We start from the raw sequence: 288,358 nt of genomic DNA, 5'->3' as shown, positions 1-288,358 counted from the left end.
TTTTTATTATTAAATCATAGCTGTGTACATTAATGTGATCATGGGGCACCATACACTGGTTTCATAGACTGTTTGACACATTTTCATCACACTGGTTAACATAGCCTTCCTGGCATTTTCTTAGTTATTGTGCTAAGACATTTACATTCCACATTTACTAAGTTTCACATATACCCTTGTAAGATGCACTGCAGGTGTAATCCCACCAATCCCCTCCCTCTGTCCACCTCCCCCTCCCTCCCCTCCCTTTCCCCTTTCCCCCTATTCTTAGGTTATAACTGGGTTATAGCTTTCATGCGAAAGCCATAAATTAGTTTCATAGTAGGGCTGAGTACATTGGATACTTTTTCTTCCATTCTTGAGATACTTTACTAAGAAGAATATGTTCCAGCTTCATCCATGTAAACATGAAAGAGGTAAAGTCTCCATCTTTCTTTAAGGCTACATAATATTCCATGGTGTACATATACCACAATTTATTATTCGTGGATCGATGGGCACTTGGGCTTTTTCCATGACTTAGCAATTATGAATAGGGCTGCAATAAACATTCTGGTACAAATATCTTTGTTATGATGTGATTTTTGGTCTTCTGGGTATATGCCTAGTAGAAGAATTATAGGATTGAATGGCAGGTCTATTTTTAGATCTGTAAGTGTTCTCCAAACATCTTTCCAAAAGGAATGTATTCATTTGCATTCCCACCAGCAGTGTAGAAGTGTTCCCTTTTCTCCACATCCATGCCAACATCTCTGGTCTTGGGATTTTGTGATACAGGCTTGGATCAGTGATTTTCAACCACACTGGTGTGCTGCAAGAAGATCTTTGGTGAGCTGCGAAAAATTTTAAAGATAATTAAATCATTTTCAAAAGAAATTCAAAGCACAGTAAGTATATCTCTTTTTTCTTTTATTTTTTTATTTTTTAATTTTATTTGTCACCCTGGGTAGAATGTCACAGCTCACAGCAACCTCCAACTCTTGGGCTTAAGTGATTCTCTTAATCTACAGGTGATTCTCTTAATCTACAGGACTACAGGTGCCCGCCACAATGCCTGGCTATTTTTTCTTGCAGTTGTCTTTGTTTAGCTGTCCTGAGCCTGGTTTGAACTCGACAGCCTTGGTGTATGTGGCCAGCACCCTACTCTCTGAGCTACAGGTGCAGCCCTTCTTTAACTTTTTTTTGAGGCAGAGTCCCACTCTGTCACCCTGGATAGAGTGCCGTAGCCTTATCTTAGCTCACAGCAACCTCAGACTTCTGGGCTTATGCAATCCTCTTGCTTCAGCCTCTCTGGCAGCTGGGATGACAGGTGTACACCAGGACACCTGGTTAGCTTTTCTATTTGTAGAGACAGATTCTCGTTCTTGCTCAGGATTGTCTTAAACTCCTGAGCTCAGGCAAACCACCCACTTTGGCTTCCCAGAGTGCTAGGATTACAGATGTGAGCCATCATTTACTTCTTCTTCTTCTTCTTTTTTTTTTTTTTTTTTTTTGATGGCTATAATTGAAGTGTGTTGCAGAAATCTAGCTATAGGTTCAAGTGTGCCAGGAGATAAGAAGGGTTGAAAAACACTAAGCTGGACTGTGGTACATTTATTTTGTGACTAAAAAACTAGTGCTTATAGAGGGTAATTATTTTGCCCGATCCTCTAACATATTCAGTATTGGGAGCAGAATATTTTGGAAGCAGATTTTACACACAGGAATGTCTGGCTCCAGCCAGACCCTTAGCCACAACTCTCTGTGGGCTTCCTCAAGACAACTCCAGTATTGTTGTTAACTGTGCAAAGTAGATGCAACACGTTAAACCATCAGCAAACAGCCTGAGCCCACAGATGCCCTAACACTGAGACCAGTGTGGTTCATGGCCCTTTCACAACACAAGGGTAGAAAGCAATCCCTGGGGGCTTAAGGGGCCTGTGTTCACTTGGACCCAGCACATGTTCTGGAATTAACTAGGCCTCATTGACTTCCTGGCTTTGCAATAAATGCTGAGCTTGCCCCTTGAGCTTTTAAAGTGTATGAGGAAGCCAGGTGCATCAAATCAGTGTAATTAGCCCTGAAGTGTTGGTGATCGAGGAAGTGCATTCTCAGAGAGAGAGGTTTTATCAAACTGAAATTGTGAAGCCCTGCACTGGACATCAGCCAAACATCTGCCCCTTTCTGATGGGAAGTGGAGGCTTCCCCGAGGGATGGACTTGCTGGCAATAGCGAGGCTTATTCTCCCACGTGGGAATTCATTAATTATGGCTTAGCTTTGAAGGCAGATAACAAGGTAATTTTCAGAGGCTCCGAAAATCAGGCTGCTTAATGAGTACCACTCGGTGAGCGGGTGTGAAGACACCTGTCAGAATAGGTGGCATGATTGGGGGTGGGGTCCTTCAAGCTTCAATGCAGGCCGACCACCAGTGTTGAACTAAAGGGCCAACAAAGAGAAAGCACGGGAGACATGTAAAATTTAAAGTCAGTAATGACACCAGCCTTCCTATTCCAGCATTCCCCTCTCAATTTTCTTTGCTCACCGGAGCATCTCATCATTTCAGAAAGTAAGACCACAAAGTCCCTGCCCACCAACAGTGCCAACTGTGTCCAGGCCAAGCCAGCTGGTGCAGCAGGGCAGGGAAAAAGCAGCCCCTTGCTGGCCCCCTTGCTATTTCAGAGAACACAAATAAAAATGCCTTGTTTACACTAACAGAATGAAACTTTTGCTTTATAATACTCCTGAATAGGTATAGGAGTGTGGGAAAGATGAGTTAAATTAGAGTTTCTCACTTGAAGGCCACTAGTTACCCTGTTGTTTGGAATAACTGACAGGTGTTGTGCGCTAGGGTATGGTCATTAGGGTTTGATTTAGAGTCACCATCTGGCTGGGGGATTCTGTGCTGGGTCATCTGCTCTCATGAGCTGAATGAAGGCGGATGCCCCATGCCTGCTTGCTGGCTGCCATGAGTTGAATAAACGGCATGTCACAGCTACCTTCGGCTCCTCAGTTCTTTTTTAGTTTGTCCGAATCCCATGTGAACCTTTTCACCCTCAACCACTGACACTACAGGGGGTATTATAAAACTGAATTTACCTACATAGCTAGAATCTCTTGGGAGTCTTTGTAGGTTGCAGAAGAAACACAACAAAGACAATGAAGATAGTTCTATTTGTCAGGGTTCCTTTTCCCCAATGCGAAATATTCGCTACTTTCTGACATCTAAGTATTGACTAAAAAGTTTTACAAGGCTCACCTCAACCCATCTCTAAAGTTTTGCTTCTGTTCAAAAATAAGATCTTCTCCTTGACTCTCGTGTAAGAGTTTTGAATCAATTTGGATATTGATATGCCACCAAATTGGTCACCCATGTGGCCTCTCTATTTGCAGGCATCCAACAGGGGTGGATACCCTTTTTGTGTGCCAGGTTCTCTTTCCTTCACCCTTCCCTCTTATTTACATTTTTCTTTCTCTTCTACCATGAAGAACAATTAAGTTCTTTAGATCTTATTAATCTTGTAGCCTCTAGTGGTCTGTCTGTGATGTGTTGGAGATGACTTCAGTCACCTTCATCTCTGCCAGATGAATGAAGTCAATCTCTATAGGTGAGAAAGATAGGTTGAGAGAGTATGTGACACCTCTTTTTAAGGTAAAAATCTTTTCCCCGTTCCCCCAAACTTAAAACTCAGATATAGCTCACTTTGCTAGTAGTTTCATGTTGGAAACCCTCAGCAGATCTACATGATAGATTTATCTCTACACCTTACCTATTATGTTTCAGAGACATTTCTCAGAATTTTGATAAGGTAAAGCCTTATGCCAAACCAATCCTTCTTAATGCAGGGATATTTTTCCCTGGCTGCAGAGAGAGGGTGGAAAGTAAGATGATTGAGAAGATGGTCTCACCATATATAGAATGTCTTTTCATTTTATACAGCCATTGCATTCTATCCCACCGCCAGACAACTAAAATCACCTAGAAAATTTGCAAGACTCCTGGAGCTCAGTCTGTATCCAAAAACTTTTCCAACTGCATGTTTGTGATATACCCAGGGATCAGTAGATTTTAGATGACAGTAGTTTTAAAATCTGGCTGCACATTTAGAATCTCTTGGAAGGCTTAAAAATACTAATACCTGATTCAGATTAATGAAAGGGTCTGAACTGCATCCTGGATACTGAACATTTTAAAATCTCTCCCAATGAATCAAATACCCAGCTGAGGCTGAAATCCAGTGTTCTTCTTCTAAATTTTCATCTTAGGGGCCAAACAAAAGAAAATTTTGCTGAAGAAAAATTTTCAGTGATACTGCTTGATCTATTTACACAATTCATTTTCACAATGATTTACTGCACTAGGTTTATAGGCAATATGGAGAGTTTAGGAAGAAAGCTTGAAGTGACAGCCAAAACTGACATTAGTTCACTTCGGGGACCAATCTATTTAGATATCTACATGGTTGGCCACATCTATTAGTGTGTAGGATATTCCCTGAGGGTAGAATTTATTCTACCAGTTCTCCCTTTAGTTGAACTGTAGCCCCCTGTTCTGGACCATACAAAACCCCATAAATAACAAAGAACAATGGGGCTATCTGAACCACTTCTACTGGATTTTCTTTTTTTAATTGGGTTTTAATAACCAGGTTGCTAGAACTCAGACAATGCAATGTGCTTGAACGTCCACAAAACAACCCTGCAAATCTTGGAAATGGTTATGAAAAAAATTCCTCTTGATCCATAGAATCATATACATTGATGATGGAGTATCAGCCCAAAGGCAAGGAATTCAGTGGTTCTCAAACTGTGGGTCGCAACCCCTTTGTACCATTTGTAACAATACGGCAGTTAGGAAGGTTGAGAACAGATAAAAGTATGTTAAAAATTATAGACTATTCGGAGGAGAGCAAGATGGCGACCTAGTAACAGCTTCCTTGCATCTGGGTGCCGTGAGTCTGGGGAGATAGGACTCCAGGCATCTCTCACCGGTGGGATCTGCCTGTCATCACCCCTGTGAGGATACAGGGAGTCAGCGAGAGACTTCTGGACCCCAAGAGGAGGACTAAAACAGTGGAAAACCAGCAAATGGTCACGTGTATTCAATCGGTCTAAACCCACCCACAACTATAAGTTCAGTAGCAGTGAGACTGCAAACCGGAAAGGCCTTACCTGTGAACTGTTTTGGTGTCTTTGGACTTGGCACTCAGTTGAACTGCCTTGGGGAGAGTCTGAGCAGGAGTATGGAGAACTTTGGCCATTGTCTAGGGCCCCAGTCTGAGCCGCTGAGCCAGACGGAGCTAATAGTGTTTGGCTGTGGGCCACAGGGAGCCATTGTGAGTGATCTGCCCCGGCAAGCTCCGCCCTCAGGGTCACAGAGCTAGAATCAGGTGGGAGCTGGTAACCTAGTGACTGAGTAGCCTAAGGGTGGAGTCTGAGCTGCCTTGCAGCCCTAACCCTCAGGGGCAGAGTGAGACCGGTTTTGGCACACTGGGTAAGTGGATAGCCACTTCAGCAGTGATTCCAGCGACAAGCACTTTCCTGGGAAAGCTTCTGCTCAGCAAGTTTATAAGTTCAAAGTGCCTTCTAAGTGGGCTAAAGAGAGATTTAAGGTGTCTACCTGCTGGTTGAGAAATCAGCAGCCTCCAGTCGTATCAGAACTGTGATTAACATCAGAAGACCACGTGTTGCCCAGACAACATTCAACAACATATACATACTGCTTTGTTTTTTTTTTTTTTTTTGTAGAGACAGAGTCTCACTGTACCGCCCTCGGGTAGAGTGCCGTGGCGTCACACGGCTCACAGCAACCTCTTAACCCCTGGGCTTACGCGATTCTCTTGCCTCAGCCTCCCGAGCAGCTGGGACTACAGGCGCCCGCCACAATGCCCGGCTATTTTTTGGTTGCAGTTTGGCCGGGGCTGGGTTTGAACCCGCCACCCTCGGCATATGGGGCTGGTGCCCTACTTACTGAGTCACAGGTGCCGCCCCATACTGCTTTGTTTTTGGTTGTGTTTTATTTTTCTTTTTTTGTTTGTTTGGTTGTTTTGTGTTGTTTATTTTGATGTTGTTGATGTTGCTTTGTTTTTTAATTTCTTTTTTCTTTTTTTTTTTTTTTTGTAGAGACAGAGTCTCACTTTATGGCCCTCGGTAGAGTGCCATGGCCTCACACAGCTCACAGCAACCTCCAACTCCTGGGCCCAAGCGATTCTCCTGCCTCAGCCTCCCGAGTAGCTGGAACTACAGGCGCCTGCCACAGATGTTGCTTTGTTTTTTAATTTCAACCTTTTCCATACAGATCTTTTTTCTTTCTCAATTTTTCTAATTTAATTATAATTTCCCATTGCTGCCTTTTTCAATAACTAGAACTTCATTTTTGCTAGTGTTTCTACCGCTATTATTTGTTTTTTCACCCAATTTTATACCATAAAGTTTTCTGTTTGCTTGTTTCGGTTTGATTTATAACATTTTTGTCTTTCCTCTCTACTTGGTGGAGGTGGGGTACTGTGTCTGATCAGGTTAGCAAAGAGCTGCTGACCTCAAGGGAACCACCCAACTGGGCAACCCCAGAAGGTGGGTTTATTTTTAAGGTTGTGTCAAAGTACCCTACTCTACACCTGTATTGCTCTGTCTCCCTCTTTCTGTGCCTCTCTTCTTTTTGTCAATATTCCTTTTACCCATCAACTCTCCTTTCTCTATTTTTTTTTCTTTTCACTCGGTCCTCCTTTCTTTCATCCCTTTACTGCTCTTCAACCTTCCCACCCTTCTGGTCCTGTACCAAAAGGACTCATTGAACCCTTAGTCCACAGGCATGAGAACTTAAAGAGCAAGAGGAAGTGAAAGGAAAATTAGGGCAAGGAAACAGATAAAAGAAATCACTCATGAGGAAGAATCAGGAGAAAACTCCAGGCAACATGAAGAACCAGTCCAGAACAACCCCGGCAAGGGGCCATGAGGTAGCTTCTGCAGAGGATTCCACCTATAAGGAAATGTTAGGAATGACAGAAAGGGAATTTAGAATACACATGATGAAAACAATGAAAGAAATGATGGAAACAATGAAGGAAACTGCTAATAAAGTGGAAAATAACCAAAAGGAAATCCAAAAACAGAATCAAATAAGAGATGAACTATATGAAGAATATAAGATGAAGGATATAGCAGAGCTGAAGGAACTGAAACAGTCAATTAGGGAACTTAAAGATGCAATGGAAAGTATCAGCAACAGGTTAGACCATGCGGAAGACAGAATTTCAGAGGTAGAAGACAAAGTTCTTGAGATAACTTAGATAGTAAAAGAGACAGAAAAGAAGACAGAGAAAGCAGAATGTTCACTGTCAGAATAATGGAGCGTTCCAACATACGAGTTATAGGAATCCCAGAAGGGGAAGAAGAATGCCCCAGAGGAATGGAAGCCATACTAGAGAATATTATAAAAGAAAATTTCCCAAATATCACAAAAGATTCTGACACACTGCTTTCAGAGGGATATCGGACCCCAGGTCGTCTCAACTCTAACAGAGCTTCTCCAAGACACATTGTGATGAACCTGTCCAAAGTCAAGACAAAAGAAAAGATTCTGCAAGCTGCCAGGAGTAAGCGCCAGTTGACCTACAGGGGCAAATCCATCAGAGTGACTGCAGACTTCTCTAATGAAACTTTCTAAGCAAGAAGACAATGGTCATCTACCTTTAATCTACTTAAACAGAATAATTTACAGCCCAGAAATCTGTACCCTGCAAGCTAAGCTTCAAAATTGACGGAGAATTCAAATCATTTATGGATATACAAACATTGAGGAAATTCACCACAACAAGAAAAGCTCTACAGGAAATACTCCAACCTGTTCTGCACACTGACCACCACAATGGATCAGCAGCAAAGTAAGAACTCAGAAATTAAAGGACAGAACCTAACCTCCACACTGATGCAAAAGATAAAACTAAGCAATCATCTCTCAGAAAATAAGATGAATAGAATACTACCACACTTATCAATTATCTCAATAAATGTTAATGGCTTGAATTCCCCACTGAAGAGACATAGATTGGCTGACTGGATTAAAAAACACGAGCCATCCATTTGCTGTCTGCAAGAAACACACCTGGCTTCAAAAGACAAATTAAAGCTCCAAGTCAAGGGTTGGAAGACAATTTTTTCAGGCAAATTAAATTCAGAAGAAAAGAGGAGTTGCAATCTTATTTTCAGATTCATGTGGATTTAAAGCAACTAAAGTCAAAGATGGTCACTTTAAAGTCACTTTAAAGTCAAAAAAGACAAAGATGGTCAAGGGAGAAATACAACAAGAAGATGTTTCAATTCTAAATATTTATGCACCCAATTTAAATGCTCCCAGATTCTTGAAACAGACCTTACTCAGCCTGAGCAATATGATATCTGATAATAGCTTAATAACAGGGGACTTTAACACTCCTCTTACAAAGCTGGACAAATCCTCTAAACAGATATTAAACAAAGATATAAGAGATTTAAATGAGACCCTAGACCAACTGTGCTTGATAGACGCATATCAAACACTCCATCCCAAAGATAAAGAATACACATTCTTCTCATCACCCCATGGAACATTCTCCAAAATTGATCATATCCTGGGACACAAAACAAATATCAACAGAATCAAAAGAATTGAAATTTTACCTTGTATCTTCTCAGACCATATGACACTAAAGGTGGAACTCAACTCTAACAAAAACGATCGACCCCACACAAAGGCATGGAAATTAAACAATATTCTGTTGAATAACCGATGGGTGCAGGAAGAAATAAAACAGGAAATCATTAACTTCCTTGAGCATAACAACAATGAAGACACAAGCTACCAAAACCTGTGGGATACTGCAAAAGCTGTTTTGAGAGGAAAATTCATCTCTTTAGATGCCTACATTCGAAAAACAGAGAGTGCATCAACAATCTCACAAGCCATCTTATGGAATTGGAAGAAGAAGAACAATCTAAGCCTAAACTCAGTAGAAGAAAAGAAATATCCAAAATCAAATCAGAGATCAATAAAATTAAAAACAAAAGAATCATTCAGAAAATTAATGAAACAAGGAGTTGGTTTTCTGAAAAACTAAATGAAATAGATAAACCATTGGCCAGACTAATGAGAAATAGAAAAGTAAAATCTCTAGTAACCTCAATCAGAAATGATAAAGGGGAAATAACAACTGATCCCACAGAGATACAAGAGATCATCTCTGAATATAACCAGAAACTCTATGCCCAGAAATTTGACAATGTGAAGGAAATGGATCAATATTTGGAATCACACCCTCTCCCTACACTCAGCCAGGAAGAAATAGAGCTCCTGAACAGACCAATTTCAAGCACTGAGATCAAAGAAACAATAAAAAATCTTCCAACCAAAAAATGCCCTGGTCCAGATGGCTTCACTCCAGAATTCTATCAAACCTTCAAGGAAGAGCTTAATCCTGTACTGCAAAAATTATTCCAAAAAATTGAGGAAGAAGGAATCTTCCCCAACACATTTTATGAAGCAAACATCACCCTGATACCCAAACCAGGAAAAGACCCAAACAAAAAGGAGAATTTCAGACCAATCTCACTCATGAATATAGATGCAAAAATTCTCAACAAAATCCTAGCCAATAGATTACAGCTTATCATCAAAAAAGTCATTCATCATGATCAAGTAGTCTTCATCCCAGGGATGCAAGGCTGGTTTAACATACTCAAGTCCATAAATGTTACCCACCATATTAACAGAGGCAAAAATAAAGATCATATGATCCTCTCAATAGATGCAGAAAAAGCATTTGATAAAATCCAGCATCCTTTTCTAATTAGAACACTGAAGAGAATAGGCATAGGTGGCACATTTCTAAAACTGATTGAAGCTATCTACGACAAACCCACAGCTAGTATTTTACTGAATGGAGTAAAACTGAAAGCTTTTTCTCTTAGAACTGGAACCAGACAAGGTTGTCCTCTGTCACCTTTACTATTCAACATAGTGCTGGAAGTTCTAGCCAATACAATTAGGCAAGACAAGGAAATAAAGGGAATCCAAATGTAAGCAGAGGAGGTCAAACTCTCCCTCTTTGCTTATGAAATGATCTTATACTTAGAGAACCCCAAAGACTCAACCACAAGACTCCTACAAGTCACCAAAAAATACAGTAATGTTTCAGGATGTAAAATCAATGTCCACAAGTCAGTAGCCTTTGTATACACCAATAACAGTGAAGATGAGAAGCTAATTAAGGACACAACTCCCTTCACCATAATTTCAAAGAAAATGAAATACCTAGGAATATACCTAATGAAGGAGGTGAAGGACCTCTATAAAGAAAATTATGAAATCCTCAGAAAGGAAATAGCAGAGGATATTAACAAATGGAAGAATATACCATGCTCATGGATGGGAAGAATCAACATTTGTTAAAATGTCTATACTTCCCAAAGCAATCTACCTATTCAATGCCATTCTTATCAAAATACCAACATCGTACTTTCAAGATCTGGAGAAAATGATTCTGCGGAAAAAACCCCGTATAGGTAAGGCAGTTCTTAAAAATAAAGCTGGTGGGTATCAGCATACCAGATTTTAGTCTGTACTACAAAGCCATAGTGGTCAAGACAGCATTGTACTGGCACTAAAACAGAGACATAGACACTTGGAATTGAATTGAAAAACAAGAAATAAAGCTAACAACTTACAACCACCTAATCTTCAATAAACCAAACAAGAACGTATCTTGGGGGAAAGACTCCCTATTCAATAAATGGTGTTGGGAGAACTGGATGTCTACATGTAAAAGACTGAAACTGGACCCACACCTTTCCCCACTCACAAAAATTGATTCAAGATGGATAAAGGACTTAAACTTAAGGCATGAAACAATAAAAATCCTCCAAGAAAGCATAGGAAAAACACTGGAAGATATTGGCCTGGGGAAAGACTTCATGAAGAAGACTGCCATGGCAATTGCAACAACAACAAAAATAAACAAATGGGACTTCATTAAACTGAAAAGCTTCTGTACAGCTAAGGAGACAATAACCAAAGCAAAGAGACACAATGGGAAAGGATATTTGCATATTTTCAATCAGACAAAAGCTTGATAACTAGGATCTATAGAGAACTCAAATTAATCCACATGAAAAAAGCCAACAATCCCTTATATCAATGGGCAAGAGACATGAATAGAACCTTCTCTAAAGATGACAGACGAATGGCTAACAAACACATGAAAAAATGTTCATCATCTCTATATATTAGAGAAATGCAAATCAAAACAACCCTGAGATATCATCTAACCCCAGTGAGAATGGCCCACATCACAAAATCTCAAAACTGCAGATGCTGGCGTGGATGTGGAGAGAAGGGAACACTTACACTGCTGGTGGGACTGCAAACTAGTACAACCTTTCTGGAAGGAAGTATGGAGAAACCTCAAAGCACTCAAGCTAGACCTCCCATTTGATCCTGCAATTCCATTACTGGGCATCTACCCAGAAGGAAAAAAATCCTTTTATCATAAGGACACTTGTACTAGACTGTTTATTGCAGCTCAATTTATAATGGCCAAAATGTGGAAACAGCCTAAATGCCCACCAACCCAGGAATGGATTAACAAGCTGTGGTATATGTACACCATGGAATACTATTCAGCTATTAAAAAAAAAATGGAGACTTTACATCCTTCGTATTAACCTGGATGGAAGTGGAAGACATTATTCTTAGTAAAGCATCACAAGAATGGAGAAGCATGAATCCTATGTACTCAATTTTGATATGAGGACAATTAATGACAATTAAGGTTATGGGGGGGAGGAAAGGCAGAAAGAGGGATAATGGGAGGGGGGTGGGGCCTTGGTGTGTGTCACACTTTATGGGGGCAAGAGGGACTTTACCTAACAATTGCAATCAGTTTAATCTGGCTTATTGTACCCTCTATGAATCCCCAACAATAAAAAAATAATAATAAATAATAAAATAAAAAAAATTCAAAAGTAAAGAAGGGAAGCAACATGTACGGAGGAGTGAAGGAGTCATCTAACATTTATGTGATGCTAAAAGCCTCATTCGCTTGACAAGAAGGAGGTGGAAGAAGAGGATATGATGGAGGAGAGGAGGGAAGAGGAGTTTCTCCTCCCTGACAACCCTAAAACCTCTCTTATTCCCCAGTCCCACAACAGAGAAAATAACAGGATGGCTGCCTAACAGTTAAAGTGAAAGTTACTTTTACTGCTTTGTGTAGCAAATAGTGATCTTTTGCAAAGATCCAAAACTATACTCTTCTAACTGAATCAAAGAGATCAATATATATAATGGATTAAAAAATGTGTATGTTGGCCCAGAACAGAGAGTGGAGATAATCATTAAATTTTTATGGGTTGTCAAAAAAAAATTATAGACTATTCAAAAATGATTATTAAAATGACTATTAAAAGAGATTATTTTAGTATGTCTGTGGGAAGTTGAGGTTGAAATTAGAGATCCCTCCCTGTTCTGAATTCTGTTTCCACATAAGCATTTGTTATAATCATATCCATAGTGAGAAAAATACATTAAAAAAATTAGATCTAGTAAGATTACAGATTCAATCTAGCGAAACATTTATGTATATAATACAAAATATTCCAGGATGTAGAAAAGTATATTGAGAAGGAGTGTGTGCTTGTTTCTGACTACGTTATAAAAGGCAGAATCAATTTTAAAAAGTCACGAATCTGTGAAAGGGCTAATAACCAGAATCTACAGAGAACTCAAACAAGTCAACAAGAAAAGAGCAAGCAGTCTAATTAAACACTTTGTAGGAGATATGAACATAACCTTCTCTCAAGAAGACATACTAGGTGTGTCCAGGTGTGGTGGCTCATGCCTATAATCCTAGCACTCTGGGTGGCTGAAGTGGGTGGATTGCTTGAGCTCATGAGTTCGAGACTAGCCTGAGCAAAAAGCAAAACATGAGACCCCCATCTTTACTAAAAACAGAAAAACTTAGGCAAAAGACTACTTGCCTATAGGAGTGGAGTTGTGGTGGGGGATGAGCGTCTCTGTGCATCCAAGGCTGAGGATGGATAAGATGAAGAAGTGAGAAGATTTGGAAAGTGAAACTAGGACTGGGGAATTAGAACTAGGTAGGAATATGGCACCAGATGACTCTGAGCCCTGTCTTCACCAGCTGAGAAGGTCATGAAGGCTGGGCTCTTCTTGAAGGACTGTTTGGTATCACAAAAATCTCTGGGTTGAACTCCTCAGGTGTCAGCTCTGCCAACAGGAAGTGGCCTTCCTCCAAGATGCTCTCCTCGATGCTCCTCTTCTCCATCCCAAAGTTTCATAGGATCTGGATAGAGAACTTCCTCAGGACCTTCCATCAATCCCCATTGGAGAAGATGATGCTTATGACGAAGACAAGGGAATCAACTCAATCAGCAACTCATCCTCAAGAGCATGCCTTTCCTGAGTTTGTAATCTTCCTGGCCCTTTCCACTAAGCCAGCGGTTCTCAACCGGTGGGTCCTGACCCACAGGAACTGTATTAAATCGGTCGTGGCATTAGGAAGGTTGAGAACTACTGCACTAAGCCCTCCCTTATACCTTAGGCTAAGTTAGGTGTCCTGGGCTGAGTTAGGTGCCTCCTTTTGAGCTGCCATAGGACCATGGGCTTTGCTGATCCCACTCTACCTCCCTCTCCATTAAGGATCTGAGCACTCTGGGCTGCCACTGTCCAATGATGAAGCTGTCTCCTTCACTGAACTGTGAAGGCAGGGTGGGAGCCTCTCTTGGTCACCATTATGTCCTTAGCATTGTCCAGTGTAGGGCTTCTCATGTGGAAGGTGCTGGTAATTGCTTATTGATTATTGAATGCATGAATAATAGAGATAAATTAGAAAAGTAAAAAAAAAAAAAAAACTGAGACAAGAGGATTGCTTGAGCCCTAGAGTTGGAGGTTACTGTGATGCCATGGCACTCTACCCAGGGTGACAGCTTGAAACTCTCAAAAAAAACTAATGGCCAACAGGCACCTGAAAAAAATTCTTGTCATCATTAAGCATCAGAGAAATGCAAGTGAAAACTACCCTGAGATTTCGCCTAACCCTCGTGAGCCTACCCCACATTACAAAGTCTCAAAGCTGCAGATGTTGGCAAGGGTGCAGAGAGAAGGGACACTTACACACTGTTGGTGGGATTGCATACTAATACAACCTTTTTGGAAAGAAGTATGGAGAATCCTCTAAGAGCTAAAAAGTGGACCTTCCATTTAATCCCACAATCCTATTTATCTACCCAGAAAAAAAAAAAGTATTTTACCTTAAGGCCATTGGCACTAGAATGTTTATGCCATCTCAATTCATAATTGCAAAGATGTGGAAACATCCCAAGTCCCATCAACCTATGAATGGATTAATAAACTGTAGCATATGTATACCATGAAATACTATTCAGCTATGAAACAAGATGGAGACTTAGCACCTTTTGCATTTACCTGAATAGAGTTGAGGAACATTCTCCTTAGATTAGTATCTCACAAATGGAAAAGTAAGCACAGCCTGTACTCAGTGCTGTGTTGAAACTAGTAGATGAACAACTACAGGCCCACATGAGAGAAAAAACACAAATCAAATTCAAGAGGGGGAGGGTTGGTAAGTTCCCACCAAATGGGTACAATGCAGGGCTACATGACATACCTTCCTGGTGAAGGACTCAGCTGCAACTTGGATATTACTTAACAAATGCAAACAATGTAACTTAATTGTATGTATCTTTATATATTAATCTGAAATTTTAAAAAATCTTTTAAATTTGAATTGATGGATTAGAGCTCAGATCACCAATTTCTAAATACGATGGTTTGCTCAGCCAATTCTATGTGTCCTGATGACTTTTTCATCATTTTTAACAAATATTTATTTACTATTGAAAAAAGATATTGGTGGGCTGGGTTGCGGTGGGTCACGCTTGTAATCCTAGCACTCTGGGAGACCAAGGTGGGTGGATCACTTGAGCTTACAAGTTCGAGATCAGCCTGAGCCAGAGCCAGACCTTATCTCTAAAAAGTAGCCAGGCAGGTACCTATAGTTCCAGCTACTCGGGAGGCTGAGGCAAGGAAATCACTTGTGCCCCGAGGTTGCTGTGAGCTGTGACGTCATGGCATTCTACTGAAGGCGACAAAGAAAAAAATGATATTGGTTATAACAAGAAATATAATGTATGATTTCTACCTTAATACTTCTTCGACTAAGAGTTATTTCAAGAAGTCACACAGCTAACAGGTCTACCTGACACTATGATAGGAAGGATTTTATAAATAGAGCTGTTTTGGAACGGATAGTATGGCTTCCTTCCCTTTGCTATCCTTGACTATTCTTGAATGAATGTGCTGATTAAGTGGCTAAAAAGCAGGCAGTGGGGATAGAGAATCCTGAAGGATCAATTAGATTTGCTGCACAATCACCAGTTGACTGTAGTCCTAAAAAGGAGAAAATCCCACATGTCCAGCCTTCGTGGAACATAACATCAGTTCAGTGTGAAAACTGATATAGTTAGATATCTACATGGTGGGTCAAGCCAATTAGAGTATAAGTTATGAGACATCCCCTGAGAAGGTCTCTCCAAATTGGCTTATTGCAAAGAGCAAACCAAGAAGGAGGTGGCCATTCGCCTGTGTGACTGCCCCATATCCCAGTGGGTAGTCTTGCAAGAATCTGCCACTGCACGGACCAACAGGCAAAGCCAGAACTAGTTCCTCATTCACAGCTGAATCCTAGTACCTAGAACAAAGGGTGCTGGATAATTATGTGATGTTTTGACATTCAGTAGACACCATTTCTCACTCTTTTAGTTGTCCAACACTCTTTAGACAGGTTCAGGATTGTTTGTGAGATTTGTATCCGGTTGTACTCAGTGGGAAAAATGAGACTCAGATGTTGTCCCTAAATAACCACATGGCTTTAGTCAAGCCATCTGAGCTCTCCCCTCTGTACACTTGCACACAATCTTCTCCCTTCTGTCCACCTTACAGAAGTATTTTAACAAGCAAGTGGATTAAATGAAAGCACCCAATGACATCTGACTTTGTGTCCATGGAGTCTTGTTCATAGCACGTCCTCGTAATGTTTTTAACAATGAGTAAGGTGATCTCAAAACTCTTTTCTTCAACCTCTATCATACTCAGCTTAAAAAAATTTTGTTGATTGGTGGGCATTTAGGCTGTTTCCACATTTTGGCAATTGTAAATTGAGCTAGTACAATGGATTAACAAGCTGTGGTGTATATATACCATGGAATACTATTCAGCTATTAAAAAAAATGGAGACTTTACATCCTTTGTATTAACCTGGATGGAAGTGGAAGACATTATTCTTAGTAAAGCATCACAAGAATGGAGAAGCATGAATCCTATGTACTCAATTTTGATATGAGGACAATTAATGACAATTAAGGTCATAGGGTGGGAAGGAAAAGCAGAGAGGGAAGGAGGGAGAAGGGTGGAGCTTTGGTGTGTGCCACACCTTCTGGGGGCAAGACATGATTGCAAGAGGGACTTTACCTAACAAATGAAATCAGTGTAACCTGGCTTATTGTACCCTCAATGAATCCCCAACAATAAAAAAACAAACAAAAAAACCCCAACTTAGATCATTCTAACTGTTATAGGCCATAAAAAAAAAATTTGTTGGTATCAGGTTCAAGATGAGATGTATCAAAGACCATGGATATCCTCACATTTTGATTACTACAGTTTCTAAATCTCTATAACCTCATTATTGATGTCTACTCCTTGACAGGACCCTCCTTCCTGGGCCTCCAACACATGGGTCATTCCTATTTCCATGTCCAGGCTTTTCCCCTCACCTGGAGGGCCTGTCCATCTTTCTCCAGCGTAACTGAATTTTATGTTATGTTTACTCTTTTTAAAGCTTCCCTCAACAGTGGTCTCTCCCTCCTCAGAATGCTAATGTTAATTTTAGGGTGTGAATGTCTTGTCCATCCAATCAGACTGTAAGTTTAATGAGGATGAACCTGCCCAGTGAGAGTTAAACACTTAACATGCAGCAATTATAAAACCCCTAGTTTTCAATGGAGCTTAGTTTACATATATATTTGGATAATTACAGGACCTCCAAGAATGTTTTAGAGGTTAAAAAGGAGTGGTATGTATAATCCCCAAAGTAATTCCTGGTTGGGGAACCAGTTAACTTGTGCCAGCCAAAAGAAGCTAAGGAGTTGATATGGTTGAACAAGGATGCTTCTTAACATATCCCAAGGGTATGTATGTGATCTTCCCAATGTTTATCTGGAACCTGGGCTGTCACTGGGTTACTTGGTGAGAATCCTGACTGGAGGCGTCCTCAGTTGCGGTGCTGTGGTTAGGGAATACCAACTAGCCCAAACAATGAGCAATGAATAAAAACAGCTACTGGGAAGGTCCTTCTGAAGGCCTCTCAACCTTTATAGCTGCAAATAAAATGCATTTTATCCCTGACACCTTATTCTACCTCTTATTATATATTCCCTAATCATTGACATCCCTGCATTCTAAGTAGATTTTATCCTTTCCATTCTCATTGCCACTGCAACAACTTCTTGTTTCTTTCAAACATCTTTCTTGAGACAGTGTGTCACTCTGTTGCCTAGGCCATGGTGTCAGCAAACTCAGTCTGCTGGGTTCAAGTGATCCTCTTGCCTCAGCCCCGTGAGTAGCTGGGACTACAGTTGCATGTCACAACCCTTGAAGAAATAGTCTGTTTTTAGTAGAGCCAAGTCTCACTCTTTCTCAGGCTCCTGAGCTCCTGAGCTTGAGGGATCCTTCCACCTTGGCCTCTCAGAGTGTTAGGATTACAGGTGTGAGCCACTGTGCATGGCCTTCTTTCACATATCTTGGTATTCAGTACCTGCAATTAGAAACACCCAGCCTTGATGCAGAAAGAATTTAATTGAAGGTCATATGAGTGGGCAGCAAGTACAGTTTAACTCTGGCAGTTGAACTGTAAAATCAACCCATAATGGATGAGAGTCATATATATGAAGAGCTCCTTAGAGAGAATATAGTTCCAGGCCAGAAGAGCAAACATAAACAAAGCCTGACTGTAAGAGCCAGGGTAATCCAAGGCAGAGAAAAGATCATGTCTATGTTAGAGAAGTTCTCTGAAGAAGTTCTGTGAAGAAAACATGTTGTTCACAAAGGTGCTCATCAATAGACAGAGGAAGAAGAGTTTGAGACAAGAAAGAACTGGTCGTATCTATTTGGGCACTGCTCAGGGACCCTGTCTGCTCCTTGTCACAGATTCAACTCTCTTGGAAATACAGGGTGGGCTTATTTGTTCTTGGTTGGTGTCTCCATCTTTTGTAGTTCTATGAGGCTGACCTGAATGAAATGCATCTGGTGTTGCACTGGACTCAGTTAATGGAGAATGCAGTGGGAGACCAAAGGGAGAGATAAGAGCAATTCTGGATTATTGATTCCTCTGGTTGCATCCCATGCTGCCTATCCTAAGGCCACAGGTTCTGCACTGTGGCTTCTCCTATAGCTCTCCTTCTCTGACTTCTGGCTGCCATGCCTTCTCTCACCCCTTCTAACCTGGTGGTAGTAATGCTGCACTGCACTGTCCCCAGTGTTCTCCAATTTGAATGAGCCACCTGTTTCCTGCTAGGCCCCTGACTGGGGCTTGATATGATTTAGCATTCAAATCTTAACTCCCTTGTTTAAATCTTATGCTCACTCAATCAGTGTTCCGTTCATAAATTGGCTCCACATGTAAATCCGTCTACAGGGAGAGAATGTACTGGTGGTGTTGACAAAAGCATTCTGTTCTTTCTGGCATTTGTATTTATCATTGTTAATTAAGAAACTGGCATTCTGAGTTTATGCCTTCATATTAAATTAGCTTTGTTAGTGCTAGTTAGTCTGCCTGCAGTTAATGAATCTTAGGTGCTGCCAAAGCTGAGGATCTGAGCTGAGTTTACTCAGAATACAGTACCTTCAGAGGCCCCAGTGAATATCTGCTCTCCCCCAAACAACCCATACCTTCCCAAGACACTTGGTACTTCTGGCCAAAGACTTAAAGCTTAAAGTAGTTACAGTTCTTCAACAATGTCATGCATTCATGCCTCTGGGATTTTATCTGAAGTATTCCCTCTATGTTTCTGGAACCCATTCTTTCAAAGCACTTTTCTGGTATCACTTCCTCTGTGGAGCCTTCTTTATCTTTTAAAAAATAATTCTGTTTAGTGTCTATTTGTTGAGGATGTTTGTGCCAGAAACTCTCAGATGTCCTGGGGGCAATTTATGCTTCTCATTTGCATAGGCAAGACAGAGTTATACCCCGACCCTTAAAAATTCCTGTCTAAATGCCATGGTAAGGCAGAGGCATTCATAGGATGATATGTAGATGGGGCAGGGGTAGTGAGTGGATGGGTGTTTGGGAAGAAAGTTACTTGTAAGAGATGGTATATGACCTCAGTCATGAATCAATGACTTTATTCTATTTGCTGCAAAGAGAATAAAGAATGAAGGCCCTTTGGGCTTCCAGAGAAAATGGTCTGTCTGGGGACCATCAGCGAGCCCTAGTGGCTGTTTACACATGGTCAATGTGCAGGACATTGACCCTCTCACTGAGGCCCTAGCTGAATCAGGCAGCACTGGGTACCAGACTGATGGCAGCTACTCTACAGGCTAGCCAGTGGCCTATGAGGCCCTGAAACGAATGCAGCCCTGCTATGTAAACAAAAAGAAGATGGCTTTTGTTTGGGGGTCTCTAGGTTGTTTCTTTCTTAACAGTAGGCTGTGCTAGGGCACTGGCTTGATATACCAGAGGTGGTGGGTTCAAACCTGGCCCCGGCCAAAAACTGCAACAGTAGGCTGCGAATTGTTAGCATCAAAAGCCCATTGATGGCCCACTGGCTTTGTTTGTGAAATCATGCCCAGCATCTGTTAGCTATTGATAAGACAGAGTCTTGTGTTGGAAGACCCCCAAGTCACTTCCCTTTTGAGCTCTCTGAGAGGCTTTCCATCGTGCAGATGAGCAACATCACCTGGAAACAGAAGTTGCCTCTCTGATCCCTCTCTGCCCTTGGAGTTCTTGTCCTCCTCCTCTTCTGGAAGCTTCTGGACATTATACTATGACAGACATCGGCTGTCGCCCAATCTTTTTTTTTTTTATTGTTAAATCATAGCTGTGTACATTAGTGCAATCAAGGGGTACAATGTGCGGGTTTCATATACAATCTGAAATATTCTCATCAAACTGTTCAACGTAGCCTTCATGGCATTTTCTTAGTTACTGTATGTAGGCATTTGTATTCTGCATTTAGTAAGTTTCGCCTGTACCCATTCTAAGATGCACCATAGGTGAGGCCCCACCCATTGCTCTCCCTCCACTATCACCTCCCCCCTCCCTTCCCCTTCCTTGCCCTTTCCCATAGTCTTGTGCTATAGTCGGGTTATACCCTTCATGTGAAGCTATAATTTAGCTTCATAGTAGAGCTGAGTACATTGGATACTTTTTTTCCATTCCTGAGATACTTTGCTAAGAAGAATATGTTCCAGCTCCATCCATGTAAACATGAAAGAGGTAAAGTCTCCATCTTTCCTTAAGGCTGCATAATATTCCATGGTATACATGTACCACAATTTGCTAGTCCATTTGTTGGTCGATGGGCACTTGGGTTTCTTCCATGACTTAGCAATTATGAATTGGGCTGCAATAAACATTCTGGTACAGATGTCTTTGTTATATTGTGATTTTTGGTCTTCTGGGTATAAACCTAGTAAAGGAATTCTAGGATCGAATGGCAGGTCTATTTTTAGGTCTCTAAGTATTCTCCAAACATCCTTCCAGAAGGAACATATTAGTGTGCAATCCCACCAGCAGTGTAGAAGTGTTCCCTTTTCTCCACATCCACGCCAACTTCTCTGGTTTTGGGATTTTGTTATGTGGGCTACTCTTACTGGTGTTAGGTGATATCTCAAAGTAGTTTTGATTTGCATTTCTCTGATGGTTAAGGATGATGAGCTTTTTTTCTTGTGTTTGTAGATTGTGCATCTGTCTTCTTTGGAGAAGTTTCTCTTCAAGTCCCTTGCCCACCCTGAGATGGGGTCACGTGTTCTTTTCTTGCTAATATGTTTGAGTTCTCTGTGGATTCTGGTTATTAGACCTTTATCAGAGGTATAAGCTGCAAATATTTTCTCCCATTCTCAGGGTTGTCTGCTTGCTTTACTTACTATGTTCTTGGCTGTGCAGAAGCTTTTTAGTTTGATCAGGTCCCAGTAGTGTATTTTTGATACTGCTTCAATTGCCTGGGGAGTTCTCCTCATAAAATATTCACCCAGGCCGATTCCTTCAAGAGTTTTTCCTGCACTTTCTTCAAGTATTTTTATAGTTTCATGTCTTAAGTTTAAATCTTTTATCCAGTGAGAGTCTACCTTAGTTCATGGTGAAAGGTGTGGGTCCAGTTTCAATCTTCTACAGGTCGCCAGCCAGTTCACCCAGCACCATTTGTTAAATAGGGAATCTTTTCCCCACTGAATGTTTTTAATTGGCTTGTCAAAGAGCAAATAACGGTAAGTAGCTGGATTCATCTCTTGGTTCTCTATTTGGTTCCAGACATCTACTTCTCTGTTTTTGTGCCAGTACCATGCTGTTTTGATCACTATCGATTTATAGTACAGTCTCAGGTCTGGTAGCGTGATTCCTCCTGCTACCTTTTTATGGCTGAGTAATGTTTTGGCTATTCGAGGGTTTTTTCTGATTCCATATAAAATGAAGTATTATTTTTTCAAGATCTTTAAAATATGACAATGGAGCCTTAATAGGAATTGCATTAAAATTGTATATTGCTTTGGGTAGTATGGACATTTTAACAATGTTGATTCTTCCCAGCCATGAGCATGGTATGTTTTTCCATCTGTTAACATCTTCAGCTATTTCTTTTCTTAAAGTTTCATAGTTCTCTTTGTAGAGCCCTTTCACATCCTTTGTTAGGTATACTCCCAAATATTCCATCGTCTTTGGCACTACTGGGAAAGGAATAGAGTCCTTGACTGTTTTTTCAGCTTGGTTATTGTTGGTATATATAAAGGCTACAGATTTATGGGTGTTGATTTTGTAGCCTGAGACATTGCTGTATTCCTTGATCATTTCTAAAAGTTTTGTAGTAGAATCCCTACTGTTTTCCAAATATATGATCACATCATCTGCAAAGAGTGAAAGTTTGATCTTTTCTGACCCTATGTGGATACCCTTGATTGCCTTTTCTTCCCTAATTGCAATGGATAAAACTTCCATTACAATGTTAAAGAGCAATGGAGACAATGGGAAACCTTGCCTGGTTCCTGATCTAAGTGGAAAAGATTCCAATTTAACTCCATTCAATACGATATTGGCTGTGGGTTTGCTGTAGATGGCCTCTATTAGTTTAAGAAATGTCCCTTCTATACCAATTTTCTTTTGTGTGTGTGTGTATGTGGTTTTTGGCTGGGGCTGGGTTTGAACCCACCACCTCTGGCATATGGGACCGGCGCCCTACTCCTTGAGCCACAGGCGCCACTCTATACCAATTTTCTTAAGTGTTCTGATCATGAAGGGATGCTGGATATTATCAAAAGCTTTTTCTGCATAGATTGAAAGAATCATATGGTCCTTATTTTTTAGTTTGTTTATGTGCTGAATTACATTTATAGATTTATGTATATTGAACCAGCCTTGAGACCCTGGGATAAATCACACTTGGTCATGGTGTATAATTTTTTTGATGTGTTGTTGGATTCTGTTTGTTAGGATCTTACTGAGTATTTTAGCATCAATATTCATTAGTGATATTGGTCTATAATTTTCTTTTTTTGTTGGGTCTTTCCCTGGTTTGGGGATCAAGGTGATGTTTGCTTCATAGAATGTGTTGGGTAATATTCTTTCTTTTTCTATATTTTGGAAGAGGTTTAGTAGTATAGGTACTAGTTCTTCTTTCAAGGTTTGGTAGAATTCTGACATAAAGCCATCTGGTCCTGGGCTTTTCTTTTTAGGGAGATTTTGTATAGTTGATGCTATTTCAGAAACTTGATACAGGCCTCTTCAACATTTCCACTTCATTCTGGCTAAGTCTTGGTAGGTGGCGTAATTCCAGGTATTGATCAATTTCTTTCAGATTTTCATATTTCTGAGAGTAGAGTTTCTTGTAGTATTCATTAAGGATTTTTTGAATTTCTGAGGGGTCTGTTGTTATTTCATTCCATTTCTGATTGATGAAATTAGAGATTTTACTCTTCTTTTTCCTGCTTAGGTTGGCCAAAGGTTTATCTATTTTATTGATCTTTTCAAAAAACCAACTTTTGGATTTATTGATCTGTTGTATAATTGTTTTGTTTTCAATTTCATTTAGTTCTGCTCTGATTTTGGTTATTTCTTTTCTTCTGTTGGGTTTGGGGTTGGAGTGTTCTTCCTTCTCCAGTTGCTTGAGATGTCCCATTAAGTTATTAACTTCCTCTCTTTCTGTTTTCTTGAGGAAGGCTTGCAGGGCTATAAATTTCCCTCTTAAGACTGCCTTTGGAGTATCCCAGAGGTTCTGGTAATTCGTGTCTTGATTGTTGTTTTGTTCCAAAAATTTGGTGATTTCCTTCTTAATCGCGTCTATAACCCATCTATCCTTCAGAATAAGGTTGTTTAGCTTTTATGTTTTTGTATGGGTATGCAGCTTCCTGTTGTTATTGAGTTCAACTTTTATTCCATGACGGTCTGAGAAGATGCAAGGAATAATTTCTATTTTTTTTTTAAAATTTGCTGAGGTTAGATGTGTGGCCTAGGATCTGGTTGATTTTGGAGTATGTTCCGTGGGCTGATGAGAAGAATGTGTATTCAGTTTTGTTGGGATGAAATGTTCTGTAGATGTCTATTAAGTCCAGATGTTGAATGGTTGAGTTTAAATCTAAAATTTCTTTGCTTAGCTTCTTTTTGGAGGATCTATCCAACACTGCTAAAGGGGTGTTAAAATCTCCAACTACTATGGAAGTGGAGGAAATAGAGTTGCTCATGTCTGTTAGAGTTTCTCTTATAAATTGAGGTGCATTCTTGTTCGGTGCATAAATATTAATAATTGAGATCTCATCATATTGAGTATTACCTTTAACAAATATGAAGTGTCCATCCTTATTCTTAATTATTTTGGTTGGTTTAAAGCCAATTGTGTCTACAAACAGGATTGCAACACCTGCTGTTTTCTGCTTTCCATTTGCCTGGAATATAGATGACCATCCCTTTACCTTGAGTCTATATTTGTCTTTTAATGTAAGATGAGATTCTTGTATGCAGCAGATATCTGGCTTGAGTTTTTGTATCCAGTCAGCCAAACTGTGCCTCTTTAGAGGACAATTTAAACCATTCACATTAATTGAGAATATTGATAAGCCTTTTGATAGTCCGGTGGACATTTTTAATCCTTTTGTGACTGCGGAAGTTGGAATTTGATCAAAATTTTCTGGGTGGGTTTACTTTTGTGGTGGAGGGTTATGCTGGTCTTTATGGAGGTTAGGTCTGAGAATATCCTGGAGAGCTGGTTTAGTTATAGCAAATTTCTTCAACATGTGAATGTCATTGAAGTATTTAATTTCTCCGTCATAAATGAAACTCAGTTTAGCTGGGTATAGCATCCTGGGTTGAAAGTTACTTTGTTTTAGGAGATTAAAAGTCGATGACCATCCTCTTCTAGCTTGAAAGGTTTCAGCAGAGAGATCTGCAGTTATTCTAATATTCTTCCCTTTGTAGGTAATGGTTTTCTTTCATCTGGCAGCTTTCAGAATATTCTCCTTCATGTTAACTTTAGTGAAATTGATTATAATGTGTCTGGGAGATGTCTTATTCGGGTTGAGTTGTGCTGGAGTTCTGAAACTGTCTGCTATCTGAATTTCAGAATCTCTTGGCATGTCTGGAAAGTTCTCCTTCATAATCTCATGGAGAAGAGATTCTGTGCCTTGTGAAGGCACTTCGTCACTTTTGGGGATCCCTATTAGACAAATATTGGTTTTCTTCTAATTATCCCAGAGCTCTCTGAGAGAGTGATCTGTTTTTGCCCCCATTTCTCTTCCTCTTTGAGAGTTTGGGAGCGTTCGAAAGCTTTGTCTTCAATGTCAGAAATTATTTCTTCTGCTTGCTCTATTCTGTTACTGAGGGATTCTACTGTGTTTCTCAGATCTTTGAGGGATGCAACTTCTTGTCTCAATGTGTCAAAATCTTTGGTCATTTGGTCTTTGAATTTGTTGAATTCTTGAGATATCTTTTGGGTTACTGCTTGGAGTTTTAATTTGATCTTATTTGCTATCCAGATTCGGAATTCGATTTCTGACATCTCAGCTATTTGTTTGTGCATAGGATCTTGTGCTGTGTCTGCCCCATTGATCCTTGGGGGAGTTGGTCTACTCTGATTATTCATATTGCCAGAGTTTTTCTGTTGATTTTGCCTCATGATTGTTCTTCACCATTGCCTCTGGCCATCCTCAGAGTTGGGGAGGTGTCTCTCTAAGATTAGACCCCAGCAGGATCACTCTATTTTTTCTGGATCTTTGTTGGGAATGACCCTGTGTAGTTCCTCTAGGGCTGTCTCCACTAGGGAGTTCTGTTTGTGGAAGAAGCTCCAGCATGGGCGGCACCTGTGGCTCAAGGAGTAGGGCGCCGGTCCCATATGCCAGAGGTGGTGGGTTCAAACCTAGCCCTGGCCAAAAAAAAAAAAAAGAAGCTCCGGCGTGTGACACACCCCAATCCAGCAACAGGCAGTAGGTGGTGCGCACTGTTCTGAGAGTGCCTTGCACCCAGTGACTTTGGCACAGAGAGTCCAAGGCTTCAGCAGTCTCTGGCCAGGAGAAGGGCTCTGCACAGAATCAGGGAGAGCTCCAGAGGCATGCGGCTACCAGTATCCCTGGCCAGACGAGCAGGCCAGTGTGGAGGCCTGGAGGACACAGGAGGGAGGACGCAGGGTTGCACGGCTCCCGCAGTTCCTAGTCAGGGCATGAGGAGGCCCAGTGGGCGCGGGTCTCAGGTCGGGGTTTGTGGCACAGCTCTTATGGAGGTCCAGGCAGTGCCAGTCCCAGGAGTTTGAGGTTGCTATGAGCTGTGACGCCACGGCACTCTACCCAGGGCAACAGCCTGTGTCTCCAGTGTGCCCAAACTGTCTCACTCTGCCCCTAGGGATTAAGGCTGTAAGGTAGCTCAGTCCCTGCCTTTAGGCTGCTCAGTCACTAGGTTACTAAGTCCCACCTGATCCTTGCTCTGGGACCCTGAGGGTGGAGCTTGTCAGGGCAGTTCTGTACAATGGCTCCCTGTGGCCCAGCTCAGTGGCTCAGTCTGGGGCCCTAGACAATGCCCAAAGTTCTCCACACTCCTGCTTAAGCTCTCTCCAAGGCAGTTCAACTGAGTGCCAAGTCCAAAAACACCAAAACAGTTCACAGGTAAGGCCTTTCCAGTTTGCAGTCTCACTGCTGCTTGTACTTATGGTTGCCGGCAGGATTAGGTCGATCGAACACATGCAACCACTTGTCAGTTTTCCACTGTTTTTGTCCTCCTCTTGGGGTCCAGAAGTCTCTTTCTGACTCCCTGTTTTCTCAAAGGGATGATTATAGGCAGATCCCAGCAGCCAGAGATGCCTGGACCTTATCTCCCCAGACTCACCGTGCCCAGTTGCAGGGAAGCTGTTACTCGGCCGCCATCTTTAATCTCATTCCTGTTGCCCAATCTTGTCCAAGTATCAACCAATATGTTACTGCTTCTTATAATCATATCTTTTTACTTATCATTAGGGATATAAGAAAATAGTAAAGGAGTCTTACTCTTTTCAAGATACTCAATGAATGCAAATGACTTTTTGATCCATATTCTGTTCTCTGTAAGGCTAGGCTATGTCCTGGCTCCCATCTTGCCCTGAGGTCACGCCCAGAGACTGCCCATCATGCAAGCAGGCAGTCACACCAGCAGAGATTGTAAGGATAAGTGCTGTCCTTGGAAAGCTTCTGCTTGGCCTAGGTTCATGGCTTGGAGTGTCTTTTAAGTGGGCTGAGGAGACATTTGGTTTCCCAAGCCTGGGTCTGAGAAATCAGCAGAGGCCTCTGGTCTCCATCTCGTATAGCTGTATCAGCATTGTGATTAACATCTCATACCTCAGAAGATCACCTGTTGCCCGGACAATATTTAGCAAGATATATATACTGTTTGGATTTTTGGTTTGGGGGGTTTGTGTTTTTTTTTTTCTTAATTTCAACATTTTTCTTTGACATTTTTCTTTTCTTTTTTCTTTTTTTCATCATTCTAGTTTAAATACAATCTTCCATTTTTGCCATCTTTAACAATTAGAATTTCATTTTTGCCAGTGTTCCTGACCCAGATATTCCCCCCCCAAATTTAATCCCATAAGGGTTTTTGCTTGTTTCTTTTGCTTGAAAGAATCTCTGAGGTAGAGGGTAGAGCTCTTAAGATAGTTAAAGAGGCCAAAAAGAAGAGAGAAAGCAGAAGGTTCACTGATAGAATTATGGGACTCCATGAAATGTTCAAGCATACGTATCCCAGAAAGGGAAGAAGAATGCCCCAGGGGAATGGAAGCCATACTAGAGAATATTATAAATGAAAATCTCTTAAATATCACCAAACATTCTGTCATACTCCTTTCAGAGAGATATTACTCCCCTGGTCACCTCAACTCAAATAGAGCTTCTCCAAGGCATATTGTGGTATATTTATCTAAAGTCAAGACAAAAGAGAAGAATTTTCAAACTTCCAGGAGTAAGGGCCAACTGACCTATAGGGGCAAACCTATCAGGGTGACCACAAACTTCTCTAAGGAAACTTTTCAAGCCAGAAGACAAGGGCCATCTATCTTTAACCTACTTAAAAAGAACAATTTTCTAGCCCACAATTCTATATCCCACTAAGATAAGCTTTAAAATTGACAGAGAAATGAAATATTTTATTGATATGCAAATATTGAGGAAATTTGCTACAACAAGACAAGCTTTACAGGAAATATTTCAACCTGTCCTACACACGGACCATCATAATGGACCTTTAGCAAAGTAAACACTCAGAAATTAAAGGACAGAACTTAGTTTCCACAATGATGCAAAACACAAAACTAAGCAATGAACCAAGCAAAACTAAGCAACTAAAGTAAAAAAATATAACAAGAAGACATTTCAATTCTAAATATTTATGCACCCAGTTTGAATGCTCCCAGCCTCTTGAAACAGACCTTGCTTAGTCTGAGCAATATTATGTAACACCATAAAAACAGGGGACTGCTACCTTCCTCTCGCAGAGCTGGACAGATCCTCTAAAAAGAAATTAAACAAAGATATTAGAGATTTAAATGATACCCTAGAACTACTGTGCTTGATAGACACACATAGAACAACCCAAAGAGAAAGAATATACATTCTTTTCATCATCCCATGCATGGAACATTCTCCAAAATCGGTCATATCCTAGGACACAAAACAAACCTCAAAAAAATCAAAACAATTGAAATTCTACCTTGCATCTTTTCAGAACACAAGGCACTAAAAGTGCAACTCAACTCCAACAAAAATGGTCACTCTCACACAAAGACATGGAAGTTAAACAGCCTTATGCTGAATGACAGTTGGGTATAGGAAGAAATAAAAAAGCAAATTATTAACTTCCTTAAGCATAACAACAATGAAGACACAAGCTACCCAAAACTATGAGATACAGCAAAAGCAGTCCTGAGAGGAAAATGTATGGCTTTAGAAGCCTACATTCAAAAATCAGAAAGAGAGCACATCAACAAACTCACAAGCCATCTTATGGAATTGGAAAAAGAAGAACAATCTAAGCCTAAACCCAGCAGAAGAAAGAAATATCCAAAATTAAATCAGAGATCAATGAGATTGAAAACAAATGAATCATTCAGAAAAATAATGAAACAAGGAGTTGGTTTTTTAAAAAAATAAAATAGATAAACCTTTGGCCAGACTAACTAGAAATAGAAAAGTAAAATCTCTAGTAACCGCAATCAGAAATGATAAAGGGGGAAATAACAACTGATGCTACAGAGATGCAAGACATCATCTCTGAATACTACCAGAAATTCTATGCTCAGAAATTTGACAATGTGAAGGAAATGGATCAACACTTGTATTCACACCCTCTCCTGAGACTTACCCAGGAAGAAATAGATCTCCTGAACAGACCAATTTCAAACACTGAGATCAAAGAAACAATAAAAAAAATTCCCAACAAAAAATGCCCTGGTCCAGATGGCTTCACTCCAGAATTCTATCAAACCTTTAAAGAAGAGCTTATTCCTATACTACAGAAATTATTCCAAAAAATTGAGGAAGAAGGAATCTTCACCAACACATTCTATGAAGCAAACATCACTCTGATACCAAAACCAGGAAAAGACCCAAATAAAAAGGAGAATTTCAGACCAATTTCACTAATGAATATAGATGCAAAAATTCTCAAAAAAATCTTAGCCAATAGATTACAGTTTATCAACAAAAAAGTCATACATCATGATCAAGTAGGTTTCATCCCAAGCATGCAAGGCTGCTTTTAACATATGCAAATCCATAAACGTTATCCACCATATTAACAGAAGCAAAAATAAAAACCATATGATCCTCTCAATAGATACAAAAAAAGCATTGGATAAAATTCAGCATCCTTTTCTAATTAGAACACTGACGCGTATAGGCATAGGTGGTGCATTTCTGAAACTGATTGAAGCTATCTATGACAAACCCACAGCTAATATTTAACCTAATGGAGTAAAACTGAAAGCTTTTCCTTTTAGAACTGGAACCAGACAAGGTTGTCCTCTGTCACCATTATTATTCAACACAGTGCTGGAAGTTCTAGCCAATACAATTAGGAAAGACAAAAAAATAAATGGCATACAAATGGTTGCAGAGGAGGTAAAGCTCTCCCTTACCCTAAAGACTCAACCATAAGACCCTCAGGAGTCATGAAAATATACAGTAATGACAGGATACAAAATCAATGTCCACGAGTCAGTTGCTCAGTATACGCCAACAACAGCAAGATGAGAGATTAATTAAGGACACATCTCCCTTCCCCATAGCCCCAAAGAAAATGAAACACTTAGGAATATACCTAACAAAAGAGGTGAAGGACCTCTATAAAGAAAATTATGAAAACCTAAGAAAGGAAATAGCAGAGGACATTAATAAATAGAAGAACATGCCATACTCATGGCTGGGAAGAATCAACATTGTTAAAATGTCTATACTTCCCAGAGCAATTTACCGATTCAATGCCAGCCCTATAAAATACCCACATCCTACTTTCAAGACTTGGAAAAAATGATTCTGCATTTTGTATGGAACCAGAAAAAACCTGTATAGCTAAGGAAGTTCTTAGTAATAAAAATAAAGCCAAGGGTATCATACCATATTTTAGACTGTATTACAAGGTCCTAGTGGTCAAGAAAGCAAGATACTGTCACAAAAATAGAAACATAGACATTTGGAATCAAATAGAAAAGCAGGAAACGAAACCGACTACTTACAGTCACCTAATCTTCAAAAAACCAAATGAGCATCCACTGGGGGAAAGACTCCTTATTCAATAAATGGTGCTGGGAGAACTGGATATCCACATGTAAAAGACTGAAACTGGACCCTCATCTTTCTCCACTCACAAAAATTGATTCAAGATGGATAAAGGACTTAAATTTAAGTCATGAAATAAGAATCATCAAAGGAAAAATAGGAAAAATACTGAAAGATATTGGCCTGGGGGAAGACTTTATGAGGAAGACTGCCATGGCAATAGCAACAACAGCAATAATAAACAAATGGGATTTAACTTAAAAGCTTCTGTACAGCCAAGGAGACAACCAAAGCAAACAGACAATCTACTCAATGGAAAAGGATATTTGCATATTTTGAATCAGACAAAAGCTTAATAACTAGGATCTATACAAAACATCAATTAATCCACAAGAAAAAAACCAACAATCCCATACATCAATGGGGAAGACAGATGAATCGAATCTTCTCTAAAGACGACAGACAAATGGCTACCAGCACATAAAAAAATGCTCATCATCCTAATTAAAAGAGAAATGCAAATTAAAAGTACCCTAAGATATCATCTAACCCCAGCGAGAATGGCCTATATCACAAAATCTCAAAACTGCAGATGCTGGCGCGTATGTGGTGAGATAGGAACACTTTTACACTGCTGGTGGGACTGCAAACTAATACAACCTTTTTGGAAGGAAGTATTGAGAAACCTTAAAGAACTCAACCTAGACCTGCCCGTTTGATCCTGCAATCCCATTACTGGGCATCTATCCAGAAGGAAAAAAAACTTTTATTGTAAAGACACTGTACTAGTCTGTTTATCGCAGCCCAATTTACAATCGCTAAAATGCGGAAACAGCCTAAATGTCCTTCGACCCTAGAATGAATTGGTATGCTGTGGTATATGTATACCATGGAATATTATTCAGCCAACAAAAAACTGGAGATTTTGCAGCATTTGTACTAACCCGGATGGAGGTGGAACATGTTATTCTTAGTGAAGCATCACAGGAATGGAGAACTATGAAGCCTATGTATTCAATTTTGATATGAGGATAATTAATTACAATTAATGACATGGTGGGGCATGGGGAAGGGGAGAGGAGACAGAAGGAGGGAGGGGGTGTGGGCAAGGAAAAGAAAAAAAGAAAATTTTGTGATTATAGGCTAGTCTCACTGGAGTTAGATGATATCTCAAAGTAGTTTTGATTTGCATTTCTCTGATGATTAAAGATGATGAGCATTTTTTCATATGTCTGAAGGCCGCTTGCCTGTCTTCTTCAGAGAAGTTTCTTTTCAATTCTCTTGCCCAGCCTGTGATGGTATCCCTTGTTCTTTTCTTGCTAATGCGTTTGAGTTCTCTGTGGATTCTGGTTATTAAACCTTTGTCAGAGACATAACCAGCAAATATCTTCTCCCATTCTGTGGGCTGTTTGCTTGCTTTACTTACTGTGTTCTTGGCTGTGCAGAAGCTTTTTAGTTATGTCTCTGACAAAGGTTTATTAACCAGAATCCACAGAGAACTCAAACGCATTAGCAAGAAAAGAACAAGGGATACCATCACAGGCTGGGCAAGAGAATTGAAAAGAAACTTCTCTGAAGAAGACAGGCGAGCGGCCTTCAGACATATGAAAAAATGCTCATCATCTTTAATCATCAGAGAAATGCAAATCAAAACTACTTTGAGATATCATCTAACTCCAGTGAGACTAGCCTATATCGCAAAATCTCAAGACCAGAGATGTTGGCGTGGATGTGGAGAAAAGGGAACACTTTTGCACTGCTGGTGGGAATGCAAACTAATACGTTCCTTTTGGAAAGATATATGGAGAACACTTAGAGATCTAAAAATAGATCTGCCATTCAATCCTGTAATTCCTCTGCTGGGCATATACCCAGAAGACCAAAAACCACATCATAACAAAGATATTTGTACCAGAATCTTTATTGCATCCCTATTCATAATTGCTAAGTCATGGAAGAAACCCAAGTGCCCATAGATCCACGAATGGATTAATAAATTGTGGTATATGTACACCATGGAATACTATGCGTCCTTGAAGAAAGATGGAGACTTTACCTCCTTCATGTTTACATGGATGGAGCTGGAACATATTCTTCTCAGGAAAGTGTCTCAAGAATGGAAGAAAAAATATCCAATGTATTCACCCCTACTATGAAACTAACTTAGGACCTTCACATGAAAGCTATAACCAAGTTACAACCTAAGAACAGGGGGAAGGGGGAAAGCGTGGGGAGGGAGGGGGGAGGGGGGTAGAGGGAGGGGGATTGAAAGGATCACACCTGTGGTGCATCTTACAAGGGTACATGTGAGCCTTGGCAAATGTGGAATGTAAATGTCTTGGCAAAGTAAGTAGGAAAATGCCAGGAGGGCTATGTCAACTAATGAGATGAAATGTGTCAAATATTCTATGAAACAAGTGTATGGTGCCCCATGATCATATTGATGTACACAGCTATGATTTAATAAAAAAAAAAGAAAAGAATATAGTGACTAATTTTCACATAAATTGGATTTAATTTTGATCAAAGAACATTACTTAAACATTGTTTTAATTCAACTTGTTAATATGTTGTTTAGGATATTGCATCCTTATTTATAAGTGAAATATGTTTGTAATTTCCCTGTTATAATAATATATTTTCTCCAATTTTAATATCAGATGTATCCAGATTAAGTAGAATAAGTTTGAAATATTTCTTCTTTTTCTATTATCTGTAAGATGCAGCATGATCTGTTTTTTAAAATTATCTTTTATTTTTATTTATAAATATTAGTTGTCTATTTTTTTAGATTTTGGAAAAAAAAATAAGAAGTTAACTGACTCCACACTGAAACTCAGAGTCAAGCATTCTATCTGACAATGTGAATGCTACTTTCTTTGCATTATTATTATTGCTTAATATTTCAGTTCAGCAATCATCTGATTTCTTTTCTAAATGTATTTATTGTCATTCATTCTTTATGAGGTTTTTGTTTCTAGTCCTTACCTTAAAAATTGTTATTATTAAATTTTAAACCTTTTTAATTCTGTGAAGGCAAAAGTGGAAACCTAATAAACACATGTATATGTACAAAACAAATAAAAAAAACTATAAAGAAAAACTTTCTGTAGTGCAATTGCTTTTTCTTATGGAAAACTGATTTAGACAACTTTGAAGTCAAACCTCATGAAAAGAGTATGAGAATTTATTAGTCACAGGAAAACATTGTTCAGAGTCCTGTGTGATCATCACATTATAAACATGAAACTAGAAAACTAGTATGTTGAGAAGAGGAATACACAACTCTTAGTAACAGCATAGGAATATTTTTGGCTGTGTTGAACAATTCAGACATCAAGAAGGAAGGGAAAAACATTGCTTTTCAGACCTTAAAGGTAAACATATCAGCATCAGACCTTAACTGGAGATTTAGAACTACAGGGAGGATATATTACCAGAGCTGACAGGCTTAAGGAGATGATGGCCTTACATCAGGCCTTTTCAAGCAGAGGAAAAGCTAAAAGCAGTAAGATACAGCAAATGTTGTTGCAAAAGATAAAGCAAAAGAAGCAGATGATTAAAAAACTCTTGCAATTTTATTGCATTTATTTTATTTACATTTGCCTACTTTATTTTAGCAGTTTACTTAACCATTTTAACAGCTAGTGAATATTATACAGATAACCAAATTGATTAATTGTGCCCCAACATAGTCCTTTAAAGTCTAAACAAATATAATACCTATATTTTCATAAACAAAATTAGAAGAAAGGAGAAAATGAAGTTTAAAACATAGACTAAGAAAAAATGGTAAAATATAGTTTTAACTATTACTTTTAAATTTTAAAAAGCCTACCACAAAACCAAATATAAGTACAGTATTTTATTGTGCTAAGATTTAGTATTCTGAATGATGTAACATCTCTAAATTCTATAAATACAGCAGAAGTTTTAGAAGATATCCTGCTTAAAGATGTCAACTAATTTGATTTTTCTAAAATACCAATATTCCAAAATAAAATTTATTGACATGACATCATTTGAATGTAGACTAAACGAACCTCTAACATCAAATCTTAGCATCTCAAATAATGGCACAAACGCAACAATTTTTTTTAACATAAGGATCAATATCAAGCTATTTTAAAAACAATTTAACTGGTCTCAAAACATTTTTCTACAAAAGTGCAAATTCAGTTGCATGTAATATTTCCAAAGGATAAGATTCTCTTTGAATTCTAAGAATAAACATTTTGATCATTTTGAAATAAATCTCCATACAAAAATGAACAGTTCAAGGATTTTTAAAAATTTTTCGAGGCAAAGGCCTTTGCTATGGCAACATAATGTACACATGACAGGCTCTCTTGCAACCAATAGCTGGGAAGAGACAATTGGAAACATATTTTATGTACACCTTTCCTCAGAGATGGAAAAAGCTGCATCTGAAACTAGGATTAAGATATCAAAACCCCAATATCTTCATACACCTTTGGCCATAAATTTCTTTTCTGCCATTGTTTACTTACAGTTTTTTTTTTCTAATTTACTTACACTTAAAAACTAACCTGTTTACCAAGAGTTTTCCAGTTCACATAAACTTGAAAGCACTTGAGCTTATTTATTTAATTTATGAGAGTTCCATTTTATAAGCCAATTTTGGTACCATGTAGACTAATAATACATGTTCATACATAAAACACAGGTAAACACATTTGAGTACAAATGCACACAAAGTTTCAATAGTTTTATCTTGGAGGTATAGCCATAAGATCCTCTGAAGTTCCACATTAATCTGTATAAATTTTGTTTCCATCCCACTTTCTCTGTCCAACCGTGGTTGGCTCCCATCGCAGGCAGCTTGCCTCCATGGAAGGAGATGTCTTGGGACAGAGATGTCTTTTAGTCTTAGTCCTTAGAACCTGCTGCAAGAGAAACTATCATTAGAGGTGTCTTTCAACCTCTTAAACCTTGGACTTAACTATCATACTATTGACAGCAAATTTAAGGTAGGCAAAAACAACAGAAAAGAACATCTACATGCCACAAGCCAATATAGATAAACACTCAACAGGTGAATTCAAGAGGTTTGAAACAAATTGCAGTTTCACCTAGTAAGCCCTGGGAGTGCCAAAGAAACAGTTTATGTTAGTTCTCCCTTTCAAAAAACCAAATAGTTGGGGGCTTATCTAACCAAAACAGAAATTTCTTCAAAATTCCCCAGGTTCAGAAGGTTATTCCCCACTGTGCTATTCCTTCAAATAGCACTCACACACCCAGAGGCAAATGTCAAAATCCAAATCCAGAGTTCTTTTTTACCTCAGGCAATTAAGAGGTTATCAGCAATGTAACAGATGCCGGTAGGAATGTGATAGAGGCCAGTAACAATGGAGTTGGCAGGAGAGTTCCAAGCCACCCTCCAGGAAATATGGCTAGGCAGCCTCTCCCCACTCTTGCAACCACTGAAACATGAGTAACACCATTCTAGATGGGCCCCCATAAATGTTAACACCACAAGGGGGTTTCAGTCTGGGTCTACTTATTTGTCACATAAAGATTCAATTATTGAGATAATGAGGATGGCAAGGAAGGCATTTTTAATACAACAGATATTTTGTCAGGAGACAGGGAGATGCTGCCTTAAATCTATGTCTCCAACTAAGGGATACCATGGACATTTAAAGGAGAGGCATGTGCCAGGGGTCAGGTTATGGTGTACATGGGTCACTACAAAAGTTTTGAGATAGACTGTGTGATGGTCCATTATTTCACTTCCAAGAAACACCGTCAAGAGTATCTTTTCTGATTCATCTATGAAAATTTCAACTTCCTTGTATCATTATTGTTGCTAGAAGGTGTTCATTTGTTTCCATCCACATGGATTTTATTTTTCTTGATTTTTGTGTATCTCAAAACTTTCATATTGACCCAAACATCTCACGTTGGATTACATATTTTGGGGCTAATTGTGTGGGATGGAGTGGTGAATCCTGGCATCAGAAAGCTATTCAGAATCTCAGCCCCTTTGTCTTACAGAAAACCTACCAACTCTGGGAAACAATTCAAAAGTCAAAGGAGAAGATTATATAGGAGTCATTGAAATTTGTTCAATGGGAAAGCCGGTTACCTCTTCCTCAATTTCTCCCAGTCACCCAAAGAAAGGGGCTTGTTTTCATGGTCGTCTTCTTCCCTTAACATTTGCTTCATTCTGGATATCTACTTCCATATGGATGAATAAGCTATCACCCTAAATCCAAATTTCTTTTACATTAATCATCTGCAGAGACTTCTCCATTTCAACTCATCCCACTCTCCAACCATGATTTCCTGTAAAATATGTCACTGAAACTATCTTGTAACCACATTATGAAATATATCACTGAAATTGTCTAGTGACCAACATTTTGCCTTCACTGTGTAGAGCTATTGCATTGTTATTAAGATCATAAGCTTTGGAATTAGGATGACATGTTAACTTCTGTGGAAAGGCTAACAATAGGTGGATATAACATTTTAAAAAATCCATGTTCTAGAATTCATCTTTGTGGTTTGGAAAACAGAGTGTGGGCACTTCAGTGAGATGATATCACCCATAGGTGGTTTCCATTAGAATTGTGGAAGGAAAGCAGAAGAAAAGGCACGATCCATCACTCATGTAATTCCCTCACCATTTATTGTCTGCCTGTAATGTTATTTGGCTCAGTAACTTAGAACTTAATTACACACTTTAATTTTTCAGATATTTCTTGGGCCTGGAATGAAAGTCATGGAAAGCTCCCTGGGTCTATATTCAAAACAAGGTATTTCAGACACAATTTACTTCTTGTAAGGCCTTGAGCAAGTAGTTCAACTGCTGAAAATGTAAGTAACAATCTGGACCTCATTGGATTGTAAGGATTAAAGAGGCAATAGATGTAAAACATTTTGTGTTTTAAAATGTTTAAAGAACTTAAGGTACCCTTAAGTACTTCCAATCATATGATCCTTGTGTGATTCATCAAGCTTGGTGCTCAAATAATATTTGTTGAATGAATGTGTGAGTTAGTAAGTGAATAAGTGAGCAAGTGAATGAATGGATGAGTGAATAAAGAGACTGAGCCTCAAGCAGCTTGCTCCTAGTCCCATAAGGAAAACTGGCTGATCAGGTTAATACTTAGTCATTCATTCACTTACTTTAGAAACACATTCACTACCTACCAAGTATCTGTAGTAGTAAGTATTCCTCCTTACTATCTCACTCAGAATTCACAGTGTCTGTATGAAAAAGTTCTTTTACTTTCCACCCTACAGATGGGGAACCAGAAGCACAAATAAGTTAAGTAACTTGTCCAAGTTCACACAAGTAGGAAATTATGGGCTTGGAATACAAACAACACCTAGGAATATACATAACTGACATTGAGAGGTGCCCCTCAAGAGTATGAAATGGAGAGACTGACAGTTTTCAACTCCTGGATCTTTGTTGTGAATTGGGGTGAGGAGGTGAATCTATATACCTCTACATCCAACAGTCATTGATCTCAGATGTCCCCAGAGAAGGAATATAACCTGGGGCAAGGAGAGACTTAGTACCTTCTTATGGAAGGACTGAGCAGCTGGGGGGTTTAAGGGCCTCCTTTCTGAAGGTGGGTATGGGCATCTTACAGCATCTACCATGCTGCTATTAATGCTTCTAAATATTGTGTTGGTTGGCCTGCAGTAGATAGATTTGGAGAAAGATGGGATCATGGAATAAGCAGAGCTCCAGAGACAAGCGCTGGAAGCATTCATAAAAGATCTGTGCAGTCCATGGAGGCCCTGAGTAGTCTGGTAATGAACTGCACTGATCTTTCTCTCTCTCTTCTTGGCAAAGGGGACCCCCCCCCAAAAAAATCTTAAAACTAAGTTCCCAGCCATGAAATGAGGGAAGGTTGGGCACACTTCATTATACCTCCTCCCTCTTAGAGTTTTTAGGCTTAGAGTTTAGGCAAATTGCAAACTGGACTTAGGGTCATCCAAGGCAAAGGTTAAATCACACCCATGAACCACCTATTTTTGTAACAGACCACTTTGAGTATATTGTTGCTTGCTTTCTAATAAATAGACCCCCTTATCTTCATACAAGTACTTCCCATGTTATTCATGGTGTTGAAAATATCAGCTAATACTGCCTTGCTTTTTTTTAAATTTATTTTTATTGTTAAATCACAGCTGTGTACATTAGTGCAATCAAGGGGTACAATGTGCTGGTTTCATATACAATCTGAAATATTCTCATCAAACTGTTCAACGTAGCCTTCATGGCATTTTCTTAGTTACTGTATGTAGGCATTTGTATTCTGCATTTAGTAAGTTTCACCTGTACTCATTCTAAGTTGCACCGTAGGTGTGGCCCCACCCATTACCTTCCCTCCACCATGACCTCCCCCTGCCCTTCCCCTTCCTTGGCCCTTTCCCTACAGTCTTGTGCTATAGTTGGGTTATAGCCTTCACGTGAAAGCTATAATTTAGCTTCATACTAGAGTTGAGTACATTGGATACTTTTTTTCCATTCCTGAGATACTTTGCTAAGAAGAATATGTTCCAGCTCCATCCATGTAAACATGAAAGAGGTAAAGTCTCCATCTTTCTTTAAGGCTGCATGGTATACATGTACCACAATTTGCTAGTCCATTCATGGGTCCATGGGCACTTGGGTTTCTTCCATGACTTAGCAATTATGAATTGGGCTGCAATAAACATTCTGGTACAGATGTCTTTGTTATATTGTGATTTTTGGTCTTCTGGGTATAAACCTAGTAAAGGAATTCTAGGATCGAATGGCAGGTCTATTTTTAGGTCTCTAAAAATTTTTAGGTCTCTAAGTATTCTCCAAACATCCTTCCAGAAGGAACACATTCCCACCAGCAGTGTAGAAGTGTGCCCTTTTCTCCACATCCACGCCAACATCTCTGGTTTGGGGATTTTGTTATGTGGGCTACTCTTACTGGTGTTAGGTGATATCTCAAAGTAGTTTTGATTTGCATTTATCTGATGATTAAGGATGATGAGCTTTTTTTCATGTGTTTGTAGATTGTGCATCTGTCTTCTTTGGAGAAGTTTCTCTTCAAGTCCCTGGCCCACCCTGAGATGGGGTCACGTGTTATTTTCTTGCTAATACGTTTGAGTTCTCTGTGGATTCTGGTTATTAGACCTTTATTGGAGGTATAACCTGCAAATATTTTCTCCCATTCTCAGGGTTGTCTGCTTGCTTTACTTATTATGTCCTGGGCTGTGCAGAAGCTTTTTAGTTTGATCAGGTCCCAGTAGTATATTTTTGATACTGCTTCAATTGCCTGGGGAGTTCTCCTCATAAAATATTCACCCAGGCCGATTCCTTCAAGAGTTTTTCCTGCACTTTCTTCAAGTATTTTTATAGTTTCATGTCTTAAGTTTAAATCTTTTATCCAGTGAGAGTCTACCTTAGTTCATGGTGAAAGGTGTGGGTCCAGTTTCAATCTTCTACAGATCGCCAGCCAGTTCACCCAGCACCATTTGTTACATAGGGAATCTTTTCCCCACTGAATGTTTTTAATTGCTTTGTCAAAGATCAAGTAATGGTAAGTAGCTGGATTCATCTCTTGGTTCTCTATTCTGTTCCAGACATCTACTTCTCTGCTTTTGTGCCAGTACCATGCTGTTTTGATCACTATCGATTTATACTACAGTCTCACGTCTGGTAGCGTGATTCCTCCAGCTTTGTTTTTATTGCTGAGTAATGTTTTGGCTATTCGAGGTTTTTTCTGATTCCATATAAAATGAAGTATTATTTTTTCAAGATCTTTAAAATATGACAATGGAGCCTTAATAGGAATTGCATTAAAATTGTATATTGTTTTGGGTAGTATGGACATTTTAACAGTGTTGATTCTTCCCAGCCATGAGTATGGTATGTTTTTCCATCTGTTAACATCTTCAGCTATTTCTTTTCTTTCTTTATTTATTTACTTTTTTTTTTTTGCAGTTTTTGGCCCGGGCTGGGTTTTAACCCGCCACCTCTGGCATATGGGGCCCAGGAGTTTGAGGTTGCTCAGTCACTAGGTTACTAGGTCCCGCCCGATCCTTGCTCTGGGACCCTGGGGGCGAAGCTTGCCGGGGCAGTTCTCTACAATGGCTCCCTGTGGCCCAGCTCAGTGGCTCAGTCTGGGGCCCTAGACAATGCCCAAAGTTCTCCACACTCCTGCTCAAGCTCTCTCCAAGGCAGTTCAACTGAGTGCCAAGTCCAAAAACACCAAAACAGTTCACAGGTAAGGCCTTTCCGGTTTGCAGTCTCACTGCTGCTTGTACTTACGGTTGCCGGCAGGATTAGGTCAATTGAACACATGCAACCACTTGCCAGTTTTCCACTGTTTTTGTCCTCCTCTTGGGGTCCAGAAGTCTCTTTCTGACTCCCTGTTTTCTCAAAGGGATGATTATAGGCAGATCCCAGCAGCCAGAGATGCCTGGAGTCTTATCTCCTCAGACTCACCGTGCCCAGTTGCAGGGAAGCCGTTACTCGGCCACCATCTTTAATCCCTGCCTTGTTTTTTTCTGATAAACAGCCACCATCTTAAAGCTACCTGAGAGCTGCCAGCTTAATGGCAGTCAATCACTACCACACAAAATAACATCATCTGGAGGAGATGCTGGGTATTTTAGGAGTCATATGCCAGGAAATGAGTTTTATTGAGTTGTTAATGGGGCTGGAACCAAATGAGTAAAGGTAGATACCTTGATTTTGAAGGAATTAACTTACTACTTTGTTTTATGAACAGACTAGTGCAAGAAACCAAAATGCAACCAGGCTGATTTAAATAAAGACATTGTAAGAAGTCTGGGGTATCTTACAAAGCTCCACAATAAAAAGATACTAGCCAGGTGCTGTGGCTCACGCCTATAATCCCAGCACTTGGGAGGCTGAGGTGGCTGGGTTGCAAGAGCTCACAGTTTTGAGACCAGGGAGAGCCAGAGCACCATCTTGTGTCTAAAAATAGCCTGGTGTGGCAGGCACCTGTAGTCCCAGCTACTCAAGAGGCTGAGGCAAGAGAATCACTTAACCCCAACAATATGGGGTTTCTGTGAGCTGTGACACAACTGAAATCTACCAAGGCTGAGAAAGTGAGACTGTCACAAAAGAAAAAAGAAAGAAAGAAAGAAAAAAGATAAAAGAAGCCACTATATCCCATGAATACAGAGAGAAAGGATTTGAAATAGCACTGGAGGGTGAAGGAGGCTCTGTAAACACACCAAGGTCATTTTTTTTTTTTAAACAGTCTCACTTTGTCGCCCTCAGTGGAGTGCTGAGACATCATGGCTCAAAGTAACCTCCAACTCCTGGGCTTAAGTGATTTTCTTGCCTCAGCCTCCCAAGTACCTGGGGCAACAGGCACCTGCCACAATGCCAGCTAGTTTTTTGTTATTGTTGCAGTTTGGCCTGGGCCTGGTTCGAACCCGCCACCCTCAGTATATACCCACTGAGCCATAGGCGCTGCCCCTAAAGTCATTTCTTTACATGTGATTTGAACGTGGTGACTTTCACTAATGCTTGTGAGAGTATGATGAAGCCAAAGCAGAATTAATTAACTGATATCCAAAGACTCTTTACTAGAGCCCAATTTTATACATATCTATGAATCATGAACTTCTCCCACCCACCCCAACCCCCACAAACCTCTGGGGAACATTACGATATCAAAGCGTAACGAAAAGCAGCAAAAAGTTTAAAAGATGAAAAACTTTAGGTGCATTAGTGTTACGGCAACTAGCCAGATCACTCCAATTATGCCCCTAATTTGGTCCATAAATAATTTATTACCCACCATTTGTGTCTGGGGCAAAGGATTTCTAACAGTAAATGCTTAAGTAGCTGTTAGAGGGACCTAATGATTTCCAATTCTAAATTCATAAGAACTCTTACAGGCTGTGATTCTACAATCTTTCCTGAAGTAATTTGGTGGGGATTACTCAAGGGTGTGGAGAAACTATCTTTAGAGTTTGGTTGAAACAGACTCTCCAGGAAGCAATGAGCTCACCTCCCTTTGCTGTTAAGTTTGTCACTGGCTTTCATTTAAGGTCAAAAGTCAAAGATATGAAAACCAGAAATAAAAGTGGGAGTAAAGATTCTGGAAGTCCAATGTATTGCACTAGTATTTCTCTCATTTCTTAATCAGAGGCTAAGGCCAATGTCCCACTCTCTGATATTCCGCACTCATTGTTTCAGGTGTTTTATTCTGCTTGTTGACTTTCACAGCTTCTCTGTGCCATTAAAATTTTTTTTTAGCTGATGTATGACAGCATATTTATAGTGTGGGAGATGAAGTGCACGCATTTTAAGTATCGAACTCAATGAGAGTTTGTGCAATTAGGTTTATTCAAGTAGCCACTACTCAGATTGAAATATTGACTACGCCAGCTCCCCAAAAGCCTCCCTCTCCTATTCCTTCCCAAGATATTGTGTACCTCAGGTGGAGCTACCTGGAGAAAGAAGCAAAGTCCCTGAGACTTGGTTACTAGAGGACATACGTGCTGTTCGCTGCAAGGAGCTGAACAAATGACAGCAACATCTCAACAACTCTGAGCAGAACATGCTTGATAGAGAGACCTGTGTGGGTACAGCTACAGGGGAAAGATCTTGTATGCTTCCTCCCAAGAGCCAAGGAATTTACAAAGCTCCTTCTCCTGTGTCCACATCCAGTGAACCCACACAGCTCTATACATGAGCTCAAATGTTCTATAGTCCCTGAAAGACATTTGCATGACTGCATAGGACAAGTGACAGCCTGGATGTTTGATTGGGCCAAGAAACATATAAAAGTTGTCTGCCACTAGTCACTTCTAGAGAGGGATAAAGATTAAGCTCCGCCGAGGGCTTTTTTATTAAGATTATCTACCATGCCTTGAACTTCAAAATTTCAGTCCTAGCACTGTGTATCTATGCGTGATTGTGCCTGGTAGGGCTGTTAACCTCAGTTTTCTTTTTTATACACAGCTTTTGACCCCCAGGGGAAGAATAGCTGATAGCTCATATTTACTGTACATTTATTAAGTGCTGGCTACTCTGATGAATGTTTCACATCATTAATCATTAATCATTAAACTCATTAATCTGTAAACTGTATTGATCTATAAATTCAATTTAGAAATAGTGAAACAGAGGAGAAGATACAGTTAGTTAAAGATGGCTTTGGAATTTATTCCAAATAAATTTATTTAGTGCTGGCTACTCTGATGCATGTTTCACATCAATAATCTGTAAACTGTATTGACCTATAAATTCAATTTAGGAATAATGAAACAGAGGGGAAGACACCATTAGTTAAAGATGGCTTTGGAATCCAGACTTTGGCAATCCTGTTCCAGGGCCTCAGAGCTTCACCAAACTGCCTCCCTGTTTCCCAGACAGAGCTCCAGGAAGTCACATACACACACACTAAGCAGCCTCCCTGCACCCTCAGGGGAACTGGCCCTCAGGCCAGAAGAGGAAGCACCATTTACCCAACTTATGATTTAATTAAATTTCTGAGCCGTGGCTGTAAATCAACATTTTGTAAATTAAACTCTTATTTCCTAGAGGTGCAAGGCAATACATGGTAGCTCTGGTCCTGGAAACCCACTTTTTATAAAAGTATAAAAATTAGTCATTGAAATAAAACAAAATACACAAAAACCTCTCTATATTTATATATGTACACACCGATATTTATTAAGTAGAAAAAAGCAAGTAACGCAAACCAAATGTAAGTGTTAAATCAGGTGGATTTTTCTCCAAGGACTAGATGAATATAGTATCTTAAAAGACAATTTGAATGTGATTTTAGATTGCGAATGCCTTCTACATTTTTGAATAAAATTTCTGTGGAGCAATGATAAGCATTCTTTCTCGTTCTAAGGACTAAGCTCAAAGTCAGGGACATCTTTCTCAAAAATGTTCATGGCACAAAGGCACCTGAATTTTAGTAGTGTTGCTGCTGCTTTAATACCTTCTTTTGTTCTGTTAGAAGTTCCCACATGATTACAAATGTGAGTTTGGTCATTGTGGTGAGGGTCTTAAGGTAAATAAAAGGTCATATTGATAGAGGTGAAAATTCATGTGGTGAAGAATCAGGGACCATCCTGAGTCAGCAGATGTGTGGACACACTCACAAAGCTCTAGGGGTGACCACTCTGTCCCTAGGCCCTCCAAGGCCTCTGCCTGCCAGCTAGGGTAGTAAGGTGAGGACAGGATCTCTAGCAATAGGGCTAGAGGTGGGAGAGAGACACACGCAGAGCTAGGTGCAGAATGACAAAGGGTATTAAAGGAGTAAGTTCTAGCCAATGGCTATCTCATGTCTTATGATCTACTTGTGATATCATTTTCTTTTCAACTTGACTGGGCCACAGAATACTCATCTAATCAAACATTTTTCTGGGTGTTTAGGTGAGCTTCTTTTCCGAAGATCTTAACATTTATGTTGATCATCTGAGCAAATCATTTCACTTTCCCTGATGTGGATGGCTGTCATTCCATCATTTGAGGGCTTGAATAGAATAAAAAGGCTGATCCTTCTGTGAGTAGGAGTGAACTCCTCCTGCCTGAGTGCCTTTGAGCTGGACCATTAGTGTTTTCCTACCTTAAATCTTGAACATGGCTCTTCTGGGTCTCAAGACTGCCGCTGTGAGACTCAGACTGGAACATCATCAGCTCCCCATGTATGCAGTCTCCAGCATGCTGACTTCAAATCTTGGAGTTTGTTGGCCTCAGTAATTGCATAAGACAACTCCTTATAATAAATCCTTTGCTGTGTATGTATATACATCCTATTGCTTTTGTTTCTCTGGAGCACCTTGACTAATACGCTGCCATGAGCAATCAAAACGGAAACATTTCTTAAAGAAGTGACAGCAGGCCTTCTCATAGGAATCACAGAGGATCTTGTTAAGTGCAGACCTTGCTCTGGCTGGCCTGAAATAGAGCCTGATTATCTGCGTTTGTAACCGGTAATGGTGCTGATCAATGGACCACACCTTGAGTGACAAGGGCTTACAGATCAATAGTCATGGACCAGTTTACTCTGCCTCGTGCAACCTCTGATCCTGGATGATGCTTCCTTTAGATTCTTCTTTTTTTAGAGACAGAGTCTCACTCTTGTGCCTTGGGTTGAGCACCATGACCTCATAGCTCACAGCAACCACAAACTCTTGAGCTCAAGTGATCCTCTTGCCTCAGGCTCCCAAGTAGCTGGGACAGCAGGCACCTGCCACAAACCTAGCACAACCTGCTAGGTTTTCTATCTTTAGTAGAGATGGGCTCTCGCTCTTGCTCAAGTTGGTCTCAAACTGCTGAGCTCAAGCAATCTACCCACTTTGGCCTCCCAGAGTGCTAGGATTAAAGGTGTAAGCCACCATGCCTAGCCTTTCTATAGATTCTTATCCAGAAACATTTAAATTGGGGTCATCAGTACTTCTAGTCTTGGTAATTTTTATATTTGGTCATATTAATTCAATATTTTAAGCAAATTCAATATTTTAAGCTCTCTATGAATCAAAATAGAGTGGGCATTATAAAAAGAGCTGTATTAAAATGCTCAGCTTCTCCTGTAACAGGTCCTTTATCCAGACTCTTCCCCCACATCCCCTTATCCTCAGAAATCTATAATCATTTTCATTTTTTGCTCTTTGACTATACAGTTTTTCATTATTGATAAAAAAAGAAAAAAACTCTGAAGTGTTCCCTTCTCTCCACATCCACGCCATCATCTCTGGTTTTGGGATTTTGTGATGTGGGCTAATCTTATTGGCATTAGATGATATCTCAAAGTAGTTTTGATTTGCATTTCTCTGATGATTAAGGATGATGAGCATTTTTTCAAGTTTCTGTAGGCTATGTGCCTGTCTTCTTCAGAGAAAATTCTCTTTAAGTCCCTTGCCCACCAAGTATTCTTGCTAATACTTTTGAGTTCTCTGTGTATTCTGGTTATTAAACCTTTGTTGGAGACATAACATGCAAATATCTTCTCCCATTCTGAGGGATGTCTGCTGCTTGTTCTTGGCTGTGCAGAAGATTTTTAGTTTGATAAGTTCCCAGTAGTGTATTTTTGATGTTGCTTCAATTGCCTGGTGGATCAGCCTCATACAATATTTGCCCAAGCTGATTTCTTCGAGTTTCCCCTGCACTTTCTTCCAGTATTTTTGTCATTTCATGTCTTAAGTTTAAATCTTTATCCAGTGAGAGTCTATCTTAGGTAATAGTGAAAGGTGTGGGTCCAGTTTCAGTCTTCTACAGGTCATCAGCCAGATTGGCTTGTCAAAGGTCAACTAACTGTAAGAAGCTGAGTTCATCTCTTAGTTCTCTATTCTATTCCATACATCTACCTTTCTGTTTTTGTGTCAATACCATACTGTTTTGATCACTGTTGATTTATAGTCTGAGATCTTGTAGCATAATTCCTCCTGCTTTGTTTTTATTTCAGAATAATGTCTTGGCTATTTGAGGATTTTTCTGATTCCATATAAAATGAAGTAATATTTTTTCAAGATCTTTAAAGTATGACAGTGGAGCATTAATAGGGATTGCATTAAAATTGTATATTTCTTTGGGTAGTATGGACATTTTAACAATGTTGATTCTTCCCAGCCATGAGCATGGTATGTTTTTCCATTTTTTAACATCTTCAGCTATTTCTTTTCTTAGAGTTTCATAGTTCTCTTTATCTTTCACGTCATTTGTTAGGTAAACTCCCAAATATTTCATCTTCTTTGGCACTACTGTGAACAGAAAAGAATCCTTGACTGTTTTTTCAGCTTGAATATTGTTGGTATATGTACATATACATATACATATATATTCATATGTATGTGAATATTGTTGGTATATGTTGGTTTATGAGTTTTGATTTTGTGCCTGAGACACTGCTGTATTCCTTGATCATGTCTAAGAGTTTTGTAGTAGAATCCTTGGCATTTTCCAGATAGAAAATCATATCATCTGTGAAGAGTGAAGGTTTGATCTCATCTGACCCTATATGGATGCCCTTGATTGCATTTTCTTGCCTAAGACTTCCATTACAATGTTGACTAGCAGTGGAGACAATGGGCAACCTTGCCTGGTTCCTGATCTGAGTGGAAATGATTTCAGTTTAACTCCATTATTGAATATTGGCTGTGGGTTTGCTGTAGATGGCCTCTATCAGTTTATGAAAAATCCCTTCTATACCAATTTTCTTAAGTGTTCTGATCATGAAGGGGTGCTGGATATTATCAAAAGCTTTTTCTGCCTCAACTGATAGAATCATATGGTCTTTTTTAAAAATTTGTTTATGTGCAAAATTATATTTATAGATTTCGTATATTAAACCAGCCTTGAGACCCTGGGATAAAACCCATTTAGTCATGGTGTATAATTTGTTAGATGCATTGATGGATTCTGTTTGGATCTTGTTGAATATTTTTGCATCAATATTCATTAGTGATATTGGTCTATAATTTTCTTTTCTTCTTGGGCCTTTTCCTGGTTTGGAGATCAAGGTGATGTTTGCTTCATAGAATGTGTTGGGTAGTATTCCTTCTTTTTCTATGTTTTGGAACAGGTTAAGTAATAGAAATACTAGTTCCCATTTAAAAGTTTGTAGAATTAGATGTGAAGCCATCTGGTCTTGGGCTTTTCTTTTTAGGGAGATGTTATATAGTTGATGCTATTTCAGAACTTGATATAATAGGCCTGTTCAACATTTCCACTTGATTCTGGCTAAGTCTTGGAAGGTGGCGTGCTTCCAAGTATTGGTCAATTTCCTTCAGATTTTCATATTTCTGAGAATAAAGTTTCTCATAATATTCATTAAGGAGTTTTTGAATTTCTTCGGATTCTGTTGTTATTTCGTCATTACCATTTCTGATTGATGAAATTAGAGATTTTACTCTTTTCTTCCTGGTTGTCAGCCAAAGGTTTATGGGGTTTTTTTTGGTTTTTTTTGACCTTTGGAAAACCAACTTTTTGATTTATAGATCTGTGTATAATTCTTTTGTTTGTAATTTCATTTAATTCTGCTCTATTTTTGTCATTTCTTCTCTTCTGCTGGGTTTGAGATCGGAATGTTCTTCCTTTTCCAGTTGTTTGAGATATCCCATTAAGTTGTTAATTCCTATCTTTCCATTCTCCCATCCAAGTACTAACCAGGCCCAACCCTGCTTAGCTTCCAAGATCAGATGAGATCAGGCACGTTCAGGGTGGTATGGCCGTAGACTATTTCCATTCTCTTGAGGAAGGCTTACAGTGCGATAAATTTCCCTCTTTGGACTGCCTTTGCAGTATCCCAGAGTTTCTGATAATTCATGTCTTCATTATTGTTTTGTTCCAAAAATTTGGTAATTTCCTTCTTAATCTTGTCTATGACCCAGCTATCATTCAGCATAAGGTTATTTAGCTTCCATGCTTTTGTATAAGTATGCAGATTCCTGTTACTGAGTTGAACTTTTATTCCACAATGGTCTAAGAAGATGCAAGGAATAATTTCTATTCTTTTAAATTGTTCAGAATTGCAGGTAGAGAATATATACAGTTTTATGCCTGGCAAGAGAGTACCGTGGCCCTCTGGTAGGGGAAGGAGGTCTGGTTTTTAGAGGGTCTTTCATGTGGGATAAAATGGGAGGATGTTTGAATTCTGTCACTTATTTGTAGAAAGTATACTGCGAGCCCTTCTCATGGGGAAGGGGATTCTTGTCCTCTTGGCAATGGATTTTGTACCTTTTTTTTGTATCCTTGGGTTCGCAGCTCGCCACAGCAGGGTTGATATATGTTCTTCAACCTTCTCTCTTGGCTCAGTTCCAAACCATCTGCTTACTTGCTAAACTTCTGTCTTTTAAGTCTCCTTATGGATGGGAGCCTCTGTGAAAAGCAGTCTCCAGTTGGCCATCTTGCCTGCACCCTCTTCTCCCATTCTCACAGGCAGTTCTGTGTCATTTTGAATGTACAGAAAGTTAGAAATAAACCAATGAGGGACGCAGTGTAATTCAGATGAAATTCTCAGGCTGGAAAACGTACTTATGAAAAATCAGTAAGTAAATATGATTTGGGCTGAATAGGATACTGGAAGATTGATCACAAGTTGGCAGTGGGCTGAAATAGGACCGTGGGAGTTAATAACCCAGGCCTGAATTGCCCATTGCTGTGTGTTTTCTTATGGCAGAAACCTGAAGGGACAGTCACAGGCAGGCATAGGCCAGCTCCTTCTTGATCCCTGGACTGTGAGCCTACCCCTGATATGAGTGGGGCTGTGGGGAAGGATATGCATGGAGGCCCTTAAACCATTTGACTAAATATTTAAAGTTACAAATCAAGGTAGCAAATCATAATCAAATGTTCTGTCATGACACGTGTCTCTAAAATCACCTAGAATGTCAAATTTCTTGGATTTCTGGGCCAAAACTTGGGGGTGCCCAAATAGTCACCCACTGCTTGTGGCTCATGCCCAAACTCGTTCTTCCTACTTCCACTCTTAATTGTGTCCCTCACCAGAGGGACCTTGTTTCCATGCATCTGGCTGCCACTGCAGGCCAAGCTCCTTTCAAATCCCTCCAAGCAGCAGCTCCTGGCTACTCCTCCAGCCTAGGGGAGTGCACATCTAGGGCACATGTCATCCCCTAGGAGGGTGCCACAAGAGAAAGGCCCCCACGACCCACTCCAGTTCCTGGCAGACCAGATTGGGTTGGAAGAATGGATGAAAGAGGAAGAAAATGTCTACAATCTTCAGAATGAGTCACTGTAAAGTGGGATGCCTCCAAGGATCCAGCTGTGACTTCAATTCTGTTCCATGAGCCATGCCCATGGGCAAAATCCATACATGGAATTTTATTTACTCTGCTAACATTGGCCATTTGCTTTTCAGGGAAATCACTGCCAGACTTCTGTGGTACGCACTACAATGCAAAGGGAGGCAGGAGCCTTCCCTGTAATTTGATTCATTTTCTGTTGTAGGGAAGTGTGACTGAGTGCAAGCTTCTGCAGTGCTGATGGCTTAATTGCCATAAGCATCATGTGGGGAGCACTTATTGGCATTCCTGGGCTTTACTCCCTGGCACTGAGAAGCAGCTGACACGTGGATGGAGGGCAGGGAGCCAAAAGGGCTGGTGGCTGACACCCAACAGTGAAGAGTTAGAATCATTGCTCCTCTACTCCCCTTTACAGCACCTCTTCCTTTTTAAGGACTGTGTAATTGGACATTTTAGCCAACAGGAACTGTTTGTTAATTATTCATATGTTATTCCTCAGCACTCAGCATTGACTGCAAGGACACCCTGGCTCCGTGCGGCTCGTTGGGAATGGCTGCATGACATTCTTAGAGCACACATTCTGCACCCTCCTCCCACTTTCCACTCTTGCAGATTGTGTAACTGGTCAGAAAATACTCCTCCTGTCCTCCCCTCCACCACACTGACCTTAAGCTTGGACTTGTGACTTACTTTGGCCAATGGCGCATGAACAGATGGGAGACTAGCAGAGGTTTTAAATGTGCATGATGGTTCTCACATGGTCTTTTTGACCCTCTCCTCAATGATTTGAACACCTCTCAGGTAGCTGCTGGCTGCAGAATGAGGAGCCTTGTGGAGCAGACTTGAGTCCAACTCAGAGCATGGAGCTAAGCCCTGCTATATACAGCCAATCTCAGTCAAATCCCACAAAAATCATGTCAGCTTTCTGGTCTGCAGCAGAGAATCACGCATGTATTGTTGTAAGCCTCTGAGATTTGGGGATTGTTACACAGAATTATTTTTTATTTTTATTTTTTTAACCATCCTAAATTGTTTATTAGGTTTGAATTTTATAAACATTACTTATATTAGTGGTAACGGTGAAGCTGGAGAGTATTGCACCTTCTCCAAGCTGCATGGTAGGAACCACCAATAGTGTGGTGGAACTCGTGGCTCTTTCCAAGGCTATGGCGCTTTTGGCTTGCAAATGTGAGCCCACACTTCTCTCTGTGTTTGTGAACTGATTTGGTGATCCAATGGATGGATGTCTGGATTTCTTCTCATAGCTGATTGGAATAGATCGATGAGGATAGCCCCCCAAAATTTGTATGTGGAATCTTCACCAATCCAGTAAGAATTCAGGACTCTGAGAGACCACTACATCCTACCTTACCAGCTATTTTACTCCCACTCCTTGTATGAGGTCCCTTAAGACTGATCTGTCCGTCAAACTCCATTTTCTCTCTTACTCTCTTCTTGGTGTCTCTGCTCTTCCTTTTCTCCAAATTGCCATGGCATGTTTTCACACAAAACGTAGCCCAGAGAGTATTGTCTATATTGCCGTATAGTCCTCAGGTTAGAATTCTTCCTCCTTGTACTTCCTTTTGCTTCTGTAGCTCATCAATCTCTAGTTTCCCTCTCAAGACATTTCCGCCAATAAAACAAAAGTATTTGTCTATTAGGAGCCTCTGGGTAATTTTTGCTCTCATGTTGATCACCTCTCCTCCCTTCTTCCTGCCTGGAATGACAAACTAAAGCCTGGAGCTGTGGTCACAAGGCAACAAGCCTAGGGGGGAAAGTGCCCATAGAAAGCTTAGCTATTCCTGGTGGATACCTCATGCCACAGTTTATAAATGCTACTGTATTCTATGACTCACATATCAACCTCATCAAATAAAGGTCAGCTGTTTTTAGAATACAGTAGTACCCCCCCTCACTGCACTTTTACTTTGCACGGTTTAACTTACCCATGGTCAGTTGCAATCTAAAAATATTAAATAGAAAAGTCCAGAAATGACCAGGCATGGTGGCTCACACCTGTAATCTAGCACTTTGGGAGGCCAAGGTAGGCAGATCATCTGAGCTCAGGAGTTTGAGACTAGCCTGAGCAAGCCCAGTCTCTATTAAAAATAGAAAAAGGAGCCGGGTGTTGTGGTAGATGCCTATAGTCCCAGTTACTCGGAAGGCTGAGGCAATCACTGGAACCCAGGAGTTGGAGTTTGCTGTGAGCTATGATAATGCCACAACACCCAGAGTGACACAGTGAGACTCTGTCTCCAAAAAAAGAAAAGAAAAGAAAGAAAACTCCAGAAATAAACAATCCACAAGTTTTAAAATGTAGCACCATTCTGAGTAATGTGATAAAATCTCATGTAGTGTCCCTCCATCCTGCCCTGGACATGAATCATCCCTTTGTTCACTGTTAGTCATTTAGTAACTATATAGGTTAGCAGATCAACTATTGCCATTTCATGATGTCTTCAAGTCACCTTTATTTTACTTAACAATGGTCCTCAAAGTATAAGAGTAGTGATGCTGGCAATTCAGATATGCCTTTAAGTGAAAAGGTGAAAGCTCTCCACTTACTATGGAACAAAAACACCCATATACTGAGATCTATGGTAAGAATAAACCTGCTGCCTGACAAAGTGTTAAGAAGGAGGCCAGGTGTAGTGGCTCACACCTCATTTGAGGCTAGTAGATCGAGACCAGCCTGGTCAACATAGTGAGACCCTCATCTCAACAAGAAATAAAAAAAATAGCTGGGGGGTGACGCCTGTGGCTCAAGGGAGTAGGGCACTGGCCCCATATACAAGAGGTGGTGGTTCAAACACAGCCCTAGCCAAAAACTGCAAAAAAAAAAAAAAAAAAAATTAGCTGGGCATGGTGTCAGGAGCCTATAATCCCAGCTATTCAAGAGGCTGAGGCAGGAGCATCACCGGAGCCCAGGAGTTAGAGATTGCTGTGAGCTATGATTGTGCCTCTACACTCTAACCTGGACAGCAGAGTGAGACTCATCCCTAAAATAATATATAAAGAAATTGTGAAAAGGGAAAAGGAAATTTATACACAGTATATATGTAATTTGCGGTTTCAGGCATCCACTGGAGTCTTGGAATGTGCCCCCAGGGATAAAGGAGAGCTACTGTATCTTCATCAGTTCCTATAGCCAGCCAGCCACATGCTCCTGTCTCAAAACCCCCTTGACACAAGGCTTGGTGGCAATCACATGGAACAAGACATAATGAGAAGTATGATAGTCTGGCTGATTTCAAAATTGCACAGAGACCACAGCCCAGTGGAGCAATAAGACTGTAACCAACGTAGGGAGCGGACTTATCAACTGGCATGAAATTGGAAAACACAGCATGTAACTCATTATCTAGACTTCCATGTCTCCATAGCAGCTTAGTGCATTCAAAATGTCTCCACATAGACTATCTCAGCTCAGCTTCACAGCAATGCTGTAACTTAATCATCACCTATAAAACAACAATTTTCTCAAAAAAAATTGTTAGGTGACATGAAGGGTTATTAGTCATGCATATCTGTACGAGAAATAAATTGAGCTGAAGGCATTGGTTCGAATCATCCTGGCGTCTGTGCCTTCCAAGATCAAACTAGATCCTTAAACGTTCCCCTTCTCCTTGCAACCAGGACAGAGCAGCAGGGATAACTAAGCCCATAAGACCCTTCTGCAGCAGGGGAGGGAGGGGGGGTTTGCTTGCTACTGGTTTTATTTTATTTTATTTATTTATTTATTTTTGTTATTTTTTTGAGACAGAGCCTCAAGCTGTTGCCATGGCATTACAGTTCACAGCAACCTCCAACTCCTGGGCTCAAGTGATTCTCCTGCCTCTGCCTCCCAAGTAGCTGGATGACAGGCACCCGCCACAGCGCCAGGCTATTTTTTGGTTGCAGTCGTCGTTGTTGTTTGACGGGCCCCGGGCTGGATTCGAACCTGCCAGCTCAGGTGTATGTGGCTGGTGCCTTAGCCTCTTGAGCCACAGGCGCCGAGCCTGGTTTTACTTTATAAAGAGAAAACTTCCTCTATCAATATGAACCTTGCCAGCTTAAATTTATCTTCCTGAATACAGAGAGGTCAGAGGCTTACAAGGCCCAGACAGGAGCAGGCAAGTTATCCCCTCGCCACATCCTCTCCTCTTTCATGAGCATCTTTTTACAGGGTATGGAAGGAAGATTCAGTGGGATTGAAAGGCTCTTTCCTCCAGCTTTGAGGCCCGACTGTCCAAGCTGGATTTAGATTTTCTTCTGATTTTAAAACAAATTAATTTGAAAACATTTTTATGGCCCTTGAATCACCTAATGGATAAGCTGACTCTAATAGCAATAAAATCCACCAGCAGGTGGATCGCCTGAGCTCAGGAGTTCAAGACCAGTCTGAGCAAGAGGGAGTCCCTGTCTCTAAAAATAGCTGGGCATTGTGAGGGCACTTGTAATCCCAGCTACTTAGGAGACTAAGGCAAGAGGATCACTTGAAGCCAGGAGTTTGAGGTTGCTATGAGTTATAATGCCACAGCACTCTACCAAGGGCAATAAACAGAGACTCTGTAAAAAAAAAAAGAAGTCTAAGTAGCAGAATGGGACAGCAAGGCAGCTACTACACTTTATTAGACAAGATCACTGTTAGCTGAACCTCAGAAAGCCCTAGGGAGAGGAAAGTGTTAAAGCCCATATTCTGAGGCCCATCATAGACTTACTGAATTAGAATGTTTGGGAATTATAAAAGATTGTTCCAACTGTTTGCCTGCCATGTGGCAATTTTCTTTGCACACTTGTTGACTTAATTGTAGCCAAGCTACATGATTTGCTTTGGCAAACAGGAAGGAGGCAATACAATACTCACAGAATTTGCTTTGTGCCTCGTGGGTTGCATCACACTTTAGTGCTTCTGCCGGCACCATGAGGAAACCCTGCCATGTGTACCCGCTGCTCCCCCAGTCAAGGCCCCAGAATAAAAGTGACCTGAATCCTGTGCAGCTTAGTCAACCCCAGCTGACTCATGGACTTGTAACAAAAAGAAATAAGATCTTGAGATTGTTCTGCAGCATTATTACAATAGCTGACTGATACAGAAATGGGGCTGGGATACAAACATGTTTAAAAACTTCTCTGAGTAAATATGATATATAGCCCAATTTGGGAACTAAGAAGCCAGAACCTGCTGTATTTACAAGGAAATGTCAAAGAATATTAGTGGGGTTTTTTTTTTTACAATATTGGTATTCTATATGTATCTTTTCACTATGATAAAATGCTGTTTAAAGTTAAAATTTTCATTATTATCCACTCTGATAGTCATAAACAAGAGATCATATCATCAATCAGATGTTTTGGATCATATGGGTCTCCTACTTGGCAGTCTTCTGAACTTAATCTTTATTTTATTGCATAAATCAGGCTTATTCTAGAAAATATTCTTCCAAACATTTTGTTTAGTACTCAGATGATAGAGAAAAGTCTATAAAGATAAATATTTGTTTCAACTCAGCTATTGAAAAACCAATCACATAGGAAGTCTTCCCTGAGTTCAGCAAGACCTCATCATAGAGCCTCTTCTACTTTCCTGGAGGTTCATTTTGGCTGATTTCACACATCAGAACTCTCTGAAGCTTCCAATGACACTTAGGGAAATATTTGTGATTGGTGAATATCACAAAATATTTTTCCAATCAAAATATTTGTGCTTGGTGGATAAAGCAGCACCTTTAAAAACTGCAAATAAGAATTTGGTATTGAGAAGGGCGAAGCAAGATGGCAGCCAAGTAACAGCCTCCCTGCAACTGGGCATGGTGAGTCTGAGGAGATAAGACTCCAGGCCTTCCGGGACCCAGCCGGCAGCCGTGCAGATCATCAGGCACTAGATTCTCATAAGGAGGCCCAACCAGGGAGGAGACAAGAAGGCTGACTGAAGCCAGCTTTCCACAGAGGCTCCCGTCCAGTAGGAGAGTTAAAGGACAAAAATTCAGCAAGTAACCTGGTGGATTTGAGCTGCACTAAGAGAGAAGGTTGAAGAACTCATGTCAACCCCGCTGAGGTGAGCTGCGACCACAAGGATACAAACAAAAGGTACAAAATCCATCACCAAGCGGACGGGCATCCCCTCCCCCATGAGAATGGCTCAGAGTGCCCCACAAACAATCGGGCAGAGTTCAAAGGTCCTCCCACTACACTCCACGTGAGAGACCCCCTAAAAACTGGACCTACCTCCCCTACTAGGGTGCCACGGCGTCCTCCTGCCAGGCATAAAACTGTATAAACTGTATATAGTCTCTATCTGGAATTCTGAGCTCCCAGCGCTCCCCTTCACTCACACTGAGGTCTGGAGGCCAGTCCCGGTCGGCAGAGAGGGGACCGCACTGGAGTGGCAGTTCTCTGAGGCACAGTGCAACAGCCGTCTTTTGGTGACAATACATCCAGTCATAAAATTGTGTAAAGCTGTGTATGTTCTCTGTCCGCAACCCCAGGGTCCCAGCGCTCCCCACACTCCCCTCTGCTCTCGCTCCAAGGTCTGGAGGACTGTCCGCCAGGGGTCCAGACTCTTGGGCGATTGCTCAAGGGGTGTAGACAGTGCTGGGCTGCAGCCAGTTGGTGAAGACTCTGGGGTACGGGAGCGGAGAGAGGATGGTTGGCCGGAAGGGAGCTACACAGGAGCAGCGGTTGCCGAAGCCATAAAACAGCAGCCCTCTTTTGCTAGCAATGCGGCTCACTACCGAATATTCTGAAGCCACACCCCCTGTCTCCCTGGGCAACCAGAGACTCTGAGTATAGGATTTGCCTGAAGCAACTCCAACTTGCAAACCGGGGGAACTCCCAGAGGTCCGCTTTACTAAACCTAAGATGCACCTGGCCCTCAGGGGATCATCAGCCTATAGACAATACAAGAGCAAAGACAAGCTGATTTGGAACTCAATTCAGCTTCTCTTCTGCAGGGGAACTGCAGAGTTGTTCTGTTCTGTTCTGTCAGTAACATTAATCAGGGGCGAGACTGGACCTGAGGGAAAACCCCCCAACCTTCATCAAACACCCAAGGTTGTCAGGCCTCACCTCCTCCTGCTAGAGAGAGGCAGAGCGCAGTGGCCTGGCAGACTTCCTTGTGATTCAGGCAGGTGCAAACTCCTGGAGTACCAATTCACTACAGGCAACTGGGTCAGCCAAAATCAGGGCTATCAGTGACTGAGTGTGACAGTGGTGCAAGGTGGGAAAGGAGGCAGCAACCTTCCCAGACTGATCTATTGGCTGGGTGGCTCCTCCTGACTCCATGCAGCACTGGAGCAAGCCATACCAGAGTAGTCACCAGACCCCTGTGATCCAGTTCCCAGAGACCTCTTAAACTCTCTCACCCGAGACAGGTACAGACTCAGACAATTGATTTGGACTTTTTGTACTGAACCAATCACCTGAGGACAAATCAGGTGGTGCCCTGGGTGAACAGTGGTAGGAAGGTTTGATTTTTCTTTTCCAATTGTTTGCCGGTAAGGGGTGGGGTGACTTAATTGCTGATATTTCTCCACAGCTGAAACTTCAATCCAGAGTATCTGTCTCACTAGGGTGGAACAGAAACCAGCTGCAAACAAGACAGAACACTTAGCCCCACCACACCACACAGGGCCCCACTTTATCAGGCCACAACACTGTACAGGCCCTCGACGAAGCCCCAGGGGAAAAAATCACAGGGAGTAAAACAACCATGGGGCAGAATCAGCGGAAAAACTCTGGTAACATGAATAACCAGAATAGATCAACCCCCCAAGGAAAGATATGGCAGATGCAATTGAAGATCCCATTCATAAACAACAGGCTGAGATGTCAGAAATTGAATTCAGAATTTGGATTGCAGACAAGTTTAACAAAGCGGAATTAGGAATTCGAGGAGAAATTCAAAAGTTGTCTCAAGAATTTAACAAATTTAAAGACAAAACCACCAAAGACTTAGACACACTGAAGCAAGAATTTGCAGCCCTCAAAGATATGAAAAAAACAGTAGAATCCCTCAGCAACAGAATGGAGCAAGCAGAAGAAAGGATTTCTGACATTGAAGATAAAGCCTTTGAACGCTCCCAAACTCTCAAAGAGGAAGAGAAATGGAGAGCAAAAATGGATCTTTCTCTCAGAGAGCTCTGGGATAATTGGAAGAAGGCAAATATCCGAATCATAGGAGTTCCAGAAACAGATGAAGTGGCCTCACTGGGCACAGAGGCCCTTCTGCATGAAATTATGAAAGAGAATTTTCCAGACATGCCTACAGATTCTGAAATTCAGATAGCGGACAGCTTCAGAACCCCAGCATGACTCAACCTCAATAAGACATCCCCCAGGCATATCATAATTAACTTCACTAAAGTTAATATGAAGGAGAAAATCCTCAAAGCTGCCAGGAGAAAGAAAACCATTACCTTCAAAGGGAAGAATATTAGAATGACTGCAGATCTCTGCGGAAACTTTTCAAGCCAGAAGAGGGTGGTCACCGACTTTTAATCTCCTAAAGCAAAATAACTTTCAACCCCGGATTTTGTATCCAGCTAAACTGAGTTTCATTTATGATGGAGAAATTAAATACTTTAATGACATTCATATGTTGAAGAAATTTGCCATAAACAAACCAGCTCTTCAGGATATTCTCAGACCTATCCTCCATAATGACCAACCCAATCCTATACCACAAAAGTAAACTCACTCGGGCGGCGCCTGTGGCTGAAGGAGTAGGGCGCCTGTCCCATATGCCGGAGGTGGCGGGTTCAAACCTAGCCCCGGCCAAAAACCAAAAAAAAAGTAAACTCACTCAGAAACTTCAGATCAAACTCCAATTTCCACACTGGAGAAAGGATTAAAAATGCCCACTGGACTTTTGAAAAACTCGATACCCAAAACTTCACCAGACTGATCAATGTTCTCCATTAATGTGAACTGCTTAAACTGTCCTCTAAAGAGACATATGTTAGCTGACTGGATACAAAAACTCAGGCCAGATATCTGTTGCATACAAGAGTCACATCTCAACTTAAAAGACAAATATAGACTCAGGGTGAAAGGATGGTCATCCATATTTCAGGCAATGGTAATCAGAAAAAAGCAGGTGTTGCAATTTCATTTGCAGATACAATAGGCTTTAAACCAACAAAAGTAAGGAAGGACAAGAATGGTCACTTCATATTTGTTAAGGGTAATACTCAATATGATGAGATCTCAATTATTAATATCTATGCACCCAACCAGAATGCACCTCAATTTATAAGAGAAACTCTAACAGACATGAGCAACTTGATTTTCACCAGCTCCATAATAGTCGGAGATTTCAACACTCCTTTGGCAGTGATGGATCGATCCTCCAACAAGAAGCTGAGCAAAGAAATTTTAGATTTAAACATAACCTCCAACATTTGGATTTAGCAGATATCTACAGAACATTTCATCCCCAAAAAACTGAATACACGTACTTCTCATCATCCCATGGAACTTACTCCAAAATCGATCACATCTTAGGTCACAAGTCTAACCTGGGTAAATTCAAAAGAATAGAAATTATTCCATGCATCTTCTTGAACCACCATGAAATAAAACATGAGCTGAGTAACAACAGGAATCTGCATACTCATACAAAAACATGGAAGTTAAATAACCTTATGCTGAATGATAGCTGGGTCAGAGATGAGATTAAGAAAGAAATCACCAATTTTTTGGAACAAAACAACAATGAAGACATGAACTATCAGAACCTCTGAGACACCGCAAAGGCAGTTCTAAGAGGAAAATTTATAGCACTGCAAGCCTTCCTCAAGAGAACAGAAAGAGAGGAAGTTAACAACTTAATGGGACATCTCAAGCAACTGGAAAAGGAAGAACATTCCAACCCCAAACCCAGTAGAAGAAAAGAAATAACCAAAATTAGAGCAGAATTAAATGAAATTGAAAACAAAAGAATAATACCACAGATCAATAAATCAAAAAGCTGGTTTTTTAAAAAGGTCAATAAAATAGATAAACCATTGACCAACCTAATCAAAAAAAAAGTGTAAAATCTCTAATCTCATCAATCAGAAACAACAAAGACGAAATAACAACAGACTCCTCAGAAATCCAAAAAATCCTTAATGAATATTACAAGAAACTGTATTCTGAGAAATATGAAAATCTGATGGAAATTGACCGATACTTGGAAGCACGTCACCTTCCAAGACTTAACCAGAATCAAGTGGAAATGTTGAACAGGCCCATATCAAGTTCAGAAATAGCATCAACCATACAAAATCTCCCCAAAAAGAAAAGCCCAGGACCAGATGGTTTTACGTCAGAATTCTACCAAACCTTTAAAGAGGAATTAGTACCTATATTACTCAACCTGTTCCAAAAGGTAGAAAAAGAAGGAAGACTACCCTACACGTTCTATGAAGCAAACATCACCCTGATCCCCAAAGCAGGAAAAGACCCAACAAGAAAAGAAAATTATAGACCAATATCACTAATGAATATAGATGCAAAAATACTCAATAAGATCCTAACAAACAGAATCCAGCAACATATCAAACAAATCATACATCATGACCAAGTCGGTTTTATCCCAGGGTCTCAAGACTGGTTCAATATACGTAAATCAATAAACGTAATTCAGCACATAAACAAAGTAAAAAACAAAGATCATATGATTCTCTCAATTGATGCAGAAAAAGCTTTTGATAATATCCAACATGACTTCATGATCAGAACACTTAAGAAAATTGGTATAGAAGGGACATTTCTTAAACTGATAGAGGCCATCTACAGCAAACACACAGCCAATATCATATTGAATGGAGTTAAATTGGAATCATTTCCACTCAGATCAGGAACCAGACAAGGCTGCCCATTGTCTCCATTGCTTTTTAACATTGTAATGGAAGTTTTAGCTACCGCAATTAGGGAAGAAAAGGTGATCAGGGGTATCCACATAGGGTCAGAAGAGATCAAACTTTCACTCTTCACAGACGATATGATTGTATATCTGGAAAACACTAGGGACTCTACTACAAAACTCTTAGAAGTGATCAAGGAATGCAGCAGCGTCTCAGGTTACAAAATCAACATTCATAAATTGGTAGCCTTTATATATACCAACAATAGTCAAGTTGAAAAAACAGTTAAGGACTCTATCCCATTCACAGTAGTGCCAAAGAAGATGAAATATTTGGGAGTTTATCTAACAAAGAACATGAAAGAACTATGAAACTCTAAGAAAAGAGATAGCTGAGAATGTTAACAAATGGAAAAATATACCATGCTCATGGCTGGGAAGAATCAACATTGTTAAAATGTCCATACTACCCAAAGCAATATATAATTTCAATGCAATCCCCATTAAAGCTCCACTGTCATACTTTAAAGATCTTGAAAAAAAACAATACTTCATTTTATATGGAATCAGAAAAAACCTCAAATAGCCAAGACATTACTCAAAAATAAAAGCAAAGGAGGAGGAATCACGTTACCTGATTCAGACTATACTACAAATCAATGGTGATCAAAACAGCATGGTACTGGCACAAAAACAGAGAAGTAGATGTCTGGAACAGAATAGAGAACCAAGAGATGAATCCAGCTACTTACTGTTATTTAATCTTTGACAAGCCAATTAAAAACATTCAATGGGGAAAAGATTCCCTATTTAACAAATGGTGCTGGATGAACTGGCTGGGAACCTGCAGAAGACTGAAACTGGACCCACACCTTTCACCATTAACCTAGATAGACTCTCACTGGATCAAAGATTTAAACTTAAGACATGAAACTATAAAAATACTAGAGGAGAGTGCAGGGAAAACCCTTGAAGAAATCGGTCTGGGTGAGTTTTTTGTGAGAAGGACTCCCCTGGGCAATTGAAGCAGCTTCAAAAATACACTACTGGGACCTGATCAAACTAAAAAGCTTCTGCACCGCCAAGAACACAGTAAGTAAAGCAAGCAAACAGCCCTCAGAATGGGAGAAGATATTTGCAGGTTATGTCTCTGACAAAGGTTTAATAACCAGAATCCACAGAGAACTCAAACGCATTAGCAAGAATAGAACAAGGGATCCCATTGCAGGCTGGGCAAGGTACTTGAAGAGAAACTTCTCTGAAGAAGACAGGCATGCGGCCTTCAGACATATGAATAAATGCTCATCATCTTTAATCATCAGAGAAATGCAAATCAAAACTACTTTGAGATACCTTCTAACTCCAGTGAGACTAGCCTATATCACAAAATCCCAAGACCAGAAATGTTGGCGTGGATGTGGAGAAAAGGGAACACTTTTGCACTGCTGCTGTAAATGCGAATTAGTACATTCCTTTTGGAAAGATGTTTGGAGAACACTTAGAGATCTAAAAATAGATCTGCCATTCAATCCTGTAATCCCTCTACTGGGCATATACCCAGAAGACCAAAAATCGCATCATAACAAAGATATTTGTACCAGAATGTTTATTGCAGCCCTATTCATAATTGCTAAGTCATGGAAGAAGCCCAAGTGCCCATCAATCCACGAATGGATTAATAAATTGTGGTATATGTACACCATGGAATACTATGCAGCCTTAAAGAAAGATGGAGACTTTACCTCTTTCATGTTTACATGGATGGAGCTGGAACATATTCTTCTTAGTAAAGTATCTCAAGAGTGGAAGAAAAAGTACCCATTGTACTCACCTTTTGTACTCACCTATTATGAAACTAATGTAGGACCTTCACATGAAAGCTATAACCCAGTTACAACCTAAGAATAGGGAGAAGGGGGAAAGGGAGGGGAGGTAGGGGAGAGGTAGGTGGAGGGAGGGGGATTAATGGGATTACACCTGCAGTGCATCTTACAAGGGTACGTATGAATCCTAGTAAATGTGGAACGTAAAGGTCTTAGCAAAATAACTAAGAAAATGCTATGAAAGCTATATTAATGTACACAGCTATGATTTAATAAAAATTAGAAAAAGAAAAAAATCAGAGCAGAATTAAATGAATTTGAAAAAAAAAGAATTACACAACAGATCAATAAATCCAAAAGTTGGTTTTTTGAAAAGATCAATAACATAGATAAACCTTTGGCCAACCTAACCAGGAAAAAAAGACTAAAATCTCTAATTTCATCAATCAGAAATGGTAACCATGAAATAACAAGAGAGCCCTCAGAAATTCAAAAAATCCTTAACGAATACTACAAGAAACTCTACTCTCACAAATTTGAAAATCTGAAAGAAATCAACCAATACCTGGAAGTACACCACCTACCAAGACTTAGCCAGAATGAAGTGGAAATTTTGAAGAGGCCTGTATCAAGTTCTGAAATAGCATCAACTATACAAAATCTCCCTAAAAAGAAAAGCCCAGGACCAGATGGCTTTATGTCAGAATTCTACCAAACCCTGAAAGAAGAACTAGTACCTATACTACTAAACCTCTTCCAAAATATAGAAAAAGAAGGAATATTACCCAACACATTCTATAAAGCAAACATCACCTTGATCCCCAAACCAGGGAAAGACCCAACAAGAAAAGAAAATTATAGGCCAATATCACTAATGAATATTGATGATAAAATACTCAATAAGATCCTAACAAACAGAATCCAACAACACATCAAAAAAATTATACACCACGACCAAGTGTGATTTATCCCAGGGTCTCAAGGTTCAATATACGTGAATCTATAAATGTAATTCAGCACATAAACGATTTAAAAAATAAGGATCATATGATACTTTCAATTGATGCAGAAAAAGCTTTTGATAATATCCAGCATCCCTTCATGATCAGAACACTTAAGAAAATTGGTATAGAAGGGACATTTCTTAAACTGATAGAGGCCATCTACAGCAAACCCACAGCCAATATTGTATTGAATGGAGTTAAATTGGAATCATTTCCACTTAGATCAGGCACCAGGCAAGGTTTCCCATTGTCTCCATTGCTCTTTAACATTGTAATGGAAGTTTTAGTCACTGCAATTAGGGAAGAAAAGGCGATCAAGGGTATCTACATAGGGTCAGAAGAGATCAAACTTTCACTCTTTGCAGATGATATGAGCGTATATCTGAAAAACACTAGGGATTCTAGTACAAAACTTTTAGAAGTGATCAAGGAATACAGCAATGTCTCAGGCTACAAAATCAACACCCATAAATCTGTAGCCTTTATATATACCAACAATAACCAAGCTGAAAAAACAGTCAATGACTCTATTCCTTTCACAGTAGTGCCAAAGAAGATGAAATATTTGGGAGTATACCTAACAAAGGACGTGAAAGATCTCCAGAAAGAGAACTATGAAACTTTAAGAAAAGAAGTAGCTGAAGATGTTAACAAATGGAAAAACATACTATGCTAATGGCTGGGAAGAATCAACATTATTAAAATGTCCATACTACCAAAAAAAAAAAAAAAAAGTCCATACTACCCAAAGCAATATATAATTTTAATGCAATTCCTATTAAAGCTACATTGTCATATTTTAAAGATCTTGAAAAAATAACACTTCGTTTTATATGGAATCAGAAAAAACCTCAAATAGCCAAAACATTACTCAGCAATAAAAACAAAGCTGGAGGAATCACGCTACCAAACCTGAGACTGTACTATAAATCGATAGTGATCAAAACAGCATGGTACTGGCACAAAAACAGAGAAGTAGATGTCTGGAACAGAATAGAGAACCAAGAGATGAATCCAGCTACTAACCGTTATTTGACCTTTGACAAGCCAATAAAAAACATTCAGTGGGGAAATGATTCCCTATGTAACAAATGGTGCTGGGTGAACTAGCTGGCAACCTGTAGAAGATTGAAACTGGACCCACACCTTTCACCATTAACTAAGATAGACTCTCACTGGATAAAAAATTTAAACTTAAGACACGAAACTATAAAAATACTTGAACAAAGTGCAGGGAAAACTCTTGAAGGAACTGGTCTGGGTGAATATTTATTCAATTCATAGGTCCTCCCTATGAGGAGGACCCCCCAGGCAATTGAAGCAGTATCAAAAATACACTACTGGGACCTGATCAAACTAAAAAGCTTCTGCACAGCCAAGAACATAGTAATTCTGAGGGAATCAGCCCTCAGAATGGGAGAAAATATTTGCAGGTTATACCTCCAATAAAGGTCTAATAACCAGAATCCACAGAGAACTCAAATGTATTAGCAAGAAAATAACATGTGACCCCATCTCAGGGTGGGCAAGAGACTTGGAGAGAAACTTCTCTAAAGAAGACAGACGCATGATCTACAAACACATGAAAAAAAGTTCATCATCCTTATTCATGAGAGAAATGCAAATCAAAACTACTTTGAGGGAGGCGGAGCAAGATGGCAGCCGAGTAACAGCTTCCTTGCATCTGGGCACCGTGAGTCTGGGGAGATAGGACTCCAGGCATCTCTGGCTGGTGGGAACTGCCTATCATCACTCCTATGAACATACAGGGAGTCAGCGAGAGACTTCTGGACCCCAAGAGGAGGACTAAAACAGTGGAAAACTGGCAAGGGGTCGCGTGTGTTCAACCCGTCTAAACCCGCCCACAACTGTAAGTTCAGTAGCAGCGAGACTGCAAACCAGAAAGGCCTTACCTGTGAACTGTTTTGATGTCCTTGGACTTGGCACTGAGTTGAACTGCCTTGGGGAAGGCCTGAGCGGGAGTGCAGAGAACTTTGGCCGTTGTCTAGAGCCCCAGTCTGAGCCGCTGAGCCAGACGGAGCTAATAGTGTTTGGCGGTGGGTCACACGGATCCATTGTCAGTGATCTGCCCCGGCAAGCTCCACCCTCAGGGTCGCAGAGCTAGAAATGGGTGGGAGCTGGTAACCCAGCAACCAAGTAGCCTAAGGGTGGGGTTTGAGCCGCCTTGCAGCCCTAACCCTCAGGGGCAGAGTGAGACCGGTTTTGGCACACTGAGTAAGTGGATAGCCACTTCAGCAGCAATTCCAGCGAGAAAGCTGGGAAAGCTTCTGTTCAGCAAGTTTACAAGTTCAAAGTGCCTTTTAAGTAGGCTGAAGAGAGATTTAGGGTGTCTACCTGCTGGGGTTTGAGAAATCAGCAGCCTGCAGTTGTATCAGAACTGTGACTAACATCTCATACCCCAGAAGACCACGTGTTGCCCAGACAATATTCAATAACATATACAAACTGCTTTGTTTTTGGTTGTGTATTTTTTTTCTTCTTTTTTTTTTTTTTTGGTTTGGTTGTTTTTTTTGTTTGTTTATTTTGACGTTGCTGATGTTCTTTTGTTTTTTTAATTTCAATCTTTTCCACACAGATCCCTTTTTCTTTCTCAATTTTCCTAGTTTAATTATAATTTCCCATTGCTGCCTTTTTTAATAACTTCAACTTCATTTTTGCTAGTGTTTCTACCGATATAATTTGGTTTTTCACCCAATTTTATCCCCGTAAAGTTTTCTGTTTGCTTCTTTTGGTTTGATTTATAGCATTTTTGTCTTTCCTCTCTACTTGGTGAAGGTGGGGTACTGTGTCTGATCAGGTTAGCAAAGAGCTGCTGACCTCAAGGGAACCACGCAACTGGGCACCCCCAGAAGGTGGGGTTTTTTAAGGTTGTGTCAAAGTACCCTACTGTACACCTATATTGCCCTGTCTCCCTCTTTCTGTGCCTCTGTTCTTTTTGTCAATATTCCTTATACCCACCCCCTCTCCTTTCTCTATCTTTCTTTTTTTCTTATCACTCGGTCCTCCTTTCTTTCATCCCCTTTTTTTGCTCTTCAACCTTCTCACCCTTCTGGTCCTGTAACCCTTAGTCCACAGGCACAAGAACTTAAAGAGCAAGAGGAAGTGAAAGGAAAATTAGGGCAAGGAAACAGATAAAAGAAATCACTCATGAGGAAGAATCAGCAGAAAACTCCAGGCAACATGAAGAACCAGTCTAGAACAACCCCACCAAGGGACCATGAGGTAGCTACTGCAGATGATTCCACCAGTATAGAAATGTTAGGAATGACAGAAAAGGAATTTAGAATACACATGTTGAAAACAATGAAAGAAATGATGGAAACAATGAAGGAAATTGCTAATAAAGTGGAAAATAACCAAAAGGAAATCCAAAAACAGAATCAAATAAGAGATGAACGATATGAAGAATATAAAAAGGATATAGCAGAGCTGAAGGAACTGAAACAGTCAATTAGGGAACTTAAAGATACAATGGAAAGTATCAGCAACAGGTTAGACCATGCGGAAGAAAGAATTTCAGAGGTAGAAGACAAAGTTCTTGAGATAATTCAGACAGTAAAAGAGGCAGAAAAGAAGAGAGAGAAAGCAGAACATTCACTGTCAGAATTATGAGACTTTATGAAGCGTTCCAACATACGAGTTATAGGAATTCCAGAAGGGGAAGAAGAATGCCCCAGAGGAATGGAAGCCATAGTAGAGAACATTATAAAAGAAAATTTCCCAAACATCACCAAAGAGTCTGACACACTGCTTTCAGAGGGATATCGGACCCCAGGTCGCCTCAACTCTAACCGAGCTTCTCCAAGACACATTGTGATGAACCTGTCCAAAGTCAAGACAAAAGAAAAGATTCTGCAAGCTGCCAGGAGTAAGCGCCAGTTGACCTACAGGGGCAAATCCATCAGAGTTACCGCAGACTTCTCTAATGAAACTTTCCAAGCAAGAAGACAATGGTCATCTACCTTTAACCTACTTAAACAGAACAATTTTCAGCCCAGAATTCTGTACCCTGCTAAGCTAAGCTTCAGAATTGACGGAGAAATCAAATCATTTACGGATATACAAACATTGAGGAAATTCGCCACAACAAGACCAGCTCTACAGGAAATACTTCAACCTGTTCTGCACACTGACCACCACAATGGATCAGCAGCAAAGTAAGAACTCAGAAATCAAAGGACAAAACCTAACCTCCACACTGATGCAAAAGATAAAACTAAGCAATGGACTCTCACCAAATAAGACGAATAGAATACTACCACACTTATCAATTATCTCAATAAATGTTAATGGCTTGAATTCCCCACTGAAGAGACATAGATTGGCTGACTGGATTAAAAAACACAAGCCATCCATTTGCTGTCTGCAAGAAACACACCTGGCCTCAAAAGACAAATTAAAGCTCCGAGTCAAGGGTTGGAAGACAATTTTTCACGCAAACGGAATTCAGAAGAAAAGAGGAGTTGCAATCTTATTTTCAGATACATGTGGATTTAAAGCAACTAAAGTCAAAAAAGACAAAGATGGTCACTTTATATTGGTCAAGGGAAAACTACAACAAGAAGACATTTCCATTCTAAATATTTATGCACCCAATTTAAATGCTCCCAGATTCTTGAAGCAGACCTTACTCAGTCTGAGCAATATGATATCTGATAACACCATCATAACAGGGGACTTTAACACACCTCTTACAGAGCTGGACAGATCCTCTAAACAGAAATTAAACAAAGATGTAAGAGATTTAAATGAGACCCTAGAACAACTATGCTTGATAGATGCATATAGAACACTCCACCCCAAAGATAGAGAATATACATTCTTCTCATCACCCCATGGAACATTCTCCAAAATTGATCATATCCTGGGACACAAAACAAATATCAACAGAATCAAAAGAATTGAAATTTTACCTTGTATCTTTTCAGACCATAAGGCACTAATGGTGGAACTCAACTCTAACAAAAATGCTCAAGCCCACCCAAAGGCATGGAAATTAAACAATCTTCTGTTGAATAACAGATGGGTGAAGGAAGAAATAAAACAGGAAATCATTAACTTCCTTGAGCATAACAACAATGAAGACACAAGCTACCAAAACCTGTGGGATACTGCAAAAGCAGTTTTGAGAGGAAAATTCATCGCTTTAGATGCCTACATTCGAAAAACAGAAAGAGAGCACATCAACAATCTCACAAGAGATCTTATGGAATTGGAAAAAGAAGAACAATCTAAGCCTAAACTCAGTAGAAGAAAAGAAATATCCAAAATCAAATCAGAGATCAATGAAATTGAAAACAAAAGAATCATTCAGAAAATTAATGAAACAAGGAGTTGGTTTTTTGAAAAAATAAATAAAATAGATAAACCATTAGCCAGACTAACTAGAAATAGAAAAGTAAAATCTCTAATAACCTCAATCAGAAACGATAAAGGGGAAATAACAACTGATACCACAGAGATACAAGAGATCATCTCTGAATACTACCAGAAACTCTATGCCCAGAAATTTGACAATGTGAAGGAAATGGATCAATATTTGGAATCACACCCTCTCCCTAGACTTAGCCAGGAAGAAATAGAGCTCCTGAACAGACCAATTTCAAGCACTGAGATCAAAGAAACAATAAAAAATCTTCCAACTAAAAAATGTCCTGGTCCAGATGGCTTCACTCCAGAATTCTATCAAACCTTCAAGGAAGAGCTTATTCCTGTACTGCAGAAATTATTCCAAAAAACTGAGGAAGAAGGAATCTTCCCCAACACATTCTATGAAGCAAACATCACCCTGATACCAAAACCAGGAAAAGACCCAAACAAAAAGGAGAATTTCAGACCAGTCTCACTCATGAACATAGACGCAAAAATTCTCAACAAAATCCTAGCCAATAGATTACAGCTTATCATCAAAAAAGTCATTCATCATGATCAAGTAGGCTTCATCCCAGGGATGCAAGGCTGGTTTAACATACACAAGTCTATAAACGTTATCCACCATATTAACAGAGGCAAAAATAAAGATCACATGATCCTCTCAATAGATGCAGAAAAAGCATTTGATAAAATCCAGCATCCTTTTCTAATTAGAACTCTGAAGAGTATAGGCATAGGTGGCACATTTCTAAAACTGATTGAAGCTATCTATGACAAACCCACAGCCAATATTTTACTGAATGGAGTAAAACTGAAAGCTTTTCCTCTTAGAACTGGAACCAGACAAGGTTGTCCTCTGTCACCTTTACTATTCAACGTAGTGCTGGAAGTTCTAGCCAATACAATTAGGCAAGACAAGGAAATAAAGGGAATCCAAATGGGAGCAGAGGAGGTCAAACTCTCCCTCTTTGCTGACGACATGATCTTATACTTAGAGAACCCCAAAGACTCAACCACAAGACTCCTAGAAGTCATCAAAAAATACAGTAATGTTTCAGGATATAAAATCAATGTCCACAAGTCAGTAGCCTTTGTATACACCAATAACAGTCAAGATGAGAAGCTAATTAAGGACACAACTCCCTTCATCATAGTTTCAAAGAAAATGAAATACCTAGGAATATACCTAACGAAGGAGGTGAAGGACCTCTATAAAGAAAACTATGAAATCCTCAGAAAGGAAATAGCAGACGATATTAACAAATGGAAGAACATACCATGCTCATGGATGGGAAGAATCAACATTGTTAAAATGTCTATACTTCCCAAAGCAATCTACCTATTCAATGCCATTCCTATCAAAGTACCTACATCGTACTTTCAAGATTTGGAAAAAATGATTCTGCGTTTTGTATGGAACCGGAAAAAACCCCGTATAGCTAAGGCAGTTCTTAGTAACAAAAATAAAGCTGGGGGCATCAGCATACCAGATTTTAGTCTGTACTACAAAGCCATAGTGCTCAAGACAGCATGGTACTGGCACAAAAACAGAGACATAGACACTTGGAATCGAATTGAACACCAAGAAATGAAACTAACATCTTACAACCACCTAATCTTTGATAAACCAAACAAGAACTTACCTTGGGGGAAAGACTCCCTATTCAATAAATGGTGTTGGGAGAACTGGATGTCTACATGTAAAAGACTGAAACTGGACCCACACCTTTCCCCACTCACAAAAATTGATTCAAGATGGATAAAGGACTTAAATTTAAGGCATGAAACAATAAAAATCCTCAAAGAAAGCATAGGAAAAACACTGGAAGATATTGGCCTGGGGGAAGACTTCATGAAGAAGACTGCCATGGCAATTGCAACAACATCAAAAATAAACAAATGGGACTTCATTAAACTGAAAAGCTTCTGTACAGCTAAGGACAGAATAACCAAAGCAAAGAGACAACCTACACAATGGGAAAGGATATTTGCATATTTTCAATCAGACAAAAGCTTGATTACCAGGATCTATAGAGAACTCAAATTAATCCACATGAAAAAAAGCCAACAATCCCTTATATCAATGGGCAAGAGACATGAATAGAACTTTCTCTAAAGATGACAGACGAATGGCTAACAAACATATGAAAAAATGTTCATCATCTCTATATATTAGAGAAATGCAAATCAAAACAACCCTGAGATATCATCTAACCCCAGTGAGAATGCCCCACATCACAAAATCTCAAAACTGCAGATGCTGGCGTGGATGTGGAGAGAAGGGAACACTTTTACACTGCTGGTGGGACTGCAAACTAGTACAACCTTTCTGGAAGGAAGTATGGAGAAACCTCAAATCACTCAACCTAGACCTCCCATTCGATCCTGCAATCCCATTACTGGGCATCTACCCAGAAGGAAAAAAATCCTTTTATCATAAGGACACTTGTACTAGACTGTTTATGGCAGCTCAATTTACCATTGCCAAAATGTGGAAACAGCCTAAATGCCCACCAACCCAGGAATGGATTAACAAGCTGTGGTATATGTATACCATGGAATACTATTCAGCTATTAAAAAAAATGGAGACTTTACATCCTTTGTATTAACCTGGATGGAAGTGGAAGACATTATTCTTAGTAAAGCATCACAAAAACGGAGAAGCATGAATCCTATGTACTCAATCTTGATATGAGGACAATTAATGACAATTAAGTTTATGGGGGGGGAAGCAGAAAGAGGGATGGAGGGAGGAGGGTGGGGCCTTAGTGTGTGTCACACTTTATGGGGGCAAGACATGATTGCAAGAGGGACTTTACCTAACAATTGCAATCAGTGTAACTGGCTTATTGTACCCTCAATGAATCCCCAACAATAAAAAAAAAAAAAAGAAAAAAAGAAAAAATAAATAAATGTTCATAAACTAAAAAAAAAAAAAAAAAACTACTTTGAGATATCACCTAACCCAGTAAGAGTAGCCCACATAACAAAATCCCAAAACCAGAGATGCTGGTGTGGATGTGGAGAAAGGGGCACACTTCTACACTGCTAGTGGGAATGCACACTAATACGTTCCTTCTGGAAGGATGTTTGGACAATACTTAGAGACCTAAAAATTTTTAGAGACCTAAAAATTTATCCTGTAATTCTTCTGCTGGGCATATACCCAGAAGACCAAAAATCACAATATAACAATGACATCTGTACCAGAATGTTTATTGCAGCCCAATTCATAATTGCTAAGACATGGAAGAAGCCCAAGTGCCCATCGACCCACGAATGGACTAGCAAATTGTGGTACATGTATACCATGGAATATTATGCAGCCTTAAAGAAAGATGGAGACTTTACCTCTTTCGTGTTTACATGGATGGAGCTGGAACATATTCTTCTTAGCAAAGTATCTCAGGAATGGAAGAAAAGTATCCAATGTATTCAGCTCTACTATGAAGCTAAATTATTGCTTTCACATGAAGGCTACAACCCAACTATAGCACAAGACTATAGGGAAAGGGCCAAGGAAGGGGAAGGGAGGGGGTAGGTTATGGTGGAGGAAGGGTAATGGGTTGGGCCACACCTATGGTGCATCTTAGAATGGGTACAGGCAAAACTTACTTATCAATCCACATTTTCTTCAACCATGAATGGATTACTAAACTGTGGTATACTGGGAATACAACACAACCACAAAAAATTGGAGACCTCCATGAAGTTGAAGAACATTATCCTTAGTAAAGTATCACAAGAATGGAAAAGCAATTATCCAGTGTACTCAGTAATAACATGAAACCAGTAGGTGAACAAGTACATGCTCACATAAGAGAAAAACATAATTAAAATCAAGTGAGGGGTGGAAGGGAGGAGAGAGGAGGGAGAGGGAAGGAGGGATGGGGTTGGTGTAGGCACAACGTAAGGGTACAACAAAAGGGTATGTGGCTCAGTCCCTGGGTGAAGGGTTCAACTACAACTTGGACGTTACCCTACATATGCAAACAATGTAACCTAATGGTCTGTATCTTCAGAGTAATCTGAAAAATTTTTTAAAACCAGCGAAAGACATCGAGAAATTAGCTTAATATTTTGAAAAAGAATTTAATGCCGGTCTAAAAAAGTTCAGTGATATGGCTGAAGCAGGATTTATGCAACACCACACTGGTAAAGGTGACAGCTGGGTCCAATGCACTTTCCTATCTCCTTTTTTTCCTTTCCTTTTCTTTTTCTTTCTTTCTTCTTCTTTTTTTTTTTTTGAGACAGAGCCTCTAGCTGTCCCCCTGGGTAGAGTGCCATGGCATCACAGCTCATAGCAACTTCCAACTCCTGGGTTCAAGCAAGTGTCCTGCCCCTGCCTCCCAAGTAGCTGGGACCACAGCGCCCACAATGCCCAGCTATTTTTTGTTGTTGTTGTTGTTTGGTGGGCTTGGGATGGAGTCGAACCTGCCAGCTCAGGTGTATGTGGCTGGTGCCTTAGCCACTTGGGCCACAGGTGCTGAGCTTCTCCTTTTTTTCTAATCCTCACTGTGGAGAGACCACCAGGTAGACCTTCTGAAGTTCCTGCATTTCACAATTTAAATATATAATTCTCTTTTAATAGCACCAATCCCATATCTTACATGTTAGTCTACATACATGAAAAAGAAAATAAGATGTCTAGAAATTTCAAGGAAGCCCACCTCGTGCCCCCTGTAATCCCATCTGCTGCTACCAATCCCATTTTTTTTATTTTTGCTCATTTTCTTCTGGAACATTACAAAACCTAATGGTGTGGTTACTTATCACAAAAGAAGATACCATTTTTAACAATTTCAAGAACTGTGTTCCCCTTTGATTTTTCACTCCCCCTAAGGACACAAACAGTACACGAACAGTATCAATTCTTCTAGAAGCAAGTCAATTTATATTTCTAGGTTGAAACTCACCTAACCAAAAACCCACTTTCTATCATTAAAGGTACATTCACTGTTGAGAGTTTTAGTTTCATGTTTTTTTTAACATATCCTAGCAAAATTTTATTTCACTTAAAATGCAACGAGATAAATAAGGTGCTGTCATGGTCTATAAGTATCCTTCCTTCATGGCCAAATAATTTTAAACAGATAATGGAAATAATGTCTGTTTATCAGCCATATGTACTGAAGTGGAAAATGTTATAAGAGCAATACTTTCTAAGTTGCCAGGTTCAGCCACGTGACTCTAACGCTGCTAAGGAAATGGATGGACAGTGTTCCGTGAAGTTTGCTGTTCCTGGAAGCTGGAGTGGGAAGGCAAATATCACAGTTAACTTCAGGAGCACATAGAATACCAGATGTAGATTATTTGTCTACACAGAGTGCTCCATTTCAGTCTGCCCAAATCTGGAAGAAGAATGTAGTTTCTCCAAATCTGGCCTTTCATGACCCTGTTGGGTTCCCACTAAGTTCCTCCAGCCATTTTTATCTCTCCCACCTCTCACCAAAAGTTTCTGAAGGAACAAATACACCACTACTATTCTTTGTATCGCTCTAGCATCATATGGTTCAGTCTTGACTATTAGCCTACGAGAACGTAGCCAGACAAGCAAGTCCTCTCCAGGTGTTTCTGAAGCACCACGGAGTGGAATCTGCAGCATCACTTCTTCCTCCCCCTTCCTCTATCGTCCACTGTCTCTCCACGATGCACCTACCAACCCGATTTCTCTTCAACCAACCCCCTCCCAACTAGGTCCTCCAGCTTTCGCCCCACAGTTGTCTTAATTCCTCCTCTGCTTTCTCTCACACACCCAACCAGTCTGGCAAATCCTTGGAGAATGGAGGCATATGGGAGGAAAACTAATTTTTTCTTCAACCCTCATGAATTCTCAGCTGGAATGGACTTCTGCTACGAAAGAGAGAGTAGCAAGAGTAAACAATTTATTAAAATATATATTTCACATATACTCAATGAATCAAAGAGGTAGCTTTGAATTTCAGCTTATATCACTACTTTGACAAGGAACAATACATTTTTAGAGAAGTGACAAGACAAAAAAAAAAAAGAGTTTGAGTCTTTAGGGGCAGTGGATTGTAGAATGGCAACTAATGGCAGATAAAGGCGAGTTAGTAAAGCTTGTTAGAGGATATTACTTTAGTGCCATCTCCAGACTGATAAAGGTGTACACTGTCACACCTGAAGAGTGCTTAACCTTGTTTCCTCTCGTTAAAAGGGAAGAGGAGTCTGGGGGTAAAGTACCTTTTGTTTTTGTAAATCTATTTTGTGTTTCAGGTAAATAGAGGCAGACCAGAGAAATTTTTTCATCTGCATATTAAATGCTTATGCAAAGAGGCATGTTTTCTTGTGGGCATATTCTGGTTGCCCACAGAGGGAAGAACAGACCTAGAGGACCAAGCCAGAATTCCACTTAGTAGGCAAGAGCTGGGAGAAGCTGGGACACTCTCACATAAATATGAAAATCTGCCAAAATTGTAACAACTTTCAACACACACAGGCATTACCAAAAACATGTATGAACATTTTAAGAAAGGAAAAAAACTGTATTAGCTTATCTGGAACTGGGGAAATTATGTTGGACTTTACAAATCTACTCATATCTCTGGAATAAAGTCCAGCCTCCAGGAAAATCCAAGTGAAATATCACTAAATCAATCTGGAAGGGACCGACTTGTGACAACTCACTTGCCCACAGTCATGCATTCAGTTGTCTCAAAGAAATCTGGGTCCTGAGAAAGGTAGGTCTCAATAATAAAAAAAAAAAAAGAAAGAAAGATAGGTCTCACCAGAAAGGACCTGGAGACGCAGGTGTAGGGGGCATGAGGTGACCTTGCATAAAGATGGCTCTGGGTTCAGGGACAGAGCATGCACTAAGGACAGGATTTTCCTTGGTTGGGAGTGCACAGTGGCACTATCCAACAAACACAGACCACAATGTGAATGCACCCTGGAGCTGCGCAGGGTGGCACCCATGGGGTGCAAATTGAGAAATGGGAGAGTCAGACGAGCTAAAGGATTAGAAACCACTTTGCTGGGAACAATGCAGATAAAAGGGAAGCTTCAATGACCCTTGTGGTTTCCCAAGACATTCACTTTTCATTCAAATGTTTTGACATATGAATCAGCCACAGAGTGGGGACTGTGGTGTGTCCAAACTAGCTATTGTGAGACAAAACAAGCAGGACAAGGGTGGGGGATGGGGGACTGTGAATTAAAAAAAAGAAACTCATGAGAGCTCTCTCACACACCAATCCCAGCAAGAGACACCTGGGGAAGGAAATGTTTCTGTGTGTCCATGGTGTATCACTGTCCATTAAGAAGGTATAGTAATCTCACACGAGCAAAGCCGTCTTAGTGGCTTCCCTGGAAAACCCCTTTCATATGTTCCAAATTATCCACCATAGCCCTTCTGTCACATTTTACGACAGCATTTATCACATTATCACTTGGTCTTGCGATGATGGTTTATACCATCATCATAATGCTGGTTTATACCGTCAAATTATGAACTACCTGGACTGAAGGGCCCTGGGCAGAATACATGTGCATTCCCATTGAGTGATTTTTTTGAAATGAATGAATGTGTTACAGAGAATTGACACCCTTAAGATCTTTTTATTTCTTCAAAACATGGCTTAACAAATGTGCATAATGCAAAATGTGCCTGCATAATTAATCCTTGGCCTTCTTTCTCAAGCACCAAGGGGACAAGAAGGCAAGAGGTATGATGTTCAAGAAAAATAATGCCATCTATCTATCCAAAGGGGCATGAGTAACTTCTTCAACCACTAAATCCCAGATGGTTGACATGGACGTGCTCACCACAGCTTCCCCTCTTCCTTTTAGAAGCTGGTGGGGTCTAGGACTGCACGTCCTCTGTCTCTGTTCCAGGGCTGAACTCCCAAATAGCACTGACTAGGCAGAAGATCAAGTTTGTCCAATGCTGGGGTCATATCATGCAGGTGCACTTGGTTATTGTATTAAGCTACATCCTCTATCTTTGGATACATCCTCTATCTTTGGTTTCCATCTGCTGTCCCTTTCTTTTTCATATTGCTCAGGGCATTTAGAAGTCAAAAATGATGAGATGTTATGGTTTTTAAGTTAACTGAATGGTGTATTTTAACCTATAAAATGCTAATACTTGACCTGCTATGTCACCTGGATATATTATTGGGTTTTATCAAGGGAAAAGAAAGATAAAAGAGAGTCCTTGAGTCCAACAGAGGATCTAAGAACATCAGATTTTTGTACATATGGAATGAACTGTGGCTCAATCACCTATGACCTTAGAAGGTTTTTTCACAGATAGGGAAGGATGGTGGTAACTATCCACCACCACTCCTGATGATCAGAGTGGTGATGGTAGTGATAATTAGGCCAAAGAGTCCCTTCTCTTATTGAGATCTTTGCTAAATGTTTTATATGAAGTGGTCTTGTTTAATCTTACAAATATTATGCCTAATTTATAGTTGAGTAAATTGAGGGTCGCAGAAATAAGGTCGTAGTCAAAGGTCACACAACTGGTAATGGCTGAGAAGGAACTTGAATCAAACCCTCCTAGCTTCAAATCTTCTCTTAGTCAGAATCATTGTTTCAGGAGGCAATCTCTGTGCAAGGTGAACAATGGGGATGGCCTTAAGGATCACATCTGTCTCTGTTACTGCCTATAGGAAGTGGCAAAGATGCATTTGTAATTAAATTAATAGAGATTTTTTTTCTTTTACTCCATAGCTCTTAAAAATCGTAAAGCTGATGGATCACCTAGTCTACAAAATCAAAGCAAAACTACAAACACAGTAAAAATCTAAGCAGTAGTATCCCAGGATATATTTAACAATTGTCCCTCTAGTGGGGGAAAATCCCTAATATACAGCCAATTTCCAGGGTGTGAATACTTCTAGCATGGCCAATTTCGAGCTCCCAACTTGACAACTCTGAATATGGAGTTGGAAAGAGATGTGTTCATTGGTTCTTTGCAGCTGGTAGGAGAGAGCACACTACTGAGTCTAAGCAATTCTATTAAGTCATATTTTAGGGAAGGAGATGAGAATAAAGGTCCTTCCAAAACTGAAATGAAAAATTGGTCTTACCTTCAATAACTTTGTTTTTCTATGTTGTGCACATTCATTTCCATCTCATTTGTGCCATCAAAGAGATAAAGCACAGTTCTACAAAAGCTGTTTGTGGTGGGAGAATGCAAAGTCATAGCGGGTATGGTCGCCACCTCGTACATGCCTGGTCCCCTTACAGAGTCACACTGGACTCATTGGTCCTCATGGCAACCCTGTAAGGAGAGGGGAAGGCAGAACAGTCATGCCAGAGTCTGGCGTGGTCTGCCGAAGGTCACACAAGGGTTTAGGAGAACAAGGTCTTTTAACCATAGGGCAACATCAACATTGGGTCCTGTACTTGAGTGTCTCAGAGTGCCATTAAACACTTGCTTACCTCCTTTCTACACAGTCTGTTTAACCCTAACATCTATCTCTAAAATAGTGGTTTGTAGTCATTGTAATCACTTTAGCTGCTATACTCTCAAAAATAATGGTTTTCCTTTTCCTAGATCCAGTTGTATCTCCTTTTAATAGTGTATTTTCAGGAGAAAGAACGCAATGCCTCCAAAGCTGCTACTCTATGAATTAAGTGCAGCAAGGACTGAACCAAAGGTGGGTTGGGAACACGCCCATGGTGATTATTTTCTCCCATGTGATTTATTTAAAATTCAGGTGAACTATCCTTTTGAAACTAGCAAAGACTTATGGAAAAATAGTGGAGGTTCCATTAAGCAAATTTTGTGAGGCCAAAGGAAAATTGTCTACATCATTAAAAATGAACCGTACCCAGATTAAAAGAAGTAAACATCACACGTCCTTACCATTGCTGGCTTTGCCTTTCAGCTAATGTTGCTGAAAATGTCAGGCTCAAATCATGGTAGCAGCCAGAAGAATGTCTCTGAGGAGAAAACAGATGATGAAAAAAGTGTGATTTTGACAGTGGTTCCAGTTAGAGACAACTCAAATAAAGGATAACAAGTGGAATGAACTGTTTCTTCGACTTTTGGTGTCAAACAGGACAATACCAGGAAATTGAAGTTCATCTACCTCCAACAAAGGAAACATTGAAAGCTGCCCCAAAGCTCAATGGAAAGCACGGTTTCTTCTCTTGCTGACCACTTGGCCTCCTATTAATAATGTGTGTCCAGACACTTTGCAAAACTGGTGCCAGCAACTCAGTTTGAGTACTGATGGCAAAAAAAACTGAAGTTCTTCTGAGGCTTCAGAAACATGCTGGTCCTGAACAGAAAGGCTGCATATTCCATGGTATACATATACCACAATTTGTTAATCCATTCATGGGTTGTTGGGCACTTGGACTTCCTCCATGAATTGGCTGTTATGAATTGAGCTGCAATGAACAATCTGGTGCAAGTATCTTTGTTATAAAGTGATTTTTGGTCTTTTGGATATACACCTAGTAGAGGAATTGCAGGATCAAAAGGCAGGTCTACTTTTAGATCCCTGAGTATTCTCCATACTTCTTTCCAAAAAGGACATATTAGCTTGTACTCCCACCAACAGTGCAGAAGTGTTCCCTTTTCTCCACATCCATGCTAACATCAGTCGTTTGGGGATTTTGTTATGTGAGCCACTCTTACTAGAGTTAGATGATACCTCAAAGAGATTTTGGTTTGCATTTCTCTGATGATTAAAGATGATGAGCATTTTTTTCATGTGTTTGTAGGCCATGAGCCTATCTTCTTCAGAGAAGCTTCTGTTCAAGTCCCTTACCCACAATGAAATGGGATTACTTGTTCTTTTCTTACTTATTATCAAAATAAGTTTGAGTTCTTTGTGGATTCTGGTTATCAAACCATTGTCAGAGGCACAGCCTGCAAATATCCTCTCCCATTCTGTCTAATTGCTTTACTTACTGTATTTTTGGCTGTGCAGAAGCTTTTTATTTTGATCAGATCATGTATTTTTGGTGTTGCTTCAATTACTCAGGGGGTTCTCCTCATATTCTCCCAGGCCAATTTCTTCAAGTGTTTCTTGAAGAATGGGGAACCTTTCCCCCATTTATATTTTTGATGGGCTTATCAAATATCAAATGACAGTGTCTGGGTTCATCTCTTGGTTATCAATTCTGTTCCATACCTCTATCTCTATTTTTGTGCCAATACTGTTTTGATCACTATAGGTTTCTAGTATAGTTTGAAGTCATGTAGCATGATTCCTCTTCTTCATCTTTTTTTTTCTGAGTAATGTCTTGGCTATTTGAGTTTTTTTCTGGTTCCATATAAACTAAAGTACTATTTTTTCCAGATGTTTGAAGTGTGACAGTGGTGCTTTGATAGTAATTACATTAAACTTGTAAATTGCTTTGGATAATTTGGCCTTTTTTACAATGTTGATTCTTCCAAGCCATGAGCACAGTAAGTTTTTCTATTTGTTAAAGTCTTCAGCTATTTCTTTTCTCAGAGTTTCATAATTCTCTTTATAGAGATCTTTCACGTCCTTTGTTAGGTAAACTCCCAAATATTTCATCTTCTCAGGCACAACTGCAAAGGGAATAGAGTCCTTGACTGGTTTTTTTTTTCTTTTGACTTGACTATTATTGGTATATATAAAGTGATTGTGAGTATTGAGTTTGTATACTGAGATGCTATTGTATTCCCTGATCACTTCTAAGAGTTTTGTGGTTGCGTTCCTGGGTTTTCCAGGTATAAAATAATGTCATCTGCGAAGAGTGGAAGTTGGATCTCCTTTGACCTTATTTGTATACCCTTCATCACCTTCTCTTTCCTGATTGCAAGAGAAGGCTGGATATTGTCAAAAGCTTTTTCTGCATCTATTGAGAGAATTGTATGGTCTTTGTCTTTTTAGTTTAGTTTTATCTGCAACATCCTCCTATTCTTAATTACCTCACATTCCACCACTCCCCAAGAAGTAAGTTTGAATCTGACCTTAATTACCTCTTAATCAATCTGGCACTCTCTGAGTTGTTAGAGGAATAGGACATTTGGATTTATCTTATACTTTTAAACACAAACCACTTGAGAACATATACCCAATACAAATGCTATGAGGCTACAGAATACCAAAAGCCATTTGAATTACATCTAGTGATTGTCTCCTTAGGTTTTTTCTTTTTTAAAAAGAGCTTGTTTCCAACATAATCAGAGAAGGCATTATGTTGTTTTTGAAGATTCCTAGTTTTTATTGCAAATGCTCCATCTAACTTTGATTCTTTTTTGTGTGGCAGAAAGAAATAGGTCATGGCATAGCATGATTCCTCTGACGTAAGTAGATACTTTTGCTTGTCAATGACAACGTGGGGTTTCCTGGGCAGGAAAGTACTAACCTTGTGCAAGGAGCTTTCCATGGCTGCTGTCTGGAATCAGCTCACAGTTAACCAGACAGATACCCATTAATTTATGTAGTTATGCTTAACCTTTAACACAGACTTCTTTTAAACTAAGGGGCCTGGAATAAATCATTCTAACCTTATTTAAAGAGCTGCTCTAAATCTCTTTCATTTACCAAGAAAGAAAGAAATAAACCCAGTATGTTTGCAAGTTAAGAAAAAAAAGCTAAAAAAAGAGATTAAAAAAAAAAGGGGAGAGAGAGAGAGCTAGAGGCGGAGCAAGATGGCAGCCGAGTAACAGCTTCCTTGCATCTGGGCACCGTGAGTCTGGGGAGATAAGACTCCAGGCATCTCTGGCTGGTGGGATCTGCCTATCATCACCCCTGAGAGGATACAGGGAGTCAGAGAGAGACTTCTGGACCCCAAGAGGAGGACTAAAACAGTGGAAAACCGGCAAGTGGTCGCGTGTGTTCAATCCGTCTAAACCCGCCCGCAACTGTAAGTTCAGTAGCAGCGAGACTGCAAACCAGAAAGGCCTTACCTGTAAACTGTTTTGGTGTCTTTGGACTTGGCACTCAGCTGAACTGCCTTGGGGAGAGCCTGAGCGGGAGTGCGGAGAACTTTGGCCTTTGTCTAGGGCCCCAGTCTGAGCCGCTGAGCCAGACGGAGCTAATAGTGTTTGGCTCTGGGTCATAGGCAGCCATTCTGAGTGATCTGCCCCAGCAAGCTCCGCCCTCAGGGTCGCAGAGCTAGAATTGGGTGGGAGCTGGTAACCCAGCGACCAAGTAGCCTAAGGGCGGGGTCTGAGCCACCTTAGAGCCCTAACCCTCGGGGGCAGAGGGAGACCAGTTTTGGCACACAGGGTAAGTGGATAGCCACTTCAGCAGTGATTCCAGCGACAAGCACTTCCCTGAGAAAGCTTCTGCTCAGCAAGTGAACAAGGTCAAAGTGCCTTTTAAGTGGGCTGAGGAGAGAGATTTAGGGTGTCTACCTGCTGAGGTTTGAGAAACTAGCAGCCTCCAGTCATATCAGAACTGTGATTAACATCTCATACCCTAGAAGACCACATGTTGCCCAGACAATATTCAACAACATATACATACTGCTTTGTTTTTGGTTGTGTTTTTTTTTTTTTTTTTTGGTTTGGTTGTTTTTTTTGTTTATTTTGATGTTGTTGTGTTGTTTTGTTTTTTAAGTTCAACCTTTCCATACAGATCCTTTTTCTTTCTCAATTTTTCTAGTTTAATTATAATTTCCCATTGCTGCCCATTTCAATAATTAGAACTTCATTTTTGTTAGTGTTTCTACCGCTATTATTTGGTTTTCAGCCAATTTTATCCCGTAAAGTTTTCTGTTTGCTTGTTTCGGTTTGATTTATAGCAGTTTTGTCTTTCCTCTCTACTTGGTGGAGGTGGGGTACTGTGTCTGATCAGGTTAGCAAAGAGCTGCTGACCTCAAGGGAACCACCCAACTGGGCACCCCCAGAAGGTGGTTTTTTTCTAAGGTTGTATCAAAGTACCCTACTGTACACCTATATTGCTCTATCTCCCTCTTTCTGTGCCTCTCTTCTTTTTGTCAATATTCCTTTTACACACCCCCTCTCCTTTCTCTATTATTCTTTTTTTTTTCTTAACACTCGGTCCTCCTTTCTTTCATCCCTTTTTTGCTCTTCAACCTTCTCACCCTTCTGGTCCTGTAACGCTTAGTCCACAGGCACGAGAACTTAAAGAGCAGGAGGAAGTGAAAGGAAAATTAGGGCAAGGAAACAGATAAAAGAAATCACTCATGAGGAAGAATCAGCAGAAAACTCCAGGCAACATGAAGAACCAGTCCAGAACAACCCCGCCAAGAGACCATGAGGTAGCTACTGCAGAGGATTCCACCTATAAAGAAATGTTAGGAATGACAGAAAGGGAATTTAGAATACACATGTTGAAAACAATGAAAGAAATGATGGAAACAATGAAGGAAACTGCTAATAAAGTGGAAAATAACCAAAAGGAAATTCAAAAACAGAATCAAATAAGAGATGAACGATATGAAGAATATAAAAAGGATATAGCAGAGCTGAAGGAACTGAAACAGTCAATTAGGGAAAATAAAGATGCAATGGAAAGTATCAGCAACAGGTTAGACCATGCAGAAGAAAGAATTTCAGAGGTAGAAGACAAAGTTTTTGAGATAACTCAGATAGTAAAAGAGGCAGAAAAGAAGAGAGAGAAAGCAGAACGTTCACTATCAGAATTATGGGACTTTATGAAGCATTCCAACATACGAGTTATAGGAATTCCAGAAGGGGAAGAAGAATGCTCCAGAGGAATGGAAGCCATACTAGAGAATATTATAAAAGAAAATTTCCCAAATATCACAAAAGATTCTGACACACTACTTTCACAGGGATATCGGACCCCAGGTCACCTCAACTCTAACTGAGCTTCTCCGAGACACATTGTGATGAACCTGTCCAAAATCAAGACAAAAGAAAAGATTCTGCAAGCTGCCAGGAGTAAGCGCCAGTTGACCTTCAGGGGCAAATCCATCAGAGTGACTGCAGACTTCTCTAATGAAACTTTCCAAGCAAGAAGACAATGGTCATCTACCTTTAATCTACTTAAACAGAAAAATTTCCAGCCCAGAATTCTGTACCCTGCTAAGCTAAGCTTCAAAATTGACAGAGAAAACAAATCATTTACAGATATACAAACATTGAGGAAATTCGCCACAACAAGACCAGCTCTACAGGAAATACTTCAACCTGTTCTGCACACTGACCACCACAATGCATCAGCAGCAAAGTAAGAACTCAGAAATTAAAGGACAGAACCTAACCTCCACACTGATGCAAAAGATAAAACTAAGCAATGGACTCTCACAAAATAAGATGAATAGAATACTACCACACTTATCGATTATCTCCATAAATGTTAATGGCTTGAATTCCCCACTGAAGAGACATAGATTGGCTGACTGGATTAAAAAACACAAGCCATCCATTTGCTGTCTGCAAGAAACACACCTGGCTTCAAAAGACAAATTAAAGCTCCAAGTCAAGGGTTGGAAGACAATTTTTCAGGCAAATGGAATTCAGAAGAAAAGAGGACTTGCAATCTTATTTTCAGATACATGTGGATTTAAAGTAACTAAACTCAAAAAAGACAAAGATGGTCACTTTATATTGGTCAAGGGAAAACTACAACAAGAAGACATTTCAATTCTAAATATTTATGCACCCAATTTAAATGCTCCCAGATTCTTGAAACAGACCTTACTCAGTCTGAGCAATATGATATCTGATAATACCATAATAGCAGGGGACCTTAACACTCCTCTTACAGAGCTGGACAGATCCTCTAAACAGAAATTAAACAAGGATATAAGAGATTTAAATGAGACCCTAGAGCAACTGTGCTTGATAGACGCATATAGAACACTCCATCACAAAGATAAAGAATATACATTCTTCTCATCACCCCATGGAACATTCTCCAAAATTGATCATATCCTGGAACACAAAACGAATATCAACAGAATCAAAAGAATTGAAATTTTACCTTGTATCTTCTCAGACCATAAGGCACTAAAGGTGGAACTCAACTCTAACAAAAATGCTCGACCCCATCCAAAGGCATGGAAATTAAACAATCTTCTGTTGAATAACCGATGGGTGCAGGAAGAAATAAAACAGGAAATCCCTAACTTCCTTGAGCATAACAACAATGAAGACACAAGCTACCAAAACCTGTGGGATACTGCATAAGCAATTTTGAGAGGAAAATTCATCGCTTTAGATGCCTACATTCGAAAAACAGAAAGAGAGCACATCAAAAATCTCACGAGAGATCTTATGGAATTGGAAAAAGAAGAACAATCGAAGCCTAAACTCAGTAGAAGAAAAGAAATATCCAAAATCAAATCAGAGATCAATGAAATTGAAAACAAAAGAACCATTCAGAAAATTAATGAAACAAGGAGTTGGTTTTTTGAAAAAATAAATACAATAGATAAACCATTGGCCAGACTAACGAGGAATAGAAAAGTAACATCTCTAGTAACCTCAATCAGAAATGATAAAGGGGAAATAACAACTGATCCCACAGAGATACAAGAGATCATCTCTGAATACTACCAGAAACTCTATGCCCAGAAATTTGACAATGTGAAAGAAATGGATCAATATTTGGAATCACACCCTCTCCCTAGACTTAGCCAGGAAGAAATAGAGCTCCTGAACAGACCAATTTCAAGCACTGAGATAAAAGAAACAATAAAAAAGCTTCCAACCAACAAATGCCCTGGTCCAGATGGCTTCACTCCAGAATTCTATCAAACCTTCAAGGAAGAGCTTATTCCTGAACTGCAGAAATTATTCAAAAAATTGAGGAAGAAGGAATCCTCCCCAACACATTCTATGAAGCAAACATCACCCTGATACCAAAACCAGGAAAAGATCCAAACAAAAAGGAGAATTTCAGACCAATCTCACTCATGAATATAGATGCAAAAATCCTCAACAAAATCCTAGCCAATAGACTACAGCTTATCATCAAAAAAGTCATTCATCATGATCAAGTAGGCTTCATCCCAGGGATGCAAGGCTGGTTTAACATACGCAAGTCTATAAACATTATCCACCATATTAACAGAGGCAAAAATAAAGATCACATGATCCTCTCAATAGATGCAGAAAAAGTATTTGATAAAATCCAGCATCCTTTCCTAATTAGAACACTGAAGAGTATAGGCATAGGTGGCACATTTCTAAAACTGATTGAAGCTATCTATGACAAACCCACAGCCAATATTTTACTGAATGGAGTAAAACTCAAAGCTTTTCCTCTTAGAACTGGAAGCAGACAAGGTTGTCCTCTGTCACCTTTACTATTCAACGTAGTGCTGGAAGTTCTAGCCAATACAATTAGGCAAGACAAGGAAATAAAGGGAATCCAAATGGGAGCAGAGGAGGTCAAACTCTCCCTCTTTGCTGACGACATGATCTTATACTTAGAGAACCCCAAAGACTCAACCACAAGACTCCTAGAAGTCACCAAAAAATACAGTAATGTTTCAGGATATAAAATCAATGTCCACAAGTCAGTAGCCTTTGTGTACACCAATAACAGTCAAGATGAGAAGCTAATTAAGGACACAACTCCCTTCACCATAGTCTCAAAGAAAATGAAATACCTAGGAATATACCTAACGAAGGAGGTGAAGGACCTCTATAAAGAAAACTATGAAATCCTCAGAAAGGAAATAGCAGAGGATATTAACAAATGGAAGAACATACCATGCTCGTGGATGGGAAGAATCAACATTGTTAAAATGTCTATACTTCCCAAAGCAATCTACCTATTCAATGCCATTCCTATCAAAATACCAACATCGTACTTTCAAGATTTGGAAAAAATGATTCTGCGTTTTGTATGGAACCGGAAAAAACCCCGTATAGCTAAGGCAGTTCTTAGTAACAAAAATAAAGCTGGGGGCATCAGCATACCAGATTTTAGTCTGTACTACAAAGCCATAGTGCTCAAGACAGCATGGTACTGGCACAAAAACAGAGACATAGACATTTGGAATCGAATTGAAAACCAAGAAATGAAACTAACATTTTACAACCACCTAATCTTTGATAAACCAAACAAAAACATACCTTGGGGGAAAGACTCCTATTCAATAAATGGTGTTGGGAGAACTGGATGTCTACATGTAAAAGACTGAAACTGGATCCACACCTTTCCCCACTCACAAAAATTGATTCAAGATGGATAAAGGACTTAAATTTAAGGCATGAAACAATAAAAATCCTCCAAGAAAGCATAGGAAAAACACTGGAAGATATTGGCCTGGGGAAAGACTTCATGAAGAAGACTGCCATGGCAATTGCAACAACAACAAAAATAAACAAATGGGACTTCATTAAACTGAAAAGCTTCTGTACAGCTAAGGAGACAATAACCAAAGCAAAGAGACAACCTACACAATGGGAAAGGATATTTGCATATTTTCAATCAGACAAAAGCTTGATAACTAGGATCTATAGAGAACTCAAATTAATCCACATGAAAAAAGCCAACAATCCCTTATATCAATGGGCAAGAGACATGAATAGAATTTTCTCTAAAGACGACAGATGAATGGCTAACAAACACATGAAAAAATGTTCATCATCTCTATATATTAGAGAAATGCAAATCAAAACAACCCTGAGATATCATCTAACCCCAGTGAGAATGCCCCACATCACAAAATCTCAAAACTGCAGATGCTGGCGTGGATGTGGAGAGAAGGGAACACTTTTACACTGCTGGTGGGACTGCAAACTAGTACAACCTTTCTGGAAGGAAGTATGGAGAAACCTCAAAGCACTCAAGCTAGACCTCCCATTTGATCCTGCAATCCCATTACTGGGCATCTACCCAGAAGGAAAAAAATCCTTTTACCATAAGGACACTTGTACTAGACTGTTTATTGCACCTCAATTTACAATCTCCAAAATGTGGAAACAGCCTAAATGCCCACCAACCCAGGAATGGATTAACAAGCTGTGCTATATGTATACCATGGAATACTATTCAGCCATTAAAAAAAATGGAGACTTTACATCCTTCGTATTAACCTGGATGGAAGTGGAAGACATTATTCTTAGTAAAGCATCACAAGAATGGAGAAGCATGAATCCTATGTACTCAATTTTGATATGAGGACAATTAATGACAATTATGGTTATGGGGGGGGAACAGAAAGAGGGAAGGAGGGAGGTGGTGGGGCCTTGGTGTGTGTCACACTTTATGGGGGCAAGACATGATTGCAAGAGGGACTTTACCTAACAATTGCAATCAGTGTAACCTGGCTTATTGTACCCTCAATGAATCCCCAACAATAAAAAAAAAAAAAAGAAAGAAAACCAAGAAATGAAACTAACATTTTACAACCACCTAATCTTTGATAAACCAAACAAAAACATACCTTAGGGGTAAGACTCCCTATTCAATAAATGGTGTTGGGAGAACTGCATGTCTACATGTAAAAGACTGAAACTGGACCCACACCTTTCCCCACTCACAAAAATTGATTCAAGGTGGATAAAGGACTTAAATTTAAGGCATGAAACAATAAAAATCCTCCAAGAAAGCATAGGAAAAACACTGGAAGATATTGGCCTGGGGAAAGACTTCATGAAGAAGACTGCCATCGCAATTGCAACAACAACAAAAATATACAAATGGGACTTCATTAAACTGAAAAGCTTCTGTACAGCTAAGGAGACAATAACCAAAGCAAAGAGATAACATACACAATGGGAAAGGATATTTGCATATTTTCAATCAGACAAAAGCTTGATAACTAGGATCTATAGAGAACTCAAATTAATCCCCATGAAAAAAGCCAACAATCCCATATATCAATGGGCAAGAGACATGAATAGAACTTTCTCTAAAGATGACAGACCAATGGCTAACAAACACATGAAAAAAATGTTCATCATCTCTATATATTAGAGAAATGCAAATCAAAACAACCCTGAGATATCATCTAACCCCAGTGAGAATGGCCCACATCGCAAAATCTCAAAACTGCAGATGCTGGAGTGTATGTGGAGAGAAGGGAACACTTTTACACTGCTGGTGGGACTGCAAATTAGTACAACCTTTCTGGAAGGAAGTATGGAGAAACCTCAAAGCTAGTCCTCCCATTTGATCCTGCAATTCCATTACTGGCCATCTACCCAGAAGGAAAAAATATCATTTTATCATAAGGAGACTTGTACTAGACTGTTTATTGCACCTCAATTTACAATCACCAAAATGTGGAAACAGCCTAAATGCCCACCAACCCAGGAATGGATTAACAAGCTGTGCTATATGTATACCATGGAATACTATTCAGCCATTAAAAAAAATGGAGACTTTACATCCTTCGTATTAACCTGGATGGACGTGGAAGACATTATTCTTAGTAAAGCATCACAAGAATGGAGAAGCATGAATCCTATGTACTCAATTTTGATATGAGGGCAATTAATGACAATTATGGTTATTGGGGGGGAATAAGAAAGAGGGAAGGAGGGAGCGGGGTGGGGCCTTGGTGTGTGTCACACTTTATGGGGGCAAGACATGATTGCAAGAGGGACTTTACCTAACAAATGCAATCAGTGTAACCTGGCTTATTGTACCCTCGATGAATCCCCAACAATTAAAAAAAAAAAGAGAGCTGTTAGAAGTAAGATGTGAAAATTAGTAATAAAGTGAGAAATGGTTTAAAGGAGATAAATTCTGCACAGGAGCTGCTACTCAAATGCAGGGTTTTGCTGATGATGAACTTTCTGAGCGGCCTTACTAGAACAAAATCAGGAGGCCCACGTCTGTCTGCAGCAAAGACATCCATAAATTTGGCGGCATCTTAGGGTGTTTTTTTTTTCCTTGAATTTTTCTTTTTTCTTTCTTTTTTCTTTTTTTTGCTTTCTCTATCAATGAACATATTGTAAAATTAAATATTCTCTATCCCAGCTTCCACAAAGAAATTTGGGCTTTGCAAATAAGAAAAGCAAGTTCTAGTTTGTTAATGAGTCTGCTGGTTTTACAGAATCTGAGCTGAGCAGGATAATTGTACTGATAAATAATCCACCTTCCCATCTCCTAAATGAAACACTCTCAGTACTTGTGGAAAACCCAGAGGCTCGTCCTTTTCTTTTGTTTTTAATTTTTCTTTTTTTATTAAATTATAGCTGTGTACATTAATGCGATCATGGGGCACCATACACTGGTTTTATAGACTGTTTGACACATTTACATCACACTGGTCAACATAGCCTTCCTGGCATTTTCTTAATTATTGTGTTAAGACATTTACATTCTACATTTACTAAGTTTCACATATACCCTTGTAAGAAGCACCACAGGTGTAATCCCACCAATCACCCTCCCTCTGCCCATCTCCCCCCTCCCTCCCCTCCATTTCCCCCTTCCCCCTATTCTTGGGTTATAACTGGGTGATAGCTTTCATGTGAAAGCCATATATTAGTTTCATAGTAGGGCTAAGTACATTGGATACTTTTCTTCCATTCTTGAGATACTTTACTAAAAAGAATATGTTCCAGCTCCATGCATGTAAACATGAAAGAGGTAAAGTCTCCATCTTTCTTTAAGGCTGCATAATATTCCATGGTGTACATATACCACAATTTATTAATCCATTCGTGGATCGATGGGCACTTGGGCTTTTTCCATGACTTAGCAATTATGAATTGGGCTGCAATAAACATTCTGATACAAATCTCTTCGTTATATTGTGATTTTTGGTCTTCTGGGTATATGCCTAGTAGAGGAATTATAGGATTGAATGGCAGATATATTTTTAGATCTGTAAGTGTTCTCCAAACATCTTTCCAAAAGGAATGTATTCATTTGCATTCCCACCAGCAGTGTAGAAGTGTTCCCTTTTCTCCACATCCATGCCAACATCTCTGGTTTTGGGATTTTGTGATATGGGCTAATCTTACTGGAGTTAGATGGTATCTCAAAGTAGTTTCATTTGCATTTCTCTGATGATTAAGGATAATGAGCATTTTTTCATATGTCTGTAGGCTATGTGCCTGTCTTCTTCAAGTCCCAGTTGGACTTGGAGTTGCAATGGGATCACTTGTTCTTTTCTTGCTTATACATTTGAGTTCTCTGTGGATACTGATTATTAAACCTTCGTTAGAGACATAACCTGCAAATATCTTCTCCCATTCTGAGGGCTGTTTGCTTGCTTTACTTACTGTGTTCTTGGCTGTGCAGAAGCTTTTTAGTTGGATCAGGTCCCAGTAGTGTATTTTTGAAGCTGCTTCAATTGCCCAGGGGGTCCTCCTCATAAAATACTCGCCCAGACAGATTTCTTCAAGGGTTTTCCCTGCACTCTCTTCCAGTATTTGTATAGTTTCATGTCTTAAGTTTAAATCTTTAATCCAGTGAGAGTCTATCTTAGTTAATGGTGAAAGGTGTGGGTCCAGTTTCATTCTTCTACAGGTTGCCAGCCAGTTCACCCAGGACCATTTGTTAAATAGGGAATCTTTTCCCCACTGAATGTTTTTAATTGGTTTGTCAAAGATCAAATAACGGTAAGTAGCTGGGTTCATCTCTTGATTCTCTATTCTGTTACAGACATCTACCTCTCTGTTTTTGTGCCAGTTCCATGCTTTTTTCATCACTATCGATTTGTAGCATAGTCTGAGGTCTGGTAGCGTGATTCCTCCTGCTTTGTTATTATTTCTGAGTAATGTCTTGGCTATTTGAGGTTTTTTCTGATTCCATATAAAATGAAGTATTGTTTTTTCAAGATCTTTAAAGTATGACAGTGGAGGTTTAATAGGGATTGCATTAAAATTATATATTGCTTTGGGCAGTATGGACATTTTAACAATGTTGATTCTTCCCAGCCATGAGCATGGTATGTTTTTCAATTTGTTAACATTTTCAGCTATTTCTTTTCTTAGAGTTTCATAGTTCTCTTTATAGATATCTTTCACATCCTTTGTTAGATAAATTCCCAAATATTTCATCTTCTTTGGCACTACTGTGAATGGAATAGAGTCCTTAACTGTTTTTTCAGCTTGACTATTGTTGGTATATATAAAGGCTATTTATTTATGAATGTTGATTTTGTAACCTGAGATGCTGCTGTATTCCTTGATCACTTCTAAGAGTTTTGTAGTAGAATCCCTGGTGTTTTCCAGATATACAATCATATCATCTGCGAAGAGTGAAAGTTTGATCTCTTCTGACCCTCTATGGGTACCCTTGATCGCCTTTTCTTCCCTAATTGCAGTGGCTAAAACTTCCATTACAATGTTAAAGAACAGTGGAGACAGTGGGCAGCCTTGTCTGGTTCCTGATGTGAGTGGAAATGATTTCAATTTAACTTCACTCAATACAATATTGGCTGTGTGTTTGCTGTAGATGGCCTCTATCAGTTTAAGAAATGTCCCTTCTATACCAATTTTCTTAAGTGTTCGATCATGAAGGGATTCTGTATATTATCAAAAGCTTTTTCTGCATCAATTGAGAGAATAATATGGTCTTTGTTTGTGTGCTGAATTCTACTTATAGATTTATGGATATTGAACCAGCCTTGAGACCCTGGGATAAAACCGACTTGGTCATGATGTATAATTTGTTTGATGTGTTGCTGGATTCTGTTTGTTAGGATCTTGTTGAATATTTTTGCATCTATATTCATTAGTGATATCGGTCCATAATTTTATTTTCTTTTTGGGTCTTTTCCTGGTTTGGGGATCAGGGTGACGCTTGCTTCATAGATCGTGTTGGGTAGTCTTCCTTCTTTTTCTACATTTTGGAACAGGTCGAGTAATATAGGTACTAATTCCTTTTTAAAGGTTTGGTAGAATTCTCATGTGAAGCCATCTGGACCTGGGCTTTTCTTTTTAGGGAGGTTTAGTATGGTTGATGCTATTCCAGAACTTGATATGGGCCTGTTCAACATTTCCACTTGATTCTGGCTAAGTTTTAGAAGGTGACGTGCTTCCAAGTATTGGTCAATTTCCTTCAGATTTTCATATTTCTGAGAATAAAGTTTCTTATAATATTCATTAAGGATTTTTTGAATTTCTGAAGAGTCTGTTGTTATTTCGTCTTTGTCGTTTCTGATTGATGGGATTAGAGAGTTTCCTCTTTTTTTCCTGGTTAGGTTAGCCAAATGTTTATCTATTTTATTGACCTTTTCAAAAAACCAACTATTTCATTTATTGATCTGTTCTATAATTCTTTTCTTTTCAATTTCATTTAATTCTGCTCTAATTTTGGTTATTTCTTTTCTTCTACTGGGTTTGGGGTTGGAATGGTCTTCCTTTTCCAGTTGCTTGAGATGTCCCATTAAGTTGCTAACTTCCTCTCTTTCTGTTCTCATGAGGAAGACTTGCAGTGCTATAAATTTCCCTCTTAGAACTGCCTTTGCGGTGTCCCAGAGGTTCTGATAGTTCGTGTCTTCATTGTCGTTTTGTTCCCAAAAATTGGCGATTTCTTTCTTAATCTCATCTCTGACCCAGCTATCATTCAGCATAAGGTTATTTAACTTCCATGTTTTTGTATGAGTATGCAGATTCCTGTTGTTACTGAGCTCAACTTTTATTCCATGATGGTCTGAGAAGATGCAAGGAATAATTTCTATTCCTTTAAATTTACTGAGGTTAGACTTGTGACCTAAGATTTGATTGATTTTGGAGTATGTTCCATGGGCTGATGAGAAGTATGTGTATTCAGTTTTGTTGGGATGAAATGTTCTGTTGATGTCTGCTAAATCCAAATGTTGGATGGTTAGGTTTAAATCTAAAATTTCTTTGCTCAGCTTCTTCTTGGAGGATCGATCCAACACTGCCAAAGGAGTGTTAAAATCTCCAATTATTATAGAGCTGGCGAAAATCAAGTTGCTCATGTCTGTTAGAGTTTCTCTTATAAATTGAGGTGCATTCTGGTTGGGTGTATAGATATTAATAATTGACATCTCATCATATTGAGTATTACTGTTAACAAATATGAAGTGACCATTCTTGTCCTTCCTTACTTTTGTTGGTTTAAAGCCTATTGTATCTGCAAATAAAATTGCAACACCTGCTTTTTTCTGATTACCATTTGCCTGAAATATGGATGACCATCCTTTCACCCTGAGTCTATATATGTCTTTTAAGGTAAGATGTGACTCTTGTATGCAACAAATATCTGGCCTGAGTTTTTGTATCCAGTCAGCCAACCTGTGCCTCTTTAGAGGACAGTTTATGCCATTCGCGTTAATGGAGAATATTGATAAGTCTGTTAAAATTTTGGGTATCGAGTTTTTCAAAAGTCCATTGGACATTTTTAATCTTTTTGCCACTTGGAAGTTGGAGTTTGATCAAAATTTTCTGAGTTTACTTTTGTGGTAGAGGTTTTGGCTGGTCATTATGGAGGATAGGTCTGAGAATATCCTGAAGAGCTGGTTTGGTTATGGCAAATTTCTTCAACATATGAATGTCATTAAGGTATTTAATTTCTCCATTATAAATGAAACTCAGTTTAGCTGGATACAGGATCCGGGGTTGAAAGTTATTTTGCTTTAGGAGGTTAAAAGTCGATGACTCACCCTCTTCTGGCTTGAAAAGTTTCAGCAGAGAGATCTGTCGTCATTCTAATATTCTTCCCTTTGTACGTAATGGATTTCTTACGTCTGGCTGCTTTCAGAATTTTCTCCTTCATATTAACTTTAGTGAAGTTAATTATGATATGCCTGGGGGATATCTTATTGGGATTGAGTCATGCTGGGGTTCTGAAACTGTCTGTTATCTGAATTTCAGAATCTCTTGGCATGTCTGGAAAATTTTCTTTCATAATTTCATGAAGAAGGGCCTCTGTGCTTAGCAAGGCCACTTCATCAGTTTCAGGAATTCCAATGAGGCAGATATTAGCCTTCATCGAATTATCCCAGAGCTCTCTGAGAGAATGATCTATTTTTGCTCTCCATTTCTCTTTCTCTTTGAGAGTTTTGGAGCGTTCAAAGGCTTTGTCTTCATGTCAGAAATCCTTTCTTCTGCTTGCTCCATTCTGTTACTGAGGGATTCTACTGTATTTTTCAGATCTTTGAGGGCTGCAAATTCTTGCTTCAGTGCATCAAAATCTTTGGTGGTTTTGTCTTTAAATTCATTAAATTCGTGAGACAACTTTTGAATTTCTCCTCGAATTTCTAATTCCAACTTTTGAATTGCAGCTCGAATTTCTAATTCCAAATTTTCCTCCATTTTATTAATCTTGTTTACACTCCAAATTCTGAATTTGATTTCTGACATCTTGGCCAGCTGTTTATAATTGGGATCTTCAGTTACATCTGCCATATCTTTCCTTGGTGGGGGGGAGGGGGGTTGATCTATTCTAGTTATTCATGTTACCAGAGTTTTGCGGCTGATTCCGCCCCATGATTGTTTTACACCATTTGATTTTTCCCCTGGAGCTTTGTCGAGGACCTGTACAGTGCTATGGCCTGAGAAACTGGGGACCTGTTTGGTGTGGTGTGGCTAAGTGGTTCTGTCTTGTTTTCAGCTGGTTTCTGTTCGACCCTAGTGAAACAGTTACTCTGGGTTGAAGTCTCAGCTGTGGAGAAATACCAGCAATTAAGTCACCCCACCCCCCACCCCCAGGCAACAATTGGAAAAGGAAAATCAAACCTTCCTACAACCACACACCCAGGGCACCACCTGAATAGTCCTCGGGCGATTTGCTCAGTTCAAAAGGTCCAAATCAATTGTCTCAGTCAGCACCTGTCTCAGGTGAGAGAGTTTAAAAGGTCTCTGGCAACTGGATCACAGGGGTCTGGTGACTACTCTGATATGGCTTGCTCCAGTGCTGCATGGAGTCAGGAGGAGCCACCCAGCAAATAGATCAGTCTGGGAAGGCTCATGCCTCCTTCCCCATCTTGCATCTCTGTCACACCCAGTCACTGATAGCCCTGCAGTTGTCTTACCCAGTTGCCTGTAGTGAACAGATACTCCAGGTGTTTGCACCTGCCTGAATCACAAGGAAATCTATTTCTGCTTAGCCAGACTGCTGTGCTGTGCCTCTATCTACCCTGTTTCCCCGAAAATAAGACATCCTCCAAAATAAGACCTACTTGTAGGAAAGATAAGACGTCACCTGAAAATAAGACCTAGCACATCTTTGGGAGCACACCTTAAAATAAGACACTGTCTTATTTTCGCGGAAACAGGGTAGCAGGAGGAGGTGAGGCCTGACAACCTCAGGCACTTGATGGAGGCTAGGGAGTGTTCACTGAGTTCCAGCCCCACCCCTGATTGATGTTACTGACAGAACAGAACAGAACAACTTTGCAGGAATTTGTTTCTGTCGCTGCTAAATTCCCCTGCAGAAGAGAAGCTGTTTTGAGTTCCCAGAGCCTGCGCCTCAGGCCCTGTCTTCACTCCTGAAGGTTTGTATTCGGTTACCTGTCAGTTCTAGCCTGCTGCCTTCCTTTATTTATAGGCTGACGATCCCCTGAGGGCTGGGTGCATCTTAGGCTCAGTAAAGTGGTCCTCTGTGTCAGCCCCACCCTGGGAACTTCCCGGGTCTGCGAGTGCGTTTCTAGTCCCTGCGCTCCACCCAGGTCGGTACCACAGAGGCTCCTCCTTAAGTGGCAAACTGTGGTCACCCAGCCCCACCACCTCCACCCAGAGCCCTTCAGGGCATCCTGCTGCCCATGCTACTGAAGGCCCAGCCCACAGAGCAATGAGTACCTGCTGCAGTCCGTGCCAACGCCTGTCCCTTCCTGCCCACCAGTTCCTAGTGACCCTTGTCCCTGGTTACAGGGAAGAAAGCAAACCCTATTCACAGCCACCCACTTCCCACCCCCCAACTCAGGCAGCCCCTTAACAGCCAGGGCTTCCACAAAGGAATCAGCATGTGAGCACATGTTCTTATAGAAATGTCCTGAATTCCTCCCCTGCCCAAGCAGCAAGACTCTCAGCCAGTGGCTCTCTTTCCCTTCCTAATGTAGAGATGCCCACTTATCACTTCCCGCCTTTATTTTTTCTAGATAGATACACATGCCTTTGGTTATTCCTAACTGCACGATCAATGAAACACTTTACTGCTGTGCTATTTAAGGCACAAACCACTGTGCCTGGGGCCTGGGATTATCCTTCTCATCTTATGGATGAAGAAGAGGGGCCAGCAAGGTCTCCAGGAGAGCCCAGATCATGGTCATTTGCAAAGGCCATCCTCGAATCTGAGTCTTCTGCCACAGCACAAGCTTCTCTCAGCTGCACTGTGCCCTTATCTCACTCTTCTCAGGTGCCAGGTTTTACTACTTGTGCTATTTTTGTTCCATGCCTTAGAAGAGCTAGTTTTTGAGACTGGAGAGTTCATATTAGGAAATGCCCACACCACTGGCAGGAGCTGTTCTATCCTAAAGCAGTGGTCCTGGAAGGGCAAGGATAGGGGGTCCTGCTGACTGCTGAATGCCCTCAGAGCTCTGAGAGGAGCCTATTCCTTATGAATCAAGCCCAGCTCTTTAGACACTGTGAGTGGCATTGTCTGAGGGTGACAGCAGTAGCTGTTGGAAAGGGGATAAGTGAAGTCCTTTGGGAGGACTTTGAGGACTGAGAGCTGAGGCTCAAAGCACAGCTCTGAATAGACCCTTTCCTCAAGACAGCATCATGAGCTGGACAGCACACCCATTTTGCAGATGGGCTTTGAGGCTTCTGAAAGTGAAATAACTGGCCAGGGTTTGGATCTTGGTCTGCCTTCCCAAGCTACCCTCTGCTAAGCCATCTCCTCATCTTAAGACCTTGGGGACAAGAGCCCTGTGTAAGTCATGTTTCTCCGTAGAAACAGAACCAACAGGAAATAGCCATGAGGAAATGTACTAGAGAAATTAGCTCATGTGATTTAGCAGGCCCAGAAGTCCCACAACCTGCAAGCTACAAGTGGAGAACCCAGAAAACCAGTGGTTTAACCTTCAGTTCAAGACTGAAAGTTTGAGAATTGGAGGCCCAAGGGTCTAAGTCCCAGAGTCTGAGGGCCCGAGGAGCAGGTGCTCCAGTGTGTGAGGGCAGGAGAGGAAGGATGTCTCAGCTCCAGCAGAGAGAGGGATCACTCTCCTACACGCATTTGCTCTGTTCCACCCCTACTGGAGTGAGCGATGCCAGCAGTATCAATGAGGACAGATCATCTCTACTCAGTCTACAAACTCTAACCTCTTCTGGAAAAGACCCTTACAGACACCCAGAAGGCACATTTTCTCAGCTTTCTGGACAACCCTTATCCCTGTCAGGTTGAAACAAAAGAGTAAACATCACAAAACTCCTGTACAAGGGCACTGACCCCTCTCGAGCTGGCCACAGATGCTGTCCATAGGCCAGAGGACAGGGTCTTGGCTCTTGGTTACAGCACCCCTGTGGACATTCCCTCTCTCCTGCCCAAAACCCTGACCCTCCTCAGTGCTTGCTGGAGTGGCCAAGGCTCCAAGGGAGTGGCAGAGAAGGCTGCGTATTCAAACCCTGAAAGAACAAACCAGGGAGTTCTGCCATCCCACAGATATCTTATATGGCTTTGACTTAAGTTGCAAACAGAAGCGACTGTCTGTCACATTAGCCCTTGGCTGGTACACACAGAGTTGAACCATCTGTTGGGCAGTGTGCCCAATTCTCCTTTTTTCTTTTGGCAGCCCATATGTATCTACAATGGGTCCCCCATGAGGGCAGATGTTGCTGGGGGCTGGGGTAAGACAGAATAGGAACTAGGTGTATGCCTCTGTCTTTGATTTTCCAAGATGTCTTTACAGAATCCTCCACCTCCTGACATTGGCGGACTGTCTGAGCACTTTCCTTTCCTACAGTTGCATTCATAAAGAGCAAAGGCAGGAAATGTGGAAGAGCATGGGGAGGAGCGCCTGGTGGCTATGAGAGGGCAGCTCCCCTTCTGTGGCTGTGATGGGCATTCTCATCACAGTCTTGTGAGCAAGGATGGCCAGACTGTTATTCCCACTTACTGACACAAAGAGGTGACACATCTTGCTGGAGGTACAAAGATCCAATAAACATCCATGAGGCTCTCCCTTTCCTCTAATCAGCTGAAAACATGTACAATCATATACTGGCCTGAGAATTTCTGCTGTCACCTGGATGTCATTGAAATGCTGGAGGCAGGGCCCTCTGGGACAATTCTCCCTCTTGAAACCCCTGCGATACTCCTTCCATGCTGCTGCTCTCACCCCACCCCTGCTAACTCACACACCATGGGACAACCCAGAAAAGTGTGAGGAAAGCACTTGGCACTCCTAGTGTAGGACGACACTGTGGGGACCACATGCTGCAAGGATGCTCCTGCCTCCTTGGCCAGGACTGCAGAGAAGTGAAACTATGTTTAACAACCCACTGTCCCCGATGTCCTTCTCCATCTATGCTCTCACTGCCACCTGTCACCAAAAGAAATAAAAATAAAAGCAGCATGAACTCAGCAACCTATACTCAGCAACCTATCTCTTCCAGCATTCTCCCCCTGAGCAAAGCAGAAGCCTGAGGGCCAAAGGAAAGGACTCAGAGAGGAAAGAATGGAAGATGAGCTCTGATGACCTGGTGAGGTCAGACCCCAGGAAAACCCAGCATGAGTTCGAAAGCACGCCCTTGCCCCCACTGGTACCCAACCCTGAGGGATCAAAACACAGAGCCCAGTCCAAGCCTTGACATTCCTTCCCAGATCACACTGGTGTGACTGTGTGCAACCCCAGGACTGGGTTCATGTTTCTTCTAGAAGTGTAGAATTCAAAGCACAGTTTATTCTATCCTTTCACTGTCCTGCTCTATTAAGTTTAGAAATTGCTGATGGTTTTCTTTCTTTTTTTTAAAAAAAGCACATTTAAAGTTTAAGTTCTTAAGTTTCTTAAGGCAAAATGTTGATGTTACTATGCATATCTTGGTCTGAAAGTCACATTCACATTATGGAAAAGATTTTTGCTAGACTAAGTCTTTCTTGGGAGTGTATACTAGGTTAAGCAATTTCTTTTGAAATGTTATAGTATCCTAATTTGAATTTTACTCGTAACACACTCAGAGTAACCAACGAGAGGTCAATGTTCTTACAGAAAAGTATTTTTCTTGAATTTCTTTTTATGAAGGGTCAATGCCTTGAACATGCTTACTTTCAATGAAGACCATCTCTGAATAAATTGAAATAAGTTTTCAGACAATAACTTGATGTACTAAGTTCAAAAACCTGCTTTACACTATGTCAAATCCTGGTAGGGAGAGAATTTTTTTTAATGACATGTTTATTTTTTGCAAGTGTTTTAAGACTTTTTAGAATCATAAACTCACAGAATATTCAATAGTAAATATTTTCTGGTTTATAATTTCTGCCAGAAAAATCATCAGTTTGTCTAAGGCCTGGTGTGGTGGCTCAGGCGTGTAATCCTTTGAGAGAATAAATTGGAAGGATTGCTTGAAGCCAGGAGTTCAAAACCAGCCTAAGCAAGGGTGAGATTCCCATCTCTACAAATAGAAATTTTAGTTGGGCCTTGTGGTGGGTGCCTGTAGTTGCAGATACTTAGAAGGCAAAGGCAGAAAGGTTGCTTAAGTTCAGGAGTTTTTCAGGTTGCTGTGAACTATGATGACGCCACTGAACTCTACCTGGGGCAACAAAGCAGGAGACTCTATCTAAAATAACAATTTAAAAAATCAACTTTGCTAAAGCAAAAGTCATTAGTCATAATAGCAGTCACTAATTTCTAGCTATGATGTAAATATCAACATATAGCATGTCAATTGACTCAGTTATTGGGAATATTTTCAGACATTATGGGGCATAGGCTGGATATCGAATTCATACTCTCCAAGTTCAAGTCCTATTCTCTATTTACTAACAGTCCAGACAATTCACTAAAGCACAAATTTTTCATTTTTAAAAAGGGGGTAAATGAATAGCACATTCCTTGTAGAACTGTTGTGAGGATTAAACATGTTTACAGACTGAAGGCAATTATTTCAGTTCTGAAAAATTGTCATTACTCTCATTAAAATTTTCAAACTGAGTAGATCATCCTTGCAAAATGAAGTTTTTTGTTTTTGTTTTTATTTTTGAGACAGAGTCTCACTCTGCTGTCCCAGAGAGCAGTGACCATCATAGCTCACAGCAACCTCAAATTCTTGGGCTGAAGTGATCCTCTTATCTCAGGCTCCTGTGTAGCTGGGTAGTTTTTCTCAGGCTCCCAACACACCTGGGTAGTTTTTCTATTTTTAGTAGAGACAGGGGTCTCGCTCTTGCTTAGGCTGGCTCGAACTCCTGAGCTCAAGGAATCCACGGCTTAGGCCCCTCAGAGTGCTAGGATTACAGGTGTGAGCCATAGGCTGAGAATGAAGTTTTAAAGTTAAGCTACTGAAAAATTTTTGAGAAAATTAAATCCCTTTGCTATCAATAAAGCAAATCAATGTTAATAACATTCCTCCTGTGTACTTTCATAGTCTTGATCTGCATCTAGACTATAGCCCATACCACTTTGAGTTTTTAACAACAAGTTTTATTTTATTAGAATAGCTTTAGACTTTCAGAAAAATTGTGACACTGGCGCCAAGAGTTCCCATATATATGTTCCCAGTTCGCCCCATTTGACTATCATCTTAAATTGCTATGGTACATTAGTTATAATTAATGAACCAATACAGATACATTATTATTAGCTAAGGTCTATGCTTTATGCAGGTTTTTACCTAATGTCCTATTTCTCTTTTAGGGCCCCATCCAGGGCACCACATTCCATTTAGTCCTCATGTCTCTTTGGGCTCCTCTTGGCTGTGACAGTTTCTTAGACTTTCCTTGCTTTTGATGACCTTGATAATTTTGAGGGATATTAGCCAGCTTTTGTAAGCTTCCCCTTGAGTGGGATTTGTCTGATGTTTTCCTTATGATTAGACTGGGGCCATGGGTTTTGAAGAGGAGAACCATGGAGGTAAAGAGCCATTTTCACCACTTATCAAGAGAACATATTATCAGAGTGACTTTTCACTGTTGATGTTGACCTTGGTCATCTAACAGGAAGTATTTGTCAGATTTCTCCATTGCAATGTGACCCTTTGCCCCACACCTTTTCCATACTGTGCTCTTTGGAAGGAAGTCCCTATGCAAAGTCCACACATAAGAATTTATGCTCCCTGTACTTGAGGGCAGAGTAATTGCATAAATTATTTGGAATTCTTCTACTTGGAAGATTTGCCTCATCTCATTCATTTATTTGTTCAATAATTTATTTATATTAATATGGATATGAGGATGTTTATATTTGGGATTATAGTCAACTACTACTTTATTTTTTTTGTTCTAATTGTTCCAGACTTGGCCTTGGGTGCTCTTTCAGGTGGCTTCTGTATCTTTTGACACATTCTCATCAGTGGTTTTCTTTTTATTTATTTATTTATTTGTAGAGACAGTCTCATTTTATCACCCTCGGTAGAGTTCCATGGCGTCACAGCTCACAGCAATCTCCAACTCCTGGGCTTAGGCGATTCTCTTGCCTCAGCCTCCCAAGTAGCTGGGACTACAGGTGCCCACCACAACCCCTGGCTACTTGTTGTTGCAGTTTGGCCAGGGCCAGGTTTGAAACAGCCACCCTTGGTATATGGGGCCAGCACCCTACCCACTGAGCCCTTCTTTTTATTACTTACTTTCAGGGACTACAGGAAGCTCCAGGATTATCTTGTGTATTTATGGTCCAATCCTAGAATCAGCATTTCTGCAAGGACCCCTACTCTCTTTTACTGGAGAACTAAGATCTGAGAACTAGGTGTTGTAGCTGCTGCTGGGTGTCGCTTATTTTAGGTACTCATACCTCACAGAACAAGGAAATACATGTGTGACCCATATATAAACACCTAACTCTAAACATCTATATATGTAACCACCTATACCTATATTAAGCTAAACATGATGTCTCTAACTCTAATTCATCACCACATCATCTTATCTTTGTAACCCACTTGTTTATCTGTAGAGTTTGGCTCCAAAAGTAATAAATCTGGCTCCTACCGTTTGCCATCCATTAACTTAATTGCTCAATTCCAACATACACATAAAATAGCATCAGAATTACTGATGTGTACTCTCCTGGGAAACAACTTTATCAACTACAGTACAGTGCTTATGTGCAATTCTTTTCACATGTATTTACAAACGCCACTGATTTACAAAGTTACTCAGGTCACTGTGTTGGCTCCCCACAGTGACCTGAGTCACTGAATTTTTTAACCAATAAACAAACAGTTGGATGATATGTCCATGATAAAAGAACTTTATATACACATGTCTACATGCACACACACATTCAGAAAAAAGTTAAGGTAAAATTTTATATAAATATAAGATCAAATGTAAATGTCATCAATAAAATTTCCTGATCTCACATATTTTTGACATATTTTTATCAAATTCATGCAACTGTAATTCACCATGAATCTGGCCATGCAGGAAAAGTTTCTCCTTTCTGACTACTTTTTTGAACTTCCATGTTATTTTCTACTGGGAAATAAACTAGGCAATTGAACAACACTAAGTCTTGACCACAGCCTATGGTTTATTAGAATAAACCATACTAATTTGCTGAACCTCAGGATTAAACTTCTCTCTGTTTGTGTATATGTATTGCTCTTTTTATTTACAAATTAAACTAAAAAATTTCCCGCCTTGCCACCTATACTTACATATATCTCTCTGCCTATATCACAATGGTTCTCACCTTCCTAATGCCTCGACCCTTTAATATAGTTCCTCATGTTGACCCCAAGCATAAAATTATTTTCATTGCTACTTCATAATTGTAATTTTGCTACTGTTATGAATCATAATGTAAATATCTGATATGCAGGATGTATTTAGGCAACCCTTGTGAAAGGGGTCGTGACCCATAGGTTGAGAACCACTACTATATCGTCTATATTTACACATCTATAACTATACCCACCCTTACACAAATCCTATTGAAACCCAAATTCTAAGAGACTATTGCTAAGGCTAACCAGTATTCTCCCCCAAAACACAAGAAATTTGAAGTTAAATAAAGGTATTCTTGAAAATAACGCTTGCAGGGCGGCGCCTGTGGCTCAGTGAGTAGGGTGCCGGTCCTATATACCAAGGGTGGCAGGTTCGAACCCGGCCTCAGCCAAACTGCAACAAAAAAATAGCCGGGCATTGTGGAGGGCACCTGTAGTCCCAGCTACTCAGGAGGCTGAGGCAAGAGAATCACCTAAGCCCAAGAGCTGGAGGTTGCTGTGAGCTGTGATGCCAAGGCACTCTACAGAGAGTGACGAAGTGAGACTCTGTCTCTGAAAAAAGAAAGAAGGAAAGAAGGAAGGAAGGAAGGAAAGAAAGAAAGAAAAGAACACTTGCATTTCTAAAATGTGGACTAGGTAGCAATTAGATAGACAGTGCTTCCATCTATTAAAAGGAAATTCTTGTGTGGGTGAGAGGTAGAGTAGGTTGACATCACCAAGAACTCGTGTGAGTTATGGCTCTGAGTCTTAGCCCTTCTGCTGCAATACATACCTAAGGTGGTGAGGGGTTTTGGAATGTCCAGCAGTATTCATCATCTTAGAGACAGGATATAAATAAAGCTATAAAACAGCTGAGGTACTTACTACTCTCCAGCTGCAGCTATCTAACCTGTGGGCTTTAATTTTCTCTATTAAATCCTATCCAAAGTATTCTTTGATCTGTAGTTTAGCCCCCTGTCCTTCAGCCTGATGGCTTTCTTTCTTGAACAAAGGACTGCCCATTTAATTGAAACATGAAACCACGATCTTCTCCTTTTTGCCTTCTGTGTGCACACCCCCTAAATCCCTAATAAAAGGCCTTGAATATTCTGCTCAGGTTGACACCTGTTAGCCTCACTAGGGGCTGATACAGTGTCATCTCCCACAGGTTAAAATACTGTGTGTGTGTAAATTTCACGCACTGTCTCTGCCTTTGTCTGCATAGAGGAACTCTCAGCCTGCTGTGCTGCAGCTCGATTCCTGGGTAACAACATTCCTGAGGCAGTTTTAATGAAGGGGCCATTTTGCAGACAGTGTAAAATTTAAAAACACTAAGGAGACGTTAGGAACAAACATGCCAAGCACATGAAGCAGCATCTGGCAGTTTCCCTTTGGCAGCTTCCTGTGCCAGCATTTCACTTAGATAAGAAAAAAAGTTTCCTTTATTTCCAGCAATCTTCTTAAATGCTTTAATTTGACACTATCTGAAAGTGATACTTAAGCAGTGGTAAATCACATTTAATTGCAGCAGTTTGCTCTTTATTATTTTACTATTGCTTTTATTTCTCTCCAAGCTCTCAAACACTCCATGGAAAATAAAATAGTCCATAATGGAAGTGCTTTTTCTTAACGATTTTTTGCCCATCTAGAATTATTTTGACATGTGCTAAAGCATCAGTAGTTGTATTAAAAAGGTCAAAGAAAACTAGAAATTACAATCCAGCTCTAAGAAGTTAGCATTTTGTTGTCTGTGTTTTATGTCTCCTGCTTACATACAACTTGCTTGAGAGTATAAATCTTTTTTGAGACATTCTGTATCCATAGCACCTGATTCTTCATGTTGGTAATGTTGGAATAATGAATTTGTGAAGTGCCTACTAGTCGTGAGTATCTGGATTAGGGGATGTGGATACAAATAAAGAAGACATAGATCCTGCCCTCCAGGAGGTTGAAGGAAAGAAGGGCAAGTCAATCAGTAATCACAAGACAGAGTGCACACGCTTCAGAAGCTCTGTTTTCTGAGGGACTTTGTGCTGAACACTGGGCTGGTCCTCCATGATTATTACCGTTCGTCCTCACAGCAATGTCATGATTCAGGGGTAGATAAAGAGACTGAGGATCAGAGGAGTTGGTGGGCTTGCCCAGGTTTTCACAGCTACTTGGAATTGAAAGCTGGGTCTCTCCAGACCATGACAGAGGTTGCCATAGAGTTGAAAAAAAAATGAGAATAGTGGTCGTGAATGGGAGGGGGTTGTGGAGTGGCAAGGCAGAGCAGGTTCCCTGGAAACTATGATAAATCAATAAAATTTGCTGTTTGTAGTAACTAATGCATCCCTTTCCCTTTATAGTCAAAGAGTTCTTAGTTTTAGAAGGAATCTTTGAAATTATGTGGACCAACTTCCTTGCAAGTCTGGCAGAGAGTGACTGAGCCCTTCCTTGGTAATCTTCAGGGATGAAGAGCTTAACCACTAATGGAACTGTGGACCCTTGGCACATTCTGATGACTGGGGAATCACTTATCAAAATCATTTTACAAACAGGAAGCAGGAATCTCCTAGTTGCCAGTGTATATAACTCTTAACAAAGGCTCAGATAAATAAGATATTCTAAATGGCTCTACTGAAAATTATGTCATGATGAGTTGGCAGGATCAAAAGAAAGACCCTTTGTCAATGATTGCCTAGAAGAAGGCAGTGAAGATTAAAATTCAGGTTGATGCAGGCGCCTGCCACAACGCCTGGCTTTTTTTTTTTTTTTTTTTTTGGTTGCAGCCGTCATCGTTGTTTGGTGGGCCTGGGCTGGATTTGAACCCGCCAGCTCAGGCATTATGTGGCTGGCGCCTTAGCCATTTGAGCCACAGGCACCAAGCCATTGTAGCTGTTTTTTAAAAGTATGAAATTTGTAGCCCGGTGTTGTGGTGGGCGCCTGTGGTCCCAGCTACTCGGGAGACTGAGGGGAGAGAATCGCTTGGGCCCAGGGGTTGGAGGTTGCTGTGAGCTGTGATGCCACAGCACTCTACGGAGAGCAACAGAGTGAGAAAGTATGTGGTAATCATTAAACTCTAACAACAAAACATTTAGGAGAAAAAGGTTAGCATTAAAATCAGTGATTTTCAATCTGAACATTGTGAATTCAGTTATTAGCAGAAATGCTACTTTTTAGGAGTGGTATCTTAAAGAAACACTGATTCTTAGCACTGAAGATACTTAAGTGGTATCTTAAAGAAACATTGACCAGGATGGGTGGCACCTGGGGCTCAGTGAGTAGGGCGCCGGTCCCATATGCTGGAGGTGGCGGGTTCAAACCCAGCCCCGGCCAAAAAACCACAAAAAAAAAAAAAAGAATTAAAAAAAAAAAAAAAAGAAACATTGACCAGGAATAAACCAGGTATCTGATACATTTCTTTTTGCATGCTTAACTTGTCTAATGATAGTATAGGAAAGTATACTGATCCTGTCAATTTGTGAATCCAAAACTCTACAGGCTACTTACATAAAGGTTGTCCAATAGAATATCCCACATATCCAGTAATGGTTTTGAATGAAGATATTGAGCCCTTTAGGTAACAGGTGTGCTGGAAATGATTTAATGAGTTTAACTGATGGACCCACTAGTAGAAATGCATGGTGAGAGATTGTGATTGTTGTACATTCCACGTGTTACAAGGGAATATAGGCTTAAATGCAACTGCAAACAAGACCAAAAGTTCTGACATAGTGAAATGCTTAAAGAAAAAGTAAGCTTTTGGAACCTTGTTAGCAACAGAAGAGTATGCCTTTTAAAAATGAAACACTCGGCCGGGCGTGGTGGCTCACTCCTGTAGTCCCAGCGCTGTGGGAAGCCGAGGCGGGTGGATTGCCTGAGCTCAGAGGTTCGAGACCAGTTTGGACAGCAGTGAGCCAGAGTAAGACCCCGTCTCTACTAACATCAAGAACATCGCCAGAGGAAGAAGAAAATGAACAACAAAAAAGAGTACTTCAAACGAAGAAGAATGAACAAGGAAGTTGAAATTAAAAATAAATAAATAAAAATTAAAAAAATAAATAAATAAAAATGAAACACTCTGCCAAAGCAAAAGCTGATTGTTGTTGGTCATACTGGTCAAAACTCTGTTGAAGAGCATGCCAGTTTACTGAAATCTTAACATCAGAGCTTAGCCACTCTGTCCGTAAATCCCTGATCATGCATGAAAAACTGTGAGAGAGTAGCTGCTGCAAGTTCAGAAGACCATGTGACAGACCAAATTTCATTACCAACACCCTGAGAAGAGACACAGCAGGGGGATCCCCCTCCACTTAACACAGAAATTGCTCCTAACAGCTCCACCTCTGCCTTGGCCACATCTGCTGCAAAATACTTCATCAGGGCAAAGCCATAGGTGCGATAAGGGGCATCACCCAGATGATCTACAGTTGTGACAGGTTTGCAATGCACTGCTCTGTGGAAATGCAGAAAACATATTTTTCAAACTAAGTTGAACTGTTCTCTAAAAACAAATACTAAATGTATGTGGGTCAGTCACTATGGTCTTTAAATACTTAGAAGGCAGGAAAAACATATGTACTCAAAAATTAAAAAAATAAATAAATAAATAAAAAATAAATAAAATTCAGGTTGAAAAAGAAAAGTACAGGAGATGCTAGAAATGATGCAAAATTCAGACTTTCTGGTTGGGGTGGGCCTTGTTGGAAAGGAAGTGCCAGGTGGTCAGGGAAATTCAGGGCATCAATATGCTGAGATAAGGAAGAAATAGCGTTTGACAACATCCAGTCTGTGAGTCACAGGCTGGGACTCACTTTCTAGCCTCCTTGTTCTTAATGTCCTCACATGCATATTGAGAGACTTATTGCAGAACTTGTTTTTTGTACAGTGGCTTTTAACTTCAATTTATTTTAATTGGTGCAAAATATTACTTATTTTCCCCCTACATGATAGCTCTTCTAATTTTCCACCTTTCTGGCTAGAGGAGTACACTCCCTTGGTCATGTTTTCTAATAATCTCTGGGTCTTATGCAGTCTAGAGCATTTGGATAAAAACATTTTGGTACCTTTTATAGGTTCACAATTTCTTGAAGAAGCAGCTTGGATATTCTCTAGCCACACTTGGACCTGGGAATTTTGAGGGAAGTGAGAGTCTGGGCTTTAGGGGGTGTCCTGGTTCTCTGGCTTTCTCTTTTGAGGACCAGCAACCAGCTACTGCAAAGAGATGGATTTGCTCTCTGTGATTCCTAGAGTTCCAGTCTTGGGGAACAATGGGAGCCTCTTCTTTGATTAGGCCCATTTACACTTCTCCCAACTTTTGCTTTCTTCCTTCTTGCCATACTCTGAATGCCATCATGTGCTTTTTATTTTTAATCACATAAGCCCTCAATTAAGGATACTTTCTGGGTGTCTAAAAATTCTACTTTTGATGATATGTCAGTTTATTTTTGGTTGTGTGCTAGACATGGTATTGTAAAATATTTGTTGAAATAATTTGAGGTCAAGAATGATGTTCCTGGGCGGTGCCTATGGCTCAAAGGAGTAGGGCGCCAGCTCCATATGCCAGAGATGGCAGGTTCAAGCCCAGCCCCGGCCAAAAACTGCAAAAAAAAAAAAAAAAACACTTAAAAAAAAATAAAGAATGATGTTCCTTCTTCTGCAGAGGATTTGGTTTGCTCTTGTAAGGCACCACAGGGAACTAATAATCCAAAAATCATGTTGATCCAAGTACAGTATCTCTGTGCTGTTTCTTAAGCAGCACAGAGATATGTAAATATTTTAACAATTGTACAGATGTCTCCCTGATGAGCATTAGCCCTTAATGCTCACCAAACTTAGAAAAATCAAGTTCTTGATATGCAATACATATATAGCATATCAACCCCAAACTTAGGATATAAAACAATAATCAGTATTTCTCATGGTTTCAGAGGAACAGAAGTTCAGAAGCAGCTCAGCTGGGTGGTTCAAACTTTCACAATCATAACATTGTAGTCAGATGCCAGCAGGAACTGGAGATGCTGCTTCCAAGAGGCTTGCTTACAAGGCTGGCAAATGGGTGCTGGTTTGTCAGGAGGCCTCAGTTCGTGTTAATCTGTATGTGGAGCCACCTGAGTGTTCTTGCAGAGTCATAACTGGCTTCTCCAGAGAGAAAGCCAAGAGGTCAAGGTGGAAACTGCAATGCCTTTTGTGACCCAGCCTTGGAATTCATACACCATCACTTCCTCCCTATCCTATTGGTCCCCCAGGGCCAGCCCTGATTCAGTGTGAAAGGGCACTAACAGTGGCATGAATACCAGGAGGCAGGGATCATTGTTGGCCACCTTGGAGACTGGCTACCACACATAGAAATTGGAACTAAAACTCAGGTCCATCTGATAGCAAAGTCCTGACACTTCACTGTTACACCTTCCTAAGCAGTCTCTTTTAACTGTAGGGTCTTTTTAAAAGGAATGCCATCTTAAGCCTAGAGCAACACAGAATGGATAAATTGGATCCTATTCAGAATGCTACAAGAAAGGCAGAGAGAGTGGTGCCTATGGCTCAGTGGGTAGGGCACTGGCGCTATATATGGAGGGTGGTGGGTTCAAACCCAGCCCCGGCCAAATTGCAACAAAAAAATAGCTGGGTATTGTGGTGGGTGCCTGTAGTCCCAGCTGCTTGGGAGGCTGAGGCAGGAGAATCGCCTAAGTCCAGGAGTTGGAGGTTGCTGTGAGCTGTGAAGCTATGGCACTCTACCAAGGGCAATAAGATAAGACTCAGTCTCTAAAATAAATAAATAAATAAAGGCAGAGAATCATGGGATCCCTGGGCATGGTATAAAGCAAGAGAAATGGGGGCTTGGAAGTAGCCACTGAGCAGAGGGTGGGCCGAGAAGAAGAGTCAGGAGGGGCGGGTTAATTGCCACTCACTGCTGCCCTTGGTGTCAGCTACCAGAAAGTCTCTGTGGGTGAACCTCGGAGCACTCTTTTATGCTCTTAACAGTCCTTCAAAGCTTATGTTTGATGGATTTGGATGTTCTTAGGCTGTGCCAGGCTTTCAGAAAAGAAATTGACTTGTTTTGTCCCAGAAAGTCTGCAACCTACCCCCGAGCTTCAAAGCAACGGTCCATTCCATACTGATCCCCCAGGGTTTCTAGAACAGAATCTCAGCTGGAAACACCACAATGGACAGCTTGGTGTTTTTCTCTTTTTCTTTCCGTTTCTTCTATACTAATATTTAATGAAGATTCCTTTTGTGGTATCTCTATGTTCATTATTTAAACCCTGAGAGTTGCAGTTGTGGCTTCTGCAGAAAATAACTGCTGTACCACAGGGAGTTATACAAATATTGTTTTACATTCTAATGCCAATGACTATTAGGACTGCTTTTTGCAAAGTATAACTTCCTTTGTTTTGAAAGCCCCTCCATAGAAGGGCAACTATTTTCTTGGCTATATTCAGTAGGTTTTTCTTCATTTTTCCTTCCTTCCACCCTACTCGATACATCTTTCTTTTATTTCTTTCTTTATTGTCCAGTCGTTGTTGCTATTAATGTTGCTGATAAATAAGGCCTCAGGACTCACAGGTTGACAAGTAAATAGCTCTTCTGTACCTACATGCATTATTTTGTTACCTTTGAGCTGTTTTCACAAATACCACCTTGTCTGATGCACATTAAAACTCAGCGAGGTAGATTGGACAAGCTTTGTCCCCATTTACAAGTAAGGAAGACAAAGCCCCAGAGATTTGAAGGATGGTCCCGGCTCCCAGAGGAGGCCTCCCTCCCTTAGGCTCATTCCACCCAACCTGGGCCTGGGAAATCTAGAAATACTTTACAAACACATGTCTGTAGCTATGAAAAACTGCTAGTTGAAAAAATTTACCCTAGACCAAGCTGTGCTCTAAGAAGCTGGCGAGCTCTGTTATTTTAAAAATTAAGTACTTTTTTTCCTTTGTAACTACAAGAACATTTCAAACATCAAAAGGATTACAGAAAATAGTGTAGAGCCAACCACATTTATTAGAGTTGACATCTTGCCCTATATGCTTGAAGCCCATCCATGCCTCTCTTTCATAGGAAGCACAGTGTTCCTCCCCACACTTCCTGGCCTCTCTCAAAGGCCACTAATATCCTGAATGGTGCTTCCTTCAACTGCATGTTGTTCTGTTACACGTAAGAATGAGTCACAATCACAGGCCATATTCTGTGTTGTATAAGGATTTGCATGGATCCTAACACACATACCACTCTAGGCTCACATCTGAACGATGCCCTCCCTGGGCTTCTTTGCTTTCCTGGATGTGTGACTCCTTTGGGTGTGCATGGGGAGTGTGAGGGAGAATGTGAGGAAAGTCCAGGACATTAGCAGTTCCTACTGTAGCAAGAGCTGGCTTCTGTGACTGTGGTTCCTAAGGGGGAATAAGCACCTCTGAAGGACTAAGTTGCATGGCCTCAGCCCAAGTAGGTTTCAAAGGCTGATGACAGATAGGGCATGGTGGCTCATAGCTGTAATCCTAGCATTCTGGGAGGCTGAGCTCAAAGGTTGGAAGACCAGCCTGAGAAAGAGTGAGACCATCTCTAAAAATAGCCAGGTGTTGTGGCAGGATACTATAGTTCCAGCTACTTGGGAGGCTGAGGCAGGAGGATCACTTGAACCCAAGAGTTTAAAGTTGCTGTGAGCTATAATACCCTGGCATTCTACCGAGTGTGACAAAGTGAGACTCCCTCAAATAAACCCCAAACAAATGAACAAAAAATGTTGATGACATCCCAGGACATGCTGGAACTTGAACCAGACCTTCTATAGAGGGAAACCAGGCCCCATGTCAGGACCCTGACTTTCTTAATGTCTCACTTCCCAGAAACTGGTAAAGCAGGCACCAGTTTGGGGTTCATGACCTTTGTATTAACCATGTACCTATTTTCTGAGATCCTGGCAAGACGCATTAGACCTTATGTGCCCCCTGTTTCTGAGACACAGCAAAGATTCCAGAGTTTCGTGGAAGATCAGGTCAAAGGCTGAAGAGCAGCCTTGGAATCTTTTTTACTTGGCTCACCCTCCGGTGGTGGATTGGATGACTACCATTCTGTTGGCCAACTGAGGAGAAGAGAGGTGGCCGCCAGTGTTCTTTTCGTGTCTCCTCTGGAGACTTGCTCCTCCTTCCTTAAGTGTGCCCCTGCGCCCACTGTGTGCAAGACATGTTTACTTCCAGCTGCATCCCTGAGATCATCAACTCCCAACCAACATTGTTACTGTGTGTCAGCCCCTGTCACCAGAGCTATGGGGATGCAAAATGAAAAGAACGCCTTGTACCTGCAGGAATTTAAAGTTAACTGGGTGGGGAGAACATACAAGCAGCTGACCAAGCTCAGAATCAGAGAGGATGAGACTAGACAAAAGTGAGCAAGAGGTGGGGGAACATGGAGGGAAGGGGAGTAGGTGTTACCTAGAGAGGCCCCTGAGTCCGTGCTGGGGAAGCTACTGCCTGGGTTCTCAAGGAGCCAGGGGATTTCTGAGGCAGGGGAGGGCTGAGGTACAGAGGGAGGGGGAGGGCAGGGCATGAGCAGCTCCCCCCTCCCTGTCTCCCTTTCCCTTGGGGTATTTCTCTCTTTCCCTTCATTCTTTTTTTTTTTTATTTTTATTAAACCATAGCTGTGTACATTAGTATGATCGTGGGGCACCATACACTTGGTTCATAGATCGTTTGACACATTTTCATCACATTAGTTAACATAGCTTTTGTAGCATTTTCTTAGTTATTTTGCTAAGACCTTTACATTCCACATTTACTAGGATTCACATATACCCTTGTAAAATGCACCGCAGGTGTAATCCCATTAATCCCCCTCCCTCCCCCCTCCCTCCCCTCCCTTTCCCCTTTCTCCCTATTCTTAGGTTATAACTGGGATATAGCTTTCATGTGAAGGTCCTACATTAGTTTCATAATAAGGGTGAGTACATTGGGTACTTTTTCTTCCATTCTTGAGACACTTTACTAAGAAGAATATGTTCCAGCTCCATCCATGTAAACATGGAAGAGGTAAAGTCTCCATCTTTCTTTAAGGCTGCATAATATTCCATGGTGTACATGTACCACAATTTATTGATCCATTCGTGGATCGATGGGCACTTGGGCTTTTTCCATGACTTAGCAATTATGAATAGGGCTGCAATAAATATTCTGATACAAATATCTTTGTTATGGTGTGATTTTTGGTCTTCTGGGTATATGCCCAGTAGGGGGATTACAGGATTGAATGGCAGATCTATTTTTAGATCTCTAAGTGTTCTCCATATCTCTTTCCAAAAGGAATGTATTAATTTGCATTCCCACAAGCAGTGCAAAAGTGTTCCCTTTTCTCCACATCCACGCTAACATCTCTGGTCTTGGGATTTTGTGATATAGGCTAGTCTCACTGGAGTTAGATGATATCTCAAAGTAGTTTTGATTTGCATTTCTCTGATGATTAAAGATGATGAGCATTTTTTCATATGTCTGAAGGCTGCGCGCCTGTCTTCTTCAGAGAAGTTTCTCTTCAAGTCCCTTGCCCAGCCTGCAATGGGATCCCTTGTTCTTTTCTTGCTAATGCATTTGAATTCTCTGTGGATTCTGGTTATTAAACCTTTGTCGGAGACATAACCTGCAAATATCTTCTCCCATTCTGAGGGCTGTTTGTTTGCTTTACTTACTGTGTTCTTGGCTGTGCAGAAGCTTTTTAGTTTGATCAAGTCCCAGTAGTGTATTTTTGAAGCAGCTTCAATTGCCCGGGGGGTCCTTCTCATAAAAAACTCGCCCATCTTTCCCTTCATTCTTACACTGCAGTCCCAGTAGCCCTTCAATCTGTGACCACCCCAAAGTTCCCCTTTCCAGGAGAGTCTCTGGCTGGTTCCCCAGGCTCTTCCTCTACTAGATCTCATTGTCATTGCCATTGGAGCTCCACTCCCTCTTTTCTCGGCCACTATGGCCACACAGTGACCCTCATGCCCGCCTCTGAATTCTCCTAGAGCAAGTCTGTAGCAGGTCCCATTTGATTTGTAGGAAAACCCTTTGAGAATTTTTCTATCGGGCTGCCTTAGAGTTTTCTAATTCCCAGCAGCTTCTTGTTCAAGACCTGTTTTCCTGGATTGATCCATATAGTGCCCAAACAGTGCAGGAGCTACTCCTCCTGCCCGCATCGCCTGCCAGCACTTTCAGACTTTCATCTCCTCCAGGACGAGTGAGGAAGCTGGCCATGAGCCTCATGCAAAGAGAGGGAATTTGAAGCACACTGGGTGCTTGAACATGAGTGAGGGTTCCAGGACCATTGGGCTTTACCTGACTCAACCATCTGCCAGTGAGGAGTCTTTTGGCGACCCCTGACCCCTCTCAGTCTTAAGACCCTCTGACAGCCGTGCCACCCTCTCTCCAGCACCAGAGCAGCTTGGCCTTTCAACAGGTCTCCAGATGCAAAGGCCGAACTTGCCAGGGACTTGGTGTTCCCTCCAGGGTGGGCTCTCAGAGCTCTGACTTTTCAGGCTGGGCTATTCCTATAATTTAAAAACAATGATAATGATAATAATGCCATCTGTGGGACAAATACTACATACAAGGCACTCCACTAAACCTTTAAATATACAATTTTAATCCATATAATAATCATGTGCTGATTTTGCAGATGAGGAAGCTGAGAGTGATAATACTGATAATGGTCTTAAACACAAATACACAGAGAAAAGTGCACATCATAAGGGTACATCTTGATGAATTTTCACAAACTTATTTGTGTAACCAGCACCAATCAAGAAACAAATATACAGAAAAGCCATCACTCCAAACTCCACAACAGCAACAACAAAACAACCTGATTTAAAACCGGGAAAAGGATTTTTATAAGCATTTCTCCAAAGAAAATACATACAAATGACCAATAAACACTTGAAAAGATGCCTAGTAATCATTAGGGAAATGCAAATCAAAACCGCAATCAACTACCACTTCATACCTATTAGGGGGCTACTACTGAAAAAAAAAAAAAACACAAAATAAGAAGCATAGTGAGGATGTAGAGAAATTGGATCCCTGTGCACTGTTGGTTGGGAATGAAAAATGATGCAGCTACTATGGAAACATGTATGGTGGGTCCTCAGAAATTAGCAACAGAATTACCATATGATCCAGCAATTACTCTTCTGGGTATACACTCAAGAGACGCAAAAGCAGGGTCCTAACAAGATATTCATACACCCATGTTTATAGCAGTATTATTCATGGTTGCTGAAAAGTAGAAGTAATCCGAGTGTCCACCAGCAGATTAGTGGACAGTGGAATGTTAGCCTTAAAAAGAAGGAAACTCTATAATATGTGACAATATGGATGAACCATGGGGATATTATCCTAAATGAAAAATAAACCAGTCATAAAAAGACAAATGACTGTGTGATTCCACTTATATGGAGTCAGCGTTACTTAGAATAGTCAAAATCACAGAGACAGAAAGTAGAAAGGTGGCTGTCAGGGGCTGAGGGAAGAGGGGAGTGGGCAGTTAACATGATCTGCAATGGAGCCCTGGGCCAGGTGTCAGCTCTGCTCAGACTGAGACTGCAAGACCCTTCTGCTCTCTGGACCAGCTTCCTTTAGGGTGATACAATCTGCTTCAGAACATGCAGCACAGGTTGGGCTATGGCCCCTTCAGTGGGACACATGGGATCAAGCAATGCCTGTCTGCCTCTCACTGTACCCTCAGGCCACCACAGACACAAGTACCAGTAATTTCCAGCCGAAGGGACATCTATGACCACTTTGTACTCTCTTGCAGCCAGACTGGGAGGTAAAGCACCCAAATAGGAAAGCCGGATATCCTCAGGACGTGGCCAGAATGTATCCTGTGGCCGTGGAAGGCAGGCAGGAAACACAGGAGATGAACTGATACACTGTCCACGGTAGGGAGCTCATGGACCGTGGACGATGTAAATATGCAGGGCAGTGGTTTGTACAAACTTCCAGATCCTTCATGAAGCTGGGGTCAAATAAAAAGAGAAAGCTGTGCAGAAGGCTTTTAGCTATTGCAGTTATAGTTCTGTGGAGAGCAGTGTGCAGCCGGACTCATCCCATCTGTGTGCGCGGAGTCTCCAAGCTCAGTACTCTGGGACAGGGAATGGGGTTCCAGCCCTCTGCTGACTCAATGCAGGAATCAACCTTGGGGCCCCAACTGAGGCACATGTCTGCACTGGTGAAGAAAACACCCTCTATGAAGGTAATTTCTGGGCATGGGACGAGCAAGGAGAGACTTGAGGAAATTCACTGCATTTTGGGCTGCTGGAGAAATTTCAGCCTCACTACCCTAGGCTGAAACCTACCACCTACCCTGGCCTAAAACTTACCAAAAACAAAGAAACAAACAAAAAAAACCCTGGTCTCAAGGATAAATGCCATCTCTCGAGGGGAGCTTCTGAGGGCTGGACACCACTTTTCTGGTCATGCTCTCTGCCCTCACTGCAGAGAGTTAAAGCAAGGAAGGGCTGTGTGAGCCACCCTGAAAGTTCCCTCCATGGAAGGGGTGGAGAAGGCTGGGTTAGAGTGTGCGTGTCAATTTTCCAGGACTGGGCTGGGAAAATCTGGGCCCCCCAGAGGCCCACATCGAAGAAACTTTCCTCAGCCCTGTATAGTTAGGACAGCTGGTCACCATAGTGGCTAAACAGCTTTGGGAAGGGGGCAGCAAGTGGTGATGAGATTCCTGCTGGAAGTGGGGGAGGCTGGGCCAGAAAGTCTTAGCCAGAATGGCTCTGTACAATAACCTGCTGATATTTATCAAGCACCACAAGGCGGTTGTTTCTTGAGCTGGGACATGAGGTCCAGGCAACAGTAACTTTAGAAAAGCTGCCAGTGGGTCCCTTTCCCGAACAGGACAACAACCGCAGGGTTAGAACAGAGCCCTGATCTTAAATTTCAGTGCAGAGCCCCAGGGAAATGGCCCCTCCCACAGTACCAATGGCCAGTGTTGGCAGGGGTGGAGGGGCTCACCCGTGGGGCTCCCGCCAGTGCCTCTGAGTCACTGCAGTGGGCGAGTAGCTTCAGAGGACCTACCTATTACCAGAGCATCTGGCACCTGCCCCGCCTGGCACATTGATGATCATGGGCAGTGGCCACATGGAGCCCCATGGGAAAAGGAGGGACAAGAAGGTGTAGGCAGCCTGTGGCTCTACCTTCGTGTGCAGACAACACATGTTCTCAGTGATCAGAGCTGCCAGGGACATGAACACACTGCAGCATAAGCCATGTCCTGATGTGAATGTTTGGAGACTCCACTTGCTTACAAGCACACAGGGGCACAGTCCCCTCCTGCTCAGAGCAGCAGGTGCCAGGAACATCAGGTCAGAGTGAGGGGCCTTGGGCCTGAGCTGGGGCTGGAATTCTCCACCAGCCTGGTAGTAAAAGGACACCCCCCTCACCCTCATGGTCCCATACAGGGACTGCTCTGGAGGGATGTCTGGGTGGAGCAGAGCCCCACCTGGAGTTCCGAGGGCCACCCTGACCCTGACCCTCCTCCATGACGACCTCATCCCTGCCCAGGCCCTGGCCTGCCCCTAAGGTGCCTTCACACCTTGGGCTTCGGGGAGCGGGAGTGAAACAGATTTAGTGATGTTTATCCTGGCCCCTTCCTTACCTTCTGGAAACTATCCTTAGTGTAGTGGCTCCTAACATCTTTGAATTTGAAAACAGTGATCTTTTGGTTTGTTTAACACTGAGTCTCAATCTGTCACCCTGGAGTGCCGTGGTATTATAGCTCACAGCAACCTCAAACTCCTAGGCTTAAGCAATCCTCTTGCCTTGGCCTCTCGTGTAGCTGGGATTATAGGCGTGTGCCTCTACGCCCAGCTGGTTTTTCTATTTTTAGTTAGAGACAGGGTCTCATGGTTGCTCAGGCTGGTCTTGAACTCCTGAGCTCAAGCAATCTACCCACCTAAGCCTCCCAGAGTGCTAGGATTACAAGCATGAGCCACCGCACCTGGCCTAAAACAGTGACTTTTGAGAGCAAGGTAATTACTATGTGTCCTCTCATTATTCAAAGACAAAAATCAAATAGCGGTAAGTAGCTGGATTCATCTCTTGGTTCTCTATTCTGTTCCAGATATCTACTTCTCTGTTTTTGTGCCAATACCATGCTGTTTTGATCACTATCGATTTGTAGTAAAATCTGAGGTCTGGTAGTGTGATTCCTCCTGTTTTGTTTTTATTTCTGAGTAATGTCTTGGCTATTCGAGGTTTTTTCTGATTCCATATAAAACGAAGTAATGTTTTTTCAAGATCTTTAAAATATGACAGTGGAGCTTTAATAGGGAGTGCGTTGAAATTATATATTGCTTTGGGTAGTATGGACATTTTGATAATGTTGATTCTTCCCAGCCATGAGCATGGTATGTTTTTCCATTTGTTAACATTTTCAGCTATTTCTTTTCTTAGAGTTTCATAGTTCTCTTTATAGAGATCTTTCACGTCTTTTGTTAGGTAAATTCCCAAATATTTCATCTTCTTTGGCACTACTGTGAATGGGATAGAGTCCTTAACTGCTTTTTCAATTTGACTGTTGTTGGTGTATATAAAGGCTACCGATTTATGAATGTTGCTTTACCTCTTTCATGTTTACATGGATGGAGCTGGAACATATTCATCTTAGTAAAGTATCCCAAGAATGAAAGAAAAAGTACCCAATGTACACAGCCCTACTATGAAACTAATTTGGGACTCTCACATGAAAGCTATAACCCAGCTACAACTTAACAATAGGGGTAAGTGGGAAGGGGGGTAGGTGGGTAGAGGGAGGGGGATCGGTGGGATCACACCTGTGGTGCATCTTACAGGGGTATTTGCGAAACTTGGTAAATGTAGAATGTAAATGTTTTGGCACAGTAACTGAGATAATGCCAGAAAGGCTATGTTAACCACTGTGATAAAAATGTGTCAAATGGTTTATGAAGCGAGTGTATGATGCCCCATGATCATATCAATGTATACAGTTATGATTTAATAAAAAAATAAAAAATAAAAAAATAAAATAAAAAGGCATTTATAAGAAAAAAATATAAATAAATAAATAAAAAGGCAAAAAAAAAAAAAAAAAGACAAATATATTCCGAGGACCATAGTGGTCTCTGTGGAGCTCATCTGTGTGCCTCACATCAAGAACCTTCCAGATACAGCTCCCATCCTGAAGCCTGCAGGACCTTGCAGAGGAGACTGGATGGTCTCCGGGTCCAGAACGGGTCAGAGCCTGGGGACAGAGCCAGCAAGCATCCACCGCATGGTAGCCCCTGTGCCCTCTTCTTCCTCCAGGCCCCTCAGGTCTGTCTGGTGACAGTCAGCTGGTCCCAGCCAGCGGGTCATCCCATTGGTCAGGTGCACTGGGCTGCTCAGCCAGTCAGAATCACCTGGCAGTTGGCTCTTGGAGACGGGAGCAGTTAAACTGACAAGACCCCCAAATCCCCCATTACATAGCCCACGGTCTCATCACACAGCCTGGTATCTTGTCACATGGCCCAGTGTCTCAGCCGGTCGTGGCTATTTGGTCATCTAGGTCAGTCAGGACTTGAGATTGGTCTATTGTGGTCACTCAGGGGGGTGTTCAGTGGAATATTCATGGTCAGGGAGGTGACCAGTGTCTAGCAGGCCACTCAGAAACAAAGAGGGTGTCTTCTCCGAGTCCTGGACAGGAACAGAAACCTGACTGTTCGGGAGCTAGCAGAGGAGCTTCTGTGGATGGGGAGAGCCTCCATCAGCCTGGTAAGAGGTGAGTTCCCATGGCTGGGACCCTTCCCTCCACTGGGCAGACTGTGGACAGGCTGAGCTAGGATGAGGAAGGTGGAGGAGCTCTGAGCACAGGGATTAGGCAGATCCTGGGGTCTGAGCTGTGGGGGTGAGGGGAGGCGAAAGAGCCACCTGTCCCCTGGAGAGTGGGATGTCACCCACTCATGGTCTGAACCTTGACTGTGGCTTCCCAGATTCTTTCTGGTGGCACAGGTGAAGGTGCCCTGGGAATCCTGGCCTGGCTGGGAGGTGCCCCTGGTGCTGAGCTCAAGTTTAGCCTTCTGTGCCCTCAGCCTTCTGTGCCCAGCATGGGCCCTTGGAAGAGTGGCTGCAGGGGCGTTAAGTCACCTGGAGACATCCCAGTTCTCACTTCAGGCAGCAAGGCCTTCTGTGCAGAGGCACCTCTCTGTGCCTCTGTTTCAAGAAATACGGAAAATGCTACCACTAGTTTCCTTTATTTCACATGGTAGAAAAACATAATGTGGGTTTTACTGGGACACACCTCCCAGTAAATGAATTTCAGTGATCAAGGGAAGCAGGTTGAGATTTGAGGATAAAGACTTAAGTCTGGGCTATTAAAAAAAAAAAAAGAAACGAAAAGAATTAAGTCTGGGAGGGGTATGAGGTTCTGTGGATGGGGAAGGAAATGAAGAGGACTTGGGCCTCAATGCCAAATGTCAGTGATGGGGAAAGAGGCTGACCCAGATCTGCAGTCTGACTCTCACTGCAGCTGTCTAATTGGTTTGTGGAAAAGACAGGACCCAAAGGAGTTTGCCCTTCTCTTGAAACTACTCAAAAGTCACACAGAGGGAAAGGTACCTAGAGCTGGAGAATCATCTCTGGGCCAAACAGCTGAGTTATCCCATTGGAGGCTGGGGGCACATGGGTCACTTCTCTTTACTTCCATTTCTCTTATGTATAACAGGGTGATGGCAATATCTACCACCTGGGAATACAGCCAGGATTTAGAGGAATCTGTGTAACAAGCCTAGAGCACTGCCTGGCCCTTAGGGAGGACCCCACAGACTAGTGGGTGACATTAAGGAAGAAAGAAAGCACAGCATGGCCTGTTAGCGGTCAACGCATGCTGGTAGGTGGTGACCTGGGAGGCATCCCATACAGAGAGGGTTCAGCCCTCTGAGCAGGGAGATTCCTTTTGAACAAGTCTCTGGGCAGATTGAGAGAGTGTAGGGCACCCGGCCACAAATAGGCCACTGGCCAGAGTGGACACAGTGCCCAGGGTCCCTGAAAAGGTTTCCTTTTCTTTTCAAATCAAGATAAAAAATAAACCTTTAAGGGGAAAAGTGTTTTCAGAAGTGACATTTAATATGTTGATCTTTATATCAATACCTCATAAAATCAAATTTTAAATGTTTTTATGGAATAAGGGCACAGGCAACAGTCCCAGTGCTCACAAAGGTCGTGATGCAGCCCTGATCGCCTGGAGCCCTTGCAGGGCATGTACATGAGGGGACCAGATAGGGACAGCAGGTACTCAGTGCTGTCCTGGGTTCTCAGCAGGGCTCAGCAGCCTGGTGCAGGCAGGAAGGACAGTCGCCTCATCCAGAGGGGAAGTTTTGCAGTAAGACAGACATACAAAGAGGGAGTTCTCAAAACATGTCAGTCCCCCCAAAGGGAACTGGGTTTATTACGGTCACCAAGATAATCCCTCACAGAGAACAGAACCTGACAAAGCAGAAAATGAACACTGAGATTTCACTGGCACATTTTTGGGGTAGGATGGAGGTGAAATGAGACAGGGTCACCTTGAAAGCAAACTTGAGTTCAAATCAAACTTGGGTTCAAATCTGCCAATTATTGGCCGGGTGTGGTGGCTCACACCTGTAGTCCTAGCGCTGTGGGAGGCTGAGGCGGGTGGATTGCCTGAGCTCAAAGGTTCGAGACCGTCTCTACCAAAAACAGCCAGGCATTGTGGCGGGCGCCTGTAGTCCCAACTACTTGGGAGGCAAAAGGCAAAAGAATCGCTAAAGGAAGAAAAGAAAAAGAAAAAAAAAACTTCAAAACTACGATGAGTAAAAGCCAGTTGAAATTGAAAGCAAAATTAAAACAAAAAATCTTCCTTTTATTCCCAGGATCATTGTTGGGCTCAGGACAAAGTGATCATGGGAAATGGGGGCCCATGAGGCCAAAAGAGGCCTCTGCAACCTACACTTCCTTCAGGGGTCTAACTCCTCAGAAGAACACACTGCACACAGAGACCCGAGCAGACAGACACAGCACCCCTGAGATACAGCCTGCTGTCTTTCCTGCAGCAAGTGGCAGCATGTGGCAGGTCCTGAAGGCACATTTCCAGGAGGAGGGTTCTCAGGACACAGCTCTCAGGAGCTCCCTGTCAGGGCAGCCCCTTCCTCAGCCATGAAGAGTGGGGGCCGTGTAGTGGGGGGAGGCCGCCTGGGGGAACCAGCTCAGAGGAAGACCAGGCCCCAGGAGCACAGATGGGACAGAAGAGATCCAAGCGAGGGAGGAGAGGGGTCCCCCAACTGAAGCGTCCCCCACTTATCCCATTATACAGGGCCAGGCAGGATGAAATCAGAAACGCTGCCCAGTCCGGAGAACAGGGCCCCCACACACCGAACTCCTACCGATCCTGCCCCCATCTGCGGCCTGGGAGGGGGTAACGTCTTCTTTGTCTTCTTCTCCAGCACTCAACCATGACTGCCTCTGCACTGCCTACACCCTCGACCTGCCCGACCCAGGGGGGCCACTGGAGTAGCTGACACGTCCCGCTGGGCACAAGGACAAGGCCCCCAGCACCCTCTCTCGGTACCTCTCAGCTCAGCACACACAAGGGCCCAGACCCAAACCCACAGCCACTAAAGAAGGACCTGGTCCCACAGGATGTCAGACACACCCAGCTGCACCTAGGTGTTGGGGACTGAAGGATACCTCGTCCCCATGGTCAGGTGGGCAGGCCACTTCTGCTCTACAGACCCATTTTCCCTCCGCAGACCAATACCTGATTCCAGCCACAGCTCGTGCCAAGGAGCACACAGGCTCCCATCCCACCCTCCTGGGTTCGGGCCATGCAGGGGAGAGACCAGGAATATGGTCACTTCCTTCCTCTCTCAGAGGGGACCAGAGTCATGGCAACCAAATGCTACTTTTGTTTTCCTCCTGGTTTCATACCGCTTTCTGTAACCCGCAAGTGTTTGACAAATGCATTCTGAGCAAAAAGTTAAGTAATTGCAAATGTCCCAGCAGCCAGACCCTAGAGTCGAGCTTGTTCTCCTGGCTGATCGTCTCGCGGGGACTTGACTGTGCTGCAGGCATCCTGTGGTTAAACCCAGAGAGGGACCATCCAGGAGGGGCCTCCCAGTGGCTGAGTTTCATGGGATTCCTGACCAAGCTGGTGGCTCTGGTCACTCTGCCTGGAGAGAGGAGGAAGTCCAGGGTTGGCTGGGAGACCCGCAGTCCCCGCTACCTGCCTGGTCTTTAGCCTCCAATTTGGAACAGACACCAAAGAACACAGGGACCGAGCAAGCCAGAAGAGTTAACAGGGACACGGAAATGCTCTGCAAGGTCCAGTCTCTCCTTCTGCAGTTTCCCAGGCATTGAAATGTCATTTGAATGACAAGGCAGCCTGAAGGAGGTGGCCACATGCATGGTCCCATCTGACCTGGTCCCCTCCTTCCACACCCTCACGTGGACTTCCAGATTCGTCTTCTATGTCACGGGAGGTGGTGAGTGCCCAGGGGCCACCTCCCACCTTCAGCAGGACAGGACTTGGTGACACCTGGGGAGAGGCCATGAAGTCCTTCGGCTTCCCCAGGACACTTCTATCCAGCAGAGCTCCCCTCTGCTGCAACCCTTCCTTCCTCACTGCTCACATCTGCCAGGAAAGTCCTGGGGGCTCAGAGAGGAACCTGGGATGTGCATGCAGGCTCTGCCATCTGGGGCAGTGAATTCCCTTTCCTCAGCCCCCTCAGCTGGGTCCTGAAGGCAGAGCAGAGAGCCTGGAGTGGCAGGAGGCAAAGCAACCCGGAGCCTTCAGAAAACGATGTGCCTGAGTCCACAGGCAGCTGGGCCACACTGGCTGTGTGAACATGGCCAAGCTTAATTAGTTGCGTTGTGCCTTTGTTCACCTCTCAACCTGATGAGGAGAAGAGACCCCGCTCCACTGATGTGTTGGGGTTTCCAGTGAATTCCTTGTGCAAAATCCTGGGTCAGGCCTTCAAAGTCTCAGTGAGGTCTGTTCCTCATTACAGTTTGCCACCAGCAGAAACTCTGAGCAAGACAACTTCTCAGAGCCTTGGTCCTGTCATGCCTCTGCCTTGAGGGTCATGCGATTTCTTCAACAGCCATCCAGCTGGGCATGTCCTAATTCTCTCCTGACTCTCCAAATCAGAGTTCCTTTGATATGGCCAGTGCCCAAGTGACACTCACTTGGCGAAATTATTCACGTGGGTTTCGGTTTTGTTGTTAATTACAGCAAACAAAGTCTTTGTTACCCTACAGGTGTAACAAAGTTGCGGTCAAGTGCCAAACGAAGTCAAGACCCACCTTCAAACCCAAGTTCATTTTGAACCCCATCTCACTGAAAGAGGAGGAAGTCATTGCAGATGTGAGCGTGACTGGGTAGTCGGAGACTCAGCCAGTTGCTGTCCTTGCCGAAACAGGTGAATTTGGGTTTGAGGACCTCTCTCTGGAAGGGTTTCATGATCAGGTCATCTCTTAGCTGGAGATGGTGTTATATAGGTTTTTGTCTTCCATTTTTTTGTCAGCCCAAGAATTGTATTTCTTTTCAATTCCAGCTGTTTTCTTAGGCTCAGTTGCTGGTTGCTCTCAGGGTCTCACATAGTAACTGTCTCTTGGGGTCCCCCGACCAGAGCCCCTCTTCTTTTTCTCCCGTGCCCCCTTCTTCTCCGGAATCTGCTGCTTTGGATGACGAAGGCTGGTGTTCCAAAACATTCTTTACTAGCTTTAGTTTCTCCTACTTAAAATAGCATCTGATGATATTTTGACTCCTTCTTGAGCCTGAGGTTGATATTCTAGAAATTCGCTAAATCCTGTTCTGAGTCCCTTGACATTGTCCCTTTTTTTTTTCCCTTGGAGTGAGCTCCAAGGAAAAATGGTGTGATAATGGACACCCCAAATGCCTTAATCAAATCTGCCCTGGTCTCAGTTCCTCAGGTGGGCTAACTTACCCCAGTACAATTTTACTCAGGCTTTGGTCACTTTAAGACAGAAGAGCTTTTCTTCGTTTATGGTGAAGCTTTGGCTTTAGCTCCAATGGGGTAGAACTCGTCTACCCCCAGTCAGGCACTTCCTCAGAGGACTTGTTTCTGACAGGACTGGTTTTGTAATTTTCTCATATTTTCCTTTGGGGTAGTGGACCTCATTTATTTCAGTGACTGATGTTTCCTTGATTCCTTTCTTCTGAGTGTCTTGTTGAAGCACAAAGTAATTGTTCTCATTCAAGGAGAAGGGAGTGGCCGGTGGACAGTCACGTCCCCTAGAAAGGACTTGTACCTTAGTGTTTGGGTGTTACACTGAGGCCCTGCCCTCCTACCCTCCTCATTCCCAGGGCCCCTCAGCTTCTTGAAGCAGCCATGCCCACCCTGGCGATCCAGCCACCACAGCTGGCTGTTCACAGGGTCTTACAGAGTAACCGCCTCCCAGGTGGACTCTAGGGCACAGGTCCCTCTGTAGGGTGTTGGGAAGAAACGTGTCAGAAGCAGCACAGGCCAGGAAAGTGGTCTGTCTGTGTTCAGACTTCTGTCTGCCTCGACTGCCTGGCCCACAGCACAGCCTGCTGCCACCGCTCCTCAATGAGACCCCTTCCCTGCCATTGTGACTTCTCCTTGGTCATCTCCCTTGAACCACTTCAGAACCATCCCAACCACACCCTGGCCTTCTGCCAGCTGTGGCCTGTCTCTAACTCCACCCCACCTCCCTGCTGTTCCTTAGGGCAGAAAACATGCATCCCGTTTGAGGGATAAAACCTCAGAGAGGCTCATCTTGTCAAGATCACACAGAGGTAGCAGTGTGGTTGTCCCTTGAAACTGGGGCTCACCAACACCACTGCCTCCAGGGATCCCTAAGGTCTAGGAGTCCCCATGAGCTGGGGTGACGGCAGGTTGAGAAGGGCTGCCTGACCAGCGCCCTCCGCAGCCCCGCTCTGTGCCCCTGGCCTGAGGCTTCCGTGGTGATGGTAACTACAGCTCACCTGCTGCCTCTGCCATCTGTTCATGGTATTGATCATCCCATTTGTGCTGAGTGTCCAGATGTGCTCAGTAGCACCCCGGGGACATGGAGACCCGAGGTGAGGGCCAGACTCTGGGAGTAGAGGCTACTTGGAGTCAGACAGGGCCTGTGGGCGCTGGAGCCCTAAACTCAAGTTCAGGGCTTCATCGCTTGGGAGCTGGGAGGCAGTGCCCAGGGAAAGGGGGTTGAGGTCCAAGTTTACACTGGGGAGGACATAGGCATGATTTGGAGAAGGCTGATGTTTGTGTGTCCCCAGCACACAGAGCTGGGACCAGGTGGGGTGAAGTTTGGTGTTCGAAGTTGGTCTCGGGACAGGGCAGACACCTGGGTAAACGTGACTCTCCCAGGCACCGGGGTGCTGACCAGAGACCCAAACCCTGCTGCCGGTACCGTGCCAAGGAGCTCAAAAATGGGGTATAAGTAGAAAAGGATGTTTTTAAATAATACTGTTTGAATATCAAAGCTACACATTTACATAGTTTTGAGAGACAAAGCACTGCAGGTGGCTCCCAAAGCTGCTCCTCTCCCTTCCCCACTGCCTTCTCTCTGACTAAAGAGCGTTGTAAGTGACCTGGTTTTTGCCTTTTTAAAAAAAAATGACCTCCTGCAACTGTCATTCACCTGATGCTTCTCCCTCAGTGTCCTCTGTCTCTCCACATTTGCCGCCAGGGTTTGCACTAGGCGATTGCTTCCACACAAAATTTGGTCATACTTTTCATTCACCTTGGATCAGCCTGTTTTTTTTTTTTTTTAATGAATCATTTTCCTTTTTTGTCAGCCATTTGTTTTTCTTCCTATTTTTTCTGGTTGCGTCACTGATCAGAACATGTAGTCATCCTTTTTTGATAGCTCATATGTGCATGAGCTGAGTTCAGTTGTACTAAGCTTCTGTCAAAGGTTCATGGTCGTGGTGGCCCAGGCTCTAACATACTTTATAGATTTTGTGTGTGAGTTTTAGTCCTCTGAAAGAAAATGAAATATATAGTCTGTATAGGCATATGAGAGCTTTTATAATATGTATGTAAGCTATAGTGACTACTAATAGAGCAGTATGCCTACCTGTCGGCTTAAGAAATAAAGTGCTACCATTATTCTTTTTTTGTTTTTTTAATTGCCTTGTCTTTGTTAGGTAGCTAATTCTTTTTTTTTTTTTTTTTTTGAGATAGATTCTCACTTTGTCACCCTCGGCAGAGTGCTGTGGCATCATAGCTCACAGCAACCTCAAACTGTTGGGCTCAAGCCATTCTCTTGCCTCAGCCTCCAAAGTAGCTGGGCCTCTAGGTGCCCACTATAAGGCCCCGCTGTTTTTAGAGGCAAGGTCTTGCTCTGGCTCAGGCTGGTCTCGAACCTGTGAGTTCAGGCAACCCACCTGCCTCAGAGTCCTAGAATGTCATTATTGTTAAGGGCTTCTGTGTGCCTCAGACATCTCGCTCCCTCACACTGGGATAGCCATCAATTACTCTGATGTTGATGCTTGTTAGTCACTGCTTTTCTCCAGTGTTTTACTACTTTTGGGGGGGTATATTTTTATTAGCTACTTTTGCATGTCCCTGAACATAATGTGTAAATGATTTTAGTCATTTTCACTTGTGTCAGACATACTAGTAATGCTACATAGTAAATAATTCTGAGGGTCAGTGGGGTACCACACTAAACATTGATTTCATGGCCGTGTAACTAGGGCTGGTGGGGCTGAGCAGGGCATGGGTCCAGGATCTGGTCTATGTCCAGATCTGGTCCACTTGTCCCAGATGTCTTTAAAGCTATGGCTCTCAGAAGCATGTTCTTTGGGTAGCAAAAGCTAAAGTCACAAGATAACAAGACCAAACATATAAGCACAGTTCAGCTTTTGTTTGCGTCATATCCACTCATCACATTGACCAAAGCAAGTCATATGACCTAACCAAAGCCAAATAATGTCACAAAATTGCATTGTGAAATTGCCTTATGTTGGAATATGGAGCATAGTTCATTTTCACTGATGTACTTTATTGTCAAGACTACACTATAATTTTTTTCCTCATTTTTTTTTTGAGACAGTCTCACTCTGTCACCCTGAGTAGAGTGCTGAGGTGTCATAGCTCACAGCAACCTCAAACTCCTATGTTCAAGTGATTCTCCTGCCTCAGCTTCCCAAAGTGCTGGGATTACAGGTATGAACTACTACATCTGGCCAAATTTAGAAACTTTGTTTCAGCATTTTTTTTTCCATAGATCATATAAATACCTGTTCCCACATCCTCATGGAATAGATTTTGCATTATGCTATTTCCTTCATTAAGGAGTTAAATGAAATCTTGAAATGTGCATGCCATTTATGTGAGTATTGTTTTGGGTAATTTGAGAATGACACTTTTATTATTTAATTTTTTTATTGAGACAGAGTCTCACTTTGTCACCTTTGGTAGAGTGCCATGGCATCAAAGCTCACAGCAACTTCAAACTCCTGGGCTCATGTGATTCTCTTGTTTCAGCCTTCTTAATAGGTAGGACTACAGGCACCTGCCACAATGCCCGGCTATTTTTTTTGTTTGTTTAGTAGGTACAGGCCAGGTTCAAACCCACCAGCCCTGGAGCATGTGGCCCGGCCCTAACCACTGACCTATGTGTGCCCCCAAGAATGACACTTTCATATATGTAGAAGTGGTATTTTGCTGGTTCACAGGAGAGGTATGCATTTAACTTGACTCAAGAAAATCAAAGTCCAAAGTGACTGGACCCATTTATACCCCCAATTCCAGAGTAACAGACCTTGCCAAGAGTAAGAGCCAGCTGCAGGCTTATTCACAAAAGTAAATTCCCCCTTTCTCCACCAAGCAAACTGCTTCCTTGCAAACATGGCTTCTGGAGTCTCACTGAGACACCTATGCACCCTCTTGCAAGGAAAGGGTTTGTTTCTGCAACTCAGAATACCTTTCTCTCCTTGGAAGGGTGCATCCTGTAAATTCTTTCAGTAATTTACATCCTCAAGCATCTTCTGTGCTTGGCCTCTACAGTTTTGGTCTCTCTTCTACTTATTCTGTGGCTCACCAATTTAGTTTTAATTCTACACTATTTGAAAATGGGTGGGTAGGTGGATCAGAGCCCTCAGCTGGCATCTTCAAGGACAAAGGCACAGAAAGTCACACTTGTTGGCCGGCTGCCGCTGGGTGAAACTGAAGACAAGGGAACAGAAGAGGCCTTCAATTCCCTCATGACTTTTCTGCCTCTGTAATTCCCCAAATTTCTAATTGCACACCATGTTCCGTCTGTCCACCTCTGTACTCCACCATCTGCCCCAAGTTTTTTGAAAGGTGTTTATTTCAAATTGTTAGTGAATTTCTATCTCATCCTGTTTAATTCCATTCTATTCTTTTTAAGATGTGTCAGCAAATATTTGTAGGGCACCATCCAAACTCCATAGGCAAGTGAGCCTGGGTCCCACTCTTAGTGGCCCCTCACATAGGTCCAGGCTTCCAATCCATCCCATACCCGGCCTTCTCTCAGGCTCGGCTTCATCTGTGCCCCTGTAAACTTGAACCCTATCTGTGGCCCCTCTATCTTCAGAATATTAAATTATCTCTAAAAATTCTCACTATTGGCAAAGAAAGAGAGAAGGCTTGAAGCCAGGAATTGGACCAATAAGATCATGATTCCCCATCTCCATCTTATCACTAACCCTTCTGCCCTTAACCTCCCTTTCATGGCTGTACTGAATATTAGGCCATCTCTTATCTGGGGACCTGTGCCGAAAATGGAATGGTATTATGACAATAGAACCAGTTCTAATTCCTTTACTGGATGAAACTGTAGGCAATTCCAGCTTGATTTTTGATTACCCAGCTTACATCCAAGTACTTTATGTCTGGTATGGCATTCTGGTCTGCATGTTAATATGAAGTTTATCCAAATATTTACTTGTTCAGGAAGATACAGCTACTTCCAAGAAAGACATTGAAAATACAAAGTGGGGCTTTCTATTTTACACAAATTATTGAGCAGCCAAGATGGAGTTGGTCCACAAACCCAGAGTTTCTACCATGTTCCAGATTGCCACCCACAGGCTACCCCCACCACCTACTCCTGTGTGGCTACAGGTGGACAGATGGGGCCTTTGACACAACCCAGATCTACCTTCTGACTTTGCAGAGTAAGTGTCGTATCATTTAGTTTAGTGTTAGAACTAATACTAGTTCTTCACTTAGGATTTATATATTGCAATTACTCATGTGTATTTATTTTTACTACTGCTTATTTGAAATATCACCATTCCTTCATTTATGATTTATGCAGCAACTGTGTGATTGTTTCCCACCCAGAAGGCACCATGCTGGGAGTTATAGTAATAAGGTTAGGGTAGACTAAAAACTTGCCCTTGATTCTTGGTGAACAACAAAGAGCTTTCCCCCTTCTTATATAGAACTAGCTTCTTTCATTTAAACACATGCACACAAAAGGAATAATTCATTGTCTACTCATCAGCAAATATCTATTGAGGACTGTGTAACACTCAATGCTGTCCTTAGTAAGATACAGAGTAATCTTTTCTTTTTTTTTTACATTTTTTGGCCAGGGCTGAGTTTGAAGCCACCACCTCCAGTATGTGGGGCTGGTGCCCTACTCCTTTGAGCCACAGGCACTACCTGATACAGAGTAATCTTATTCCATTCTTGTCCTTATGGGTTCAAACCACTGTTATGAAGGCAAGAGAGACATAATGGGTCCTTAGAAAAAGAGGAAAAATTCCCAGTGGTCACATGTAATTTTTTCTTTTTTTTTGGAGTTTTTGGCCAGGGTTGGGTTTGAACCCGCCACCTCCGGCGTACGTGGCTGGCACCCTACTCCTTTTGAGCCACAGGTGCTGCCCAAGGTCACATGTAATTTTTAAAAATCTATTTGAGAGGCCAGGCGCAGTAGCTCATGACTGTAATCCTGGCACACTCGGGGAGGCCCAGGCAGGTGGATTTCCCTGAGCCTCACAAGTTCGAGACCAGCCTGAGCAAGAGCAAGACCCTGTCTCTAAAAATAGGTGGGCATTGTGGTGGCCCAATGGTGGGCCATTGTGGTGGACACCTATAGTCCCAGCTACTTGGGAGGCTGAGGCAAAAGAATCACTTGAGCCCAAGAGTTTGAGGTTGCTGTGAGCTATGACATTGTGCACTCTACCAAGGGTGACAAAGTGAGACTCTGTCTCAAAAAAAAGAAAAATCTATTTGAGATGAGGAAAGATTGATGAAAAAACAAAAAATAAAAAGTAAAATAAAAAAGAAGAAAAGATTGATGATGTCACAAAATAATGAAATATAACTGTTTTTCCAAACTATGACTATAACTCCAATTAGTCTATGTCTGAAATAATCCTACAATGATGTACTGAGTACCTGGTACATGCTCTACACCGTAATGAGACATCACCCTGAACTAGGGACTATACAGTGGAGAATCTAAGAGAAAAACATTTATGCCACCTCCCAGGACTTTATCATCTTGTCCTTGAGATTAAAATTCCTGAATTATTCACAAGTGAGACAACCTTATAACATATTTCTTTATTTTAAGAGTTCACAGTGGCTTCAGTGTGAAGATGTAAGGAACCAGCCCCCACACAACCCGTGAGTGTCCCCAGTGTTCGCTGGTGACTAGAGAATGAGAAAAACAAAGACAATAGAAATAGAGTACAATTTAGAATGGGCCTGGACGGTCAACACCCTTCATGTGAGGGACAGTGATGACCCCCAACTCTAGATATACTTTTTATTACTTCTCTTGGTTAGCAAATGGGTGTTTGTAACAGCAATAACACGTTATCTTTGCATTTTTTCATGTCTTAATTTTCTATCACCCACCCGATTACTCTTTATTTTTATTTTTTAAAAATATTCTTTAAAAATGATTACAGAAAACAGAGGAAAAGGGAACATGGACTTTGGAGCTAGATGCCACCCAGTTAATCCTCTGTGTTCCTGCAGGGCAGAATAGTTGACATCCTACTCATCTCAGGAGCCAGAGAGAAAAAAACCTGAATCTTCTGATCTTACATCCACAAGAACTAGTCTGTTTTGTTCAATGAGTCAGCTGTACATGTTGTTTTAGTTAATCTTAAAACAGCTTCTCATTTTGGCGATTGTAAATTGAGCTGCAATAAACAGTCTAGTACAAGTGTCCTTATGATAAAAGGATTTTTTTCCTTCTGGGTAGATGCCCAGTAATGGGATTGCAGGATCAAATGGGAGGTCTAGAAACAGCCTAAATGCCCACCAACCCAGGAATGGATTAACAAGCTGTGGTATATGTATATCAAGGAATACTATTCAGCTATTAAAAAAAATGGAGACTTTACATCCTTCGTATTAACCTGGATATGGAAGTGGAAGACATTATTCTTAGTAAAGCATCACAAGAATGGAGAAGCATAAATCCTATATACTCAACTTTGATATGAGGACAATTAATAACAATTAAGGTCATGGGGTGGGGGAAGGAAAAGCAAAGAGAGGGAAGGAGGGAGAGGGGTGGGGCCTTGGTGTGTGCCACACCTTCTGGGGGCAAGACATGATTGCAAGAGGGACTTTGCCTGACAAATGCAATCAGTGTAACCTAGCTTATTGTACCCTCGATGAATCCCCAACAATAAAAAAAAAAAAAAGCTTCTCAGGCTCAGCACCCATAGCTCAGTGGTTAGGCTCCAGACACATACATGGAGACTGGCAGGTTTGAACCCGCCTGGGCCTACTAAAACAACAATAACAGCAACAAAAATCAGCCAGGTGTTGTGGCAGGCACCTGTAGTCCCAGCTACTTGAGAGGCTGAGGCAAGAGAATAGTTTAAGCCCGAGAGTTAGAGATTGCTGTGAGCTGTGATGCTACGGCACTCTACCCAGGGAGACATAGTGAGATTCTGTCTCAAAAAATAAAATAGAATTAAAATAAAATAAAATGGCTTCTCAAGCCAGACCCTTGTAGGCCTTTTTTTCCTGAAGTCCTTTGATGTTGTGTTAAGTTGTCTCCTGAAGTCCCCAGTATAGTATGGTCTTTGTGGAAGCTCATGTCCTTATCCTATATCCTATATGCCTGACCCTGATCACAAAACGTTTTTTCTTTTTTTTTTTGTAGAGACAGAGTCTCACTTTATCACCCTTGGTAGAGTGCTTATAGCAACCTCCAACTCCTGGGCTTAGGTGATTCTCCTGCCTCAGCCTCCCAAGTAGCTGGGACTACAGGTGCCCGCCACAACTCCCGACTATTTTTTTGTTGCAGTTTGGCCAGGATCGGGTTTGAACCCGCCGCCTTCGATATATGGGGCACCCTACCCACTGAGCCACAGGTGCTGCCCCACAAAACTTTTTATGTAATCATTTCATTATGTCATTCTAACTTTCTATAATCTTAACTTCTCTAATGTTTACCCACATGAAATCCCTTTTTATTAAATTTCATGGTGTTACAAAGTATAGATAGAGCAAATTTCACTTCACTTACATGAGCTTCCATTAAGTTGGATTTTAAAAATGTATCTGAAGGCTGCATATTCTCCACAAAGTGCTGTGAAATGAATTAAAATTTATTCAGAAATAATATGGGTCTTTCTCATATTGAGGGGTGAGGAATTGTTCTAAGTCTTTCAGTATCAGCCCAGAAATTTCAGTGGCTCACCTCACGGAGATTAGAAAACATGCAAATTGTAGTCAGATTTTACAGAAAGTGGAAAAATGGAAACCACACCTGAACTTCATTTTTCTTTTTTATTATTATTCTAAAGGAGTTTCCTACTTTTCTTTCTTTTCTTTTCTGACAGTCTACCTTTGTTGCTCAGGCTATAATGCCGTGGTGTCATAGCTCACAGCAACCTCAAACTCCTGAGTTCAAGCAGTCCTCCTGCCTCAGCCTCCCAAGTAGTTGGGACTACAGGTGCCCACCACAACACCCGGCTAAGTTTTCTATTTTTACTAGACAGGGTCTCACTCTTGCTCAGGCTAATCTCAAACACATGAGCTCAAGCAATCCACCTTCCTTGGCCTCCCAGAGTGCTAGGATTACAGGCATGAGCCACTGCCTTGGACCCCTACTTTTCAATAAAGTAGTTAAATTAATTAAGCTAGTCAACCACTTCAACTTCCCAAAAAGCTTGAGACGTTATTTTATCAGTGTTTTAACATAATGAAGACGAATTATTAAGAAAAACAGTAACATATAAGTGAAAATTAATCTCATTTAATCTGCTATGAAATGCTGTTACAGAATACCGGGTTAAGAGTCAAACTATGATCACTAAATTGTTGCAGCCACTCTGCGATTGTGTGTGTGGTGACAGCACAGGCGATCTTCGTGACTCAGCTCAAAGAGGAGAAAATGAGTTTGAGTGGGCCAGCAATGAGAAAAGGGAGAAGACAGAGTTGCTGTTTTCTGAAATAAAGCCTCCTGGGTGTCATCTGATAGAAAGTCCATGCAAATGTGTAACTTTGAATAAAAAAATGAACATAAGAGCCTGTTTGCTGCCCACCACCCCAGCCTGGGCCCTGCAGAGGGTGTTCCATTCTCCCTGGGCCCCACCTGCCTGCTCCCTTAGGACAGTCCCATGGTCGGGTCTTCCAGTCCTTCCTGTGCGCCTCCTGCAGGTCCTGGCTTTGGCTCCTCGGGCATATGGATTGCCTGTGGGCAATCCAGATCTCAGATCTCCGCTGTCCCGGTGTTCCCTCTAGCCATGCCCCGCAGCAGCCCTTCTGTGGTAGGGGTACTGGCCCTCCTGTTGCTGGGAGGCCCAGAACTGCTTCAAAGACCCCCCAATGGCCCTGCAGAGCTCTCCTTAGAATCACCGCCCAGACGCTTCTTCCCTCTGGCACCGGGTGACGCTAGCTCTCAGAGCCTTCCCAGCTCTCACAACTCTTTCTTTTCACATAGATATGCCCTTATTAAATTCCTGGTGAATTTAATCTGGCCTTGGCATCTGCTCAGAGGAGCTGGTTAGTGGAGACTCCGACCTGCTCTTCTGCAGTCACTGCTGCCCCTGTGGACAGGTTGACCGTTGCCCACTACAGCCCCAGCTCAACTTTGTCCAACCCCCAGGCTGCCTCTTTCCAAGGCCGGAACCCATTTAGGGGCAGCATTTCTCTGAGTTCCAGCTCGTGACATCCGGTGCATCTGGACTCTCATTGTAGTCAAAATTAGGTCAGGGACAAGCTTGATCCTGATGGGGACCAGGCAGCAGAGGCTTGTTCCTGTTCCAGTGGAAACCTCAGGCCTCTAGCAATAGAAGGGGCTTTAAAGTGGTGCGGTCAGAGGCTCACGGGGTGGGGTCAGAGGTCCCCTTAGGAGAGGGGCCAATCCCTCTGGGCAGGCCTCTGCTTGGCCCATTGCAACTCCCAGTGTAGGGGCCGAGAGAGGGTGTCTTGGAAGCAGCAGGCCAGGAGGGCGACTGACTCAGAGCTCTGGGTTTAACCACTTGCCCGCCTTCAAACTTTTCTGAGTTCAAATTATTTTCTCCTGCCAACTGGGATTTGTCCTGATGGACACTGGATAGATGGCGTGGGATGGGGTGTAAGAGAGGCAGGGAGTAAAAGTCAGGAAGGACTGTCACCAACTTGGGCCTCTGGGGTAAGGACAGCTCTAAGGAGATTTCATGGGAAGGAATAGTGGGCTCGGATGTGGTGATATCATGGTGATCCCATTGTGACCCTGCCCCCATCAGTGATGAGGGATTGGCTAAATGGGGTGAAAAGAGGCTGGTTCCTGGTCACTTGGGCACCCACTCTTCTCCTGTCCCCTCCATTCTGGCCCCTTCACACCCTTCTCTTACAAGGGCTCTGACCTCCCTGTCCTGCTCTTTTCCATCTGGCTCATCGTGGTGCCTGTTGTGGGGTCCCAGGCTGTCACCTGCCTCTGAGCCCTACAGTCACATATTCTGCTCTGGCAGTAGGTAGGTAGACTGGGTGGGCAAGGCTGTCAGTGCAGGTGGGGCTGGGGACCTGGTGCAGGGCAGAGCACAGGAGGGGCCTCCACCAGCCAGGCTGCTCCCAGGGGCTCAGCAGCCATCTCCATATCCTCTCCCAAGACTCAGTTTTCTGCCCTTCCGCCTCCACCTTCTCTCCTTTTTTCAGTCTTGCTCTTGGATTTCTTTAAAAATTCCATCTTCAAGCTCCCTTGCTGATGAGTTCATGAATGTCCACATCTGCCTGGGGTCACCAGGCTACTTCGAAATCAATGACCGTGTTGGGTGAATGGCAGTTTGCATTTCCTGGACCACAGTTCAGGTGACAAATGTGCCCTTTCAGAGTGAAAAGGAATAGTGTTGTTGTAGGGTCACTTTGAAGATGTGGCTTAGGTGACAGATGTCCCTTAAAATCCAGTCCTTGGGTGGTACCTGTGGCTCAGTGAGTAGGGCGCCGGCCCCATATACCGAAGGTGGCGGGTTCAAACCCAGCCCCGGCTGAACTGCAACCAAAAAATAGCCGGGCGTTGTGGTGGGTGCCTGTAGTCCCAGCTGCTCAGGAGGCTGAGGCAGGACAATCACGAAAGCCCAAGATCTGGAGGTTGCTGTGAGTCCTGTGACATCATGACAATCTACCGAGGGTGGTAAAGTGAGACTCTGTCTCTACAAAAAAAAAAAAAAAGAAATCCAGTCCTTGAGGACACCACAAAGACCAAATTCTTTGCAAATTCTAGCAGAGGTTGTACTGGGTTGGGAGAGAGGCCTCAAAACATAACTCCATCTCCTGAAAGTTTACTCTGGTGATGCTCCCTGGTCCCCAGGTCAAATACAAACAACCTTGGAGACTTGTACCATTAGAGAGGGGATGGCGCTAACACCTTAACAGGGTGGCTGGTTTGTGGTCTTCTGCTACCTAGAGAGCTTTGCCTCCATCGCTGGAGCTTACCTGAGAAATCCCCAAGAACTGTTCTGCAAAGGTACAGTTGGATGCCCACTTTGCAGACTGTTTTTTCCCCTGTATCATACTTTTAAAAGCATTCACTAAATATTTATAAACCCACTTATCTTCCATGTGTATATTTATATGTGCCAATATCTGTGAACACTACTGAGATGGAAAACTAGAGTAAGACTCCATTCCTTAGAGAGCTCATGGTTCATTGAATGAAACAAAGGAGCAACTGACCCTGGAAGGAGACAGAGTGTGGCAAAGATGGGGCAGAGGGATGAGCACAGAGGGGAGTCCAGAGAAGAGGTTGACATAGACTATTGGAATCAGTGCAGCCTTGCTTGGAAGGGATGTGGGACCTGAGCTTTGGAGGAGAAATGGGGTTTTTAAAGCAGGTGGGGAGAAGAGAATTGTAGAGAGATATCTGGTGGTCAGTGCACGTGCTTCCTTCTCTCCTTCCAGAAGCCATTCCTTTCTTATCTTGCTCAGCCCAGCTATAGCAACTCTCCAGCTCATGATGCTCAAGATGCCCACTTGTAAAAAAGAACATCATGGAGCAAGATGGCGGCCGAGTAACAGCTTCCTTGCAACTGGGCATGGTGAGTCTGGGGAGACAAGACTCCAGGCATCTCTGGCTGGTGGGATCTGCCCATAAACATCTCTTTGAGAACATAGGGAGTCAGCAAGAGACTTCTGGACCCCATGAGGAGGACAAAAGCAGTGGAGAACTGGCAAGTGGTTGTGTGTGTTTATCCAGTCTAATCCCACCAGCAGCTGTAAGTAGCAGTGATGAGATTGCAAACTGGAAAGGCCTTACTTGTCAGGTTTTGTTTTGTTTTTTTTGATGTGGCACTCAGTTGAACTGCTGTGGGAGAGCTTGGACAGGAGTATGGAGGACTTTAGGCTTTGTCTAGGGCCCCAGACTGAGATGCTGAGCTAGACAGAGCTAATAGTGTTTGGCTGTGGGCCCCGCAAGCCGTTGTGAGAGAGGTGCCCGGCAAGCTCTGCCCTAAGGGTCACAGAGAATGGATCGGGTGGGAGTGAGTAATCTAGTGACTAAGCAGCCTAAAGGTGAGGACTGAGATGCCTTACACCTTTGGCCCTCAGCGGCACAGAATGAGACCAGTTTTGGCACACTGGGTAAATGGATAGCCACTTCAGGAGTGATCCCAGTGACAAGTACTTTCCTGGGAAAGCTTCTGCTTAGCCAACTTTAGCAGTTGGAAGTGCCTTTTAAGAGGGCTGAGGAGTGATTTAGGCTCTCCACCCTGCTGGGTTTGAGAAATCAGCAGAGACCTCCAGTCATATCAGTACTGTGGTTAACATCTCATACCCCAGAAGATCATCTGTTGCCCAGACAAAATTCAGCAAGATATATATACTGCTTGGTTTTTCGTTTTGTTGTTGTTCTTGTTGTTTTGTTTTTTTATTTTAACATTTTCCCTATAGATTTTTCTTTTCTTTTTCTTTGTTTTCTTTCTTCATTTTTCTAGTTTAAATATAATTTCTCATTGTTGCCTTTTTCAACAATTAGAACTTCATTTTTACTAGTGTTTCTACCCCTATTATTTAGTTTCTCCCCCAATTTTATCCTGTAAAGTTTTCTGTTTGCTTGTTTTGGTTTGATTTGTAGCATTTTTGTATTTCCTTTCTACTTGGTGGAGGTGGAGTACTGTGTCAGAACAGGTTAGCAAAGAGCTACTGACCTCAAGGGAATCACCTAAACCAGCTCACCCAGAGGTTGGGGGTTTTTAAGGTCGGGTCAAAGTACCCTACTGTACACCTATATTGCTATGTCTCTCTTTTTGCACCTCTCTTATTTTTGTCAATATTCTCTTTTACCCATCCCACCCCTTTCTCTTTTTTCTTTTCTTTCTTTCTTTCTTTTTTTTTTTTTCTTTCTTATTTCCTTTCCACTCTTCAACCTTCTCATTCTTCTGGGGACTTTATGAAGTGTTCAAACATACAACTTTATAGATATCTCAGAAGGGGAAGAAGAATGGCCCAGAAGAATGGAAGCCATACTAGAGAATATTATAAATGAAAATCCCCCCCAAAAAATTAATTAATTAATTAAAAAAAAAAGAAAATTTCCTAAATATCACCAAAGATTCTGACATACTCCTTTCAGAGGGATATCAGACCCTAGGTTGCCTCATTTATAATCAAGCTTCTGCAAGACACATTGTGATGAACCTGTCCAAAGTCAAGAGAAAAGAAAAGATTCTGTAAGCTGCCAGGAGTAAGAGCCAGTTGGCCTACAGGGGCAAATCCATCAGGGTGACTGCAGACTTCTCTAATGAAACTTTCCAAGCAAGAAGACAATGATCATCTATCTTTAATCTACTTAAACAGCAATTTCCAGCCCAGAATTCTATATCCTACTAAGCTAAGCTTTAAAATTGATGGAGAAATCAAATCATTTACTGATATACAAATGGAGAAAATTCACCAAATAAGACCAGCTCTATAGGAAATGCTTCAAACTATTCTACACACTGATCATCACAATGGATCAACAGCAAAGTAAGAACTCAGCAATTAAAGGACAGAACCTAGCTTCCACACTGATGAAAAAAGATTAAACTAAGCAATGGTCTCTCACAAAATAAATGAATAGAACACTACCACACTTACCAATTATCTCAATGTTAATGGCTTGAATTCCCCACTGAAGAGGCATAGATTGGCTGACTGAATTAAAAAACACAAGCCATCTATTTGCTTTCTGAAGGAAACACACCTAGCTTCAAAAGACAAAACTCCAAGTTAAGGGTTGGAAGACAATTTTTCAGGCAAACAGAATTCAGAAGAAAAGAGGAGTTGTAATCTTATTTTCAAATACATGTGGACTTAAAGGAACTAAAGTAAAAAAAGACAATGATGGTCACTTTATATTGGCCAAGAAAAAAACACAACAAGAAGACATTTCAATCCTAAATATTTATGCACCCAATTCAAATGCTCCCTGATTCTTGAAACAGACCTTACTCAGTCTGAGCAATGTGATATCCTATAATAGCATAATAACAGGAAACTTTAACACTCCTTTTACAGAGCTGGACATATCCTCTAAACAGAAATTAAAGATATAAGGGACTTAAATGAGACCCTAGAACAACTGTTCTTGATAGACACAAATAGAAGACTCCATTCCAAAGATAAAGAATATACATTCTTCTATCACCCCATGGAACATTCTCCAAAATTGATCATGTCCCAGGACAAAAAACAAACCTCAAAAAATCAAAACAATTGAAATTTTACCTTATATTTTCTCAGACCACAAGGCACTAAAGGTGTAACTCAACTCCAAACAAATATTCAACCCCACACAAAGGCATGGAAATTAAACAACCTTCTGTTGAATGACAGTGGGTGCAGGAAGAAATAAAAAAGCAAACCATTAACTTCTTCAGCATAACAACAATGAAGACACAAGCTAACAAAAACTATGGGATACAGCAAAAGCAGTCCTGAGAGGAAAATTTATCCTTTAGAAGCCTACATTTGAAAAACAGAAAGAGCACATCAACAAATTCACAAGCCATCTTATGGCATTGGAAACAGAAGAACAATCTAAGCCTAAACCCAGAAGAAGAAAAGAAATATCCCAAATTAAATCAGAGATCAATGAAATTGAAAACAAAAGAATCATTCAGAAAATTAATGAAACAAGGAGTTGGTTTTTTGAAAAAATAAATAAAATAGATAAACCTTTGGCCAGACTAACTAGAAATAGAAAAGTAAAATCTCTAGTAACCTCAAACAGAAATGATAAAGGGGAAATAACAACTGATGCCACAGAGATACAAGTGATCATCTCTGAATACTACCAGAAACTCTCTGCCCAGAAATTTCACATTGTGAAGGAAATGGATCAATATTTGGAGTCACATACTCTCCTGAGACTTAGTCACGAACAGACCAATTTCAAGCACTGAGATTAAAGAAACAATAAAAAAGCTTCCAACAAAAAAAAAAAATGCCCTGGTCCAGATGGTGTCACACCAGAATTCTATCAAACCTTCAAAGAAGAGCTTATTCTTGTACTGCAGAAATTATTCCCAAAAATTGAAGAGGAAGGAATCTTCTCCAACATGTTCTACGAAGCAGACATCACTCTGATACCAAAACCAGTTGAAGATCCAACTAAAAAGGAGAATTTCAGATCAATTTCACTAATAAATATAGATGCAAAAATTCTCAATAAAATCCTAGCCAATAGATTACAGCTTATCATCAAAAAAGTCATACATCATGATCAAGTAGGTTTCATCCCAGGGATGCAAGGCTAGTTTAACATACACAAGTCTATAAATGTAATCTACCATATTACCATAGGCAAAAATAAAGATCATATGATCCTCTCAATAGATGCAGAAAAAGCATTTGATAAAATCCAGCATCCTTTTCTAATTAGAACACTGAAGAGTATAGGCATAGGTGGCACATTTCTAAAACTGATTGAATCTATGACAAATCCACAGATAATATTTTACTGAATGGAGTAAAACTGAAAGCTTTTCCTCTTAGAACTGGAACCAGACAAGGTTGTCCTCTGTCACCATTACTATTCAACATAGTGCTGGAAGTTCTAGCCAATACAATTAGGCAAGATAAGGAAATAAAGGGAATCCAAATGGGAGCAGAGGAGGTCAAACTCTCCCTCTTTGCTGATGACATGATCTTGTACTTAGAGAATCCCAAAGACTCAACCACAAGACTCCTGGAAGTCATCTAAAAGTACAGTAATGTCTCAGGATATAAAATCAATGTCCACAAGTCAGTTGCCTTTCTATACGTCCATAACAGTCAAGATGAGAGGCTAATTAAGGACACAACTCCCTTCACCATAGTTTCAAAGAAAATGAAATACCTAGGAATATACCTAACAAAGGAGGTGAAGAACCTGTATAAAGAAAATTATGAAATCCTAAGAAAGGAAATAGTAGAGGATATTAACAAATGGAAGAATATACCATGCTCATGGCTGGGAAGAATCAACAACCGTTAAAATGTCTGTACTTCCCAAAACAGAAACAAAGAGTTCCCAAAGCAATCTACCTATTCAATGCCATTCCTATTAAAATACTAACATCGTACTTTCAAGATTTGGAAAAAACAATTCTGCATTTTGTATGGAATCAGAAAAAAAAAAACGTATAGCTAAGGCAGTTCTTAGTAATAAAAATAAAGCTGGGGACATCAGCACATCAGATTTTAGGCTGTAGCCATAGTGGTCAAGACAGCATAGTACTGGCACAAAAGTAGAGACATAGACATTTGGAATCAAATAGAAAACCAGGAAATGTAACCAACAACTTAAAAATCACCTTATCTTTGATAAACCAAATAAGAACATACCTTGGAGGAAAGATACTCTATTCAATAAATGGTGCTGGGAGAATTGGATATCCACATGTAAAAGACTGAAACCTTTCCCCACTCACAAAAATTGATTCAAGATGGATAAAGGGCTTAAATTTAAGGCATGAAACAATAAAAATCCTTAAAGAAAGTTTAGGAAAATCACTGGAAGATATTGGCCTGGGGAAAGAATTCATGAAGAAGACTACCATGGCAATTGCAACAATAACAAAAATAGACAAGTGGGACTTAATTAAACTGAAAGCTTCTGTACAGCTAAGGAGACAACAACCAAAGCAAAAAGATGACCTACACAATGGGAAAGGATATTTGCATATTTTGAATCAGACAAAAGCTTGAAAACTAGGATCTATAAAGAACTCAAATTAATCCACATGAAAAAAGCCAACAATCCCATTTATCAATGGGCAAGAGACATGAATAGAACCTTCTCTAAAAAAAGACAGATGACTAACAAACATATGAAAAAATGTTCATCATCCCTATTTATTAGAGAAATGCAAATCAAAACCACCCTGAGATACCATCTAACCTGAGAATGGCCTACATCACAAAATCTCAAAACTGCAGATGCTGGCGTGGAGAAAAGGGAACACTTTTACACTGCTGGCGGGACTGCAAACTAATACAACCTTTTTGGAAGGAAGTATGGTGAACCCTCAAAGAACTCAAGCTAGACCTCCCATTTGATCCTGCAATCCCATTACTGGGATTTTTCCCAGAAGGAAAAAAATCCTTTTATCATAAGGACAGTTGCACTAGACAATTTACAATCAACTTACAATCGCCAAAATGTGGAAACAGCCTAAATGCCCACCAACCAAGGAATGGATTAACAAGCTGTGGTATATGTATACCATGGAATACTGTTCAGCCATTTAAAAAAATGGAGACTTTACATCCTTTGTATTAACTTGGATGGAAGTTGAACACATTATTCTTAGTAAAGCATCACAAGAATGGAGAAACATGAATCCTATGTACTCAATTTTGAGGACAATTCATGACAATTAAGGACATGGTGGTGGGGGGGAAGGGGAGCGCAGAGAGAAAAAGGAGGGAGGGGTGGGGGAAAGAAAGAGCAGAGAGAAGGAAGGAGTGAGGGGGGTGGGGTCTTGGTGTGTGCCACACCTTTTGTGGGCAAGACACAATTGTAAGAGGGACTTTACCTAACAAATGCAATCAGTGTAACCTGGTTTATTGTACCCTCAATGAATCCCCAACAATAATTAAAAAAAAAGATCATGGTTAGTACCTCTGCTTCTTCAGACTTGACCACCCTTCCTCTTTTGTGTCTCACATAGTTCTTCCCACTTATCCAACCTCCATACTCCCAAACCCAGCAGATTAAAAAATTACATATCTCTCAATACTCAGTTTCTTTAAGTATAATGTGAATACTTTGTGCATGAAAGTATTGTTCATACTTTGTTCATCAAGGTTAACATATGAGTTGTGTTAAGTTCATGAACTTGCTGCAGTGGATTTAGGTTGCAGCACTGTACAAACAACTTAGTAAGATTTCATAACCTTAGTATATCAATGTCTCACAGGTGTTTGTGTCAACATGTGGCAGTGTCTTGCTGAGTTACATTCATTATTGTTGTGTGTGTGTGTATCTGTGTGTTTTATTGTTGGGGATTCATTGAGGGTACAATAAGCCAGGTTACACTGATTGCATTTGTTAAGTAAAGTCCCTGTTGCAATCATGTCTTGCCCCCAGAAGGTGTGGCACACACCAAGGCGCCACCCCCTCCCTCCTTCCCTCTATCTGCTTTTCCTCCCCACCATGACCTTAATTGTCATTAATTGTCCTCATATCAAAATTGAGCACATAGGATTCATGCTTCTCCATTCTTGCGATGCTTTACTAAGAATAATGTCTTCCACTTCCATCCAGGTTAATACAAAGGATGTAAAGTCTCCTTTTTTTTTTTAATAGCTGAATAGTATTCCATGCTATACATATACCACAGTTTGTTAATCCATTACTGGGTTGCTGGGCATTTAGGCTGTTTCCGCATTTCAGCGATTGTAAATTGAGCTGCAATAAACAGTCTAGTAGAAGTGTCTTTATAATAAAAGAATTTTTTTTCCTTTTGGGTAGATGCCCAGTAATGGAATTGCAGGATCAAATGGGAGGTCTAGCTTGAGTGCTTTGAGGTTTCTCCATACTTCCTTCCAGAAAGGTTGTACTAGTTTGCAGTCCCACCAGCAGTGTAAAAGTGTTCCCTTCTCTCCACATCCGCACCAGCATCTGCAGTTTTGAGATTTTGTGATGTGGGCCATTCTCACTGGGGCTGGATGGTATCTCAGGGTGGTTTTGATTTGCATTTCTCTAATAGATAGGGATGATGAACATTTTTTCATATGTTAGCCATTCATCTGTCTTCTTTAGATAAGGTTCTATTCATGTCTTTTGCCCATTGATATTTGGGATTGTTGGCTTTTTTCATGTGGATTAATTTGAGTTCTCTATAGATCCTAGTTATCAAGCTTTTGTCTGATTCAAAATATGCAAATATCCTTTCCCATTGTGTAGGTTGTCTCTGGCTGTACAGAAGCTTTTGAGTTTAACGAAGTCCTGTTTGTTTATTTTTGTTGTTGTTGCGATTGCCAAGTCAGTCTTCTTCATAAAGTCTTTCCCCAGGCCAATATCTTCCAGTGTTTTTCCTAAATTTTCTTTGAGGATTTTTATTGTTTCATGCCTTAAATTTAAGTCCTTTATCCATCTTGAATCAATTTTTGTGAGTGGGGAAAGGTGTGGATCCAGTTTGTCTTTTGTATGTGGATATCCAGTTCTCCCAACACCATTTATTGAATAGGGAGTCTTTCCCCCAACGAATGTTCTTGTTTGGTTTATCGAAGATTAGGTGGTTGTAAAATGTTAGTTTCATTTCTTGGTTTTCAATTCGAGTCCAAGTGTCCATGTGTCTATTTTTGTGCCAGTACCATGCTATATTGACCACTATGGCTTTGTAGTACAGACTAAAATCTGGTATGCTGATGCCCCCAGCTTTATTTTTATTACTAAGAACTGCCTTAGCTATATGGGGTTTTTTCCGGTTCCATACAAAACGCAGAATCTTTTTTTCCAAATCTTGAAAGTATGATGTTGGTATGTTGATAGGAATGGCATTGAATAGGTAGATTGCTTTGGGAAGTATAGACATTTTAACAATGTTGATTCTTCCCATCCATGAGCATGGTATGTTCTTCCATTTGTTAATATCCTCTGCTATTTCCTTTCTGAGGATTTCATAGTTTTCTTTATAGAGGTCCTTCACCTCCTTCGTTAGGTATATTCCTAGGTATTTCATTTTCTTTGAAACTATGGTGAAGGGAGTTGTGTCCTTAATTAGCTTTTCATCTTCACTGTTATTGGCATATACAAAGGCTACTGACTTGTGGACATTGATTTTATATCCTGAAACATTACTGTATGTTTTGATGACTTCTAGGAGTCTTGTAGTTGAGTTTTGGGATTCTCTAAGTACAAGATCATGTCGTCAGCAAAGAGGGAGAGTTTGACCTCCTCTGCTCCCATTTGGATTCCCTTTATTTCCTTGTCTTGCCTAATTGTATTAGCTAGAACTGCCAGCACTATGTTGAATAGTAAAGGTGACAGAGGACAACCTTGTCTCATTCCAGTTCTAAGAGGAAAAGCTTTCAGTTTTACTCCATTCAGTAAAATATTAGCTGTGAATTTCTCATAGTTTCAATCAGTTTTAGAAATGTGCCACCTATGCCTATACTCTTCAGTGTTCTAATTAGAAAAGATGCTGGATTTTATCAAATGCTTTTTCTGCATCTATTGAGAGGATCATATGATCTTTATTTTTGCCTCTGGTAATATGGTGGATTACGTTTATAGACTTGTGTATGTTAAACCAGCCTTGCATCTCTGGGATGAAACCCACTTGATCATGATGTATGACTTTTTTGATGATAAGCTGTAATCTATTGGCTTGGATTTTGTTGAGAATTTTTGCATCTATATTCATGAGTGAGATTGGTCTGAAATTCTCATTTTTGGTTGGGTCTTTCTTGGTTTTGGTATCAGGGTGATGTTTGCTTCGTAGAATGTGTTCGGGAAGATTCCTTCTTCCTCATTTTTTTGGAATAATTTCTGTAGTACAGGAATAAGCTCTTCCTTGAATGTTTGATAGAATTCTGGTGTGAAGCCATCTGGACCAGGGCATTTTTTGGTTGGAAGATTTTTTATTGTTTCTTTATTCTCAGTGCTTGAAATTGGTCTGTTCAGGAGCTCTATTTCTTCCTGGCTAAGTCTAAGGAGAGTGTGTGATTCCAAATATTGATCCATTTACTTCACATTATCAAATTTCTGGGCATAGAGTTTCTGATAATATTCAGAGATGGTGTCTTGTATCTCTGTGGGATCAGTTGTTATTTCCCCTTTATCATTTCTGATTGAGGTTACTAGAGATTTTACTTTTCTATTTCTCATTAGTCTGGCCAATGGTTTATCTATTTTATTAATTTTTTTCAAAAAACCAACTCCTTGTTTCATTAATTTTCTGAATGATTGTTTTGTTTTCAATTTCTTTGATTTGATTTGATTTTGGAGATTTCTTTTGTTCTACTGACATTAGGCTTAGATTGTTCTTCTTTTTCTAACTTCCATAAGATGGCTTGTGAGTTTGTTGATGTGCTCTTTCTGCTTTTTGAATGTAGGCATCTAAAGCGATAAATTTTCCTCTCAAAACTGCTTTTGCAGTATCCCACAGCTTTTGGTAGCTTGTGTCTTCATTGTTGTTAAGCTCAAGGAAGTTAATAATTTCCTGTTTTATTTCTTCCTGCACCCATCTTTTGTTCAACTGAAGATTGTTTAATTTCCATGTCTTTGTGTGGGGTCAAACGTTTTTGTTAGAGTTGAGTTCCACCCTTAGTGCCTTATGGTCTGAGAAGATACAAGGTAAAATTTCAATTCTTTTGATTCTGTTGATATTTGTTTTGTGTCCCAGGATATGATCAATTTTGGAGAATGTTTCCTGGGGTGATGAGAAGAATGTATATTCTTTATCTTTGGGATGGAGTGTTCGATATGCGTCTATCAAGCACAGTTGTTCTAGGGTCCCATTTAAATCTCTTATATCTTTGTTTAATTTCTGTTTAGAGGATCTGTCCAGCTCTGTAAGAGGAGTGTTAAAGTCCCCTGTTATTAAGCTATTATCAGATATCATATTGCTCAGACTGAGGAAGGTCTGTTTCAAGAATCTGGGAGCATTTAAATTGGGTGCATAAATATTTAGAATTGAAACATCTTCTTGTTGTATTTTTCCCTTGACCAATATAAAGTGACCATCTTTGTCTTTTTTGACTTTAGTTACCTTAAATCCACATGAATCTGAAAATAAGATTGCAACTCCTCTTTTCTTCTGAATTTCATTTGCCTGAAAAATTGTCTTCCAAGCCTTGACTCAGAGCTTTAATTTGAGCCAGGTGTGTTTCTTGCAGACAGTAAATGGATGGCTTGTGTTTTTTAATCCAGTCAGCCAATCTATGTCTCTTCAGGGGGGAATTTAAGCCATTAACATTTATCGAGATAATTGTTAAGTGTGGTAGTGTTCTATTCATCTTATTTTGTGAGAGACCATTGCTTAGTTTTATCTTTGCATCAGTGTGGAGGTTAGGTTCTGTCCTTTAATTTGTGAGTTTTTACTTTGCTGCTGATCCATTGTGATGGTCAGTGTGTAGAACAGGTTGAGAACAGCTCAATCTGGTCAGGTCAGTGTGTAGAACAGCTCTCTTTCCTGTAGAGCTGGTCTTGTTGTGGCGAATTTCTTCAATGTTTGTATATCCATAAATGATTTGATTTCTCTGTCAATTTTAAAGCTTAGCTTAGCAGGGTACAGAATTCTGGGCTGGAAATTGTTCTGTTTAAGTAGATTAAAGGTAGATGACCATTGTCTTCTTGTTTGGAAAGTTTCATTAGAGAAGTCTGCAGTCACTCTGATGGATTTGCCCCTGTAAGTCAACTGGCACTTACTCCTGGCAGCTTGCAGAATCTTTTCTTTTGTCTTGACTTTGGACAGGTTCATCACAATGTGTCTTGGAGAAGCTCGGTTAGAGCTGAGGCGACCTGGGTTCTGATATCCCTCTGAAAGCAGTGTGTCAGAATCTTTTGTGATATTTGGGACATTTTCTTTTATAATATTCTCTAGTATGGCTTCCATTCCTCTGGGGCATTCTTCTTCCCCTTCTGGGATTCCTATAACTCGTATGTTGGAACGCTTCATAAAGTCCCATCATTCTGACAGTGAACATTCTGCTTTCTCTCTCTTTTCTGCCTCTTTTACTATCTGAGTTATCTCAAGGACTTTGTCTTCTACCTCTGAAATTCTTTCTTCTGCATGGTCTAACCTGTTGCTGTTACTTTCCATTGCATCTTTAAGTTCCCTAACTGACTGCTTCTGTTCCTTCATCTCTGCTATATCCTTTCTATATTCTTCATATCATTCGGTTCTGTCCTTTAATTTGATTCTGTTTTTGGATTTCCTTTTGGTTATTTTCCACTTTATTAGCAGTTTCCTTCATTGTTTTCATCATGTGTATTCTAAATTCCCTTTCTGTCATTCCTAACATTTCTTTATAGGTGGAATGCTCTGCAGTAGCTACCTCATGGTCCCTTGGATGGGTTGTTCTGGAGTGGTTCTTCATGTTGCCTGGAGTTTTCTGCTGATTCTTCCTGAGTGATTTCTTTTATCTGTTTCCTTGCCCTGATTTTCCTTTCACTTCCTCTTGCTCTTTAAGTTCCTGTGCCTGTAGACTAAGGTTTCAATGAGTCCTTTTGGTATGGACCAGAAGGATGAGAAGGTTGCAATGCAAGAAGGGATGAAAGAAAGAAGGAAAGAACGAAAAGAAAATAGAGAAAGGAGAGGTGGTGGGTAAAAGGAATATTGACAAAAAGAAGAGAGGCACAGAAAGAGGGAGACAGAGCAATGTAGTTGTACAGTAGAGTATTTTGACACAACCTTAAAAAACCCCAACTCTGGGGGTGCCCGGTTGGGTGGTTCCCTTTAGGTCAGCAACTCTTTGCTAAACTTATCAGATACAGTACCCCACCTCCACCAATTAGAGAGGAAAGACAAAAATGCTATAAATCAAACCAAAACAAGCAAACAGAAAACTTTATGGGATAAAATTGGGTGAAAAAACAATAATAGGGGTAGAAACACTAGCAAAAATGAAATTCTAGTTATTGAAAAAGGCAGCAATGGGAAATTGTATTTATACTAGAAAACTGGAGAAAGAAAAGAAAAAATCTGTACGGAAAAGGTTGAAATTAAAAAACAAAACATCAAAATAAAAAACAAACCAAAAAAAAAAACCCAAAACAAAGCAGTATATATATCTTGTTGAATATTGTCTGGGCAACAGGTGGTCTTCTGGGGTATAAGATGTTAGTTACAATGCTGATAACGACTGGAGGCCTCCACTGATTTCTCATACCCCACAGGGTAGACACCCTAAGTCTCTCTTCAGCTCTCTTAAAAGGCACTTTAAGCTTCTAAATTTGCTAAGCAGAAGCTTTCCCAGGAAAGTGCTTGTCATTGGAATCACTGGTGAAGTGGCTTTCCGCTTACCCAGTGTGCCAAAACCAGTCTCACTCTGCCCCTGAGGGTTAGGGCTGTAAGGCCGCTCAGACCCTGCCTTTAGGCTGCTCAGTCACAAGGTTACTAGTTCCAGCCCTATCCTTGCTCTGAAACCCCTAAGGCAGACCTTGTTGGGGCAGTTCTCTGACAATGGCTCCCTGAGGCCCACAGCCAAACACTATTAGCTCCATCCCTCTGGCTCAGCGGCTCAGTCTGGGGTCCCAGACAACATCCAAAGTTCTCTGCACTCCCACTCAAGTTCTCCCCAAGGCAGTTCAACTGAGTGCCAAGTCCAAAAACACCAAAACAGTTCACAGGTATGGCCTTTCCAGTTTGCAGTCTGGCTGCTACTGCACTTACAGCTGTCAGCGGGATTAGACTGATCGAACACACGCGATTACTTGCCAGTTTTCCACTATTTTTGTCCTCCTCTTGGGGTCCAGAAGTCTCTTGCTGACTCCCTGTATCCTCAAAGGGATGATTATAGGGAGATCCCACCAGCCAGAGATGCCTGGAGTCTTATCTCCCCAGACTCATGGTGCCCAGATGCAAGGAAGCAGTTACTCGGCCACCATCTTGCTCTCCACGTGTTGTGTGTTTTTTTATGGCAATTGGTTATTTTTAAAATTTCTTTTGACTTCATTCAAATTAATATGAGGGTACAATTTTGGATTACACTGTTCTCACTTCCAAGGTAAGGTTCCATTTGTAGAAGAGCCCAGAGGGAGTGTTATACACCCTCACAATGTGCACATTAGGTGAGATTCCACCTCATGCCCTCCCTTCTTCTACCATATGTCCTCCCCACTTCCTCTCCCATGTCCCTCTACCCCCAAACTGTACTATATTAGTGTTTTATTGTTCTTATGAACTTGTAATTGATTATATATTGATTTCTTATTAGTATGGAGTACATTTGATATTTTTCCATTCTTGCAATACTTTACTAAGAAGAATGCATTTCATCTCCATCCAGGTAAATGTAGACAATGTAAAATCTCTTTCTCGGTCAAATAATATTCCATAGTATACATATACCACAGTTTGTCCATCCATTCATGGTTTGATAGGCATTAAGGCTGCTTCCACAACTTTGCAACTATTGAGCCACAATAAGTATTCTAGTGCAAATGTCTTTGCTGTGTGTTTTTGTGTACCTTAGAATGTTGAGCTGTAATTAGAGGAATGAACAAACATTGAATTCCTTGTTAAACTTGGCAAGAGTGGAAGTGAAATCAGGGACATGTTAGTCCAAGTGTATGGGGATAATGACATGAAGAAAATGGCAGTGGACAAAAGCGGTTTGAACATTTTTCTGAGGGGAAAGCATCACTGTCAAGGTGGCCATTAACAAGCAGAACTGAAAAAAAAAATTACAAAAAATCCATCAAATTGTATCAAAATCATTAGCTGGCTATGAGAAACATAGATTAAGTAAACATGAGTATAGAGACAGGAGAACCTTAAATGAAAATCTTGACATGAGAAAAGTGTGGCTATTTGTCTATTTTCTTTTGGAAAAATTATGTTTATGTCTTTTGCCCACTTTTTGATGGAGTTGTTTTTTCGTTGCTGATTTGAGTTCCTTTTAGACTCTGGATATTAGTCCTTTGTCATATGCATAGTTTATGAATATTTTCTCCCCTAATTGATAATAAGGATCTAATCTTCTGTGGTGGGAGTGCATTTGTTTCTGACCTTAAGAGACACTTAATCTCAGAGTTGAATACCTTATGCCCCACGTGGAAAGAAAAAAGAGAAATGATTGGAACATGGATTACCACTGCTGTCCTCCAAGCTAAGTAGAGAATACTCACTCCCTGGTACATTCAAGAGGGGGCCCAGTGAATGCTGAGGCCAACAGCTCCACATACATCCAGGGAAGAATTTGGGATCCTCTGGAATGAGCCATGGTGTGAATCCTGACATGATTCAAGTCTTTCTGTAATTTCTTCATCAGTTTTTCCCTATAAGATCCCAACAAATTACCCTCGGTGGTCACAAATTTATAGGATTTGCAGTTCCATGGAGCATGAGAGTATGGGTGGTTCTCACATAGCTTTGAGAACAAATATTACATGCATTAATTAAGACACCAGGTTGGGGCGGGGAATAACTTGTCCAAGCTCACCCAGCAAGTCGTTTAACTCCTGTGGTAGCACTCTTTGTTCCTAATGAATTTTTGCTGCCAGGGTCCTGTTCTCAGCCTTAGCTTGTCATGTACTCCTGCTTTTTCTGGAAAGCCAAGGGTTTTGGATTTTCCCCCATTTCCACCTCAGACTCCAAGTCTCATTATCCACCTAAGGTTACTGGTTTTCTGATTTATTTAGCTTTGACTCAGGATTTTGAAAAGGCTCAGGAGAGATGTCCTCAGAACCTTCGGTGAGATCATGGGCACATCTTTCTCCTCTGAGCCTAGGCATTCCCATGTGTGAGGGGTTTGACTTTGTGGTCAGAATGTGTTCTACATCTGACATCATCTGTAGGGCAGGAAGCACCCTCAGAGAAGCAGGGCTGTAATGACACAGGTGGAAATGGGATGCTGGGACACAAATGAAAATGGGATACACAAGTGTAATGAAACAAGTTAAAATGTGAATTGAATGCTTATGTCCTGCCCCCTCTCAAATTCATATGTTGAACTCTAATGCCAACATAGCATTTGCAGGTGGAACCTTTAGGAAATAATCAGACTGGGTGGGGCCTTCGTAAATGGGATTAGTGCCCTTACAAGAAGACACAAGAGGAATGATTTCTCTCTCTGCCATGTGAGAGTAAGAAGTAGATAAGACAGCCATCTATGTGCCAGCAGGAGGTCCCTCACTGAGAACCTGCCTTTGTTAGCCCCCAGAATTGTGAAAAATAACTGTTGTTTAAGCCACCCAGGCTAAAGGATTCTATTATGGCAGGTGAAACTAAGATCAATGCCTCTCTCTACTCTCTTCCAGTACCAGTGTTGGCTCTTGGAGGAACCAACTCCTCTGTGAAAGCAGCAGGAGGATCCCTTATGAAGGAAGCAGAAGAATGACAATGATAATTTAATGAGAATATGAGAAATTTGCATTTATATAAGCAGACAAAAAATTTACTAAATATAATATAAAATATTCTTGTATGACGGGGCAGTAAAACTACCATTTGTGGGTATTGTCTGCATCAGTTTACAAAAATCTGTCAGTTTTCTCCAACTGTACTGAGTTATACAATTTTATACAGCTTAGTTATAAAGTTAATCACTAGTCAACCAAGTTATATTTATTCCTGAGAGAATGAAGTGGCCTTCACAAGATTTAATGCAAATTCTTTTGGAAAGCTACAAAAAGATTATGTGGTGATCTTTTTGCTTGATTTCAAAATTTGGGGTAATTTTGCTATCTAGTAATCCAATCTTGAGCAATTTTCACAAATCTAGCCCAGAAAACTTGTATGAGGATGTTCAAAGCAACATTGCTTACATTACGAAAACCCAAATGTTCATAGAAAGAATGATGGAAAAATAAATTGCACTTATTACAATGAAATACTGCAAGAGTTAAAATGAACACAATACAACTACATATTCCTAAATGGAACCATTTAACAAATACCTTGTGTCACTGTGATGGATTTTTGACTCTGTGCTGAGTTATAGACCACATCCTTCCCATGGTCTCCTGGTGGGCAGGGGTGAAATCCCACTTCTTGACTTCAAGCTAAGCCACGTGACTGGCTTCAGCTTGGGATGTGGCAGGCATGATGTGGAAGATGCTAAAAATGTGACTGGGCTTGTCTTCTCATGCTCCTACCTTTTGCTATGTGAAAAGAATGCTTCAAACAGCCACTGGTACTAGGAGAATAGGAGCCACCTGGAGCAGACAAGAACTCAAACCACACACCAGGTGAACCTGTCTCAGAGTTTGAAGGAGGACCCATTGATCACTGTTGTATGTTGGCAAATATGAGACGGTTAGTTATGTAACAACATTGGGCAATAGTTAACTGAAACAGACCTGGTGTAAAAACACTTTTATGTTCAAGGACACATATGTTCAAGGACATGTAAAAACTACTTAAGTTTTTGAGCATACAAACAATTATTTAAAAAAACAATCCAGGCTTGGTGCCCATAGACCAGTGGTTATGGTGCCGGCCACATGCATGAGGGTGGCAGGTTTGAACCCAGCCCAGGCCAGCTAAACAAGGACAACTGCAGCAAACACAAAAAAAAATAGCCAGGCGTTGTGGCTAGCAAAAATCAGTTTTCTCTACACCTTCCTCAGGTCTGAGCCCCTAGGCACTGTCCCTGCAATAGGGTTTGGGTCTCTGGTCAGCACCCCAGTGCCTGGGAGACTCATGTTTACCCAGGTGTCTGCCCTGTCCTGAGACCAACTTCGAACACCAAACTTCACCCCACCTGGTCCCAGCTCTGTGTGCTGGGGACACACAAACATCAGCCTTCTCCAAATCATGCCTATGTCCTCCCCAGTGTAAACTTGGACCTCAACCCCCTTTCCCTGGGCAGTGCCTCCCAGCTCCCAAGCGGTGAAGCCCTGAACTTGGGTTTAGGGCTCCAGCGCCCGCAGGCCCTGTCTGACTCCAAGTAGCCTCTACTCCCAGAGTCTGGCCCTCACCTCGGGTCTCCATGTCCCCGGGGTGCTACTGAGCACATCTGGACACTCAGCACAAATGGGATGATCAATACCATGAACAGATGGCAGAGGCAGCAGGTGAGCTGTAGTTACCATCACCACGGAAGCCTCAGGCCAGGGGCACAGAGCGGGGCTGCGGAGGGTGCTGGTCAGGCAGCCCTCCTCAACCTGCCATCACCCCAGCTCATGGGGACTCCTAGACCTTAGGGATCCCTGGAGGCAGTGGTGTTGGTGAGCCCCAGTTTCAAGGGACAACCACACTGCTACCTCTGTGTGATCTTGACAAGATGAGCCTCTCTGAGGTTTTATCCCTCAAATGGGATGCATGTTTTCTGCCCTAAGGAACAGCAGGGAGGTGGGGTGGAGTTAGAGACAGGCCACAGCTGGCAGAAGGCCAGGGTGTGGTTGGGATGGTTCTGAAGTGGTTCAAGGGAGATGACCAAGGAGAAGTCACAATGGCAGGGAAGGGGTCTCACTGAGGAGTGGTGGCAGCAGGCTGTGCTGTGGGCCAGGCAGTCGAGGCAGATAAAAGTCTGAACACAGACAGACCACTTTCCTGGCCTGTGCTGCTTCTGACATGTTTCTTCCCAACACCCTACAGAGGGACCTGTGCCCTAGAGTCCACCTGGGAGGCGGTTACTCTGTAAGACCCTGTGAACAGCCAGCTGTGGTGGCTGGATCGCCAGGGAGGGCATGGCTGCTTCAAGAAGCTGAGGGGCCCTGGGAATGAGGAGGGTAGAAGGACAGGGCCTCAGTGTAACACCCAAACACTAAGGTACAAGTCCTTTCTAGGGGACGTGACTGTCCACCGGCCACTCCCTTCTCCTTGAATGAGAACAATTACTTTGTGCTTCAACAAGACACTCAGAAGAAAGGAATCAAGGAAACATCAGTCACTGAAATAAATGAGGTCCACTACCCCAAAGGAAAATACGAGAAAATTAGAAAACCAGTCCTGTCAGAAACAAGTCCTCTGAGGAAGTGCCTGACTGGGGGTAGACGAGTTCTACCCCATTGGAGCTAAAGCCAAAGCTTCACCATAAACGAAGAAAAGCTCTTCTGTCTTAAAGTGACCAAAGCCTGAGTAAAATTGTACTGGGGTAAGTTAGCCCACCTGAGGAACTGAGACCAGGGCAGATTTGATTAAGGCATTTGGGGTGTCCATTATCACACCATTTTTCCTTGGAGCTCACTCCAAGGGGAAAAAAAAAGGGACAATGTCAAGGGACTCAGAACAGGATTTAGCGAATTTCTAGAATATCAACCTCAGGTTCAAGAAGGAGTCAAAATATCATCAGATGCTATTTTAAGTAGGAGAAACTAAAGCTAGTAAAGAATGTTTTGGAACACCAGCCTTCGTCATCCAAAGCAGCAGATTCCGGAGAAGAAGGCGGCACGGGAGAAGAAATGGGGGTCTGGTGGAGAGACCTGGGGAGACAGAGACAGTTACTCTGTGAGACCCTGTGAGCAACCAGCAACTGAGCCCAAGAAAACAGCTGGAATTGAAAAGAGAAGAAATAGTGACTCATGGAACAGAAAAAGAAATATTTCAAAGACAAAAGCCTATAACACCATCTCCAGCTAAGAGATGACCTGATGAAACCCTTCCAGAGAGAGAGGTCCTCAAACCCAAATTCACCTGCTTCGGCAAGGACAGCAACTGGCTGAGTCTCCGACTACCCAGTCACGCTCACATCTGCAATGACTTCCTCCTCTTTCAGTGAGATGGGGTTCAAAATAAACTTGGGTTTGAAGATGGGTCTTGACTTCATTTGGCACTTGACCGCAACTTTGTTACACCTGTAGGGTAACAAAGACTTTGTTTGCTGTAATTAACAACAAAACCGAAACCCACGTGAATAATTTCGCCAAGTGAGTGTCACTTGGGCACTGGCCATATCAAAGGAACTCTGATTTGGAGAGTCAGGAGAGAATTAGGACATGCCCAGCTGGATGGCTGTTGAAGAAATCGCATGACCCTCAAGGCAGAGGCATGACAGGGACCAAGGCTCTGAGAAGTTGTCTTGCTCAGAGTTTCTGCTGGTGGCAAACTGTAATGAGGAACAGACCTCACTGAGACTTTGAAGGCCTGACCCAGGATTTTGCACAAGGAATTCACTGGAAACCCCAACACATCAGTGGAGCGGGGTCTCTTCTCCTCATCAGGTTGAGAGGTGAACAAAGGCACAACGCAACTAATTAAGCTTGGCCATGTTCACACAGCCAGTGTGGCCCAGCTGCCTGTGGACTCAGGCACATCGTTTTCTGAAGGCTCCGGGTTGCTTTGCCTCCTGCCGCTCCAGGCTCTCTGCTCTGCCTTCAGGACCCAGCTGAGAGGGCTGAGGAAAGGGAATTCACTGCCCCAGATGGCAGAGCCTGCATGCACATCCCAGGTTCCTCTCTGAGCCCCCAGGACTTTCCTGGCAGATGTGAGCAGTGAGGAAGGAAGGGTTGCAGCAGAGGGGAGCTCTGCTGGATAGAAGTGTCCTGGGGAAGCCGAAGGACTTCATGGCCTCTCCCCAGGTGTCACCAAGTCCTGTCCTGCTAAAGGTGGGAGGTGGCCCCTGGGCACTCACCACCTCCCGTGACATAGAAGACGAATCTGGAAGTCCACGTGAGGGTGTGGAAGGAGGGGACCAGGTCAGATGGGACCGTGCATGTGGCCACCTCCTTCAGGCTGCCTTGTCATTCAAATGACATTTCAATGCCTGGGAAACTGCAGAAGGAGAGACTGGACCTTGCAGAGCATTTCCGTGTCCCTGTTAACTCTTCTGGCTTGCTCGGTCCCTGTGTTCTTCGGTGTCTGTTCCAAATTGGAGGCTAAAGACCAGGCAGGTAGCGGGGACTGCGGGTCTCCCAGCCAACCCTGGACTTCCTCCTCTCTCCAGGCAGAGTGACCAGAGCCACCAGCTTGGTCAGGAATCCCATGAAACTCAGCCACTGGGAGGCCCCTCCTGGATGGTCCCTCTCTGGGTTTAACCACAGGATGCCTGCAGCACAGTCAAGTCCCCGTGAGACTATCAGCCAGGAGAACAAGCTCGACTCTAGGGTCTGGCTGCTGGGACATTTGCAATTACTTAACTTTTTGCTCAGAATGCATTTGTCAAACACTTGCGGGTTACAGAAAGCGGTATGAAACCAGGAGGAAAACAAAAGTAGCATTTGGTTGCCATGACTCTGGTCCCCTCTGAGAGAGGAAGGAAGTGACCATATTCCTGGTCTCTCCCCTGCATGGCCCGAACCCAGGAGGGTGGGATGGGAGCCTGTGTGCTCCTTGGCACAAGCTGTGGCTGGAATCAGGTATTGGTCTGCGGAGGGAAAATGGGTCTGTAGAGCAGAAGTGGCCTGCCCACCTGACCATGGGGACGAGGTATCCTTCAGTCCCCAACACCTAGGTGCAGCTGGGTGTGTCTGACATCCTGTGGGACCAGGTCCTTCTTCAGTGGCTGTGGGTTTGGGTCTGGGCCCTTGTGTGTGCTGAGCTGAGAGGTACCGAGAGAGGGTGCTGGGGGCCTTGTCCTTGTGCCCAGCGGGACGTGTCAGCTACTCCAGTGGCCCCCCTGGGTCGGGCAGGTCGAGGGTGTAGGCAGTGCAGAGGCAGTCACGGTTGAGTGCTGGAGAAGAAGACAAAGAAGACGTTACCCCCTCCCAGGCCGCAGATGGGGGCAGGATCGGTAGGAGTTCGGTGTGTGGGGGCCCTGTTCTCCGGACTGGGCAGCGTTTCTGATTTCATCCTGCCTGGCCCTGTATAATGGGATAAGTGGGGGACGCTTCAGTTGGGGGACCCCTCTCCTCCCTCGCTTGGATCTCTTCTGTCCCATCTGTGCTCCTGGGGCCTGGTCTTCCTCTGAGCTGGTTCCCCCAGGCGGCCTCCCCCCACTACATGGCCCCCACTCTTCATGGCTGAGGAAGGGGCTGCCCTGACAGGGAGCTCCTGAGAGCTGTGTCCTGAGAACCCTCCTCCTGGAAATGTGCCTTCAGGACCTGCCACATGCTGCCACTTGCTGCAGGAAAGACAGCAGGCTGTATCTCAGGGGTGCTGTGTCTGTCTGCTCGGGTCTCTGTGTGCAGTGTGTTCTTCTGAGGAGTTAGACCCCTGAAGGAAGTGTAGGTTGCAGAGGCCTCTTTTGGCCTCATGGGCCCCCATTTCCCATGATCACTTTGTCCTGAGCCCAACAATGATCCTGGGAATAAAAGGAAGATTTTTTGTTTTAATTTTGCTTTCAATTTCAACTGGCTTTTACTCATCGTAGTTTTGAAGTTTTTTTGTTTTTTTTTTCTTTTCTTCCTTTAGCGATTCTTTTGCCTTTTGCCTCCCAAGTAGTTGGGACTACAGGCGCCCGCCACAATGCCTGGCTGTTTTTGGTAGAGACGGTCTCGGACCTTTGAGCTCAGGCAATCCACCCGCCTCATCCTCCCACAGTGCTAGGACTACAGGTGTGAGCCACCACGCCCGGCCAATAATTGGCAGATTTGAACCCAAGTTTGATTTGAACTCAAGTTTGCTTTCAAGGTGACCCTGTCTCATTTCACCTCCATCCTACCCCAAATGTGCCAGTGAAATCTCAGTGTTCATTTTCTGCTTTGTCAGGTCCTGTTCTCTGTGAGGGATTATCTTGGTGACCGTAATAAACCCAGTTCCCTTTGGGGGGACTGACATGTTTTGAGAACTCCCTCTTTGTATGTCTGTCTTACTGCAAAACTTCCCCTCTAGATGAGGCGACTGTCCTTCCTGCCTGCACCAGGCTGCTGAGCCCTGCTGAGAACCCAGGACAGCACTGAGTACCTGCTGTCCCTATCTGGTCCCCTCATGCACATGCCCTGCAAGGGCTCCAGGCGATCAGGGCTGCATCACGACCTTTGTGAGCACTGGGACTGTTGCCTGTGCCCTTATTCCATAAAAACATTTAAAATTTGATTTTATGAGGTATTGATATAAAGATCAACATATTGAATGTCACTTCTGAAAACGCTTTTCCCCTTAAAGGTTTATTTTTTATCTTGATTTGAAAAGAAAAGGAAACCTTTTCAGGGACCCTGGGCACTGTGTCCACTCTGGCCAGTGGCCTATTTGTGGCCGGGTGCCCTACACTCTCTCAATCTGCCCAGAGACTTGTTCAAAAGGAATCTCCCTGCTCAGAGGGCTGAGCCCTCTCTGTCTGGGATGGCTCCCAGGTTCACCACTGACCAGCATGTGGCTGGCTGCTAACAGGTCGTGCTGTGATTTCTTTCTTCCTTAATGCCACCCACTAATGTGCGTGAGATGCTGCCTAGCTGCCAGGCAGTGGTCTAAACTTTTTACATGAATTACTTTAACTCCTGGACGTATTCAGGTAGACATTGTCATCACCCTATTGTACAGAAGAGAAAATGGAAAGACAGGGCAGTGACCCAAGGCCACCGATGGGACATACAAGGGAACTGGTGTCAGAACCCAGTTGTGTGGCCCCAGAGCTGACTCTCTACCCCAAGTACCTTCCTCTCAGCTTGACTCCTACAAGTTGTGTCTTTACCATGAAAGAGTCAAGACAGCCTCATCCCCCACCCTCCAGAACTAATTCTTATCTCCCATTTCTCAAAGTCTGCCTCCGGATCACTGGGATTCCTGGAGTTGGAGGGAGACCCCATTGCATCAGTTGTTCTCGTTTGAAATCATGGCAGTGATGGTGTTTTTCCGTATTATGTGTTTTTGTCTGGTCACTTAAAACAGAGCATCTCACTGACGACCCCAGAGGGGACAAAGGCAGCCCTGGCAGAACCTATCTAAGTTCAGTTTTCTCATCTGACACCTGTAGGTGAAGGTGACTCAGGCTGTTGGGAAACAGCTGGCATCCTCCCACTGTCAGCCACTAGCCTGGGGCCCTGGTGGATACAGTGGGGAGTATCTGGTCCCAAGGGCAGTCCATAGGAGCACATCACTTGGCTACTCAAAAGGAACTGTGCTGGCCCTCTGGGGTCCCTGCTGGGGAGAGCTGTGGTTACATTCAGGGGGCCCCCAGGGGAAGAGCTGGGCTTGCACTTGTGGGTGCCCCCAGGGGAGAGCTGTGCTTGCACTCACGGGTCAAACTAGGGGAGAGCTGTGCTTGCACTCACGGGTCAAACTAGGGGAGAGCTGTGCTTGCACTCATGGGCCCCCCAGCGAAGATATATGCTTGCACTCACAGACCCCCCACAGGGGAGAGCTGGGCTTACACTTAGGGGTACCCCAAGGGAAGAGCTGGGCTTGCACTTGTGTGTGCCTCCAGGGGAGAGCTATGCTTGCACTCACGGGTCAACCTAGGGGATAGCTGTGCTTGCACTCATGGGCCCCCCAGGGGAAACATGTGCTTACAATTGTGGGACCCCCAGCGGAGAGCTGTGCTTGACTTGTAGGTACCCCCCAAGGGAGAGGCTCTTCCTGACGTTGGCTATAAGGAAATGGAGGCCTGCAGAGAAGGCCTTGCTGCCTGAAGTGAGAACTGGGATGTCACCAGGTGAGTTAATGCCCCTGCAGCCACTCTCCCAAGGGCCCATGCTGGGCACAGCAGGCTGAGGGTATACAAGGCTGAACTTGAGCTCAGCACCAGGGGCTCTTCCCAGCCAGGCCAGGACTCCCATGGCACCTTCACTTGTGCCACCAGAAAGAATTTGGGAAGCCACAGTCAAGGTTCAGACCATGAGTAGGTGACATCTCACTCTCCAGAAGACAGCTGACACCCTCCCCCACCCCCACAGCTCCAACCCCAGGATATTGCCTAATCCCTGTGCTCAGAGCTCCATCTCGTTCCTCTTTCCAGCTCAGCCTGTCCCCAGTGTGCCCTGAGGAGGCCTGCCCTGGGGTTACAGGGAGGGGGCCCAGCCTCGTGGAGTCACCTCTTACCAGGCTGATGGAGGCTCTCCCCATCCACAGAAGCTCCTCTGCTGGCTCCCGAGCAGTCAGGCTTCTGTTCCTGTCCAGGACCTGGGGAAGACACCGTCTTTGTTCCTGAGTGGCCTGACCCTGCTGGACATGGATCACCTCCCTGACCATGAATATTCCACCAACTTTCCCCCTGAGTGACCACAACAGATGAGTCTCGAGTCCTGACAAAACAATCCTGACTCGCTGAGATACTGTGCTGTGTGATGAGGCTGTGGGGGTCTTGTCAGTTTAACTGCTTCATCTCCAAAAGCCAACTGCCAGTTGATTCTGATTGGCTGAGCAGCCCAGTCCACATGACCAATGGGATGACCCGCTGGCTGGGACCAGTGGACTGTCACCAGACAGACCTGAGGGGCCTGGAGGAAGAAGAGGGGACAGGGGCTACCATGCGGTGGATGCTTGCTGGCTCTGTCCCCAGGCTCTGACCCGTTCTGGACCCAGAGACCATCCAGCTCTCCTCTGCAAGTCCCTGCAGGCTTCAGGATGGGAGCTGTATCTGGAAGGTTCTTGATGTGAGGCACACAGATGAGCTCCACAGAGACCTCTATGGTCCTTGGAATATATTTGTCTTTGAATAATGAGAGGACACATAGTAATTACCTTGCTCTCAAAAGTCACTGTTTTAGGCCAGGTGCGGTGGCTCATGCTTGTAATCCTAGCACTCTGGGAGGCTTAGGTGGGTAGATTGCTTGAGCTCAGGAGTTCAAGACCAGCCTGAGCAACCATGAGACCCTGTCTCTAACTAAAAATAGAAAAACCAGCTGGGCATAGAGGCACACGCCTATAATCCCAGCTACACGAGAGGCCAAGGCAAGAGGATTGCTTAAGCCTAGGAGTTTGAGGTTGCTGTGAGCTATAATACCACGGCACTCCAGGGTGACAGATTGAGACTCAGTGTTAAACAAACCAAAAGATCACTGTTTTCAAATTCAAAGATGTTAGGAGCCACTACACTAAGGATAGTTTCCAGAAGGTAAGGAAGGGGCCAGGATAAACATCACTAAATCTGTTTCACTCCTGCTCCCCAAAGCCCAAGGTGTGAAGGCACCTGAGGGGCAGGCCAGGGCCTGGGCAGGGATGAGGTTGTCATGGAGAAGGGTCAGGGTCAGGGTGGCCCTCGGAACTCCAGGTGGGGCTCTGCTCCACCCAGACATCCCTCCAGAGCAGTCCCTGTATGGGACCATGAGGGTGAGGGGGGTGTCCTTTTACTACCAGGCTGGTGGAGAATTCCAGCCCCAGCTCAGGCCCAAGGCCCCTCACTCTGACCTGATGTTCCTGGCACCTGCTGCTCTGAGCAGGAGGGGACTGTGCCCCTGTGTGTTTGTGAGCAAGTGGAGTCTCTGGACATTCATATCAGGACACGGCTTATGCTGCAGTGTGTTCATGTCCTTGGCATCTCTGATCACTGAGAACATATGTTGTCTGCACACGGAGGTAGAGCCACAGGCTGCCCACACCTTCTTGTCCTTCCTTTTCCCATGGGGCTCCATGTGGCCGCTGCCCATGATCATCAGTGTGCCAGGCAGGGCAGGTGCCAGATGCTCTGGTAATAGGTAGGTCCTCTGAAGCCACTCGCCCCCTACAGCATCTCAGAGGTGCTGGGTGGGATCTCCAAAGGAGAGCCCCCCATTGCTGGACATTGCTGACCACTGCTGGTGCTGGAGTGGCCATTTCCTTGGGCCTCTGGGCTAGAATTTAAGGTCATGGCCCCATTCTAGCCATGTGGTTGTTGTCCTGGCCACATAGACGATGCACTGGCTGCTTTCTCATAATTACTGCCATATGGACTTCACATCCCACCTCCAGAAACAACTGTTTTGTGGTGCTAAGTGCAGGATACTTACTGAGTGCTGGTAGTTGAGGATCACCAACTCAACTCAAGAGATGAGTTCCATCTCTTCTCACAACAGCCTTATCACCACTTGGGGCCTTCCCCGACATGTCCCCTTGGTTTCTTATGCCAAGGCCTAAAAATTCCTCCACCAATCTCCAATGCATATTCTCAGTTTCCTAATTCCTTATATACATCACTCTAATCCCAAACCACTAATACTCATGTTTCCTTCTATAGCTATTCCATATGCAATCCCACAGACCCAACTTAAATATAAGGATTTTTTTTTCACATATTTCCTATAGCAGTTTTCTGGTGCCTCCCTGAAAGCCCTCTGTTACTCCATTACAGTTGCCCAATTCTGCCTTCACTGAAACCTGACCCTGCTCTTGATTCTTTTAGCTTGTTGGTTTGTTCACTGATACTCTCCACACATACTCAATATCTACCATGCCAGGCAGGATGCCTGACTCTGATACGCAAACACAAATAGGACCCCCTGTGCTTTTCATTGTAGCAGACATTACAAAAGGGGAGAAGATCAGATATTTGGGAGATTGAATTTGAGATACTCAGTGAACATTAAGAGGAGATGGTCAGACCAGCAATGAACAAGCATCATTTGAAATTAAAAACACGATCTCATTTTCATTAGGTGCACATAGGTATTAATCTTTAAAAAACACACATGTACAAGATACACATGGGGAAAAACTATAAAACTTATGAGAAAAATTAAAGAATTAAATAAATGGAGAGATAGTTCATGTTCATGGATAAGAAGATTCAATATTGTCAGATGTGAGTTCTTCCCAACTTTCTAGATTCAATGCAACTCCAATTAAAATCCCAGCAAGTTACTTTGTGGATATTGACAAACTGACCCTATAGTTTATGTGTGGAGGCAGAAGACCCAGAACAGCCAACATGGTTACTGAAAGAGAAGTTAGAAACTGACACTACCTGACTTCAAAACTTACTATAAAGCTACGGTGAAAGAACAGACAAACAGATCAATGGAACAGAATAGAGATCTCAGAGATAGACCCACAGAAATATACTCAACTCATCTTTGACAAAGAAGGAAAAGCAGTACAATGGAGCAAAGATAGCTTTTCTAACAAATGGTGCCGGAATGACTGGACATCCACGTGCAAAAAAGGAATCAAGACATAGACTTTAAATTCCCACCTATCCTGGAATGGATTAACAAGCCGGGGTACATGTATACAGGTGGAGAATTTACATCTTTTGTGTTAACCTGGATAGAGTTGGAATGCATTCTTCTTAGTAAAGTATCACAAGAACGGAGAAGCAAGCATCCAAGTTAGTCGTTTTTTTGTTTTTTTTTTGAGACAGTCTTATTATGTGGCCCTTGGTAGAGTGCCATGGCATCACAGCTCACAGCAACCTCAAACTCTTAGGCTTAAGCGATTCTTTTGCTTCAGCCTCCCAAGTAGTTGGGACTAAGGGGCCCAAAACAATGCCCAGCTATCTTTTAGTTGCAGTTGTAATTCGTTGTTGTTTCATAGGCCTGGGCCATGCTCGAACCCACCAGCCTTGGTGTATGTGGCTGGTGCCCTACTCACTAAGCTATGGGACCGAGCCCAACTTAGTCGATTCTAATATGAAACCAGTAGACAATCTAATACATGCCCACATGAGAGAAGAACTCAAATCAGTTTAAGGTAGGGAATGGGGGAATAATAGGGAGCAGGGAGAGGGGAAGAGGTTGGGGGATAGATGTGCTCCAACTTAATGGGCACAATGTTAGAGTGTATGGCACACATCTTGGGGGTATGACACAATTATAAGAGGGGTTTTCCTTAATAAATGCAAGCAATGTAACCTAATTTGTTGTACCCTCAGTTAACCCAAAACAATAAAAAAATGCAAAAAATAGACACAGACCTTATGTCCTTCACAAAAACTCAAGATGGATCATACACCTAAATGTAAAATGTGAAACTATCAAACTCTTACAAGATAACATAAAAGAGCTGGGCTGCACAGTGGCTCATCCCTGTAATTTCAGCTACTTGGGAGGCCGAGGGAGAAAGGATTGCTTGAGGTCAGGAGTTCAAGACCAGCCTGGGCAACACGGTGAGACTTCATCTCTAAAAGTAGGAGGAGGAAGAAGAGAAGAAGAAACATTAGCTGGGTGTCCGTGTGTGCACCTTTAGTTCCAGCTATTTGGGAAGTTAAGGCCAGAAGATTACTTGAGGCTTAAGACTACAATGATCTATAATCACACTATTGCATTCCAACATTGGTGACAGACAAGACCCTGCCTCTTCTACCTCTTATTTTTCATAACCAAACTTCACATTTTATTTAGATTGAAATAAATTATACAAACCTGATTTTCTTCACCAAAAATAACAGCAATATTCTCCATGTTATTTCTAGATAAATCACAAAACATTTATTTTTGTAGCTTTTCCAGGTTTTGTTTATAAAACAAGACAAGGCAGTATATAAAGTCATGGAAAAAGAAGAAAACAGTCAAGTTGGTTGTCAGTACCCATGGCCTCTGACTCTGTCAATCATGAAACAGAAAGGCTGCTAAAAAGTGTACGGAGAACATGATCAACAATGGAATGTAAACAGCGACAACTCCAGGGGGAATAGCAACAGTAGGTTTTTTTTTTTTTAATAGAAGAAATAAATTTATTTATTTATTTTTTGAAGTTATGAAATTTATTTTTTCTTCCTAACAACTTTTTTATTAAATCATAACTGTATACATTAATGCATTTATGGGGTACAATGTGCTGATTTTATATACAATTTGGAATGCTTACATCAAACTGGTTAACATAGCCTTCTCCTCACTTAATTATTTTGTTAAGACATTTATACTCTACTCTTAATAGATTTAACATGTACCCTTGCAATATGCAATAGGTTAGGTCCCACGGTTTATCCTACCTGGACCCCACCTCCCTTCTCCCCTCCTCAGCCTCCTCTTCCCTCCTTCATCCTGGGCTATAGCTGTGTTTTATCTTTCATATGAAAGTGTGGGTGATTATATAGCAGTTTCATAATAGAACTGAGTACACTGGATACAAAAATTTAGATAGCAGATAGTTTCAGAATGCCAGCACAACTCAGTCCAAATAAAACATATCCTACACACATTGTAATTAACTTTGCCAAAGTCAATATGAAGGAGCAAATTCTGCAAGCAGCCAGACATAAGAAAATCATAAACTACAAGGGGAAAAATATTAGAATGACTGCAGGTCTCTCAGCTGAAACTTTTCAAGCCAGAAGAGGATGGTCATCAGCAAGCTCTTCCATTCAAGCTTGTTCCTTTAAGTTCAGTTGATAAAGACAAAATGTATGCCGAAATCCTCCATTGGTGAGCTCACAAGCTTCTCTCTGGTGATTTCTTTTTAACTATCCACAGATTTTTAACATATTTAAAACTTCTATTAGTCAAAGGTCAATCGTTGGCTTCATTGTAACATTTTTTTAAATTAATTTATTTTTTTATTAAATCATAGCTGTGTACATTAATGCAATTGTGGGGCACCATACACTGGTTTTATATACAATTTGACATATTTTCATCACATTAGTTAACATAGCCTTCCTGGCATTTTCTTACTTATTGTGTTAAGACATTTATATTCTACATTTAGTAAATTTCACATGTACCCTTGTAAGACGCACCGTAGGTGTGGTCCCACCAATTACCCTCCCTCCACCCATCTCCCCCTACCCTTTCCCCATATTCTTAGGTTATAACTGGGTTATAGCTTTCATATGAAAGCTATAAATTAGTTTCATAGTAGGGCTGAGTACATTGGATACTTTTTCTTCCATTCCTGAGATACTTTGCTAAGAAGAATCTGTTCCAGCTCCATCTATGTAATCATGAAAGAGGTAAAGTCTCCATCTTTCTTTAAGGGTGCATAATATTCCAGTCATTGTAACATTTTATAAAAAGTATTCCTTCCTATCATACTTCCTAAAAATTTATTTCTTCAAAGAATCAACCACTCAATACCTGACATGGGTCTTCCATGGTAGTGTTATGTCTAAAATTACTTAACTAAAACAATTTAATAGTGCTAGTAGCAGAGATCACAAAAAAGTGACACATGGTACTTTTAATGTTGTCTTCTGGAAGAACACACAGGTCTTCAAAGCCTGAGGGTTCAACAGGGGCCATTCAAATAGGTAGATTACCAATAGCTAAAGTATTCAGTGGAGGCCTATAGGCAAAGATTTTAGTGATTAAATGGCCTACCTATAACTACAGCTCTTCTTTCAAGTATCAAATACAAGAGAAAGCCTTTGAAAATATTGAAGGTCTCTTAGGTATTTTCTTCTTCTTCTTCTTCTCCTCCTCCTCCTCCTCCTCCTCTTCTTCTTCTTCTTACAGAGCCTCAAGCTGTCACCCTGGGTAGAGTGCTGTAGCATCACAGCTCACAGCAACCTCCAACTCCTGGGCTCAAGCGATTCTCTTGCTTCTGCCTTCCAAGTAGCTGGGACTACAGGCGCCAGCCACAACGCCCAGCTATTTTTGGTTGCAGCCATCATTGTTGTTTGGTGGGCCCAGGCTGGATTTGAACCTTTCAGCTCAGGTGTATATAGCTGGCGCCTTAGCCATTTGAGCCTCTTAGGTGTTTTCAACAGTTTCTGAATTCTCTGCAGGAAGCTCTGACTTGGTTGTATAGAGTTTGATATATGTGTCTATCATTAAATCCAGATCGTGTTTAATATCAAAATTTATGTTAGGCAAAGCCAAGTTACTTGCCTTTGGTCTATCAAAGTGTTCCTCAAGTATCCTTTGAGATGCTTTCATCCATTTTAATAAGGCTCATTCTCAACCTTCATCACAGAAAGAATACCCAGGACCTTCAGCAATGCATACACATTAGGAAAAAACTTGACATCAGGCAGGTGAAAGGCTTCATATGTGGTGGATGGAAGCTCAATGTCTTTTCCTCTGTGTTTCCATTTGATTCTCCAACAATAAAATTTGGCTAAGGGTATATCAGGATTGGGTCAATCACTTCTAAACATGTCAGCTTGGTATTCCTCTGATGTATTGAATTTGGGTTGACCCATGACTGAGGGTACTACAGCAAAGCATTTAAGAGCTCTGAGACGCTGCTCTGAAAATACATCTTTAAGTTCCTGAATAATGTGTTCCCCTGTTAGAACACTTAGAGTTTCTTTTACAATAACTCTTAGAAGTTAGTTGAGGTTCCAAGATACCTTGCTGAGCTCTGTGGAATTTCCCAGGGAGCTTCATTTGAATATCAAGTTTGTGGTTTCCTCAAACCAAAACTCATGATAAACTTCAATATTTTCCATCACTTCATTGAGTGGATGCAGTATTGCAAAGAAGACATCCAAGGTTTACCCCTGGAGATTTTTCCCAAAGGCCTTTGTGAAAGAGGAGACATTTTTAAGAACAATAGTAACAATGAAATCAAAATCTGTTACTGCACTACAGAGGACAAATGCTTGGCCAGCTATACAATTATTCCATTTAATAGTTGTGTCACTATTTATACCATCTAAACATAAAACAAGTGCTTGCAGGAGGTCCACTAAAACTTCAAAAGCATCATGCCTTCGTGTCCACTGAGAATGGCAAATTTTCTTCCGTTCTTTAGCTCTTTCTTCACTGTTCTGAAAAAGAACAGAAATTACATTGTCAAGTTCTAAAAGCAGTTGTGGTGCTCAATGGAAAAAAAGAACAAACTTCCTCAATTGTTCCCAATCCAACAGATACTCCCATAACAGGCACTGATTTTGCCAACTATATATTTAAGGCACAGGAAGAGTGAAATGTGTAGAGAGTTTGGGCATACTTCTCTAGAAGCAACAACTTTCATTTTGGAAGAAAATCCACTGGACACAATGTAAGCCTCACCACACCAATACTCCATATTTAACCCCCACTTCTCAGTTATTATAGTGTGAAATTTCACAGCCAAAATTTCTGTAATGGCTTCATAAGGCAGGAAGCCCTTAGATTCCTCTCTGAGGTTGTGAGATTCATCCACAAACCTCCTCCCCTGCTATGTCCACTACATCATCTGTGATAAGGGGAAAGAAGCATGAGAGTTTCTTCCCGATTACAGCTCTTAGAGATCTCTAGCATCCATTTCTGCTGTATTTTTGAACAAAACATGTTAACCTCTGTCGTCTCAAAGTGCTTTCTCAGGACCTTTTCCCCAGAATGTATCCAGCTCTCCGGCTGTGCTTGAAAGTTCAGGAGTAAAGAGACCTTCTGGGAGTTCATCAGCCTAAGGTCCATCTAGAGATATGTTCTGTTTTCCCATAACAATCAAGATTTCAAATTGAGATTTTATTCTTTGTTTTCCTTCTCTACAAGGGTTAGAGGTAAAATGCCCTCAACCTATTCTTCACTCCCTCTCTTGTGCACTGGGGTTCTGAACATTGCTGTTCCTGATTTCTTTATATTTTCGTTCTTGTTCAGAAGTTTCATCAGTTTTTTTTCTGTTTCAGGGTCCTGATTTCATCTTCACTGGTTCTACAAATCATAGAGGTCTCAAAGTGTTTGGCACATCATTGATAATATTTATTTAGTTGATCAGGTGTTTTATCTTCTAAGTCTGTTCTCCTACAATTCTCCACCCACTTCTGGCATCTGACCACATCCCACGGGAACCCGAAGAAAGCCAGGTTGGACTGCACACTCTTCCACATGCAGTTGGGAGCAGTGCAGAAGTTTAGCATTGTGGCAGGCTTGCCATTGGCTCAACCCTCCCTCCCCGCCTCCTCAGGGCATTCCACCTGCCTGGGGGGGGGGGGGCCAGGGAGGGGAGCCAGGCCACTGGCTGGCTGGGCAAGAATGGCAAGACCCTGCCTCTTAAAATAAAAAAAAGATAACATGAAAGAAAGTCTATCAGAGTGTCTAACCTTTTGGGTTCTCAGGACTACATTAGAAGAAGAAGAGTTGCCTTGGGCCACACATTAAATACACAAACACTAACAAAATCTAATGAGCAAAAAAAAAAAATGATCCATGCATAATTTTCATGATAGCCACCACCACAGATGAGCCAAAAATCCTCCCTTAATCTGTATGTGACTCACAGAACACAAGTTGGACCCCATGGTATATGATCTTAAGTATGATGTGACTTAGTAGATACAACATCAAAGGGATGATACAAGAAAGAAATAATTGATAAGATGGGCTTTGTTAAAATCAAAAACTTCTTTTCTGCAGAAGACAATGTCAAGAAAATGACAAGACAAGCCACAGACTGGAGGGAAAAGAACATTGCCAAAGACATATCTAATATAGGACTGTTATTCAAAATATATGAAGAACTCTTAAAAACTCAACAATAATTGAAAACTGATTTGAAAATGAGCCAAACACCTCACCAAGGAAGATATACAAACGGAAAATAAGTCTATGAAAAGATGTTCGACATCATCATAGGACATTAGCGGACTGGAAATTTAAACATCAGTGAGATATCAATACATACCTATTGGAATGGCTAAAATCCAGAACACAGACAACACCAAATGCTGGCGAGGATGTGGAGCAACAGGAAGTCTCATTGCTGATGGAATGCGAAATGGCACATTCACATCGGAAGACAGGGACAATTTCTTGTGAAACTAAACATGCATTTACCAAATGATGCAGCAATTACACTCCTTGATATTTATCCAAAGGAGAGGAAAAACTTAAGTCCACAGGACCCCTTGCACACTAGTGTTTATGGCATCTTTATTCATAATTACCCAAACTTGGAAGCACCCAACATGTCCTTTAGTAAGTTAATGAAAAAATAAACTGTGGTACATCCAGATACTAGAACAGTATTCAAAACTCAAAAGAAATGAACTGTCAAGCCCTGAAAAGACATGGAGAAAGATTTAATGCATGCTACTAAGTGAAAGTAGCCAGTCTAAAAACCCTACATACTGTATGATTACAACTAGATGACATTCCGGAAAAGGCAAAATTAAAGAGACAGTAAAAAGATCAGTGGGAGCACTAGAAAGATGGTGGAGCAAGAGGAAAGGAAAAAGATCCCTTTGGTTCCAGAAAAATCTCCTGGAAAAGAGGTGGGCTTATCAAGCTCTCAAAGTCACCCAGGCAAAGCAGGCACTTTTGGCAAAGAAGGAGCAGAGAAAAGGAAAAGAGTTCAAGTTTAAGTGACTAGAATTGTTTCTGCATGATTCCTGGCAACAGCAACGTGACACAGTGCATCTCAGACAAACATCTCAGATCTTTTTACTGTCTCCTTAGTTCTGTCTCCTAGAAGTGAAACCTCATGCCTGGGAATTACCAGATGAACATTCCTTGGCCTTTGTTGTACACATCCAAAGGATTAATGGAGCGAGTTTACTGGTGCAAAAGACCATTGCAAGACATCACCTAAAGAAAATTTTCAGTGGTGTCTTTATTAGCGTCACCCCTCAGAGCCTGAAAATGCTACATATAGTGGAATCTTATGTGACCTGGGGATTTATAAATCTGAAGTCTGCCCGGGAACTCATTGAAATGTGGACAAGCCAAGGTCAAGAATGAGACCATTCCTCTGACAACAGTCATCGAGGAGCACCTAGTGGCCCCTTATGCTACCAAGAACAAAGGGGCTTCTTCAAGAAGATGGACTCACCTGGCTATTGGGGCCAACGTATCAGTCAGCTCATCCACCAGCTAAACTAGTCCCAGAAAATCTGAAAGCACAGTGCACTGGGAACATGTATTTTTGGTTTTGGGAATTGTTACAACGTATCTTCAGAAAAGATGATTTCTGCTCTGTCTTGAAAAACAAAGGGAAAAGTCAGGGAAAATATAGGAGATTATGCTCATGACAGGGACCTCTCATCACAGTCCACTTCTGAGGAAAAATTCCAGTGTTTTCCACTTTGCTGCCACCTCTGAAATTAGCACATGTCATGGAGAAAGGAGTCCTGCTTTGTCAGATCTGGTATCCTGGGGTTTAATATTGGTGAATGAATGATCCAAGCATGTACACAAGGATCCCTAAGATTCCTGCAACAATGGACCAAGCTCTGGGGCATATTTGAACCTGGATATTCTCTAGGCTTTGTTTTGAAAAGACTTGACATACCTTTATGAAGCAGAGTGCACAAACAAGTGACCAGTTGTCTGTCCTGTGAATCCACGTTCCAAGTTTAAGAACACGCAGATGTGGCTGGCTGTGTTATCTGGTGGCTTTTGTATCCTAGCCTGTAACTGGTTTATTCCCTTTCTTTAGTTCAGGGCTTGACAACAAAGAACCCCCTTTGCTAGGTACATGCATATACTCAAAATTTTGCTTACTCTTCTCTCCGTGGGCCTTTGCACTTCACATGAGGAAGTCCTACTTTTACCAGGATTTGCCACCCAAGCCCTGATCTTGCTATTCCCTGGTTCCATTGTCCTGGGGAAGACCAAAGCTGACCAAGATAACTTTTCCCTTCACAGTGGCAGATTGTATCACCCACTGCATCCTCAGCTCTGGGAAATGCACCATTCCTCCCTACCCCCGTCCCCAGGCTGGAGGATGCAATGCCCTATTTTCTGTAATGATCAGCTGTCTCCTTAAAACCAAGATCAGGAAGGAATGAACCATTTTCTTGGTTTGACATGGGTGAAATCAGGGCTATTTGGCTTTTTAGGTAGTCTTGCAGGCAGCTTAATTAACCTTTTCCTTGCATATTCTAGACTCCAAAGGTATTGCCCTTTGTCCTGCTGGTAATATTGTAGTAGACCAACAACAGGGCTTCTGAGGATGCTAATCCTGAAAGACATCAGTCTGATTTTGCTTGTTTTTCACTGGCGTCCAGTCCTAAGTGGGCTTTCACTTTGCTGCCTCATCTTGTCATCTGAGCAGTAGGTGAGGAAGTGCCAGGCTTAGGTTAAATTTGGAAGTATCCTTGGCCGTTGTGTTCCTGGCCCTTTCAGATCAGCTTTGCTACAGTTTTGGCTCATGGGCCCTAAACACAGCCGTAAAGTTGCATTAGAGGCATTAACAGTGCCTTAAAATGTGCCAAGTTATGAGGTTATTGATTAGGTTGGTTGGCTTCAGAGTTAACCTGCCAGAAATAGATGCTATAGATATTACTCTTATATTTTAAAGCACCGTAAAGTCAGATTATTTTATGTATCACAAAGTCAGGGGGGAAGGCAGTGGTGAGCATGGAAACCAGGGCTGAAATCCCCACTCTGTTTTATGCTAAATATGGGAACAGTGTTTCCATTCCTGCCTGTGAAATGGAGCTAATGTCTTCTAGCATGTCTGCTTCACATGGTAATTAAAAGTATTAAACAAAATAAGTTTGTAATTTATAATTCTTTTTTTTTTTTTTTTGAGACAGAATCTCACTATGTTGCCCTGGTAGAGTGCTATGGCGTCACAGCTCACAGCAACCTCAAACTCTTGGGCTTAACTGATTCTCTTGCCTCAGCCTCCCAAGTAGCTCAGACTATAGGTGTTGCCACAACGCCCGGCTATTTTTTGGTTCTAGTTGTCATTGTTGTCTGGCAGGCTCAGGCTGAATTCAAACCTGCCAGCTCCGCTGTATGTGGCTGGTGCCCTAGCTGCTGAGCTACAGGCGCCGACTGTTTGTAATGTATAATTCTATATAAATAAAAGAGGTTACCTTAAGAAGAAAAAAGATCAGTGGTTGTCAGGAGTTAGGGGAGGGGATAAATAAGTGGAGCACAGAAGATTTTTAGGGCAGTAACTGACTCATATGGGATCAGGTTAAAACTATATGGATTTACTATTGTGGTCTCAAGAAAGTTCCCTGAGAATGGAAGAGGACATGGAAGTGAGTAGAAAGGAATGAAAAATATCAAATGACCAAAACTAACAGTCCACGCCCAGAAGAGTTCCTAAACAGAGAATCTGACCCATGTAAAAGAGAGACAGGAGCAGAGCGCTTTGAGACAACTGTGCAAGTTTCTTTTTGACACAGGGCCTCCTCCTGCCAAGTGTTCGTATAGTTCTAAGGTCTTATATATCTTAGCATTTTTACCTCAATAATTCTAATTTATTTCATGTTTCATTCATTCAGTAATTTCAAGAGCATTTATTGAGAACCTCCTGGGTGCCCTTACACTGTTCTAGACCCTCAGGAATAAATAGCTTATTAAAGGCAAATAAAATCTCTGCCTCCTGGAACTTATGTTTTAAGAGGCAGGGATAAACAACAATAAATAAATACAGACAATAAGATTAGGTGGTGAACTATTACTATGACTAAAAATAGTTATTGTGCTAGACAAGAAAGAGGGTTTTTTTCTTGTGAATAGTCCTACAGTTACCTGTCACTGGGTGAAAAGTGAAGGGTTAATATTAGTGCAGGAGTCCAAAGTATTTGCAAGTAAGTGGAATAGGAGGAGCTTGTTGACTAGAAATGTAGAAAATATATAAAATCCATTCACTGGGACGAGGGTGAAAGGTAAATATCTCAGCCTCCTGGAACTTATGTTTTAAGAGGCAGGGATAAACAACAATAAATAAATACAGACAATAAGATTAGGTGGTGAACTATTACTATGACTAAAAATAGTTATTGTGCTAGACAAGAAAGAGGGTTTTTTTCTTGTGAATAGTCCTACAGTTACCTGTCACTGGGTGAAAAGTGAAGGGTTAATATTAGTGCAGGAGTCCAAAGTGTGGTCTTATTCAGTGAAATTTAACATGGAACCATATCCCTGCATTTCCACAGCTAGATGGACTGTGCACACGTGTCCTAGACAACAGGTAATTCTTGTTCAAAGCAGCAAAACTACAAAATATTCAGTTGACAGTCATACCACCTGTCCACTCCTGGAAGCTAAAAACAATTCAAGTGTACATTAACAGAAGAATGGAGAAATAGAATACAGTTGAGCCATCACAGTGGGATACTCCTAAGTAGTAAAGATTTGCAAACTGTGACTCCATGCTCCAATATACAAGGAAGTCTCAAGCAAGGGACAGAAGGCTAGAAGAACAACACAGGCATTTAAAAAACATGCAAAAGTATTCAATATATTCTTTGCGAATACAGTAGAACCTGCAATGACCACCTCCTTAAGTTGACCTAATTTTCATAGATCAGAGAAGCACCACATGTACATATCAGTACAGCAGTCCTTATGTTGACCACCTCTGTATATTGACCAGTTTGTTACAGTCCCTTGGGTGGTCAACTTATAGAGCTTCTAGTGTATAAAGGATTGCATGTACATAAGCAGAGTACAAAGACAGGCAATTGATTGAGAACCACGGGTTAGTGGCTGCCAAGGATGTGACTACATTAGTAATTTGCATATTATAATCTCTAAAATTTATAATTTAAGAGAGATCAGTCACTTTTTTCTTTGCCTATCTTTCCAGAGGTTTGTCAGTCTTGTAGATCTTGTCAAAGAACAAATTCTTTGCCCCCTATTTTTTTTCTATTGTTATTCTATTTTCAGTTTTATTGATTTCTCCTCTTTATAAATTTCTTTCTTGTACTGGCTTTGACATAACTTATTGCTGCTGAGGAAACTGCAGAAATAATCCCAGGAGTCTATCTCTGGAGCCAAGTGATGGCTGCACTGGTGTGGACACCCTGATTAGTTCTCTCTGCCTCACAAAGACAATTTATAGATTCCTTCACATCAGCTGCTGCATTTCACTTTTCAAGATAGAGGAAAAAAAACTTACACAGAAAAACCTTGATTTCCAGTGATAATTCACAAGAGCCTGGCCCATAGCATTGCATCTGCACCTATGTCCCCCTGAAAACCAGGTTGGGAAAAATTTACAGTATTCAGAGATAAGTTAGCAAGAAAGAATGAGCTAAAGAGCAGTATAAAAATACAACAAAATGAATAATCGGAAGAGGAAAGGCAAAGCAAGGCCTACAGGGAACACTCACCAGAAAACATCACATCACTTCAGAGCAAGGACAGGTTGCAACAAACTACAGTGTAACAACCCTGAGATCAAACCACTTACAGAACAGTAGGCAGGACAGCAGGATGCCTTGAAATGGAGCTAGCAGAGCTGGGGATGTGGGGAATGGGCTGATGACATGAGAGGAGATCTTTATAGCTCCACTAGAAGAGGAGAAACTGAGCCAGTGCCTATAGTCCCAGCTACTGAGGAGGCTGAACCAAGGGAATCACTTAAGTTCAGGAGTTCGAGACCAGCCTGGGCAACTATAGTAAGACCTTATCTCTTAAAAATAAAAAAATAAAAAATAAAGGAAAAGTTTGGTGGAGAAGGGCAGGTAATGGGAATAAGCCAAAGGAGAGGTTGTTATTTCTTAAAATAAAACCTCTCAGAAGTTGACTATTGTACATGTATTTATGCAAGTGTATAAGTATAATAAGAAATAAAAATAAGAATGTTACAGAGCGGAGAGAGTGAGGAGGCTGCGTCTGGCTCCCGCTCTCACAGCCATTGCAGTACATTGAGCTCCATAGAGACAGCGCCGGGGCAAGTGAGAGCCGGACGGGCACTGGGCGACTCTGTGCCTCGCTGAGGAAAAATAACTAAACATGGGCAAAGGAGATCCTAAGAAGCCGAGAGGCAAAATGTCATCATAGGCATTCTTTGTGCAAACTTGTCCGGAGGAGCACAAGAAGAAGCACCCAGATGCTTCAGTCAACTTCTCAGAGTTTTCTAAGAAGTGCTCAGAGAGGTGGAAGACCATGTCTGCTAAAGAGAAAGGAAAATTTGAAGATATGGCAAAGGCGGACAAGGCCTGTTATGAAAGAGAAATGAAAACCTATATCCCTCCTAAAGGGGAAACAAAAAAGAAGTTCAAGGATCCCAATGCACCCAAGAGGCCTCCTTCGGCCTTTTTCTTGTTCTGTTCTAAGTATCGCCCCAAAATCAAAGGAGAACATCCTGGCCTATCCATTGGTGATGTTGCAAAGAAGCTGGGGGAGATGTGGAATAACACTGCTGCGGATGACAAGCAGCCTTATGAAAAGAAGGCTGCAAAGCTGAAGGAAAAATACGAAAAGGATATTGCTGCACACCGAGCTAAAGGAAAGCCTGATGCAGCGAAAAAGGGAGTCGTCAAGGCTGAAAAAAGCAAGAAAAAGAAGGAAGAGGAGGAAGATGAGGAAGACGAAGAGGATGAAGAGGAGGAGGAAGATGAAGATGAAGATGAAGAAGAAGATGATGATGATGAATAAGTTGGTTCTAGCGCAGTTTTTTTTTCTTGTCTATAAAGCATTTAACCCCCCTGTACACAACTCACTCCTTTTAAAGAAAAAAATTGAAATGTAAGGCTGTGTAAGATTTGTTTTTAAACTGTACAGTGTCTTTTTTTGTATAGTTAACACACTACCGAATGTGTCTTTAGATAGCCCTGTCCTGGTGGTATTTTCAATAGCCACTAACCTTGCCTGGTACAGTATGGGGGTTGTAAATTGGCATGGAAATTTAAAGCAGGTTCTTGTTGGTGCACAGCACAAATTAGTTATATATGGGGATGGTAGTTTTTTCATCTTCAGTTGTCTCTGATGCAGCTTATACGAAATAATTGTTGTTCTGTTAACTGAATACCACTCTGTAATTGCAAAAAAAAAAGTTGCAGCTGTTTTGTTGACATTCTGAATGCTTCTAAGTAAATACAATTTTTTTTATTAAAAAAATAAGAAAAGAAATAAAAATAAATAGAAAGGATCCTCTTTTCTGATCATACCCACTGCTTGTCACACAGAATCTGGGCCTGGAAGACCCACTTAACCAGCTATCTGCTCCCCTCTACAATACTCCCACCAGGTCTTCCATGAACAAGGACTGAATGCCTCCCTGGGGCTGATCCTAGTGCCAGCTGCCAAGGCAACAGGAGCATCTGGGCTCCTTGGCCATGCTTCCATTCACAGGCCCTAACTTAACCTTCTTAGATCCCAGTGTCTACTTCCCTGCTGCCCTGATCCCCACATTCAGGGCCTCAGGCTTCATGGCCTTGCCTTTCCTTATCTAGTCCGCAAGTCCTCGCTGCTCAGCTGGGGGCTCTATTTCTCTCTGCTCCTACTTATCACATCTGTACATCTGGGCTGTTAACCTGTGGCTGTGTTACCCGCTCTGAGCCTCAGGTTGTGCAAACATGGAATCAATTTACCATGGACAAGTGTGGGTGGGATGGGGTGAGAGGGAAGCAGGAGCTGGAAGGAGGGAAGGACTCACAGGTGTGGTTCTACTGAGACTGGGGGGTAAACAAGGGCAGGTTGAGAGGCAATTCCCAGAATCAAGTAAGTGGAGAAAGAACACTGACATCATTAAGTTCCCATTGTGACACCCACATGCCAGTAGGCAAGCTAGGGATGGGCCACATAAGCTCAAAGAGAATAAAAACTGGTTGCCTAGCAACCAAACAAGATGTCAACAACAGAAAGACAACAGGAAAATATCCAAGCACTTGGGAACTAGACAACACTCACTAAACAATCCATGGATCAAAGAGGAAATCTAAAAATAAATTTTAAAAATGGAATGAAATTAATAAAAATGAAAACATATTAAAATTTGTGGGGGAGAGGTGGAGAGGATGGGTAAAACCCTATAAAACGGTACAATGAACACTATCTGGGTGATGAGCACACTTTTAACCATGACTCAAGCATTACAAAAGCAGGGCATCTAACCAGAAAATATTTGTACCTCCATAATACTTTAAAATTTTAAAATAGCAGTACTGGCTGGGCGCAATGGCTCACACCTGAATCCTGGCACTCTGGGAGGCTGAGCAAAATGGATTGCTTGAATATAGGAGTTTGAGACCAGCCTGAGCAAGAGCAAGACCCAGTCTCTAAAAATAGCTGAACAAGAGTGAGGTTTGATGAGAATATTTCAGATTGTATATGAAACCCGCATATTGTACCCCTCAATTGCACTAATGTACACAGCTATGATTTAACAATAAAAAAATAAATAATAAATAAATAATATATATAAAAAAGACAAAAAAAAAAAGAGTGAGACCCTGTCTCCAAAAATAGCCGGGCATAATGGCTCACGCTTATAGTCCCAACTACTAGGGAAGCTGAGGCAAGAGGATTGCCTGACCCCAAGCATTTGAGGTTGCTGTGAGCTATGATGCCACCGCACTATACCAGGGCAACAGAGTGAGACTCTGTCTCAAGGAAAAAAAGTACTAAGAGGAAAACTTATAATAGTAAATGTATCCATTGGAAAAGAGAGTCTTCAATCAATAACCTGAGCTCTCCCTCAAGAACCTAGAAAAAGGAGAGCAAGATAAGTACAAAGTGAAAGGAAATAATAAAGAATAGAAATCAATGAAATTGGAAATAGAAAAACAGAAGAGAAAATTAGTGGAATAGAGAACCTGTTCTTTAACAAGATCTATAAAATTGACAAACCTCTAGCAAGACTGGAAAAGAAAAATATTACTCATATCTCTTAGATTATATATTTTAGGGATTATAATACAAAATTACTAATTTCAGAAATGAAATAGAAGATATCACCACAGGTTTTGAGACAGCAAAAGGATAATAATGGAATAATATGAACAATTCTACATACATAAATTTGACAAGTTAGATGAAAGGGACCACATCCTTGAAAAGCACAAAGTACCACAACTCACTCATTTGAAATGTATATTTAAATAGTTGCATAACTATTAGGAAATTAAAATTTTAATTAACATCCTCAAAAAGAAATTTCTAATCCAGATGGTTTCACTGGAGAATGCTACTAAATATTCAAAAGAGAGATAAGACCAACTCCACAAAATCTCCTAACAGAAAATAGGAAGAAAGGCTGGGCAAGATGGTGCATACCTGTAGTCCTAGGACTCTGGGAGGTCAAGGAGGGTGGATTGCCTGAGCTCAGGAGTTCAAGAACAGCCTGAGCAAAAGCAAGACCTCATCTCTATTAAAAAATAAAAAAGGGGGAGGAGACAAGATGGCAGACTGAAGCTAGCTTTCTACAGAGGCTCTTGTCCTGAAGGAGAGTTAAGGGATGAAAATTTAGTAAGTAACCTGATGGATTTGAGCAGCACCAAGAGAGAAAGTCGAAGAACGCACATCAACCCTGCTGAGGAGAGCTGCGACCACAAGGACGCAAACAAAAGGTACAAAACCCATCACCAAGCTGACAGGAGTCCCCCATCCCCCATCTGACCCATTTAAGAGCCCCAAAAACAAACGGACAGAACTCAAAGGCACTCCCACTACACTCCACAGGAGAGACCTACTGAAATCTGGACCTACCCCCCCTACTAGGGTGCCAAGGCGTTCTCTTGCCAGACATAAAACTGTATAAAACTGTAAATATCCTTTGCATGCAACCCTGAACTCCCAGCCCTTCCTGGGCAGCAATACAACCAGGCATAAAACTGAATGGAACTGTGTGAGCTCGCTGCCGGTGGCTCTGGGCTCCCAGTGCTCCACCAACCCCCCCCACTCTGAGATCTGGAGACCTGAGCGCCAGCGGTGCTGGGCAAAAAACTGAGTGGAACTGAGTGCTCACTGCCAGCGGCTCTGGGCTTCCAGTGCTCCCTCCCTGCCCTCACTCTAAGATCTGGAGCCCTGAGCGGCGGTGGTGCCAGAAAAAACTGAGTGGAACTGAGTGCTTGCTACTGGGGCTCTGGGCTTTGGGCTCCCAGCGCTCCCTCCTGGCCCTCGCTCTCTGATCTGGAGGCCTGAGTGGCAGCGGTGCCAGGCAAAAGACTGAGTGGAACTGAGTGCTCGCTACCAGCAGCTCTGGGCTCCCAGTGCTCCCTCTTCGCCCTGTGATCTGGAGGGCTGAGCAGCAGCGGTTTCAGGCAAAAAACTGAGTGGAACTGAGTGCTCGCTACCAGTGGCTCTGGGCTCCCAGCACCCCCCCCACTCTGTGATCTGGAGGGCTGAGCGGCGGTGGTGCTGGGCAAAAAACTGAGTGCAACTGAGTGCTCGCTACTGGCAGCTCTGGGCTCCCAGCGCTCCCTCCCCACCCTCACTCTGAGATCTGGAGGCCTGAGCAGTGGCGGTGCACTGCCGTGTTCCCCTCCACCCTCACTCTAAGATCTGGAGGCCTGTCCCCCTGGGAGTCCAGACTCTTGGGGGACTTATCAGGGCATGGACAGTGCCCGACTATGGCTGGTCAGTGCTGACTCTGGGGCATGGGAAGGAGGCTGGGAGAGACCCACATCAGAGTGGCAGTTCCCTGAGTCGTCTGAAGCCACAACCCCTGCCTCCCTGGGCAACCAGAGGAGGCCACCCCTGAGGAAAGGATTTGCCTGAGGTGACTCACAGACCCGGGAAACTTCCAGGGCGGGGCCAACTCAGACAGCTGAGACTTCAACCCAGAGTAAGTGCTTCACTGGGGTCAAACAAACCAGCTGAAAATAAGACAGAACCACTTAACCCCACCACACCAGATATGGCCGCAGTCTCTCAGGCCACAATGCTGTACATGCCCTCAACAAAGCCCCAGGGGAAAAAATCAAAGGGAATAAAACAACCATGGGCGGAATCAGCAGAAAAACTCTGGTAACACGAATAACCAGAATAGATAACCCCCCCCCCAAGGAAAGATATGGTGGATGTAATTCAAGATCCCATTCATAAACAACTGGCTGACATGTCAGAAATTGATTTCAGAACTTGGATTGCAGACAAGATTATTAAAATGGAATTAGGAATCCGAGGAGAAATTCAAAAGTTGTCTCAAGAATTTAATGAATTTAAAGACAAAACCACCAAAGACTTAGACACACTGAAGCAAGAATTTGCAGCCCTCAAAAATATGAAAAATACAGTAGAATCCCTTAGCAACAGAATGGACCAAGCAGAAGAAAGGATTTCTGACATTGAAGATAAAGCCTTTGAACACTCCCAAACTCTCAAAGAGGAAGAGAAATGGAGAGCCAAAATGGATCATTCTCTCAGAGAGCTCTCGGATAACTCAAAGAAGGCAAATATCCGACTCATAGGAATTCCTGAAACCGATGAAGTGCCCTCACTAGGCACAGAGGCCCTTCTACATGAAATTATGAAAGAGAATTTTCCAGACATGCCTAGAGAACCTGAAATTCAGATAGCAGATAGCTTCAGAACCCCAGCATGACTGAACCCCAATAAGACATCCCCCTGGCATATCATAATTAACTTCACTAAAGTTAATATGAAGGAGAAAATTCTCAAAGAGACCAGGTGAAAGAAAACTGTTACCTTCAAAGGGAAGAACATTAGAATGACTGCAGATCTCTCTGCTGAAACTTTTCAAGCCAGAAGAGGGTGGTCATGGATGTTTAATCTCCTAAAGCAAAATAACTTTCAACCCTGGATCTTGTATCCAGCTAAACTGAGTTTCATTTACGGTGGAGAAATTAAATACTTTAATGACATTCATATGTTGAAGAAATTTGCCATAACCAAACCAGCTCTTCAGAATACTCTCAGACCTATCCTCCATAATGACCAACCCATCCTCTACTACAAAAGTAAACTCACTCAGAAACTTCTGATCAAACTTCAACTTCCACAATGGCGAAAGGATTAAAAATGTCCACTGGAAAAACACCATACCCAAAATTTCACCAAACTTATCAATACTCTCCATTAATGTGAATGGCTTAAACTGTCCTCTAAAGAGACATAGGTTAGCTGACTGCATACAAAAATTCAGACCATATATTTGTTGCATTCAAGAGTCACATCTTAACTTAAAGACAAATACAGACTTAGGGTGAAAGGATGGTCATCCATATTTCACAAATGGTAACCAGAAAAAAGCAGGTGTTGCAATTTTATTTGCTGATACAATGGGCTTTAAACCAACAAAAGTAAGGAAGGACAAGAATGGTCACTTCATATTTGTTAAGGGTAAGACTCAGTATGATGAGATTTCAATTATTAATATCTATGCACCCAACCAGAATGCACCTCAATTTATAACAGAAACTCTAACAGACATGAGCAACTTGATTTCCTCCAACTCCATAATAGTCGGAGATTTTAACACTCCTTTGGCAGTGATGGATTGATCCTCCAACAAAAAGCTGAGTAAAGAAATTCTAGATTTAAATCTAACCATCCAGCATTTAGATTTAGCAGATATCTACAGAACATTTCATCCCAACAAAACTGAATATACATACTTCTCATCAGCCCACGGAACTTACTCCAAAATCGATCACATCTTAGGTCACAAGTCTAATCTCTGTAAATTTAAAGGAATAGAAATTATTCCATGCATCTTCTCGGATCATCATGGAATAAAACTTGAGCTGAGTAACGACAGGAATCTGCATACTCATACAAAAGCATGGAAGTTAAATAACCTTATGCTGAATGATAGCTGGGTCAGAGATGAGATCAAGAAGGAAATTGCCAAATTTTTGGAACAAAATGACAATGAAGACACGAACTATCAGAACCTCTGGGACACCGCAAAGGCAGTTCTAAGAGGGAAATTTATAGCACTGCAAGCCTTCCTCAAGAGAACGGAAAGAGAGGAAGTAAGCAACTTAATGGGAAATCTCAAGCAACTGGAAATGGAAGAACACTCCAACCCCAAATTCAGTAGAAGAAAAGAACCAAAATCAGAGCAGAACTAAATGAAATTGAAAACAAAAGAATAATACAACAGATCAGTAAATCAGAAAGCTGGTTTTTTGAAAAGGTCAACAAAATAGATAAACTTTTGGCCAACCTAATCAGGAAAAAAAGAGTAAAATCTCTAATTTCATCAATCAGAAATGACAAAGACGAAATAACAACAGACTCCTCAGAAATCCAAAAAATCCTTAATGAATATTACAAGAAACTTTACTCTCAGAAATATGAAAATCTGAAGGAAATTGACCGATACTTGGAAGCATGTCACCTTCCAAGACTTAACCAGAATCAAGTGGAAATGTTGAACAGGCCCATATCAAGTTCAGAAATAGCATCAACCATACAAAATCTCCCCAAAAAGAAAAGCCCAGGACCAGATGGTTTTACGTCAGAATTCTACCAAACCTTTAAAGAGGAATTAGTACCTATATTACTCAACCTGTTCCAAAAGGTAGAAAAAGAAGGAAGACTACCCTACACGTTCTATGAAGCAAACATCACCCTGATCCCCAAAGCAGGAAAAGACCCAACAAGAAAAGAAAATTATAGACCAATATCACTAATGAATATAGATGCAAAAATACTCAATAAGATCCTAACAAACAGAATCCAGCAACATATCAAACAAATCATACATCATGACCAAGTCGGTTTTATCCCAGGGTCTCAAGGCTGGTTCAATATACGTAAATCAATAAACGTAATTCAGCACATAAACAAAGTAAAAAACAAAGATCATACGATTCTCTCAATTGATGCAGAAAAAGCTTTTGATAATATCCAACATGCCTTCATGATCAGAACACTTAAGAAAATTGGTATAGAAGGGACATTTCTTAAACTGATAGAGGCCATCTACAGCAAACACACAGCCAATATCATATTGAATGGAGTTAAATTGGAATCATTTCCACTCAGATCAGGAACCAGACAAGGCTGCCCATTGTCTCCATTGCTTTTTAACATTGTAATGGAAGTTTTAGCTACCGCAATTAGGGAAGAAAAGGTGATCAGGGGTATCCACATAGGATCAGAAGAGATCAAACTTTCACTCTTCGCAGACGATATGATTGTATATCTGGAAAACACTAGGGACTCTACTACAAAACTCTTAGAAGTGATCAAGGAATGCAGCAGCGTCTCAGGTTACAAAATCAACATTCATAAATTGGTAGCCTTTATATATACCAACAATAGTCAAGTTGAAAAAACAGTTAAGGACTCTATCCCATTCACAGTAGTGCCAAAGAAGATGAAATATTTGGGAGTTTATCTAACAAAGAACATGAAAGAACTATGAAACTCTAAGAAAAGAGATAGCTGAGAATGTTAACAAATGGAAAAATATACCATGCTCATGGCTGGGAAGAATCAACATTGTTAAAATGTCCATACTACCCAAAGCAATATATAATTTCAATGCAATCCCCATTAAAGCTCCACTGTCATACTTTAAAGATCTTGAAAAAAACAATACTTCATTTTATATGGAATCAGAAAAAACCTCAAATAGCCAAGACATTACTCAAAAATAAAAGCAAAGGAGGAGGAATCACGTTACCTGATTCAGACTATACTACAAATCAATAGTGATCAAAACAGCATGGTACTGGCACAAAAACAGAGAAGTAGATGTCTGGAACAGAATAGAGAACCAAGAGATGAATCCAGCTACTTACTGTTATTTAATCTTTGACAAGCCAATTAAAAACATTCAATGGGGAAAAGATTCCCTATTTAACAAATGGTGCTGGATGAACTGGCTGGCAACCTGCAGAAGACTGAAACTGGACCCACACCTTTCACCATTAACCTAGATAGACTCTCACTGGATTAAAGATTTAAACCTAAGACATGAAACTATAAAAATACCAGAAGAGAGTGCAGGGAAAAACCTTGAAGAAATTGGGTGGGGTGAGTTTTTTGTGAGAAGGACTCCCCTGGGCAATTGAAGCTGCTTCAAAAATACACTATTGGGACTTGATCAAACTAAAAAGCTTCTGCACAGCCAAGAACACAGTAAGTAAAGCAAGAAAACAGCCCTCAGAATGGGAGAAGATATTTGCAGGTTATGTCTCCGACAAAGGTTTAATAACCAGAATCCACAGAGAACTCAAACGCATTAGCAAGAAAAGAACAAGGGATCCCATCGCAGGCTGAGCAAGGGACTTGAAGAGAAACTTCTCTGAAGAAGACAGGTGCACAGCCTTCAGACATATGAAAAAATGCTCATCATCTTTAATCATCAGAGAAATGCAAATCAAAACTACTTTGAGATATCATCTAACTCCAGTGAGACTAGCCTATACCACAAAATCCCAAGACCAGAGATGTTGGCGTGGATGTGGAGAAAAGGGAACACTTTTGCACTGCTAGTGGGATTGCAAATTAATACATTCCTTTTGGAAAGATGTTTGGAGAACACTTAGAGATCTAAAAATAGACCTGCCATTCAATCCTGTAATTCCTCTACTGGGCATATACCCAGAAGACCAAAAATCAAATCATAATAAAGATATTTGTTCCAGAATGTTTATTGCAGCCCTATTCATAATTGCTAAGTCATGCAATAAGCCCAAATGTCCATCAATCCACGAATGGATTAATAAATTGTGGTATATGTACACCATGGAATACTATGCAGCCTTAAAGAAAGATGGAGACCTTACCTCTTTCATGTTTACATGGATGGAGCTGGAACATATTCTTCTTAGTAAAGTATCTCAAGAATGGAAGAAAAAGTACCCAATGTACTCACCCTTATTATGAAACTAATTTAGGACCTTCACTTGAAAGCTATAACCCAGTTACAACCTAAGAATAGGGGGAAAGGGGAAAGAGAGGGGTGGGAGTGGGGAGGTAGGTGGAGGGAGGGGGATTGATGGGATTACACCTGCGGTGCATCTTACAAGGGTATATGTGAATCTTAGTAAATGTGGAATGTAAAGGTCTTAGCTAAATAACTAAGAAAATGCCAGAAAAGCTATGTTAACTAGTGTGATGAAAATGTGTCAAACGGTCTATGAACCAAGTGTATGGTGCCCCATGATCATACTAATGTACACAGCTATGATTTAATAAAAAAAAAAAAAAAAAAAGCTAGACAGGTGTTGTGGCAGGTGCCTTTACTCCCAGCTACTTGGGAGGCTGAGGCAAGGGAGTCACTTGAGCCCAAGAGTTTGAGGTTGCTGTGAGCTATAAGGCCATGGCACTCTGCCCAGGGTGACAGACTAAGACTCTATCTCACAGAAAAAAAAAAAATCAAAAAAGAAGGAACCCTTCCCAACTCAATCCAGGAAGTCTGTACTATTTTGACCCCAAAACCAGATTTAAAAAACAGTACAAAAGAAGAAAACTACAATCCAATATGTCTCATGAATATAGATGTAAAAATTCTTAACAAAATGTTGTCAAATAGAACCCCAAAATATATAATAAGAATTATACACCAAAAATAAGTGGGGCTAGTTCCAGAAATGGAAGACTGGTTCAATATCTGAAAATTAATCAATAATATCCATCATATTAATAGGCTAAAGAAGAAAAATTGGCTACCGGGAGGGGGGCGGCCATTTTAGGTGCGTGCAATTAAAGGCTGTAGCGGGATTGGTTCCGTATCTGGGTTGGTTTGCCGCTCCCCACCTACCAGGGTCGGAACTGGAGCCCTTTCCCTGTGGGGCGGGGACCTCCTAACAGCCGACTCCTTTGCAGCTGAAGAAATACATTCTGGAAATAGCCAACTCAGTAGCATGGCCAGCAGCCTTAATGAAGATCAAGAAGGAGGCAGAATCACGTATGTGAAAGGAGATCTTTTTGCATGCCCCAAAACAGACTCTTTAGCCCACTGTATCAGTGAGGATTGTCGCATGGGTGCTGGGATAGCTGTTCTCTTCAAGAAGAAATTTGGAGGGGTGCAAGAACTGTTAAATCAGCAAAAGAAATCTGGAGAAGTGGCTGTTCTGAAGAGAGATGGGCGATATATATATTACTTGATTACAAAAAAAAGGGCTTCGCACAAGCCAACTTATGAAAACTTGCAAAAGAGTTTAGAGGCCATGAAGTCTCATTGTCTGAAAAATGGAGTCACGGACCTCTCCATGCCCAGGATTGGGTATGGTCTTGATCGTCTGCAATGGGCAAATGTATCTGCCATGATCGAGGAAGTATTTGAGGCAACAGATATCAAAATTACTGTGTATACACTCTGAACAGATGAACGTCTTAGATGTGTCCATGTTCTCCTGTATCATATCTTCTGGGCCATATGACTGGGCAAACTGACCTGAAGATGGGAAGAGGAAAGTTTCACGTGAAGTAGTGGGTGTCACAGGACAGACTTGAGTTGCTCTATTCCAGTATTTGCACTAGGACTCTGGAGGAGGGATTGCTTTGGATATGTTTTGATATTTTTGCAAAAAGGTAAGGAGTAAGTGGCCTGATAGGTGTCAGTCTGGGAAACCAAATAGTTGGGCCTATGATCTGTTTTGCTCAAGTATGCTACCTGGTTTCGCAGCCACTAGGTGGCAGCATTGATTCTACTTCTCTGCTTTTTAAGAGGAAATTTCAGGAAGGATGATCATTTTCGTTAGTTTGGAATCTTTTGTCATTTGTACACTTGGTATTATCCTTATGTCATCACATTCACTCTAGGAGAGAGTTACGGGTTGTCTTGTTTTTGTTTTAATTACAAATTGAATTCTGCTTTGTTAACCAGGAATTTGTGGTAACAAAAATGGAAAAATAAACCTTTTTCTTGGGGTTCATTGACAAAAAAAAAAAAAAGAAGAAGAAAAATTACACAAGCATATCAACCAGTGCAGAAGAATCATTTCATAAAATTCTACACCCATTGATGATAAAAAAAAATCTCTCATGAAAGTTGAAATAGAGGTCAACTTCTTCAACTTGATAAAAAGTGTCTATAAAGAGCCCACAGCTAACATCATACTTTATGGTAAAAGACTGACTGCCTTGCCTCCTACAGTTGGGAACAGGACAAGGATGCCCACTATCCAATGCTATCCCAAATAATACTGGCTGCTCTAGCTGGCATGGCAAATTAAGAAAAAGAAATACAAAGCATATAAATTAGAATGGAAGAAATTGCCCTTTTTTGTAGATGGTATCATATTCTATCCAGAAAAATCCCAAGGAGATTCTACAAAAAAAGAAAGAAATGCCCTAGAACTAATAAGTGAGATTAGCATACAAAAATCAACTTATAGTAGCAATTAACAAGTGGACATCAAAATTAAAAATGCAATACCATTTGAAATCACTAAAAAAAGAAATTACTTTGGTACAAAAATAACATATCATTTACAGGACTCTTGTATGCTGAAAATTACAAAACACTAATGAAAGAAATCAAACATTTAAATAAATTGATGGACATACTGTGTTCATGGATTGGAACACACAATACAGTATAGTCAATTTCCCCAGATTATTATAGAGATTTAACTGATTCCTATCAAAATCCCACCATGATTTTTTTTGTAGATTAAGATTTGTAGATTAAAATGTGCAAACTTACTACAAAATTTATATGGAAAAGGAAAGGAACTATGATAGTTAAAATGATTTGAAAAAAATCAGAAGGAATCAGTCTGATTTCAAGATTTATTATATAGCTATAGTCAAAATACAGAATTGGCTAAGGGGTAGATCTATAAATCGAAGGAACAGAGTAGAAAACCCAGATACAGCCCTAAATGCAGTGAGCTGATTTTTGGTAAAGGAGAGAAAGAAATTCAATGGGAAAAGGATAGCCTTTTCACCAAATGGTGCTAGAACAACTGGACTTCCACAAGCAAGGAATGAAATTCAACATAAGTCTCACATCTTATATAATCAACTCAAATGCGCCATAAATTTTGATGCAAAATTATAAAACTTTTAAGAAGGCTATGTTAACCACTGTGATGTAAGTATTTCAAATTACATATAAAACCAGTACAATGTACCCCATAGATGCATTAATGTACACAGCTATGATTTAATAAAAAAAGAAAAAATATTCAAAAGAAACTTTTCAAGATCTGAGATTAGTCAAGAGTTGTTAAAGCTTACATCAAAATCTTGATTCACAAAATGAAAAATTGACAATTTGAATTTTAGCAGAACTACAAACCTTTCCTTTGCAAAAGATCTTTTTAAAAGGATGTCTCTCCAGACTGAGAGAAAATATTTGTAAACTATATATCTGACAAAGGACTAGTAGAATATATAAAGAATGCTTATAGTCATTTTTTAAAAACCCACAAAACTAATTTAAAAACAGGTAAAAGATATGAAGAAACATTTCATTGAAGATGTACAAATGGGAAATTAACACATGAGAAGATGTTCAACACCACCAGTCATAAGGGAAGTGCAAGTTCAGAGCACAGTGAAATATCACTATACACCTACCCTGTTTCCCCGAAAATAAGACAGTGTCTTATATTAATTTTTGCTCCCAAAGATGCACTAGGTCTTATTTTCAGGGGATGTCTTATTTTTCCATGAAGAAGAATACGGTACACATTTATTGTTAAATGAAAATAAAGGAAATTTATTACCTGTATAAGGTACGGTAGTATGATAGTTGTCAACACAAACCAGACAAACTGTGAATCCTACCTTCAGTCATCATGAGGGTGGCCCGAGCATCAGGCAGTGTCACCAGAGACAGACCAGCACTCACCACCTTCACCGCGTCCCATCTGCTCTGATCCTCCTGTTCTTCTACACACATCTGCAAAAGTCTCCTCCTCTCTCCCGCCCCGTGCTCACCGCTCACTCGGACCTCTGCTCTGCCTCCACACAGCAGTGACTTCAGGACTCCGCATAACGTCACTGGTTGCTAGATGCCAGTCTGGGTGGCCCTAGCAACCAGTTTACGGTAAATTAATTTTCATTCCAAGACAGAGCCTGAGGGGGGGGGCTTATTTTCGTTTTCAGGGGGATGCCTTATATTTCTTTTTTTTTTTTTTTTTGGCCGGGGCTGGGTTTGAACCTGCCTCCTCCGGCATATGGGACCAGCGCCCTACTCACTGAGCCACAGGCGCCACCCCAGGGATGCCTTATATTTCACCCAGAAGGAAACCTGTAAGTAGGTCTTATTTTTGGAGGATGTTTTTATTTTCAGGGAAACATGGTATCAGCATAGCCGAGATAACAATACCAAGTGCTGGTGAGGATGAGGAGCAACTGGATCTCTTACACATTGTTGGCAGAAATTTAAAATGGTACAGACACCCTGAAAAACTATTTAACAGTTTCTTTAAAATATTAAACATGCAATCACCATATGACCTAGTAATTACAGTCTTGGGAATTATCCAGGTGAAATGAGAACTTATGTTCACACAAAAGCCTGTACACACATGTGTATAGCAACTTTATTCATAATAGTCCCAAACCAGCCACAGCTCAGATGTCCTTCAAGGGGTGAAAGTTCAGAGTAGTCTCAGGACCGACACTACAGAAGTTCAGACTAGGAATGTGTGTGGCTTTCCAGAGAATGGACACATGACTGAAGTAGAGGTGGGATGTGTTGAGAGGCTGGGAGGCAGCAGAAGAGACAGTTCAATGTAGAGCTGAGTGGATCATAATGGAATCTCTAAGGCCGTGAACAAAATGGGTGAAACATAATTTTGTGTGTGTGGAGTCATGGGGGCCTATGTAGTATGCATATGGATGTGACGTGTAATGTGATACTGTTCAAAAAAGCTAGAACTCTTGAGTCAGGGGACGGCTTCTTAACTTCAGACTCACGTTCCCCTGAGGTACCAGAAGATGGCAACACATTAGCACATTTCCAGCTCCTTCAAGCTTGTTGCAATTAAACCGTCCTCTAGTAATGTCCCTACCATCCTGGAAAATCCTCCACGTAAAGGTTTATGATGCATGTCTGATGCATGTTTATGATAATATGTTGCACACACATCATTGCTTGACTTAAATACAGAGATTCAAAGGATGACAAGAGACCACGTAGTTCAGACTTCAACTTCAGGTAAAGAGTGTGCATCCTGCACTCTAAGCCAAAAGTCATCGATACTTGATAAAAGCATTGATTATTCTGCACAGATGACCTATTTGGCTTCATGGATTGAGAATCTCAGACTTGCTACTGTTCGTTTATTGAGAATTTAGACAAGTGGAGGTGTATAGTCAATGCCTTACATACGTTATCACATTAGAATTTACGGCAGCCTTCTGGCATAGTGATTATCCTCATTTTCCCGACGGAGGAAGTGAGGATTAGACCCCCCAGGAACCTCGGTAATGACTGAGAACCTAAATTGCCTGACTCCTAACACTCTCCCAATACACAAGACTCCCTCTAGGCGGAGCTCGTGTCTAAGCTTTTATTGCGAAGTGCCGCTCAGGGAGGGGGTCGTCTCTCGGCTTCTGGAATGTTTTGTAACCAATATAACCATTTATATGTTCGCTTTTACACCAACGAGAACCAACTTATCGATAAAATGGTTGATAATATTTGTTACAGGGGCACTTGATGTTTTTTCTTTTCATGACAATATAGGACTGAGATTACGTTGATACTCAAAATTCCCTGATTTGCTAACAAAACAAAACAAAAATGGTAGAAGTGGTGCGTGGCAGGTCAGCATGTACAACTGACCTTGAATGGTGGCTCCCAGCAGGGTGGTTTGGTGTTGGGCTGAGGACAGATGAGATAGCTGGACACGAAGGGTTCCTGTTTTTTGTTTTGTTTTGTTTTGTTTTCTAACTTTGGAAAGTTGGCTTTTCCCATTTCCTATTTCTACCTGGGGGCGGGGAGGGGCCGCAGAGGAGGAACTGATAGCACTTGAATGATACAATTTGAATGGATGAAAGGCAAGCAGGCAGAGACTCTGATGCACATTTACCTCTCCCACAGCCAGACACCCAGGGGAATCCCTGGTCCCACTATCGTCCTGCTCAGCACTTCACACTCACCCTCCAGACTCTGGTACCCACTCGGTGTGAGAAAGGGACCAAGATTCCCTTAAGGGTAAAGGAAACAGAAAATCAGAGGCTGCCGTCTTTTTATTTTTTAATTGGAAATGCCAAAGCCTATCAAAGTGCATATGACATGTGACTTTTCACTGGAAATAACATCTCTAATTTTTTTTTTTTTTTGCAGTTTTTGGCCGGGGCTGGGTTTGAACCCACCACCTCCAGCATGTGGGGCTGGCGCCTTACTCCACTGAGCCACAGGTGCCACCCTCTCTAATTTTTTTTTTTTTTTTAGAGACAGAGTCTCATTTTATCACCCCTGGTAGAGTGCCGTGGTGTTATAGCTCACAGCAACCTCCAACTCCTGGGGCTTAGGCGATTCTCTTGCCTCAGCCTCCCAAGCAGCTGGGACTACAAGTGCCTGCCACAGTGCCCGGCTATTTTTTGTTGCAGTTTGGTCAGGCCCACGTTGGAACCTGCCACCCTCCATATATGGGGCCAGTGCCCTACCCACTGAGCCACAGGTGCAGCCCAACATCTCTAATTTTTGACAAGCAGGCTTTGGATATATGTAATTTCTGTAAGTTGTGTAACATTATGTAAAGTTTAGCATTCTCTCTCTTTTACAAACGGAGAGAACAAAATGCCATAAAATGAATTTAGCAAAATGGCCATCTCATGTGCCCTTTTACAGAGAGTAAAATGTCATCTGGAAGGATGGGAAGTTGAATGAACAGGGAGCGGCCATAGATTTTGGGCCAGACATGCTGAACCAGTGAGGTCAGCTAGTGGCCATAAGTGTGACTGAGGTGTGTTAGCAATGCCACTTGCTTTCCTCCAGCCATGGTTAACTTCACTGAGGTGGATATAAGAGGGGTGAGCAAGTTGAAGCAAGAACTTTGAAGGGCACAGACAAGGAAGTGATTCCAACAACTGACTCTCACCTGAAGCCAGGTGGGGCAAGAGTGACAGCATGTGAGCAGGTGAGCCACAGGTGCAGGAGATGGGACAGCTGCATCCACAGACTTGGTGTGGGAAGGTACCAGAGGGAGGAACAGCAAAGGGAAGGGGTGTTGCTCTTTGGCAGGATAGGTCTGGAATTTAACCATGGGCTTGAACAGCTGCAGAGACAAGAAGATTATTGGCAGGGAAGTGAGAGGCCGGTATACTGGAAATATTATTTACAATGATACTGATGGATAGGAGAGTAATGGAGAAAATGACAATAATGTAGGAAGCGAAACCTTCAAGGAAGAATTCCTCACTACCCAGGCTTTGGTAGATAACTGAAACCACAAGGATGGGGGAGAAACAGTTTGCCATGGGAAAGAGGAAAAATATTTTCAGGAAAGTAAAAAAGACACCCACCTGCCTTGAAGCCCACAGATACACAAAAAGTGCAGGGAACAAAATGCCCACATTTTGAGAGAGCCGATGAGGGGAGGCGTGAGGGGTCACTCAGAGTTTCAAAATCTAATATGGTAGACACCAGCCCCTGTGGCTACTGAGCTCTTGAAATGTAGCTCGTGTGACTAAGAAACTTAACATTCAATTGAATTAAGTTAACAACTGAAGTCATGCAAATTTTTTTTTTTTTTTTTAATGAAACACAGCTTTATTAGTCTGGTAGGATTGCATTTCATTTTGACCATTGAAAGCTAAATTGGCCTCCATGCCAGGATGTCCCATGCTGGGGTCCCCAGCCTCACACCCACCTTGCTACTCAGTCTGCTGGTCAGCCTCTAACGGGTGAAACCTCAGGAGACTGTGGCCAAATGTGGCCTCTTCACCTGCCCTAAAGGATTCAAATGGTGTGGTGATAGCTGCTGCCAGGAGAATGAGTTCTTCTCCAGCCCCTAAGGTCATTATGAAGCCCACCCAGGCCTATGCCCAGAGATGCCGTCTTCCACAGCTTTAGGCCTGAAGAATATGCTGAGCCTCTGAGGGGCACTGACAATCTAAGCTGAGGTGCCTCTGAGCTGCCTCTTTCCTGGAATCCTGCCATCAGCAGCCTCTCCTGAGACTTCTGGGACCCCTGGAATGTCCCACCCACCTTGCCATGGCTCTGATCCTCTTTGATTTAACTTATTACTTTTTCTGCTGCTGTCCACCCAGCTGCTTCTCTTGTCCCAAGTTGGGCTAGAGTGACAGTATCTGCCCTCGCCCAACTCCCGTTAGAGGCTGCCAGAGGAAAATGCCATCTTCTGGAAGTGCCCAACAGTGGAATGGGCTACTCTGACAGGTAGTAAGAGCCTCATTTCTGGAGGCATGCAAATGTCTAGTGGACAACCAGCTTTGAGACATTTGGGGGGCTTCTTTGAGACCCACAAGAGGTTGGATTAAATGAACTCTGAGTCACCGTCCAACTCCCCCTGAACAGAGAAGACCTCGTTACACTCCTCAAGTGCACAAAACACTTGTACTCACTAAATTTTAGCTGTTGTGAAAAAAAAGAAAAGACGTGCTCTATATGTAAAATACACCAGATTTCAAAATATGAAGCACGTTACCTCATTAACGTTCTTATAGTTTTTTATGTTGCAGTATTTTAGGTTACATAGATATTATTGTTTGGCAGTTTGGATTTATTGTGCTACATAAATACATTACTATGTAAAATTAAGTTCGCCTGCTTCTTTTGACTATAAAATTTAGAATTACGTATGTGGCCCTCATGGCATTTCTGCTGGGCAGTGCTGGTCCACAGAAAGAATATGAAGGGAGCATCTAGAGGAGGGCACTTAGCTGACAACTGACCAAGTGGCACAGAGGAAATTCTTCAGGGGTTGGTGGAGCCTGGAAGAAGGGTTTGGAAAAATAGATGCATAGTCTACGCGCATGGAGAGGGACAGGTGTCTCAAGGCTGAGGGATCCCCCGGGGGTCCTGGGATACACAGAGGCAAGAGCCATAAAGAATTAAGTCCTGATGTCTTCAAGGCAGATAGTAGTGGCCACACTGTGACCAGAGGAGAGGAAGAGCTCCAGGTCTAGCCAGTGACCCCAGTGCACTCTGCCAAAAGTGGTAGAACAGAAACATTTTGAAGGAAGCACCCAACAGGATTTGCTAACAAATTGCAAGTGGCCTATAGAAGTAAAAGAAGAAGCAAGGGTGACCTTAAGACTTTCCCTGAGTAACTGCAAAGATGGACTGGCCTGTCCCCACCTGGGGAAGAGCACAAGTAGAACATGTGGGGTCTGGCAAGTGACCTGAGTTCTCTCTGGGATAGATTAAGTCTGAGGGTCCTGCTTAGACCATTAAATAGAGATCTTGAACAGGCACCTTTCTACAGGGGTCTGCAGTTCACAGGAGGAATGAGGCTGGAGATATAAATCTGAGGGTCCTTAGTACACAGATGGTCCTTAGTACACTTCTCATTTGAAGTTATGAGACTTGAATTCTGAGATAAAAGAATTATAACTCAAGCCACAACCATTTTCCTGTTGCATGCTAAATAACCATTATATAAATAACTCCCAATTCATGTTGAAGGGCACATTTTTTTTTTTTTTGCAAGTGTGCAGTCTCATAGACATTTGACTCAATCCAATATTGCTATGAATGTGTATACCCTGGACACATACCGACTGACAGCAGAAAGGATCCAGAAGCCAGACGGGTGTTTTTATATTCATAGTGTAGAAATCCTATAGCCACTCATCGAGAATGTTCTCCCCTTTGCTCACCTTACTCATAAGTTGCTCTTGGCTCATTGCAAACATTCACCTACACACTTGGAATTTTGTTTATGATAAACAAAATATTGGGTAAAAGTCTTTTGAGCTAAACCAGTCACACCACCCCACCTAAAGAAAGCCACTGCCTCCACATTAAGTCAACTGCTGAACAATCAATCCTCTCACCCAAACCCGGGGCACAGAGGTCTCTGCAAGAAATTAACCAGCAGCATACATTGCATCAAACGAAACAAAACAAAACAAACACAAAAGAAGAAGGAAATTGCATCAGATGAATCCTTCTTCCCTTTTATAGTTCCTTGGTTAGCTAAGAAAATGTAAATAAACTCTTGATTGTGACTGTTTAATGGTGGGTTTGTTCTGCATTCCACTTCCCTCTGGAACTCCACCCCTCCTAACATATGGTTGCCTCCCATCCCTGGACATAATTGGGGAGGCATTTAAAAATGGCTCCTAAATCAAAGAGAGGATAAAGAATCATACAAGTTAGCAGCTGGAAGGTGATCATTAAATTACTAATTTTATTGATAGAGAAGTTGAAGCCCAGGGAAGCGAATTTTTTTTTTTAATTTCTTTTTTGTGACCGATCATTTGCCCAGTCTGGAGTGCTATGGTGTCAGCATTTCTCACAGAAGCCTCAAACTCCTAGGTTCAAAGTGATCCTCCTGCCTCAGTCTCCCAAGTAGCTGGGAGTACAGTGACATGCCATCATACCTGGCTAATTTTCTTTTTTAAAATTTTTAGTAGAGACAGGGGGTCTTGCTCTTGCTCAGGCTGGTCTCCAACTCCTGAGTTCAAGGGATCCTCCTGCCTCAGCTTCTCAGAGTCGAACTAATTCTATTAAACTCAAAACCAGTTAGTAGCAGAATCAGAAAGAGGCCAGAGCCTAGGCCCCTTTTTCTGCTTTATCTTTTAACCTATAGCCAGAATATACACTCAGCTACAATTGTCACAGTTACCAAGTTGCCAGTATTGTGTTATCTGTCCTTCCCTATTTGTACTAGCTTGTTTTAAAGCAGAGCCAAGATACTGGATTATTTCTCTTGTAAATACTTTCATGCTTCTTTAACTGTTAGGAATATCTTTCAAAGAAAAACACATGCGATTGTAAACAGGCGGAGGCTGGGCGGGGAAGGGATGGGGCGCCCGCGGCCGGCCTGGGGCGCAGTGCAGGAGACTGCTGCTCCGGCGGCGTGAACGTAGGGAGGCAGTGGCTGCGGGGGCAGGCACAGGTGTAATGGATAGGTAACAGAGAAGACCTTGTCAGGGCATCAGCATGACCGAGTGCTTCCTGCCCCCCACCAGCAGCCCCAGTGAACACCGCAAGGTGGAGCATGGCAGCGGGCTCACCCGGACCCCCAGCTCTGAAGAGAGCAGCCCTACTAAGTTTCCTGGATTGTACCGTACTGGTGAACCTTCACCTCCCCATGACATCCTCCACGAGCCTCCTGATGTAGCGTCTGATGATGAGAAAGACCATGGCAGGAAAAAAGGAAAATTTAAGAAAAAGGAGAAAAGGACTGAAGGCTATGCTACCTTTTAGGAAGATAGCTCTGGAGATGAAGATGAAAGTCCTTCTAAAATGAAGAGGTCCAAGGGAATCCATGTTTTCAAGAAGCCCAGCTTTTCTAAAAAGGAAGAGAAGGATTTTAATGGCTCAGTGAGTAGGGCGCCAGCCCCATATGCTGAGGGTGGTGGGTTCAAACACAGCCCCGGGCAAACTGCAACAAAAAAAATAGCCGGGCGTTGTGGCGGGCGCCTGTAGTCCCAGCTGCTCTGGAGGCTGAGGCAAGAGAATCACATAAGCCCAGGAGCTGGAGGTTGCTGTGAGCTGTGTGACGCCACGGCACTCTACCGAGGGCAGTAAAGTGAGACTCTGTCTCAACGAAAAAAAAAAAAAAGAAAGAAAAGCACAAAGAAGAAAAGCATAAAGAGAAGAAGTCAAAAGACTTGACAGCAGCAGATGTTGTTAAACAGTGGAAAGAAAAGAAAAAAAAGAAGAAGCCAATTCAGGAGCCAGAGGTGCCTCAGGTTGATGTTCCGAATCTCAAACCCATTTTTGGGATTCCTTTGGCGGATGCAGTAGAGAGGACCATGATGTATGACGGCATTCAGCTGCCGGCAGTTTTCCATGAATGTATAGATTACGTAGAGAAGTATGGCATGAAGTGTGAAGGCATCTCTAGAGTTTCAGGAATTAAATCAAAAGTGGATGAGCTAAAAGTAGCTTATGACCGAGAGGCGTCTACAAACTTGGAGCAGCATGAGCCTAACACTGTAGCCAGTTTGCTGAAGCAGTATTTGCGAGAATTTCCAGAGAATTTGCTTACCAAAGAGCTTATGCCCCGATTTGAAGAGGCTGGTGGTAGGACCTCAGAGAGTGAGAAAGTACAGGAATTCCAGCACTTGCTCAAAGAACTGTCGGAATGTAACTATCTTCTGATTTCCAGGCTCATTGTGCACATGGACCACGTCATTACAAAGGAACTGGAAACTAAAATGAATATTCAGAACATTTCTATAGTGCTCAGTCCAACTGTTCAGATCACTAATCGAGTCCTGTATGTGTTTTTCACACATGTGCAAGAACTCTTTGGAAATGTGGTTCTAAAGCAAGTGACAAAACCTCTGCCATAGTCTAACATGGCCACGATGCCCACGCTGCCAGAGACCCAGGTTGGCATCAAGGAAGAGATCCGGAGACAGGGGTTTCTTTTGAATTGTTTACATCGAGATCTGCGGGGTGGGATAAAGGATTTATCTAAAGAAGAAATATTGTGGGAAGTACAAAGGATTTTGACAGCTCTCAAAAGAAAACTAAGAGAAGCAAAAAGGCAGGAGTGTGAAACTAAGATTGCACAAGAGATAGCCAGTCTTTCAAAAGAGGATGTTTCCAAAGAAGAAATGAATGAAAATGAAGAAGTTATATTCTCCTTGCCCAGGAGAATGAGATCCTGACAGAACAGGAGGAGCTACTGGCCATGCAGCACTTTCTGCATGGGCAGATTGCCACCGAAAAAAGAAGAGAGAGAAGGCCTCGGAGCTGAGATTGCAGAGATTCAGAGCCGCCAGCAGCATGGACGAAGGGAAACCGAGCGAGAGTGAGAGTGAGGACGAAGAGGAACCGCAGGGCCTTCTAGAAGATCTACAGAGACAGAATGAAGAGCTAGAAATAAAGAACAATCACCTGAACCAAGCGATTCACGAGGAGCGGGAGGCCATCACCGAGCTGCGCGTTCAGCTCCGCCTGCGGCAGGGTCACCGCGGCAAGTCCGATCAGGCGGCGCCAAAGGACAAGGAGCCCGAGCGGCGAGGGGGCATGGCCCAGCCGCCCAGAGTTGGGGTCGTGGAGGCCAAAGCAGCCAAAGAGCAGCCAAAGGCAGGCAAGGAGCAAGCGAAGCCATCCCCAAGCAAGGTCAGGAAGGAGACGCCCATCCGAGCGGCCTGGTGTGCTGGTGGTGGAATCCTCTAGACTTACAAGGACCTGTGCACCTTACTGTAATGCCGAGAGCTGCGGGTGCGCTCTCTCGCACTGTCTATTCTGTAAAGATGTCTTCTCTTCTCAGAGACCCTTCCTCTTTCACACGTCTGACCCCTCACAGCAGGCTCAGGTCCGTGGGAGGTCGAAGCAGAGGGCACATTGCAGGCTGGTAGGGACAGATTAGTTTTCCAGACAGTGTCAGCTTATTTGAAGATTAATTTTCTTTGTTAACTTGGGCAGCGCCTGTGGCTCAGTGAGCAGGGCGCCGGCCCCATATACCGAGGGTGGCGGGTTCAAATCCAGCCCCGGCCAAACTGCAACAAAAAAATAGCCGGGCGTTGTGGCAGGCGCCTGTAGTCCCAGCTGCTCGGGAGGCTGAGGCAGGAGAATCGCCTAAGCCCAGGAGTTGGAGGTTGCTGTGAGCCGTGTGACGCCATGGCACTCTACGGGAGGCAATAAAGTGAAACTGTCTCTACAAAAAAAAAAAAATAATAATAATAACTACTTAAAAGAAAGAAAAGCAAAAAGAAAAACACATGCTATTGGCTCAACACCTGTGGCTCAAGTGGCTAAGGCGCCAGCCACATACACCTGAGCTGGCAGGTTAGAATCCAGCCTCGGCCCCCCAAACAACAATGATGGCTGCAACAAAAAATAGCAAGGCGTTGTGGTGGGCGCCTGTAGTCCCAGCTACTTGGGAGATAGAGGCAGGAGAATTGCTTGAGCCCAGGAGTTGGAGGTTGCTGTGAGGTGTAATGGCACTCTACCCAGGGTGACAACTTGAGGCTCTGTCTCAAAAAAAAAAAAAAAACATGCTATGAAATAAACCAATAAAGCTAATAATTCCCTTAATATCATCTAATACCTATTCATATTTATTCCCCTAATTCTCAAAAGTATCTTTTTTCTTTTTTTTTTTTTTTTTTTTTTTGAGCAGAGTGTCACTATGTCGCCCTGGGTAGAGTGCCATGGCATCACAGCTCATAGCAACCTCAAACTTTTGGGCTTAAATGATTCTCTTGCCTCAGCCTCCCAAGTAGCTGAGACTACAGGTGTTTGCCACAAAGTCTGGCTATTTTTCTTGGTTGCAATTGTCATTGTTGTGTAGCAGGCCCCGGCTGGGCTCAGACCTGCCAGGCTTAGGGTACCTGACCAGCGCCCTACTCACTGAGCTATGGGCGCCAAGTCATCAAAAGTATCTTTTTATATTTGTTTGAATCAGGATTAAAAAGGTCCACATATTGCCGGTTCTTTTTTTTTTTTTTTTTTTTTTTGTAGAGACAGAGTCTCACTTTATGGCCCTGGGTAGAGTGCCGTGGCATCACACAGCTCACAGCAACCTCCAACTCCTGGGCTTAAGCAATTCTCTTGCCTCAGCCTCCCGAGTAGCTGGGACTACAGGCGCTCGCCACAATGCCCGGCTATTTTTTGGTTGCAGTTTGGCCGGGGCTGGGTTTGAACCCATCACCCTCGGTATATGGGGCCGGCGCCTTACCGACTGAGCCACAGGCGCCGCCCATGTTGCAGGTTCTTATGTCCCCTTTAGACGACAATAGTCTTTTGCTGTTAAAGGTCCCTGTCTGTCATCCAGGCTGGAGTGCAGTGGTGCTATCAGTTCATTACAGCCTTGAAGTCCTAGGCTCACGGGATCCTCCTGCCTCAGCCCCCTGAATAGCTGAGACTATAGGCACACACCCAGTTAGTTTTTCTTATTTTTTGTAGAGATGGGGTTTCACTATGTTGCCTAGGCTGGTCTCAAACTCCTGGCCTCAAGTGATCTTCTTGTCTTAGCCTCTTGAATCACTGGGATTACAGGTGTGAGTCACCAAGTTCAGCATTGTGGCAATCTTATATCTCTTTTTGCTCTAATGCCATTGACGTTTTGTAGAGGGTGGAACAATTACGTTCTCGGATGTTCTATGTTTTGAGTTTGGTCTTCCGTTTCCAATGGTGTCATCTGTGTCCTATGGTTTTCATCTGCTCCCTGTATTTCCTCTATATTGGAAGATTCAGATTCAGCCTTTTAGGCACGAAGAACTGATAGGAGATATTGTGCTTTTGCTGTGGCTAATTAGTGGGATAGCTCCTTCTATGTTTGGTGACACTAAGGCCAAACACTTGGCAAGTTTAGGGGGTGTCCACCTGATCCCTCCATGGTAAAGTCCCCTACAAACCTTTCACAGGGTAGTTTCAACGTCTCTTTAGAATCACTGCCTGGAGTCATTGTTTAACTAATGCTTGCAAGAAGATGATTTTTCTAATTCTATCATTCCTTTTGCTTCTTTTAGTTAGAATTCTTTTTCTATAAAGGAAAAATTGTCTACACTCACTTATGGGAGATTTAAGAAATAAAGAAAATGGGCAGCACCTGTGGCTCAGCGGGTAGGGCACCGACCCCATATACTGAGGGTGGCGGGTTCGGGCCCGGCCCCAGCCAAACTGTGGCAAAAAATGGCTGGGCATTGTGGCGGGCACCTATAGTCCCAGCTACTCGGGAAGCTGAGGCAGGAGAATCTCCTGGGCCCAAGAGTTGGAGGTTGCTGTGAGCTGTGTGACGCCATGGCACTCTACTGAGGGCGATAAAGTGAGACTCTGTCTCTACAAAACAAAAAAAGAAATAAAGAAAATAAAGGGGGGGGGGGAGGAAAACATTTCCTTGTCAATGACTTGGCATTCCTGCAATAGAGCTGATCTAGGAAGGTGGGATAAATGTTTGACTCCATCTCTTTATCCATTGTCAGAGAACTGGCTATGCCCCGAAAAATTCTAATGGTGACAAATGCAGGGAGTTTTGCTGTTGTTTCGTTTTGTAATTGTACCATTATAATATGTTTTAGTCCATTGTAGACATCTGCCTTGGTGCCAAAACTGTGCACTGTCCTGTCTTAGGCTAGTGGAAGCCCCTTCAGATGGGTGAGGTGCGCCTTTGACTTTATTCTCTTGGTTCTTGCTACTGTCCTTGCTTGGAAGGAGTTCTGCATTCCTCATACACACCCTGCCCTAGACCTGGGATAATGCACCTTCCTCCTGGTCCAGAGTGAGTTGTGTGATACCTACTACCTCCCTGTTCCTTGGGGCTTATCTGGGCTGCTGTCTCTGTCTATGGTCATTAGAAGTTGGGTCTTACTCACTGCTTTGGCAAGATATGGTGAAAAATTTTGCTCTGTGACTTCTACAGTTTCTTTCTTTTAAGGCTTATTAAGGCCTTTGCATACCCATGGCTCATGTTTCGCTTTGTGTTTCGTAATGTTTTATAATGTGGCTACTTCATAACCAGAGAGGCAGAAGCAGAAGTAAACGGGGAGAAGGAAGAACCTTCTGAAGGCTCAGATTGGCCCTTATGAGAACCCAGTTTTGGCCAGGTGTGTGGCTTACACCTGTAATCCTAGCACTTTGGGAGGCTGAAGCAGAAGGATTGCATAAGGCCAGGACTTCGAGACCAGCCTGGGCTCGGTGCCTGTGGCTTAAGCGACTAAGGCACCAGCCACATACACCTGAGCTGGTGGGTTCGAATCCAGCCCACGCCTGCCAAACAACAATGACAGCTGCAACCAAAAAAATAGCTGGGTGCCTATGGTCCCAGATACTTGAGAGGCTGAGGCAAGAGAATCATTTAAGCCCAGGAGTTGGAGGTTGCTGTGAGCTGTGATGCCACAGCACTCTACCCAGGGTGACAGCTTGAGGCTGTGTCTCAAAAAAAAAAAAAAAAGACCAGCCTGGGCAATAGAGTAAGACCCTGTCTCTACAAAAATACAAAAATTAGCCAGGGATGTTGGTGCACACCTATAGTCCCAGCTACTACGGAGTCTGAGGCAGGAGGATCCTTTGAGCTTAGGAGCTCTCCTCACCAGAGGCTGGGGCCTTTGGCCCAAAGGGGCTGATTAGGCTAAGGCAGATTCTGGAATAGAGGTTTTGACATCCAACAAAGAACAAATTTCTACCTATCACAATGCACACCCTACTCTTTCCCCACCTCTGGGAGTCAGAGATGAATGAAGTGGGACTCAGATGCAGGGAGAAGTGGAGGGTGTGGAAGACAGCAGGCACAGCGTGGAGCTCAAAGGGAAGGGGCTCAGGGCAGGAGTGGGCTCACTGCTGGAGGAAGGCTCAGGGATACTTGGTTTATTTAGCTTGATGATGTAGTTGTGAAACCACTTTGCTCTGAGCACTCAGGACTCTTACCATATCCTCTGTCATTTGCATAACAAAATATCCACATCTTCAAATAGCATCAGATCATCCTGGGCCCTGGTATGTGCAACTGAGGGAGCTGTGGCCACCACCTAATGCAGGGGATTAGGCAGAGGGGGAGGTACTGTGGCCCTGACAGCCAAGCAGCCAGAACCGGGGGTGTCCCAGCAGGGGTTCATCATGGGGTGGGGGGAAGCCACCAGTGAGGCCTAAGTCAGGGACATGGCTGATGCCACCAGACCATCTAGAAACAGCTGGCTCCAGATCAGTAAATTCCTTTCTCATTCTCTCCCTCTGCCTTCCAGAAGCCCCCTTCTCCAGACTGCTGTGTGGTCTGGGACAGGGACAAAAGTTGTCAGGACAGGCCATGTGGTTCAGAGAAGGTCACTCAGAAACTGAGTGGAGGCCACGCATGGTGACTCATGCCTGTAATCCTAACATTCTGGGAGGCTGGGGGTGGATTGCCTGAGCTGGCAGGTTTGAGATCAGCCTGAGCCAGAGTGAGAGCCCGTCTCTAAAACAGAGCTGGGTGTTGTGGCAGGCACCTGTAGTCCCAGCTACTTGGAGGCTGAGGCAAGAGAATCACTTGAGCCTAAGAGATTGAGGTTGCTGTGAACTGTGATGCCATGGCACTATAGGAAGGGCAACAAAGTGAGACTCTGTAAAAGAAAGAAAGAAAGAAAACAAAAAGAAACTGAGTGGAAAGGATGATCCTGGGTGGAGGTGCAGGGACGTATGGGAAAGGAGCTTTGGGCGTAAGGGTTAGATCAAGCTATAATATCTATAATTCTTGGCTCTAGTTACATTTTCATTTGTCCAGATAGAATCAGTCTGGACAAATAGGTTAGTTTGGCTCAAGGAAACTAGTTTAGATAACATAAAGGTGAGAATAATTCAAGGTGGTTGTTCTTACAGATGAAGAAGGGAGTTTCCTCGTTCTCCTAGAGAAGCGGTTCTGAACCAAATACTGGCCTGGCACCAGCTAGAAACAGTGGCTAGGGCCTGAAGCACACTGTGGCTTTGTGATTATCCTTAGGGTTCTCTATGGTTAGCACACCAGGGGCCAGAGAGCTTTCCTAGTGTCAGCCCTACATATCTTCCAGCCAGCAGGGACTACAATAATGATTTCTAAAGACCAACCAGCATTCTGGCATTAGACTAGATGCTGCATGCCTATCTCTAACCCATGCTATAACTTCTGCCAATCGGGCACTATAACTTCATTTTCTTTTCAGAAAGAGAAACTGAGGCTGAGACAGATGGATTCACACAGGTGGAGGCGGGATGCAAATACATTAGATATTGTAGATGTTGAGCTGCACAGGGGGTAATGGCTAGTGCAGGGCTGGCCAAGACTTGGTGAGATTCTAGGTGTCTAGCAGGAATCTCTGGATTATGTGAAATTGTAAGAAATTCTTGTGCATCAATTAGTAACTGCAGGGAAACTGAGAACTCAATGACAGAAGTTGCAGCATTGAGCCCTGCCCAGACTGAACCTGTCCAGCCCAGGATGCGCCTGGGGCCACAGCAAAACAGGCATCACGTCTGCATTTTTGGCATCATTAGCCATCAGCTTCCTTATTTCCTAAAGTCTTCCTGTTGTGCCCAGATCTCGAAATCCCCCACAAAGACCACGGAGCCGAGTCCGATGCAAAAGCAAAAGGGCCGTTTATTGCAAGTTCAAACTTGGGCTCCCAGGGACTCCGCTACAATGGATCCAAGCCAGGAGCCCCGAAATCTGTAACAGGGGTGTTTTATAGTATAGTACAGCAAAGTAGGTGTATACAAGTTAAACAAAGGGACCGCTTCTGGATTGGCTGCCACTGGTCCTGCCGTATGGCCCACTCCAGAAGGCAGTTTCTGATTGGACACCAATGACTCAAGGTGGAAAACTGGTGATTCACGGTGACTCATCAGTTTTGAACAAAATGGCTGACAGAAGCCAAAATGGCTGAACCCTTAAGATGGCATCAGTCTGGTTCTCTCATTCCAAAGTTAAAAATAATTGCAAGAGGCCAGGTATGGTGGCTTATGCCTTTAATCCTAGCACTCTAGGAAGCCCAAGAGGGAGGATCCCTTGAGCTCAGAAGCTAGAGACCAGCCTGAGCAAGAGTGAGACCCCATCTCTACTAAAAATTGAAAAAGTAGGGTAGCGCCTGTGGCTCAGTGAGTAGGGCGCCAGCCCCATATACTAAGGGTGGCGGGTTCAAACCCAGCCCCAGCCGAACTGCAACAAAAAAATAGCCTGGTGTTGTGGCGGGCGCCTGTGGTCCCAGCTACTTAGGAGGCAAGAGAATCACCTAAGCCCAGGAACTGGAGGTTGCTGTGAGCTGTGTGATGCTACGGCACTCTACTGAGGGCGATAAAGTGAGACTTTGTCTCTACAAAAAAAAAAAAAATAGAAAAAGTAGCCAGTCATGATGGTGGGCACCTGTAGTCCCAGCTACTTGGGAGTATGAGGCAGGATAGCTTGAGTCCAGGAGTTTGAGGTTGCTGTGAGCTTGGCTGATGCCACTGCACTCTAGCCTAGTGGGACTCTGTCTCAAAAATAAATAATAATAGGGTGGCGCCTGTGGCTCAGTGAGTAGGGCGCCAGCCCCATATACCAAGAGTGGTGGGTTCAAACCCAGCCCCAGCCGAACTGCAACAAAAAAATAGCCTGGTGTTGTGGCGGGCGCCTGTGGTCCCAGCTACTTAGGAGGCAAGAGAATCACCTAAGCCCAGGAACTGGAGGTTGCTGTGAGCTGTGTGACACTACGGCACTCTACTGAGGGCGATAAAGTGAGACTCTGTCTCTACAAAAAAAATAGAAAAAGTAGCCAGTCATGATGGTGGGCACCTGTAGTCCCAGCTACTTGGGAGGCTGAGGCAAGAGAATCGCCTAAGCCCAGGAGTTGGAGGTTGCTGTGAGCTGTGATGCTATAGCACTCTACTGAGGGTGATAAAGTAAGACTCTGTCTCAAAAAAAAAATAAATAAAATGATAATAATAATAATTGCAAGAGGTACAAACATTTTTGAGACTCCTCTTTGAGCCAAAGGCATCACCACTAAAACTCTACCAATGTGCTTATAGAGTTGTTGGATCCAGACTCTAAATATTTTTGTGACAACTATGAAACACTTTAGAAGACCAAAACCATAGCTTAAGCCCTGAAAAGGGAAGGGAAGGTGGCACACGAGGACACTGGGGCTCACCCTGCTCGTGGCTCCTCCTCCAGGACCAACGGGAAAAGTAAACCTGGTCTCTGGAGTCCTGGGGTGTCCAGATCTGCTCTCTGTATTTCTGCTGACTCATTCTGGTGGCCTGGTTGTATGTTTGGCAACTTCTCCTGTGTGCTAATATTTATCTGGCTAACCTTCATCTGAAGGACCTGGGGTAAGGTAACTTCTTCCAGAAAGAATTTGCATTTACTTCTGCAGGGTGCCCATGGAACAACCTACCGGAAAGCATTGGAAAATAGTTTTCTTTTTTTTCCCTCTTATCATGTGGTAGTGTAAATTCAAATCTGGAACCTGTGCCAGGACAGATCTATGACCTGAAAATTTTGAAGGGACTTTTCTCCCCCTAAACCCTGAGCGGAGACCTGAGATAAACTGATAGAAATTTGTGGCAGGCTTTTATTTTTTAGTTTTTTTGTTTTGCCACAGAGTCTCATTTTGTTGCCCAGGTGAATGCCATGGTGTCAGCCTAGCTCACAGCAACCTCAAACTCCTGGGTTCAGGTGATCCTCCTGCCTCAGTCTCCTAAGTAGCTCGGACTAGAGCTGCCTGCAAGAATGCCCACCTAATTGTTCTATTTTTGGTAGAGACACAGTCTTGCTCAGGCTGGTCTTGAACTCCTGAGCTCGAGCAATCCTCCCTTGTTGGCCTGTCAGAATGCCAGGATTATAGGAACTGCTATGCCAGACCTGCTATAGGCTTTTATTTTATTATTTATTATTTTTATTTATTTATTTATTTTTTATTTTATTTTTTTCAGTTTTTGGCCGGGGCTGGGTTGGAACCCGCCACCTCTGGCATATGGGGACAGCGCTCTAGTCCTTTGAGCCACAGGCATTGCCTCCTTTTTTATTTGTTTAATTTTTTTATTAAATCATATCTTTGTACATTGATGCATTTATGGGGTTCAGGGTACTCCTTTGAAATTCTTACATTGAACTAAGTAACACATCCATCACAATTATACTCATTTCTTAATAGTTTTAAAATGTACCATTGCATCATGCACATTAGGTGAGATCCCCCCAAATACCCTCCCTATTTTATTTTATTTTATTTTATTTTATTTTATTTTATTTTATTTTATTTTATTTTATTTTATTCTGAGACAGAGTGTCACTATGCCACCCTGCGGTGGCATCGTAGCTCACAGCAACCTCAAACTCTTGGGCTTAAGCGATTCTCTTGCTTCAGCCTCCCAAGTAGCTGGGACTACAGGCGCCCGCCACAACGCCTGGCTACCTGATGGTGTTCCTGGCTACCTGATGGTGCTCCTGGCTACCTGATGGTGCTCCTGGCTACCTGATGGTGTTCCTGGCTACCTGATGGTGCTCCTGGCTACCTGATGGTGTTCCTGGCTACCTGATGGTGCTCCTGGCTACCTGATGGTGTTCCTGGCTACCTGATGGTGCTCCTGGCTACCTGATGGTGTTCCTGGCTACCTGATGGTGTTCCTGGCTACCTGATGGTGCTCCTGGCTACCTGATGGTGTTCCTGGCTACCTGATGGTGCTCCTGGCTACCTGATGGTGTTCCTGGCTACCTGATGGTGCTCCTGGCTACCTGATGGCGTTCCTGGCTACCTGATGGTGTTCCTGGCTACCTGATGGTGCTCCTGGCCTTTGTAGGGACTTCAGTTCTACTTCTCCTTCTTGTGTGGGCCAAAGATATCAATTATCTCCCGTCCCACCACAAGGCCTCTGAAACTCTGTCCCTGGTGTTCAGGAATGCCCAGTAGCTTCAATTGTGGTTTTTGTCTTTAAAAATTTTTTTTGCTATCTCAAGATTTTGTCTATTATTTTAAATAAACATTTGCTTTGTGGTTGGAAACCAGACACTAGTTAAAGTAACGAAGACAGATTTTAATCAGTAGTAACTATTGCAACAGAGAAAAGAGTCCAGGGAGAACTGAACTGAACTTCGATTACTACAGGGATGACTGGGTGTTTTCAAGGGAGGCTGAGGGACAGGCAGGAGGTCAGTAGGACTCAGTAGAGCCAGGGAAGTGAAGGACAAAAGCTTAGGCATTGTCAACTAGACTGGACCAGCTAGCTGTGTGTGCTGGATGGGTGGTTACCAGAGTCAGGACCCGTTTCCCTCATAGGCTATGAGACAGGCCTGGCCCTCAGATGAAACAAATAGTAAATTCTTTCTGCAGCCTTGTGTTCTCTTAGGCAAACATTTAAGGGACAGGGATCATCCTACAGATGGGGCCTTGAGCTCTTAGAAACTATGTTTATCTTTGCTGAAATCTTTGTAGGCCAAAGTTGAGAAGTGGGCTAAGAAGAGCCTGGCTAGAGTTTGGACAAGGAGAGTCTGGGTCACCGACAGGCTTCTACATGTGCAGCAGCAGACCGGGGGCCTTGCCATCCCCTCGCCAACCAATAGCACCAAGTTCCCTAGAGACACACAGTCTCCCCCCACAGCCCCGTTTCCATGCAGGATGGAACCATGAGTCTTGGTATCCCGCACTTGTCCAACTCTTGGACTCAATGAGACTAAAAAAAGAAAAGGAAAAGAAAGTTCTATTGAATTTGCCTATGTTTTTGCTGTTACTTTGTGTTTTTATTTTTTGATAATCCAACATTTCTTCTTTCATCATTTCCTTTATGTTTAGACCCCTTCCTTTTATTGCTTCTCAGCTTTTTGGCTAAAATCTAGAGTCCCTCCTTTAGCCTTTCTTTTAGGGTAGGTCTGCTGGCAACAAATTCTCTTAGAGTCCCTTGATCTGAGAATGTCTTGGCTTCTCCCTTTCTGAAGGATACTGCAGGATATAGAATTTAGAGTTGACAGCATTTTTCTTTCAGTGCTGGTTGTTGTGCCCTTTCTGGCCTCCAGTCTCTGAAATGTGCTGACATTGACCTGTTCTCACACTTAGGTTATGGGCTGTTTCTCTCTGGCTGCTTTCAAGATTTTTTGTTTTACTAGGATGTGTCTTGGTGTGAATTTCTTTGGGTTTGTTTGTGGTTTGTTCGGCTTCTTAAATACCTAGATTTACGGGTTATTTTCTCCCAAATTTGGTGAACTTACAGCTATTATTTTATTGCATACTTTTTCAGGCCCAACCCCTTTTTATTTTCCTTCTAAGACTCTGAAACATGAATGTCGGGATTCATTTATTTTAGTCCCACATGCTCCTGAGTCTGGGTTGGCTTTTTTCAGTCTATTTTCTGTTCAGACTGAGTAATTTCTATTGTGCTATCTTCAAGTTCTCTGATTCTTTCCACTATACTTTCCATTGTGCTGTCGAGTCCATTTGTTGAGTTTTAAATGTATTATCGTATCTTTTTGTTCTAAAATTTTGAAAATTTTGTTCTTTATATCTTCTTTGCTAACATATTTTCATTTGTTTCAAGCATGTTTGTAATTGTTTGTCACAGCATTTCTTTTTTAATTTTTTTTTTTTTCAGTTTTTGGCTGGGGCTGGGTATGAACCCGCCACCTCCGGCATATGGGGCTGGCGCCCTACCCCTTTGAGCCACAGGCACCGCCCAGCATTTCTTTTTTAAATTTTACTTTCTTTTTCAAATTTATCCTTGTTATGGAATATTAACAGGGAGCTTTTATTTATTTATTTATTATTTTTGAGACAGAGTCTCACTATGTTGCCCTTGGTAGAGTGCCGTGGCGTCACAGTTCACAGCAACCTCAAACTCTTGGGCTTACATGATTCTCTTGCCTCAGCCTCCCAAGTAGCTGGGACTACAGGTGCCTGCCACAACACCTGGCTATTTTTTTTGTTGTAGTTGTCATTGTTCTTTGGCAGGCCTAGGCTGGGTTCGAACCCACTAGGTCCAGTGTATGTGGCTGGTGCCCTAGCTGCTGAGCTATAGGTGCCAAGCCTGTCATAGCATTTTTATGGTCTGTTCTAAAATCCTTGTTAGATGATTCTAGAATCTGTACCATCTCAGTGAGGGTGGCACATGCATGGCTGCTGTAAACATTCGTGTAGGAGTCTTTATGTAGACAGAGGTGTCTGTTTTTCTTGGGTAAACAACTAAGAGGAGACTGGCAGGTTCTACGGTAGGTGTATATTTAACTTTTAAAGGAACTGAAAACATACCACATACACGGTCAGAAGACAATCAAGTCTTTGTTCGTTCTTTTGTTTTATGGGTTATATGAGATTTTAATCCATTGCAGCCAAGAGTAGCAAGCTAATTACAAGAAAAACTGTTCCTTGTTCATGTTAAGTAACTTGAAACAGGAAACCCTTCCTGAATGCCCACATAAACCCTATCCCTTTTTATTAGACTTTAGTAGAAAGCAGCCATTTACCATTCTCATCTTCAAAATATTAGTAACTCTTCTCTTGCCACAGACTTAGTACATTCAGATCTGTTCATTTCCTATGGATATGAACTAAGTGACATTATGAAACTAGTTCATCTGTCATAAAAATGAAATATTGCTGGGTCCCTGGCCACTTGTGAAATTTATTTTAAAGATGCTATCACCTTATTTGATATGGGCTGATTTTTGGCTTTTAACAATACTTCTCAAAATTGAAAGCATCTGAGTCTCCTTGCTACCAAAACAATTAAGAGATTTATTAGATGGGGCGGCGCCTGTGGCTCAACGTGTAGGGCGCCGGTCCCATATGCCGGAGGTGGCGGGTTCAAGCCCAGCCCCGGCCAAAAAAAAAAAAAAAAAAAAAAAAAAAAAAAAGAGATTTATTAGATGAACAAAGTCATCCATGTCTGCTGTTACCAAGGCACTCCTGATGACAGCCTGGGCCTCCAGAGTGCCACGGTTGGTGCCATCCACAGGATACATGCTTCCTCCTGGAGCACTGCAGACCATGCAGGACCCTGGTCCCTCTAACAGCCAACTCCCAAGAAAAGTTTGTGACAGTTCCTTAAGATCTAGAACCAGAGGGGGAAAAAAAATGGCTACTGTATGTAATTCACTGCTAACCCAAGAGAGATGCTGCTGCTCCTCCAAACAACAGATTCCTAGTGGCAGGAGAGGAGGGAAAGAGGAAGTCTGGGAAGGGCTGTAGTGATAGAGCTTGGCCTGGGGGGGAGACAAGAAACATGGCCAAGAAGGTGAACAAGCGCCCATGGCCAGGCCACATCACGAGGGAGCAAGAGGGGAGAGAAATGCTGAGATGCCCAAAGCTTCGGGAAGCAGGTTTCTGAGGTAGAAGTGGAGTCACATCCCTTTGGGGACAGCTGGCTTCTTCCCCACTTTTCTGGGTCATAAATTTACTGTGAGTGGGATCTGCCCACTTAATAGATCAAACAGCACAGATATACCACATGACAAACACTCGAAACAAAAGGCAGGTGTGTGTCAAGCACTGAAACAAGCCTCTGCGACCATGGCACCTGGAAGATAATAGTATTCATGCCACAAAGCAATGTCTCATTGTTCCCGTTTTTCTTTTTCTTAACCCTATTTCCCCCATTCTGCCTTCCTTGTTCACCTCCATTCACTTCTACAGTGAATGGTGCTTTTTTTTTTTTTTCTGAGACAGAGTCTCTGTGTGTTGCCTAGGCTAGAGTGCCATAATGTCAGCCTAGTTCACAGCCTAGCTCACCTCAAACTCCTGGGCTCAAATGATCCTCCTGCCTCAGCCTCCTTAGTAGCTGGGACTACACATGCCCACCCCAATGACTGGTTAGTTTTCCTATTTTAGTAGAGATGAGGTCTTGCTCTTGCTCAAGCTGGTCTTGAACTCCTGAGCTCAAGTAATCCACCAGCCTCGGCACCCCAGAGTGCTGGGATTATAGGTGTGAGACACTGCACCTGGCCTACAAGTACTTTCTGAAGCAGTGAGCAGAACCATGGGACAGACAGGAAGTCTGGGGTTGGGGACAGGGGGAGACATGGCAAGGAGGCCGCAGAAGTAGAACATAGATAGGGCTGACAGAGCCACTCTGGCCCCTCCACCCATGAGGCAGCACCAGCACCAGCTAAGGACCTTGTTTGGTTAACTGAGATGCACTCTACCAGTTGTCAAGTTATGCCCAGACCAAGTCCGATTAGAACCTACTTGAATTCTTAATAAATGCTTCTTGTAAATTAGGTTCGCAAATTATCAGACACATGGGAAGATGAAAGCTAGCTACCAGACTGTAAGCATCATATAAAAAAACATTTCAGCATTTACTTGCCCATAGATGTATACATACATGTCTATAGGGATATATGTATAATCAGTCAACTTTTCTTGGGTGTAAGCAACAGAATGTACCTCTAGTATTAGGAAAAGGAAATTACTGGAAGAATGTGGGAGGCATCTCACAGAATTAAGGGGAAGGCCAAAGAGGAACTGGAAGGTTCAGTGGGTTGTGACTCTGGCCCCATATACCATTGGTGGCGGGTTCAAAATCAGCCCTGTCCAAAAACTGCAAAAAAAAAAAAAAAAAAAAGACGCTGTCTGGATCCAGGGAAGTCCAGAGAGTCCAGCTGGTCTGGCTTTGTTCATCCAGCGCTTGGCTAGGGGGAAGGAGGGCACTTTAAGACACCCCAAAACTGCACCCAGCAGGGAAGAGAGAAGTCCCAAAAAGGAAATGCTGCTACCAAGAGGAGGGAGGAGTGGACACTGGGCAGCTGGAGAACCACAACCTCCACATCCCACATTCCAGTCTCCTATGGGAAGGAGGAACCTCCATCCTCCTCCTCTAGGATGGTGAGGATTTTTAATATTGCACTTGACCCAGGGCAACAAGGTGAGAATCTGTCAAAAAATAAAATACAAAATTAAATAAAATAAAGAAAAATAAAATAAAATCAATTAAAAAATATAAAGTAGGCCTGTGAAATTCTGCTGTCTGGCTTTTTCAGTAAGTTTCAGAAGTTCACCCACACCATCCACATTCGTTTTCCATCTGAAGAGACGGGGAGAGGTAGAGGTATGTCTAGATAAATTTAGTAGAGGACTAGACAGATTAGTCATGGCACTTCCTTTTATTATTCTTATTCCAAAATACTATATTTCTAATACGAAACTTTGGTCCCTATCCAAAAAGCACAAGACCCAAAGCTGAAATGCAAAGGAGTAAATCAATTGTATCCAAATCTAATTTAACAGGACTCCATCATCAATCTAGAATACCAAACCAGTAATAATAGGAAAGACAAGATTCAGTGAGCTGTAGACAAAGAACCCAGGCAGAAAGGTAGACTAGTCCATCACAACTAGTCAGACAGCCTGTCCCTGGGGTCATGCAAGTTCTATCCAAAGCAGCACCTTCTTTACCACCAGTCCACCGACTACAGGATTTAGGTACCCTGCCCCTCCCAGGGGCAAGCAGGCCTTGGTGGGGAAACTACTTTATCTTCCACTTATATCAATGCAATCATCTATTATCATAATTCTCGTTCGGGAGAACCGGTTTAGGGTAGTCCATTAAATACATGACTCCATGCAACCCAGCAGAGAACTACAATGTGTAAACATGTAAACATGTAAACTACATGTGTAAACATGTAAACACACATACACATGCCTATGTGGACACACTCCAGACAATATGGCAACATCTTACATTTATCGTGAAACAATTTGAGCTAGGAAACTGGGATCATTGCCACTACCATTTATTTATCTAGTTCGTACTAAGAATAGAACAGTGCAGTAGCTGGAGCTGCAGAGCAGTCCCTGCCCTTAAGGAGCGTACAATCTCGTTAGGGGTAACAGGCGCGCGAGCAGGTGCGCTACACAGAAGCACATGCTCACAGATGCCACTGGGGTGGGGGGTGGGGGCAGAAGGCAGTGCAGTTTGAGAGCACGGGATTCGAGTCACAAACCCGGAGTCTAGTCCCAGCCTGGTCAATTAACCTCTCTGGGTGCACTGCCCCAGCTGTAAAAGGAAGAGTGAAATTTAGAGGTGGTCTGCGTTTGTTTCCATCATGATTCAGATCAAAAGCTAAGGCGAGTTTTATGGAGGAGGCGGCCCCTGAGCCGGACACCGAAGAGAGGCAGAGAAGGCATTTCAGACAGGGAGAGCAGTACTGAGGTAGACGTAAGCTTGGAGTACGGAGGGCAGAAGAGGAAGTGTCACAGGAGCAATGGGGCTGAGCTGAGTGGGTGGCAGGGAGCCAGCGGTGGCACCACTCACACAGGAATGAGCAGTGCTCCTCACGTTTGCGTCCATTCACAGTACATAATTCCAGAGTAGAAAATACCAAAGACAATGGTGGCATTTTATCAAACATTTCACTTGATTTCCAGAAAGTATAAATAATTGAACATTGTTCCTCTACATTTCAAAATTGACATAAATACACCTTCCTAATTGTCAAAATGTGAGCCAATGCAAAGTTTACATTCTTAGTGAATATAACTCAATCTCTTAATTCAAAAGGACATTTGATACAAATTATATCATCTCAGTACTTCCAACATTCGTTTTCTACTATGTTCCAACGACCTGTGAAAGTAAAAACGAGTATGACGAGGTCCCTGCCTTGAAGAGTCGATAGCCTGGAGCGTGAGACAAACACCAGGCACGCCCACCCAGGGCAGGGGACGCGCGGCACCGTTACCGCATGGATGTGGTGCTCCGGGGCACAGAACTGGATCCCCTCTGTACGGAGCTTCAACAGGGGCTCAGGAGAGAGGTCAATGGCTCAAGGAGAAATGAGTTTGGCAAAGAGGTGGCAGCAGTGGGGAGAAGCGAGGACGCAGGGCAGAGACAGGAAAGCATGGCGTCCAGGGCTGGCCACGGGGACAGTGAAATGGTGCAGAGCTTGGGGTGAGGGTCTGGAATAGTCCTATAAAAATGAGGAGCCACTGCTTGTTATGTTTTAATCATCGGCTAACACTGGATTTTTGAGGTCAGGAAGAGACAGGGAAGAAAGCAGAAAAGTTCTGTTTGTATCAGAAACAGTGACTGCGAGCTCTTCCCAGCAAAGCCCATGTGCCACCCCCACCACTTCCTTTCCTCATCCTCTCTTCTCCCTTTTTATTTCCCCCCAGATTTCACCATTAGACAATGTCTTCCCTCCCTTCTTTTCCTTTATGATCTGCTTCCCCTCTGCAGTGGAGGCTTCAAAGTGGAGCTGGAACCAGAAAGGCATAGGAGAGGACTACACGTGCACACGTTGAGGTTAATCAAGATACCACGTGGTAACTGCTTTAGACAAAGGGGCTTCAGATGAAGAAAACATTCTTTTTCAGTTTTCTTAAAGTGCCTAATTTACACCAAAATGTTGGACAAGCTCATTCATATGGGAAAAGCATACAGAACCCTTGCAGATGACTAAATTATCAGTGTTACAAATACAATAATACCATAGGATTTCAGTCTATCCTTCACACAGTTAAGATCTAACCGAAGTTGCATTGCTTAGCTTAAAAAATAAAAAGTACAATGTGTAATTTCAAGTCTTAGGTTCTCAGCTACTACCAAAAAATGTAGATACATGAATAACTGCCTCACGGGAACACGCAGTAGATGCAGATAAGCCAGTCCTTGAGAGTCGACACTGAACCTCAACTTCTCAAAATATTATAAAATCACTCTACAAAAGTAACACCTTCTTGAAATTTCATTTTATAATATAATGAAGAAAATAAATGTGTATTATTTTATTTAACATTCATTCTTAAGTTACAGTTATGTGAACACAATCTGCCTCTAATGAAAGAAATCTTAGTTTAATCCTTCAAAACATGCATATGTATTTAGTAAGATCTACATTTCTAAATAAATTACATGCATGATATACATTAACCAATAAAGAATACCAATATGAGAATTCAGGACATTTATTTTTCTTCATGGAGATATAACTACTGTACAACACATACAAAACAAACCCACAAAGCAACGGTGTGTAATAGGTAGTGAGACACTTAAGCATATTTAAAATGCCTATAGGCTTTTTTTTTTAGGCAACAAAATATTTGCAGTCCTCAACATCTTCTCACACTCACCTAGCACCACAGATGCAAGGACTTAGCAGTAAACGTGTACAATCTCATGCTTAAAACCCAAAGCATGCACTGAATTTTATTTATATGCTGTGATCTACGCTACTCAGTATGCAATACATACTTCTTACTAATATTTTACACATTAAATTACCCTGCAGCATTATGTGAAACAACTTCTGAAAGATTTAGGAAACAAGTTTTAAGGTTCACCTCCAGGCTGGTTTGGTCAAGTGGAAAAATGGCAGCAGCCTCAAGGCTCATCCTGAATGAAAATGGTACGTGTGCACATCAGTCCGTGTAAAAAATACTGATACACACAGATGGCACAAAGATTTGTGCAGTTGGAATCACCAGTGCAAATGCATGCATTTGAGGTACTTATTTTTCCATGGTCAGGTATAATTATGCATAGTCATTTTCCTCAAGTGCTAAAGATTTCAGACCTGATTAAATGAAAAGCTCTAAGAAGTGTAAATATGAGCTATTTATATAGTTAATTGCAAAGTGCTATGTTTTAAATGAACATTTGTTTAACATTATAGATTTACATATCCATTTAAAGTATTTACTAATCAATAGATTTTCTCACTGTAAAGAGACTGACTGGAAATTATACCTGGCCAAGTGATTTAAATAGCATACTTGAAATTCTTGCAAGTACTGTAGTGAAAGAGTAAAATACTTCATTATTGCTTCATTGAACTGAGAAACCCAAAAGGCATAGATATACAATGCTCAATGATGAAAAATGAATACCCAGACCAGTGCTGCATGCCCCCAAATGGCCTCTGTGCAATAAAAACTAAGCATTCTCCACGTTATCAATGCCATTGGCATCCACATGGATATCAGGGTCCCCACACAAGGAGGAGGGAGCAAAGCGGCTAACAGTGGGACATAAACAGCTCTTAAGCTCTGGCAATTCTTGCTTCAGGCGTTCCAACTGCTCCACTTGGAATATATTTGGCTGTTCAGGCATCCAATCATATATCCTATGATGAAACAAACACAAAATATAAAAAATAGTGTAATTTTATGGTTTACTTAAGATCAGGTGACTTAACCTCGTCATAACAATTCATGTACAGAATGCCTGGACCATCAATATTATAGTTTTTGCTTTGTTTCATTTTAAAGCTGACAGCATCAGTTCTATTTTTAAAAATTTCTCCACAGTCTGTCCAATAATCCAGAATAGCAGCATCGTCCAAGCCAGTCAGATAGAAATGCCTTTATTTTACAGATAGAAAGCTATAAAGAGGTGGAATTCATAGCCGATCTACCTTCAAAGTCACCAAAGATCAAGGTAAGAAAACTGCTCACCAGTGTGGCAACTAGCCTAAAGCAATGATGGCAAGCGTACCCCAAGTTGAGAGCTCAGAAGGAACAGTGCGTGACAGGCGGCAGCACTGGTACTGTCCATCAGCAGAGAAAGGATGGCCTCTCACACCAGTGTGACAGCCGGCCAACTATGTAAGGCACTACAAGAGAATCTTTATGACATCACAGTAGAAAAGAATTTTTTAAACAAAATAAAAAAGTATTGACTCAAATATTACTATATTAAAACAGACTTCCTGTTAAAGACATATATTTGAGAACGAAAATGATCTACGGGTTAAAGTATCAGGACAAAATAAAAGCATCTAACTTCACTCTCTCCCTAATCTCATTAAAAATAAAATAAAAGAGATTAAAAATATCTATGAATATGAGAAAAACCGAAGAGACAAAAACAGTTTTGGAAGCAGAAAAACTGAAGGATAAAGTTTTTTTCAGTTAGCAGAACTGAACGGGCCAAATCATCAAATTCCTCTTAAATTGGGAGTAAAAGGGAGAGGCTGACAGGGAGGCTGAAGGGATGGCTGTGAGCAGCAGTGAGTATTAATTTCCCTTCCTCCAGTCCCTGCTGCTATTTTTTTATTTGTTAATTATTATTATTATTATTTTTAGAGACAGAGTCTCACTTTGTCACCCTTGGTAGAGTGCTGCGGCATCACAGCTCACAGCAACCTCCAGCTCTTGGGCTTAGGCGATTATCTTGCCTCAGCCTTCAGAGTAGCTGGGACCATAGGCGTCTGCCACAACACCCGGCTATTTTTTGTTGCAGTTTGGCCAGGGCCGGGTTTGAACCCGCCACCCTCGGTATATGGGGCCAGCACCCTACTCACTGAGCCACAGGTGCTGCCTTGCCATTGCTTTATTATGGGAACTACAGGACAAGATGAGGGTTGTGCCTTTTATAAAACCACTACTGCTCCCCATCAAGGGAATTTAGAGACAGTGTATATGTACCAAATGCCAAATACAGCGACACTCCTCCCTCACTCAGCTCTCTTTCTTCACTTGACTCCAAGAACCTAGGCAGCCAGGTTTTACCTGGACACTCCACCCCAGGTAAAATAGATAGATTCTGCTCTGAGGAATCTCATCAATCCCTGAATAAAGTTCCAAATCTACTGACATCAGAGGTATAACCTAAGAGGCCACCCACATCACCCAAAAGTGCAGCTCTAATCAATAACCACATTCACAACACTCAGAACTTCCAACAAGCATTGTAGATCCCATTTCCCCATCATAGGAGGCAGCTAAGGATTTATTACAAAGAACTGAGAAAACTATAGGACAGGATGAGAAGGCCAGGCACAGTGGTTCACACCTGTAATCTCGGCTTGGGAGGCCGAGATGATTGGATTACCTGAGTTCACAGGTTTGAGACTAGCCTGAGCCAGAGTGAGACCTCATCTCTAAAAATAGCTGGGAGTTGGGCAGCGCATGTGGCTCAAAGGGGTAGGGTGCCGGCCCCATATGCCAGAGGTGGTGGGTTCAAACCTAGCCCCGGCCAAAAACTGCAAAATAATAAATAAATAAATAAATAAATAGCTGGGAGTTGCAGCAGGAGCCTCTAGTCCCAGGTACTTGGGAGGCTAAGGCAAGAGAATTGTTTAAGCCCAGGAGCAAAAAAAAAAAAAGGATATGAATTTTTTTGGCACTTTCTGTGTTTATGCATATACAGTAGAACCCCTTTAAGGTGACCACACAAAGGACTATAACAAACTGATCAACAAACAGAGGTGGTCAACATAAGGATTTAAGTCTACTGTACTGATAAATACATGTGGTGTATGTCCAGACTATAACAATTAGGTCAACTTAAGGAGGTGGTCAACATAGGGAATGGTCAACTCTTTAGGTTCCAGTATCTAGTCTTCAAAAATTTGCTAAAGCCAAGATCTGCTTTCAAATTATTAACATAAAGTTTTCATTTTAACTTAATTGGAAATGTCTATTGAAAAAGCTACAAATCGGGCGGCGCCTGTGGCTCAGTGAGTAGGGCGCCGGCCCCATATGCCGAGGGTGGCAGGTTCAAACCCAGCCCCGGCCAAACTGCAACAAAAAATAGCCGGGTATTGTGGTGGGCGCCTGTAGTCCCAGCTGCTCGGGAGGCTGAGGCAAGAGAATCGCGTAAGCCCGAGAGTTAGAGGTTGCTGTGAGCTGTGTGACGGCCGCGGCACTCTACCCAAGGGCGGTACGGTGAGACTCTGTCTCTACAAAAAAAAAAAAAAGAAGAAGAAAAAGCTATAAATCAGAAGCGCCTGTGCCTCAGTGAGTAGGGCGCTGGCCCCATATACTGAGGGTGGCGGGTTTGAACCCAGCCCCAGCCAACTGCAACAAAAAATAGCTGGGAGTTGTGGCAGGCGCCTGTAGTCCCAGCTACTCGGGAGGCTGAGGCAGGAGAATCACCGAAGCCCAAGAGTGGGAAGTTGCTGTGAGCTGTGATGCCACAGCACTCCACTGAGGGCAATAAAGTGAGACTCTGTCTCTAAAAAAAAAAAAAAGATAAATCATGTTGTTTCATGAAAAATTACCCAAATAATTAAAAGGGCAGGTAGGTAGGAATTATCTGGGTTGCAATTTTAAAATAGACTACTTGAGAGAAAACACAGGGGAGAAAAAATCTTTATTAAGAAAGTGAGGGAAAAAGAGTAAAATCTCTAATTTCATCAATCAGAAATGGTAAAGATGGCGGCGCCTGTGGCTCAGTCGGTAAGGCGCGGGCCCCATATACCGAAGGTGGCGGGTTCAAACTTGGCCCGGGCTGAACTGAAACCAAAAAATAGCTGGGCGTTGTGGCGGATGCCTGTAGTCCCAGCTACTTGGGAGGCTGAGGCAAGAGAATCGCTTAAGCCCAGGAGTTGGAGGTTGCTGTGAGCTGGGTGATGCCATGGCACTCTACCGAGGGCCATAAAGTGAGACTCTGTCTCTACAAAAAAAAAAAAGAAAAGAAAAGAAATAGTAAAGACGAAATAACAACAGACCCCTCAAAAATTCAAAAAATCCTTAATGAATATTACAAGAAACTTTATTCTCAGAAATATGAAAATCTGAAGGAATCTGACCAATACTTGGAAGCACGCCACCTTCTAAGACTTAACCAGAATGAAGTGGAAATGTTGAACAGGCCCATATCAAGTTCTGAAATAGCATCAACTGTACGAAATCTCCCTAAAAAGCCAGGGACCAGATGGCTTCATGTCAGATTCTACCAAACCTTTAAAGAGGAATTAGTACCTACATTACTTAACCTTTTCCAAAATATAGAAAAAGAAGGAATACTACCCAACACATTCTATGAAGCAAACATCACCTTGATCCCCAAACCAGGAAAAGGCCCAACAAGAAAAGAAACTTACAGACCAATATCACTAATGAATATTGATGCACAAATATTCAATAAGATCCTAACAAACAGAATACAGCAACACATCAAACAAATTATACACCATGACCAAGTGGGTTTTATCCCAGGGTCTCAAGGCTGGTTCAATATACATAAATTTATAAATATAATTCGGCATATAAACAAATTAAAAAACAAAGACCATATGATTCTCTCAATTGATGCAGAAAAAGCTTCTGATAATATCCAGCATCCCTTCATGATCAGAACACTTAAGAAAACTGGTATAGAAGGGACATTTCTTAAACTGATAGAGGCCATCTACAGCAAACCCACAGCCAATATCGTATTGAACAGAGTTAAATTGAAATCATTTCCACTCAGATCAGGAACCAGGAAAGGCTACCAATTGTCTCCACTGCTCTTTAACATTGTAATGAAAGTTTTAGCCATCGCAATTAGGGAAGAAAAGGCGATCAAGGGTATCCATATAGAGTCAGAAGAGATCAAACCTTCACTCTTCGCAGATGATATGATTGTATATCTGGAAAACACCAGGGATTCTACTACAAAACTCTTTTATTTATTTTTTTTTACTTTTTTTATTTTTATTTATTTATTTATTTATTTATTTTATTGTTGGGGATTCATTGAGGGTACAATAAGCCAGGTTACACTGATTGCAATTGTTAGGTAAAGTCCCTCTTGCAATCGTGTCTTGTACTACAAAACTCTTACAAGTGATCAAGGAATACAGCAGCATCTCAGGTTACAAAATCAACTCTCATAAATTGGTGCCTTTATATATACCAACAATAGTCAAGCTGAAAAAACAGTCAAGGGCTCTATTCCATTCACAGTAGTGCCAAAGAAGATGAACTATTTGGGAGTTTACCTAACAAAGGACGTGAAAGATGTCTTTATAAAAAGAATTATGAAACTCTAAGAAAATAAATAGCTGAAGATGTTAACAAATGGAAAAACATACCATGCTCATAGTTGGGAAGAATCAACATTGTTAAAATGTCCATACTACCCATTGCTACTCAAAGCAATATACAATTTTAATGCAATTCCTATTAAAGTTTCACTGTCATACTTTAAAGATCTTGAAAAAATACTTCGTTTTATATGGAATCAGAAAAAACCTCGAATAGCCATTACTCAGAAATAAAAACAAAGCAGGAGGAATCATGCTACCAGACCTCAGACTATACTATAAATCAATAGTCATCAAAATAGCATGGTACTGGCACAAAAACAGAGGTAGATGTATGCAGCAGAATAGAGAACCAAGAGATGAACCCAGCTGCTTACCATTAATTGATATTTGACAAGCCAATTAAAAACATTCAGTGAGGAAAAGATTCCCTATTTAACAAATGGTGCTGGGTGAACTGGCTGGTGACCTGTAGAAGACTGAAACTGGACCCACACCTTTCACCATTAACTAAGATAGACTCTCACTGGATTAAAGATTTAAACTTAAAGACATGAAACTATAAAAATACCAGAAGAAAGTGCAGGGAAAACTCTTGACGAAATCGGCCTGGGCAAGTATTTTATGAGGAGGACCCCCAGGGGCAATTGAAGCAGCATCAAAAACACACTACTGGGACCTGATCAAACTAAAAAGCTTCTGCACAGCCAAGAACACAGTAAGTAAAGCAAGCAGACAGTCCTCAGAATGGGAGAAGATATTTGCAGGTTATATCTCTAACAAAGGTTTAATAACTAGAATCCACAGAGAACTCAAACGTATTAGCAAGAAAAGAACAAGTGATACCATCTCAGGGTGGGCAAGGGACTTGAAGAGAAACTTCTCTGAAGACAGGCCCACAGCCTACAGACACATGAAAAAATGCTCATCATCCTTAATCATCAGAGAAATGCAAATCAAAACTACTTTGAGATATCATCTAACTCCAGTAAGATTAGCCCGTATCACAAAATCCCCAAACCAGAGATGCTGGCGTGGATGTGGAGAAAGGGGAATACTGCTGGTGGGAATGCAAACTAATATGTTCCTTTTGGAAAGATGTTTGGAAAACACTTAGAGATCTAAAAATAGACCTGCCATTCAATCCTGCAATTCCTCTACTAGGTATATATCCAGAAGACCAAAAATCACACTTTAACAAAAGATATTTGTACCAGAATGTTTATTGCAGCCCAATTCATAATTGCTAAGTCATGGAAGAAGCCCAAGTGCCCATCGACCCACAAATGGATCAATAAATTGTGGTATATGTATGCCATGGAATATTATGCAGCCTTAAAGAAAGATGGAGACTTTACCCCTTTCATGTTTACATGGATGGAGCTGGAACATGTTCTTCTTAGCAAAGTATCTCAAGAGTGGAAGAAAAAGTATCCCATGACTCAGCCCTACTATGAAACTAATTTATAGCTTTCATATGAAAGCTATAACCCAATTATAGCCCAAGAATATGGGGAAAGGGGAAAGGGAGGGGAGGGAGGAGGGTAGGTGGAGGGAGGATAATTGGTGGGACCACACCTACGGTGCATCTTACATGTGAAACTTACTATCTGTAGAATATAAACGTCTTAACACACAACTAAGAAAATGCTATAAAGGCTATGTTAACCAGTTTGATGAAAATATTTCAAACTGTATATAAAACCAGCACATTGTACCGCATGACTGCATTAATGTACACAGCTATGATTTAATAAAAAAAAAAAAAAAAAAGGAAGTGAGGGGGCCAGGCGTGGTGGTCCACGCCTATAGTCCCAGCACTTGGGAAGCTGAGGTGAGTGGATTGCCTGAGCTCACAGGTTTGAGACCAGCCTGAGCCAGAGCAAGACCCCATCTCTAAAAATAGCCAGATTGTGGTGGGCACCTGTATTCCCAGCTACTGGGGAGGCCGAGACAAAGGATCACTTGAGCCTAAAAGTTTGAGGTTGTTGTGAGCTATGACGCCACAGCACTCTACCAAGGGTGACAAAGTGAGACTCTGTCTCAAAAAAAAAAAGAAAAGTGATACAACCTTATAGGACAGTAACTAGCAAGTCTGCAAGTGCCATTTCTCCAAAAGCATGTGCCCACTTCATGTCTCTGTATCACATTTTGGTAATTCTTGCAATACAGGGTGTCCATAAAGCTCGTGTGCAATTTAAAATAGTGTGTAATTTTAAATGAGTCCCTTCTAACCCCAACTAGTGTATAATTCTAAATTGCACACAAGCTTTATGGACACCCTGTATTTCAAATTTTCTCATTATTATTATATCAGTTATGGTGATTTATGACCGGGGAATCTATGATGTCACTAATGTAATAGTTTTGGAGCATACAGGACAGATAGTAATATGAACTAAATCCAAGGAAATTCTCCATTTTAAAGCAGGCCTGTGAGAATTTCATCACTTACTCCTGGTATGATGGTGCCCAAGTGCTGGCATACCTTGTTATACTGTGTTTGACAAATATTTTTGTTTCTTATAAATTGAAGATTTCTGGTAACCTCACAAACGGCAAGTCTGTAAGTGCCAGTTTTCCAACAGCATGTGCTCACTTCATGTCTCTAACACATTTTGGTAATTCTTGCAATGTTTCAATGTTTTTATTATTATTGTAAATCAATTATGGCGATCTCTGACCAGGGATCTATGATGTTACTCACGTCATGGTTTGGAGTACAAGCCAAGCTCAATTTCATTAAGTTCATTAACAATGCTGTGTGTGTTCTGACTGTTCAAACTACTGGCTATTCCCCCATTTCTTTCCCTCTCCTTAAGCCTCCCTATTCCCTGAGACACAACATTGAAAGTAGGCCAATTAATAACCCTGCAACCCTCTCAGTGTTCAAGTGGAAAGAAGAATAACAAATCTCTTACTTTAAATCAAAAGCTAGAAATGAGTAAGCATAGTGAGGAAGGCACATTGAAAGCTGGAGCAGACTGAAAACTGGGCCTCTTACACCAAACAATTAGCCGAGTTGTAAATGAATGCACAGGAAAAGTTCCTGAAGAAAATTAAAAGTGCTACTCCAGTGAACACATGAATGATAAGAAAGCTAAAATAGAAAAAATGTTTTTCTGCTTAAGTAGAAAAAAATGTTAGTGGCCTAGACAGATCAAACCAGGCATAACATTCCCTTAAGCCCAGGGAACCAGAACAAGGCTCTAGGTTTTCAAGTCTATCAAGTCTAAGTGAGGAAACTGCAGAAGTATGAAGCTAACAGAGGTTGGTTCATAAGGTTTAAGGAAAGAAGGTATCTTCCATAAGATAAAAGTAAAAGGTGAAACATCAAGTGAAGAAGAGCTACAGCAAGTTAAACAAAAAATCTAGCTAAGATAATACAGGGTGTCCTAACGGTCACCATACATTAGGGAAAACGGGAAGTTATAATTAAATGTACCTTTATTTACAAAATATTTATTACAAAATTTTACAAAATATTTCCCTATGTGTTGATATATAAATATAAAAAATATTGAAAAATTAAGTTTTTAAATTTTTCCTATTTATGGCGACCTTTGGGACATCCTATAGACAGATGAAGGTGGCTACACTAAACAATAGATTTTCAATGTAAATAAAACAGCATTCTACTAGAAGAAGATGTCATCTAGGCCTTTCAAAGATAGAGAGAAGTCAATGCCTGGCTTCAAGGCCTCAAAGGACAAGCTGACTCTCTTGCTCGGGGCTGATGAAGCTGGTGAGCCAGCATTCATTTACCTTTCCAAAACTCCTAAGGCCCTTTGGATCCAATCTCCTTGTGCCCTAGCACTAGAACAGCAAAGCCTAGATGACAGCACATCTATATAGAGCAGTGGTTCTCAACCTTCCTAACTGCTGCACTGTTACAAATGGAAAAAAGGGATTGTGACCCACAGGTTGAGAACCACTGGTCTAGAGTATGGTTTACTAAGGATTTTAAGCCCACTATTGAGACTTCCTTCTTCAAAAAAAAAAAAAAAAAAATCCTTTCAAAATATGAGTACTTCCTTAACTTTCTAGGTTGTATTTAAAACAAAATCAAAAAATGACTCCTAAGTGATAATGCACCCAATTACTCAAGAGCTCGGATAGAGATGTACAAAGAGATAAATTTTGTCTTCCTGTCTGCTAATATAGCATCCATTCTGCAGCCCATGGATCAAGAAGTCATTCTTAGGCCAGGCGCAGTGGCTCATGCCTGTAAATACTAGTACTTTGGGAGGCCGATGCAGGTGGATTGCCTGAGCTTAGAAGTTAGAGACCTGCTAACAGAGGTTGGTTCATAAGCAAACCAAGCAAAACCAAGCCCCCATTTCTAAAAACAGCCAGGTATTGTGGCAGGTGCCTGTAGTCTCAGCTACTTTGGAGGCTGAGGCAAAAGTATCACTTGAGCCCAAGAGTTTGAGATTACTGTGAGCTATGACACCATAGCACTCTATCAAGGGAGACCAAAAAAAAAAAAGTCATTTTGATTCTCAATTCTTACTGCCATCAACATGGAATCATGACCTTCCACCAGCAAAAAGATTACAACTTGCTGAAGGCTCAAATTCTTAGTGTTTCTTACTAATAAAGTATTGCTAAAATTAAGGTAGATACATTGTTTTTTAGACAAAACGCTACTGCACACTTAAAGACTACAATATAATATAAAGCTAACTTTTATATGTACTGGGAAACCAAAATAATTCATGTGACTCATTTTACTATGGTAATCTGGAATCACACATGCATTACCTCCAAGGTGTGCCTGCCTGTATTAGCAAGTCTGCTAATCCCTCAGCAGAATAAATGAATCCCTTCTAACCCCAACTTTCTTTATACTAAAACAACTTTGTCTCCCAAATTAGTGGCTTTCAAACTTACCTCATAAACACCAAAGGAACTGATTTTAAAGGAAGAAAATGATCTGTTTATAACTATTTGAGTTCTTGCTATATTATCACACATTGGTCTCAAAGATACACAGCAGTAAACAAAGAGTCAAAAAGCCTTGCCTTTATGGGGCTTATGTTATTGCTCGTGTGTGCACATTTGGAGGGTGAAAACAAGTAAATAAGCAAATATAATATATACATGGCATGTCAGGTGGTGATAAGTGATATGGAGGGAAGTTAGGAAGTACACTGGGAACAGAGGTTATTATTGAGGAAAAGCCTCACTGAAGTAACATTTCAGACTTTACAGGACTCTTTCTCCGTCTGAAGAAAGAGAAACAGCAGATGCGGAAAGTTGTAGGAGATAAGGTCAGAGAGGGAAAGGGGCCTGGGAGGCATGGGGCCTGGGAGACAAGACAGGGCCTTATAAGGACTTTGGCTTTCCCTTTAAGAGACACGGAAAACCGTGGGAGAATTTTAAGCAGCAACATGATCCAAGGAAGTTTTAAAAGGCTCTCCAGCTGCTGCACTGAGCACACACAGCATGGAGGCAGTCCCCAGGCTCCACTAGTAATTCACACCAGACATGAGGTGACAATGATAAAGACAGATTAAGGATATATTTTGAAGATAAAATGAGGATTTTCTGTCTGGACTGGGATATGAGATAAAAGAACAGAATCACAAAAGACTCCAAGAACTTGGCCTGAGAGAAACTAGACGGATGTAATAGTCATTTATATTGAAATCAGGAAGACTATAGAAGGAATAGGTGTCAGTACCAGGATAGAAAAGTTTATAGAGGGGGCAGCGCCTGTGGCTCAAAGGGGTAGGGCACTGACCCCATATGCTGGAGGTGGCAGATTCAGACCCAGCCCCAGCCAAAAACTGCAAAAAAAAAAAAAAAGAAAAGTTTATAGAGGTCACGGGAATGGTCTGACTTGGCTATATATACATTTGGGAACATAGGCCGGGCACAGTGGCTCATGGCTATAATCCTAGCACTCTGGGAGGCATAGGCAGAAGGATCCTTCAGCTCAGGAGTTTAAGAACAGACTGAGCAAGAATAAGACTTCATCTCTACTAAAAATAGAAAAATTAGCTGAGTGTTGTGGTGGGTGCCTTGTAGGCCTGGCTACTCTGGAGGGCTGAGGGGCTGAGGCAGGAGGATCACTTGAACCCAGGAGTTTGAGGTTGCTGTGAGCTAGGCTGACATATAGCATTCTAGCCTGGGAAGAGAGTGAGACTCTGTCTTAAAAAAAAAAAAAAAAAAAAAATGGGAGGAATATGTAAGTGTATGAAAGCCACAGAACTGGATGAGAATCACCAAGAAAACTGGCACAGACAAGAAAGATGTCTGGGGGCAGGCAGTCACTCTCACCCACAGGATGACTTAGCCCAATCAAATGAATTTTTAAAACAAGCTTCCCCAGGGATTGTGGCATACTTCAGTTTGAAAACACCCATTGACAAATAAATGTCGAGATAAACCTGAGGCTGAAGTACAGAATGTTAACTTAACTAAGTTTAACTTTATTTTTCATTTTATAGATGAAAGATGTAAACTACTCTTTTTCTAACATTCCATGAAAATGTTTCATGAAAAACAAATACCTATCATAAATCAGACCATTAACTCCAAATTCCTTCAATTTCCGTCTGTTTTCAGGATCATTGGTATCATCACCCCAGCAGAATATGACTAGCCCCTTAGCTTTTGCTTCTTGAATATAGGATGGATTTCTGAGCAGGTCTTCAGTATGTGCATTTATTCCCTGAAAGAAGAAAAATTAGTTGTTCATGAGAAAGTAACCCAGGAACTGCAAATGGTAAACATTCATTATTATCTGGGTCAGTGCTCTGCACAGTACAGGAAAGGAGAATGTCCGAATGTCTGCCTTTTGTCCAAATGTTTGTCTTTTTTTATTTAATGGCTGTTTTCACATGACATATTCACAGCATATTGGTAATATAATTTAATTTATAAAGATGTAGATATTGAATATATGGTCAAAACATTTTTAGTTAAGGGAATGCGCTGCCAAAACGAATTTATAGTCTAACCAACCATTTTAAATGACTCATTCAATCCATTCGTGAAAAACTAAAAATCTTTTTTTTTGTTGTTGTTGGGGGTTCATTGAGAGTACAAAAACCCAGATTACACTGATTGCATTTGTTAGGTAAAGTCCCTCTTACAATCGTGTCTTGCCCCCCAAAAGGTGTGGCACACACCAAGGCCCCATCCCTCCCCCGCCCTTCCCTCTCTCTGCTCTTCCTGTCCCCACCCCTCCCTCCTTCTTTCTCTCTCTGGAAAAACTAAAAATCTTAATGTAAGCCTGTAAGAAAATTTTTACTTTTCTTCACTTAACTGCTTTGCATCCTCAGATCTAAAATCTTCATTTTTAAGTAGAGCTACTTGCTTATTATATACTCTAGTCAAAACCTTAACTCTTAGATCTTTAATATGAAATCTTATTTACTACTGCTGTAAAACATAAACATAACTCACCAATAGATTTTCAAACTGTGCAAAGCTCATTGCTATGGGGGTTGTCCGAGATCTGAGGTCCATGAGTTCAGGGTAAATATCAGATTTTCCTTGAGTCAAAAATAATATGGGGTATTTGTTCTGCTTTTGCCGAACCCTAAAAAGGATAATTTTTAAAAAATTACTTTTCATTGGGGAAATAATTGTAATAGCCTGCTTTGAAGTTTTAAAGAATACTAAAAGTATAAAGAAAACAAACAAAAGTATAAGCCCGGTAGTCAGATAACCACCATTAATGCATGCTGCCTTTCAGTCAAAAAAGAAAAATTAAAAAAAAAATTCATTACAAGGCCTAAAGTGTTCTCAAAAATAGTCAGTGGGAAAGCCCTTACACTCTGATAAGAAGAATATGATATTCTGGGAAATAAAACACAGGATGCATGGCTCTATGGCTCTAGGACCCAGTCCATGTGGACTTCAAAGGAACAGATGGCACCCAGCTAATAGTCACGAAGGGACACGAGAATACACTCAGCCTGACTGAGAGGACAAAGCAAGGGGGAATATGGACAACTCCTCACCTTCAACCACCACTTGTGTCTTATATCCTAAATATATTCTAAAGGTAAAGGAAAAAAAACACTGAATATTACTCACATTGTGCAAATATCTGCATCAAATGAAGAAAACACTATTCTCCTCTTCCCAGAGTTTTCTAAAACAGTTTTTAAAATTATATCCAAAAACAGATTCATGTCAAAATATGTTGATAAGTTACCATCCCACATTCCATCCTATGTGAAAGAAAAAGGGAAAGGAAAGGCATTGTTGAAATAACAGTGTTTAGATGTATCTCTGAGTCTCTAGTCTAACAATTATTTTACAGATGAAGAAAGCGAAAACATTTAGTGACTTGACCAACATCACAAAACTATTTGAGGGCAGTGTCTATGGTTCAGTGGGTAGGGCGCCAGCCCCATACACCAAGAGTGGCAGGTTCAAGCGGGCCCCAACCAAACTATAACAAAAAATAGCCAGGCGCTGTGAAGGGCACCTGTAGTCCCAGCTACTTGGGAGGCTGAGGCAAGAGAATCACCTAAGCCCAGGAATTGGAGGTTGCTGTGAGCTATGATGCCACAGTACTCTACTGAGGGCGATAAAGTGAGACTCTGTCTTTATTAAAAAAAAACAAAAAACAAAAAACTATTTGATAACATAGCAATTATAATTCAGGTGTGGAGACTCTCCCATAAAAAGTGAACAATTATACCACACAATAGACTTTTGCTTTATTAAGGCTAAAAAGCTAAAGCCATGGAAATTTACAATCTACTATGATTATCTTCATAAGCTATAGGATATTTCATTTGCTAATACACTATCAAAAAATCTCTATTGGTGGCTTGGTGCCTGTGGCTCAAGCGGCTAAGGCGCCAGCCACATACACCTGAGCTGGCAGGTTTAAATCCAGCCCGGGCCTGCCAAACAACAATGACAACTGCAATCAAAAAAAAAAAAAATTAAAAAACAGCCAGGCGTTGTGGCGGGCACCTGTAGTCCCAGCTACTTGGGAGGTGGAGGCTTGAGCCCAGGAGTTGGAGGTTGCTGTGAGCTGTGATGCCACAGCACTCTACCTAGGGCGACAGCTTGAGGCTCTGTCTCAAAAAAAAAAAAAGAAAATCTCTATTAATTATGATTTACCAGTTACAAGTCTCATTCTTTGGGCTTTAGATGTATCAAGTCCCCTCAAAAATAATTAAAATAATTCAATAAATGTAGTCAAGACACCAAGAGTCAGCCCTATTGACATTCAAATATGAAGTGTTTTATGCAGCATATGACTTACTGAAATAATTACATAAGCTCAGAAAACTAAAAAAAGTACAAATTAAGAAAATCTTGCTTAAGCATTTATTAATACTGACCAGGACCAGCTTGCCTCAAACAGCATGGTTTCAGAGCAGTTATAGATTATTCTGAACAAGATAAATTCAAGGACATTGTTCCAAATGTCCAGTCATGAAACCTGAATTAACTACTTCCTCCCCCCCCACCTCACAGTAACCTTCTCACCATGTATCCTACCAACTGACACATATTCCCCCCATGACACAGTCAATATTTTGTTTTCCTCACTAGACTATAAGTACTGGAAAGGCAGGGCCTTATTCTGATTTCTTTACTTCTTATCTTCCACACTCAGAAAATGCCTGGCCCATAGCAACTTTTCAAAAAATATTTGTTGAACAAAGAAATAACTAAATCTCAGAGTGATTTATAATTAATTAACTATGTAAATTTCCTTTTCTGGGTAATTATTACTAGCTTCTACTATCTTACAGAAAACTCCTTAGAAAATTGCTTCAAACCTATTTTAGATGGTGATAAGAAAATAAAAACTAAATAAAATAAAAAATCACCTATAATCCTAACACTTTGAGAGGCCAAAGCAGGAGGATCACTCAACTCTAGGAGTTTGAGACCAGCCTAGGCACTGGGGCAAAACCTCATTTTTACAAAAATAGAAATTAAAAATAATTAGCCAGACATAGGTGGCACATGCCTGTAGGCCCAGCTACATGGGAAGCTGAGAAGGAGGATCCCTTGAGCCCAGCTAGTTTGTGAGCTATGATGATGCCACTGCATTCTAGACTGGGCAATAGAGCAAGACACTGTCTAGGGAAACTAAATCAGAGCATTATGACTTGTGGCTGACTACTTTATAAACATGCCCGTAAACCTCAGGTGAATCTGTACACAAGACCCATGTAAATTGAAATTTCTACTACATTCATCACTAGATACTCACATATTAGTTTAAGTGTAAAATGTGCTTTATTTGAAAGGTACAAGAAGCACTGTGCTTGATAGAGGAAACCATAGTAAGATTTTAGTTTCACTTATTCCACTAGAACAAAGAGATTAAGAACAAAAGAACTTTTCAGAACAGGGGTAGGGAGGAATATGTTGCATTACAGAATTACTCACCCTTTGTTGGCAGATCCACTTTATTTCTATATTAAATCCTACATCTTCTGGCAAAGCCTCTAAAACCTAGAGTTTTGTTTGTGGGTGGTCAATTTCATTTTTGATGAGATAGGTGACAGCAAAAGTAAACAAAGAAATCCATTATTACAAAAGGCAATCAATAATAATATAACACGGGTGGTGCCTGTGGCTCAACGGGTACGGCGCCGGTCCCATATGCCGGAGGTGGCAGGTTCAAGCCCAGCCCCGGCCAAAAAAAAATGAGACTGTGTCTCAAAAACAAAAACAAACAAACAAATAATAATATAACACTAGTGAGAACAAAATGTTTTCTTTGTTCAGCATAAACTGCTATTTTTTTCTAATACTCAAACGGAGAACCTGGTTGATGGTTAGTACATAAAATAAGGAAGTCAAAAGCAATTAAACAGCAAAAGCAGTAGTCTCAGGCAGTATCTCTGATAACTAATCACCATCACTACCCTTTTCACTCAGCAGGGCGTGGTGGCTCCAGCCTATAATCCTAGCTCTCTGGGAGGCCAAGACAGGTGAATTGCTTAAACTCAGGATTTCAAGACCAGCCTGACCAAGAGTGAGACCCTATCGCTACTAAATATAGAAATTTTTTTTTTTTTTTTTTTTTTGTAGAGACAGAGTCTCACTGTACCGCCCTCGGGTAGAGTGCCGTGGCGTCACACAGCTCACAGCAACCTCTAACTCTTGGGCTTACGCAATTCTCTTGCCTCAGCCTCCCAAGCAGCTGGGACTACAGGCGCCCGCCACAACGCCCGGCTATTTTTTTTTGTTGCAGTTTGGCTGGGGCTGAGTTTGAACCCGCCACCCTCGGCATATGGGGCCGGCGCCCTACTCACTGAGCCACAGGAGCCACCCCAGAAATTTTTTTTTAAAAAGTAAATAAATTTTTTTTTTAATTTAAAAATTAAAAAAAAAAAAAAAAAGCTCAGTGCCTGGCTCAACCGGCTAGGGCACCAGCCACATACATCTGAGCTGGCGGGTTCGAATCCAGCCGGGGCCTGCCAAACAACAATGACAGCTGCAACCAAAAAATAGCCGGGTGTTGTGGCAGGCGCTGGTAGTCCCAGCTCCTCGAGAAGTTGAGGCATGAGAATTGCTTGAGTCTGAAGTTGCTTTGAACTATGACAACTCCATGGCACTCAACCCCAGGACTCTGTCTCAAAAAATAAAATAAAATCCTTTTCACTATTACTGAACATCTAAAGTGAGCTGTAATAAGATAGGCAAAGTTATAAATCAGTAAGGCTATTACTTAAACATTACTTAGACGTAAATTTTTAATTCAACTTGTTAATACGTTGTTTAGGATACTGCATCCTCATTTATAAGTGAAATATGTTTGTAATTTCCCCTTTATAATAATGTATTTTCTCCAATTTTAATATCAGGTGTATCCAGATCAAGTAGAATGATTTTGAAGTATTTCTTCTTTTTCTATTGTCTATAAGATTTGGCATGATCTGTTTTTGAAATTATTTTTTACTTTTTTATTTATTTATTTATTTTGTAGTTTTTTGGCCGGGGCTGGGTTTGAACCCGCCACCTCCGGCATAAAGGGCTGGCGCCTACTCCTCTGAGCCACAGGTGCCGCCCTATCTTTTACTTTTATTTATAAATATTACCTGTCTATTTTTTGAGACTTTGAAAAAAAATAAGTAGTTAAGTGATGACTCCATACTGAACCTCAGTCAAAGCATTCTATAATAGACATATTCTTATTTGACAATGTGAATGTTACTTTCTTTGCATTATTATTATTGCTTAATATCTCTCTCTTTTTTTTTTTTTTTTTGTAGAGACAGAGTCTCACTGTACTGCCCTCGGGTAGAGTGCCGTGGCGTCACATGGCTCACAGCAACCTCTAACTCTTGGGCTTACACGATTCTCTTGCCTCAGCCTCCCGAGCAGCTGGGACTACAGGCGCCCGCCACAACGCCCGGCTATTTTTTTTTGTTGTTGTTGCAGTTTGGCCGGGGCTGGGTTTGAACCCGCCACCCTCGGCATATGGGGCCGGCGCCCTGCTCACTGAGCCATAGGCACCACCGATTGCTTAATATTTTGACGCAGCAATTGTCTGATTTCTTTTCTGAATGTATTTATCTTCATTTGTTCTTTACAAGGTTTTTGTTTCTAGTCCTTATCTCAAATACTGTTATGTTATTAAATTTTAGCCTTTTTAATTTTGTGAAGGCAAAAAGTGGAAACCTAATAAACACATGTATATTAAAAAATAAAAAGAAGGGGGTGGCGCCTGTGGCTCAGTGAGTAGGGCGCCGGCCCCATATGCCGAGGGTGATGGGTTCAGGCGTCAGCCCCGGCCAAACTGCAACAACAAAAAAAATAGCCGGGCGTTGTGGCGGGCGCCTGTAGTCCCAGCTGCTCAGGAGGCCGAGGCGAGAGAATCGCATAAGCCCAAGAGTTAGAGGTTGCTGTGAGCCGTGTGACGCCACAGCACTCTACCGAGGGCGGTACAGTGAGACTCTGTCTCTACAAAAAAAAAAAAATAAAAAAAAAATAAAAAAAAATAAAAAGAAGGAAACCAATAGATAAATGAATATGATAGAAGCAAAAGTAGGAAAAGAATAGAGGAGGGGGGAGCAGAGAGAGAGGGTAAGTGAGGAAGAGCGCATGCTGTTGGTCTTCTGATTTTTCATTATTTTAACTTGTAATTTTGTATGGAGAAACCTGACCACTAACTATAAACATCAGTGATAAAAAAAAAAAAAAAAATCTTTAATTTTTCTCTTGGTATTTTTTTTTTTTGGTACCAGAAAAAGCAACCGTGACAATTCCATTATCTAGGCTTATGCTGATTTATTACCAAAAATGACTTTTGAAATTGTTTAAAAATCATTTATGCTTTTCTTTTAAATTCCAACCATTTTCTTCTAATATTTAAAATTGACATGCTTCTTAGAGACTATGACTAATGTAAAGATGATTTAAAATATCTCATAATTTTTTATTTTAATTACCTGTTGAAATGATAACATTTCAGAAATACTGGCGAAATAAAATACATTACTAAAATTAAAAAAATAAAAAATAAAAAATATTTAAAATTAAAAAAAAAGAGAGAGAAACTAGTCAGGCCTTGTGGTGGGTGCTGGTAGTCCCAGCTCCTCAGGAAGCTGAGGCCTGAGAATTGCTTGAGTCTGAAGTTGCTTTGAACTATGACAACTCCATGGCACTCAACCCCAGGACTCTGTCTCAAAAAATAAAATAAAACCCTTTTCACTATTACTGAACATCTAAAGTGAGCTGTAATAAGATAGGCAAAGTTATAAATCAATAAGGCTATCATTTCTGTATAAATGAACAAATATTTTGCCAATTTATCTAAACTAAATTGTCTAGAAACTTTGCAATCAGATTATTTTGGCAGTTCTACCACAGAACCTCCATAACTGACCATCTCCCTATATGCACGTATCAGTACACTAGGCCTAGCTCCTTATGTTGATCACTTCCGTAAGCTAACCATTTTGTTATAGTCCTTTGGGCGGTCAACTTGGAGGTTCTCTATAGTTGTAAACAGAAAATCAAATTGAAAGTATGAAGCCTAGTTATTAACCTATAAAAAGCTGACATGTTAAGTCTTTTTTTTTTTGGACACAGAGTCACTCTGTAGCCCTGGGTAGAGTGGTGAGTTATCACAGCTCACAGCAACCTCAAACTCCTGGGCTTGAGAGATCCTCTTGCCTCAGCCTCCTACGTCGCTGTGACTAGATTTGGCTGCCACAATACCAGGCTAATTCTTGTCTCTTAGTAGAGACAAGGTCTTCTTTTGCTCAGGCTGATCTCAAGCCCCTGAGCTCAAGGGATCAGACCACTGGGCATGGCCTCACAAAGAAATTTTAGCAAAAAATGCCCAGGGCCAGGCATGGAGGCTCATGCCTGTAATCCCAGCTCTCTGGGAGGCCGAGGTGCATGGATTGCTTAAGCTCAGATCAAGACCACCCTGAGCAAGAGTGAGACCCCATCTCTAAAAATAGCAGGGCGTTGTGGTGGGCACCTGTAGTCCCAGCTACTTGGGAGACTGAGACGAGAAGGTTGCTTGAGCCCAAGAGTCTGAAGTTGCTGTGAGCTAGATGCCCCGGCAGCCTACCAAGGAGGGACAAAGTGAGACTCTTATCTCAAAAAAAATTTTTTCTTTATCGTTAAAAAATGGTGAAAGCCAAGTGACTAAATGTGCATGAGTGTATTTAACTTATTTATAAGGCTAAATACAAGTTATTAAACATTTAATACAATAAAAAAATAAATGTTTTTCTGTAGCGGCGTGTGTGGCTCAAGGAGTAGGGTGCCAGCCCCGTATACCAGGGGTGGCGGGTTCAAGCCCGGCCCAGCCAAAACTGCAAAAAAAGAAAAAAAAAAAATTTTTTTTTTCCCCATGATTCAGAGAGTCTGGGAATCAAAGAATTTCTAAGCACCAGATAATTTTAGAGCTTTGAACTAGAAGGAACAATCCTACTTAGCTACACTTCATAAATATCTGAAGAATTATATGGGGACAATGTCCATTTTAAGAACTTGCTGGTATCATCCTTGTTACAGAGTGAATAATCAATACTGAATTTACTTTAACCACTGAGATTTTCTTTAATGATTTAGATTGCTTTATGAACTCCTTCTCTAGTAATACATACCTAAATATTTTAACAAACACCTTCATTATAGATTATTTGCTGTCACTTCTTTCCTGTCTGAGTCATATACATCTACATCCATACTTAAGCAACCACATAATTTACTAGATGAAACACACTAATAAGTTTCTCTCCCAAACATTATTTTCTATAGGCCGGTAGTGGTGGCTCATACCTGTAATCCTAGCACTTTGGGAGGCCAAGTCCAGTGGATCATCTGAGCTCAAGAGTTAGAGACCAGCCTGAGCAAGAGTGAGATCTCATCTCTTAAAAAACAGCCAGGTACTATGACCGGCGCCTGTATTCCCAGCTACTTGAGAGGCTGAGGCAAGAGGATCTCTTGAACCCAAGAATTTAAGGTTGCTGTGAGCTGTGATGCCATTGCACTCTACCCAGGGTGTCTCAAAAAAAAAAAAACAACAACAACCAAACCCCTTTCTGTATCACATTAAACTGAAATTACCTGTTTTTGCCTAAGTAACTGTGCCTGACATTATAAAAAAAAGACAGGGAGCAAGACCAGAATTGAGGAAAGACTAGTGTAACAAAAGCAGACCAAGACTCTCTCTGGCATCTATGTAGGTTTTCCTGATACTGTCAAAGGCATTCCAATATAAAGTGTGTCTCTTAAGTCTGTATAGCCACTTTTTGCTTGTGCTTTTTCAGAATGAATTCTTAAAACATATGTCTTATTTTAATTAATACAAAGATACTTATTTTTTGTTGTTGCAGAATTGTTTCTTTCTAAAAGCTAAGAAATAGTTTTAAACATAAAAATGCCTCTCCCACCATTGCATCTTCCTCCCACCCCTTATTCTGTGTTCTCTCCTTCCATTTAAACACGGAAATATGTAAATTTGTTATTCTTACCTAATTAACCCATTGACAGTGAAGTTTTATTCATTTGAGATAATTTTCTCTTTAAAAAAATGCAGCACAGGTGTACCATATAAGAATATTATCTTCTCAAAAATGCACAAATGAGGATGCCACACAAGAATGCTACTTTCTCTAAAACGCATCAATGAGGCCTTATCTTTATATTAAACCTGTCTTTGACAGCCTTTAGTATTCATTTAAGAGATCAAAATATGTTATACAGACAAACAGAATTAATGATAGCCTTGCCCTGGTTTTCCTCTAAGAACTTACCATCTTAAGAGAAGGAAATGGCTGATTTTCAGAAAAGGAATTTTCCTCCTGAACCACAGATTCTAAAATTTTAAAATATAAAAACTCAGTAAGTAAAATGCTACTATAGCACTAAAAATCTTATCTTAAATCTTTAGGAAGAGAGAGAGAAAGAGAGGGTGTGTGTGAGCACACACAAGCACACACTGAGAAATTATGAGATCCTTTGAAATATAGCACTTTTGAAGGCTCTTGGGTTCATATTACTTTTAATCATTAAAAATCTCATTTTCTAAAAAAATAGCCGGGCGTTGTGGCGGGCGCCTGTGGTCCCAGCTACTCGGGAGGCTGAGGCAAGAGAATCGCTTAAGCCCAGGAGTTGGAGGTTGCTGTGAGCCGTGTGACGCCGCGGCACTCTACCGAGGGCCATAAAGTGAGACTCTGTCTCTACAAAAAAAAAAATTAAAAAAAAAAAACAAAAAACTCATTTTCTAAATAAGAAATTTTTGTGAAAACTAGTTTGCAAAATGTAATGTGAAGACCATAGACCAAAAGTTCCAAGAGTGATTATTTTCTTATAAAAATTATAATACAGTACTATTCTTTAAAAAGCAGTCATAAACAATATGTTATTTCTCAATGGAATTCAGAGCTTAGTCATTTTGCTAAGTTTTTTGTTTGAAATACCAAAATCAACACAGAAATCAGAAATTAAGAGAATATGTAGCTACTACTGTGCTTTTATAATCATTATCATTTAATTAATATAGATTAAGAGACACAGAAAAGTTTTTTTCCCACAAGAGAAAAAAACTATTAAAATATCAAACTATTCTAAAAAGAAACAGTACTACAAATTCAAAAATTAAAATTATGTAAAAGTTTCCAGATGAATAAATTAAAGGCAAAATTCATTTTACTACAATAGTCATAAAGTATCTGTAAGGTATATAGTGACCTTCATGGTCTGGGTAAGGTTAATCTTTAGCATTCATTTCACAATGTCTTCATAGGTATTCAAACTGTTAATGTTATCACAATGAGAGACAAATATCTATGCATTACCTAATATATGAAGACCACCATAAAAATTCCTGGGAAGATAAAAATGTTTTTCTACCCCTAACATGCTTATGTCCTATTTGAAGAGACCAAGACATATACAAAAATAAAGGGTTTAAAAATGGATACAGTAAGTACAATTTATTAAGTTTCACAGGAGTAGAAAGCAAAGTGAAAGGACAAAGAATAAGGTAGGCAGGGCAAGCTTTGGGGAAAGTGAGGCACAGAGCAGACAAGTAACCTGCCCCAGGTCATAGGTGGTAAAGGACAGAGCTGGCTCAACCTGGCCCTGAAGCTGGATTCTGTATTTGATATGTGCTCCACTTTGTAATGATTAAAAATGTTAGGAAAGATTGGGTACAAAGATATAAAGAGCTCTGATTCTCAAGTTAAAAGAAGTAACAAAATGGCACATCATTCAATTGAAAATTAATATATACAAGGCTTTCACATCACTAAAATTATCTTTAGATGACGTAGTATTACATTCATTAAAATGACCATGATTATGTCAAATAGATTTTCAAAATCCTACTAACACTTATTACAAAATGAAAGTGTTTCTCCATGTTGGTACATACCTTTCCGATCTTTAGATTTTAGCGCGGTCACATGAGCAAGCTAGAAAACACACACCACAAAATACAATCAGGAAAAAATCCTTAGTTTATGCAAAGATAACTAGCAGAACTATAACTTGAAAAAATAGCAAGTTAAAAAAGACAATTAAAATGTAGCATTATCAAAAGAAAAAAATGTAGCATTATCTAATATTTAATAAGAATAAATACTAACCCCGGAGTATATGTTATATATGTATACATATGTAAGATCATGATCAAATAGCAAATCAAGGAAGAATATAAAACTTCTAAAGTTAGAAAACTGTTTACACTTAATTAAACATTTATTTGGGTATCTAAAGGGAAAAGGAACCATTTAAAATTATATGGTACAACAAAATATACAAAGATTCTAGAAATTAATATATGTATGTATGGCCCCTATGGCCTACAAAGACTTATGGCCTAGTTCATTCCTTCATAAATGCAATAACCAAAGGGATTCATGAAAACCATCAGAAAAGACAGAAGAATCAGTACAAACCCATCCTCCCAAACAGATCAGAAGATAAAACAAAAGAACACATTCTACAGATGTTAAATATACAGTGATCCCCACGTGCAAAGAGAACATTACTGTATATAGGCAAATGCAAAGAGTCCTAAAACTAAAAGATACTTCACATTTTACACTGCTATTACTACCTTTAACAACTGGAGTTGGTCAAATGTTAATTCCTTTACTGGAATTTCAAATAATTCAGCTGGATCAGCATCAAATTTCTAAAAAAAAAAAGAGAGAGAGAGAAATGGGCCCTAAATTATTAACGAATGTTTACAGTAGATAAGCCTAACACTACAACTGAATGAATGATGAAAATAACTGTTAGGCAGCCATGCTGAGCATTGCAGGACAGCCCTTCCTGCGTGATACTATCTCTCATGTTCCGGCTTTGCTTTAACACAAGTGTTGGAAGAAAAAAACATGGGAAAAGTTGTGCGGCAAAAGACACAGGAAGGACAGAGACAGAAGGCAGCCATCTCCCCTATTTCCTGGCATGTTATATACATTCTATTTGACACATATCCACACTACTATGACTAGAAAAGTAATATGAAAGAATTAGTTTCTGTCAGTAACTTTCTAAATATTTCTACGCCTTTTAACCTTAAGTCTGGTTTAAAATAGCCACATAAGCAATAATGCTTAATAAGAATCTTCATCTATCCTGTTTTCACCATGAGTAAATCTGCTCCATTAGGTTTTAATGCCAGATGACATGATCAAATATCACATTGTTGAAAGTACCTCTATCTTGGGCGGCGCCTGTGGCTCAGTGAGTAGGGCGCCGGCCCCATATACCAAGGGTGGTGGGTTCAAACCCAGCCCCGGCCAAACTGCAACAAAAAAATAGCCAGGCGTTGTGGCGGGCGCCTGTAGTCCCAGCTACTCGGGAGGCGGAGGCAAGAGAATCATGTAAGCCCAAGAGCTGGAGGTTGCTGTGAGCCGTGTGACGCCATGGCACTCTACCGAGGGCGGTAAAGTGAGACTCTGTCTCTACAAAAAAAAAAAATTAAAAAAAAAAAAAAAAAGAAATTACCTCTATCCTAAGGAAATGGATTAAAGTACTACCAATAAATCATCAATCCAACAAATACACTAAAACCCCTTACATACATACTCATTCATGTACACTAGTATGAACCTGCATGTGCATAAAGTTTTTCTGGAAGGATACACAAGAAACTAGTCAGAGCAAAGAAATGACACCAAGAATAAAGGGGAAAGGAAGAATTATTTTTCATTTTACAATCTCCTGAACTACTTATATTTTTTTCTAATGAATGTGAATTATTTGTTTGAGACAGTCTCACTCTGTTATCAAGGCTAGAGGGCCATGGCCTCAGCCTAACTCACAGCAACCTTAAACTCCTTGGTTCAAGTGATCCTCCTACCACAGCCTTCCAAGTAGCTGGGATTTCAGACGCCTTCCACAACACCTGGCTAATTTTTCTATGTTTAGTAGAGAGGGGTCTGGCTCTCCCTCAGCTGATCTCAAACTTCTGAGTCAAGGGATCCTCCCACTTTTGCCTCCCAGAGTGCCAGGATCACAAGCCTGAAACCATCATACCTGGCCAAATGTGAATTGTCTTTAAAGAAAATTACCATATTATAAATTCAAACTCAACCTAAAAATATATGATGTTCATTCATTCATTCATTTATTTTTGAGACAGAGTCTCACTTTGTCCCCCTCTGGCTCAGTCTGGTCTTGAACCCGTAAGCTCAGGCAATCTCCTGCCTCAGCCTCCCAAGTGCTAGGTTACAGGCATGAGCCACTGTGCCTGGCCCTAAAGTTCATTACTTTTAATTTCCCAATTAACTCATTCAGGTTCAACTTCACAGCAAGACAGAGTCTGGTGAAAACAGGGGATTGATAATATTCTTTAATTCTTAATTCATAGATTTTTAGAACTAAATTGCAGCTATATCCACTAATCTCAGTCTTTGCTAATAAGATCCTTTACCACTTCATTCCTTCTCATTTCACTTTGCACAGTTTTCCTACAGCAAAAACAACCCCAGTCCATTTTTGTTTTCTTATTCTACTTTGTCACCTGAATAGAAGATACAACTTCTTCCTTCCCTATCCTAATACCATTCCACAAACACGGAAGGGCCCTTTTCTATACTATCATTGTAATTCAACCAGGGGTGGGAGCTTGTGGCCTCAAGGCCACACACAGCCCTCCGGATTGCCAAGCACAACCCCTCAACTACAGCTAAGTGTAAAATATGGATTCCGTCAAAAGGCCACAATTAAAGATAAAGAAAGCCACATGTGGCCCCAAGGCTGCAAGTTCCCTGTTTGGATAACAACAATTACAAGCTTTTAAAAGTTATATGCATTTTCTACTTTCATGCTGGACTCTTCCCCAACAGACCCTCCCACCCTCCTGTTCCTTTTTCCTGTCCCTACTCCAGTCCAGGCTTACCTTACCTGTGGACCACATTACTGCTGCCCTTTGCCTCCAGCTACCAAAACATCAGTCTTCAAGTTTAGTTCTAGACATGTCTCATTTCACCTAAAACTCTTTTGTATCTCCCTTATCTCTCCAGCTCTTGAATCTTAAATCCCTTCACTAAGGCCCCCCACTATCTGACTCCAAATCACTTTCCCAGTTTTTCACAGTGGTTCTTCCTGCTTTAGCTAAACACACTAGCCTATTAATTTGAGAAAAGGATAAAATAGATGGGAGCCTAGAAAAAAAAAAAAATCTTCCCTCCTTTCTCACCTTAGCATAGTGACAGCGGCAGACTGATAAAGTAATCACCTACAATGTCCCCTTATTAGTAATATATAAAAGTAAATTCAGCAACACTGAGACCCTACTCTAGGAACTTAACATTCCCATTCTCTCACTCTCTCAGTATCGTGAGAGTTTGTGAGAGTAAGCCCACTTCCTTACTGGCAGCAATTTGCCAAGAAAATAAATGTCACCTGTACTAAATAATTAAAAATGTAATAAACTTTCTAGTTTTTAAATCTTATACCTAACAATTAGAATTTAAAATGAAGGAATTTCAACATACCTTTTTCATAGTCAAACAACAGGTGAGATCATGATATACCACAGGCACGAAGTCCTTAGAAAGGTGGACATCAAATTCGACAAAGGCTGCACCCTGACAGATGAAAGAAAGTATTTGAGAAACATCAGCTGGTACACAATATATCTATCTAAAACTACAAGGACATAAGAGATTTGCCATTTACTATAAAATTACAGACCTGTGCATAAAAAAGTAAAACTTCCTCATGAATAATTTAATATTACATCTACATATTAAGCTTTTTCTAAAAAGTAATTTCTTCTCGTAAAACAATTATTTTTCTCTTTGGCAAAAGTACAGCAACTTTTTCCTGGCAAAAATGAGAACTGATATACTTGAAAACATCCAGGCACTTCAGTAGCAGTGAGACAGCCTTAACAGGTGTCGCCTTTGCTACTGCTCTGAGCAGAAATTGAACCTAACAAGAGCCTAGAGCTCAGGGTTCCCTCACCTTGCTGCCTACTGGCCCTGTATACCTCAGCTGGACTGAGCCTCAAGGAACAGGTAAGAAAAAGAATAAGCTGCAGAGCCTCTTAGTTCTGATCCTCAGTGCACCTGAGAGTACACTTTATAACCTTTCTCAGCACAGACACAGAAAACAGAAATGGGCAGTATGAATAATGCCCATGTCCAGTTTACTCAAGAAAGCCTAAACAGATGAGGACAAAGAGTTAGAGTTATTAAAGTCAGCTCCTTCCTGTCTTATATTTAACTGTATATAATACAGTTAAAGACTGGGAATATACACTGATACACAAACATGTACATTCACAAAAAGAAAACTAGGAAAGTTAGGATCCAAGGAAACAAGGTCTGAGAATTCTACAATGTTAACTGTGACCCTCAGAAGTACTGTACAAGAATGCATGGATGCATTTTTACCCCTGAAACCGGCTCTAGTACTCAACTTGTAAGGACACACGTATCACACACTAGAACCAGAGGAGCCCATGAGTCTGGCTATGAAACCTACTTCCTTACTGGCTCCCAAAAAAGGACACTCAGTTCCTTTTAAACAAGACAGTAACACAAATCATTTCTATCAAAGAAGATAAACCCTAGTACTCCCTAAATAGTACTAACTATTAAACATTTTAAGTTATCATAATCGTTTTGGAAAATAATTTTAACTGAGATAAAACTTAATCCCAAAATTCATGTGTGAGGTTTAAGAAATAATCAAAGACCAAAAGATCATCAAAGATGATATTAAAACAAGCCAATGAGCTGTTAATAACTAAATGAAGATTCAAAAATACGATCTGTGTGTTATAAAGGGTTTCATCAGAATATGGAAGAAGGCTTAATAAAATACTCTCTCAAAAAGGATGAACCAGAAAATTCTCTTATCGGGACCATCACATGTTTACAACTAATAAAATTACATTTAGATTAATTAACTATAATGAACCAAAACTGGTCTCAAATTATGAATTGTAGCCCAATATACTCATAGATTAATATCATCCTTTAACACAAAGACTGTTAATATTCTCACACATTAATATGGTTACTATAATTCAAGAAGTCATGAATTATAAAATATCTTATTATTTTATATACAACCAAGAGGGGAAAAAATGCTCCCACTTAAACCATGACTCAAAGCTAAGTTGAAAACCTTCTACAATTTCAGAGAGGATAAAATATTTTAGAAGTATGTCTTAGAAGAGATGTTAGCTTATACAACTGATAAAATTAAATGAGTGACTCATCAAATTTACTCCCTGAACCTTTTTTAAAAATATAAAGTTTAAGGCATGTGGAAAACAATGTAAAAAAGGTGAGAATAAAAAACTAAGATGTTGGGCGGCACCTGTGGCTCAGTGGGTAGGGCGCCAGCCCCATATACAGAGGGTGGCTGGTTCAAACCCAGCCCCGGCCAAACTGCAACAAAAAAAAACAGCTAGGCATTAAAGCGGGCGCCTGTAGTCCCAGCTACTTGGGAGGCTGAGGCAAGAGAATCGCCTCAGCCCAGGAGTTGGAGGTTGCTGTGAGCTGTGTGACGCCATAGCACTTCACCAAGGGTGATGAAGTGAGACTGTCTCTACAAAAAAAAAAAAAAAATACTGAGATGTTTGCCCATTTTACCCCTAGTTTCACTTTGGAACATGAGACTGGTCAGGTATGGAAAAACTGAGGGAGAGGAATTTCAGGTTCTTGATTAAAAATGTCAGGTGGCAGTTACTTTATATAATATTAAAAGCTAAAAAAAAAAAAAAAAAAAGAAACTCTAACCTGTCATGATTGCATAAAAGAAAGGAATTAAAATTTGATTTTTTTTTTTTTTTTTTGAGACAGAGTAACAAGCTGTCACCCTGGGTAGAGTGCTGTGGCATCACAGTTCACAGCAACCTCTAAATCTTGGGCTTAAGCAATTCTCTTGCCTCAGCCTCCCAAGTAGCTGGGACTACAGGTGCCTGCCACAAGGCCCAGCAATTTTTTTTTTTTTTTTTTGGTTGTAGTTATCATCATTGTTGTTTGGCAGGCCCGGGCTGGATTCGAACCTGCCAGCTCCAGTGTATGTGGCTGTTGCTCTAGCCACTGAGCTACAGGCACCAAGCTGGAATTAAGATATTTTAATATAATCAAATTGGCATACAATGAGTGAAACTGATAAATTTTTTAGTGTTATATAAAAGCACCCTCAAACCCTATAAGCATTATTTCCAAAGTAAGTATCTAAATAACTACACTTTTCAAGTAGTGAAAACCAATGCTTAACGAGAATTTTCTTATCCCAATTGCTCGAAATTTGTTATCTGAAAAGGATGCTTATGATTCTTTTTTTTTTTTTTTGAGACAGAGCCTCAAACTATCACCATGGGTAGAGTGCCATGGCATCACAGCTCACAGCAACCTCCAACTCCTGGGCTCAAGTGATTCTCCTGCCTCCGCCTCCCAAGTAGCTGGGACTAGGCGCCTGCCACACGCTCAGCCATTTTTTGGTTGCAGCCATCATTGTTTGGTGGACCAGGGCTGGATTTGAACCCCGCCAGCTTAGGTGTATATGGCTGCTGCCTAACCCACTTGAGCCACAGGCGCCAATGATGCTTATGATTCTATTGTCTCTATCCCAATCTTCAACATGGATCTAAACATAAACCCCAAGAGACAGTTCCCCTTCACATAGAAACACTACAGAAGCAGCATCAATATTTCTCTTTTCAAACTGCAGACTGAAGGGGAGTCCTTTGAGCCACATTCCTCTACCTCAGCAATCCAAAGTTGTTCACAGAAAGAACAGTTACTTACATGACTAGCAGCATTTCTTAAAGAAGCAATAGTATTTTCTTGAACCTTAGCCAGCCTAAAATAGAGAAAAATGCAGTTATCATAGAATATAGAAAAAATTAAGAAACAAACATAACATAAAACCAACTACATTTTCAACAATGGGAAATGATACTTATTCTCTATTTTAAGGTTAATTGTGCCATCCCCAAATTATAACTGTGGCAATCACATAGCTGGTATATGCATATAAAAACTTAAGTATTTACAAGCTAAATATAGATATATCTGATAGCAAAATACATACGTTCCCTGAACTATAGATTTTTTATTAGAGACAAGTAGGATGACTTATTAAGAAAAAAATAACCCTTTTGAATGGCATGGAATAGAAACTTGCTCTTTGCAATAAAGCCTACAAATGACTTAATATTGGTAGACTGTGGGGGGAATGGGGAAAGACTGACACACCAACAGGGTAGAAGGATGGAAACGATATCAAGAATAAAACAGGAAGGGGACAATGAACCCATGTCTATAATCTCAGCACTTTGAGAAGCTGAGGCAGGAGGATTGCTTAAGGCCAGGGTTCAAGACCAGCCTAAACAACATAGTGAGAACTCGTCTCAACAAAAAATAGATTTTAGTCAGGTGTGATGGTGTGCATCTATAGTCCTAGCTACTTGAGAAGCTGAACCAGGACTATTTAAGCAGAGGAGGAGATTTCAGTGAGCTATGATCAGACCACTGAACTCTAGCCTATCTCTAAAAGAAAAAAAAAAAGGATGGAAAACGTAAACACTTATTTGTAAAATGGGGCCTGAGGGTGCTTCTTCCTTAAATGGTGATTTGATTTGTATTATAGACCTTTAAAGATCCCCTAATGATCTCCACAGATCTCAAAGCTATCGCAGCATCTTGTAAAATAAAATGGGGTATGGCTAAAATTAACAATAGAAAATCTGTGGCAATGAGCAGGTGATTAAGTAAACTTACAAAACCGGAAGGGAAAGACAGCTGTGCAAGGCTGGAACCTGTGTCTGTTGAGAAGAGACACACCATCTTTCTGTTGAGGTCTAGATGAACTATTATAATACTGCTTAAGTTCACTTATGCTGTCTCAGAACCATGGTGCTTGGAGCTAAAAGAATAATACTAGGGATAATCTTGTTCAAACCCTTCCATTTTATAGATAAGGAAACTGAGAAACTCAGCGAGGGCAGCATATCAGTAATAAGGACCACCATGCAGACACCACTGATGCCACCAAAGCTTTCTGCAGCAAGCTTCCCACACTGCCTTTCTACCTGTAACACCTTTCTCATTAACAGTGCGGTAGAATATTAGACTAGTAGAATCTTAGGGTTGGTTTCTCATCATTTTGAAATGGTAACTCTAATTACCAAATTACATTTAGTTCCTGAGTAATAATAATAGCATTTGACCGTCAGTGGGTTAAATCAATGTAACCCTATCAAACATAAGCTACCAGATGCTAACCCTATTCAAATATTCAACCTACTGGGCAGTTGTTGTAGAGTTCCCTGCACCTCGATGGCCAACATCCAATGGTGTTCTTGGCTTCCAATACTTGGAATATGAAAATTTCATGTCACAATTGTATCCTGGTAATGGCTTAATAATTATATAGTCAACTTTCATGGGGAAAAAAAAGAGGAAGAGATAAACATTATGAGTTCAACTACATTTAAATACCACTTAAATCACCCTTGTCAAACTCTATCAAATAGGAAAAAAAAAAAGAAGTGAAAATTGATTCAAAGTAAAGCTCCTAGAAAATGTAATAGATATGCTCCTTAAAATTGTTACATCAGTTAATAATCTAAAGCAGGCGTGGTGCCCATGACTCAAGTGGCTAAGGCACCAGCCACATATACCTGAACCTACCAGCTGGCAGGTTCAAATCCAGCCCGGGCTCGCCAAACAATGATGGCTGCAACCAAAAAATAAAAAAATTTTAAAAAATAGCTGGGCATTGTGTGGGGCACCTATAGTCCCAGCTACTTGGGAGGCAGAGGCAGGAGAATCGCTTCAGCCCAGGAGTTGGAGGTTGCTGTGAGCTATGATGCCACAGCACTCTCCCCAGGGTGACAGCTTAAGGCTCTGTCTCAAAAAAAAAATAAAAATCTAAAGCAAACTTAACCTTAGCTTATTTGCAAAGGGTCTTCCCACTGCTTCTCCAAACTTACCTCTCACTTTGCCTATTGTTTTCCTGGAATTTCTGCTCATGATGGGAAGAGTAAGTATTCCAGCACTCTTCCCACTCTCAGCAATAGTGGATGACAAGAGGCATGCTGCACCTACATGTCCAGGAAGGGCATCACCTTGAACAACATGTTCACCGAGATCTTCCTAAAAAAAATGAGATTTAAGATAATCCTAATTCTTGAAGATTTTCAATTTAAAGATCAAAAAACTACCTTAAAGTCAACTCAGTCTATGGAAGAGGATTGACTGATAAGAAATGCAATCAAACTTATATTTAGGCAATTTCGATGACTTATTTATAATAAAAGATAAATGTAAATATTTTAGATTTTTATATATCATTTAATCACAATTCTGACTGGCACTTCAGTAGCAGTAGGTGAATTTAAAGTACTGCCTAAAGGCTTCTAAACACTTTTACATTGTAAGACTAAGATTTGTGGGGGCGGCGCCTATGACTCAGTCGGTAAGGCACCGGCCCCATATACCGAGGGTGGCGAGTTCAAACCCGGCCCCGGCCAAACTGCAACCAAAAAATAGCCGGGCATTGTGGCGGGTGCCTGTAGTCCCAGCTACTCGGGAGGCTGAGGCAAGAGAATCGCCTTAAGCCCAGGAGTTGGAGGTTGCTGTGAGCTGTGTGAGGCCACGGCACTCTACCGAGGGCCATAAAGTGAGACCGTCTCTACCAAAAAAAAAAAAAAAAGATTTGTGGTGAATTTTTCAGGTATATTAGATTGTCTAAAAATGTATCTACACAAGTGGGACATAGAGATAGTAATTCTCTCAGAAACCAAATACTTTTGAGATCACGCTGGCTATTTTATCAGCCTAGTCTATGAATAGAACAGTATTACCAAAACTGCAAACCAAATGAAAGGGAAGTTAAGATGCTAATGACATTATTAAAATACTATAGGTCCTAAGGCAAAAAGGAAATGTTGCACTAAAACTTATCTTTTTATAATGAAGTCCCACAGATCTCATTACTTAAGAGATCTGTACCCATTCACAAAGGGTATCTAAAAGCATCATCAAATTTAACTCAAAGATACTAATAATTTTACTATATGCAGCAAGGTTCACCCCACAGGTTTAAAACCATCCCAAATCTGCCACTCTCAAGAAACTGTGGCGAGGTGCTCCTGTCGGTCAATACATGTCCCCTACCCTCAAAGATCTGAACTCTAATCTCATGGAAATGGGAGTGGAGGCAGCAGAAAAGCTAGCTAGAGGATAAGAAAACAACAGTACATGTAACCACTGAGCCAGGCACACTGCAGTTAGGACCTCAGGGAAGCACCATGTACTTTGTGAGGGGAGCATCTTAACAGCTCTAATGAAAGTATCACAAGAATCTCTAGAAAGTTGGCAGCTGTGAACAAACTGGTACAAGTTTTTTAACTATTTTTATTACATATTTATAAAATCAAACCAGATGCAATGGTTCATGCCTTTAATCCCAGCACTTTGCATGGCCTAGGTGAAAGAACTCCTTGAGTCAAAAGAGTTCAAGACCAGCCTGGGCAATATAGTGAGATCCCTGTCTCTACAAGAAAAATTTAAAAATTACCCAGGTGTGGTGGCACGTGCCTATAATTTCAGCTACTTGGAAGGCTCAGACAGGAGGATTGCTACTTGGGAGGCTGAGACAGGAGGATTGCTTGAACCCAGGAGTTTGAAGTTATAGTGAGCTATGACCACTCTACTGCACTCTAACCTGGGTGTCAGAATGAGTTCCTGTTTGTCTATTCCTTCTCCCCTACACACCAACACATGCAAAGACACAAATCAAGTAAATCTGCCAAGTCCATTGTCACACTAATTTCTCATAATAAAACATCTTGATAAATGACACACTTTCATTGAGAAGACGACTCAATGATGCTATCAGATAGGTACACCAGGTTGTCCACCAAAAGGCATGCAGTCTGCCCAGTCCTCTATACTTAGAGGTTCCTTTGGATGTAATTCATTTATATTCAGACTGCTTCATAGGCAAAGACATCAAGGCATCTGGTCTTAATTTGAAGCATTAATTCTGCTGAATTTTTCTGAAGCATATTATTAACTGTACCTGACTGTGTCAACTCCGTATTTTTTAAGGCTGCTAAGTCTAAGAGCGGAGTAAACATCTAAAAAGTTGTATGTATCATGGCTTTACACAAATTGGGTTAAAATAAAAATCAAAATGTACATAAAAATGAGCTTACATCTGTATTCTTTTTCAACTCCCTCACTGAAAAAACTACTCACCTCAAAAAAATCAAAGATTAGCTCCAGGTTGTCGGGTTCCATTGTCTGTATGCTGTACTCTGTCCAGCGATCAGGCTGCAGGCCGTAACCACACTCTGGCTGCGAATGCCTGCACTTGAACTCATGGTCGCTTATTAGGGATATCTCCAGGCTATTAGACATTTTGTGAAGAACAGTGGGAGACACCCTATCGTCATCATCTTCTTCCAAACCCTCTAGTGTCAGCTTTACCCTACATAATAGGAAAAAAACAATGAAATGCAAAAAGTAGCACAAAAGAAAAACTCATATAAATGTTAGCTAAATTAAGAACTGGCCCCCAGGGCGGCGCCTGTGGCTCAGTGAGTAGGGCGCCGGCCCCATATGCCAAGGGTGGTGGGTTCAAACCCAGCCCTGGCCACACTGCAATAAAAAAATAGCCGGGCATTGTGGCAGGCGCCTGTAGTCCCAGCTGCTCGGGAGGCTGAGGCAAGAGAATCACGTAAGCCCAAGAATAGAGGTTGCTGTGAGCCGTGTGATGCCACGGCACTCTACCCGAGGGTGGTACTTGAGACTCTGTCTCTACAAAAAAAAAAAAAAAAAAGAACTGGCCCCCAAACACACTAAATTGTCAAATAACAACAACAACACATACTACAGGTTAAGTCATTAGGTATGTTTTATAAAATACTAATGTTGTCATCTACATGTTTCTGCGTATATATAAAACAAGCACAAAATTGAACCATATTCTGTTAGTATTCATTAAAAGATTTACAATTGGAGATTTAAATTGAACATGTTCCCTTTGCCACAGTGAAAGTGCAGGTACTTTGTGAAAAGTACATTACTAAAAAAAATGTTGTATTTAACACACACATACATGCATGCACACACACACACACACACACACACATATATATAGAGATAGATAGATAGACAGACAGACACACACACAGGAGGTGCCACAAAAGTATACATATTTTAAGAAAGAAGAAAACTATTAAAATTGTAATACTCACTACACACTGATAACAAAAGATGAATACATGTCACATTGAACACCCCGTGTAATGCAGAAGTCAAATGGGACTTGACTATTACACTTTTAATACAGTTTTTCTTTCTTTCTTAAAATGTGTATACTTTTTTTGATACCCTGTATGTGTAACAAATAAGCCAAGAATCTAAATCACAGGTCTCACAGCAATGGAAACAAAGTCCGGTTACCCAACTTATAATGCCACAAATACTAGTCTATTCCCAATGAGCAGCAATTATTTGCACTGAGCATGTGTAAGAACAAAAAATAATTAAGTTCTAGAATATTTCCTGTACCAATTAAAATATATAAATATTTTTGATACTGGCTGGGCACAGTGGCTCATGCTATAGTCTCAGTACTCTGGGAGGTCAAGCCAGCAGGATCCCGTGAGCTTAGGAGTTTAAGATTAGCCTGAGCAAGAGCAAGATGCCATCTCTACTAAAAATAGAAAATTAGTGGGTGTCCTGGCAGACCCCAATAGTCCCAGCCACTTGGGAAGCTGAGGCAGGAGGATCACTTGAACCCAGGAACTCGAGGCTGCTGTGAGCTAGGCTAATGCCACGGCACTCTAGCCTGGGTGATATTGTAAGACTCCATCTCTCAAAAAAAAAAAAAAAAACCTAACATATTAATGTAGGGTGCAATGTTATTATAAAGAGTAATAGCTGAACTACAAAAATTCTCATTCTAGCATTAAATGGGATTTGATTTATAATACAAATTAAAGAATTGTTTTAGTCTCTCTGTATGACCCTTGTCTCCAACCTTGTCTTATAGCTATGTAATTTTGAGGTCTCCCTGTGAGGTCAACTATACAATTTACTCTATTAGTAGTAGTAACGTTCTATAATTACACTATAAAATCAAAAGTAGCACTTTGATAACTGAAAACAAAATCATCTCCTTTCAGAAACCAAACCATTAGGAATGGTTCTGATTCTGGTTCTGATTCTACTGCTAAGCAAACAATCTATGTAACAATAAGAAGCATGTTGGCGGAACAGGCATTTTTACATAAACAAGTTTAAAGGGAAGGGATCTAAGAAAGAACTTAGTTGATGCTATAATGTTAAAGGAATTTTATTCCAATAGCTATAAATGTGTTACCACCTATCATAAAGACACTATGCTTTCCACACACTGGTGGAGTCGATGGAAAAGAGAATGTGTGTTTAAAACTTAGTAATAATGAGATGTATGTCCAGTGTTTTATTTAAAATGCACAAGCTGATCCAGGTGCAGTGGTGTATGCCTATAGTCCCCACTGTTTGGGAGGATCAGGTGGGAGGCTGACTTGGAGCCAGGAGTTTGATGCTGTAGTGCACTGCAATTGTGCTTATGAATAACCATTGCATTCTAGCCTATGAAATAGAGACTCTGTCACTTAAAAAAAAATAAAATGCTGCTACGGTTTGCTTGTTTTTAAGGAGTCTCATTTTGTCACCTAAACTGGAGTACAGTGGCACAATCACAGCTCACTGCAATCTTAAATTCTTGGGTTCAAGCAATCCTTTCATCTCAGCCTCCCAAGTAGCTAGGACTAAGCTTTTAAAGTTCTCAAGTTCTTGAGAACTTTATTTCCTACTGCTTGAAGGCTTAGTCTACCACTAATATGAATTTGGGGGAAAAAGATGACCAGAATTCTAATCTCTAGCTAAGCACAATTATTTCAATATGAATCAAATTATTTAATTCATAGAGTCTAACTAAATGTGGTTATAATATTCTAACTTAAGCCTAAGCAAATGGTAATATGTACAAACAGTCAAAAGTGATTTCTATGTAAATAATAATATATTTTGAAGACAAGAGGATTTAAAAAAAAAAAAAAAAGAGGGAGAGAGAACGGCCCAGGGCTCAGTATTTATTTGCATTTCAATCAAAACCCCAACCATTAATTATCTATTAATTTTTTTTTTGTAGAGACAGAGTCTCACTTTATCACCCTCAGTATAGTGCCGTGGCGTCACACAGCTCATAGCAACCTCCAACTCTTGGGCTGAGGCAATTCTCTTGCCTCAGCCTCCCAAGTAGCAGGGACTACAGGTGCCCACCACAATACCCGGCTAATTGTCTATTAATTTCTTTTTTTGAGACAGTCTCACTCTCACCCTGGCTAGAGTGCTGTGGCATCATCATAGCTCACAGTAACCTCAAATTCTTGGGCTCAATAGATCCTCTTGCCTGCCACCACCCAGCTAGTTTTTTCTATTTTTAGTAGAGACTGGGGTCTCACTCTTGCTCAAACTCCTGAGCTCAAGCAATCCACCCTCCTTGGCCTCCCACAGTGTTAGGATTACAGGCATGAGCCAGCACTCCACGCCCAGCCTTCTATCAATTTCTTAACGGCAGCCAAAGGAAAAAAATCCTAATGAGCCAACCAACCAAAGCTTTATCTTTCACTTATGTTTTTATTTCAAAGTCCTATTCTATTAAGACAATTTACAACTGTAACACAATTTATTTGCTTCTTTTAAAATAACATGTAGGCTCAGCTCTCGTAGCACAGTGGTTACCGCACCAGCCACATATATGGAGGGTGGCAGGTTCAAACCCGGCCTGGACCAGCTAAACAACGACAACTGCAACAAAAAGAATAGCTGGGCATTGTGGTGGGTGCCTATACTCCCAGCTATTAAGAAGGCTGAGGCAAGAGAATCGCTTAAGCCCATCAGTTTGAGGTTGCTGTCAGCTATGAGGCCATGGAACTCTACCGAGGATGACACACTGAGACTGTCTCTAGAAAAAACAAACAACAACCCCCCCCACCACCATTTTGCATATTAAGACTTAAAAACTCTTAGTTGCAAAGTCACAAAAATTCAAATGACAGGGCTACCTCGGTCTTCAAGAAGCTAGCTCACTCAAAGATAAGTATAATAATATTACAGAAAAATAAAGTCACTTCTATTTAATCATTTATACAAAGCTTGACAACTGTCTCTAAAATTGTTCTGGACTTAAAAAAAATTAATCTGCAATTTTTTATAACAACTTTTATCTTCTTTCATGGGAAAAAAAAAATTTTTTTTTTTTTTTGCAGTTTTTGGCCAGGGCTGGGTTTGAACTCACCATCTCCAGCATATGGGGCTAGTGTCCTATCCCTCTGAGCCACAGGCACCACCCTTTCTGTAGAAAATTTTATTTTCAAGCCTTAGTAATATTTAGAATACTAAAGAATATATATATATATTTTTGTTTGTTTGTTTGTTTGTTTGAGACAGAGTCAAGAGTCTCAAGCTGTTGCCCTGGGTAGTAGAATGCAGTGGCATCCATCACAGCTTGCAACATCAAATTCTTGGGCTTAAGCATTTCTCTTGCCTCAGCCTCCCAAATAGCTGGAACCACAGGCGCCCACCACAATACCCAGTTATTTTTTTTGTTGTTGTTGTTGTTACAGTTGTTAGTGTTGTTTTAGCTGGCCCGGGCCAGGTTCAAATATGCCAGTCTTGGTGTATGTGGCCAGCGCCCTACCCACTGAGCTACGGGCGCCGTCCTAAAGAATATTTTCAACAATCATTTTCTCTGTTTATGCCATTCTCCCCTCATTTAATACAAAATCATCTCCACTACATCCATTTTAAAACAAACTGTTTATTGCTTATTAGGAAACTTTAAATGATAGAAACTATAAAAACACAAATCTCTTAATTTAGAGATTAAGACTAACACAAGTATGTGTAACAGTAGCAATCTGAGGGGGGAAAGCAGTCCACTCCTACAAAACCCTACAGTTATTACTACAGGTAACATCTATAAGTGTGCTTTATTCTTAGTTTATTCACTTAAAATATGAAATCAAATGGGTATTAAATCTATAGCGTTAGGAAACATAAAAGCCCTAATAACAAATATACATGGTCATACCTAAATCTAGATTTTTTAAATTTTTTCTTTGTTATTGACACAGGAGGTTTTTCAGAATAATGCAAGCGTAATCTTATTTCAGTCTGACATGTCAGCCATCCAGAATCCAGAGTTTCAACACCATCTGACAGAGCAAATATGAAGAACAGTAATTATTACTCATAATTTTTGAAACAACCATTAAGTACTAATGCATACTGACAAGTTCATATTCACATTTTAATACATTGAAGTTATACCAGGTATAATACTGCTACTTTTCTCCCCAAAGCATAAATACAGGTAATTTTAAATTTGTCACTGAAAAAGAACTTTTACATGAAGTATGGGGGGGAAGCTAAATATCTATTAACAATTAGCTGGGCTTTAGCAACTCAAATGAATTAAAATACTCACATTGAATTCATGATTAAAATAATACAAATCTGTTTCAGGAGAGCATCTAACTTCTGTATTCTCATATTTACATATTCTGTCATAAATAAATAGCATGATGTTGATGATACTGGGTTAGCATTAACTTTAAGTTGCCTACTTACATAGGTAATAAAACTTTCATAAATACCAGAGAAGCTGTCGATGGACATCAAGAAACTTCTCTTCTTAGTATAACTTAAGATTGTTTACAACTTGCCAAATGTTAAGCATTGTTTTCAGAAAAAGACAAAGTTGAAGAAATTGCTTTCCATCTGGAAAAGTGAACTAAAGCTGAACTTCAGACAACAAATGCTTTCCAACCATAAACAGTAATTAATACCTAATAGAGGACATAATGCCATGTGATACAACTAAAAAAGGGAGATAACTACTCCTCCACAAAGAAAACTCTTTAAAACATGCAGCATAAATATTATCTTTTATAAATAATAAAGAGGATAAGACTCTAAAATACTTACCACTAAAGATATTCAAATATTTTAGACAATCTTCTGATGTAATATAAACAATCCCAAACAAAATCAAGGCAAAAAAGTTACATTCCTATCCAAAGACTGGCAGAGCACGCACGTTTCTAATGCACGTAAACACAAACACATAGCAAAACCACACCCGAAACATTCTGGTCCTGTTGTTTCTGGTGCTTAACAGGAAAGCAAGCTGGTCATCAGCAACTTATATCTGAGTCAAAGTCAGTGCAGGCACACATTCTGCTCACACTCTTTCTACCTTTTGACTCCTATATAGTATCTTATATTTTTATTTCATTTTTAGAGACAGGGTCTTGGAGTCTTGATCTTGCTCAGGCTGGTCTTGAGCTCCTGAGCTCAGGTGACCCACCTGTCTCAGCCTCCCTGAGGGCTAGGATTATAGATGTGAGCCACCGTGCCCAGCCCTGAAACTCCTACATAGTATCTAAAATGAGACTGCAGTTTACCATGACAAGCCAGATGTAACATAAAAAGTCTAGTCACAGAAGAAAATTTGCGTTATGAGGCTGTAGTATTTACTAAAGCAGAAAAGCATACAAATATAACACAACATATTTAGAAGTTAAAGCATTTTCTACTTATTACAAAGTAATCTTTAAAGACTCAGAATTACTAGAACATTTCGGTTAATCTGGATTTTACTGTAAATGCATTGTAATGAATTGTACTATAAACACACACTTGCCTAAGAGTAATGTTTCACATCTTATCAGGGGTGTCCAACCTTTTTTAATTCTCTGCTACACGTTAGAAGAGTTGTTTCATTAAGTATAAAAACATTAGTGAGAGCTAGGGGGCGGCACCTGTGGCTCAGTGAGTAGGGCGCCGGCCCCATATGCCGAGGGTGGCGGGTTCAAACCCAGCCCCGGCCAAACTGCAACAAAAAAAATAGCCGGGCGTTGTGGCGGGCGCCCGTAGTCCCAGCTGCTTGGGAGGCTGAGGCAAGAGAATCGCATAAGCCCAAGAGTTAGAGGTTGCTGTGAGCCATGTGATGCCATGGCACTCTACCCAAGGGCGGTACAGTGAGACTCTGTCTCTACCAAAAAAAAAAAAAAAAAATTAGTGAGAGCTAATTAGCAAAAAGAAAAAGTCTGTACATACTTTTCATGATATTCGGCATCAGAGAAAAGCAAAAAAGTCCTCACAAAATCAGCATGCGGCCATGGACACCCCTACTTTAGATGTTTAGAGTTATAAATTTCAAATATAGAGTTAAAAAGAGATGATATATTAATAGTTAAATATACTATCTACTTTTAAGTATGTAAAGTCATATGCTTGAAATCACCAGTCAACTAAAAATTAAGGATAAAATTTTAAAAATTATATTGGAAACTAATTATTATTTAACCAAATGTATTGTTTCTTGGATCTACTCTCTATTTTCATATCATGACTACAGTTATGCATCGCTTAACAACCAAGATATATTCTGAGAAATGCATCATTGGGGGATTTCACTGTTGCAGAAACATCACACGTGAACTAACAAACCTACATGGTATGCCTACTGCTCCTAGACTACAACCCTGTACAGCATGTTACTGCACTGAATATTGCAGGCAAGTATAACACAGTGGTATCTGTGTACATCACCATATTTAAACACAGAAAAGGTAATGCACTGCACAACAGCTACATCACTAGTGGATGGGAATTTTGGTTCCCTTACAATCTTATGGGACAACTGTTGTATATTCGTAGTCTTTGATAAACGCATGGTTAAGTAGCACGTGACTGTATGTTCTCCTTCCCTATTTTCAATGAAATAGAAAGTACCATCTTAATCACACCAGCAAACATTTAAAAAACTTAGTATCACTTACTGTGGATTCCAAATTGTCCATCGTCAATTGTAATTTCATTTTCTAGAATTTAAGGAAAATAGAAAACCTAATTAAAATTCATGAAGTGTACAAAATGAAAAACTGAGAAATTAATCATCTTAAGGTTTAAAATATTAAATCTATAACTTAAAAAGCAGCCCAAAGTGAATAAGCATATTTATTGTAGCCCTCAATAAAGAATTCCCCTTTAAAGGAGGCTAGCAAATAGTAATAGTTCTTACATACTTTGGTGGTTATTCATATCATAAGAAGAAAGAAAACTCCTCAGAGAAGTGCTCTAGAGGCACTGGGATGAACTTCTACACTCATCGATATACAAGACTTACAGGTTGCTGGACAATAATAACTCCTTGCCGATTTTTCAAACCAAAGGTCTTGGCACAATTAAAATGCTTATTCTTATGTAGTGCACATTCTAAACTTGTCTAAAACATAAGTCTCCTCAAATCCCCATTATTCTCTACACCCAGCTAAAAGCTTTACAAACAGTGTAAACTTACCTTTATATACAGAGCTGTGAGAAACTCACAAAAAAAGAGTAAACGCTAGCACATTCCCTTCTCCTAACAGAAACTTCAACTAAAGGAGAAAAGCTGTAAAGCTCTGCCTCTCTGAGCAAAATACTAATTATTCTCCCAGTCTAATTTCAGTTTAATTTAAACATAAATTTCAAATATTTGTCTAAATAAATTTGATGGTTCCTAATAAAGATTCTGGTAGATTTCATACAGCTTAAGTTCAAAAGTTATATTTCTCAAAAGCATAAAATAAATTTCATTCTTAAAAAACAAAATCATCTAACTTATCACAGTAAGAAAATATATTTAACTACAAGATGCTTTTAAATACAACTTTGTTTCTTAAATGTTTAATAACTAGTTAAATTCCAACCTCAGTATGGGACTATTAAAATTTTAAGTATCCTATCATAAAAATCGTAAATACTCTACCAAAAAAACTATTAAAAACATATAAAAAGAAAATCCAATAAAGAGGATGGAATGAGGTTATCTGTTTACACAAGATGTGTCTTTGCTACAGGCTAAAGAAGAAACTTTCAAAAAAAAAAAAAAAACTTTCACTGCTCTCTAATTTAAGCTAGTAAACCAGCAAGCCAGTTATTACCTTTACATTTTAATTTTACCTAAAAACTAAGCAAAGAGTCAATTTACAGAAGAATAAAGTAGAATGAACTTCAAATTCTATTTTCAATTTGGAAAATTAGAAAATACTTGTACGAAGAGAAATGCCACAGGCATAAGAAAACTGAGTAATTTTTAAAACATAAAATAAAAACTCCCTAAGTATCAATTTTAGCCTAGCCAGCAGGAAATTTAAATAAATTAAATATATATCTATCACAACAAAGAAATCTGAATTTATTCATACAAATTTATTCAAGTATTTACTAGTTAAAAATAAATAACTTATCACATTACTCTACTGTTCAAAGTTAAAAATGTAAGAGCCTTTGGTTTAGATTAATCCTCTCCTCAAATGTTCTCTAAGCCTGAGCAAGTAGTCAGATAGAGCCATGGATGTTGAATCAAGAAGAATGGTATCTCATAAGCTTTCTAATCACCCCATATGAAACAAATTAAATTACTCTAAATCCAAGAAAATAAAAATAACTAGGCAAGCATTTCTAATAAAGTTTATAAAAAAGGCAATTAAAAACTGTTTAGTTTTGAAAGTAAGATCCATGAAATGCTCGGTGAAATCTGTAGTACTGACAATGCATTGACTTTAAACTTTAGAATAAAAATTTATTCAATCCCACTAAGCCACTGTGCAGCGTATTAGTAACTTTATGCATATGCCTCAAACAGATGCAGTTAATGCCCATACCTAAAGGGGTTATTGATCGTGGTTGTAGATGAGTCTCCCACTTGTGAACTATGACTTGACATGGACCACCGATAGTCTGCAATTTAAAAGTTAAATGTCTGCAATAATTTCTTATATCTTATTTTCTACCCATGACTCCATTAGATGTTTGTGGCCTAAGTCTTATACTAAATATGAGACCAAGAGATTCATCTTGGTAATTATCAATATCATATGCCAAAAATCAGTAATGTACCAGGTCACAAAACATGATGAAATGCTGGAAGAAAATGAAAGTAAGGCAGTAAACAAAGAAAAATGAGATGAGCTGGCACACAGAACTGTTTTAAACCCATTCTTAAATCTGCCCATAATACTCAATGTTTTTCAAAGAAATCTAAATTTTTAACTGATACTCTGTCCTAAGTTTAACACCAAATATGCTTTGTTTGGTGTGTCAGCAGTCAAGGAGGCGGTCCTCAAAAAAAGCATCCACCTCCTGCTTTATTTAATAAGTCTCCAAGTGGTTGGAAAAAAAATTATATGAGTCTACAATAGCAGAAAGTGCAGGAACAAGTACTTTAAGTTCAATTATCAAGGAGCTAACAGGTATAATAAAGTTATTACTTTATTTAAGAATAATAAATGGAAAAAAGAATATCAGATTTCTCATATTATTGTAACCAGTGTTGCTAAAGAATAATACAGAAAACCCTAAAAGAAAGAACATATGGATGGGTAATTTGAAGAACAACTGTGATAAAAAGGAAACTAACAACCAGTTTCATTCTTATGCCTTATAGCTTATGAACTCATTGAGTGACAATTCCTCGTATTGTCTTCTGTTATCAAGTTCCCTTACTCAAAACAAAACAAAACAAAGCCTCTATGTGCTGCTGATAACATACAGCAACTTTTAAGCAATGAAATACCAAAGATTCCCTGGTATATCTAAAAGACTGAAGTTTAAAAGTGTCCTAATTTTCCTTTAATCATTAAAAAAATCACTAATTAAAATTACATACCAAAATAAAACTCTTAAATACACAATTTTCCAGGTGTTGTGGCTCACACCTGTAACCCTAGGACTCTGGGAGGCCAAGGTGGGTGGATTGCCTGATCTCACAGGTCGGAGACCAGCCTGAGCCAGAGAGAGACCTCATCTCTAAAAACAGCCAGGCATTGTGGTGGGCACCTGTAGTCCCAGCTACTCAGGAGGCTGAAGCAAAAGAATCACTTGAACCTAAAAGTTCGAGGTAGCTGTGAGCTATGATGTCACAGCCCTCTACTGAGGGTAACAAAGCGAGACTCTGTCTCAAAAAAACAAAAAACAAAAAACACATTTTAGAAGCAAATTTTCAAACTGTAAGGTTATACGGTACCTTAATTATTTTCCTTTTTGGGGGTGGGTAGAGGGAGGGGGATCGGTGGGATCACACCTGTGGTGCATCTTACAGGGGTATTTGCGAAACTTGGTAAATGTAGAATGTAAATGTTTTGGCACAGTAACTGAGATAACGCCAGAAAGGCTATGTTAACCACTGTGATAAAAATGTGTCAAATGGTTTATGAAGCGAGTGTATGATGCCCCATGATCATATCAATGTATACAGTTATGATTTAATAAAAAAAAAAACAAAAAATAAATTATTTTCCTTTTTAACATGATCTCTAAAGAAATTTAATTAAATACAGAGAAGCAAAAAGAAAATATAAAAATCACCATTATCACACCATTTAGGGATAATTATCAACATTTTCATATATAATCATTAAGCCCACTTCTAGGCATATATATTCCTAAAAAGCCTGGAAAATAACAGCTTCTCTCGGTAAGATGTGTATCTTCAGATGGCACTAAATACTCCCCCAAACTTTTCACAGAATTTTAACACTGATTATAATAAATATACCAAACAATAACAAATATGGAACAAATTAATTACAAGATTAACTAATAATACACAAGAGCTAATTCTGTCCCTTAAAATAGCCAGTTAAAATTCTTTTTTTAATTTGCAAACTTGAAATTTAAAAATTAAAAAGCATTAGATATTCATTCAAATCATTAATCCTGAGGTATTAAATAAAATACTTTCTCTCAAGCTGACTACCTCCTTGCTGTAAGGGTTCACTACATAGACTGGGAAAAACTTTCTAAAAGAAATGTAGCAAAGGGCTGGGCCCAGTGGCTCATGCCTGTAATCCCACCACTCAGGAGGCCAAGGTGGGAGGATTGCCTGAGCTCACAGGTTTCAGACCAACCTGAGCCAGAGACCTTTTCTCTAAAAATAGCCAGGCGTTGTGGTGGGTGCTTGTAGTCCCAGCTAGTCAGGAGGCTGAAACGAGAGAATCACTTCAGCCCAAGAGTTTGAGGTTGCTGTGAGCTATGATGTTACAGTACTCTACCAAAGGTGACAAAGTGAGACTGTCCCAAAATAAAAGAAAGAAAGAAATGTAACATGAAACTGCTCATATTAGAATATGGTGAATTTCGGGTGGCACCTGTGGCTCAAGGAGTAGGGCGCCGGTCCCATATGCCGGACGTGGCGGGTTCAAACCCAGCCCTGGCCAAAAACCACAAAAAAAAAAAAAAAAAAAAGAATATGGTGAATTTCACATCCATTCCACTAAAAAGAAGATACATTTAATTTGTCCTACTATGCCATGTTTTTTACTACAACATTTTCCTGACAGATTTTTAAAGTTTGTTGTTTAACCATCAAGCTTCCTAATCTTCAAAAGATGCAAACGTACACATTAAAAATAAGAATAATACTTCTTAGCAATGGTAAGAAGTCAGAAAGAACTAGCCTATGACTTTCTTTCACCACATCCACGTTCCCTGAATGTCCTCCCCACTCTACTACCACTAAAAGAAACCTCTACAAAGATGGTGTGAACCTATATCCTTACAAAAGTTACTAATCAAAGGTAGGTTGAAAGGGGTGGCATGAAAATAAGATTAAATGTCAACAGGGACAAAAAGTGGGTAAAGCAAAGGAGGTTTATTTTGTTCTAATTCACACGTCAGGGAAAACTTCACAAAGTGTCTAAGAATAGTCCTGTGGATTGAATGTGATAGGGAATATATTTTAGTAGCAATTTGTTTTGCTTTGTTTTGTTTCGTTTCGTTTAGAGACAGGGTCTCACTGTGTTACTCAGGTCAGAGTGCAGTATCATCATCATAGCTCACTGCAACCTCAACCTCCTGACCTCTGAAGATCCTCCTGCCTTAGTCTCCCAAAGGACTAGGATTACAGGTGTGAGCCACCACACTTAGCCCTTGTAGTAGCAATTTTAACATCTCTACTCTTAGCTACTTTAGTAACAAACCCACTCTACACAGCATAAAACAATCTGGACCTGAATAACGTATTTGAGCAGTAGTCCACAGGGACAGTTCTACAGATGTCTTGTGTTTATTGACATTCACATTACAAGTCCATGTTGGCTGATATATAAAGTGTTATAAGTTAGAAAGAAAGAACATAGCTTTAAAATAAATTGTATTTCAAAAATTGTTATGACTATTTATGAAACTTTAGAAGGTAATTTTAAACCTTAGCTTTACATAAATTGTTTGAAAAAAAAATTAAGACCATAGCATTAGGAAATTCAAAGTGTCAGTGATGACTCCAAAACACACAATCTTTTCTAATATACTAACTGTCAAAATTCATTCTTCAAGATCTTAGAAAAAGAACAGTTCCATTCTGCAAAAGGCTGCCGCAATTTTAAGCTTTTTGGAGTAAAGTAGAAGGTGGATCTTTGGAGAAAAGAGTAACAGTATCAGTCCAAGATAATATTTCATTAACAGTATTGGTAATTTGCTATGTTAGCATATACAGAATCAGATGATTACAGAAATGTTTTCAAGCATGCATATTAACAAAAATATTTTAAGAATCAATATTTCCACAAGAAAAAAAATTTAATGATTGCTGTCTTAAACAATTATTGACATCACTCAGCTACATCAAGTACTGAGAGAAATAAAAATAGAAGGCTACCCAACATGTAAGGTGGAGTTTTGTTTTTAAGAAACCACCAAGCAAAATTATCAGTCATGTAACATTACTGCTTAAACATATTACAAACTTTTAACATTTTTACTGATTGTTTTCTTTCCACAATTTTGAAAATAGCCTCTGTGTAAAAGGGATCTGAGGAATTTTTTCTGCAATGCCATACAAAGGCCATACCCACCGTAGTTATTTAAAAATTACTATTTTTAGTAAGACCCAATAAGACAAATGGTCACCTAGGCATACGTAAAGCAAAGTAAACTAGGTCAACAGACATCTCTAAAAGTTCAAATCTCAAGTTAACTGCTGGGTGTAGTTAGCATCCTGAGAATTTTTCTATACTAAGAAATCACCGTACACAAAATGACAACCTAGGCTATTCTGAAAACCAACGATTATATGTCTATCACAGATGATTGATTCTTTAGCCAAAGGATTTAAACAAAAATCAATGGAGATTAAAATCAGAACAAGAGAATCTGTAATGACCTAATAATGAGTATTAGCACCTATAACAGAAACACCAATATGTTACTGAAAAATAAAAACCTAATTTCACAAAAGTGAAGGAAAAATATTACAGGTATAATTAAAAATTGGCTAACATTTCATTATGAGGAAATATCCCTATTTCTAGCTACCAGCAAAGAGGGATAAACATGGGGGGAAAAAAGTTTAAATTGCATGTTAATTCCAAAAGGATCTTCAGTGAAGATATGAAATCAATATACTTGCTGCAGACATATATCAATGTTTCATATCAATAATACTTTTATGTGCTACATTTAAATAATATTTTGCTTAGTCATCTGTAAAAATATATTTTTTTTTTTTGTAGAGACAAGAGTCTCACTGTACCGCCCTCGGGTAGAGTGCCGTGGCGTCACACAGCTCACAGCAACCTCTAACTCTTGGGCTTCCACGATTCTCTTGCCTCAGCCTCCCGAGCAGCTGGGACTACAGGCGCCCGCCACAACGCCCAGCTATTTTTTTTTGTTGTTGCAGTTTGGCCGGGGCTGGGTTTGAACCCGCCACCCTTGGCATATGGGGCTGGCGCCCTACTCACTGAGCCACAGGCGCCGCCCCATCTGTAAAAATATTTAAAAATTTGACACATCTTATAATTTACAAAGTGTATGAAAACATAGAGCTGTGAAAAATTGAAGAAAAGGGATTTTGGAATTCTTAATATCTAAACTAAAAGGAATATGCCCAAAAAAGCAAAGTATGGAAGAGAAAAATGTGAATGGTAAAATTTTATTTATTTATTTAATAAAATTTTAGCAATGAAAGAGATCTAAGAAATCTAGAGTTCAAAGTCTTCATTTTATAGGCGAGGAAACTGGGCGGGGCCTGTGGCTCAAAGGAGTAGGACACTGGCCCCATATGCTGGAGGTGGCGGGTTCAAACCCAGCCCCGGCCAAAAACTGCAAAACAAACAACAACAACAAAAAAAAACTATAGAACGAGGAAACTGAAGCCTAAAGGTCAGGTGGACTGTCCAAATATCACGAGACTTTTAGCTTAGGTAAAACTGCCTGGGTATATAACCTCCTAAAACTGTTGACCCAGTAAAATTAATCTTTATCTCCCATTTCAGCTTTTAAATGCTTTCACAGGTACTTTGGTTTCCTATCATTCTTTATATTCATAACACATATATTCCAACAATTTACATCATTTTACAATTTAAGATCCTTTGTACATTACTTCTATCATTTGACAATGCACAACTGAAACAAAGTTTCAAGATTATTTGTATTAAAAATGTTTCATTTAAAAAGCGCCACCAATTTTTAAAAGAAGTTTTACTTTAAGCTGGCATGTGGGAAAAAAAAAAAAACTGTAGCCATACGCATGGGATTTTATGTAGCTATTTACTCTAGTCCATGAAAAACATACTTACCATGGCAGCCCCTGCATCACACGGTACATGTGTACACGATACAGAGCACCTACTTAAAGAAACACACTCACCAACATATACTGTAAACTTTTGCAAGTATTACAAGGGAAAAAACTTGTTTTTTACTGCTAAGCGGACTTCTTGCTTTCAAAAGGCATTTTAGGCTGATTTTCTGCTTTTGGTTAACATTTTCACTGAAGAGGAAAAATACTATAGGTTGGCTCAATTTGACCTGGGTTGACAATAGTCTTAATTTAGGAAACTAGGCCCAAAGGACTCATTATGATCTTTCTTAGTCCAAACTCCCCTTGTTAAGTAAAATTTAGTTGATTTCACATCACAAAGCTAAATTTCATATACCAGGATACTCAAATAAGCTTCCACTGTCACAGGCTATGACCTACATATCTACAAATACTAGTTCAATTTATATCGAAAAAGTCTGTCATGATACATAATTTCTATGCCAGATAAATGATAGATGCTCTTTAAAGATGTTAAAGTGAGACCATTGTCAAGAAAAGCCAACACACTGATCCACCATAATGTATTTTAAGTTTAATCACTGAGTATTACAAAATATTCTTGTAATAAGAAACGTAATAGGTGCAAAAGACAGCTAAAGTGGGTTTGTCAGTTTTCTTTTGTAATAATGGTGGCTAAGAGAATGAAGTAACAGTGGCTGCTTGCATTGTTCACATGTTATAAGAGTATTCAATGACTTCCAAAAGAAAAGCATTTTTAAAAAGATGTAATCCACATTTTTTCCTAGACCCCTGCCTAAACCTTTATTCACATGCAACCCGAGGGTGCCAAAGGTAAAAATCTGAAGGAAGAGAATCCTTTCAGCAAGTTAAGTATTTTTAGTATAAAAGAAAAGGAACTGACTTTCTTTCCTAAATATAAAAACAATCCCAAAATAATGAATTTTTGTGAACAGGCAGATTTATAATTAATAGATATTCCAAAGGTCTTCAGAAAACATACTGGCCTATCAATACAATCTTTAGAAAAATCTAAGAGGAATCACTTCAGTTGTGGATTTCAGGCAGTCACTAAGAGATAGCTGCTGCAAAATAATTTAAAAAAAAGAAATTACTCACTTAAAGCTGGCTATATACCCCTCTAAATGAATTCATCTCACATTATGACTAAAAAACAAAACAAAAATGTCTACAACTGGTTACTAACTAGTTCACAAATGTTATAGGAAATAAACACCTATAGGAGAACATTTATTAGTAAAACAAATTTCATGATAAGAATATTGCAGAACATACTTACTATGTCTTTTTAAATTCCACAGCAGACATCATCTGCCTCTGAAGTGGCTATTTCCTTGTGTTAGTACTAAAATTCTATTAATCAAGAGTTCTATTCCTTATGTGACCCAACTCATTTTACTTTTAATGTTTACAAACTTAAGTGAGTTGCTTTTGGAGAAGTGCTAAAGAAATTGGAAACTAGATAAAGAAAACATACCTTTGGTTCTAAAAAGTACCCTTTGAAGTAGCGATACTGAACTGATACTCCTCTACTGAGTACAATGGTTGCTTTCCATAGCATGCTGTGAAGAAAAAAAAAATTGAGAGAAATAGCATCAACATGAAAGCACAAGGCATAAAAACCTCTTAATTCACCAAATCCTTCAAATAAAATCTTTGCTCAATACCACTCATTCATTTCCACACAAAACTTTACTGCAGGCCATTCTGCAGCAGGCAACAGGAACACAGCAATAAACCTGAGGGGTCCTGTCCTCAAGGAGCTCCCTTTGCTGTATGGGTAGACAGACAATAACCAAATGAGATACTGTAGAAGTTTTAGAGTAGACTTTTTCAAGGAAGACCTCATTGAGGAAGGATGTCTGAACTGAGACCTAAACGATGAGAAGGAACTAGCCATACAAAGAGCCAGGAGAAATATTTCAAACATAAAATCCAAGGAGTGCAAAGGTGGAAGCAGAGGCAGAGTCTTCCCTGACATTCCCCTTGGCCATGGATGCTTCATGACTGCTAAAAGGTTTTGGGTCCAAGGCCTTTGCCTCACAAGTGAGGGATAGCCCTTGTTCTGTCCTGCCCTAGCCAAGCAATCAATAGCAATCAATCTATATCTTGTTTCAGCTCCATGTCTTCCTCTGAATCACACTATGCTAACAGAAGCTAAGACTTTGATTCAACAGCTGCCTCCAAGTGAAGAATGCACAATTCTTAACTGTAACTGATTTTTATAATAGCTTCAGATCATAAACCAATTACAGTAGAACTTCCATACTTGACCACCTCCCTACATTGACCACCTCCTTAAGTTGACCTAACTCTCATAAACCTGGACATGCATCACATGATGTATCAGATAGTAACCTAGATCCTTATGCTGACCACCTCTATAGGTTGACCAATTTGTTACAGTCCCTTGGGTGGTCAACTTATAGAGACTCTACTGTATATCCAAAGTGTGGTCCCAAAACCCGTAGTATAAGCTGAAAGTTTCTTAGAAATGCAAGTTACCAGGCCCAGACCAATCCTATTGAATTAGAAACTTTGGGGGTAAGGGCCCAGAAATCTGTACTTTAACAAGCCTCCAGGTGGCTCTCATGAACACTTATGTTGAGAACCACTGTCATAGACCATTACCCAAACATTACTTCAGCATGAGTAGTTCAGTGAGTAAACAGCAACTCCAAATGTTCTTCCTTGATGCCAGATAGCTAACACTGCTCTCCACCTAGCCCCACTAAGACACCTTCTAGGACATTATCCCTACCCTGATGTAATCCTGGTTCCTAACAAAATACAAGCATACCTTGTTTTATTGCACTTCGCTTCATCATATGTGGCAGATACAGCATTTTTGTTTTTTACAAATTGAAGGTCTGTGGCAACCCTGGGTTGAGCAAGTCTCTGGTGCCACTTTTCCAACAGCATGTGCTCACTTCATGACTGTGTCAAATTTTGGTGATTCTCACAATATTTCATTGGTGATTACAAGCTACAGAGAAATCTTTCATGGAAAGAGTTGCCTCATTTTAAAAAACTGCCACTGCCACCCTAAGCTTCAGCAACCACCACACTGATCAGTCAGCAACCATCAACACTGAGGCAAGACTCCACCAGCATAAAGACCACAACTCGCTGAAGGCTCACATGGCTATTTGCATTTTTTAGCAATAAAGTATTTTTTAATTAAAAAACTCAACAGACTATGTAACTGTAATATGCATCAGGAAACAAAAAAGTTCACATGACCCACTTTATGGCAATATTTGCTTTATTGCAGTGGTCTGGGAAGCTAAATCCACATCTCTCTGAGGTAGGCCTGTATCTACTACCAACTGTCCAGGTGGTCCTAGTTTGAACAATCATGTGAATCTGGTAGTAATAAAATAATATGCCCTGCTCCACTCTGTAAGCTCCCAATTATACAAACTTGGAATGGTGCCTGGTCATATGTAAACTGGTAAAACTTTACAGAGCCCTCACACATCCATGGCTGGTTACAAATCACCACTGTAAAGAAAGAATAGCAAATACCTGGCACCCGTGCCCCTACTTCTCCCTGATAAGCCTTAGAATCCTTTTCAACACAGGCCTCCAGGCAGAACGTATCAATTTTCAGAGTAGAAATCTGCCATCTCTGCTACACACACACAAAGCTAATTTCCAGTACTGTCTCAAGAAAACAGCCAGAGTATGTGACACTAGCCCAGATGCGTTAGATGTGGCCAGTAGAATTAGTGGTAAGAGTCGAAAATGTGCTTGGGGCCCCTTCTCATCCACTATTTCTCAATCTCCAGGAATAGGATCTAGTCTTTTTTTTTATTATTATATCCTCCCTAGTGATTCTAATGTGTACTCCTGGTTAAAAACCACTAAAATGGTCAGGCATGCTGGCTCATGCTATAATCTATCCTAGCACCTTGGGAGGCCGAGACAGGAAGATAACTAGAGGTCAGGTGTTCAAGACCAACCCAGACAACACAGCAAGACCTTGTCATCGCTTGAGCCCAGGAGCTGGAGGTTGCTGTGAGCTGCGATGGCACAGCACTCTACCCAGGGTGACAGCCTGAGGCTCTGTCTCAAAAAAATAAAAGAAAATTAGCTATGGTGGCTTGGCGCCTGTGGCTCAGGCGGCTAAAGCACCAGCCACATACAGCAGAGCTGGCGGGTTCAAATCCAGCCTGGCCCACCAAACCACAATGACAACTACAACCAAAAAGTAGCTGGGTGTTGTGGCGGGAGCCTGTAGTCCCAGCTACCTGGGAGGCTGAGGCAAGAGAATTGCTTAAGCCCAGGAGTTGGAGGTTGCTGTGAGCTGTGATGCCACGGCACTCTCCCAGGGCAACAGCTTGAGGCTCTGTCTCAAAAAAAAAAAAAAAGAAGGAAAGAAAAAAAATTAGCTATGGTGTTAAACACCTGTAGTCTTAGCTACTCAAGAGGGTAAGGTAGGTTAAAGTGAGCTATGGTTGAGCCACTAAACTCTAACCATGGCAACAGAGACCTCATCTCTTAAATAAAAACGCTAAAATGAAAATAAGAAATGAGACAGCAAAGCAATGAGTCTTCCTACTCTACTTCTAAGCAAATACAGCAAAATTAAGAATGAACCACAATGGCTCAGTAAAAACTGAATATAATCTGACAATATTCAAGAAAAACCAGGAAAGCAGGGCAGTGAGGTGGTTTAGCACAGCTGCCTAATTTTGAATTGCCCTCACATCCTCTCCTAAAGTACCATAAGATCTTACAAGGAGACCAGATAAAATCACAAGTGACCGGCATCTTCAGCATTATTAGGAAATAATACTGCAACTTTCCAGTTATCTGTGAGCAGAAAAAAATTCCAACCTGGAGAGCCAGTGAGGGAAGAGTTGAGAGAGTACCAAAGAGGAACACAGGACTTAGATGTAAAGTCCACTGAATGCCACACAGACACAATTCTAAAACAGAAGAATGTTGTCTAAAGGCAAACAGATTCTCTTGTGTCACCTATTTCCTTTCTCCCAGTAAGACACTGTTTATCTATTACACATGAATCAATTCTACTTCAGTGCACATAATCGATGTAAAACTGGCTGGTCCTTTAAGGTAGTGAAATGTTTTCTTGTTCTATTCACATCACTTTGACCAAGTTGGCTGAAATAGACTTAAGGCAGGTAGAGGTGCTTTTAGCAACAAGTTCAGAAAGATACAAGGTTTCAGTTCAGACAAGAGGGGTAGATGTGCAATCAAAGAAGAAATAGCCACTTGAAGGGAGTAACTAATCTGTGAATAACAGTTAACTGCAGAAGGGCCACTGACACCAAGTCTTCCTTTTCCCTGTCCACTGCACCCATATCAAGTTTAGCTAGACTTAATGATACTAGGGATATACTTCTTTACATTAGCTAAGACATCTAAGTATGTGTTCCACTCTTTCTGCACCTTTTAATACCATACTAGATTAGGCAATTAAGTTCACTAACTCACCCTGGAAAAAGTGCTACTTACCTCATTGCTGAATATTACTACAGTTACCTGTGAAGTACGTGGCCTTGGGGACCATAGTGATGGCCATTCCAGAAAAAGAGTTCCAAAATTGCTTTGAAAGATGAACAAGGTTAACATTGGTGTATAACTTCCCAAGGGAAGTACTTCAAAGGCGACTACCATAATATTCAGCACTTGTTCTAGGATAGGCTCATGAACCTGACTTTCCAACCTCATATACTTATCAGGAAAATATATAGGCAAAAACAAAAACTAATTAGATTTCTTATCAAGAATATATACTGGCTCCGTGCCCATAGCTCAGTGATTAGGGTGCTGGCCACATGCATGGGGGGCTGGTAGGTTTGAAACCAGCCTGGGCCTGCTAAACAAACAAAAAAATAGCCAGGCATTATGGCAGGTGCCTGTAGTCCCAGCTACTTGGAAGACTGAGGCAAGAGAATTGCTTGAGTCCAAGAGTTTGAGGTTGCTGTGAGCTGTGATGCCATGGCAGGTAGGTTGACATAGTGAGAAACTCAATCTAAAAAAAAAATAACACATACTGAGGAGCTGAGTGCAATGGGCTCACGCCTATAATCCTAGCACTCTGGGAGGCCAAGCGGGTGGAGTGTTTGAGCTCAGGAGTTTGAAAGCAGCCTAAGCAAGGGCGAGACCTCAATTCTACTAAAAATAGAAAAACTAGCATGGCGCCTGTGGCTCAGGGAGTAGGGCACCAGCCCCATATACCGAGGGTGGTGGGTTCAAAATAGGCCCTGGCCAAACTGCAAGAAAAAATAGCCAGGCATCGTGGCGGGCACCTGTAGTCCCAGCTACTCGGAAGGCTGAGGCAAGAGAATCCCCTAAGCCCAAGAGCTAGAGGTTGCTGTGAGCAATGATGCCACTGTACTCTACGGAGTGAAGGGCTGAGTGCAGTGGGCTCACACCCTACCAGGGGTGACAAAGTAAGACTCTGTCTCTAAAAAAAAAATAAATAAATAAAATAGAAAAATTACCCGGGTGCAGTGGCAGGTAGAAGACTGCTCAAAAGAGAATGCCTAAAAGTTAAAAAATAATAATATAGCCTATTATTTATAAATGTGGTGATAAGTACCTAAATACCAGTCAAGAATTGAGTGGCAGAGATTAAGGAACAGGGGAAACTGTTTTTTCCACGCAAACTTTGCAAACCTATTTCACTCTTTCAACTATGCAAATTTGACAACTCTGACAAAAATTAAAACTAAAAGAAAACCACCAAGGTATCTCAGAAGCCCCTGAATTTACCATCTGAATATTGCAGTTACTCCGTAACTGGTATTTCCATGCCTACCTTTCGCCTATCTCATTCTCTGGAAGAAGAGCCACAGCATTTTGAGAACTCCAGTTTCCCAAAGCATCACAGCTTCCACATATTGCAAAAACTTCTCCTAAAGAAACAGATCAGTTACCAGGAAATAAGTAAAAAGAAAGCTTCAAATTTTAGTTTCAAGAAGCAAGAGCAGTCAGTCACATGAGTGAGTTCAATTGAATCTGACCTCTCCTTTAGCACATGGAAGAGCCTCACTGGTAGGCACGTGTTTGGGTCCAGTTACCACACTAGCACCTGCATATTTACAGGTAGGGAAAACATAAAAATATACTTTTCTTCATCCATTCAACTACATATTAAGCCAGTTAACAAGTACCAAAGAATACAAAATAATCAAACTATAGTACCCACCTTCAAGGCAGTTTCCATTTAAAGAGGCAAACACTAAATACATATTAAGTATTCTACAGAAATAATCAATTTTTTTTTTTTTTTGTAGAAACAGAGTCATACTTTATGGCCCCTTGGTAGAGTGCGGGGGCATCACACAGCTCATAGCAACCTCCAACTCCTGGGCTTAGGCGATTCTCTTGCCTCAGCCTCCCCAGTAGCTGGGACTACAGGCGCCTGCCACAATGCCCGGCTATTTTTTGTTGCAATTTGGCTGGGGCTAGGTTTGAACCCGCCACCCTCAGTATATGGGGCCGGCGCCTTACAGACTGAGTTATAGGCACCACCCGAAATAATCAATATTTTTGAGGAACTATTAACAATCTAAAAATCAAGACCACTATTAATGGGATAGTAGTAATTAAAAACCCCACAAAACAAAAATTTACATAGTGAAAAACACAGTACTTCTTACTGATACAACTAACGACTATCATTTCTTCTGAACACTTCTCATCAAAAGACTTTAAAACCTGGCCACGGGCGGCGCCTGCGGTTCAAAGGAGAAGGGCGCTGGCCTCATATACAGGAGGTGATGGGTTCAAAACCAGCCCCAGCCAAAAAAGAAAAAATAAATAAATAAATAAAATAAAAAATAAAAGTTGGCCAGGCATGCTAGCTCCCACCTATAATCCCAGCACTTTGGGAGACAGAGGTGGGAAGATCACTGGAGCCCCAAATTCAAGACCAGCATGAGCAATGTAGCAACACCTCACCTCTACAAAAATTCAGCCAGGTGTGGTAATGCACCTGTAGACCTAGCTATCTGGGAGGCTGAGGCAGGAAGATCACTTGAGCCAAAGAACACCAAGCTACAGTAAGCTACGGTTGTGCCACTGCACTCCAGTTTGGGTGACAGAGATCCTGTCTCAAAAAATAAAAGACTTTTTAAAAGCCAACATAAAATATCCACCCCGGCCACATGCAGTGATTCAAACCTGTAATCCTAGCACTCTGGGAGACCAAGGTAGGAAGATCACTTGAGGCCAGTAGTTTTAGACAAGCCTGAGCAAGAGCAAGACCCCATCTCTACCAAAATAGAAAGAAAGAAAGAAATTAGCCAGGAGTGGTGGCTTATGACAGTTGTCCCGGCTATTCAGTAGGCCAAGGCAGGAGGATTACTTGAGCCCAAGAGTTTGAAGTTTAAGTGAGCAGCGATGGTGCCACTGTACTCTACCCAGGGCAACAGAGCTAGACACTGTCTTAAAAAGAAAAAAACGAAAAAGAAACTTTCATCTCTACTTGCTAAATTTTATATATTTAGCAGAAGTCTACAAATTCTTGTATATAAACATGCAGAAGTCTCTGACATATATCAAGACATTCTTAATTAATATAACTAAAATTCACAAAGAAAAATATAATGAATTGAATCTGAATGCTAACTTTGGTTCAAGGCAAACTCCTCCACATTCTGAGAACAACTGGGCTTGAGGCTTTACTCTAAAAAGACTAGAATTGTAGCCAGCTTAAAGCCACCTGCAGAAGCATTTTCTAAGCCTGGATTGTAACATTCCAAGTGTGATAACTATTTAGTTTTCAGGACACTAAATTCATGTGTGTGAAACACAACATAGTTAAAGATTTCATGTCCAAATATTCATCACATGTAGCCCAGTGGTTCGGGTACTGGCCATTTACACCGGGGCTGGTGGGTTCGAACTCAGCCTGGGCCTGCTAGACAATGACAACTACAACAAAAAAATAGTGTTGTAAAAAAAAAAAAAAAATAGTGTTGTGTCAGGCACATGTAGTCCCAGCTACTTGGGAGGCTGAGACAAGAGAATCACTTAAGCCCAAAAGTTTGAGGTTGCTAGAAGCTGTGATGCCACAGCACTCTACCAAGAGTGACATAGTAAGACTCTGTCTCAAAAAAAAAAAAAAAAAAATTCATCAATCCAGAAAAGTAGGGTGGCGCCTGTGGCTCAAGGAGTAGGGTGCCAGCCCCATATACCAGAGATGGCGGGTTCAAATCCAGCCCTGGCCAAAAACTGCAAAAAAAAAAATCCATAAAAGTAATTGTTTTGTTTTTTGGGGGGGATAAACAATTGAGCTAACTATAAGGCACAAATATTCATTCCCAAGATCATTATGTTGTTTGCTAGCATACGTAAGTATATAACATATGCTATGGCTCCTGGCTCTCAAAGTACAGATTACCACAAAATCACTGATTTGGGGCCATCATACATGTACTTCTTTCACAAGGGAGAGTCTCATTAAAACTTTTTTACAGAGTCAGTTATTTCTTATCCCCACCCAAAACAGCAGGCTACTTTATACTCTGAAAAGAACATAAAGCCCAAATGCAACTTGGGCAATCAGTGGTTGATTTCCTCCTGAAGGGGCTCCTGCATTTCACCACTGCCCTCCTGCAGTGTTATTTCTCCTCCTGCTGATTCCCTGGAATTACGGCTTCTGAAAAAAGGGAAACTTTTCACTAGAACAAACAGATTTCTTTCTTTAATTGGCCCTCATTTATAAAAGATTATAAAGACTCCAATGCTAAAGTAAAGCAATTTGAAAACAGTACCTCCCCATATTCTTTTTACTTATTCCCTCTAACTTCACTCACTCTGCACTTCCCACTGTCTCCACTTTCAACAGTGAATCCTTCCTCCCCTGCACTGAGAAAATCAGGTGATGGATGAGTTGAGGTGGAGAGTCTCCCCCAACATTCCCTCACTTCCCCTCTACCTCCTTGTCCCCACATATGGAGGGGACATCCACATCTACCATTACCTTCTTTCTCTCTAATCACCGAGAATAAGTGTCCCCCTCACCATGCTGAGCCTTTACAGCTAATCCTGTGCTCAGTCTATTTTCCCGACCAGGGGCAGCTCCTTTTAACTTAAACTGCCTGCCTACAACTACTCAAAAGGGTACAATATAGTTCTGCAGTGCTCTCTCCACAGAGGAGGACACACATTAGACCAGAGGTGAGCACCTGATGGAGCCAATCATCAGCTGATTAGCAACCTTCAATCTGCAGAACTCTGCCCAGTCAGGAGCAGCTGTACCAGATGACCTTACCTAAGGATTTGAACTTAGACACCCTTTCTCTCTCTCTCTCTGCCAAATGCTGTAATGAATGTTTTAACAAAGAAGTCAGGGGCGGTGCCTGTGGCTCAGTGAGTAGGGCGCTGACCCCATACGCCGAGGGTGGCAGGTTCAAACCCAGCCCCGGCCAAAACTGCAACAAAAAAAATAGCCAGGTGTTGTGGCGGGCACCTGTAGTCCCAGCTACTGGGGAGGCTGAGACAAGAGAATCACCTAAGCCCAGGAGCTGAAGGTTGCTGTGAGCTGTGAGGCCACGACACTCTACCAAGGGCGATAAAGTGAAACTCTGTCTCTACAAAAAAAAAGAAAAAAACAAAGAAGTCAGAAGTAATGTAGGTCAGTCTGGCTGCAGTGGCTCATGCTTGTAATCCTACCACTCTGGGAGGCCGAAGCAGGAGGATCCCTTAAGCTCAAGAGTTCTAGACCAGCCTGAACAGGAGCAAGACTCTGTCTCAACCAAAAATAGAAAAAAACCAGCAAGGCATTGTGGCAGGTGCCTGTAGTCTCAACTTCTTGGGAGGCTGAGGCAAGAAGATAGCTGGAGCCCAGAAGTCTGAGGTTGCTATGAGCTAAGACGCCAAAGCACTCTACCCTCAGGGCAACAAGAGTGACACTCAGTCTCAAAAAAAAAAAAAAAAAAAGTAACTGACTAGGCGCCTGTGGCTCAAGTGGCTAAGGCGCCAGCCACATACACCTAAGCTGGTGGGTTCGAATCCAGCCCGGGCCCGCCAAACAACAATGACAGCTGCAACCAAAAAATCAGCCAGGCATTGTGGTGGGCGCCTGAAGTCCCAGCTATTTGGTTGGCTGAGGCAAGAGAATCGCTTAAGCCCAAGAGTTGGAGGTAACTGTGAGCTGTGATGCCATAGCACTCTACCCAGGGCAACAGCTTGAGGCTCTGTCTCAAAAAAAAAAGTAACATGAACCTTCCATTCTTTGAACACATATATACTGTGCTCCTGCTCTGAGCCAAATACTGTGCTAAGTACAAGAATTCAAAATAAATAAGACATGGTCATGCTTTCTTTTTTTTTTTTTTTGTGATTTTTTGGCCGGGGCTGGGTTTGAACCGCCACCTCCGGCATATGGGACCGGCGCCCTACTCCTTGAGCCACAGGCGCTGCCCGACATGGTCATGTTTTCAATCTGTAATCTGTCCACAAACAATATTACTCAAATAATTCTATAAAATCTCTTAAAAGTGCTAAAAAAAAATAGTACTAAAAGCCTAAGAGAATTTCACAGGCACTCTAACCTAGTGAAATGTGGAATTTGGAGGTGGGGGCAGGAGGAGAACCTGGGGGTGGGCACAAATCTAGGTAGATGTCCCAAAGAAGGAAGGAATGTAGCAGATTTGAAGAACTGAAAGAAAGGCCAGTATAACCAGAGTATATAAGACAGGAAGGTATACAACCCAGGTGTAATACTGTTTGGACACGCTATCTTATACTAAAATTGTTTCATAGTCCTTAATAGAAAAAGGAGATATTCACAAGAACAAAGTTATCGCAACCAAATATTTTACCAACTTCTTGCACTAGTAAAATTCCCCTCATTTCCTTGATATCGTAGCCTAATTATCTCTGTCCTATGGAAAATTAAATAAATTCACAGCTTTCTTGGAAAACATGAGATTAAGATACTTAGCTGAACAGTGATAAAGAGGAAAAATTACAAATTAAAAAAAGGAACAAAGAGGATAAGATACTTAGTATATGGGGAGGTTTGTTATTGAGTTTATTATACTCTGAGTACATTTCTAGTATCAGTCAAGACCTAAAGATGCTTTCATCTAAAAATTAGGCCCATTCTAATAATAACACTATCTTTAAGATAATCCAGATAAGAAAAATGTTCACTTAAGACACTGTTTTAAAGTAAAACTTTACAATACCTGGCAAAAGAGTTCCTCTTATTTCAAAGGTAACCTGAGAAGGTGTCATTCTGATGGTTTTATATTAGGATGTCGTGCTAGGAAGAAAAAGAAAAAGAAAAGCTGTCATTTATAGTACAGTTCTCAACTAAGGACAATATAACCACATGATACACAGTTGATACTCAGCTATTTGTTGACCAATTTTAAGTAACTATTTTAACAAATTTAAGGGAAATTAGATGTTAATTATTCCTGCACATTAAAATCAATAGCTGCTACACAATTATCTCTAGATTTCTACTGCATTAAGACAAATGGAAAGGTTACATAAATTTACATAAAAATCAACTGATAATTAATATTGAGACTTTCATTCCTAAAGTTGTTTATAAAAATGACTATAGTACCTCTGCAGTAAATAGCTGCAATAAATGTACTATACAAAGCTATAGACACAAGCACAAAACCCCCTCCAGAAATCCTCCCCAAAAGTCAACAAATCATTTACAACTTGAACTGCCAAAAGTCAAGCAATCTGGTTTAATATCCACTACCCCCAAATTTACTGCCATACCAAATAAAAGCCTAGGGAGCTCCTCCAATTGCAATTTACTTGATCAGGGACAGAGGCCAAAATTCTGATGCAGGACTGAAGTGTACAATTTTCGCACCACCAAAACAGCAACGACAAAGTAAAAACTGTTCTATTGTGGAACCAAAACTTTATACACCCATCCATACTTCCTCTTCCAAACAAGGAGAAAACATCCCAATTTGGAGCTGGGAGGTCTTCTAGATAGTCATAAAACAAGAGTAAGATGGAAAAATGCTTGTCATTGTATACCCATGAGCTGACCAAATAAATTATTTTACCAACTCGCTTTTTATCTCAGACTATACTTCCTAAGACAGGTATTTGTTGTTGTTATTTTTTATTTTAATACAACCTCTGTCTTGCACTTTTTGAAGATAAATTTCAAGTAGTACTTAACATTATTTTAACCCTTTTAAAGACATAGGCAATTAATAAAACATGATATTGTAATTAATTTATATTTTTAAAAATTTCAAAGCTCACACTACCCAGTAAAATACATTTCACTCTATTCTTTTTATCAAATTAGCTTATCCAATACATGACATTACTGATTTACCAGCTTGGGGAACAAAAGGGAAATTTAAGTAAATGAAGGTACAGGAACATCTAGTTTTGAGCTAAACTGAAGTCAGCTATTTTTAAAGTGTGTTTTTCTGGCCAAATGAACATCTCTAGTTTCCTTCAAATTTTTTTTCAAGGGGAAAAGCTGTTTCCCAATCTCCTTGCTCTTTCCTAGACCCCAGCAGCTTTAATCCTCATAAGTATATTGAAGAAATATATGAAATGCTCACATTTCCCTTAGTTAATTTTTTCTCATCTTGGTGGAGGATTATTATGACCCACTATTCTGATTCCAGCATACTTTAGGCCAATATTTTATCAACTGTATGCAGACACTAGTAGATTTTTATTACGAAAACATTTATAAAGTAGATTTCAATAAGCCAAGTTACCTCCTTGATCAACTTTCTGAAACACAGTAACATTTCCCCAAATGTTTTCCATTTCACTTTATCTTGATGTTATTTTCTCATAGATATACATTTTGCCTGCTTAAATTATACACAAAAATCTGATTCACCAACCTAGTTTTTGGACATATCAAATCTTACCCACTTGGCCACTTTCAATTTTGTGGTCATTATTTCCAAATCCAACTTGCCTACATTTTATTCTTCAGATTTAAATTTTACATTGAATACTGGTTCTAATTCTTGGTCCTCCCTAGTTCTTAAATATAGGAATGCATTGGACCCTGTGCAGCTTTACCTCTGTTTGCTTTATTTTGTGTTATTTGTATCCACAACATTAAGAACCTTGGAAAGACAAACTGATAGCTTGTATTTAATTTCTTAGCTAAGTCACAACTGTCAGAGAAGTAGCAAGAAGCAGCGGCATGAAGGAAGGGGTAGGTAGTTTGCAGGAGCTGCCGCAGAAATAGGGAGGAAGGCGACAGAGGAGTATGAAGAAAACACCAGGTCCAAACATCCTGTCTGGTGCGCGCAGTTCCTCTGTGCTGGTGCTACATGAGACTTAACAAGGTGAAAAAATTCTCTACAACTCGTGCATGATTTCCTTTACAACGAGGCAGTGGAGTCTGGGGAGGGGCTGACGCAACACCTAATTGACGGAGGCTTTCTCCCTGTAGTCAGCAAGGCAGTGTGAAGCGCTTTGGGGAGAAGGCAGCGGTCTTAAAATTTTATCGAGGGCACCGATGACTATCCTGGAACATTTTCCTAGGAAACTAAAGCACTGCGGTTTTTCAGAATAACTGAGTTATACAAGCATGCCCTAGGCTAGTGTGCAGACAATTTCAGGAAATAAGCAGTTGTCAAAACACTATGAATTACTTAAGGACAGAGAGCGATGATGGGCCAGGGGAATGCCGCGCGGAAGAGGTTCCCAGAGGACTTTACCTTCAATTTTTTGTGCCTTTGTTCCTTAACTTAGTAATTAGCATCTTCGCGGTGGTCCTATGCTCTAGGCACTGTGGTATACCTAAAGCACTTCAGATACTTTCAAGAAAGCACCTAAGCACCAGGCAGCCCAGAGGAATCGTGGCAGCGAACAAAACTCGAATGATGCCTCCTACTCACTGACTTACAGCAGCCAACGTCAAGGCCGCTGCTCCCCTGAGGCCAGCGCCCGAGTCGACCCGGTCCGGCACCGGGGACCCCGTCCGTCCCCCGGCCCGGCGACCCCAGGCCCGCGGCCGCCCTGACAGCTTGGGCCGCCACATGGGCGGCTGCCGTGGCCCCCACACCCCACGTCCGCCCGACCCGGCCCGGCCCGCCCGCCTCACCTGCTGGGTCTGCGGGTCCGCGCTGCCGCCACCGCCGCGCCCGAGAGCGAGGGCCGCGGGCCGAGATGCTGGGCGCCCGCCGTCCGCGCCTCGCCAGCGCTCCCCCAGGCGGCCCGCGGCGGCGCCGAGCGGCAGGAAGCAGCTCCGCTCAAACCGGTTTCAGCTGCTCCAGACCAAACCGCCAGGCCACCCGCGGGGCGGGGCCAGAGGGAGGCAGGGCGGGGCCTGACGTCACGTTCGGCGCGTCTCAGCCAATCGGCGGCCGCGTAGGGGGGCGGGCTCTCAAGTTCCTGGAGTGGACTAGTGGCTTTGGCTGGGTATCCCCGGCGTGACCTGCCGCCTGTCCCTTACGCCTACCCCGGCCGGTGGGCCCGCCCGGAGAAGTGCCTCATAGCGTGGTCCTCCGAAACTGCCCTAGGAACAACCAAGTGTGGAGGCTGGAGCAGCAGTTCTGAATTGCACTTTTTCCTCCGTTTGAAAACGAGAGAAATTAGTAGGACTGATGTTTTCTGGGAACTTTCTGTTACAAAACGACAGTCACCGTTAGATCAAATCCTTAAAGTTGAAAACAAATGGTTAGGTCACCTAATCGTTGGGAGTTTATACCTTTGCTACGCGAAGTGTGGTCTACAGCACCTGGGAGCAGCTAGAATTGCAGACTCACAGGCCCATCACAAACCTGTCTAATCAAATTGCTTTTAGCTACATCCCCATGTTATTGGTACGCAAATAAAGTTAAAAGGGACGTTTCTGAAAACAGACCCTCATTGAAAAAGTCCTAGTTCTTTATTTTCTGAAAAATATGGGCCCTGTCAAAATTGTTTTAAAAGCAATTTTTTTCCCCTTTGATGCCGCCCCCCCCCAAATTATTCAGTATTTGCCACTTACCTAAGTTAAACTGTTACGAGCATCAAAGTACTTAAATTCTGGTTAAGTACAGTGTACTTAAATTCTGGTTAAGTACAATGTAAAATTATGTTATCAAATTTCATTTAAATCAACCGAGGTATTGAAAAGTAAAAAGAACCACCTTTTCAAGTTCTATTACAGTAAGACCTCAAGTTTCAAGTTGGTTCCAATGGGCCTCTTGAAAAGGTATTTGGAATAGATGATTTCCAAGTATAAACAGTTAATGGTCTTATAAATCAGATTGTTCCTGACCAAACTTGATATTTGAGCTTGAATTGCAGTTAAATAATTATTAAGCGCCTTCTGTCACTGAAAAGGAACCCAAACTCTGTGTAATTTAAAAAGGTTTATTCACAATAGTTCACCCTGTAATCCTCACACTCTGGGAGTCTGTGGTGGGTGGACTGCCTGAGCTCAGGAGCTAGAGACCAGCCTGAGCCAGAGAGAGACCTCATCTCCAAAAATAGCCCGGCGCTGTGAGGCTGAGGCAAGAGAATCTCTTAAGCCCAAGAGTTTGAGGTTGCTGTGAGCTGTGACAACATAGCACTATACTGAGGGCTACAAATAGGTGCAACCATGACCTGAAAAGCCACATCCAAGAAGCCTTAAGTGGTCTCCCCATGATTGGGTTATAGCTTGGTTTTATTCATTTCAAGGAGATAGGAATTATACATAAAGTCATAAATCAATACATTGGTTTGGCCAGAAAAGGTAAGACATCTCAAAGCAGGGAAGTACAGGTGCTAAGTGGGTTTAGGGATTCTTTGATTTGCGTTTGATTAAAGAAATTAAGCTTTGAATGGTTGGAATTTTTAAATTGAGATAAGTTAGTCTATTAATCAGAGACAAGCCACCACATATATACTTAGACTCAAGTGCTCTGTTAGGTAAATCGAAGACCTACAGATGCAGTTTAAGCTTTGTCTTTGCCTTAGGCCTGTTAAAGAGTTACAAAGGGTATCTTCAAGGACAGAAAGGGGTATATTGAGGCATGTTGACCTGCCTTCTGGTGGTGAGCAACTCAGCTTTAGCCTATTGCTGGGGTCCCCTTGGCCAAGAAAGGTCTGTTCAGTTGGCTGGAGGACTTAAGATTTTACCTGAGTTCACATTGCCTTGTGCTTAATTTAAAATTTCTTAAAGCAATAAAATTTCCTTCTAGTTATGTACTATTATCTGTTAACGCATAAAAATGAGATCTTGTGGGGCTAGTTTCAGACAAATAGGGTAACATTTCATTATTTAATCAAATAATGCAATGAATTTTAAATATTTTGTAAAATTCAAACATATGGAGCTATTCTGGAAATAATGAGATAAGACCGAAATTAATCTCATTAACCATGAAAAGTTACAAACATTCCTGGCCAGGCATGGTGGCTCACACCTATAATCCTAGCACTCTGGAAGGCCAAGACAGGTGGATTACCTGAGCTCACAAGTTCTAGACCCCATCTGTAAAAATAGCCAGGCATTGTGGCGAGCACCTGTAGTCTCAGCTACTTAGGAGGGTGAGGCAAGAGGATCACTTGAGCTCAAGAGTCTGAGGTTGCTGTGATCTATGACGCCATGGCACTCTACCAAGGGTGACAAAGTAAGACTGTCTCAAAACAAAAAAGTTACATTCATTCCTAAATAACTTACAGTTGACTTAATTCTTCTGCTCTTGTTCATACTTAAGTGATGAAATTTTTTTTTAAGAGACAGAGTCTCACGTTGTCACCCTTGGTAGAGTTCTGTGATGTCACAGCTCACAGCAACCTCCAACTCCTGTTAGGCAATTCTCTTGCATCAGCCTCCTGAGTAGCTAGGACTACAGGCACCAACCAGGATTTGTGGGCGGCTATTTTTTGTTGCAGTTTGGCCAGGGCCAGGTTTGAACCTGCCACCCTTGGTTTATGGGGCCAGCGCCCTACTCACTGAGCCACAGGCACCGCCCAAGTGATGAATTTTTTTCATAAGAGTTTGCTTCCTTTAAATGTGTACAGTAGGTCTTTATTTTCCTGTACTCGCTATTTAGTGAAGCTATTATTTGCCAAATATTTATAGTTCAAGTTCATAGACCTAATTCATGCTCTTTCCCTGCATCCTCTTGAAATGACAGAAGGGAGAAAGGACATTAAGAAAGGAGCTTCAAAAAGCATGGAAAGAAAGTCTGGGGGCGGCGCCTGTGGCTCAGTCTGTAATGCGCCGGCCCCATATACCGAGGGTGGCGGGTTCAAACCTGGTCCCGGCTAAACTGCAACCAAAAAAATAGCTGGGCGTTGTGGTGGGCACCTGTAGTCCCAGCTACTTGGGAGGCTGAGGCAGGAGAATCGCTTAAGCCCAGGAGTTGGAGGTTGCTGTGAGCTGTGTGAGGCCACGGCACTCTACCGAGGGTGATAAAGTGAGACTCTGTCTCTACAAAAAAAAAAAAAAAAAAAAAAAAAAAAAAAGAGGGTGGCGCCTGTGGCTCAAGGAGTAGGGTTCCGGTCCCATATGCCGGAGGTGGCAGGTTCAAACCCAGCCCCGGCCAAAAACCAAAAAATAAATAAATAAATAAATAAATTTCAGTGACTATTAGGAACATATCTACCATCAATTAAATCCTATTAAAAAAAAAAAAAAAAAGAAAGTCTGGCCTAAGGAACACAGAAGTCTGGGGGGCCCATAAGAATGTGGGTACAAGATAACATAGGAAACCAATGACCAATAGAAAGAGACAATAATCAATGACCAATAGGAAAGAGCAGTAATGCCTGGAGGTGCAAAGAAGCCAATGAAAGACTGGCAACCAATTTAACTGAGAGGAAGAGATGCTTATACTCTGCACTATGTTTGCATCTGTCTCTTGCTCACCTTCTGTTTATTATGAGCAGAACTTATTTCCAACTCTCTTTGGAAGTTCTCTAAACTTTCCCTTTGTTCTTCTTACATAAAATTTCTCTTTGTTGCCCTGAGACTTGTGTAGGTTCCTTTTATTGCCTGTGCTGCTCCAGTTTTATTTTCTGTTTCCATTCATTTTTGTTGTTGTTGTTGTTTTGTAGAGACAGAGTCTCACTTTATGGCCCTCGGTAGAGTGCCATGGCATCACACAGCTCCAACCTCCAACTCCTGGGCCTAAGCGATTCTCTTGCCTCAGCCTCCCGAGTAGCTGGGACTACAGGCGCCCACCACAACGCCCAGCTATTTTTTGATTGCAGTTCAGCCAGGGCCGGTTTGAACCCGCCACCCTCGGTATATTGGGCTGGGGCCTTACCGACTGAGCCACAGGCGCCGCCCCTGTTTCCATTCATTTTTGCTTTCAATTACTGCCATGCTTGGTTTAATTTTCTAGCTCAGCTAAGTAATCAAAACAGGTCAACTGTGTTCAGGGAGCTAGGACCCTCAACCCCCAACAAGAAAAATTATACATATTCAAAAGGATGCCATCATTGGGCCAGAAATTGAGAAATATGAGAATAGCATTACGTAATGGGCAAAGAAACCTAGATCCACCCAGGAGAAGAAATGTCATTTTACATTTGAAAATGCTATTTTATACAATGATGGTTAGAAACTCTTTGATAATGCAATGTATTTCAGATTATTCCATATTCACACTACTCTGATGAGGATTTTTTTTTTTTTTCAGCTTTTGTTTTTGGCCGGGGCTGGGTTTGAACCTGCCACCTCCAGCATATGGGGCCAGCGCCCTACTCTGTTGAGCCACAGGGGCCACCCTCTGATTAGGATATTAAAGTAGAACATAGATAAACATCCCTATCTCCTGCCACTTTTGTGTAATATTGTAACTTTTCATGGTTAATGAGATTAATTTAGGTCTTACCTCATTGTTTCCAGAATAGCTCCATGTGTTTGAATTTTATAAAATATTTAATATTCATTGATTAAATAATGAAATGTTATTCCATTTGTCTGAATCTAGCACCACAAGATCTCATGTTTATGCTTTATTTATTTATTTATTTATTTACAGACAGAGTCTCACTCTGTCACCCTGGGTGGAGTGCCTAGGTGTCATCGCTCAGAGCAAGCTCAAACCCTGGGTTCAACCAATCCTCTTGCGTGAGCCTCCTGAGTAGCTGGGACTACAGGCACATGTCAGGATGCCTGACTAGTTTTTTCTATTTTTGGTAGAGACAAGGTCTCACTCTTGCTCA

General features: G+C 41.3%; 2 protein-coding genes and 3 pseudogenes across 4 annotated transcripts; 3 read left to right on the top strand and 2 right to left on the bottom strand.

Moving 5' to 3' along the window:
• Positions 1-169,456: 169,456 nt before the first annotated feature.
• Positions 169,457-170,806, bottom strand: LOC128573483 (52 kDa repressor of the inhibitor of the protein kinase-like; annotated as a pseudogene).
• Positions 170,807-172,090: 1,284 nt separating this feature from the next.
• On the top strand, positions 172,091-172,766 carry LOC128574071 (60S ribosomal protein L7-like 1; annotated as a pseudogene).
• A 15,397-nt stretch (positions 172,767-188,163) lies between these two features.
• LOC128573753 (ADP-ribose glycohydrolase OARD1-like) lies at positions 188,164-189,347 on the top strand. 2 transcript variants are annotated; one of them, XM_053574130.1, is made up of 2 exons: positions 188,164-188,195; positions 188,331-189,347. In XM_053574130.1, the coding sequence occupies exon 2, from the start codon at positions 188,363-188,365 to the stop codon at positions 188,819-188,821; it is 459 nt and encodes a 152-aa protein (XP_053430105.1). In that variant the 5' UTR covers positions 188,164-188,195; positions 188,331-188,362; the 3' UTR covers positions 188,822-189,347. The 2 variants fall into 2 exon arrangements, with proteins under 2 accessions (XP_053430105.1, XP_053430104.1); XM_053574129.1 differs by lacking the exon at positions 188,164-188,195 and having other exon boundaries at positions 188,227-189,347.
• A 9,134-nt stretch (positions 189,348-198,481) lies between these two features.
• Positions 198,482-200,902, top strand: LOC128573926 (ralA-binding protein 1-like; annotated as a pseudogene).
• Positions 200,903-217,664: 16,762 nt separating this feature from the next.
• On the bottom strand, positions 217,665-283,487 carry GPCPD1 (glycerophosphocholine phosphodiesterase 1). Of its 2 annotated transcripts, XM_053573947.1 has the most exons (20): positions 283,311-283,487; positions 280,429-280,505; positions 275,046-275,142; positions 269,730-269,814; positions 262,335-262,410; positions 260,466-260,507; positions 257,711-257,834; positions 252,820-253,051; positions 250,548-250,710; positions 249,860-249,992; positions 248,359-248,413; positions 245,083-245,175; positions 242,193-242,270; positions 241,506-241,545; positions 239,884-239,945; positions 234,047-234,112; positions 231,716-231,852; positions 231,080-231,215; positions 230,182-230,342; positions 217,665-219,031 (listed from the first exon to the last, which is right to left on the bottom strand). In XM_053573947.1, exons 2-20 carry the CDS (start codon positions 280,475-280,477, stop codon positions 218,842-218,844), a joined length of 2,019 nt encoding a protein of 672 aa, XP_053429922.1. In that variant the 5' UTR covers positions 280,478-280,505; positions 283,311-283,487; the 3' UTR covers positions 217,665-218,841. The 2 variants fall into 2 exon arrangements, with proteins under 2 accessions (XP_053429922.1, XP_053429923.1); XM_053573948.1 differs by lacking the exons at positions 262,335-262,410; positions 269,730-269,814; positions 275,046-275,142.
• Positions 283,488-288,358: the final 4,871 nt, after the last annotated feature.

This window comes from Nycticebus coucang, chromosome 21, assembly GCF_027406575.1.
Source record: "Nycticebus coucang isolate mNycCou1 chromosome 21, mNycCou1.pri, whole genome shotgun sequence".
NCBI classification, from domain to species: domain Eukaryota; kingdom Metazoa; phylum Chordata; class Mammalia; order Primates; family Lorisidae; genus Nycticebus; species Nycticebus coucang.
Note: the sequence above shows the minus strand (reverse complement) of the source record. Positions and strands in the feature narration are given on the sequence as shown.

Coding starts and splice junctions, on each gene's coding strand:
- LOC128573753 (XM_053574130.1), top strand. CDS start 188,363: ATGGCCAGCAGCCTTAATGAAGATCAAGAAGGAGGCAGAATCACGTAT.
- GPCPD1 (XM_053573947.1), bottom strand. CDS start 280,477: ATGACACCTTCTCAGGTTACCTTTGAAATAAGAGGAACTCTTTTGCCA. Junction 241,546..242,192: donor ACCAACTCCAGTTGTTAAAG/GTAGTAATAGCA, acceptor TGTGTTTTCTAG/CTTGCTCATGTGACCGCGCT. Junction 234,113..239,883: donor CATTTCCTTCTCTTAAGATG/GTAAGTTCTTAG, acceptor ACAAAACTCTAG/GTTTTAGAGGCTTTGCCAGA.